This window comes from Caloenas nicobarica, chromosome 12 (assembly GCF_036013445.1).
Source record: "Caloenas nicobarica isolate bCalNic1 chromosome 12, bCalNic1.hap1, whole genome shotgun sequence".
In the NCBI taxonomy this organism is placed as follows: domain Eukaryota; kingdom Metazoa; phylum Chordata; class Aves; order Columbiformes; family Columbidae; genus Caloenas; species Caloenas nicobarica.
Window position 1 is genome coordinate 20,382,604 of NC_088256.1, and position 222,708 is coordinate 20,605,311.

General features: G+C 46.4%; 2 protein-coding genes across 4 annotated transcripts; one reads left to right on the forward strand and one right to left on the reverse strand.

Moving 5' to 3' along the window:
- Positions 1-74,017: 74,017 nt before the first annotated feature.
- PAK3 (p21 (RAC1) activated kinase 3) lies at positions 74,018-149,995 on the forward strand. The gene is made up of 15 exons (XM_065643000.1): positions 74,018-74,112; positions 110,267-110,463; positions 116,275-116,375; positions 121,056-121,209; positions 122,935-122,972; positions 125,400-125,531; positions 126,376-126,538; positions 131,205-131,268; positions 134,791-134,839; positions 136,773-136,885; positions 137,717-137,834; positions 138,665-138,764; positions 139,048-139,244; positions 143,667-143,804; positions 144,620-149,995. Exons 2-15 carry the CDS (start codon positions 110,289-110,291, stop codon positions 144,707-144,709), a joined length of 1,632 nt encoding a protein of 543 aa, XP_065499072.1. The 5' UTR covers positions 74,018-74,112; positions 110,267-110,288; the 3' UTR covers positions 144,710-149,995.
- Positions 149,996-155,379: 5,384 nt separating this feature from the next.
- On the reverse strand, positions 155,380-212,971 carry CAPN6 (calpain 6). 3 transcript variants are annotated; one of them, XM_065643134.1, is made up of 14 exons: positions 212,760-212,971; positions 204,480-204,565; positions 203,239-203,536; positions 176,836-176,967; positions 176,181-176,389; positions 175,603-175,795; positions 171,856-172,049; positions 170,360-170,437; positions 169,221-169,416; positions 166,643-166,765; positions 165,171-165,373; positions 164,382-164,503; positions 159,248-159,384; positions 155,380-157,742 (listed from the first exon to the last, which is right to left on the reverse strand). In XM_065643134.1, exons 3-14 carry the CDS (start codon positions 203,401-203,403, stop codon positions 157,560-157,562), a joined length of 1,935 nt encoding a protein of 644 aa, XP_065499206.1. In that variant the 5' UTR covers positions 203,404-203,536; positions 204,480-204,565; positions 212,760-212,971; the 3' UTR covers positions 155,380-157,559. The 3 variants fall into 3 exon arrangements, with proteins under 3 accessions (XP_065499206.1, XP_065499208.1, XP_065499207.1); XM_065643136.1 differs by having other exon boundaries at positions 203,239-203,411; positions 212,760-212,970; XM_065643135.1 differs by lacking the exon at positions 212,760-212,971 and adding an exon at positions 207,772-208,221.
- Positions 212,972-222,708: the final 9,737 nt, after the last annotated feature.

Below are 222,708 nucleotides of genomic sequence, written 5' to 3' on the forward strand. Positions count from 1 at the left end.
CGGGGCTCCCATTGCAATTCAAACGCACTTTCATAAAACCGCGCTTAGTGCTGCTAATCTCGCCTTGGTGAGCCAAAGACAATAACAACGATGTTACCGAACACCTCGGCTCTTATGTAATTTCTTTTTCTCCGAAACTTGCTGATGTGAGAGAGCTTTTGAAACCCATTAGTAAAACTGAACCGGCCAAATGAGGCTTCTGCAGGGAGAGCAAAGCCAAACGTGTGGCCATCGCCACAGCCAGAGCTGAGCGCGCAAAGTTCTGCCTGTAACTGAGCCCGGCTGTAAAATGAACTAATGGCTGCGGACCTGTCTTTCACATGGAGTAGAATGTTGTGTATTTGCTCAGAGCAGACCCTAAGGCGCTGACTTGCACCGAAGCGCGAGGCTGGTCTGCGCAATTCGGGCCGCGCACTTGGGAAAAGCCGCGTTGTGCTGTGCGGCGGCATCGCCCGAGCTGGGCCAGACCGTGCGGCCGCTCATCTCGTCTGGTTCGTAAAGCCCGTCTTCAGCTTTGCTTCACCAGAAGACGGTGATCCTTTCACATGAGCAAAATTGCGGAAAGAGGGAAAAAGTAGCCGAGCTGTGTCAAAAAGCCACGATGAATTTTCAGCAGAGAACGGGAACGGTGGAAATTTCCGAGAAGATACTGCGAAATTAGAAATGCCTCTTTGAGAATAAGTACCTACAGAAAAAAAAGTTTAAAATAAGGAAAGGCGGGAGGATTTGCTTTCATCATTAAAAACATCAGTATAAAACACGTGGAGAAAAACAAACAGTGAAGACACTGTTGCTAGTGGGCTGGCTTTTTAAGTATTAATGGAACCTCACAGAACAAGAGTTTCTTTTATTCTTTTTATCCCAGCTCCCTGCTTGCAAGGCTCTTGTGTGAACAAGCAGCAGTTTCCAAGGCTGTGAAATTATCAGACCTGGACCAGTGCCAGTACAAACCAATTTATTGGGGTCCAGCAATTAACTAAAACCTAGAAAGCCTGATTAATTGTGGCATGGCTCAGCAGGGAACATTGAGAAAAAAAAAATCAGACTAAACTCCATGCAGTGTCTCTGTTCCATATACCAATTTACGCCATATGTAAAGAAAAGTTTCCTCTCTGTAAATACCCTACTATAATATTTTGCACCATGTACAATGAATAATTACAATGCCATCTGAGAAAATGCTCGTTGATGGCTCTCTGGATAATAATTTCATAGTGGCTCTTTTCCTGTTATAATTTTTTTTGCTGTGAGTTTGTATCTGATTGTAACCCAAACAATGGGATATATTATTTTAAAACATTCTTTTGTTAAGCTTCTCTCTGGAGGGGCATCTTGACAAGCCAGCACTGCTCTGTTTCTTTATGTTTCCTAAAACATTGATGTGTGCAAGAAAGGTGAGGGTTTGGTAGCTGTTCAGAGCTATTTAGGATAGAAAAAAAGTAAACAAAAAGTTGAGCTAAGAACCAATTTGCCGGGGCAGGATATGTTGACTGAAATGAAATCCTGTAGTCTGAGGAGACGGACAGGAACTTATACAGTTGAGATGTTTAAAAGCTGAATTAGAAATGTCTTATACATTATGAGAAGCAACTGCAAAGTGTAATTAAGGTGTTAGCTGATTTCGTTATGATAGTGTTAACAAATAGTGTCCACGTTGGTTGTTTTGTCATAGGGCTTGTCATAAAACCCTGTGCATAAACCAGCCTTTAAAAATCTCATTTCTAGTTGCCTTAGTGGTACATTGGTCACTTTTAGTATGGATTACTGAGAAGAAAGTAAATATTCCATCCAACTCAGTGTAATGCAGTGCTGCAGTGGGTTGTAAAGGGTACTACAAAACAGTGGATCTAGCAATTTGTCTTAGTTCCTCTTACATCAGAATAATTCAGTGGCTAGTAATGGAAGAAAAAAGCTGCCTGAGGAGGAAAAGGTAGTAGTGAAAGAATAGTCCCCCCCTACCCAATGAAAAGGAACATAAAGATACATGCAAATACTTCAGCTTCTCAACATCATTTTCTATCCTAATCTGCATCCAACTGTGACACTGTCACATTCTCAGGTTTAAGGAGTACAATCCGCAGACACTGCTAAATCACATTAGGCCCTGGTGAGAATAGAGCCCGTGCACACATAACACCCAGGTGAGACCTGGAGCTGGGGCTGTAGGGTGAGTTGGGACACTCAATGAGGTAGGAAGGGCTGTCTCCTCCAATTTCACTGTATTTATTGGGGATTTAATGCATTTTTTTAAAGATATTTGCAGTGGAAATCGGTTTGTCGGAGGTCATCTAATTGAATCTCCAGCCCTGGCAACCCTCACAAAGGCTGCCAGAACTGACCGAGTTGCTAATGTTTAACTGCGAATACCCAGCAGGGTTCCTCCACAGGGCTGAATACAGTCAATTATGTTATTTTTCTAAATATTAGTGACTCAGCTGTCTCTGCTTGTGAAGAGTTGCCAGGGTCACAGAAACAATCAGACAGATCCTCCCCCGCTTCAATTCTAAGAGATGGGGAGAATCTTTTAAAGGTCACGTTGAATAATCCCCAAGTGGAGGGAAGGTCCTTGCACGGTTCTGCTCCCGCTCCAGAGGGGCTGCGGCGGTTCTGTGGGGTTCCACTGGGCAGACAGGGCAACATGGCATTGCTGTCGTGTATCAACAGCCTCAGCAAAGTCTGCGAGATAAATACAAATTTCACAGTTTAGCTCAACAGGCACTAGGGCTGAGGCCTGACGGAAGACACAAGTGCCAGCAGCTTGTGTCTCCCCTTTAGTACTTTTTTTGTTCTTTCTGTCTCCTCCTCTCCCTCCCCTCTCCATTGTGCTCCAAAGATCTCTCATTTTTACACACCATAACAATTCAGCTTCCCATTTTCTTCTGTAGATTGGTCAGTGAGGAGAACAGAGCGGTGGGCAAGGAGAGCTCAGCAGCAGATTCTGAGCAACACCCACTGTCCAGAATGCTCTTCAGCCCAGACCTGCAGATGCCCCAGTAGCCCCGCTGCTTTGCTCTCTACCCAGAGATCTGCAAGAGTTTTAATTTTTAATTGCAACTTCCTTAGTTTTTGTCACAAAGGCCCTTTCCCAAAGCCCAGCCTTCTCCAGCAACAGCATCCCCATCCCCGTGCTCCACAGCCCAGCTCTTATCTGACCAACAGCATTTGGCACAAGGGAAAAATCCCTCTAGAGAATTGGAGTGCCAGTGCATGGTTTTGGCCCAAGTTTGAGGCAGTGCTTTGGAGGTGGCAAAGTTTCCTAATTTACTACTGTTAAATTTTATAACATCCAACTTTAGGAATATTATGTGGATGTGGCCAATCTCCAGCTATTCCGAATCCATTGCAAATACTTTGCCAGCATGTGTCCAGGCATAATCCAGTGTTGATGTTTTTAATGCTGATACAATTTCCCTATAAGTACCTTCAGGCCTGGCATCTGAACGGCAGTGGACGGGAGTTTGGCAAGCAGCTGTCCGGAGCCCAACTCCTGGAGGTGACGCCTTTATTCCTTTGGGTCCCTGTCTCTCCTAGAGTTGGCAAACCCAGCCTGGGGCTGTGGTGACCACTGATGTTGCATCTCTGACTTGCTGAACATATACAGTATCTTGTTTGTGAGCGAGGATCTCGACATTTCCTTGGAATGAGCAGAGAATCAAGAGTCATGAATTGTCTTTTGCTATTTGACACCGACACACTCCGGTTTGGGGTACCAGCCTTCCAGGTATGTTAGAAATAGTGTAGCTAGATAAACCTGCAGTGAAAGCAGAACTGAAATATCAAATGCTTCAGTACTGCAGAGAACTTGACTTCGAAGAACTGCAAATTATCAAAACGACGCCTTTGTAGCTTGTTCTTGCTATAAAAACAGGGAGGAAACCAAGCCACCTTCTGCTAAAGCTGGAGTTTCCCCTGGCTGGAGCTCCTAGGGACAAAGAAAATAACCCAGCGAGGGAGAGGAGGCTGGCGGTGTTTGGACAGCCTGTCCTCTTCTGATCTGTGTGTGCCGCTCAGGAGGAGGAATTCCCGACAAAGGTTTTGATGTCTGACTAATTACCAAGGCCAATGTCTCGCTCCTGCAGGAGGAGATGGTTTGGGGCAGCAGCTGTGGTCCTCTGAACCAAAGAGGAGATGGTTTCTTCAGTGTTTTCATTTTTTAATTCTTTTCTTGCTCCTCTCGTTATTGCCGTGATGGGCAAATACATAGCGTAAAACTCTGTCCTCAGGCGGTACATGACGACTCCACTGTGGACAACTGGAATCTGGACGTTACTAATGCTGCAAAGTTATGTGTGACCTATTTTGGTCGCAGAAACGCTTAGGTCAGCAGCATCCTATCTTGCACCCCAGCTCACCCAACTACTCACCAGGGAGCAGTGATGGAAATGACGATGTCCATTGCTATAAGCAGCTGACAAACACGCACCACAGAGAGAAAGGAAGATACTTCTAACTTATCTTTCAGCAAATACACCTTATTTTTTGGTTGACGTGGGCACCCATTATTGTTCACAAGACTTCTGTGTTTTCTGTTCGTTATTCTGTGGCGTTCCATAACCTTAACTGTTAGCAGAATTATATGAATAACAAAAGTGATTTGTGTTCATTTTGCTTTGCGAGGGAGAATTCCCTACTGATTCTGCCACCAAAGAGCTCCACCCTCTTCTGCGCATCCAGAAATGCAAATATTGTACCAGTGATAGATCACGAGATGTTTTGCAGGCCAAGTGCACCGTTAGTGGGAGGGGGCAGGAAAATTTCACTTCAGTTTACTTGAACTCATCAACCTCAGCAATTGATGGCTTTTTGGTTCTTGTGTGCCACAGTTTTTGACTAGCTGACAGAACTAGTTTAAGGGATGTTTAACGGTATCTATTGCATGATTTAAGTACAAGGAAATGCCTGTCTGGAGGTACAGGGAGAGCAAAATTGTTGCTGTTGTAGCATCCTTGAAAGTCCTTTCCATTTGAATCCAACCACATGAAGAAGGGGGAGAAAGGAGCAGGAGTTCAGCTGCCCAGTGTTGTATGTTGTGCTGCCAAAAAACATCCGTGCCCCGTCTGACGAGAGGGGACTCTGCTGACCAGGGGTATCAACACCTTCGCTCAGCTGGTGGTTTCCTGGCTGCCGCTGCTGTTATACTGCACTGCCTTATCTGAAGGAACTTTAAAACTCGTGCACATTTCAGGTTATCTTTTTTACAAATGGAGAAACTGAGATGCAGCTCTCTATAACTACCTGAAGGGAGGTTGGAGCATGGAGGGGGTTGGTCCCTTCTCCCAAGTAGCAAGTGATAGAACGAGAGGAAATGGCCTCAAGTTGTGCCAGGGGAGGTTTAGATTGGATATTAGGAAAAAATTCTTCCTGGAAAGCATTGTCAGGCATTGGAACAGGCTGCCCAGGGCAGTGGTGGAGTCAGCATCCCTGGAGGGGTTTAAAAGATGTGGAGATGAGGTTCTTAGGGACATGGTTTAGTGCTAGAGCTAGGTTAGGTTACGGTTGGGCTCAATGATCCTGAGGGTCTCTTCCAACCAAAATGATTCTATGAAATGCTTTGTGTGGAGGTACCTGTCAGGCACAGAGCAGAATTACAATAGACCCTGTCTCCTGAGTTTCGACTTGGTGTGCTACCAACTGGACGATAGTTCCATTCAATAAACATTCTCTTTCCCGTATTTATGCATGCCTTAAGGTATCTCAGGACTCAGAAGGATCCAAATTTCCCTCTTCCTCAGTTAAGAAATGGGAGAACCACATATGAGGTTACAGCCTGACTTATTCTTCTGTTATACTATGACCCTTCAAAAGAGAAAGGAGAAGAAGCTGATACTAAAAAAAAAAAAAGCACACCCAAACAAAACCCCCCAAAAGCTGTGTAGAAGTTTTAAAAAGAGCCAATCCTCTGTTTGCTTTTCCTTTTACAGGCCACCTTCCAAATTTACACAAAGCGAACTGTATTACAAGGAATGGATTAATACAGAAAGGTTCTCTAAAGCAGACCTGTTGGAGTTATCTTTAATATTAAAAGCAGAGTGTTTGTTTTCTTTAATATGGGGGTCAGCAGCAGTAAAAATACCAGTGAAAGAGCCCAGTATTACTAGATCACATGTCTGCTTTCATCTCACAGTGGAGTTATAGCAGAATGATTTTTGCCTGGAAACTTTGAAGCTGGACTGCATCCTTTCATGCTGAAATCATATCTCCTGCAAGGATTATTGGAGGATATAATGTTTCCTTCGGCTTCTTATTTTGTTCACTCCCGAACTTGGACTCCTGACCTCAACTTTTCTCTGGTTATGACTGAGCATTGGCCTTCGATTGAATAGCTGAGCTTTTTACAATCACATCAGCTCCTGCTCTTGTAATTTCAGCCTCATTTTGTGACACTGATATTGTAGACCTTAATTAAGAGTCAAACATTTTATATCTTGGGTAATGACCATACAGAACTGCCAGGTTTTGCTCTCTTGAGCGCAAACATCCAAAACATTCGGTATGTGCGACTGGAGTCGGGGGAGCTGAGCGCGGTTTGCGTGCAGCCCCTTGTCCTCTGTGTCCCCTCTCAGCGCGGTTCTGCACCTGTGGTTTGCTCTGCGCGGCCACAAGGACCAGGCCGTGAGCGGCAGGGGATTCACGTTGGCCACGTCTGGAGCCTCTCCTTAGTTGAAACAGCTAATCAGGCAGAAATCAGGGGCGTAGTAAAAATATCTGTTGCTTGGTTATGCCGCTGTTTCTTGCTAGCACCAGTGGGGGCTAATTGCGCTGGATTATCCGTGTAGATAAGGTTAGATACACTATTCAGCAGAGTACTGGATCTGGACAACCTCTGTTCATTGGACTAATGATTTTTTTTTTTTTTTAACTTTTTAATTGTTCATATTAATTGGTTATGATGTACGTTGTGCTTTCTCTCACTGAAGAGATGCCAGGGAGATCGGATTTTGGTTGTGCAGCTACAGGATCAGCTTGATTGTACAGCTACTGATCTTGTAACCCCCAAATCTGAATGTCTTTGAATATTTGAGACACCAAACAAGATGTTGGATTATGGTCTTGAAATCACACGGCACCGGGCTTGATACAGTCATATGTTATCACTGTAGCAACTACCTCATGGGCATTTCTTAGTTGCATGAGTGTGAAGGTAAGGATAACCAGGTACCTCTGCTCTACCACCCTATCAAACCTTTGCCTGTTGAAAATAAGCCACAGCCTTATAGCGTATTAATTACTTTCTGGTAAGAGTAGGACTTCCAGAGTATTTTTCAGAAACACAGATTGAAAGAAGGTTACTTGGTAGAGTCTTTCAAATTGATTAAACTATTTTCCAGAACACAAAATATGCCTGAATAAATGGGACCATTAGTGAAGTTTTGCCTCCGAATATAGCAGATGTTATCTTCACTCTGGGTGAAGTCAATGGCAGAAGCATCTCTGGTATAAATGGAGACAGAATCAGTACCTATCAAAGAGCATCAGGTTGCAGATTTACCAATAACTGAATTGCCAGCACACATCAGGACAGTTTCTGAGGTTTTCACAGATACAAATTGTGTATTTTGGAAAAAAATCAGTATGCAAAAAGTGATGTTTTGCAAAGCCCTTTGTGCCTTTTGATTAAAACCTGACTGTAAACCAGTTATTTTAGACTAGCCATCCACTTAGGCTTATCAGTTCATAGGAGGAATTACGTTTACTAATAGGCTGCTTTGATTTATTAGCACAGTCTGCTGGTGGTAGTGAAAGTACAATAAGTGGGCCTGTAATACACTGTGTCATGAAGAAGTAACTTATTAAACAGACAACACAGAATATAAAACACTTCAAACACTAAAAGGAAGCATTAACCATTGCTAATTAAAACTGAACTTGCAGATATGTCATTCTCATTAGTAGAACTGTAGGAAACACTGTCCCTTAGTGGTGGTAAGGAAGAATTGCTTAGGAAATAGTTGCACAGTTTCTCTTACTGCATACATTGTGGTGAATGTCTTTGTTGGTAGCAATTAATAGCAGCACAGAGTGTGCAAAACCTTGTGTTATGTCCTGCCTTTGTACAATAACTAATGGAGTCTGAAAAACACAAGCCAGCAGTAGTCGGAGTTGGTTTATTTTCAGAATGTGCTGAAAGATACAGAACTTGATCCCAACATCACTTGTACCCCAGCGAGTTCCTCCCTTTTACACCAGTGCTGCTGAACTTACAGTCTGACACCCCCATCCTGTAAGAAAATGACGAACACTTCGGTTCCCATTGCAGCGGAAAACAAGCCCGAGTGCATTTGTGCAGGTGTGTCACTGGCAGACAAAACCACACAATTTTCCCTAATGCCTTGGCACCCAAAGGCGTTCCTGGGCTTCGGGCAGTGCGCTGGAGAAACGTGCTGCTGCCTCTCCGTGCTGCCCTGGTCTGTGGACAGTCTGAGGATGCCGTCTCCAGGGCTGTGGACTTTGCCTGAAGGAAACTCATTATCATTTAAAAAATGAGGAGTTGTCATTTTCTACTCCTCAGCCTAACAGATCTAATTGCCCTGTGAGGATAGTAAGACTATTTATACATCTATTTGTGTGGCTTCTTTGAGAGCTTTTAAAAATCATTATTCTGTCAATACACTGGGTTTTTGCCAGTAGTATTTTTTTGTCTCAAGCCTGGCGTCTGACAATTGATTGTCAACGATATGGAAGGAGGGGCGTTGGGTGGGAATGCTGCTGGAGCCTGGCTGCGTAACGAGGCCGTTTTTGTACCTGCTCCTGGAGCGTCCCGAGGTCTGGCACTTCTCGATTGCCCTGGCACAATGCGTAGAGACAGCGTAAGCCAAGAACCTGGGAGACTTGCTAACAATTGTCTGGATTGTATCTGCCTGGACAGGAGGCTCTTCGGGGATTTGTCTCTTAAATCCTGGATATACAGGATTCCGTCTGTTGGGATATATTTGGTGGGTTGCCTCCTAAGCATTTTTCCAGTATAGAGGTGGGTCAGCATTTTAGCAGGAACAGACTCAGAATGTGTAACTATAATAAACATGATTATTTTTTCTCTGCTGCTCTCTAAAGATAGAAGGGGAAGGAATGGATCCTTTGAGCGGTGAGGTATCTGCTGCCTCCCCATCACTTTAACTTCATTTCCTGCGCTCACAGGTTTCTTCAGCCCTGATGCAAGTTCAGAGTGAAGCTTCCACTGCCGTCAGCTGAAAACTTGTCCCAGATCCTCCATTGAGGCTTTTTAGGGTCCGAACATTCACATGGATGCTTTGTCTGGACCTTTCTGCTTCTTCATAGTCTTCTCCCCTCCTAAGTGCATCCTTACAAAGCTTTAGAGAGCGGCTTCCTTGGAAATGGCTGTGGAGATTTTCTTCGGAAACTCGGGAGTTACTAACCATCAATTTACTCCGCTAACTTAACAAGCAGATGTTTGGCTACAGCATTGGCCAAAGTAAAAGAAGCGGTGGTGAATAAATGCACCATTTTTCATTAAGAATATCAGTAGCATGATGTAAAAATTACCAAGTTTTGAGGAGAAACACTCTTTGTCATTTTTCTCTAGTAATTACTTCAAATGCAGCAGAGTGGTTTTTTACTTCAAGTTTGTGGTTTTTAAAAGCATTCATTTCTTTTGGGAATTTCCCTCTGTTTTATTAACAGCAGATTGTTTTTTCATATTGTAGCATTTATGGGGAGAAATAAGTAATTTTTATGCACACTGACAGGACATTATTAATAAAATACTGATAATAACAGTGAGACATCAGTTACCAAGTTCTAGAAGAAAAACTCACACACAAAAAGGAAAATAGTAGAGCACATTAAAATAGTAACCCAGACACGATCTCCAGAAGTGAGCAGCTGTTGCCTCTTTCACTATATCGTACGTGATGCCCGTGGCCGCTGGGTAGCCGTGTGTTCGGTGTGCAATGCCCTGTGTCTACAATAACACCAAGTCAGGACTTTGCGTCGTGGGCTGTAGGACTGTTTGTTGTCGGGTTTTACTCCTCTCCCAGGAGGAGAGTAGCCGAACACAGTGAGTAGTGCAGCTGGTGCCTTTTTAATGGGTAAGTGGTGTTGGACACGTGTATTTTGGTAGCTCCCTGAGCCTGTGGGTATCTGTGCACTTTAACTGAGGAAGTTTTTCAGGACTCAGCCTGATGGATCTCCTGTGCCACCTGTTCCTCAGATTCACACCTTCTTGCACTCCAAGCACAGAGGTTTATCCAGAGAAAGATCGTGGCAGGACCGTACCATAAATCACGCCGAAATGGAGCGTGTGCGTGTATAGAATAGAAGAGGGAAGGGAGGCAGCTGAGCCTGCTCACACGTTTAATGGCAAACACTTCCAAACTTTGGCTGTTTCCCATACCTGTCACCTGCCTGTACCAAAATAGGAACATTCGAAACCAACAAAAGCTGGTGTGAATCCACAGTATCTTCATGAGTGCTGTTGCAAAGCTGCCACGTGGCTCCTCAAGACACAGAGCTGAGAAAAGGCACCACTCATTGGGATGAAGCAAAACACTGTTGGCTTTGCCCTTCTCTGCCTGTAAAGCTGTCAGTGGATTGCTCCGTGCAGTCTTTAAAAGAACAACTTTCTCTAATTACAAGCAGACTCGCACTGGAAGCGCTATCCAGTAGTAAGAGCAAGGCGTATGTGCAGATAGCACACCTACGTCTTTCCAGGCGTTTTAGTTCTTCCCGTCAGTCAGTAAGCAAATCTCGGTGCCTCTCGGCTTCCCCTGCGGACGCACAGAACAGAGGTGTCGTGAGGCTGCATTCCAGCACCCTCTGTGAGATGCTTTGAGATCCCTGGGGCGGTAGAAGGGCAGTGGAGAATGAGTGTGCTGACATACCAGGGAAATCAGAAATGTATTTTGGGGTGTGAGGAGAGATTTGTAATAGTCTGTGTTAGATTGTTAATGGCAATTTGCTTTAATTGCATTGTGGATTTGTTTACATCAGCTTCATGCGCAGTCTTGTTCCTTTTCTATTCCTTTCAGGAATGCAACAGGGGATGGTTGATTTCCTACATCCATACACATTGGAGAGGAATTTTGAAAACTTGAAAGTATCAATAGCGCTTTAGTGGTTTCATGAAACTGTCAATTTTTTTCATTGGTTTTATGAAACTGCTAGATTACAACAGATGGATTCATTTATCTCGCTACGTCTTTATATATATTTAGATGGTTCCCATCTCTGTGGAACTTGTGTGCCTCCCAAGTATTTTAAAATAGAAAAAAGCTGTTTCCTTCTCTGCCTTGCTCTCTCTCTAGCCCATAAGAGAAATAGCTTGATTAGTTTATAGGGCTTAGATTTGTTGGGCTGGGTACCAGCATTCTCTGCATGGTTTTGTGCGAAGAAATGAAGCTGAGAAATTTTGCATTTACTTCTGAATGCACTGAGATCTGGGTTATTTGTATCTGTGCGAGGCAAAATAAGTTTCATAGTGCAGAAATACTGCCTGGGCAAGATGAATCTGCAGAGTACAGAACAGCAGGTCCTAAACATGTCACCAGACAAAATCATTGATCATTTCACTTTTCCCACAATGAAGAATGGGCAGCGCCAGAATTTTACGGGGATTAGGTTCCACCGTGATGCTGTGAGCAGGTGGCTTCTGGGGACAACAGATACCTCAGTAAAGAGTGTCCCAGTCATCTCTTGTGAACGTCTGCATCATCTGATGTGAGTTACGCCTGAAGTAGAGCTTAGGAGAGCCTTCTCCAACCCATCTACCACCAGCACCCACACACATCCAAACAGTTACCAGGAGTTTTGGTTGCTGTGTGTTCAAGCCTGCCCAGGCCAGCCTTAATCTTTCTGATCTGGGCAATGTGAGCATTGTAAAATGGTGGCATGGACCTTACCAAGCTTGCCAGGGGCTATGGAGACGTTTTTAGGTTGATGCCACAAAATTCTCATTACCAGTGGCATTTCTGTAAGCTGGAATCTGGCTAACTCAGATGTGCCTGTGAAGTGCTGACTTGACACGTTCCTCTTGCCTGTGGATGGGTTGTGGTCGCTTGGTCCGTGTGCTCAGCTCTCTTTCACTGGCTTTTCTCTTATTGCCTTTTCTGCCACAGGTCATGGGAGCACCCCAGTGTGCTGTGTGGCCGGGGAGTGGGACAGGGGAATTCTCTAGCGTGGCCAAGACTTAGGGAGGGACAGGGTTTCATCTCTACTCCTGTGAATCACAGAATGGTTTGTGTTGAAGGCACCTTCCCAGCCCCCCCAGTGCCCCCCCTGCCATGAGCAGGGACATCTGCACCAGCTCAGGTTGCTCAGAGGCCCCGTCCAGCCTGGCCTGGGATGTCTCCAGGGATGGTTCAGCCACCACCTCTCTGGCCAACCTGGGCCAGGCTCTCACCACCCTCAGGGCCAACAATTCCTTCCTCATGTCCGTCCTGAATCTCCCTCCTTTAGTTTAAAACCATCACCCCTTGTCCTAGCGCAACAGGCCGTGCTCAAAAGTCTGTCCCCATCTTTCTTCTCAGCCCCCTTTAAGTACAGAAAGGCCACAATAAGGTCTCCCTGGAGCTTCTCTTCTCCAGGCTGAACAGCCCAACTCTCTCAGCCTTAGTTCTGCAAGTCTGTTTCAATGTGGTGACACATGCTGAATTAAGAAATTAACATTTGCATTAGTTCGCTGGATGTTCATTTGCTGCCTCACTCACTCCCTGCTCCTCAGTCAAGGCGCGGGGCCAACTGCAGCATTTAGATCTGAGCGCTCCCCGTTCTATAATGTACTGTGGAAGATGCTGCACATTTACAAAACACGAATCCCCACAGCGACCGAGGGGATGTTACTTTGCAGAAACACAGCAAGGAAACGAGCACAGCGAACTGCTTTAAACCGGGACCACCGACAGTAGGTCCTTGCCCTCCCGCCCACGTCACGGGACAACGTGGAACTCGCAGCAGCGCTTGCGGGCTCCCTGGTGAAGCCCAGCGCTCAGCAGCGGTGTCCGTGTGCCGCAGGATGTCACTAAGGAGCCGGCAGACACCGCTGCACTCAGCCGCTTCGTGGCTCTTCTCCTCCCGTGCTAACCAGCCCGGATTGCCCGGCACTGACGGAGCCGCTGCCAGCTGGTGCCTTCCGAGGGCTGTCCCCAGGCGTGGGGGCACCGAGCCCTCCGGACGCACCCGCCCCCCGCAACCGCTTCTTCGGGTGGCCCCGGGTCCGCGGTCCCGCTGCCCCCGGCCCGCAGGCAGCGCCGGGCACCGGCTCCCGCAGCCGCGCGGGGCACATTTCCCCCTCGGCGGGGCGAAGAAAACCATTTTCCTCCTTTTTTGTGCCTCCTCTCGGGAACGGCACCGCCTCCCCATCCCGCTGGGGGCGCGGGGCAGCGGGGCAGCCCGGGATGCCGCTGCCGCCCGGGGAGCGGGGGCAGCCGGCGCCGCGGCCGCACCCCCGGCCCCAGGCCCGCGGCCGCCGGGCTGCATCCAGCCCCGGAGCATCGCGGAAGGAGGAGGGGGGCGAAAACGGGTTTCACTTCCGCCTGCTTGCAGGAACCACAAGCCCCCAGAATATATTAGGACAATAATAATAGGAAGGTTCCCCCACCACCACCCTTTTTTTTTTTTTTTTTTTCCGTCCCTCCTGAAAAGAAGGGCTGGAGGGAGGAGGGGGAGAAAAAAATAAAAGAGGCTCCCGACAGGCAGATCCATGCGGAGCCGGTGAGCACGGCCAGCGGCCCGCCAGCATCCCCACGGGAGGACGAGCGCGGCCTCCCCAGCGCGGAGGAGGCCGGAGAGCAGGTCTGTCCTTTGCTTTTTTACCTTGCGTGCCCAGGTGCAGCCCTGTCCTGGGTGGAAAGGGAAAGGCAGACTCCTCGCACCCCGCTTCTCCAGCCAGCCAGCCGCAGCAACAAAGCCCAGCCAGGCGGCCCGTGTGGGGCTGCAGGTTGGGAGGGACTCGGGAGAGCCCCTGAGCTATTTATCGGTTCCCCACTTCTCCGTGATCGTTTCCAAATCTGTGCCTTCAAACCACCCCAAACCCCTCTCTCCCCGTTCTGAGGGATCTGGTGAGCGTGGGGCTCCAGGGAGTATTGTCTGTATGGAAAACGTTTCTGCGTGTGCCTGGGGGTGCTGGCTGTCCTGGGTGCTGGGGGGAGCAGGGAGCTGCTGGGGGGAGCAGAGTGCTGCTGGGGGGAGCAGGGAGCTGCTGGGGGGAGCAGGGAGCTGCTGGGGGGAGCAGAGTGCTGCTGTGGGGAGCAGGGAGCTGCTGGGGGGAGCAGGGAGCTGCTGGGGGGAGCAGGGTGCTGCTGTGGGGAGCAGAGAGCTGCTGGGGGGAGCAGGGAGCTGCTGGGGGGAGCAGAGTGCTGCTGGGGGGAGCAGGGTGCTGCTGTGGGGAGCAGGGTGCTGCTGTGGGGAGCAGAGAGCTGCTGGGGGGAGCAGGGAGCTGCTGGGGGGAGCAGGGTGCTGCTGTGGGGAGCAGAGAGCTGCTGTGGGGAGCAGAGAGCTGCTGGAGGGAGCAGGGAGCTGCTGGGGGGAGCAGGGAGCTGCTGGGGGGAGCAGAGAGCTGCTGTGGGGAGCAGAGAGCTGCTGGAGGGAGCAGGGAGCTGCTGGGGGGAGCAGGGAGTTGCTGGGGGGAGCAGGGAGCTGCTGGGGGGAGCAGGGTGCTGCTGTGGGGAGCAGAGAGCTGCTGGAGGGAGCAGGGAGCTGCTGGGGGGAGCAGGGAGTTGCTGTGGGGAGCAGGGTGCTGCTGGGGGGAGCAGAGAGCTGCTGGGGGGAGCAGAGTGCTGCTGTGGGGAGCAGGGAGCTGCTGGGGGGAGCAGAGAGCTGCTGGATGTCCTGGCTGCTGGGGGGAGCAGGGAGCTGCTGTGGGGAGCAGGGAGCTGCTGGGGGGAGCAGGGAGCTGCTGGGGGGAGCAGAGAGCTGCTGGGGGGAGCAGAGTGCTGCTGGGGGGAGCAGAGAGCTGCTGGGGGGAGCAGAGTGCTGCTGTGGGGAGCAGGGAGCTGCTGGGGGGAGCAGGGAGCTGCTGGGGGGAGCAGGGAGCTGCTGGGGGGAGCAGAGTGCTGCTGGGGGGAGCAGAGAGCTGCTGGATGTCCTGGCTGCTGGGGGGAGCAGGGAGCTGCTGGGGGGAGCAGGGTGCTGCTGGGGGGAGCAGGGTGCTGCTGTGGGGAGAGCAGAGTGTTGCTGGGGGGAGCAGAGAGCTGCTCTGGGGAGCAGAGAGCTGCTGGGGGGAGCAGGGTGCTGCTGGGGGGAGCAGAGAGCTGCTGGGGGGAGCAGGGTGCTGCTGGGGGGAGCAGAGAGCTGCTGGGGGGAGCAGGGTGCTGCTGTGGGGAGCAGGGAGCTGCTGGGGGGAGAGCAGAGTGCTGCTGGGGGGAGCAGAGAGCTGCTGGGGGGAGCAGGGTGCTGCTGGGGGGATCAGAGAGCTGCTGTGGGGAGAGCAGGGTGCTGCTGTGGGGAGCAGGGTGCAGGGTGCTCGGTGCCCAGAGCCGGGCAGGGGGGCAGGCAGGGAGGGTGCGAGGCCAAGGGTCTGCGGGCTCCTTGCGGTGAACCGGTGGGCAGCCAGGCTGCTTGCCCTCTGGGCCAAGCTGAGTTCATCCCCATGCCAGAGGTACCTTAAGTTGCTTTTCACGGATTAAACACTTCCCGACTTCTGCCTGTCGTTATTTTTAATCTAAAGGCTCAATGGGATGGTCTTGACTGCCTGTGCGTGAGTCACTTCCAGGCTCACAGGAAGAGAACAGTTGGAATGGGCTCCCTTTGAAGCCCAGTCGCAGCCTAAAACGCCTTGTGGTGCCAGTGACGTACCCATCTGCCTGTCTCACCACTCCTGGGTTAGATGTGATGCCCTGGTTTAAGGGAACACCATCGAGCTGGCTGAGCAATTTAAGAGATTGGCAATGGTGATCAGAATATTAGAAATGGAGGTGAGCACAGTGAGCTTCAGCTGAAACAAGGCGCAGGGCTAAATTGTTCCCCTCCCCTTGAATCAGATGCAAAGGTCCCTTTGCCCTTGTTACTGTCACTTCAGTGCGGCATTTAGGTGTTCTGTTTTGGCAAACTCTGGGCACGCTGTCCAACAGAGATGGTGAGCACTGAGGTAATAGAAAAACAGCGAAGTCACTAACACCGAGAGAGATCCCAGCAGGGATGAGTTACTGACCGCCACACACCCCATCTTTTTCACTTTTTTTAAGAAGTAACTGCTCTAAGAAACTTTAGTACCCCCGCTTGTAAATAGTTTTCTTCACAAAGGTGAAATTTGTGGCCTGTATGTCTTCAAATGATTCTTATTTGAGTGAGAATTGTCAGGATCATACAAAAACTCAGCTTAGGGTAAAGTGTATCTCAACTGAGAGAATAAAGGTATCGACTACTGTGGTCTCTGGTACCTTAAAAGATGAAGAGGCTGACGAGATGGATGGCTATGGTTGTTCCAATAGCTCTTATGCTGAAGGTAGCTTCTTAACTAGGGATCGTAAATGTGCTGATTCTGTTTATATTTATCTCCATTTGCCTTTTTAAATCTATGTTTGATGTCTAAGAGAGCTGAGCGCCTTGAATTCCAGCGTGCTTTGATGCCTCAAACCTGTGTAATGGCGACTGAACGTTGCACTTTGGAAGTTCCACCCGAAGCCTGCTCAGTTTGGTATTTCTCAGATGTATAGCAATGTGTAAGGGAAGGGATTTGCTTAAGGGCACTGGAAGATGGTGGAAAAGGCGCCGGCCCGGCGCTGCCGTGTGGCTGCATTTCCTCTTCCCGTTCCTGTGCTCTTGCCTCATTTTGGCAGCCACAAGTGTGATCACTGGAGTTGTTCAGGAGTTCCTTGCCGTCCTCTTTTAACCTGGTACAGAAACTACGGCCACAAGAGGGAAGGGAAAGTGCAGGTTGTTGAGTCTACACAGACTTACAGAAATGAAAGTATGGTACAGAAGAAATAAGAAGCAGTGAGGTAATGCAGACTGAGAGCTGTCTGGTGAAAAAGGCAAACCCAGCTATTCCACCTGTCATCTTGCTCATTTGCTTCCATGAAGTCTGAAGGTGTGTTGAAAGCAATTTAAAAGTTCATGTTCTGCAGAATGTGCATTAGGCTCCTGACTTATATCTGAGTGAAGTGACTTATGGTGGTCCCAGAGCTCCAGCCTTGGCCAGCACCCAGCTGGGCTGCGAGTCCGACGGCCTCGTTGGCTGCAAAGAGTGTTAACAGTGCGCTGTAGAGCACAGTTATCCTTTTGCTTGTGAGTGTGCAGAGCAAGGGAAATAATTTTCTTTCATTCTGCTTCCCTTTGACTAACTTCTGAGGTCCTTTCTGCCTGTGATGTGACTAGAATTTGAGGTGGAGACGGGACGTTCTGACCAGTAGACCCATCCCTCTGCCAGGAGGCCGCAGCAATCCAGAGTCCATTGGGAAGCGTGACTTTCTGTGTCTGCTTTCTGATATAGGTGTTTGAATTACAGAGATTTAATCTGGTCTTTAAAAATCGTGATAACCCTGTTCCACCTCCCCCAAAACCCCTACCGGCAGTGGCAATGTTATTTGAATTATATTGTATGGATTTCTCTTTTAAACCAGGTTTAGACTATAGAAGCCAAGGAAATATGAATATTTATCTATATGAGCAGAATGGCATTTAATCCCAAATCCTTAGCTGATGTGAATATTCGTATCTTAGCTGGCTTCAAATTGCATCTCTGGCCAATTGCCATTCAGAAGGTTATTTTCGCAGAGGTTTTGGAGTGGACGCTCACACACTGATACACCTCCAGATTTCATGTTTCCTCATATTTCTAAACAGATTGTCAGTAGTTGGCAAAACTACTACATGAAAACAGACAGACAGTGAAGAAAGTATGAGCCCAAGAAAGCCTTTGGGCATCAATAGATATCACTTTAAATCATCAGATCGTAGCTATTCTAGTATATGTAAGTATTCACAGTCTCTCACAGTGCTCTCTAAGGTTGAGTACTTTAAAATGGCCCTCCTAGTTGAAGGATTAAAAACATGTATTAATATTATTATTTATATTTACAAAGGTCCTATGATGTGATCCCAAATATACCCAGGAAAAATCACAGAATGAGTTAGGATGGAAGTGACCTCCGGAGGTTACCTAGTCCCACCTGCTGCTCAAAGCAGGACCCATTTATAGCAGGTTACTGAGGACTTGGTTCAGTTAAATTACCGTTATCTCCAAAACTGGAGATCCTACAGCCTCTCCGATGCCATTTCACTGTTTGACCATTCTCATGAAAAAAGTAATATCTAACCTGAATTCCCTGTGTTTCATTTTGTGTCTGTTACCTTTCACTGCACGCCTCTTGGAAGAGTCTGGCTCCATCTTTTTTACACCTTCTTGTTAGATACAGATATATACATACATATATAGAGTAAGGCTAGAAGTGATGTGAAAGGGGCCTTTTTGTAGGTGCTGCTGGTTGCAGGCTGCCTCACACTTTTTCCTATATTCTGATTTCTTTTTCTCTGACTAGACCTCGCTGAGATAGGGTTTTGGAGGCAGCGGTGGTGGCAGCGCGAGAGCGTATGTTTTGCACTGAGATCTTCGTGTGGTTTTCTCTGACGTGAAGATCAGCACATCTATAGCTTTGCAATGAACCCATCGCAGAATTTCTTAAATCCTGCCTTTGAATCCAGCGTTGTGTAGCAGACTGTGGACTGTGTCACAGGACTGGATGAGGTGCTGAATTAACGTGTCTCCTTCCACCGGTGGGGCTCTCAGTGAGCCTCTTGCAGTTTCAAGTGCTTGAAACCCATTTGTTGGCATGTTTTTCCCCCAAGGGGTTAATTTGATTTTGGAGTGCATCCGTCCCGTAATATTTGTATGGCATAAGACATTTCCTTCCCAAGCAAAGTCACAGACCAACATGTCAGCAGTTTCCCAGACTTCCAACCTTGGATACCATCAACTGGCAGCATTTTCTGCAGGGCGGGTTGTGGGCGCGAGCATGGGGTGCTGCAGCAGGGACGTGTTTGTGTGGGAAGGGGACAGGTACGGTCACTAGCGCCTCGTGAACAAGAGCTCTGGAACACGTCAGCCAAAGCAGAGTAGAGACGAAACCATGTACAAGATAAAACCTCCTTTGCAGGTGAAAGAATGGATAACGTCCTCTCCTAAACACACCATTTGCGAGTGCCGAAGTTGAGAAGTTTAGACTTAGTTTTCCCCATCCCTCCCATCTGCCGGACCACTGCTTCTTTTCTATAATGTCGTCGTTAGATTGTATGGAGTTTGTCAATGAAATCTTTTCCAATAGGCTCAAGCAGGTTAATGCACTTTGACCTACACATGATGATGTATTAAAAATCAGTTAAACGCTGATTGAATTTTCAGTAATAATTTCTGTTCCAGTCCTTAATGGCTAATTTATGCAGAGGTTAGCAGAGAGCAATAATCAGACGGTGTATCTTACATAATAAGACAGAGGATCAGCTGGAAAAACTGACCTGCTGTCTGGCTGTGGGTGTGAACTTGTTATTTTTGTGGAAGCATAAGAACTGCCATATTAGAGCAGGTCTGAAGGTCACTGCCTGATACGACTCATCCTGGGTGGCCCAGGGGACAGTGCAAAGACCACACCACAGGAACTTGCGGGCTGGTGCATTTCCCCACATTATAGCTCATTTTTTGCTTTTGGAGATCAGCACATAGTTTAATATGTTTTTCAGAAGTTTATCATTATAAAGAACGCTTTCCAGCAGCAGTGATATTAAATCCTAGAACAAGCTGCCTAGGGAGGCTGTAACATCTCTACTGCTGAAGATTTTTGGGAGTAAGAAACCAAGTATTGCTGAGGACATAACTATTGAAGTGGGGGGCTCAGGTCTGCCCCATCAGGGGCAATCAGGTCTCCCACACCCGGGAGGACTCTCTTCTCTGCCCATCTCCCAGCCCTTGCCATCAGAAACGTGCCTTTCATCCCATCACGGTGCATGTACCGCACAGGGCTGACGGGGCAAAGCTGAGCCTGGGGCACCGCGGCCTTTGTGCCGGGTTTAGTAGATCCGAGCAGCACCGGGACAGCAGGGCTGAGCGTGGGGATGTCCTGGGTGCCAGCCTGCGGGGGTCTTTGGTGGGCTGGGTTTGTACGCGTCTCTAATCCCTTTTTGAACCCCGTTAGGTTCTTGGTTTGGGTGACTAGTTCTAGGTTTAAGTTATCTATGGTGTAGGCAGAAAACATGTCTTAGTTGCTTTAATCTGCACTAGAGGAAGCTGCGGTTCTGTAGCCCTGCGAAGCGTGAGAAGCACGTGTCTTTGATGGCGATACCAGCAAACAAAGAGAAGCAAAGCAAAGCATGGGAGAGGTCACTGTTTCCCTCTTCCAGCACACTGAGGTAGTTACACAAATACATTAAAATATGAGATACAGCAGTGGGAAAAAGATACACATGGAAAACCCAATCACAATTCCATTCAACTCAATAGGGGTTTTTGCCCTTCAGTTTTGCTCCACGCGTAACCTTTAATGCATCTCATCAGTGTTTCCATTGCACAAAGGCCTCGTCAAAGTTTGATTAGCCCTTTTAAGGGAGGCAGTTTTTTTGCTGAGAAACAATGAATCAAATCCTTCAGGGTGAACTAAAAGCCAGGAAGAGCCCAAACCCACCCAAGGCAGTACGGTCGCCGACCTCTGGAAGGAGCCCTGGAACGGCTGTTACCGAAACCACCTCTGCACGTCGGCACCAGCTCCCGAGCAGCGTTTTCCAGGCCGGCTCGGTCACTCTTAGGTGTACACGTTGGCATGACAGACCTGCCTGAGAAAGAGGATTGTAAATGCAGGAACACATCAATTTAGTGCCGAGATCACAAGGCTGTAAGCAGGTGATTTGGATTCTGTCCCCGACGCTCCCGTTTCCTCGCAGTGAGGGGCTGGATTGTTCAGTTAACCCCCCTGCACTTTGCCTGTTCCGGAGAGAAAATCGTTTTTATTTCTCTCTTTGAGATCTGTGTACAAAGGATGCCAGGTATCACCCTCTTCGCAAAGACAGCTAGAGGCAAATCATATAAAAGCTCCGTAAGTGCAGCACATTTTGACCTGACAGATCTTTAACCACCATTTCACTGGAACTCCTTAATAGTCGCAAGGGCTGAAATGGAATATCCTCCTTTTTCACGTCCGAAAAGGCACTTCGGTGCCCGCGACAGAAGACACGAGGTTCCGTCGCGGTGTGGAATTGCATTTCTGCCATCGTGGCAACCGCGGGACAAGCGGGACAAGCCTTGTTCTGGGCTTTTCCCATAGGGCTGAAGAAACAGTCCGTTTTTATTTTCAGGTTATTGCTTATATTATTAATTAATGAAGGGAGGAGATAAAGAGGTCGCTTGGTTTGGCCCCTCTTTAATTTTTATCCGGGGAAAAATTATACCTTGAAGAACTTGTTTATTTTGAGGTTTTTCCTCTGCTAGCAGCCAACGTTCACCACTGATCCCTTCAGCTGCAGCTGGAGTGTCTTTGGCTCGGAGCCCGCACAGGAAGAATAAGGGAATAATAAGCTGAAGGGCTGTTTTTAGGGGATTTTTGCCTATTGTTTGTTTTCTTCGGGATGTGTTCGGTGCTTGTTTCCATGAGAAAACTCCAGGTAACCACGGAACTGAGGAAATTCTAGTATCTTGGGAACCGAGGAGGGAAAGATGAGAAATCTGAGGGAGAGAAGATTTGCAGGCAAGAAACTGTTTATGTTTTTACAGAACATTCAGCACTTGCCTGCAGTGCTTTAGCTACGATGTATTTTTTTTTCTGTAGACCACCCCAACTTGGCTGCTTAGCAGAATCTGAGAAGAATAAATTAGATATAAGAGATCATTTAAAAATAATACTTTTATGGCCAGCATCTCAACTCTACGTCTATAAATATCCAGTACAAATGCAGTGTAACGTCTTTATTTTGTATCTGCATTTGTAATGTTGGTGCTTGTCTCCTCCTCTCGTTCTCGCTCCGTGATGCCTGTGTGAGGTATCAGCACTCACAGGAGGGGATCAAACTTCCCCCCAGCAAATGTTACCCCCTCGCCTTCTGGAACCGCTTACAAGGAGACACCTGCAACTGGGGAAAGTTCTTTCCCCAAAGGTAGCGTCAAGAAATGCTGCTAGATTTACATTTTCTCTCTGTTAAACAACGCGGTGGGTCTTTTGGGTGGGCTGCGTTCCAGTGGCAAGGTTGCAAACTCTCATTTGATATAATTTTTAGAAATTCCATACCCGTAAGTATCTGATGGGAAGGAAGTTGGGTAAAAATTTAAATTCTTGAAGCTCAGCGGTTCTGAAAAATAAGCCCTTAGCAATTCTGCCTGAGATCTGTTGGGTTTTTTTGTATTTCATCTGTCAGTCACCAAATCCTCAGTCTTCCTCTGAACTGCTCATCCAAAAAAGGACACTCATCATTCAGAGCAGTCCAGCGATCTTGTGACCCGAAAGATGCTCCAGTTTATTCAAAAGCTTTCCCCAATTCCAAAATGTTTCTAGAGAACTCATCAGTTTCAAGCAGTTCGTTTAGAAGGAAATGTACTGGGAAAGATACAGAAACGGTTATTTGCTTTCAATGCCCAGATAAAGCTGCTTGAATTTTCCAGTCAAGCTCAAGAACTATTGGTATTTATTCAAGTAAGATGATGAGATGACTTATTTTCAGTTGGCAGTTAGTACATTGGCTTTAGGGAATTAAAACTGCGTTACATGAGAAACAAGAACAGCAACATCAACAAAAGATTTTCATCTGTTCCTCGTGCCAGTTTGTGTTGAGCGTCAATCTGTAATTCTCAGCTGCTTCCCCATCGCCATGTCTGCAATCTGGGCTGCCGAGCCTCTGGCCTTTGCCAGCCCCTTGTCAGGCTTGTTCCAGAGAACGGCTTCGGGAACTGAGGGCTGGTTTGAGCCTGCGGAGACCCGTCCGAGTGAATCCGCGGCACTGGCATCCCCGGATTTTGGCACTTCTGCCTTGCAGTGAGGTTAACAATTTATTTGAAACCCCGCCGGTTTTTGATACCAATCTTTGCTTCAGAAGTTCCCATCATGGGGATCTCAAGGTGGGTCCAAGGCGGTGAAGCCACGGTTGGAATTTTCTGGAGTAAGTGCAGTGATAAGGAGGAGGTACAGGGCACACGGTATCTGTGTGGATTGGTTTAGCTCCTCTTTTTAATCCCGTGGGTTTAGGAGTGGGAATAACACCCCTCCCCTTTTTTTTTTCCTGTTTCTTGAATTGAGAAAGAAAATAAATGAGCTCTTCCCCTCTGTGCGTTTCTCTCAGAGAGCTTGTGAGGTAGGAGGCAATCTCTCGTTTAACGCGCGTCCTGTTCTCTGATAAACTGACTTCTTGTAGGTTTTCCCAAATTTTATTTGACCGATGTGTGTGATGACGGGAGTTGAAACACTCTCTTGATGATTAATAACAAGCCAGGAAACAAACTTGGCTTGGCAACCCTGTCCAAGGGGCACAAAGTGTGAACTACAAAAGGACTGCAAAGTCGTATTTGCAGAAATCAGAAATTAATTATTAATTAATTAATTCAGAAATCTGAATTAACTCAGCCAAGAAGACAGACATCTAAACATGCAAAGCTCTGTTCATTATTAATGTTAAGATACCAAACACTCATTCTGTGAAACATCGTATTTAAAGTGGAATTTATCTATGTTTACTAGAAATGTCTCCTGAGAGATTGCATATGGTATCTTAAATCTTGATGTGAACGTCTCTGTGGAGAGTCCGGCCTTGGCCGCTTTTTACCTAACTCTGAGGCTGAAATGAGGATTACAGAATCACAGAATCACAGAATGTTAGGGATTGGAAGGGACCTCGAAAGATCATCTAGTCCAATCCCCCTGCCAGAGCAGGAAAACTTAGGTGAGGTTACACAGGAAGGCGTCCAGGCGGGTTTTGAATGTCTCCAGAGAAGGAGAATCCACAAACCCCCTGGGCAGCCTGTTCCAGTGTTCTGTCACCCTCACTGAGAAGAAGTTTCTTCTCACATTTAAGTGGAACCTCTTGTGTTCCAGCTTGGACCCATTACCCCTTGTCTTACTGTTGGTTGTCACCGAGAAGAGCCTAGCTCCATCCTCGTGACACCCACCCTTTATATATTTATAAACATTAATGAGGTCACCCCTCAGTCTCCTCTTCTCCAAGCTAAAGAGACCCAGCTCCCTCAGCCTTTCCTCATAAGGGAGATGCTCCACTCCCTTAATCATCTTTGTGGCCCTGCACTGGACTCTCTCCAGCAGTTCCCTGTCCTTCTTGAACTGAGGGGCCCAGAACTGGACACAATATTCCAGATGAGGTCTCACCAGGGCAGAGTAGAGGGGAAGGAGAACCTCTCTGACCTACTAACCACCCCCCTTCTAATACACCCCAGGATGCCATTGGCCTTCTTGGCCACAAGGGCACAGTGCTGGCTCATGGTCATCCTGCTGTCCACCAGGACCCCCAGGTCTCTTTCCCCTACACTGCTCTCTAATAGGTCATTCCCCAACCTGTACTGGAACCTGGGGTTGTTCCTGCCCAGATGCAAGACTCTACATTTCCCCTTGTTATATTTCATTAAATTTTTCCCCGCCCAACTCTCTAGCCTGTCCAGGTCTCGCTGGATGGCAGCACAGCCTTCTGGCGTGTCAGCCACTCCTCCCAGCTTGGTGTCATCAGCAAACTTGCTGATGGTACACTCAATTCCCTCATCCAAGTCATTGATGAATATATTGAACAGTATTGGTCCCAGAACTGACCCTTGAGGCACTCCACTAGATACAGGCCTCCAACCAGACTCTGCCCCATTGATCACGACTCTCTGGCTTCTCTCCTTCAGCCAGTTTGCAGTCCACCTCACTACCCGATCATCCAGTCCACTCTTCCTCAGTTTTGCCGTGAGGATGCTGTGGGAGACGGTGTCAAATGCTTTGCTGAAGTCAAGGTAGACCACATCCACTGCTCTGCCATCGTCAATCCACCTTGTTACGTCTTCATAAAAGGCTATGAGGTTAGTCAAACACGACTTCCCCTTGGTGAAGCCATGTTGACTGTCCCTGATGACCCTCTTATCCTTGATATGTCTTAAGATGGCACCAAGGATAAGGTGTTCCATCACTTTCCCAGGGATGGAGGTGAGGCTGACCGGTCTATAGTTGCCCGGGTCCTCCTTCTTGCCCTTTTTGAAGACCGGAGTGACATTTGCTTTCCTCCAGTCCTCAGGCACCTCTCCCGTTTCCCAAGACTTGGCAAAGATGATGGAGAGCGGTCCAGCAATGACTTCAGCCAGCTCCCTCAGCACCCTCGGGTGCATCCCATCTGGACCCATGGATTTATGGATGTCCAGATTGCTTAATTGCTCCCTAACCCAGTCCTCATCAACTGAGGCAGACTCCTCCATTGCCCTGCCTTCCTCTGGGGCCTCAGGGGTACGGGGCTCCTCAGGACAGCCTCCAGCAGAGTAGACAGAGACAAAGAAGGCATTCAGTAATTCTGCCTTCTCTGTATCTTCTGTCACCAGGGCACCCACCCCATTCATCAGTGGGCCTACATTGCCTCTGGTGTTAGTTTTATCTGCCATGTATTTGAAGAACCTCTTCCTGTTGTCCTTGACCCCTCTCGCCAGGTTTAACTCTAAGGAGGCCTTAGCTTTCCTAGTTGCCTCCCTACATCCTCTGACAACAGCCTTATATTCTTCCCAAGTGGCCAGCCCCTCCTTCCATGATTTGTAAACCCTCCTCTTCCACTTGAGTTTGCCCAGCAGTTCCCTGTTTAACCACGCAGGTCTCCTGGCTCCCTTCCTTGACTTCCTGCGCGTCGGGATGCACTGATCTTGAGCTTGGTAGAAGCAGTCCCTGAAAGTTAACCAACTATCTTGGGCGCCTTTACCCTCAAGCAGCCTTGCCCACGGGATTTCCTCCAGCAACTGTTTGAAAAGGCCAAAGTCGGCCCTGCTGAAGTCCAGGGTTGCAATTCTGCTCGGTATTCTGCTCCCACCACAGGAGATTCTGAACTCCACCATCTCATGGTCACTGCAACCAAGGCAGCCCCCCACCTTTACTGCTTCGACCAGACCCTCCTTGTTAGCGAGGACGAGATCCAGCAGCGCACCTCTTCTAGTCGGCTCCCCCACCATTTGCATCAGAAAGTTATCGTCAATGCACTGGAGGAACCTCCTAGACTGAGGCTGGCTGGCTGAGTAGTCCTTCCAGCAAACATCAGGGTAGTTAAAATCCCCCATAACAACCAGAGCCTGTGACTGTGAGGCCACGCTCAGCTGCCCATAGAAGGCCTCATCAACTTCCTCACCCTGATCTGGTGGCCTGTAATAGACTCCCACAACAGTGTCACCCCTGCCAGCCTGCCCCTTAATTCTCACCCAATTAGGGTGAAGTTCTGCCTCTTTTGAGATAAAGACAGTCTCATTTTTGAATCCAAGTAAGCATGTGGGTTTCATGATTTTTTTTAATGAATTTGAGGCACAGCTTCCAATTTTCTATCTGGAATTTGTTCTCGTTCTCAATGAGTAAGTCAAGTTTGATATCCTTGGATATACCATTTGTGCTTACAAGCAATTACAGCTGCAACTGATTGCACACAAAATTAGAAGCAATTTAAGAAAAAAAAAAGTCTAATTTTAAGAACTCTGAGTCATTTGTCTGGAAGTGTTTTAATGCATATGAATAAGGACTGTTCATTTCCTTTTGTTGTCCGAAGTTTGAATAAGGTTCTTATGAAGTGCAAGTTGTTATGAAGGAGATGGATTTCTTTATTGCTTGACTCGCTTGCGAATTACATTTTTTGTAATGAAGCACTGATTGCCTAAATTAGAAAAGCAAAATAATGGTGTTGTCTGGTTTGGCGGGAGGCAGAGCTGGTGTGGACAAGGGAAATCTTGCTTCGAGGCGGCGGCGACCGCTCCGGCCCATTCTCATGCTAATGTGAGAATGGGCGTCCTGGGCACCATCTGCTGTCCCCGAGGTGCCGGCCCTGGGCACTCAGAATTGGTTTGCTTTATTAACGCCACGCCATCCAGAACAGCAGCGCTGCGTTCGTTAGAGTCTATGAAATCAGAAGTTGCAACTGTAAGCATCCAGAGATAATTGTCACTTTTAATAATACACTCCAATGTGATAGCTACCACTTTGTCCAAGCTCTTAGGCAAAGATGCTGTCTTTCATGCTGTAGTTACCTTCAGCAAATCCAACAAAGGCCTCTCTGGCTTTTCAGCGAGGTGGCTTTTACTTTCTTGGAAGGTCATTTCATTATATACAGGATGGATTTATTGGCTGGCCTGGAGTTTTAACTTCTGTAAATGCCCCCTAGAGAAACGGAGGAGTGTCTTGGTATAAATCAAAATTAATAAATAGGACATAAGATGTGATTATTTTTAGAGGGGCTAAAAGGGGATGGGTTATCAAATATCTTCAACTAGTCTAATTAGAGGCAGTTGAGGTTTAAAGGACACCAGGCATCAGTTTTGCCTGAGCTTATTGGTAGAACAAATGGCTACAATCTCAGTTGTATCTTAATAAAGTCTTCCCTAATGATGATTCTGTTTGTGCTTATTGGCTATATAGTTCTTTTCGTGCCCATGGCTCAAACTAGAAAGCAATTCCTCCTTCTGCTCGAACCTCTGAGTACTTCGATTGCTCATTATCAAGTACCCGTGAGATACAAATCAGGACAGTTCGACTGGTCCCAGCCAGCGAGGTCCATGGGACCTGCCGCGCAAAGGGGCAGAGCACCCCGTGTCTCCTTCTTCACCGCCAGCTCCTGCGCCCACACCCAGTGTCCAGCCTTCCACAGAAAATACCATCTCGGCTTCCATTGTGTGGGTGAGTAAAGCGAGGCTTGGCTAATGCTGCGCCTTGGGTCCCCAGGCCTGACTCAGCGCTGGGAGCGTTAGGGCTGTGCCAGACTCAGCCCCAAGTTGCCCCCGGTGGGAGCACAAGGAGAAGGGAAGATGTTCGGGGTGTGGGGACACAGCGATGGGACAGGCAGTGGGCTCAGCTGGTGTCAAGCTTTTTGTGGTGTCCCGGTGAAAGAGCATTTTACGGCGGAATGGGGAAAGAACAGGTTGTCCAAGGCTGCTGGGTGATCCAGCAAGAGTGTAACTTTGGGTTTGTGAGTCTGACTCTCCTGATCTCCCCATTTCAGCGTGATGCGTGTGCAGACTTTATTTACAGTGACCTCTGTGATAAAAAAAAAAAAGGCCAGTGAACCAGTTATCTCTAGTTACCCAAGTAAGCAACAGCCAACAGGGAGAACAACTTCCAGGAGCCGCTTTTGTCCCCTCCCTTGCCTCCAGAGCTTTCTGCTGGTTTTTTCAGGTATGGGTGAAGGAGAGAAGCACTCCAGGGCCAGCGAAAATGCGAGATAATTACACTGTGGAAGGGGATCGTTGCACAATTATCGTTCTTTCCCATTCCTGTCTCAAGTGCTTGAGAGTACAAGCTTATTCTGGAAGTGTTGCAAATACGAAGCTGGACCTCGTTCCCTTAAATTAAGACAATGAGGAGAAGGCTTCTCTTTGGTCTCGGGATTTGTCTTAAGTTGTGCCATGGTGAAGTGAAATTCAGCAAAGGTGGATCTAATACTACATATATTATTTTAGAAAAGAGAATAATATTTTAACAGTGCGTGTATGCACTCCTTAGAGTTCTGGATGGATCTGTATTTCAAAATTTCTAAAACCCAGTAGTTTTTGCTTTGGTCGCCTTGCTGTAAAAACTAGAAGGAAGTCCCCGGGACATGCATAGTGGAGAAATATTTGTATCTGGAAGACCAAGTCAAACAGTGGGATATGAAAGATTGTTCTAGAAATGACTCTAGGTAATATTCGTCCCTGGATTCATCTCCCTCACTTTCTGGGATGACTTATGTGTCACTCCTGCATTTGGCACATGGAAGAGTCCTTGTTTAAGAAAATCTCTCTTAATGCAGTACTGGTGTATAACAGGTGAAGAAAGGGGAGATGTGGCATTCTACACAATAATGAGGGGGACGCTGACAAGAAGGTCCCCCTGGGCTCGTCTCAGCTGAGGTGCTGAACTTCTCCTGAGCTCTGAGCACGTAAGACACGCTTACCGATTGCTGGTTGCTCCTAAATCATTGAGAATCATCAACATCTTGCAAAGCAGAGCATCTCCTGACAGGAGATCCATGGTGAGGCTGTGAGCAGGGGCTCCCACTCCTCGGTTGCGGTGTCAGCTGCCCAAATTGAAGTTGTTCAGCATATAGGTGCACCTGCCTATGAATGTGGCCCTATAGACACGTATGCAGAGCTGGTGCAAGCACTGAACCAGGTACAAGAGGTTCAAGGTCCCTCACCTGTCAGGGCACTTTCATCTCACATCAGGGACTAGTATTTGAATTGGTCACTTCTCAGGTCAGTACAATAATCACTGGGTTTGCATGTCCAGGTTGGAAAGACTGCCATTTAAATGTGGGTGACACTTCAGAATGATTCTGCTACCTTAAAACACTGGAACAGGTTGTTTTCAACTCATTGTAGAAGGCACTGAGGTACTGAATTCTTAAAAAGTGCCACGAAGCAAAATAGTTGTCTTAGAAGATCTTGTACGCCCTACCTTCAGCTTACACACGGCTGGGCCTGAGGAGGATCTGCAGGGGGTGTTTATCTAAGGGTACAGGAGACAGGACTTAAGGAAATGCTTATTTTTATCTGGGATGCAGTTCTTCAGTGCTTGACCAGAACATTCTGCTCTGCCTGCACCTTGCTGACGCCTGTACACACAGATAATTACAGCGGGACACGGTATGAAACAGTGAACCATTCAAGGTAAGTTCTGGTGTTCCTGATCTGTTCTTCTCTTGCCAGATGTTATACTGACAGGGTTGATTGCATACTTCTGAAATACGTTTTTAGTTTCTTCCCTTGAAATAACATGTGCCACTCTATTGGAAGACAATTGACAGTAACAACTAGGTTGGGATAAGTGAGGGAACTCAGAAACCGCCAGAAGCGACTGTTGTTAGAAATCAAGAGCTGGTGCCTGCACATGTCAGTGCTGTGTTCCTATTGTTTTTCAGTGTTGGCTGGATAGGAAAAATAGTCTTGTTAGCATGATGGTGCTTACATGAGGCATAGGGATATCTGTCCAAATCTATTGAGGTGCTCTGAAAAGTTGTAAAATAACATTCCTGCAGAGGATGCAGAAGCTCTTGGAGAGACTGCAGGGATGCCAGACAACCTTTCGAGCCTTTAGCACAGCCTGGCAGCCTCCGTCTTCAAGAAGGCCCCGCTTGTACACAAAAAATAGCAAGGGAAAGTTTGTGTCCGAAGAAGTTAAAAAGATATTATGAAGAGACATATATTCAGAGATGGCAGGACTGGAATGGGCACGTCTTGGTTCTTCTGTGCAAGACTGTCTAGAGTGACAGGTTTAGTTAGGGATAGTGTAATTATTATTTTGGAATGCCTAATATTGCTTCCTTCAAGCTGAGTTAACTTACTGCCACAGCGTATTTCTTTTGTTCCCTTGTCAGCAGCTACTGGACGTCTTCTGTTCTCCTTGTGATGGGAAGGACAGTTGGGGAGGCCAGAGGACAAGGATGGTCTCAGAGACACTGGACTCCGACAGTGGCTCAGCTTTGGTCTTGATTATCTTTGTGTCTCTGACTTGATCTAAACTGAGCCAGGTACTCAGTTTTTAGGGAGGTATTCTGAGATGCTGAGGTCTCAGTGTTACACGAGTGTTTTGGAAAGCAGACCTTCTCTCCTGCCTAAACACGGTGGCGTTTGCTACTTGGCGTGATGACCCAGCTGGGAATTAAAGCCTCATGGTTAACCAGAGACTGGCACTAGCAATTTAGAACTTGTTCTTGCGTGCGTTTTCAGACTTAATGTACAGTTAGAGAGGGTGAATGGGCTCTGTAAGCTATTAATTATAACAGCAGTGGAAATAGCTCCCCTGTACTCTACAAAACCAGGGGAAGGCTGAGCAAAAGTGCTTCTAATAGCGTTCCTGAGCTGAGCGTACCTGGCCATGTCAGGTTTACTGTAGGCTGGAAAACAAGAGCTACAGTTTGTTCTCCCCTTCCCAGAATTCTTGTCAGTACTCACTTTCTACCTGCAGATTAGAACATCTTTAAACCTTAAAAAACATCTTGTGGCCTGATTTACGTCCTTCTATTTGTGCACAGTCATGGTTCTTTTCTAAGCAGAAAGAGAAGAAGTTTTATCAGAAGATGGGTGAGGAAGAAGACTGGATAAAACAATAATAGCAAAGGAGAGGGGAAGAGCACGGCTGATGTTTTTCTCCTGCTGGTTCTCTTCATCTCCTGGTGCTGCTGGGACACCTTCCGCGTACAGGCCCGTCCTGCACGTGCTCAGCAAGAGCTCCTCAGCTCCGCGCGTCCACCAGGCAACTCGTTTGCAAGGCCTAATTTAAACCGGTAGATCAAAATGCTTGCAGCTCTGTGTGCGCTTCCTCGGGAGAAAGGAATGTTTTCTTATTCCTGTCTTGCTTCATATTTCACAGCTGCAGTTTGTCGTGTTTTCTCCTGCCTAAGGCCCAGCAAGTGCTGCAATGCACACGGGTTTAAAGAATTATTTATTCTAGGGCATTGATGCTTTCTTTGAAAAGCTATGTATGTTTAGTTTCTTTTACCGGGGACGCTTATGAGAGCAGCATGGGGAGTTTGCAGGGAAAAAAGGGAGGCAGTAAGTATGCACATCTCTTCCAAAAATGTGTTATGTAAAGACAGGCGTCTCAAATTATCTTAAGCAGGATGGATTGTGGTGATCTCTGTTCCTGCATTCCTTTTTCTTTCACAGTGGTTGTACATGCCACTTTTTCCACCTTAGTGTAACTCCATCTCTGATTGCACTGAGAGCTGAATACCCTTAAGTTTCCAACACAGGTGAAAGCGGTAGGGAAATTAACTTCCACTAACTTCAGTAGGAACATGATTAGTCCTTAGCTGCACCATCTCCAGCCCAAACCAATTCTGGGCATAGTGTCGGAAGTGAAGCACCAATAAACAGCTGCCAAGTCCTGATCATCTGCGTCATTGTGGCAATGGTTATGTTGCTGCTCTACTTCTAGGAGAACTCCTTGGGAAAGGAGGTAGACTTACACCTTGGAATAGTAACTTGTAAACAGCCACGATAGCTCTTGAGAGCTTTCAGCCTGGTAACTTGTTGAGTTTCTCAGACATCCAGTATTCCAGGGTGATCTATCAGTACTGAATTTATAGCTGGGCCAGGCTGCCGCGGGCAGTGCTGTGTGACAGGCGGTGACACGCCAGCAACAGAGCGCAAGGACACGGCTTGTCCCGTTACATGGAAGCGCAGCTTCTGAGACATAAGGGAAGAGATGGAAGTGTGACCTTCCTGTCAGCTTGAGATCCCGAGGGGATGGACTCTTGTTTCATGACAAGCTTTTATTTGATTATTTCCACTAACAGGTGAGTCATCTTGCCATCCCCCTCCTCCCTGAAAAGAATTCCGCAGCTGAACTCAAAGAATGTGGCAAGGCTGAAATCATAGAATCATAGGATGGTTTGGGTTGGAAGGGACCTTGAAGATCACCTAGTTCCAACCCCCTGCCGTGGGCAGGGACACCTCCCACCAGACCAGGTTGCTCAAAGCCGCGTCCAACCTGTCTGTGAACACCTCCAGGGATGGGGCATCCACAGCTGCTCCGGGCAGCCTGTTCCAGGGCCTCAGCACCCGCATGGGGAAGAACTTCTTCCTTGTCTCTCATCTAAACCTCCCCTCTTTTGGTGTAAAGCCATCACCCATTGTCCTGTCACTACACATCCTTGTAAAAAGTCCCTCTCCAGCTTCCTTGTGGGTCCCCTTTGGGTACGGGAAGGCTCTGTAAGGTCTCCCCGGAGCCTTCTCTTCTCCAGGCTGAACAACCCTAAATGTATAAATATATGTTAAAAACTTGCTCTCTCTGTAGAATCATTTGCATTTTTTAATTCAAAGGGGAACTTGAAAGTCCATCCATATTGTGCCACTTTTCAGGCTCTCTGATGTCTGGTAGGCTTTTATCAGCTCAGGGGGAGTTTGTCCTGCGGTCTATGGGAGTGCTGGAGGAGTAGGTTGGTTTAGACATGCTGGTGTAACGTGATACATAAAATGAGTGGTTTGCTCCCCCATCTCCCACCTTCACAATGAGTAAGATACAAAGCTAAGTCTCACCTTAAGCCTTCCTCAGAGCTCTGGAAGTGTTTGGATCAAGGCCTCCTGAAGAGCCGGGCTCCAGGCTCCGTGATCATCCCACCTCGAACCCGGGGAGACACCGGTGGGTTTAGTACAGCCTTCATGTCTCTCTCATACAGCCAAAGGGCTCCAAGTCTCCCGCACTATCTCAGGCTGCATGAAGAGAGTGTGACAGTTCCAACAGTGTAAGAGATTCCTCCGAAATACATTTCGTGTAGATCTGTAAGTCCAAGTGCAAATGTGTTTGATTATTGGTTGTAGGTGTCCCCTTTGTGGTAACTGGGAGAGACTGGGTAACAGCCTAAATCTGTCCCAGCAGCATCCACAAGGACGTTTCCAATACCTTTTACCTAAAGAAACCTGTACAAGAAAATGTGTTATTCACTTCTATGAATTAGCATCAATCTGATGAGATTGTATATTTTTCCTGAAATCCTAGCTCCAGAAGACAGGTGATTTATGGGAAGATTCTCTATTTTCATTTAGAAGAATATTTCTAGTTCTTGCTGTGAAGGGAAAAAAAACAAGGCTTGAATACATAGTTACAAAAGGCATAAATATCACAATGCAAATAAAATATATAATATCTAAAACCACCTTGTTTTCTAAGCCCACCTCATTATTTTTTAGGACCTGAGTAATGATTTTTGAATGCCCAGGTTGGCTTTGGAGACAAGAGACCTGATTTTCACAAGTGCTAAGTACTTTACTCCAGCTGTCACATCTATAAAAATCACCCATTAAAATCACGCCTGGGGTCCAGTAGTCAGACAAACACAGTTGGGAGCGCTGCCCTCCCTGCCATACGTCATGGTAAACGTGAACTGCGGTAAGCAATGTTGTCTCCTCTGAGGCTGAAACAAGAAATAACAGTATGGGCTTCTTCCCTTCGTCTTTTTGGTCTTTTATAACGTAAAATGTGAATTTTAAAATATTATGAACTTGGCATAGTTGAGATTTACATCTAAAGAATGAATTACGTTGAAGGGTAGGGAAAAACACATGATAGCCAAGGGAAGCCAGAAAGGATCTTTTCCTAAGGCATATCCTAAAGTAAAACTGCTCAAATTGGGAATTCATCTTCATTTGAAAAAAGTGGGGTGTGGGTACCAGTGCAAAGTTCTAATGGAGACAAGCCCATCTCATGGTGTTATTGTATTACAAATTTTGCTGGTTTGAGGTTTTCCTTATGGCCTCGGCTCTTGGATTCGGGGAATACTCGGCAGCCCTTCAGGAAGTGATTTCCCATGTTCCTCATCCATGGAAGAGTCGGTGGAAATTTGAGCCAGCTGCGTGTTAAAGAGGAGAAACCTTCCCTGTCCCCAGCCCCGGGATTGCTGTTCATGTGTATTTATTTTGAGGCCTAACTCTTGATTTTCGGGTGCTGGGGGTTAGTGATATTCCAGCTTTTCCCCCAAGGTCCCTGACCGAACCTGGTCGCACACTTCCAGTGGAGTTTTCCGCATTTTGCATCCTCCAGGTCAGGACCGCAGTGCTGCATCTCTGCTGGGCTTTAATCTAAGGGTAACGATTCCCTGCAAATAGACTTTTTGGTGTTTTTTGCAGTGAAGGCAGGCTTTTTTGAAAGTTACAGTTCGAAGCCAGCAAATTACCAGAAATAATAAAAGCACTCAGAGCTTTGAACGTTTCGTGGTTTTAAAATAACCTGAAATTTTGTAATGGGAATGAAAGGGGAGAAATTGCCTGACAAAATTCTGGGAATCTGTTTGTTTGTTTGTTTGCAGGTGAGCCTGGCATGAAGCATATGAGTCTGTGTTTGAGTTACTGGCAACAAATTAGTAAGTCCCATGCCCAGTCTTTATTTCAAGATAACTTTTATATTTAAAAGATGCTGTAGCAGAAATGTTTGGGTTTTTTTTCCCAGCAGTTTCCCTGGGCTTTGCAGGTTTTTTTGATGGAGAAGGAAGATGAATTGGCTTTTGAGAGAGATGGTGGAAAGTTGTGTGTGTGCGATTAGCAGTAAAGAGAGTCCTTAACGTGAGCACATGATATATATTCAACTTGCTCATTTTTCCAATAAATATATACACATCAAAGACAAAAGTCCCTCTGTGAACAGTACCGAGCCAAACCTTCCTAACAGGATGCTCTGAATGAGCTCCTTTTGTTCCACAATTCTGCTTGTGCTTTTCAGTGAAATAAGCTGATATTTCCACCTCGACGTTCCGTTGCAGGAGGTTCTTCTCTGTTTACTGGGGATCTTCCTGAATGGGGAGGGTACACAAAATCCCCCTCTTTGCGAGGAAAAAAAGAGAGCTCAGTTTTGTACAAAGTGGTGGTAGCTGGCAGATGAAGCTGTGTGTCCACAGAAAGAGAAAAGTATTCTTTTTCCTCCATAAAGAGGCTTAAAGTGGGTTAATTAACACTGACCCCATTTAAAGGGATGGCTTATGTGCCTGCTTGAGGGAGGGAAAGTTAGAGTCTCGCATGTGCCGGTGGAAATCTCTTTTTCAGCGTATTTGCAGCCCGGTGCGGGGCTGCACGGGCAGTGAAGCCTGACAAATGAAGCAGCTGTTGGCCCCACAATAAGCCAGCTGGTGTGAAATCCAGGCTGTGCCGCGCAGTCCCTTGCATATTCAAAACCGGGGCATATTTGCTCCTTTAATTAGCGTTCCCCCTGGTCGTTGGAATATGGGTTTGTGACAGGGGGCTTGTTAACAGAAGATGATGAAAGATTTGCTGCTTTCGCAGCCTCTCCGACGGGCAGAGGAGGAGGAGGAGGAGGAAAAGGAGGAGGAGAAGGGCTGGGGAGGACTCGCTGCCCTTGGCCACAGCTGCGTTTGGTGATGGAATCGAGGATGGAGGGGAAGCCGCTCCTGCTCGGTGCAGACGGGGTTTGCGTCAAACCAGTCCTGTGCATTTTGAGCTGAACGATGGCCGTGTTCAAACTCGAGGGAGGATTCTGGCATGGTTGCAGCTTGGAGATGTGGCCTTTAGGACTTAAACTTCTCCTCGGGCCCATCTCTCATGCGGTACGAGGAAGAGGCTACACCGCACCGCTGTCTCGGTGGTTGTGTCTGTGGCGTGCGATCCCAGCAGAGATCCCACACGGACGTGCGCTCCACCGGCTCCTTCTGCGTGACTCGTGTCCTGCAGCCGGGCAGGCAACTGTGCAATGACTGACTGGGCTGAACTCCGGTCATTCTTGCGTCTTTTGCCCCCGAAAGTCAGAGCCTTTTCCTGCCAAGGTAACGCAGCCCTAACAGCCTCACTGATAAACCCTGGGCGCTTAGGAGCACAATGAAGGAATTTACCTGATGCTCCCCATCTCCACAGGGGATGTTGCCTCTTGCTGTCCTTTATCAGTGACTTCTTCTGGTGATATAATCAGGGAGCTGCTCGTATTGAAGTATTATTAGTACCCCTGAGAGCTGTCAGATCACTCAGGGTGGATTTGCTTGTTCTCTCTCTTCTGTCTTATTGTGTAGGAGAAGCAAGGCAAACCCTGCATTTCCAGGGAAACAAAAAGTATTAAACTTCCAATAAAGCTTCTTTTTAAAATGAACAATGATAAATTAGCAAACTGCTGAGTTGGGATCATTTGTTCCACGGAAGTCAAGCTTCGATCCCCCAAAGATTCACCATTTTTTTGCTCGTTTCAGCAGTATAATTGGGAATGGATTAAACCGTGACTCAGTTTAACCCTTTGCTTGTAGGAATGGTGTTAGTAAATCCAGATGAGGAGAAAATGGAAATTGGTATTTAGCGTCTCAGAGGAGTGCGGCAAATTAACAACAGTTTGCTATTTTTGCCTATTATTATTGCCTGCTTTTAAAGCTTGCAGAGAAATAGGGAAGGAGATCTGAAGAATTTCATTAGAAAACCTGATCAGTCCATTCCTTCTCTATTTTACCTTGAGAGAGAAAGGGGAGATTCAAACTGAAAAATGGGCTGTGGATAACAGCTGAAAGACCTTGTTGCACACAAAGCAGCAGGCTGGGCCATAAGAATTATCCGCCAAGAGGTGTCTTCAAGGAAAACCACACCGTAGGATTTGAAGAAGTAGAAAAATGTTACCAGTGCTCGTAGCTTGGGCAGGCGTGAAGCAGAGGAGATGTGAAGGGCTTTTAGGCTGCAGCATCTGCCCATTGAGAGGATCCCCTTTTGCACAGAATCAGTTTGTGTGATCAAAACGAGGCGTAGCTGGGGGGCAGGACGGGGCTGCTTGTCAGCCCACAGGCTTCAGAGCTTCTTGGAAGCGGCACCGAAGCGAGCAAGAGCACGGCAGATCATCCTCCTCTGTGCTGCTTCAGCTGCCCAAAGGAAATTGTGCATGTGGTTTAATTAATTAAGTTTCCAAGCTGTGTAATAGCATGTTTGCTGGGGAGATACTTTAATGGCACCACGCAGTGTCCTTGAGCAAATTAAAAAGACATTACTTTGAAAGGCAACCGCTCTGAGCCACGCAGCAGCTTCAGGGAAACGCCTGGGATGTCTCGGGCAGAAACACAAGTCTGTTATCAGGAGGATCGTCCGCGCTCCTGGGCATCCACTGAGACAGGGGAAGATCTCCCATTCCCAAGAGAACCTTATAACGTGGGGGATTCTGTCCCCAGCCCTCCAGGGAGGAAATCGGTGAAGTTCACAGGACTCGGCTGCTCCGAGATGCGACAGCAAACCTGCCCGCACCCAGGGGAAACCCAGGCGTGCGCTGCCTCGTGGGCCTGGCCCCAGCAAAGCCGGGGAGATGACTCCCACTGCTCCTGGTAGCTTTGGAGCGGGCACCTAAATGCTTTGTTGCCACATTTAGGGCTTTTAGGGACAGCAAACTGGGGTGGAGACTATAAAATGTCAGTCGTGCATCCTGTGGCTCCCTTCTTCCCATCTTTCTGTGTTTTCTTCGCATTTGACTTCCATTTCCCTTTGTCCGGGGCCTTGTTTTCTGGCCGGTTGACCCCCTGCAAACCCACCGTGGTTCGTGGTGTGAAAGCGATTTCCCAGGTTGACTCCTCCGCGTTGTGGACTCCTCCTTCGTGGCAGCGGGAGGACACCCGAGGCGGCCTGAGCCCCAGCAGCTCCTCTCCCACCTACACGCTGGCCACACCGCCACGGCGGCCTGGGCCGGAATTTGGATGTGAAGTTGGGTCTGGATTTGCCTGTGTAGAAAAGCACTTGGATGAGACCTTTGAGGATGGAAACCATCGCCTGCTCCTGAGGCACCTGGTGCCTTGGGTCAGCCCGGGGCCGGGGTGTGAAGCTCCAGGAGAGGCTGGCAGCTGGGGCTGGGGCTAATTAAAGCTCATTTCTTGCTGCTTGGCCCTCGGTTGGCTTTCTGGGGGCTGTTGTCCTGTAGCAGAGGTAGGAAAAGCAAAGGTTTCTTCACCTGTCACTCCCCTTCCAGGAAAGAGGGACGTGGGGAGAGGTGAGATGTGTGAGCGGGGCAGCAACGAGGGTCGCGTTGGGCTTGCTACGTTACAGACAAATGCTCACTGAAAACCTGGCTTTTGGGTTGCGTTTCTGTCTGTCCCTGTTGGATGCTTCACTTGACAAAGCTTTTGATTTCGTACCTTCTCCTGTGTGGGTGCTGGAGAGAGGTTTCCCACACGAGGTGGCTCTGCTTGGGTGCACCTTGGACGTGCCCCAACTGTGGGGCCAGCCGAGCTTTGCCCCTCGTTACGAGGGGGCGAACGGGACCAGACCTGCGCGTGGGAGAGCGATACGTGCCCTGAATCGCGGGATGTCTCCGTACCGAGGAAGGGACCCCGCAAGCAGAAAGCGCTAGTTTTGTTTTGCTGCCGCGTTCCCCTCCCCGCGCGCCCTGCCGGGTGAATTCCCGTTCCCGGTTGCCCTTCGGCAGACGTGGTTCTGTCCTGCTCCTCGCCCACGGAGAGGCAGCCGCAGGACCTGCGCCTCCTGGAGAACGCACATTTATTGCTGAAGTGTTTAGGGTTTTAGAAATTACTTTCTGATTCTGTAGCCCGCAAATTCCCCCAGTGCCGACACCTCTCCCCCGCCTGCTGGATTTCCCTGTGATGAAAGCGAGTGGCACGTGCGCTCCGAGTGCCGGGGAAAGGGAATTTCCTAACTGAAGGTGAACTGTCAAGGCATGAGTGCTCTCCCTTTAGGAAGGTGAGTATGTTTGTAATAAAATTGTTCCTGTGTACGTCAGGACCTTTTGATCTAAAAGTCCAAGCTGCTTTTTGGCTCCCAGGATTGTTTGAAAAACCTCGACTTGGCTACCGGGTCTGGTATAACATGTATGCACAGAACTTGCTGGTTATTTACCTGTAACTTGGGGGGAGACCATTCATGCGCTTGCGATATTTTCGCCGCATGTGGTTGGTCTCACTGAGTGGTTCTGTACGGACAGAGAAGGACAGGGATGTTTTGCAGTTTGTTGGCCCTGTGGTTTTCACAAGATGCTGGGAAATTGGAACCAGTCTCTGGAGAGGAGTGCGCTGGACAGACGGGCAGCATCTGACACGCTGGGCTGTAGCAGCAATAGCACACCAGGCACCTTTCATGGGCATGGCAAACTGCTGTGCTTAAAAAAAGCACAACTAAAATAATTTCTTTTTACCCTCCCTAAAGGGTCTTGGTAGAAAATTATGCATAATTGAAAGAAAATACTTTCCTCTTCTTTAATAGAGAGGCAGAAAGGAATCAAAACTCTAGTTGTATTTCAGAAACAAATCATTCCTTTTGTGTTTGATTTTTTTTTTCCTTCAGGTTTTCTTGAATGCTTATTTCCACCACCTCTAACATTTTTAAACTCCCGAAGCAGTTGCCTGAATAAAGCTTAAGAGTGTTTTTAGGGATATTTTCTTTTACATTTTCCTTTCTCCACTCTTTGGGAAAAACAAACAAAACGAAACATAATAAAAACAACACTAAAACAAGTCAAAACCAAACAAACCAAAAGAAAACCAAACCAACCAGCAAAACAAACCAACGAGCAAAATACAATACAAGCTTCTCTGTAAAATTTCCTAAGTGAAATGAAGAAGAAAAAGGCAACAGTGGAATTTTGCGACTCTAACTGCCAAAAATGGAGAGGCTTGGAATAAAATGAGGGACAATAAAGAGGAAGAAAATCTATCTCCTCACTCCTGTTTTTACATTTAGGAGTAGAAGAGAGACGAAGCTTCAAAAACATTTTCATTATAGAAATGTTTGCTTCCAGTCCCCTCCCTCCCCGTCTCCCGGGTGCTTTTCCTGCACTCAGGATGGTTCAGGGGGGGAAGCTGGAAGATGAGAGCGGGGTGTGCGTTTCAACAAGCTCTAATGAGAAGCACCGTGGGGGATTTTGTCTCCCAGTAGAGCAGCGTTGGCGCTGGGGAAGCCGCGTATCCGGGGTGGTGATGCCATCGGGGAACACGCTGTTTGGATTTAATCTGTGTGCTGGACCTGCCTGACAAACAGTGGTGACCCAGAGCTCAAGAGAGGATTGCAGGCACAGCTGAGCTAAAGGAGAAACAACGTGGATCTAATTTGACTGGATTGCTAATCACAAGGAATATTTTTCAAACTCTTTCTGAATCATTACGGGGTGGAGCGGTGTGAAAGTTGGGCGAAGAGTTTCTATAGGAAGAAAAGTCCCTGCTGCTCAGGGCTGTTTGTTCGTGTTGCACGGAGATGTGGGAAGGGCTGGAGATGCAGCTGGATTGTTTGATGCCAAAGAGATGGTCTAAACGTTCAACCTTGCAGAAGATGAGTGCAAATGAATTTTTGTTTTTGAAGTACTGTGGTGAGACAACCACCATTTGGAGTCTGAAAGCACGACAAGATCTTATTTTATTTTGCGATATGATCTATACCCCAGACTGGTAAGGATTTCCTTAGGATTTTCCATAGGTTAGCAAGAACAGATTTATCGTCTCTTTTGAGACTCTCCTAGGCCTTTACAAATAACAGCAGGAAAAACACTAGTGAGAATGGGGCTCCCTGTGGAGCTCCCTGCCCAGTGCTGCTCAGTTTAGCGCACTTGTGTTGTGAAAAGTAAATTTCCCCTAAGTAGGAAGAAGAAGAAAAAGGTCGATCCGGGTTCTGTCCCATCTCTTATGCACAGGATTTGCCTGACATATACTAAACTGTGACTGGAGCAACAGGGCAAGCTGAACAACTCTTAGCAAACTCTTATTTACGAAATGAGTTCTCCATTCTCTGTTTGTTTGTTTGTTTGTTTTCTTGCTTTGTAGGAAGAGAGATTTTTCCTCAATTTTATTTTGTTTTGGAAGGGTAGTGGTTCTATACTTTGTGACAAATCCTCAAGGATTTGAGATCTAAATTATATGGCATCAACAAAGCGGGTTTAGTTTCATGATCTGGTTGACTGTATCTGTCCAGTTTTGCCGCTGTGTAACCTGGATGATAATGCTTGCCATCACGTGTGGTTTTGATCCATGAGAGGCTATTTCTTGTTTGATCCTACTGATCTCAGGAAAGGGAACTCATGTCACCAGCTGCTGCTTATAACAAAACCTGCGGAAACGACATCCAAATAGATTGGCTAAGCAAATTCCTTAGGCCTTGCAGAAGTTTGTTTCACTTTCTTAACTGGATGAAAATTTGCTCTGGAATTAGTTCTGCAGGGAAATGCTCATCTTTGCAGATGCAGCGGTCTCTGATACTCGTACAATCTGGTTGCAGCAAACAGTCTAGGTTTCTAGTTTAAGTAAACATGGTTTTTTTATCCCCCCTTTTCCCCGGAGCATCATTTGCCAGGAGATGTAAGCAAGGAGAAGGTGACGGGAACACCAGCACAGTCCCAGCGACCGTACTGGTGCGGACATCTGCGTGCAGAGTTTTGTTCTGGTGTCGGTACTGGAACCAGGGCCTGGACGCAGCGTTGCCCTCGTGACACCGGTTCTGTTCGCATCTGCTTTGGGTTGTGGTGATTTACTACGTGGTGCATTTGTAAGCAGGATATGCCAAAATTAGAACCATTTATCTGCCTGCCTTTTCCATCCCTCAATCATATCACTTTCAGCTACAACAACGCCTTGGTCAAAACCGGTTCTGACTTTTGTCCTTTTCTAGTAAGAAGGGTGGAAGAACAGGGTGAATCTTTGCTCTCTCCCATCCTTTATCTCTCTTTGGTTGTGTTTTTTGTGGGATGGTTTTGTTTTGCAGATTGGGATTTGGAAGGCAGAGCTGATTTTCGAGTCCCAGGAACTGGCAGGACAGTCCCAGGGAGGTCTGACCTTGTGGTGGACGTGGCTGCAGAACGTGTCCCATCGCTACCTGTAACCGCTGAACCGGCTGCACGGCCAGTCCCTGCGCGCACAGCGTGTGTGGGTGATGAGAACCAGCTGGCGTTAATTTGTCCTTCTGGAAGAAAACACAACCCAAAGCAGGAGCAAACAAAGCAGAGGCATTTTTATGCCACAGAGAGATAAGGTGTTGTGGTAACTCGTCACCCGCTTTGGTTGTACTACCCGCGACCGCTCGTGGCATCAGCCGTGGTGGGGACCGGACGCGTCTCACCAGCTCACAGCATATCCAGACTGACAGGCTTTTCCCAGTTTATTAGACTCATTTGAAGAGGAAGCTGGATACATTTCACCAGTGCAGCGTTTTGGATGCTTCCGTGATCCTCAGCCGTGCTCTTAAACCTTAAAATGAATTATCATTTAATACAGGGTTTACTGTTCCTTTCCCAGGTGAGTAAGCACAGAGCTGATGGGAGAGGACACCCAGCTCTCCTGGACCCCGAGGCTGCCTTGTCATTTCCCACGGAGGCAAGGGCTGCACAGCGCACTCTTCCCTCCAGCCCCAAAGCAGCCTCGCTTCTCCTGACCTCCTGTGCCCTAAGCAGCTTCCTGGGTGGACCCGTGAGCCACCCAGCCGGCTCACCTGCAGACCCCTGAGCCACCCAGCCGGCTCACCTGCAGACCCCTGAGCCACCCAGCCGGCTCACCTGCAGACCCCTGAGCCACCCAGCCAGCTCACCTGCAGACCCCTGAGCCACCCAGCCGGCTCACCTGCACACCCCTGAGCCACCCAGCCGGCTCCTCAGGGCAGAAGGTGGCCAGAAACCGAGATGAGAGGTTTGAGGTTCTCCTTCTCCTCTACTCTGCCCTGGTGAGGCCACATCTGGAATATTGTGTCCAGTTGTGGGCCCCTCAGCTCCAGAAGGACAGGGAACTGCTGGAGAGGGTCCAGCGCAGCCACGGAGATGCTGGAGGGAGTGGAGCATCTCCCGTGTGAGGAAAGGCTGAGGAGCTGGGGCTCTGGAGCTGGAGGAGACTGAGGGCTGACTCATTCATGGTGATCGATATGGAAAGGGTGTCAGGAGGATGGGGCCAGGCTCTTCTGGGTGACAACCAGTGATAGGACAAGGGGCAATGGGTGCAAACTGGAACACAGGAGGTTCCATTTAGATTTGAGAAGAAACCTCTTCATGGTGAGGGTGCCAGAGCCTGGCCCAGGCTGCCCAGGGAGGTTGTGGAGTCTCCTTCTCTGCAGACATTCCAACCCGCCTGGACACCTTCTGTGTAACCTCATCTGGGTGTTCCTGCTCCGGCGGGGGGATTGGGCTGGATGAGCTTTCGAGGTCCCTTCCAACCCCTGACATTCTGGGATTCTGTGGTGAGACCTAATAGAGCCCTGTTTTCAGATGAGTCCCGCTAGAAGGCACCACTGCCTGGCCAAGGAATGAGCGCCAACAGCTCCAACATGGTGAGCTCCTCAGGGAAGGGGCTTTTTATGGCATGTAGAAGAAGAGGGTAGTGGGTCAAAATTCTGCTGTTGGACAGGTGGGGAAATGTTCTGTTTTGCCTCTTGCGCTTCGGAGAAAGGGAGATAAACAACTGCTGCTTTGGAGGGCCACGGGGGGTGTGACGGGGTGGGGCAGAAGGCTCTCGCACCTTTACCCAATCTGAAGTCAACGTGGCACAAAAATAATTTGATGCTAAATTCTGGGAGCAAAAGTCCCAAAGACTCAAGGTGGGTTATTTGGGCTGCCTGCTTGCTCTGTCTGCCGTGGAGATTGTCTCACTAGATCTGTCCAGACATTTCTAGAGTTTCTCTTTCCCCGGCTGTGCCATGCACAGTACTTAGCTTGGCTGTTCACAGCTGACTAAATCCTTTTAAGAATGAGTCACTCCTAAATGAGAGGTGACAATGAATATGCAGACAGCAAGGAGTCAAGAGTGAGATAATGAATATTAGAGAAAGACTAAATAGGGAAGGAGCAGCATAAACTTGCAGCCTGTATAAATAGCACTGCACTGAAAGGATGGGTTTTATTTAGAAATGTCATTCCCAGGGAGAATTTAGATTTCCTGACCCATGAGTTTATGTCTGCAAACTTGTCCTGCCTTGCCAGTTCTTGAAAGAGAAACACGTTGGCACAGGTTAGTATTCGGTGTGGAGATTCCCAAGGCAACATCCCCCTCCGTATGGATTTAACGTGTGCCATTAGTGACTGATGAAATGATGCTTTTCCCTCTCGGGCAGCCTCGCTGGGCTGTGGAGCAGAAGGAGACGGCTGGGATGGGGCATCACATCTTGTGCGGTCAAATCCCTGTTGGCTTGTGGCGAAATGGAGCATTCCTGCTTTGTGTCCCGGCCACCCTCCTGGGCCAGCAGTGGCTGGTGTTACAGAGGTGACGCCGCTTCAGTGGAGACACAAGTCACCCTGGAGTTTGTGTTACACATTGCTTTGGGGTGGACATTGGCACAAGGTTATTGCCTAAGGCAGAGACTTGCAAAGCGCTGAAGGGAGTTAATTGTCTAAATCCCATTAAAATGCAATGTAATTATAAGGACCCATTAAAATGCCATAGAGTTATATAGCTTTATTTTATTTTAGTTATTTATATTTTGTGCAATGCACAGTGAATTTTTTGCATGAATCTCTGTTAGAAGCACTCAGCAGGACTAATGTCCCTCCTAGTGCTGAAAATTAACCATTTACTTTTTCTAATTTAGCAGTATAAAAAGCAGATGTTTGGCTATTTCAGAAGTATGGTATCTCAAAACTCCATCTATCTCTATCTACATCCAAAAACCTTTGACATGACTAAAAAGACGAATTACTGCTTTTGTCTTAAAATAAGAAAATCAGACCATGAGGCAGTCAGGAATCTTGAAATAAAATGAGAAAATGACCTTATAGATGAAATCGTGGCAGATAAGTGGAAAATTATCTGATGGAGTTGTCCTATTGTCCCATCGGCTTCCTGTGGCTTTCACTCCTAATTGAATTAAATGAAATTTAGCTGTACATGGATAACACAAGCAGAAGAGCATCTGAATGTTGTCTAGGAGCTATGGGAAAAGCAGTGAAGGAACTGAGAGAATTTTGCCTATTAATAATAAAATGGCCCATGAGGATTGTGATTATTATATTTTTCTCTGTGGAAATCTGAAGCCAGAAGCAGAAGGGTGGTGAAAGGGAAAGAGGTTACTTGAGTATGTGAAAGCTATTGGGACCTCCACTGACAATTTGGGCTAAAGGTTATCCCGGGGCGTTTGTCAGATCTTTGATCAAATGTTGTTTTCAAATTGGTCCCAGACAGGACTTCACAACACTGTGAACCATCCGCATCCCAGAACAGCTTCCCTTTGGGGAGTGATCCATTGTGACAGATTGTCAAGGGGACACTAGCAGTGCAAACAATTGCAAGAGCTGGGATTTTTTTTTTTTTCCTTTTTTTTTTTCTTTTTCTTTTTGGTCTGCTATTTTTACCTCTGCTTTCACTCAGTTTAGAAAAAGAGGTGCTGCTGGTAAGGAAGATGCGGAGGGGGAGGACCGAACTGATGAATGGGCAGTAGAGAGGGTGTTTGCCCCCATTACAAAACACGGGTTTGTGGCATGATGATTTATTCATTTTGGAAAATATATGGTGTTAAAATGAGGTAGCAGAACTTGATTTCTTCGTGTGTTCTGATCTCACTGACCTCAGAGTGAATGGCTTTAATTTTCTTTGCTAATAATGGTGTTTTGTCTCAGTGAATTTAGAGCTTGGAGTTACCTGGATCATTGATACTGGCTTAGACTAAATGATGATCTGTGCTTGGGTTTTCCTCGGACATTTTTTTTTAGTTTCATGTTTTTGTCAAGTGCATCCAGAGCACATAGAGAGGCTGCTGCTGGTTTTGTTGGTATTTTTTTTTTTTTTAAGCCTAGGTACAAATAAAGTTCTTCCATCCAGGTCCCCTCTGTCTTCCGTCTCAGCTCCCTGCATCGTTCATGGAAAGCAATGAAAGCTGTCGAATCTCATTTTACGTCAGTTCTCTCACCCCTCCAGAGCGACGGCTGCATCCCCTCCTCTCTGCAGATCTCTCCGCTGCCCTTCACCTTCTCCCTCCTGTCAGACACAAACTGTTCATCTTCCTTTCCCCGGTTCCTACCTGCCCGTTCCCCGAAGCCGCTTCCAGCCAAACGCGCGACACGAGGCTCTGGCTCGACCCCTCTGGAAGTCACTTTGCTCCCACTGTCCCACTTGAGCTGTGAAAAACAGAAAGGCTGTTTTGCCTCTTGGGGGGCCCCACGTCACCGACTGTCAGACTTCGGCTCCCATATGGGAAGTTTTTCCTCCAAGATCTGCAGTAAAGATTTGTTTTCTCCCTTCTTATCCTGCCTCAAAACTCCATCTTCCACAGCGGCATTTATTAAACACTATTCTTCAGCTTCTTTTGACAGTGGGCAGCGCTGTTCCTATATCTGACCTAAATCCTGCTCTTATTTCCTTGGGGATCCTTAGCTGCACCCACGTGTTACTCCGTGCTCTGTGTTTTGTTTATCAGCTCCTTGGCCAAGGCTGCTTCTGCTCCTTTCGTCCTCCTGGGTCCTGGCCCCACTGCAGTACTGATGATGATGATGGTTATTTTAGAGCTGGCTAACAAAAGCAGTGAACTCTTCAATTATTAAGGACACTCGGATAAATGCTGGTTCTTTCTGTGCAGCAGCATCCCAGCTCTTTTGGAATGTGCACTTGCTACCCGTTGGATCACACGTGCATGTTCTGCGCTATTAATTCCCCCCTGCTACAATCAATCTTTTAACATTAGGAAACATTAAATATCGACCCATATTTCGGTAAAATTACCGAGCAAATGTGGACCACAGGGCAGATCTTTAAATAGGCATAAATAAGCGTAAGTACCGTACATCCCTTTATAATCGTTTGACGGTTGGGGCTGGAGGACAAGTCATGGGGCTTCTCAGTGGTGCAAAAGTGACCTGAGAAATCACCTGCTCTGAAATAACCTGTGATAAACTGCTCAAAATATTTAGTTGTGCATCTCTTCATCTAGATTTTCACATTTTTCTTGGTGCTGACACGACAGGGAATTCAAAGCTTGGAATATTTTTGCTTAGCAGCCAGTTATTTTATCTAAGTCCTGTTTTATCTTCCTCACATGGGGAATAGCAAAACCCCAGAGCTGTGCTGACCCGTGGCATAAGAAAGGTCCTGTCCTGCTTGGGGAGGATCAGGGAGTCCCGCCGTTGTCAGCGTTTGAAGAGAGCTGTTGCCAGGCTACTTGACCAGTCAATAATCAATGCTCATTAATCTGTTTTCTGCTTCTTGATGACAGTTGTTTGATAGCCCGATCAATTGTATGATTGCCATTTGTGTGATGGCCTCCTGCTGCTTTACTCTGTCCTTTTGTTTTAAGGAAGAGGAGAGCAAAAATCCGAGAGCCTCTGTTTCCCTCAGCTTTGGGGATGAGGTGAAAACACCACCGATTTTTTTTTTAATTTGCATTAGTTTTCAAGATCAAAATCTCTTGCAGTATTTTCTGTGTCAACCCTGAAAGTGTAAATATAGAAACCACAGGCAGTTTCCTGGAGACTGAAGGCCTAATATGTGAATAATCTCACCTCCTACTTCATAACAATATCACAGGGAAAAAAAAAAAAGGTGTATTATGCATACCCAGAGCTCTGCTTCAACAGTGTCTAGTCTGGTGTGTGAAGTGTGTGTGTAAATATTTGAAAGGTAGATCTCAAGTCACCATTCTGGGAGAGACTACGCGAATAAGGTGCTAGAACTTTGCGCTAGCACTTGGTAAGGTTTTGAATATTCCCTATATCCCGAAGCCGCACGGAGGCTGGGCTTATGGCTTGTGCAGTTAGTGCAAGGCACAGGTCTTGCCAGAGCTCAGAAGCTTTATGGTGTTTTGTGCGCCGATAATCATGCAATATACTTAAAAGCACAACTTATCTCATCAACTAGTATTTAAAATGGCACTCAAATTCAGCTTTGTCCTCAGCAATCATCTCTGGACCACAAAATCTTTCACAAAGCGGCAAAATCAAGCTAGATTGCCAAATTGTTTAAATAATTATGGGATTGAAGTTCCAGACTAGAGAGGCTGAGGCTTTGGGAGTTAGGTTCCTTGATCTCTTTTGCGTGGATATACCTGTAGGACAGAAGAGGGATAGCACCAGTCTGGGGGTGGGCTTGGACCACCGGAGCAGCACCCGCACCCCCGGCCCTCTCGCCATTCCTGGCGGGGGAAAAGCAATCCTAGCAAAAAGTTGTGCTTTTACTGCGTTTTACAGACGCCTCGTCAAAATGCTCTTTGCTGTTAAAAGCACGGTCTTGTCAGGATAATGTTTTCCCTGCTGGCACAGCTGGACCAGTGAGGGAAGAACAACCAGATACTCTGGGCTTGGAAAGTCTCAGACTAAACCACTTGAGCCTGTGTTCTGAGCTTTTTCAGTTCATACCATTGCATCCAGCATATATATATATGTATGTATGTGCAAATGTACGTGTGTATATATACACATACATGTATGAACAACATACATGTGCTGCTCTTCCATCCAGGACAGACGGGACGTGGCGAATGGCTTCCTGACTAGCGCTGAGTGTGTTGCTTTGTATAGGAATTTTATAAGAGCTATTTGCATCGGTGTGACGGCATTTCGGAAAGCAGCTCCTTTAGATCAATTCAGATGAGCGTTGGTGCTGAAATAAATGGATGCAAAGGTCAGACGGTGATTCATATATGGTGCTAATCAACTGCTGAGCTGCAGGTTACTCTGGTACTGCTTCCCCAGCGCCACACTACAACGGGAAAGCTGAAGCAGAAGGTGGGTCAAACAGGACAGTAGTTTTTCATGTGAAGGCAGTAGCTGCCAAGGCCTAACTGTTGAGAAAGGATTTTTTTGTAGCTGGAAACCCAGAGAGGCACACCTGGCTCCCGTATTTTGGATTCCGACTAACTTGGAATGCTTTTGCGATGGACAAGTTATCAGCTTTGCAGAAGAAAGCAAACTCATTGGTTTCTGGGAGGAGGAAGTAGAGAATGTGTAAAGCCTGTGAGATGTAATGCAGAGACACAGCCTAAGTGTTTAGTTCTGAGTCCTAAGCTCTCTGGATATGCTGAGAGACTGAGCAACCACTGAGATCAGAAGTCATGCCTTAAGAACAAATCACTCCTCTAGAGCGCTTGTCATCAGCACATCTCCAAGTGCTTTATAAATGAGGCCACTTTCCTAATTTCCCCTTCACGGCTGAGGAAACAGGCACTGATAATGACCTGGGGAACAGACAGACCAAGGTGGAGCCAGGACCAGAAGTCATCCCTCCTGAGATGCAGGAGGAAAGTTGTCCTTGAGGCCTCTCTGCCCTCGAGGGCCCCGTTCCCGAGCTATGGAAAAGGTCCAGTAAGGCTGTTGGAGAAGCAGCTGTGGTGTGTACCTGCGTCCTGGCTCCGTGCAGCCCCGCTGCTGCTCTGGCCTCCAGTACCTCAAAGGCTGAGTGCTTGCGGTTTTTTAGTCCCTTACTAGCAGCTCTTAGAATAGAATAGACTCTTTCAGTTGGAAGGGACTTAAAACGATCATCCAGTCCAGCTGCCTGACCATTTCAGGGCTGACCAAAAGTTAAAGCGTGTTACTAAGGGCATTGTCCAAATGCCTCTTAAACTCTGACAGACTTTGGGCATCAAGCACCTCTCTGGGAAGCCTGTTCTGGTGTTTGACCACCCTCGATAAAGAAATGATTCCTAATGTCCAGTCTAACCCTCCCCTGGCACAGCTTTGTGCCGTTCCCTCGTGTCCCGTCACTGGGTGCCAGGGAGAAGAGCTCAGCACTCCCATCTCTGCTTCCCCTCCGCGGGGAGGGGAGCTGTGAGGTCCATGAGGACCATGACGTTGCCTCTCAGATTCCTCCAAACCAGACAAACCCAGAGTCCTTGTCTGCTCCTCCCAGGACATTCCTTCCAGCCTTCTCCTCCCACCTCTTCTGGATTGTTTCCATGGCTGGTGTTGTGAAGGTGATCAAGCACGATGGTTACAGCAGTCTTTTAGGAAACCGCGTGTCCTGGGGGCGGGCAGTGGGTTTTTCTGCAAATGGTCTTCCTCGTTACGAAAATGATGCTCCTGATCTTTGCACAGCCCAAATGGAGCTCCTCATAGAAGTGCTCATAAGTCTATGCTGTTCCAGGACACCCTGTCCGTATGATGTACAAGTGATTGCTGTCACCTTGAAGGAGACCTCAGCCTCTTCTCACGGCTGTCTGGGGTGGCCAGGATCCCTGACTGCCTTGTAGTGTAGCTGCCTTAGTGTTTTAACACCCCGTGCTCTTCTGAAGGTGTTTTTGCTCGTGATCCAGCCCTCAGGGGGACATGTTCTGGTCTCACTGTCATACATGGGGACATGGGACTGAGGAATTGTAGAACAGGACAAGAGAGCGGAGCCTGTGCAAAGTTTGGCCTCCAAATTGTGTAAAGAGTCCCAGAGCAGGGAACTGAACCCAGCTGCCTCCTCACCCAGCCCAGCCAAACCATCACTCCGCTTGGTTTTGCCCCTAAGATTTGTGTGATGACCCTGCCCTCTAGTCTGGGATTTAGTGATGTAATTTCAAAAGGTTTTGATTGATGGAAAACCAGAAAGAGATTAGAAGATCCTGCAATGTGCTAACAAATCGCTCTGTTGATTTATCTGCAATGTAAATCACACAAAATGAAATGCTCTGGTTTATCCATCTTTACTTCATACGTGTAGCAGGAGTGATTTAGTGATGCTGAGCCCAGCCATTAATGCACCACGTTCATAAATCGTGGTGCGCATGTGTTAAACTGGGATTTATAAACCCCCGTCAGACTTTCTGATTTCACCCCATAGCTGTGATAACGGGCACCTTGGAAGTTTTCTCAGCTGTACGGAATATTGCCAGATGGAGGACACTGTTAACATGACCTGGCCAGGGGTTTCCTCTCCAGGAGCCTGACGATGCTCTGCACTTTTGAATTTGGAGATCAGATCAATAATATTTGCCTTCCCTTTCTCATTCGCGAGGCAGCAGAAAGAAGAGCAGGATGGATGTGGAGAGTCATTTCTGAGGGGCACGTGGGGAGAAGGGAGAGCGGGGTTTTATGCACCTGCCTGGCTGCTTCTATTGCCTGCTGCTTTATTATTTCAGCATCCTCCCTTAGTCCCACCACAAAAATGTACTTTCATGTCTGTGCTGCACAGCGTAAGTTTTGTGAGGTATGAAATACAGCTGTGCCTTTGCCCTCCAAAGCTCTGAGCTTTTCACCTCTGTAATTTTTTACTCTTCTGGCTGTAAGGAGCCAGAACTGGCAAGTTCTGTGTTAGAGGTGTGTAATTCATGTTTTTCCACAAGGACATCCAAGGTGCAGGAGTTTCTTGTGTGTACCAGTTGCTTTTAAACGAAATTACTTAATTCATAATTGCAGGTATGCATTGGTACACTTTTAAAATGGAAGATGGCTTTGGCTGCTGGACCAACAAAGTAGACTTTTAATTAGATTCAGAATTAAACCAAACTACCGCCCACTCCACTCTTCCCAATGCTAGGTAATGCCAGATGAGGCTTGATTGTAATTGTGATGTCATGAATGTTAAAGCTTTCTAATGCACATAACGGTGCTTTAAAAATGACCTCCTGCAGGCTGAGATCGATCAAGCTATTGTCATTTCTGTATGTCTGGATTAATCGATCACAAACTGGGCTTCAGGAGAGTTGAGGAGACTATCCAAATTCAGTGTTCTCCCGAGACTCCTGTCTGGACAGGTTGATTGAATTTCTGTGACTTAACCACCCACTTTCTGCCTTGCCTGTGGTCTGATCCTGCGTATGTGATACCCAGCAGCAGGGTGGCCGTACAGACCGCTCAGTGTGCGTTAATGCAAACGAACTTTTCACTCTCCTCAACAGGAGTGTTCGTGCCGAAAGGATGGCGGAATATTTGCCTGTTTCTGAGGCTTGGTGCTTGCCAGCCAGGCAGAGGAGCCCTGGGGTGGAGAAGGGTTTGCTGAGGTCCCCGAAGCAGCAGGTTTTGGCAGAAAGCGAAGAACCTGCCCAGATCCCAGGGCTGGTGTCTCAGGGCTCTGCTGCACTGCGGCTGCCCGGTCAGCCTGCAGAGGGCCGGAGCAAACCCAGGCAGAAATCTCGTAAAATAAAGGCTAAAGAGGTAAAAAAATTGCTAATATGAGAAAGCCTTCTGTGAACTATAAGCTGTTGCCGAACACTGTTGCCATTTCTGGCGTTTGCTAGGACCATCCAGTGCTGCGGAGAAATATTAATTCTCCCTTTTTTCCCTCCAATTATCATCGTCACTGCAAGCAGCACTGTTTACAGTTCTGCTTCTGTCTTTAGAACTGATAACTCTCTTGTTTAACAACTGGAGAGAAATCTGGGACAGTCCCACTTTTACTTACGGACACTCGGAGCACTAAATGTTGCAATGAGTCCCGTTTTTCATGAAATCAGTAGCCGAATTTTTGCTGACATCAGAAGAGGCAATGCGCATCTGTTTTTTCCTGAAAAAGCCAAACTGAAGGCTAGTCTGGTCTCAGCTGATATAATTTAAATCAAGAGCAGATAGGATCATCGCGTAAAGGGCCGGACAAGGCGGTATTGAGCAGCGGGCTCTGCTGCTCAGGCGTTATGATCTGAAGTCACAAGTCAGGAGGGTGTTTAATGCGTGTCCAACTTCTGAGCCCACAAATAGCTCCTGTGACTCCGGTGGGAGGACTCGCATGCCTAACCTTAAGGAAGAGCTGAAACACCCAAGCCGCTTCTAAATTAAAACCTAATACACAGACAGGCTTTCTTGAATTTTAGGTTTCCCCGCCTGGCTGCCCTGACCTTCTGCAAGCCTGTGGAGGGCTGATAACTGTGTTTCTGTAGATAGGCTCAGCCAGTGCAATTTTAATCTAGCAATGAGGATGGCCTCAAAAATCGAAATGCAGAACATCCGTAAGCCCCACGGACTGTGCTTCCCTGCACGTGGGAATTCCGGAGGGAGATTGCTGTTGAGACGAGCGCCATGTACGGCTGTAAATGTAACTGCAGCACAATAAACCTTGGTCACATATGAACATATCTAGCAAAGACAGAGCAGGATGGAGGCTCCGGTGGAGCGCAAGGCTCGTGGGGCTGTGCTCGGGTTGTACCTGGCCGGCGCTCAGGACCCACCTGCCTGAGGTTGGAGAGGGAAGATGGATGCACACCGTGCTCATCTAAAGAGCTTCTTTCGTTTTTTCTTCCACTTCTTCTTGTTTTGTTGCTTAGATCAGTCTTGAGAACAAAGGCATTCTGACGGGACTGACAAGCACCTTCTTTTTTTGTGGGAAAGAAGAAAAAGAAGTCCCATGAGTTATTTTGCACAGCTTTCTACTGTACCATTCCTTTTAAATTGAGTTTGCTCCTGTGATTAAACTAAAGTTGCTGTTGGTCATATTTTTGGACAGGCTTTTGGCTTCTGCCCTTTGAAAAATAGAAGGAACTACCTCCTTAAAGTGAGAGCTTGGTCTTGAGGGCTCTTCACCAGGCAGCATCTCCCCAGCAGTCTCACCTGTGGCTGGATCAAGACGTTTTGTCTGTCAGTCCCGAGAGATCCGCTTGCTGATTCCCCGATCACATCCCCAAGCCTCTGGAAGACTCATTAAATCTGAGGTTGCTACCATTTTACTGGGTTGTTTTTTCTGATGCTTCCTTGAAAGCCCTGTGTGCTGCGAGACCTGCGCGTCGCTCGGAGCTGGCGCCGCGCGGGAGCGGGGCTGAGGTTTGGTTTCCATTGCTCCGGCTCCCAGCACCGGGGGTTGGGAGCGGTGTAGGACAGGGACAGCCGTCCTTTCTGCTTGTCCGTGCAGAAAGGGGGGCTGATCCCCCAGCCAGTGCCTGGAAGCCAATATCTTGATTAATTCCTTCTCGGGGTAGTAGTAGGAATGAGTGAGGGTTCCCAGTGACTCCTCGAGAGGATCTGTTCCATTGCTGACCAGAGCGCTTGGAAGACGCATGGGTGGAATTGTAATGGTAAACTTGCCTCGGGGGGTTGGATCCCAGCTGTGTTCGAGCGACCCTTTTGGCCGTGAGCACTGAAAGCATGGGTGCCCATGGGTGCATGCGCTGTGTCTCCAGGTATATTCAGATTTTTTGAGAGAAAGGCTTCAATTTAATTCCTGGAGTGTCTGCAAAATAGGAAGATTATATTAAAGAGACATATGGATACAGTTTGGGGATGGTGGCAGTGAAGGTGTACGGAAAGGAGGGATTTGTTTCCTGCACTGGCTTTATTTCTCCTGTATCCCTCCCCATGTATTTTTTACCCATTTTCTTGTTTTCCTCTCTCTCATTTTCCTTTTACATTTTGACCTTGTGAAGCACGTTAAGGATAGTATAGCAAGCTCCGTGCGTGCAAGGAGACAAGAGTGAGCTCACTAGTGTTTCGGTCGTGATAACCAGTTATTCAGTGGCTTTCAGGGGAGGACGGATCTACAGGCAGAGAGATCACCCTTTCCTTAACGAGAACGTCTGCATAAAGCATCGTGTAATCCAGCATGTAATCCTTCCATGTCAAACCTGGAACACTGGATCCTTAGTTAAGGTATTTAATGTGCTGTGCTAGAACTCTCTCAGCTTAGAAAATAAACCCATTAAACCAGTTTTGCCTATTTCAGGCCAACTGAGTTTCCTTCTTTCTTTTTCTGCACTGTATGTTGTAATATCTTTAAAAAGATTTTAAGTAGGCACTCTGCTTTCTTTTAAGTGTTTGCCTACTTCTGTATTCCATGTCTCAGGCTCTAAATTGTAAATGTTGATGGAGAATGTTTGCTGGGGAAAACAAATGAGCACAATTGTTTTGAAAAGTTATAACTAGAGATGGAAGCATTTCTCTTCCTTTCTGATTCCTTCAGATTCTAAGTAGGAGTCCAGAGAAACTTGACCACTTTTTTCTCTTAATGGTTTGTTTCCCTGCAAGAGCGTGCTTTAGGGTAGAGTTATTCCAATAGCTTTTACAGAGAGTTCCCTGACGCCTCACTGTAGATGTGCTACGGAAAAATCCCAGCTGGCAATTCATCCTGGAGCGCAAGCGAGGGGCGAGCGTCTGTGTTTGTGATGGAGAAGCACAAATGATCGGGGAGCCTGAGTTCACCGAGATGCCGGTTTTCTCCTCTGGGCATTCCTCCTTGCGGAGCTTGCTGCCTGCGTGGCCTAGTTTTAATGAGGGATTTTGACAGCAGTGGTGGATGTTGACGTTTTCCTCTATTTTAGGGTGGGTTTTTTTCCTTCTTTGGGTTTGAGCTGAGCACCCAGTGTAGCGAGGAAGCTCGGGAGTGTCTTGATTCAGCCCCTCTGACAGCAGGTACCGTGTCCTACAGGCTGCTTTATAAACTCCCAAAGATGGTTTGTGCTTTCTTTGCCCCATTATTTCTATTGAAAAGTTAGCTTCTGCCTCATACTTCTGGTAATAGAAACATTATAATTTCCAGTCCAAATTTACTTATGGTCTTTTTATTCTTTGTTTATTTCTAGTCACTGATCTTGAGTAGCTATTTTTCTTCCTTGGTGTTTGCCTTTGAGTTATTTCTGGATTGCAGCGACGGCCCCTCTCAGTCTCTGGTTATGCTAAAAAAAGCCGGCTACTCCGGTCTCCCATAGAGGAATCTCCTTATTCTGATTATCCCACCAGTCTTGGTCAGTCTCTGGCTTTTTTGGAGTTCAGTGTGTGTCTGTCAAAGTGGGGCCCACACAAACCCTCAGTGTCCTGGCTGGCTCCCCCAGGTTCTGGGCTGAGATGGCTTTGCTTGTCACAAGAGTCACACGTGATTTTCAGTAAATACATGGTTTTGTTTTAGAAACCAAAAATCCCCACCACCATTCAATGAATGCAAAAGCAAATTATTGTCTGTGAAGAGTAAGGAATGGTATGTAATTCTTTGGAGAGCTAAGGGATGGAGTATTTCTTGGGACAGTCTGGTTGCTGAAGGTATTTAAATAGTCTGGTTTCCTTGCTCCGGGAGAATGGGACAGGTACTGCCACCAGCCCTTTATAGACTTTAAGTTTAGGGCTCTGCTTCTTTGGGCAGGATGCTATTTTGTAGTAATGAGGGGAAAATCTAAATACAGCATTTATGGGTTGCGTCTGAACTATCTGACTATTTGCAAATCACAGCAAAAGCTCCCAAACCTGGCGCAATCTGCTCCGTATCGGAGCAGGATTGGCCGGGCAGCCTGGGTGAGCCCAGCGAGCCGGGGACGTGGCACGACTTCTGACTTCAAAGTGTTCGGCACAGCCGGTGTGCACAGAACAGGGTGGGGAGGTAGGAGGGTCAGCCTGGTAGGGGTATCCAGCTGGCAGGAAAACCAGACCCAAATTGCAAGGTGTACCAAAAAAAAAAAAAAAAAGCAAGGTCTGGGAAAATCTGTCCCTGGTCTGCAAAAAATAGCGAGTGGAGTTATTGCGCCATTTGGAGGTATGGGAGGTGCAGGTAGCAAGTAAGAGCTTTGATGCAGCTGGAAGCCATAGGTCATAATTTCAGTCGAGGTAACAGAGAAATTGAAGGCACCGCGTGGCTTTCTGCCAGCTGCAGATTGGGCCTAATATTTGTTTTCCCAAGTAAAAGGGCTCAGCCCATCTCGCAGCCTGCCTGGAGAACAAAGGAGCGAGACAGATTTAATGCTCGTTCTGTTAATTGCCCAATGGCCATTCTTTCAGCACAGATCTGTGTTTATGTGCCAGAATAATTTGAGTTTGTGTCTGACACAGGAGATCTGACTTGTGGAGGGACTTCAGTCTGGGCTGTTGTTCGTGGAGGACTGGGGAAATGAGAGCATCTCCTCCCTGCCCTCAGTCTGCAGCCGAAGACACCTTTCACGTAGGAGCTGTTTCCTCTTGATGGCCGGAGAGGTGAGTGACGTGCGAGCCCTCTTTTAATGCAAAGTGAGAGGGGAAGAAAGAGAGAGAGAGAAGGGACAGAAAGGTCCTGAAGGGTTTTCTTCAGCCTGGCTTAATTCGGAGGTGACACTTCATATGTCAATTTAAATTAAGCCGGTTCAAAGAGCACCCATCCCAGAGCCTCCGATACACTCTGGAGGTGGCAGCTGTGGGGCACGTTGGGTGACACAGCTGGGGACAGGGAGGGAGCTGAGATGAGGCGCTTCACGGCAGGGCCGCTTTGTCCCCTGACGTGTGCGATCCCGTGGAACCACCACGGTGAAGTTCACCCCCGTTTTCTTTATCACATGTTTGGGCCTAGTGTTCTGCAGCGTCAGGTCCAGGTATCTTGTACTTGGGTCATGGTTTTTCTGCAACCCTTCTGATCTGAGTAAGGTTTCAATAGGAATCTTGTTTGGGTGTTGAATGGTTAATGTAATAGAAAGCTGACACCTGCGTCTGCAGCCTCCAATGCAGCTGAATAGCATTTCATGATGGCAGGGAGATAATTCAGTAAAACCAGGCCCTGCTCCCTGGGTGATGAATGAAACTCAAGTGAAGTAGAGGTCACTTGTGTTAATCTGAAGCAAACAGGACTGTAGGGCTGGGGGAAGAGGGCGAACCTCCTTTTATGTACAAATTCTATAGCTCAGAGGAAACGCTTCCTAGTAAACATTTGCAAAGTATCCATGCCGTTCACCTTTTCTGAGAGGAAAGGCAAATGGTTTTCCTGCTTAGTTTCGTGCAGGTCTCGCGTTTTGGTACGTATGCCAATTGTGCTGGGTGGCAGTGTCTCGTACAAGCGAGTCTGAAATGCAGAGGCAGCCATGCAATGCTTGTCTTTCCCTGCAGCTGCAACGAGACCTTTAGCACAGGAGGAGCAGCTGGGGGCTGAGCCTGGTTTGTAAGGAAGCTTCAGGAAGAGAGGAGAAAAACAGGAATCTTCCTAAAGTGCTGGCAGAGCAGCAGAAAGCACTGCGTCCGTGCTACAGTGCTGCCCCGTATTTTTGATGACCTGAGGAGCATCCAGCACTGTTTTATTTTCCTTTGGGTTTTGAAGCATCTTTATCCTAACTTCTTAAGGCTTGGAAATCTGTGAGCAGGTGATGGCTGTGTGGAACTGGGGAGGTGACGTTTGGGAAGAACGGATAAACAGCAGCTTTTTGAGATCAAGACCAAAATGCTTGCGGAAGATAACACAGATATGAAACACAAGCAGGCAACTTTGCAGGAATATCGACTGCCTGTTATAAAGACCGCGTGCGAAGGCCGGGTGTGACATTGTGCTGCTAATGTTCTCTGTCCCAGATCCTCTGCGGGGCTGTGAATCAGGTTTTTCCACGCTGCTTAACTTTAGTTACTGATATGCCTGTATAAGATCATCCCAATTATAAGTCTTCTGTGGCTCTAACCCTTTTGCAATGTTTCTTTTATGAGATGGGTAGGCATCAGGCACTTACATTTCCAAGGGACAAGTCCCCTGTTCGCTCTTAGACTGTGTTTTCCCGTCAAGTGTACCAGGAGCGAGTATCCAGCAGGTTAGACTGAGTTTGACTTTCTGAGTCACAGGATCATAGAATCATTTTGGTTGGAAGAGACCCTTAAGATCGAGTCCAACCATAACCCAACTCTAGCACTAAACCATGTCCCTAAAAACCTCATCCATATGTCTTTTGCTTAACACAGTGGCAAGACCAAACTTTGTTTAATTTTAGTGGTAGGTGACAGCAAAGCAGAAGAGAAAAGGGACTGGAAGTTGATAAAATCTTGGCTTTTGTTTGCAACCAGATCTTCCCGGAGGTACGGCTCATTTAAACCAGCAGTGCTGCCTGCCCAGGGAATGTGCACGGGGCTCTGAGCGGGGAAAGGGGCTACTTGGCATTATTGGTTTCTTCTCTGTGTAGGTGCAGCCAGGCACAGCTTGAGCAGAGTCCTTGCTTTGGGCTGCGAGACAGAGAGGACAGTGCAGCTGCAGCTTTGCACCGTGCCTCGCTGGATCCGATCCCTCCTGCTCTTTGATCTTTTTTCACGCTGGGCAGCAGGCAGCATGACTGCAATGTGATGCTCGGGCTGTAGACTGCATTGTCATGTTGGGAAATGAATTGCCTCAGAGCCTTCAGCCTACCTCCTGGGCTATTTATTTCCTGTTAAACCCAGGAAAGCTGGGATTTCCACGTGATTTTGAAGCTCAGATGAACAGAGAAATCCTGTCTCTCTGTGTTCGTTCATTGCTGCTTCTGATTCCTCCCTTTCTCTTTCATTATCTCAAATGCTTTAGGAAACTTCATTTTCAAAGCACTGTACCGTCTCATGGGCCACTGCTCACTTGAGTTTCCCTGCGTGGGCACGGCGGTTTAGTAGGAAATGCAACACTGGTTTGAAATGTTTGGCAGACAAGATAGGGCAAAATACATCCGTGAGTTATTGAGGCCGAGGGGAATGCCTTTTACCTTCAGAGTTTACAGATAATTTTTTCCCTTCTCATCTGCCAAACACGCTTTTTGGCATTGTCTGCGTCCGGAGGGTGTCTGTCTTGGCGGGGGGTTATCTCGGCCGTGCAGCCCGTGTGGAGCTGCCTTGGGCACCTCCCGTGGCTCCGTCCCTCTGCCTGCGCCGGCTGCGCTCGGGTTCCGCATTTCACCGCTGGTCGCTCGTGGGCTGATTCTGTAGTGCCAGGCTCCGGTATTTCATTTTGCAACTGTTCATCCTCAAGCGAACCGCAGGTTTCAGCTTTTTCCCTGATGAGACACAAAAAGCTCTTCTATTGTGGTAGAGTTTTCCCACTTGTTTGGTTTGGTGTGTGGAGGTCAAATCTTTGGTTTTTGTTTCATTTTCATGCCCTGTTGTTGTTTCCTTTCCATCCCTGCTGCGTTCCTGGCAAAAAGGGTGGAGAGATATCGTAACACAAGCAATGCCCTTGTTTCCCCAGCTTCACTGTGACACAGAGGTATGTGATTGTCACTTATTTTTGCAGTTTTCAGCAGAAGTCATCTTTAACTCCGGCCATTAAAAGCATATTGGACTCTTCAGTCCGTTCTACTTGCTGAGGTGCAGGAGCTGCTTTCTAGAGGTGCCAGACACCTGGGAATTTCATTTGAAATGGCAAGTGTTTGGTGCTGACTGCGGAAGGGAGCACTGGGAGAAGCCTTTTGTGTCTCTGCGCCTCTCCCGCTGCCGGCAGTGATGGTCGGCGATGTTTTCCATGAGCATCCGCGAGGCCACACTGAAGTCATTGGGTTTCTTGCCCCATCGCAGGGCTGTTCCCCTCTCTCCAAGGTGAGAAGCTGTGTCCCAGCTCAAAGTTTAAACTTATGGGCAACCTGTACCTGTTGCCCTCGTCGTCAAGGAAGAAAGGCAAGATGCAAAGGCTGTATTTTAATTAGGCCACAGTCTAATTAACTCACCTGTGAACACAGATTGCACACTGTGGTTTTCTTGCTCATTCCCACTGCTTTGGGGTTTTGTTACCAACTTTCTTCTCTCCATGGGAGGAACCTGGAAGCCAGGAGTTCTGAGCTGTGTTTCTGGCAATGCTATTGATTCACTTGTGACCTTGTGCAAGTCCCTTTGGGTTTTGCTTGTAGGGCTTTACAAATGCAGGAAAGAGACAAACACACTTCCCTCACTTCCCTGCGTTTATTGTGAGCCCTAATTAACAGTTAGAAAGCAAGGGGCTTTATGGAATCATAGAATCATTTCAGTGGGAAGAGACCCTCAGGATGGAGTCCAACCGTAACCTGACCAACTCCAGCACTAACCCACGTCCCTAAGAACCTCGTCTAAACGCCTTTTAAACCCCTCCAGGGATGGTGACTCCACCACTGCCCTGGGCAGCCTGTTCCAATGCCTGACAACCCTTTCTGGGAAGAATTTTTTCCTAATATCCAATCTGAACCTCCCCTGGCACAAAGGGCTACAGGGTGATGCAGAAGCATATTACTATGGGAATACAATAAATAAATAATAATACATATGGTACAGGAGTTCCCAAACTGCATATTGCAATGGTTTATTTTCGTTATTTGTTTACTGTATACAGTCTATATAAGTCACACTATACATCTCCTTAATTTTCATTACTGCTGGAGAAACTCTGGGTAGGAAACATTAATATTTAACCTCCTAAAGTACTGATTTAACAGTGCCGTGATCCCAGGTAATGGGAAACTATTGCTGCTGTGTCCTGCTGTTGTCTGGCTGCCAGTTCTCAGGCTCCAGCTCCCGCCTCACAGCCCCGTTCACAGGGAATGGGACAGTTCTGACCAGCCAGTCTGACCTCCAGTGCAAAACACAGCGCAAACTTTTATCCAGAGCTTTCTAGTTCAAGCTCAGTAACTTCTGCTTAGGTTAGAGCGTGTCATTTAGACAGACATCCAGTGAGGAGGCAGAAACTCCAAGTCAGAAAATCTCCTGCTGCGCTTAGTAAGTTATTTCAGTGGTGCATTGCTGTGGTCTAAAACTGCTCCCCTTACTTCTTTCCAGCCTCCAGTCTTTGTTGTGCTTCTCATTATGCTTTTGTTTAAAACTAAAAAAAGACTCAAGCACCCTTTAATTTCAGGATTTTTCACTGCACAGGTATATACAGACTGTGATTGAGATACATCTTAACCTTCTCATTACTAAACTATAGGCACTGAGCTCATTTCAGCTCTCCATGTAAGAAGAATTATCTGGACTTTAAATTCTGGGGTTTTTATCTCTTTTGCTAAACTGTGCCATCAAACATTGTCCTTTTTGGAGTAAGCAGCAGAACTGACACTACAGCGAGCTGGTAATGATGGTTAATCACTTCCACCATCAGGAGTGTGCGCAACTCGGATGCCTTCTGGGAGAGTTCAGGATCGAAGCCTCCTGCTCTGAGATGGCTCTTTGCAGGATGATTATCTGTTTCTGGCTCCAACTATAAGATTGTTTCCTGCGTGAAGGTGAAAAAGCAAACAGAAGGAGAAGGAAGGGAAGGGAGCCGCGCACGGGGTGCTGTGATCTCGGGGAAGGCTGATGCATACATCTGTGCAAGGCAGTAAGAAGAGCTTGCCCTACAGGGTGCTAATTGCAAGCGTAAAAAGAGGAATTTGGCTCCATGTCAAGGACAGCCATGGAAGAACACAAATCCTAAGCCTGTGCAGCTCAGAGATGAAGAGGCTCTGCTCTTTCCAGAGCTCGTGTCAAGGAGACTTTATCCATCTGAGTGTGATTTTATTGCACTTCTGGATGTGCTTCATCCTCTGTACTCCAGTCCTTTGCTCTTCGTCTCTCAGCAGCCTTCGTAGTACTTGTCAGTTAGATTGGCATGTTCCCGCTGTTGCCAGCTTCTCTAATTTTGCCAGACTTTTTTCATAGAGCTCCCTTGAGTTTAATTATTGGCTTGATCAGGGTAGGTGCTGCCTGGCTCTCCTTCGGTGGGCAGAGCTCATATAGCACAAGGGCTCTGCTAAGTCTTCTGGACATTTTGGGGGAGCAAAACAAGCAATGGTGTCTGGCAAACGCCTTAGGCCCCTTTAATGAAATATTCCTTTGTGCAAAGTGTGCAGGTTTGGGATCCTCGCGCTCCTCTCTCCCAGGAAAACTGGATTAATTACCCACGTTTGTCCCCCAATGGCTATTACTGCAAGTGTGGTGACTTGGGATGAGATGATTCTTGGTAGAGCCATCCTTTCTGGCTCTCAGCACACTCTGCAAGATACCTGGGCATCCGAGTCTCGAGGTTTTCTTTGCAGCTGTAATCCTTAGGAACTGAAGTTCCAGAGCGACAAACAGTCTGCTGAGGAAGGAGCCAGTATGTGCGTAAGACGGATGGATATTTTCTTTGCATAGATGTCCTCTTACCCGCTAATAGATGCATCATGAATGGTCTCTTGAGATCCCAAGTGTTTCCTTGATTGTTTTCCTTTCCCTACCAAGAAAATTTTACTTAATAATAATTTTGCTTAAACAATCCTTGTAGCAGATTGTGGAATGTATGCACCTGAGAGGCTGGGATGTTGGCGAAGGCACAGACTTTTTCCCTGGCTAGAGAGGGGACAGGAGCCGGTGATCCCTGCGTGCTCCGCGGCTGGAGAGCTCCACACCCCACCGAGCGGCTTTGTAAAGGTTAATTAAGGGAAAAGGTGCCAGTAGATGGCACTCATGAATACACAACATTATATCGGGGTTTCGCAGGGTCACAATCACTTCTTTTGGGGATGCGTAGCAAAAGAGTGCAGCACTGCCATGCGGAATCCACAGACAGGGCAGGCGGGCAGCGCTGCGGCCAGAACGGCCTTGGGGAGCCCGGGGTGAGGCGGAGCAGCAGCAGCAAACTCGTGATGCCCCTGGATTTGATGGCCATTCTGGACAGACAGTTTACTGCAGGGTCAACATTATTTTTGCTTGGAAAATGACAAAGTGGAGCAGTTAGTATAGGAAGTGAGAGTCCAAAGTACGGTGGGTTGTTCTGCAATCCTAACGTGTAAATGGGACTGGCTGTGCCTCTCCGTTTCCCTTATGTAGGGTAGGATTGATGTGTTTGTCTTGTTTACGTGAGGTTTGGGTAGCTCATGGTGTGGAGTTACTATGGATTGGCCACTGCCTGTGGGCCAGTGCCCCAAGAGGAGGTGAGAGCAGGGGACAGGGCAGATGCCGATGTCCCCCTGCATTGAACCACCACTGGGGCTGCAGCCCACCTGAGCTAGGATTCGCTTTCATGTTTTTGGAGACAAGTGAGGGAGGAAAATTCCTATGTGAGCTCTTCTGGTTCGGGGTTTGCCTCTTTGAACCACAACCAAAAGAGTTCAAAGGCCATGAAGCTTGAGGTGCTTTCAGTCCCAATGCCTTCCGACATTAAACCACTACACAGCAAACAGCTGAGACCTTTCTCCTCCTGTCTCCTGCATCCATCCAGGTGGTCCTGAGCGCATCACTTGGGGATAAACAAAACGCAGTTTCTTAGTCTCCTTCCAAGGGGACTGGTCTTGGCATCAGGACTTTGCACCTCTCCCAGGAGTGCTCTGGGTGGCAGTGACAGGAGGCGCGAGCTGGGCTGTGTCTGTGCCACTCCAGCTCGGTGGGCTCTGGCGCTGGCACTGCCCGCCTTGGCACTGGGAGGAATTGGGCTTCCAGTTGTGCCACTGTCCCTGTCCTCAGACAGACCTGCTCGCCTGCTGTCTGGTGCAACAAGTGGCTTCAGCCTGCCAGCTTTCATTGCTGATGGGGAAAGCAGCGAGGTTCAGCTGCCATTAGAAGACGGAAACGGCACCGCAGGCCACCCGAGGGCACGGTGTCAGCAGCCAGAGCGAGCGCAAGGTGTGGGCTCTGTTTCCGAGCCAGAAGGGCAGTGTGTTCCCACTCCATGGGACTTGTCAGCCCAGCAGTGATGAGTGAGGCAAAAGCAAAGGCTGCAAAGCTCGTCCTGCCCAGCTCTGGTGCGAGAAGGTGATAAGGGATTCATTGTGCAACCAGGAGATAATTGGCAGCAGTAGCACAAAGCAGTGCCAGTCCCTTTTGCCATTGCAATTGTCCAGACACTTTATTCACAGCTGTAGTTCACCTTACCGTGCAGTCGATCTGTTCTGGACCACGCGCTGTTTTGAACGGAGCGCGGCTGCCACCTAAAATCAAGTGGGATGGCTCAAAGGTTGCGTGCGAGATTTAGTGTGAAAATCCATTTTGCTGGTGCAGGGCTTGTGCGAGGCAGCTGGTGAGGGACTGGACCCGCAAAGGGCAAGTCAGCCCCCTCTCCCCTCTCTGTTCCTCACTATGGGCGCTGGGAAGTGTAGCTCAGGCTGTACAACCCCTGAACTCCTTGTGAGGAGGAGGAGCTGGGCTCTGCGTGCCTCAGCCTGAGCTGGCAGATCACATCTCTCGGGGATGACCGGCTTGAAGGAGCAGGGACTGGGTCTCTCTAATGACGTCTGTGTGAAGTGAACAGAGCTTTCAGCTTAGTTGAAAGCCACGCTGCCCGTCCCTTACTTACCTTCCTCAGTGTCGCAGACTGCAGCCCAGGCTTGGTGTGTCTGCCCTGTGCATGGGAAGAGCAGGATGAGGCTGATGGGCTCCACTGCAGCTTGACTTGCAGGTGTCAGCTGCAAGGAAACAGTGTGAGTAGGGTGACTGGGCTTGGCTGGTGGTCCCTTGGGACCTCCAGTCCCAGTTAACAGGAGCTGAGACAGTGACGGGTGAGCCTGACCTGCACAGCACCATCGGTCGCTACTTGCCAGCTTTGAGTCTGTGGCCGTGTGGCGCGCCGTCCTGTAGAGTGAGCGTGCCCTGGAGATGCCCAGCCCCGCGTCGGTCCCCAGGCTCTGCCCGAGGAGCTGCTCCCTGCAGAAACGGCTCCTGACCTGCGGCCTGCGGGGCTGCACGCAGACCTCTGAGACGCAGCAAAGACAGCCTTGCCAGAAGGATGGTGCTTCTGTTCCTCTGATGATCAGGAATTTATCTGGCATTTCCTCCCCTGCTTTGCCGAGACTTTCTGAACTTGTGGGATTTGCTCCCCTCACCATGGGACGGTTATTCCTGCCGGGGCAAGCACCCATCGCCTCCTTGAGCAGTAGCTCTCTCTTGGGCTGTGCCAGACAATTGGCCTGTTTCCCTCGTGTGGAACCAACAGCCGTGCAAGACGGCTAACAAGAAGCCAGGGTAGCAACAAGATTAAAAATATGTATGAAAAAACATCATGTTTCAACTGCAAGGATGCACTGAAGCATAAGAATCTAGGTCCCGCAGTAAGCCAGAGGCAGACTGGATTGGCATTCAGACTGGCAGTCGTGCAGTAAAGCAACTCTGGTAGCATAGGAGAAGCGAGGGCAGGAGCCCAGTCTTATTTACACTGGTGTACACTGGAGTCATGTCATGGCATCACCAGTTACATTGGGCTGCGTCCTTTGGCTGGAGTCCAGCGCGGGTACCCGGTGTCGGGAGAGCAGGGAGGGTGCCACCGAACCCGGCGCTGGCTCTGCTCCTCTCTGCTTGTGGCCTCAATCCGGGATGGTACCTTTCCTTGGGAAGATTGTTCATACGGAGCCGTTATCTGCTCACCAGACACCCGGAGCAGAGAGGTGGATGTCCAGTGTGGCGACCCCGTCCTGGTGGGCTCTGGGTGGCACTGGCACGAGCGTGATTGTCAGTGAAGGTGTCAGAGAGACACAGAGGAGGAGCGGGCGCCGCAGTGAAGCAGGTTGCTTGTTCTTCTGTGAAAATAATAAAGGAAAGGTATTTAATTTTAATTTCTATTTTAAGGGTGACTGTTCTTGGCTGGGTTGGGTCCCTGTAACACTTTGCAAAGTGATTTCAGATAGTTGAAGGCTGTCAACACACCCCAGTCATTTTCCTCTCAAGCAGTGAGGGATTTTTTGGTAGGAAGGTTTATGACATATCCTTGCATTGAAGCAGCTCAGACTGGCAGGGGAACTTACCAGCTAACTGCAAAGTCACTTCCGTGACAAAGGAGGCTATCTTGGTACACTGGCTACAGGTTGCACACATGCAGCCTGAAGAGATGAAGGCCTGCTGTGAGATCTTTTCACAGAGAAGAATTCGTTTGCTCATGGAAGGAGACGGTTTCTCTATTTATATGCCAAGTTTACCAGGGACCATAAATCCCTCAGCTTCAGATTTCATGGGTACCAAAAGAACAATAAAATCACAAAATCATTTTGGGTGGAAGAGACCCTCAGGATCATTGAGTCCAGCCATAACCCAACTCCAGCACTAACCCATGTCCCTAAGGACCTCGTCTAAACGCCTTTTAAACCCCTCCAGGGATGGTGACTCCACCACTGCCCTGGGCAGCCTGTTCCAGTGCTTCACAACCTTCTCCATGAAGAATTTTTTCCTAATATCCAATCTGAAAAGAGGGAAATATCTCATGGAAGATGGGGGTTAGTGGAACAGTTGGGCAACCATGCAGGTTTGTAGCCACTGTGACCCACAAGGCACCGTAGCTGAGCGGGGGTTCCCGTGGGAGCTCCGTGACCGCTGGGGTGTCAGCGGCCCCGGGGACACGGGGACCCCGACCTGGCACAGCAGCAGCGCAGGACGGCTCGAGAGCTTCTCTCAGTCCCTGTCTCCAGCAGCACGGGCGTCTCGTGTTTATCTTGGAAATCAGGCCCTCCAGCTCCATCCCATACACTAGCAATTCTAACAAAAATAATAATTGGATTCAGTTCATGGCGTTTCACATTTTGATGTCAGCTGGGGGTTTCTTCCTGATCCCACCTCTTGATTAGGTGACATCTTTAAGCACCAGATTAATACCCTGACTGTATTCTCTGAACGCCCAGCATTCACAGCCGGAGATGAGGGCTGAAATGTCATGCTTTATGTACTTGACTGAAGCCGGTCACAAGGTCATGCTCACAATTCTTGAAATATTTTCTTTTTGCATTTGGTTTTGATCTGATCTAGATGGAGAATAAAACCTTCCTAAATTTGCCATTAATTAAGTGTTCTGCCATCCTGTGGGTGCGTGCTAGAATTGATGCTTTCTTGAGTTTTTTAAAGAAGATGGTCACTGAAATTGATACGAAAAGTTTTCCACATCTAAGACAAGTCTCACTTTCTATGGACTTTCTTGAGTTCAGGGTCTCATCAGCATATCCTTCCTTAGTCTTGGGGCTCAAAACTCTTCTGCTGTTCAGATAAGACTTGTTAAACCTGGGTTGTTTTGTACTCCGAAGAGCATAATTTTTAGAAGAAATAAGCCCTATTTTGCCAGAAAACTCATGCTCCTCTGCCTTCTGGGCTCTGAACTTATGATAAAGAGGTTTTATTTTTTTTTCTGGGATTTTGGCTTTCTGTCTTCAGACCAATGCTTGGTCTTGTCTGTGCTATGTCAAAACAGACCTTAACTTTCTCAGTGACATGAAAGATAAACCTATGGAACAAACTTCTCCTTGGTGTTTGTACCGGCATGCGTGCTTAGCTGGGGGACCAAAATTCATTACTTCTCACAGAGTTTTCTTTGTGGCCAAAGAAAACCAAAGGTTTGGGGACAAATAGTAGCGAAATACTGCTTAGCATGAAGAGATCTATCAGCTCTCACATTTTACTGGCTGTGTCCTGAGGTTTGGTGAGCTATGAGTGTGTGTGGAGCTACAGGGGAGAAAGGGGAGGAAGGTGCTGGAAGCGTTCACAAATGGCGAGGAGAAGGAGAAGGGCTTTTCTCCTCTAAAGGTGTAACTGTGCTGAGGATGTGTTGGAGGCAAGGTTGTGTTTTAGGCTCTCGTAGCTCCTCTTGGTAAATTTAAGTTTGTTTCTGGCACATTCTCCATTTACTACTGTGATGTGGTCAGTCTTGCCATGGTAAAAGTCCTTCCTCCCTCATGTAAAATAAAAGTACAGCTGCTTTTAATATGAAGACTTTATTAATAAAGTCTTAAACTGACTTAAGCGTTTACAGTAGGTATTTTTTAAAAAGATGAGGATGACATAAATGAAACATTCTGTCAGGTATTGCTGTAAGATGCAGAAAGAGTTATCTATGGAGGTAATTTCCATCTCCTCTGAGGAAAGATTCAAACTCCGTTGTTTCGCAGGAAAGCTTTTTTCCAAAGTGCGTTCCTCGATGTGAACGCTGCCGTTCTTCTCCAGGGACCCGGTCTCAGGGCTCAGCAGTTCGGCCATGGGGCTTCTCCAAGCTGTGGTGGTCATCATCCATGCAGGTCTGAGACTGCAGCACCCAAATCCATTATTGCAGCCAGGGTAGATACTTGCGGGTGTGTTGAGAAGAGGGTGAAACCCCTGTTTCACAAGGCCAAGGTGAAGGACAAGTTTCCTGGGGTGAGAGGACAGTGCATGTGCAGATCCCGGGGAAGACACGTGTTTGGTGCCTTGCGTGACCTCCCAGGCCCAGTCTCCAGTAATAACGAGGGGATGTCTCTGTCCTGTCTTGTTATTCTTGCACCTGAGCTGAGAGGATCCTCAGGACAGCACAGTCATGCAGGAACCCTCTTTGAATGAGCTGCATTTGCTGCCAGACCCAGCCCTGCCCTGCGCCGTGCGAGGTTTGCGGTACACGCCGGGTGGGAAGGTCATCTAAATGTTTGCAGAAGTTGCCTGCAAACAGGGTAAACTGAGGCACAGAGCAGTTCAATGACTTACCCTCCAAGAGGCAGCACGTGAGGCCAGTGGCACAGCGAGGAGGTCCCTGTGCCAGCCTCACCGTGTCGCCTGCCCCAGGCTGTGTCACTGCCCTGGGCACCTTCCCTGCGCAGGGGCTCGAGTTGTTCCCAAGCAGCACTCGTGTGTCCTCCTCGCTCCGTCTGTGCCTGGATCTCAGCAACACCAGATCCCAGAGCTGAGCAGCTGGGAGCCCTCGCTGCTGGCAGCCAGCCGGCCTGGTTCCCATCGCTACGTGTCGGTAGGTGGTTCCTGTCTAACGAAGCGCCTTTCCAAGGGAGGCTGTTGACGTGCTCCAGCTTCGCCAGATGGTCCCTTTACCTCTTCTGCTCTCACGCTCCCTCGGAAACATTAATGATCCCTAAACCCCTCTGATGGAGGGGCTCCTTTTTGTGACAGCCTCATTACGTGGTTATCAGGAGCTGCCACTATCCAGGTTGTCACGACAACCAGCCTGATTCAGAGCCGCTGGGAAAGGTCTGAACCTCCGGCAAATAACCAGCCCCAGCTCCCCGCAGATGCTCACCCGCAGCCAATCGCCGGGGCGCTGGGAAACCATGACATCATGGGCCAAGCAGCCCCCAACATTTAATTGTTAGCTTTCAGCGTCCCTCCGTGTGCCTTTCCCCCCGCCGCTCCCCGGTGCAGCTCAACCAGTCCTGCCCTGGTACCGCTTCACACCTCGGCTCGGCGGGGCTGGCGGGGGGTCCCCTGGAGCCCCCACCTAAACCAGCCTTGGCCAGGAGCAGGAGCCGCGGTGGCCGAGTGCTTGTGCAGAAAGCTGCAGGGCAGCGTAACACCCGTAGCTGTTAGGAGCCAGAAATAGGTTGCTGCTTATTGGGGTTCCGTTAATGGGGATGGGAGTTAGTTGTCAGAGTTATTTTTATCTGCAGGACAAGCTCTCTGGCAGCTACTACTGAGTATGGGAGATTAATGGGATCTTTACTCCCCCCCTTCCCATGAAAACTACTGACACCCAGCTGCCAGTCAGGCTGTGTCGCTCAGGTTGTGTCACGTTTGCCAGCAAGGTGTGATAAATGCGGCAGAACCAGTTCTGTAGCGGATGGAGAATGTGTCCACCTTCCTGCCCATCTGAAGCAGAAAGGGGTTTGCTCAGTGGCCTCGTGCCTTCCCTGGGGTGTACCCCGTTCAGGTTACATCCTACACAGCACCGACTGAGGTGTCCTGCAGATGTGCGGCTGCAAAGCTTTCCCGAATCCCTGCCATGCTTGAGCACGTTCCCTGTGAAAGCAGGATCGGGCAGCTCTTCGAAGGGATTCCTCTTTTTGCTCAGGAAAGACTTTTCTTTGTTTATCTTCCTGGCCACCCCAGCTAAGTGTTTCTGAAAGCGCTGGTGCTTGGTCTCTTACCGAGACATTTAGCCTTGCATGCCTGTCTCGCACAAGGAAGGGTGCTGGTAGTTTCGGGCAGCGTGAGCCTGCAGCACTGCAATCGGTTTGGGAGGGTCTGTCTGATTCGATCTAAAAGGTGACGTTCCGTGGCTTTTGGCCTCTGAAGTCCTCGGGCATCTTTCAGTGGAACAAAGGCTACCAGAAGGCTATTTGCTGCTCAGAGCTAATATTTCTTTCTCTCGCTTTGCTGCACTGGCTGCCTGACCCTGTGTTTCCATGGGGCGGCATCTTCAGGGAAGGTCGTCCCTGGGCCACGTGTGGCTGGGGTTGCCCCATGGAGGGGCTGAGGAGCCTCTGCACAGCCCGGCACAGAGACACTCCAGCACGATGGTCCTGATACAGCCAGCCCTGCCTTTTCTAGTGCATGAGAAAGGAGCTGTCGGGGCTGGTGATGGACCTGGTCCAGCCGGGTCACTCCTTCTGCTACTCAGACTTCTAAAGCACCACGCATTGCTGCTAAAATTAGGGCAGCTTTTGAGTTTCCTTTGGCAGGGTGAGACCCTTGCTGAAAACCCAGGGCTCAGGCAGGCCCTGCGGGACCGGAGGCCGGACCTTGGGGATGTGCGGGCTCTGGAAGGGTTTCCAGCCGGCTTTGACACCCGTGTGACAGTCACACAGGATTGACATCTAGCAGGGACCAGCCTGCTTCCCCACGCCCTGCGGGCACAAAGCCAGCACCTTGTCCGCATCTGGGCCGGATCAGGCTGAGCGAGACTCTGCAGGCCTGGCCCGTCCGGGTGTTGGACCCGTGGAGCGAGTCCAGCTCGCGCTGCCGAGCCCAGGGCCATGTGGGTGCCCAGGCCATGCAATCGCTCGGCTTTTCCCTCTCCAGCAGTGTGCCGCGAGCAGTGTGCCCGTTTTCGGCACAGCTCACGGTGTGCGGAGGAGCCCTCCAGCTCCAACGGGGTCAGCCTCGTGTATGGCTGCGGTGAGGGGCAAGAAAGCTCTGCAGTTTGGGCTGTTTCCCCTTCCTGGTCTCTGCCTTTGCATCCTCTCTTTGTCTCCTTTCCCAGAAAGGCGTAGGACAGGCATAGGGCATCAGTCTCCTATCAGGCATGGGACAGTTGGCTTCCATCTGGCAGCTTAAAGATAGCTGGAGAATGCAAGAAGGCTGAAATAGCACAGGTTCAAGGACTTTGTGGTCTCCAAAGGCCATCCCCAAAGGCACAGACTTTTGAAAACTCTGTGATTTTCAGTAAAAGCTCCACCGTGCACAGTCAATGTTTGCGAGGTTTCCTTGGCTCCCAAGAGAGTCATAACTTTGGACCAGGCTTAGAGTAAGGGATCTGATCTTGCTTTTTCACTGCGTGCAGTCACGGAGTCAGGTTTCTGCTCTTTCACAGGGGAAGGGAAGCTGAAACTCTTCCTTCGTCTCTTCTCACTCAGCCTTCGGCAAAGTCAGACAGAAGCCAAGCCAGGCTTGGTGTCTCAGGGAGCCTGCACTGCTCTTATAGTGCTTACAAGAATAGCTTTGCTAATAGTTTATGCTAAAGCTATGGTTTAGTTGGACTTTTTTAAATGAATGGAAGTGATTCACCCACAGATTTGGTCCTAACGTCTGTAGTTGCCTGACTTGGTGCTCTGTCTGCAGCTTTTCCTCCTTCGGGAGCCTGTGAGCAGGACACAAACCTCGCCCCGCAGGGGCTGGGGCGCGGGGCTGATAAATAACCCACCGCTCCGTGTCTGAAGCAATTGGGAGTAGTTTTTGCTCCAGAGGTGGCCGGGTGCTGCTTGTCCACCGCCTGCTCAGTCCTTTCCCACTCGTGGGCTGTTTTTAAACAGCAGTTTGCAGCAGCCCATGTGGTTTGCAGGGTATGGCCTTTCAGGCCTGCCGGGAACCCTCACAGCTTCTTCAGCCGCGTTCCCTTCATCGCTGCCATCGGGGGACATTCCTCTAAACCCGCACAGACTTGGAAGGGGGAAGAGCTGGGCCAAAGCCCTCTGCAAACTACCCTGTCTTAGCTCGACGAAGGAGAGCGTGTCCTGTACAGTGCTTACCCCATCCGCTTGTCCCGACCCCCCGGACGCACACCGCGCTGCCGCTGCAGCACAAAGTGGAAGGCACCTCTTCTCCCAGCGCCGAGGGACAGCGGCCTCGCAGGATCGCTGCCGACTTCAGAGGATCTTAACAGCCATCCATGCACAGGGGTACTTTTCTCTACAGCGATGGATACAGCACTGACAACTTGCTCCACAGCTTGTCTGTGATCGCCGCAGAGCCAGCGGCCAAGTGATGGATTTGGCCGGTACCGGGGCAGAAGAACCTCGGTGAGCCTGCAGCAGGAAGGGCCGGCGGTGATTCAGCGGGGGCTGCTTGTCACGTCAGCGCCGGCGGGGTGACTCGGTGTGCTTCTGCTGCTGGAGAACCCGTCCTTTGGACGAGCTCTAAGGCGGCAGCGTGACCACTCATGGTCAGAGGAGATCACATGCCGTGTGGTGGGGCTGGGAGGGTTCGTTATCTCCTCTTGGGTAATTACGTATGACCTGCCTTACCTTGGGCAATAGCAGCCAGCAGAAGGTAGCCTTCATTGCTGCATAATGCATTTTTAAACACTACCTTGTGCCTCTCCCTCGGGGAAAAAAAAAAAGAAAAAAAGGTCAAAGATGTGCCCATCTTTGGGTGTAACAGCACGGCCCTTTCCGTGGTGCCCGGGCTGCAGGGACCGGCACAGCCCAGGCTGGGGTGCAGCTCAGAGCCCAGGGGCTCTGCCGGGAGCTTGTGAAATTGGTCATGTTTGTCTGTGCATCATTTTTTTCTGAAAATCTCGTAAACATGAGGTCACCCTCATCAAAACACAGGCTGTAAAGAAGGACGTTTTTCTGCTGGCGTGCTTGGGGATCTTTGCAGGGAAGTGCCCCCTTTGTCGCAGGAGCGGCTGGCGCTGGTTGCTCAACCCTTGCGCTTGGTGGGTCTCCCCCACGTTTTGGTGCTGACGGGAGAAGCCCACACGGGCTGTCACAGGGCAAACGTCACTTGGGGTAACCCAAAATTTCACAGCGCATTTCCCGTTCCCTGCGGACGAGGAGCAAGGAGCATTATGATGCCTTTCCGGACCCCTTCCAGTACCAGCCGGGTGCTGGTGCCAGCAAGCCACGCCGGAGGGTGCAGTCAGGGACCCCCGCCCCACCGCGTCGCGCTTTCCCCACGCAGCTGCCTTGAAACACAAGATTTGCCCCCGCAGCCTGCGCAGCCAATGGGCGCGGCGGGCGGCGGGTGACGACACGGGCTCCGTGGCCGCGGCGGCGCGGCGATTGGCGCGGCCCGGCGGCGGCGCGGGGGGGGCGGGCGCGCGGCGGATGGGCTGCGCCCGGGGGGGGCCTCGGCGGCGGCGCGAGGCCGCGGCGGGGAGGCCGGTGCAGCATGACAGCGCGGGCGGCAGGTAACGGCAGCGCCCGCGGCGGGGGGGCCGGGGCCGGGTTTGGCCGCGGGGCTTGGCCGCCATCGGCGACACCTGTGCTACCGGGGCGACCTCCGCGTCGGCTGGGGATGGAGACCCGCGCCCTGCGGGAGGGAGCTCCCGGCGCGGCCGCGGAGCCTCCGCCGGCTCCCAAGTTGTGTCGGCACCGGCCATAGAGGCTGCCGCGGTGTGCGTGTGCCCAGCGCCCGACAATGCGGTGCTGCGGGCCGCGCTGCTGCGGCGGAGGGAGAAATTCTGGGCTATAAATAACTCTCCCCCTTTTTTTTTTTTTTTTTTTAAATTCTCTTTATTGGCAACACGCATCTGATTGACCCCTTTAAAAACGCCTGCTAAGTTCTTCCCGCAGTCCGTGCGGGAGGGTGGTCGGTGCCTGGTGCCACACTGGAGCCGGTCGCTGGGTTGTCCCTTTGTCCCAGCGCTGTGCAGCAGCCGGGGAGCCGCTCCAGCCCCGCGCTGCCTGCCTGGGCTTCCCCGCGCCGGGGGATGCGCTCCGCTCCAGTGCCCCCTTTTCGGTCATTCAGACAGTTTTCAGATCCAGTTTTCGCCGGTGCCAGAAATGAACCGTGTTTTAAATGCAGTGATGTATTTATTGTGGATGGCTGAGGGAATTTCGGGCAGGAAAAGCCGTGGCTTCAAAGTGAGCGACATCTGAAAGAGATTGTGGCCTGAGCTGGAAGGAGCGGGGCTGTTTCTGGACTGGCAGCCACAAAGGGTGCCGAGGGGGGTTGAATTTTGTCTCTCTCCGTGTGGCTCCATTTTCTGGGGTGGGCACAACGTGCATTAGGAGCGAACAACCTGGTTATCATCTATCAGCGCGGAGAGTTTGGCAGACACCCCCAAAGGCTTCGTTCCCGTCGTCTCCCCGATGCCCCACCTGCCCGAATTTGACGCCGTGCGAGGATTGTGGGAGAGGGGAGTCTGCTTTTTGTTTTCCTTCTGGGTACGGTCAGTGATGACGTTTAGCACAGGGAACCAGGAGGCCGGAGATCAACGTGGGCTTTGCTGAGCGACTGTCGGGCTGACATGAATCACCCCGGTGAGGAGGAGGAGGACGGGCTGTGGTGGGGGCCGGGGGGCTGCTGGAGCCAGGCTGCTACCTGCCTGACTGGGGAGGGGAAGAGGGATGGAGATGCCGGGGCTGGAGGGGATGATGAGATGAGATCTTCTCCCCTGGCTCCTCCTCTTGTGTGAATCCACCTTCTCCATGGCTGTCGGGTGTGGGGGGGCCAGGCAGAGCTATGAGGAGCCGGGAAGAGCCCCGGGGGGGCAGCGGAGACGCTGTGTCCCCCAGCGGGAGCTGGTGTGGGACCTGCGGGCCAGGAGCAGCCCGTTTGTGCAGAAATGGCACTGGGGGTTTTCAAGCACCTTTGCCTCGTCTCTTGTGGAAGCGGGACACGGGCTGCAGAGGCGCCCCATGCATCCCGGAAAGGTGTTTGGTCGTGGGTTACCCAACGGCGTGAGCAGAAGACAAAGTAAATCAGGAATTTGGGATGATTTGCTTTAGGCCCGGGACATGGGCTGGTGGGTTGTTTGAGGCTGCGGAGTGGAGGTCGCGGTGACGGGTTATGCACACGAAGGGGAAGGGTCGCCCTGAGCCCGGGTGTTGTGCGGTGGCAGCGATGCCCGCGGCTGCGCTGCCGGAGCTGCCTCCTGGAGCGGGCCTGGGCAGAGGAGCTGGCGGCAGGCGCGGGCGGGAGGCTGCGTTGGGGGTGTTTTGGGGTCTGGCTTCCCAGGTTGGGGGCTGCAGGCAGCCGCCTCTGGGCCGTGGAGGAGTTTGTGCTCTGAACCGAGACCTGCATGGATGGCGTTTCTTCCCTGAGTGACTCTGGATAAGTAAAAGTAAGTCTCAGTAGCTCCTGCGAGACCTGAGCTCCTGTTACAGGATTAAATTTCCAGCCTCGCAGGCTGCTGCTTGCAGCAGCAACAGTTCAGGAGGCGGCTGTGGCCGCAGGGTGAGCTGCCCTGGTTGTGCTCGGACCTTGTTCACCTCGCGGCTTGGCCATGGGCACGCCGGCTTCTCGCAGGGAATGTCTGATGGGCTCTTTGTGCCTTCTAAACTAACAAACCAAATGAGGCTGTATAGGGGGTCCCTCAGAAGCTGGCGAGTGTTTTGCTGTTGGCTGCCCTGAAGAGGACGTTACCTCTCCAAGCAGACTGTTCACTGGGCAATTTCTCTGTAAGGATCAGACCAAAAGTCGGTATTTGAAAGCCTGTGGAAGTTGGAGTCCAAACTCTCCTGTGTGGCCTGAACCAGCTCACAAGGTCTGGAAAAACAAAACTTGGCACAAGAGGTTGTCTTCTTTCACCTCCCATATTTCTTTGCAACTTTTATGCAGATGGTTACAGGGATAGGGGAGGCAAATTCAGCTCTTTGGCATTTTCTTTGCCGTGACAAACCCGGCTCCTGCGTTAGCCATCTCCTGGCCTGTCAGCATTTGCTCCTGGAGGAGAGCTGGTTTGTGGTAACAGTTGCAGTTCCCTCTGCCTAGCAGCTTTCTGCTCTTCCTTTTAATGCTATTAATTGTGACTGTGCGTCCAAGCGTTCCTGGAGCTGCCAGCGTTCTGGGATCAAAGGCAGCCTAGAAGCTGGAGGTCTTTCAGATCTGCCTTCAACTCCTTCATTTTAGCCATGTCTGCACAGAACTGGTCACAGGGGAGATGTTGCCAGATTTGGCTCCTGCTCTGGTTGGGCTCCCTGTGGCTTTGGGACGTGAACGCTGCTGTGGGTTTGTGCTGAGCCAGTGTGAACGCTGATTTCTGCTCCTTGCTGTGCTGCACGGCAGGCAGGAGCTCACTGCGATCTTCCTTCTCCGTTACCTGCCTTAGCTCCTGCAAATGGTGCTTGACTCTTTTCTCCTGGGAACTTAATGGGCAGGGGGGGCAGAGTGAGTGGGCGGGAAGGACAGTGAGAGAGAAACAGGAATTAACTTTCACCTGCAGAAACAAACCTTTCTACTTGCTAATACTGTTTTATATTTAGCTGGCATTTTCTCCTTGCAGCTCTGTCTTGCCTTTTACCTTTCAGACACAAATAGTTGAGCTTAGGTGTGTTCTATTTCTTCTATGATTACTTTGATTTGCCTGATATTGAGGAGCAGCGTTAGGCTGAGCGGCAGTTGCTGTGTCTCGTTGGGCTGGAGTCAGCACAGGTGGAGGTGCTGATGTGAATGTCTTGTCTCAGACCTGCTGTTGCTGGTGTCTCCTGCTCCTGGCAGTAATTCTATAATGGAAAAATACAACCAAAGTATCTGTGGTTTGCCAGTGGCTTCTCTTGGTGCTTTGAGTTTTGGAGATCTTTGCCAGGTGAACGTCAGCAGATGTGGGTCGTGTGCAGCTGACAGCAGATGTAGGGTGTGTTCTGTTGGGGATAGCAAAGGGACTTTTCATTTCGCATGGTTAATTGAACAGGTGCAACTTATTAAAGCTCTGGCAGTGCCATGCTGATGAGTTGGCCAGCTGGCTTTCCTGAGACTGGAGATTGGGCTGCAAGGTGGCCCTCAGCTCCTCAGCCGAGCGGTGCGGGACACGGCAGGTGGGAACTCCTTGTTCTGGGCAAGCAGCGTGGCATCCACACAGTCCGACCCACAGAAACCTGCGATCTTGTTGATGCGATCTCGTGTCCAGTTACTGGTGCTCTTGACCCCAGGAAGCCCTGGTCAGGCCTACAAGTACTCCAGGTCTTCTGTGCCCTGGGTTGGGAGGATCTTCTTGTCAGCATGTGCCACCAGTGCTACCTGCAAGCAGCACTGGGTGAGGTGCACCTGGAGGTACTCCCATGTCCAGTCTCGTATCTTCCCTTCCAGAGCCAGACATAGAAATCACGTCCCTCTCAAAACAAGGGCACGTCCAGCTCGGTTGAGAGAGCTCTACCATGAGTCTTGCTTAGCGTGAGCAGATGTTATCCGTTGGTTTGTCTTGCTCTAAAAACTTATCGTGACTGTGTGCGTTAAGTATTCAATGGTAAAATAGTGTTGTTATATATTCAACAGGCTTATTTCTCAACATTATTTTTTATTGTCGATTTGTTATCTGGTAGTGTGTTGACAGATGCAACTGGCTCTTGACTGATGCCGAGCAAAGCTGCTCTGCCCTGGAGGCTTTGCTGTCAGCTACGCGCTCGGAGCAGTTTGTGCTGCTTCCACGTGGCAGCGCTGGTTTGGGGGCTCTGATAGTGCAGGACACCCCAGTACAGCACCGTGTAAGACTTGCAAGGGTGGGAAATGGCAAAGTTAAGGTTGGATACACCTTTATTTCATCTGCTTTCATCACGTGTGCTTTTTTTATTGCCATCAGCAGCAGATAAAAGCAATTTGGATCCCAAAGCATGTGTTCAAGGAGTCTTTGGGGAAGTTTTACATTTTTCTTCATAATCCTAAGAGCAAAGGTATGCTTTCTCAGAGAAATGGAAACAAAGATTTTTGATGTGACTCCTTGACTTCTGGAAGTGATACCTTGCTCAGGGACCAGCGGTAGCTGTGCTGTGATCCAGCTTGCTGCACACGCATGTGCTTGGCTTTCCACAAGACAATGTACTGCAATGTCACTTTTGTCCAGCCTCAGATCCCAAATAACCCCCAAACAAACTGCCATTTCAACATTGCAGTACAACACAAACTCCAGAGTCGTCCCGTTCTTATCTTCTTCCTAATCCTGAAGTGCTGAAAATGCTCAGGCACCTTAGCAGGCTCACCTTTGCTGTGCAGGGTATGTGCATGGCTGGTTGCAGGTGATTACGGAAGCACTAAAACATTTTCTTGCCGTGTCACCTGGGCACACTCATCTCTCCAGACAGTGCTGTTGAAGGGGCAGCAGCTCTGTGGCCCCCCAGTCCCTGTCCCTTTGGTGGCACGGATGAATTGCTGTTTGCTTTCTTTGGGAAGGGCACTGGAAAGTACTTCTGTGTGTCTCTCAAGGGGAGCGAAAGGCCTAATGTTTTCCATTTTCTGTCTCCTCCTTCTCTATTCCCTGTTGTGAAGGAGAAAATCCTCCAGATCGGAAATTTTCCAGGCACTTCCCTGCAGAGGATTTTGATTCAACCTGCAGTGACCAGATGCCAGGTCGTATTTATCGGGTGCACCCAGCCTCTCCCCAGCTGAAACACGGGGCTGCTGGTGCATGGGAAACCTGAGAGGGAAGAATGGAAGTCTCGCAATTAAAATCCTGGGCATTTGCTAAAACTGTTTCTAATGTCTCCTGCCCTCACAGGCAGAAGGTTGTGGACTTAAATTTGGGATGCTCTTGAAGTGTCACCAGAAAAGCTGTGAAATGTGTGCGTGCAGAAATAGAGGCTTGGAATATGCCTTTAATTGTGATTCCACTCTGCGCGACACAGATTGTCATGCTTTGAGCTCAGGTTTGTTTGTATCAGGGACAGACATTGATACTGCAGCTCCTATCGGGGCATAAATATTTCAACAACTGAAACGATGCCTGCCTGCTCCAGAAAAGAGCTGCCTGCATCCTTGTTTGATGTTCTTAGTGAGCCTAGCCAGCTCAGCTTGGCATCCTGGTTATTTATTTCCTACAGATATGGTCTCTGTTAGCTGTGCCATGACTCTCCTCTCTTCATTCCAGAGGCTCTGGGAGCTCAAGTTGGGAAGAGGTGAGATTTCTGGCAAGAAAAAGAAAAAAGACTCAAGCAGCCAGAAGTTGCTCTCTGTTTTGTTTCTTTTTGAGGAGGTGCCTTGCACTTCATAGGATGCATAGACCAGAAAGAGATGGGGTAATACAATATTTGGAAGTATCTAGAGTGGCAATGTGTGGGGATAGTCTTCTCTGCCCCACATCCCGCACTGCACCTTCTCTCCACGCTCTTGCTCTCTTTCCACTTCTTGCACTAGGGGCATGCAGAATCCTTCCCTCTACTGACATTAATGAATAATATTGAGCACTTCAGAAGGAATAAGCTGAGAGTGGAGCCTTATTCTTATCTGCAGTATGTTGACAGTTCACTCACAGAGATATTGTCCTGGACCCTTCTTTTGGAAAGCTATAGTGATATTGAATTGCTGGAACTCCCGGCACCATTGTGTATTTCTGAAGTAAAATGTCTCCGAAGCATCTACAGCCACAATCCATAACACAGACAGTGAGAGCCTTTGAGCAACTTGCTCTTCAGGGCATGCTGTGTGTTCTCCTGTGCTCCGTGGGGCACTCAGGGTGAGTGCCGGGCTGCTTCGTGCGATAAGGAAAAGTAACAGGAATCTGAGTATGAGGTGGTTTTCCAGTTCTAAGTCCTTGGTGCGGTAAGATCTCTCTCCTCTTACTTAGTGAGCAACAGCATGTGGATGCAGTTTCCAGGCCCACAGGTGATGCAAGAGGTCAGTTACCCAATTCTTGAGTATTTTTCTTAGAGCTGTGTTTCGTGGTGTTTGCATTGCCGATCCCAGCAGAATGGCAGAGCTTGGCCTCATGGGTACAGCTGAACATGCGTGATTCTCTGTTGGAGGAATACATCTATTGGAGTGGTTATCCTGAGAGTAATTGCTTGCGTACCAGAATGGAAATTATGCTTGGAGAGTTATAACTGTGTAGGAAGCAGTCTGGTAACCGTAATCCCAAAGTCAACCCACAGTAGGACTTACTTTTGGGCAAGGAGAGGTAGAAATTGTGCTCTTACATATTTCAAACAGCTTCTAGAGCGTAAGTTCTCATTAGACTGGTGGCTTTTGTTGGTGGGGTCATTAAGCAGAAGGTGCCTGTCCTGGTGTTGGTGGGACACTGCTCTGTGTTCCGTGGACCACTGGTCACTTCAGTTTTGAACGTTGGTGCCAAAAGGCAGCAAGCAGTAGGTGCTTCAAGCATTCTTCTACACTCTGAGGATCTCAAAGCATATTTTCTGTGAAAACTGTCTGAAAGGGTTACAATAAATGGCTAAAAGTCAGGCCTGGAGAAAAAGCAGAGATGTGTTAGGGCAGGGTCTGGGGGGGCTGAGTGCCAGGCTGGCTCGTGTCAGACACGCAGGGGAACCACAGATGAAGTTACGTATCCGAGACCATGAGTGGGTGCTGGCAGAGCAGTGGAAGATACTGGTTAGAAGCAAACATGACTGAGTTTTTGTGTTCTGACCTCCCTGTGGGGAATGGTAGTGTTGCTGTGGCCAGGGACCTTGCAAACCCAGGTCAGTAGGTGGCTGAATGATAGAATTTGGGCCCGTGGCAACTAATGAGGACAATTTAGGATGGAACATTACTTCACATGTCCTTGTTTAAAGGCAGACCTGTGGTGCATCCATCCGGCAGCGCTAGGGAGAGAAGAGCCCCGGCACCCCGAGGCTGCCACGCTCATTGGAGACACGTCCGCTGAAGGGACACGTTGGATGCTGAGTTGCTGCTTGTGACGTATCGGGTGTTAAACACATCCCGTACAAGGAGCTTGTGGAAAGACCTGGATTCTGGATGTGCTTCTGCGTAGCAGAAATGTTCTGGTTTGTGACTATTTGGAGCAAAGAGCCAAGGCCCCCCCAGGGCATTGCGGCTGGTTGCTGAGCCAAGTGTGCCCAGGTGCCAGTGACACCTCGCCCGGGTGGCCACGTAATGCAAAGGGAGTTCGTGTGGAAGATGGAGGGACTCTCTGGGGACTGGGCATTTAAAGGCTTTTTAGACACTTCGCGTTGTATTTCACTTGCACGCGTTAGGGAGGGCTTGTCCTTGTATGCGTATAGATCATATGTAGATGTATTTTGAGTTGCTGTGTGTTTTGTCTGAATTTAGAAAAGGAGCGATTTGGAGAAAGAATCCTCCAGGAAGTGTTGTTTTTGCAAGTACGGGCCTCTGGATGCGACTTGGGGGGGAGAGAGGGGTGGGAATGAGGGGGAGACTCTGAGGTTTTCTTCTTTTCTTGTAGCGTTTTGGGAAAACTCCAGCCAAGGCCCACATACAGTCAAATGAATCAGCCTCCCTTTTTGCTATCGGTAATTGGCAGCTCTAGCTGCAATGCAGTTTGGATGTGTGGCTAATACACTTTTTCTTGGTTAATTGAGAAGAAAAGCTGCAGTAGATGGATGATGTTGAGCTGGCCTTTGTATGAAGTCTTTGAGGTAATGGGGAGATATCGTAGGCTTCTTGAGAGGCTGGAATTTGCTGCAAATTATGTTCCATACTCTAGTCTGAGGGCTGTTGTTGCTGTTCATCTGCTATAGAAAATACATCTCTGCTTGCATGTGAGTGTGGAGGGCACTGCAAGCTGGTGCGCAGCACTGTTGCTCAGTGCAGGGTTTCCTTGGAAAAGTCTCATTTTATAACAACTTTAACAGAATATTCGTGTTCTTAGATGAGTGACTGTTCCCGTGCTGACAAATAAAGCATTTTGGCCTTCTCATATTCCTGTGACAAAAATGAAACTCACTCGTTTTCTAAAGCATCTGGTGCCAGCTCAGACTCTGAGCTTTCCGTGTCTGCTGTAGGATTTCCACTGGGCTCGGAAAACTTACCAGACAAGCCCAGCATTCACCACTGGAAGTGTCTGGGGTGGCTGGAGGGCTTTCTTGTCCTGGAAACAGGACATGGAGCAGTTGCCCTTGGCAGGCCAAGGCTTGCCAAATGCCTCTTATTTCCTGTTGGAAGCCTAGTTGTACATGGAGGGGCTATATTACTTATTCAACTCTAGTACCTGTTGGTGAATATTGGCTTTAATGGCATACGCTTCACATTAGCAGAATAACGACAGCGAGAGATGAATGTGAAATAAGCATGCTGTACTGGGGCAGTAACATCAGTGTTCTTTTACAATGTTTTAAATGGTAAATGTCACACCTGTTATTTTCATAGCATTTGAAAGTTCCTTAGGAACAAGTCCCTTTGAGAAACCTGTAGTCACAAATGTCATTAAGTCAGCCTCAGAGTTTTAGTCATGGCCAAGGCTTCACTGAATGCTGTCTGAACAGAGAAAACAAGCCTGGCCTCGAGTTATTCTTTCATGGGATTGCTTCATAGGCAGCATGTCCCTCCCTCCCTCCAGTTGTTCTGTGTGGGAAGAAGACATTCAAAGAAAGTATAAATGCAAAATCTTCACCAAAAAATGGTTCGCTCTGTAGCGTTTTGCACCTGAAATGAAACACAGAAGTGGCTGGTTTTGCCCTGTACCTTTGTAGAAGGCGGAGGGGACTCTTGGCTGTTCGAAGACGCAAACCCATAGAGAGCAGAACAGCGTCTCCTTCCCGTGCGTGCGTAGCTGAGCAGCACTCCTGCTTGTTTGGTTCAACGTGTTGTGTGTATCTGGAGAGAGATTATATCCATGGCAGTTGGGCTGAAGTTTGCTCTTTCTCTCTCCAGTTCACTGGACAAGTGTTTTACGTTTTCTTCAGCATAACTTTAAATGGACATTGTTTTACCCTGTTCTGGAAAGGAGCTGGTATTTCTGCAACTCATGCTGTCATGTAAGTAACCTTTTTCTTTTCTGAACAAGGTCATTACATCATGATGCTATAATCCTCTGCCTGTGGGATAAACCTCTGTCTGTGTCTCTGTCTACTGCTGTTATCTGTGTTTTTTCTTAAAGCGTGCATGGGGGAAGGAGAAATGAGGGGAGAGCAAAAGTTTTGATTCTGGCCTGTTGAACTGTGTTTAGAGAGAATGATGCATGGGTTGTGAGATGCAAAGGGATGTTGTCTCACAGAGCTATTGCTTTGATACTTTATCCACAAAGAGAAGCTCCAGAGTCTCAAGTCAGAAGAGCCTGGGGATGAAATTACACCTTTGCCAGGCTCTGACAGGTTAAACTTTACAGAGATGCAGGTAGCAAATTATCCGCAGACTGAATTGCAAAGGAGGGCTTTAAAAACCTGCTGGGGAGATTGAGCGGATAAAAATAGTTTTTGTATCCCTCTTTTTGTCTCTAAAGCTAGGAGCAATCTACAAAGGAAGGACAATGTCATTATCTTGGTCTCGGCCCAGAGGAACCTGAGGGATGGAGCGATGCTGCCGTGGGTGACATGGGTCAGCGTGGGAGCCGGCAGCAGGACCAGCCGTCTCGCTGCCCGTCCCTTTGCTGCCCATTAGACTAAGTTGCCACCCTGCTTCTTGCAGTGTCTAATTTGTCTTGGATGCGCCTGGGTACTTTTTCCCGAGTCAGTTTGCACCACAGTATATCATTCATGGCCAGCCTGGGGTGTGCCCAGTGAAGTATGGTTCATAGCTATTTTTGATTCATTTATAAAGGGATTAGGTGACGTGGTTGCCTGGACAGCCGGGACTGTACTTGGTGACCCGGCGGGTCTCTCCCAGCCCTGTGTTCCTATGTAACCTGAGGTGATGCCATCTCGACTGCAGCAAGATGCCAGTGATGTAATTTCAAACTGTCTGGCCTGAGTGCCAGTGAAGTCAGGGAGGCTGCGCATGTGGCAGATAGGACTGGCTTTGATCCTGCCTGTTTTGCCCAAATTATAAGTGGAAGACAGGCAGGGTTTGGTTCAAAACAAAACCGGGTAACTGAGCAGAGAAATTAGAGCAGATGTATTAGTGGTTGATTCCATCTTTCACCTGCTCCAAGAGGAAATAGCCCGTCGTATTTTCCTGTGCAGCTCCAAGGTCTGTTGCAAATTAAGACAAATAACTAAGTTGAGTCATCAGGTTCTACTATCTTGACAAACTGCTTAAAAAGATGTCAGGCCCTCACTGTGGGTAGATGTCAAAGTGCAGAGCTATCAAAGACACACATCTAGAATCCCATGAAGACTTCACTGTCACCGCCATGCTGTACTTTATAGCTGGTGAGAGCGCTGCAGCGAGAGAGCACGTGTCCTCCACGCTGGAGGTGATGGGTCCCGTAGCTGTCAGCAGGGCAGGACGGTGATGGACACCTTACAGGCCGTGCTGGTGTGGGTACAGTTCTGCGCTCGCGTTCCTTCGCAGCTCTCGGAACAGACACGAGCATCCAGGTGCTCAGATTGGGCTGGGCCCCTCTGTGGAGACTTAGCCCTGCCCGAGCAGTCCCTCTTCCACCCAAAAGGGACACCAGTAACAGCCACTATGTCCTCATGACAATCTGTGCTTTGTACTTGTCCCTAATTTATTATATTCCCAAAACCCAAGAGCCTCCTCATAGAGGTTGCGTTGCCAACAGCATCTTCATCCGTGTTTCAGCTTCGCTGCCTCTGCCGATGAGAGTCGGCTCTCTGTAGTTTGGTCCAGCGTCAGAGTGTTTTAATGAGGGAGGGGAGATTTCTAAATTAGATTAACTCATTATGGTCTTTTATCGTTGCCTGTTACTAGAAAAAAATGTAGCAAATGAGTTTGTACTACTTCATTTGCATTATTGGTTTGCCTCAGTTTAATTCCAGCAGATTCTTTGGACCCGGATTCCAAGGGACCACGTTGTAGGAAAAACATGGTCACAGCAGAACTTCCCAGCCATTAGCTATGATAGCTTTGACTTTTCTACCAGGCTAAATTTCAGAGCAGCATTGATTTTTATTTCTTCATCTAACTTGTGATTTGCTGAGTTATAGCTGACAGCAGCTTTTCCCCGTCCTTAAGGGGTCATTCTGCAAACATGCGTGTTTGAAAACTGCAGAATCGCATCTTAAAAAGAAAGTCCTCTAAACATGCTTAGCTGAGTGCAATACCTTCCCTTTGCACTTAGTTTTAAAGCCAAATGTCATGAAAACAACTTTCAGTGCTTTGACGTGGGCTCATAATTTTCTCATTGATGCTATTAATATTGCACGTCCACTTGCTCCGTGGTGGGTGTCAGCGCTCGCTAACAGCAGCCCTCTGCAAGAAAGGAGCTGCTTCCTGGCGTGGAGTAAAATTTAGGCCAGCTGTGGATGCTGGAACCACATCTTAAGAGACTGTCCCTCTGGGCTCTCCCTTCCCTCTGCTTTGCCTGAGACTCTGCACTGGGCAGAATTTCTGGTACCCGGGATCCCATGGTCTGTGCAGCTGCCTTTGTGTTGTTGTCTGTGCCTCGTCCTCTGAAGGCAGAACGCGAGGCCTCAGTTATTATCTCTTTGAGCCTGTGCCGTTATCATTGCAGAAAGCTGATAGCCCTCAACACGAGGGACTCGCCCATTTCGGTCCATTTAACTGTGAAGTAGTCGCCGACAAGTGATGCTCTTGTTCAGTTTGGGCAACGCTTGAAATGTGATGTCTCCCCCTGCACCCGTTCAGCACAAGTGGTGTTTTATGGGTTTAGTGAAACAAATGAAAATGCAATTGCACCTCTGGCCTCATAGTTTGGGGGAAGGTAGTTTTCCTGTATTTTGTCATGCGATGCTGGAAAAAATCTTACCACTCTTGCCCTTTAGCTTTAATTCCTGGAAATAAAAACAAGTTAGAATTCAGAGAGCAGGGGAAACCAACCAAACTCCAAGCAGCATCCCAGGTAAGTCCTGCATATAGAGGATGTGTGTTTTGCCACATGCTGATTTGTTTTGCAGTCAAGCTTCTGGCATCTGAATGGGTTTTCAAAGCTGTGTCAGAGCTCAGTGGCGAGATTACTTTCAGCAAAAAATAATCTGTCATACTGTTCTCTTAGCGTTAACTATCTCTCTAGGGGTTTCATGACATGCCTGCTTTCCCAAAGGCCAGTCCTATGAAAAATAATGGCTTTGGCCAAATCCTGCTCCAGTTACGTGGGTTGACCTCAAGTTTCATTTAATTTACAGAATTGAGGTTTATGAAATAGCTCTGTTTGATAACTGCATCAGTTCTCATCTTGATGTGACACCTCAAAAGCATTTGCAATAGGAACATGGTGTCCAAATTTCTGCTGTTTCCCAGCACTCATTCGTCCTTTCTATAGCTCCCTTTCCAAGTCCTTTCCCTCTCCCGTGATTCCCTTTCTCAAACAGAGTTCTTGGGACAGGCGTTTTGCAGACGGCCGCAGGCATAGGCCAGTCACTCAGAAAAGGGCTTCTGCCCTGGAGGTGCTTCCTTATAGACAGGGAAAAGAGTGTGCGGTGCTGCTGTCCAGCCTTTAGAAGAATGGAAACTTGTTTCTTTGAGGGCAAACAAACCTTCTGAAAAGACTTAAAAGTGATTCATCTCCATTTAGCACAGTCTTCAGTATCAGCTTGTCAGACTGGGATCATGTGAGTCACCATCCCTGGAGGTGTTTAAAGGACGGATAGATGAGGCTCTTAGAGACGTGGTTTAGTGCTAGAATTAGGTTATGGTTGGACTCGACCTTAAGGGTCTCTTCCAGTCTGAGTCCGTGATTCTGTGTGTTGCACTTTATGATATAATGCCCCTGAACGTGAATCAGATCAGGGCACTCTTACAGTATGCAGCAACCAAAGTGATATTAGTGTTGCTGATAATTACTAAGAGTGCAATATACCCAGAGAATCACGATTGAGTTCTATCAGTAACACTGAATGCTCACCTTCTGATAAGGGTCCCAGCTTGCAACTCCTGTGAAACTTTGCTGAGCGGGGAATGGTATAAGCCCAGAAAACTGGTACAGAATCCGCCTTGGTGGCCACATGTAAGTGTTGTGTGGGATCAGAAGACAGATTAGGTTAGAACTGGCCTTATGCTCTGCTCTGCCGAGACCCCCCTGCAGGGCTGGGCCAGCTCGGGGGACAGCACAGGACACACACGGACCTGCTGGAGAGGGGCCAGAGGAGCCCCAGAAATGATCCGAGGCTGGAGCAGCTCTGCTGGGAGGACAGGCTGAGAGAGCTGGGGGGTTCAGCTGGAGAAGAGAAGCTCCAGGGAGACCTTATTGCGGCCTTTCTGTACTTAAAAGGAGCTGAGAAGAAAGATGGGGACAGACTTTCGAGCAGGGCCTGTTGCGCCAGGACAAGGGGTGATGGTTTTAAACTAAAGGAGGGAGATTCAGGCCGGACATGGGGAAGAAATTGTTGCCCCTGAGGGTGGTGAGAGCCTGGCCCAGGTTGGCCAGAGAGGTGGTGGCTGAACCATCCCTGGAGACATCCCAGGCCAGGCTGGACGGGGCTCTGAGCAACCTGAGCTGGTGCAGATGTCCCTGCTCATGGCAGGGGGGGCACTGGGGGAGCTGGGAAGGGCCCTCCAACCCAAACCGTTCTGTGATTCTATGATCTGAATGGGCTGTAGAAGCACCAGTAGCTATCTCAGATGCATAGGTGGGTTCTTGATATTGAAGATGCTAACCTTGGCCAGGCCCTGAAGGTAATGTGCAGGAATGTGTGCTCGATAAGTGTAAGTAACTTCTGCTTGTCAGATGAGTACAAGTATTTGCTGCGCACATGGACGGTGATTCGCATGCAACCAGAGCTGGACTCTCCTGGGATCCTGGGAGCTGAGTGCTGCCTTCTGCGCAGCCCTGCAACGGGCTGTGGTTTCTGCACTGCATTACTGAGTCCCATCGTATCCTCTGGAAGCAAGTGAGTGAAGTTTTGATCATGGTTGAGAAGACATTTGTGGATAAGGAATTTTGTTTCAAGGAAGTCCAGGGAGTAAATATAGGGGTGGTACGGATTCAGGTGGAGGCCTTGCATGAGGAGCAGACAGGCTGTGCGGTGAGGTCTGGTGGTGTTTTCTGATCAGGCCGGCATTTGTTTCTGAATGAATATTGAGATGAGCTTTGTTTTGTTAAAGAGAACGTGGAGGCTCTGCTTCATTGGTAGGTGCTGTTGTCTCCTTCATAAGATCCTTGATGCAATAAAGAACTGTTTATGGCAAAAGGTGCTCATGCCAAGTAAAACAAGAGGTGCTGGCTTGAAACAGAGTTAAATATTTCTAGGAGAAGCACAAAATGTATTATATTTTCAATGCGCGCCTTAATGCCACGTCTTAGATTTTCCTTGATAGCATTTCTAATCAGCAAGCCCTTATCCATTCTTGGCCAGTATTAGTTGCAACTTAATGACAAAAATTGTACTGGTTCTTTATCGCTCAAGTTGCCATTTACCTGTTGGAAGGATGGAAAGGAGAATTTATTGCCTCTGTGTCTCTTGATGTTCTGCAACGCAAATGTGTGCTTTCCCAAAGCCTTGGGGAAGGTGCATTATCTGAAATTGCAGGCGATTGCACACCCAGAAATGGGGGTGTTGCGTGCTGCCTGCACTGATAATCTAGCTGAGTCCTTTTAATGCCATGTCAGCCTGTATCCACAGGGTTTGGTAAAAAGATGAGTGAGAGAGTTGGATGTTAAACAGTGATTTCTGATGTGCACATACAGCACTCATATGGACACAAACTGGATTTTTTTGACAGCTGCTACCAGCAAGTTACCCAAGCAGATTCTGTACTGAGGACAGCCAGGTGAAGAGTAGAGGTGTGTAATTCCTGGGGCACCAGAAGTGGTGCAGCGTTCTGTTCCAGGGCATGCGGTGACACTTCTCCATGGCAGCCACGCTGGGCCAGCTGCTCCCCAGGGACTCGCTGCCGGGAGTGCCTGCTGGAAAAGTGAACCTGGGGGCATCTTAGAGAAGCGCAGGCACAGCTTCGGTGCAGAGCAGACGCTTCTTTAGTCTTTTGACTTACAAAGAAATGGAGGTAATCTGTCCTGTCAGCCTGGGAGAAGAAAATTCCAGGCTTGTCAAAAAAGTGGCAGTGGCTTAACTGATTCGGTTATAAATCACCCGCTTTGAGTGGCGTGGACACCAAGCGTGAACGCGCTTGTGCAAATTCCAGCCTTTGCTTTGGTCCATTTCGTGCGGTTGGATTGTGAAATGAAGTAATACTGGCTGCTGGAAGAGTTAGGCCCACTTTAAATGTGTTGGTGTTGAAGTTCAGGTTGTAATAATCTTTTAAGTCTGGCCAGTGTGTTCCATGTTGTCAGTTTGGGTGAAGAAGCTGAAGGGAAGGCTGATGGGTTCCAGCGGGTCCCAGTCCTGGTGGCTCTTGGGGCGTGTGTCTCAGCCTTTGTCACTGTGGAGTTGGAAGGTCAGCCCAAATCCCTTCAGCGGCACGTCAGGCTAAGTTACCAGATGCTACGTACAAATGGTTTAGTACAGACACATCTTCCCTCTTGCCAGCTTTTCTGGGTGAGCAGTAGATTTTGGCAGAAGGGCTTTTTCAGGCAGTCTGGTGGGGCAGAGCGGTGTTACACGCTACGTTTGCATGTTGAGACCGTCTGGCTCTGTGTCCTCCATCTCCAGAGCTCTCTCAAAAGGTTCTAGGCTACGATGATCACTCATTTATTATAACTCACGTACTGAGCTTGGAAGAACTGATTCATGTTGAGACCAACATCACAGATTCATAGGAAGGAGAGATCCAAGTTACTTGTGGTGTGCATGTCAGAGAACCACGAAAATAATGGGAAATGACAGCAATACCTGACATTCTACGTTTTCCAAGCACTCTCCAGCCATTAACTAATGAATAATCTGCACAGGATCCCTGGGAGGTGGCCAGCAGGCTGGCTCGCTGTTGGAGGGAGGTCGAGTGGAGACTCTAACATCCTCGGACTCTCGGCAGCTCAGCTCGTGGTGCCCTGGTCACTGTGTATACACAACATCACTGACGGGTACGTGCAACCTGAGCCCTTTCCCCGTCGTAGGGCCAGGTACGTGGTTTTCTGTATCTCTCTGGCACTAAGACCTTCTAAAACTTTTCAGAAAAGATTAGGACTGGAAGAAATGCTGTTAAGAAGTTTTCACAAAGGAGCGGAAAAGCTGTTCCTGGGGAATCTGGACCCCCTGCCAGGGGATGCTGGTGTTGAACCTGGGTTTCCCACTCGTGTTAACAGCCCTGAGCCCGCACTTTCTTCAGCTGCTCTCCAAGGGAACAGAAATGCTGTTCCCTCCCTGTTTCCTCCTTGTGATGAAGCCTTCCAGAACAGTGGCATGTTCCCACGAAAAGATTCTCTTCCAAGCCACTGACATGCAACTTGCTGAAAAATTCATGACCGACTGCCGTGAGAGACCCCGACTGTCCCAGGAGCTCAGGCTGTGCTGTTGGACTGCGACGTGCCTGCAGGGAGGCAGAATCCTGAGTACCAGATCAGTCCCAAGCGACCAGGGTTTTGTTACAGCATCGTTGTAGCCACTGAGAAATGAGGGAGTTGAGGCACGTTGTAATTATGCAATTGGCCAGAGTCCTCCCGATATGTGAGTTACAGAGCAGAAGAGAAAATCAGGTTCCTGTCGCTTCCTCCTGTGCTCCTGCACAAGGAGGCAGGACGGGAAAAGCCCTCCTGATTTTTGGATTTGATTCAGATGTCGAAGCCTGTATTTTCAAAAGACCTTCGCTCCCCTTGAGAACAGCAGAAGTTATGGGGATGTCAATAGCAGAACTAACCAGTTTTTTGAAAGAAATTGACCACTAAGTGATGTAGCTGAAGGGGATCAGAGGCTGCAAACGTGGGGAGGGCATGTGGTCAGTGTATCGAGCAGAAGAGTGTTCAGTAAGTGATGTGACCAGCTACACTCACCCCTGTAGCAATAGGCAAGTGTCCGAATGTCAAAATATCACGGTAAACGTAGCAGAGGGTATTATGCACCTTTACAAAGACAGAACAGCTGTGTGGCAGGTAAGACTTAGCGCTGCAAACCATCTGATGGCTCAGGGCAGAGGGATGATAAAACCGACTTTCTGGAGATCCTTGTCTGGACTGTTGTGGATGCTGGGTAGCTAGCAAGTGCAGCATACGCTGGGGCGAAAGATGATTTTGCTGTTATTGTCTTCCACTGGCAGTGATTGCTGTTCTCTGAAGTACCGGAGATGCTTTGTACAATTTAATTCAGCATATAGATTTTATCTAATAGATGCTGTGTGCACAGGGGGCGCAACGTAGGAGCTCCAGTTGAGTTTCTTGGCTGGAGCACTTGAAACTGCTAGTGGTGAATGCTGGATGGGAAGAGGAGGAGTTTGGGCTCCTGGCGTGTATGTCAGGGATCGGTGGTGGCATGTTTGTTAGTTGATCTCATTTTTACATCCATGGATTTATTAGGGCAATTTGGAGTGGTAATTTAATCTCTGTGCATGGATTTCCTAATCTGTAGCTCTTTGCAGACGGGTGCTGGTGTTCTGGCTGGCTCAGGTGAGCTCCGTTCAGCTCCCGATGCCGAGGGTGAGCTTGGTCTGGCACACGCCGTGTTGTACAGTCTGCAGTGTCTGGCTTTAGTGCTTTTTCTCATTTAGACTGAAAGGCTGAGACTTTTGGCAGTGCAAAGCCCAGGATTCTGGCCCTGGCTCTGCAGACCAGTGTGTGATTTGTCTAATAAGAATTCACTGATTACTCCAGAAGTGCTTTGAGATTATCAGAGTTAGGGATGGGTGTTACTGAAGTTTTACCTACATGGTGCCAAGGGGTTTAATTAGTGGTAGCTGGTGAACAGCTTTGTAAACCTGAGATAAATAACTCTTCAGATGCACAAAATGTTTTCATTCTGTACAGATATTTTTCTAGATAATGGAAGAAAAATATTTTTAAAACACGAAGTAATACTGGAACAAGATCTGTGAAGTGTTGCATTTATTTAGGAGCTGTTGCTTCTATCAAGACTGGCTGAGAGGGTTGGGCTTGTTCAGCCTGGAGAAGAGAAGGCTCTGGGGAGACCTTACAGAGCCTTCCCGTACCCAAAGGGGACCCACAAGGAAGCTGGAGAGGGACTTTTTACAAGGATGTGTAGTGACAGGACAATGGGTGATGGCTTTACACCGAAAGAGGGGAGGTTTAGATGAGATACAAGGAAGAAGTTCTTCCCCATGCGGGTGCTGAGGCCCTGGAACAGGCTGCCCGGAGCAGCTGTGGATGCCCCATCCCTGGAGGTGTTCACAGACAGGTTGGACGCGGCTTTGAGCAACCTGGTCTGGTGGGAGGTGTCCCTGCCCACGGCAGGGGGTTGGAACTAGGTGATCTTCAAGGTCCCTTCCATCCCAAACCATCCTATGATTCTATGAACATAATGAAATAGTAATAAACCATGACCTGATGGCCCACATTTTCCAGCGGGGGCTCATTCAAGTGTGTGCACCATTCTGTGTCAGCCCAAAGTAGACTTGGCAGGTCCTGGGATGAAGGGGAGAAGCGTGCCCGCTGGTACAGCAGGACTTCCATGTGCCTGGCACGCACAGAAAACGATGCGGGGCTGTCCGTTCTGAGCCGTGGGCTTTGCCATCAGACTTTCTTTCTTTCCCGGGTTTGTGCAGTTTCCTAGCTGGTGTCCTGGCGTTCGCCCCCCGTGTGCAGGGAGCCTGGTTTGGGCCGTGCTGAGCCTTACGGATGCCCTTGACTTCAGCGAGAGCGGAGGGAACTTCGTCCTTGGCAAGACGGGCCGAGTGTGTCTGAATCAGAGAAAGGGCGAGCGGCCAGGGCATCGTCCTCACAATGGCGAGGAAGCTGAATTCGTTTGGTTCTTAAAGGAGCATTTAGCTCCTCAGATTGGAAGAGCCCACAGAAACCCGATACAGCGTCACTGGAGTCTGTCCGGCGACTTCAGTGGGAATTGGGTAAGACTCTAAATGTGTTAGTCTTTGCACTTTTAGCTGTAATGATGATGCTGATAAGCAGAATTGAATTAAAGATAATAGAGGAAAGAGTGTCTTCCCTGTACTGTTATCTAGTTTCTCTGCATAGAAATGTCTGTGTCTACATTATTTTAGGTTTTGTTTTGTTTCCCCATGGTATCATACTCTCTTTAATAAATAATTTGTGGTTCTTTGTGACAATTTTCTTTACTCCTGAAGAGAGGAGATCCAGTTTCGTATCTCTTTTGGCTTTGAGGTGTGTAGTTGCAAACAGCTTCTACCATCCCTTTTGTGGTAACATTTCCTCCTGTTTACAGTTGCGCCTGCACCTTGGGAAAAGTTTACTTAGTGCAAGGTAAATATTTTATCTGCTAAACAAAGTTTTTATTGTTTTTTTTCTGATGGCAAATAAGAGCCGTTTGAGCTGCCAGAAATTATTAATTTTGCAAAAGAACCTTCATCACTTAAGTGGGAGGATGCTTTCATTCAGGTATAGAAACTAAACAAACAGGATGGGTGATCACTGCCTTTTCATAGAGGCTGCTTTTAAGTTTCCCTCTGAAATTTAGCACAAAGAGGGGAAAAAAGCTTGAATATTTACGCTAGTAGATCTTCTAGTTTTCCACTGTAGCTTTCTCCTATCCCAGGTCTGTGTGTGGCACTTGGTGGGGCCAAGCAGTGCCAGTGAAGATTAGGGTATAAGCAGATATTTTTTGTTGCTGTAACTCTCTAATGAGAGTGGCTGGCAATGGTGCATGTTACCAGCCAGCAATGCCCTCAGAATTTCTGCTTATATATCATGATGTGTGGTCTTGCAAAGAGAAGGTAGTATTTTTTTTTCTTGTGATCTGACTCGTCGAGGAGCCAGTATTGCATTACTGTCTGGAGCACTGGACTCGCTCGGAGTCTCCCCTTAAGAGTCAGGTGGTAATTTGGTGTGTCAATCTGCTGTCTTCCCTTCCACTGAGACATGCATGTTGCGTTCTGTAAAGTTCGCCTTTCTGTGTGTGTTTGCTGCCAGAAGTGACTGAGAGGTAAGCACTGTGCGCGGATGCTCTGTGAAGGACACGTGCCATCATCCCTTGGATGTGCTCCTAGGGGTTGTTTTCATGGTCCTTTCTCCTGGCTTGTGACCCAGACAGTGCTGGAGACCAGTAAGGTGTGGATGGAAATGTCACATTCCAGGGAGCATAGCTGGTGGCTGCTTTTCTGTCTGAGCCAGTGTAGTTTGTGACCTGTTAGGCGTCAGCTGGTAAGTGGGAAGGGTCACTGGCCTTCCACTGTTCTCAGCTTTGCTTCTGAGGCAGCTTGGTGTTGCTCCGAGCTGGTGTGTAGGACTTCGGTACCTCAGCACCGTGCAGGGAAAAGCAGGTGTCTGCCTGAGGCCGTAAATTAGGGAGGAGCTGACAAAATCATGCTAGTAGCAGGGCAGCTTCTTGAATCGCAGGTTCTTTGGGTGGCTCAAGAGGTGAGGACTGATGTAGGTGTCTGGCTCAGGAGCAGGCAGCCGGGGCTGTGCTACCTGTGTTCCCGGCTTGCTGGAGCAGCCCTGGGTGCTGGGGTGGGACCCGTCGTCTGGCCGCGCTCCCTGAGGTCACCGTGAGCACAGCCTCTGCTGCCGAGGGCTCTTCAGCCCTAGGATGGAAGTTGTTGGTCCCTGGGCGCTGCCTGTGGTGTGTGCTGGTGGCCTCACGTGTGCCCAGACTTGAGAGTGGTGGTGCAGGGTCTGCGGAGCGGCCCCAGCTCCGTGTGCTGCAAGGTGCTCCTTTCGCTCTTAAGAATTTCTTGAAAGGCTTCAAGGGTAAATGCAGGGCCAGGAATTAACCTCACTAGGAACAGGCTAAGCGATGATTCTTAGATTGTGGTTAATCTTCGTGAGCTGTTAGTTAGTGTGGCTTTTAATTGGTTTCGTTTATTTATTTATTTTTTCTTCCTGTTCTAGTTTCTTAATCAAAGCCTCTTGTCTTCTAAGGCCTTCTAGGGACATAAATTTCTACAAAAGTGATAATATTTCTTTATGAAATAAGTTTATCATTTCACGTTTGCATGGCCCTGCTGCCAAGCAGTGGATAGTTCTGTCACCTTCTGTCAAGCTAAAGTGATAATGCTTCTGGTTTTGTGAGAGCTTTTTTTTTAATCAACAGCTGGTATTTGCCCACTGACTTCGGAACTTTTTTTTTTTTTAATTCATGTCTGGTGGCACTTCTCCAGTCTAAGATCATCTCTTATCACTGCAGCTGGCTCTATAATCCAGCTGGAATCAAAATGTTCTTTGATGTCACGGCACAGCAGCAAACATACCTGTAGAACGGCTGGCATCTTCTTTTGCAGAGCCTGGCCATGGAGAGTCTGGTTGTCTGCGGAGGACGCACTGCGGAGCTGCTGTTCGCAGGAGCATCCTCAGTTGCTGCATTCACTCTTATTTACTTTCTGGAGAAACTTCATCAGGCGGGTATATTCTGTTTCCTGTATGCGTTTACCCAGTTGCTCTGACCTGAGCATTTTTCTTTTTGCATACCTTTCTGTCCTGTGCTCTGGACCACAAAGCCTGTGTTTTCAGGCAGCCTGTCTGTCCGTGCTTCCTGGGTTGCTTTATCCGCGTTCTCACTCGGTGCAGATGCTCTGGATCTCTGGCCTGTGACTCTTCCCGGCTGGCTGGTTCCGATGGCCGTGCGGTGTGGGGACGTTTCTCTGGATCCAGAGCCTTGCTGGCTGCCCTGTTACCAGAGCTCTGCGTGTCTCAGGGTGTCACCTGTGTCACTAGGGGACCTCTAGTATCTCTAGAGTTACACATGGACACGGTGACGCACAGCTCTGTAACCAGAGCATTTATTCTTTTCTCTGCTTCATGATGCTGCCTAGACAATAGTGCCTTTAGACAGCTTCATTTTGTCTGAGAGAAGACAATAAATCAACTGTTCTGGTTTTGGTTTTTTTTTAGACTCTGTCCCTGGCAACAGTGTCTTGCTCATTTCTTGTAGTTTTCTGCCACTAGTAAAATAATTTCACCTCCATTTTTCTTTCCTTTTCCTCCTCAAGAGCAAATCAGTGTACAGGCTCTGCTCTTGCTTCTATTGACTTTCTTTTCCTAGCAATCCGGCACTTCCAGAGGTTTGCTGTCCTCCCCCAGTACTGCCTGGTTTTTTAGTTTAGGAGGTATCTTGTGGGCCTTCTACTTTTTCCTTTCTTCACTTGCTGTCCAGGTCGTTGACACTGTATTGCGTGTACTGCGTGCTGCCTAACAGCATGATTGCCGTCAGGTTTCTGAAGCTAAACTGTCTCTTTATTACGTTCTTTAAAGTCTGATAGACCTGGTGAAACAGAAGCGACCTCCCATCTACATGAACAGCAATGGAGAGAGCCGAGTTCCTCCCAGAGCACAGACGCGCAGGGGCAGTGAGTAACGTGTCCGAGATAATTCGTGAAGCCTGGGGCAGGTGTCTCCTGCTTCTGCCCTCAGCACGGGACTCAGCCTGTCCATATGTCCTGCAAAGAAACGGAACAACAGGCAGAGCCGCGCTCCTGTGCCCCGGTGCAGACCAGCTCCGGGCGCGGGTTTGTACCGGGGCAGAGCGGGGTCACCGTGGGCCCGGAGGTTGGCGGTGTGCCGCCAGCCCCCGCAGATCCCACCGTCTTTCCATAGCTTCTGCTGGTCAAAGGATCACAGAACGTCCAGAGTTAGAAGGATCAGAGTCCAACTCGTGTCCCTGAACAGGACAACTCCAAAATTCACACCGTGTGTCTGAGGACGTTGTCCAGTCTCCTCTTGAACACTGTTGGGTTTGGGGCCGTGACACCTCCCTGGGGAGCCTGTTTCGGTGCTCCCCCACCCTCTGGGTGAAGAACCTTTTCCTAATGTCCAACCTGAACCTCCTTGGCACATACCCCGCCATTCCCTGGGGTTCTGTCGCTGTCACAGAGAGAAGAGCTCAGCCCGGCCCCTCCTGCTCCCCTGCTGAAGCTGCAGCCCCACGAGCTCTGCCCTCAGTCTCCTCCAGGCTGAACAAACCCCGTGACTTCAGCTGCTCCTCATACAGCTTCATCTCCAAACCCTTCACCAACTTTGTGGCCTTCTTCTGGACACCCTCCAGTACCTTTATATCCTTTTTACGCTCTGTTCCTCCTGGGATGGGGCCTGGGAAGGAACGTACCCGCATTGCTCGCTGCGGATGTGGCATCTTGTAGCCAGGGTCCGATTTGCGGTGGCGGTTGCTGTGAGCTGAGCTGGGGAGCAGCAGTTTGCTGCTGTGTACGCATGGAAACGCTCTTGAAGTTTCAAACGTCAGCTGTCCTCTTGTGCCTCATAAAATTCTCAATTAATATACTTCAGTTTTCTTTTAAGGCCTGAAGTTGTTGGAAATAGAAAGTAGAGGGTGTCAAACAGTAGTAGGCTTCAGCCAGCAGTGGGGTAAATGTCGATGAGCTGTTTTAAGAACGAGTCTCTTTGCAAAGCTTTTATGCCATAAATCTGATGTGTGCCTGGCACAAGGAGTCTGTTTTGGATCCTGTTGTCATCCTCTTTGCTCTTCCCTTGCTTTTTGTTTGTTTACTTGTTTCTGTGCTTTTTGATGGTTCCTTATTTTTGGTGCTTTTTTTTGACCTGATACAAGATTGCATTAGTGTCAACTGCTGCTCTGGGAGTTTGTACTTTTGTACGGATTTGCATTAGGACCTCAGGTTGCTTTAGAAACACCTACTTGAGCGATGGAGGTGGTTCCCTTTTAGAGGAGCAAGTGCAGACAGCTCTGCACATTCCGAACAGACCTTCAGAGATGGGTATACCCTGATGTGTTTGGAATACATGTGGCTTGGCTCTCGTCTGCTTATATCAAAGTACTTGTGTCCTTTTGCATCAGTGACTTGCAAATGTGCTCCCAGGGTCTTCAGAAAAGTCATCTGTGCTTGTACAGAGAAGCTAAGCGGTTTGTTTTGTCCTAGTGACGATGTGCAGGAAATGGGAATGAAACCTTGAAGTGTGAGACACCTACTAGTTGCTCTAACTAGGATTTGTAGCATGGACACAGTGCCATTTCCCAAACTGGAATGGTTCTGCTGGCCCAAGCACTCCTCTGTACAGTGACTGGGGCTGGGATGTCCTTACTTCTAATGCTACCACCTTCTGGGGAGGTTGTTTCATCCTCCACTGGGCTCAGTGTTCTTGGTTGCAGACTCTATACAGGGGGCGATGCACAACTGCAGAGAAATTGTGAGTAGTTCCCCGAATCCTTTATTTTTTCAGTTAGGTGGTAAGAGGATGGTGAATTGTTCTCCTTTTGTAATGTGGTGTCAGGCAAGAAGCGGTAGTAGAGCACTGCTCTGGAGGAGATGATCATCCTTATTTTTTTGAGCAATGAGGTGTTAATTGCTCAATCCCTGGTTTAGGAGTTTAAAAATACCAGAACCATTGTGGTAGCTGAGAAAACAACAGATTTAGTGTTAGTGGATCTTGTGTTGCTTTCTGCATAGAGGTACCATTTCTCCCCTGACATGATTAAGAATAGCGACTGGATATTTGCTCTCCTGGTCTTCCCATCCTGCTGCTCTAAAGCCAGGCTCTAGCTGACAACTGGAAATAAGGGCACACAGCGACCGCTCCATTTCCCCCTCCGACTGCTCCAGATCCACAATACCCCCAAGGTAGATATGCCATTACGCACGATAAGATCACTAACGTAGCAGGTGAATATTAAATATATGAAGCTAGCCAACTGTAAATAAAAGGCCTGGCAAAGAATAAAAGGCAAAACGTTGTCCCTGAGGAAGTAAATGGGTATATGAATGCCTTCCTGCCCTAGTGCCCTCCAGAGATTATGCAGAATCTGGAACGCATCCAGCTCCGGGGTGAAAGGCATGTGGCAGCCCGGGCTTCACCCTTTCCTTACCCGGGGGCAGGAGCTGTGTCCTTCCAAACGTACCATGATATCTGGGGAAGATCAGCACAGCAAGTCTTCTCGTGTGGTGTTGGTGTCTGCTCGTGGCGTTCGGAGGCCTGAAAGTCCGTCCCGTGCTCTCCTGGTTAGAGGTCTTTGTCTTCAGCCCCAGGAGCAGAGCTGGAGACATCAAGAGGACTCCCAGTTCTTTATTTTTCCTTCTTGGAGTGGGGTTCCCCTCCCAGCTCTGCCTGGCAATCCTGGGGAGTCCTTGAGTTAAGTCTTTTAAATGTCAGATTCATCCTTCTCCTCTGTCACAGGCCTTTAGTGTTTTTTCACTACAGCACGTTTCTCACAAACTAAAGATTGCAAAGGCAAAATGAGCTAAAAGGTGACTGGAATGTGCTAGAAAATGGCAAAAGTCTGTAGTTTTCAATTACTGGCATTGTATTGCTGCATCCTCACCTGTTCCACGGCGGTGTGGTGGTGGTTGGCTTGGCCTCGTGTGTCTGGTGCTTTAGCAGAGGGGGTGTCGGCAGTGGGGTGCACGTCCCTCTCGCTGCACGTGTGTTTTGGGGTAAAACCAGCGCTTGGGCGGCCCGTGGGGCCAGGGGAAAGGGCTGTGGCCGTTTCTTTGGTGAACGTTGTTAGTGTGAGTTGGAATGGCGCTGGGCTGGGGCTTCAGCTGGTCGTGTTTATCGTGGCATGTTTTCTGTATGTCAAGCAGAGACTAAACTGTGGAAGAGCCCAGAAAGTACCAGCACCTGCAGGGAGTATGAGCAGCAGAGAAACTAGCAGTTTTTTCTTTTTCCCCCTCTCTGCTTCCAAGTTTTGTTTGATCCTTTTTTTCTGTGTAAACAAAATGAAAACCATAATAGGCAAGATGCCAAGTGGTTTATTAAAAGCAGTCTTAATGTACCGGCTGGAGTTCAGTAGGAGTTTAGGGTGCCCAAAACATATGAAGTCAAGGATTTTTTTATATATAGAATTTTTATTACGGAAGTCCAAGCAAGAAGAGCCTGCCTTGGTATTGTTTTAAGAGAGAGAGCAGTGAGAGCAAGCTTACATCTGCCAAACCCAGTGAGTGGTGAATGCTCTGCCCAGATCGCTGGGTTTTAGCCTGTATGTAGCTGGGGATCAAAACTCCGCTCGAGAGTGGCCAAATTCGACGGGAGGGTAAAAGGTCGGAGAACATGGCAAAAGAGACTCACAAGCTGTCCAGGGCCGGTGGAAGAACTGGCAGTTCAACCTGCATGTTCTGAAGCTGTGTCAACAGAAGAAAGCAGCGTCCTCCTGCCAGTGGTGGCATCGCCCTTGTGTGGTTCCACATATATTGGTGTAAAGGAGCTTTGTATCTTTTTCTGCAGAAAGGGACATGCATGATGTGTAAAATAAGAGACACTTGCATTGATGCAGTACCACGGCATGATGTTTCCTGGGGTGTTTCTCAGCTGTAGGTGAAGCACGTGTGACCACCTGTTACTGGGCTAGAGTAGAGATTCACCTTTAAGACATCTTCACCAGAGAAGATGAGAGGAGGAGTGAAATTCTTGTGCTGAGTTGCAGCAGTTGTGGTCTTTGAACACCGGGATAGTGTGCTCCCCACCATATAAATATGGGTATTGCTCAGACCCCGTCAGATCAATGTTTCGAGTGTCCAGGTGCAGTTGCACTTCAACTGCGGCTATAAGGAGCGAAAGCAGGTTTGGCTTCTTTGGGTTGCTTTGGGGCCCTGCCTTTCTCCAGCTGAACTAGGATAATCAGCCCTTTGGTTAATCCACTGCAGAGACGCTGCTATAAGGCTTCTCAGCATGAATGCTCTTTTGTACCAGGAAAGGATGATGTCTGAAGAGCAGAGATCCTTTTACTCTGTACTCGACTTGACTGGCCAACTAAGTGAACCAGAAAGCGTTAAGCTTGAACCAGCAGAAAATCCAGCAAGGTGAGTTACAGAGCCGTACTGTGGCCGAAGGATTGCTGTCCGTCTGGTGGGCTGGGGTCAGTGACCGGTTCGTTTCAGTTGTCAGGAAGCATTTAAATCACTTTCAGGACGCAAAAAGGAAAGGGCGTGGGCAGGCGTTGTTGGGACACTTAAAGGACTTAAGTCACGGCAGGTGGGTTGTGTGTGACCATCTCTCCGTATGTAGCTTGCGGTAGGGGCTGGCTTCTCGTTCCTGACCTTGGACACTGCTTCAGCATGGATTTCAGGTTGCTAACTCAAATTAGAACTCGATTTGTCTTGGCTATTTTAATCCAAATTAACGTAATAAATTTTTTTATTGCTACAGTTGTGATAATGGTGTCTCAAATAAGTAGCTTTCCTTGGTTTACATTTGCCTCCTCCTAGAGAAGGAAAATGAACCTGAGGCTTAAGCTCTGAACTAGGACTAATTCCATATGGAGAATTATTTCAGTCTATCTACAACGGTTTAAATCCGCACTTTATTTCACACGAACAGTTTTGTGTAGACAAGGCCAACGGATGCAGTCCTGTGGACTGTAGGATATTTGATAGACATAGTTAACTTTAAGATGTCCTTTTCTGCTCTGTGGAGCCCTTCAGCTGTGTAAATAAAAAGCAAAAGAGGGAGTGGTAAGATTTTGGGCTTTTCCTCTTGCATATGAATGCCTTTTCTGGATACTTTTTCATTATTTCTTATCCATCCTGGAGAAGTGTTTCCCAATACCTTAAAAGGAGCGGGGGGAAGAAAAGAAAAAAGCACTGTAGCCCCTTGGAGAGCCCCATGGGGATAGTTTTGGGAGCTTCCACCTCATTTTGGTGTCCTTTTTCCTCTTTTAGCTCCTCTGTAGTGTCTGTTGCTCTGGCAGTCTAAACATGTCTCCGGATTCTATTGCTAAGAGCACAACTTTTTTTTGTTGTTTCAAACCATGATTCAAAAAACCATAACAAATACTCGAGTAGCTGCCTGGGGCTGGGTGGGGATGCTGGTGGCCATTCCCCGGCGGCCAGGGGGGTGGCACGAGTGTCCTGGCGCCCCAGCCAGCTCCTCTGCATCCCCAGGGTGTGAGGCGGCCATGCCTTTGTCATCTGAAATTAAGTCCCTTTTCCTATCAAAACCAGTCACCTAAAAGTGTGTTTTCTTAATTATTTGAGATCTATATCTTGTCGGTGTTTCTAGAATAACGCTGACCCGGAGGCTGCCTGGCGCAGGGTTAGCACAGGGGCTCTCCTGGCAGCCACGCGTTGAACGTGCCCTTTCAAACTCCCCCTTCCCGCATTTTGCGCGCTTGGTTTCGCAACCGCTTTGCAGGCCGGCTTCTGATGCCGCGACGTGCTCGCTTAACGCAGGCCGTAGGAATACGCTTCCTTTCCGTGCTGTGCCGTTATGAGGTTTAATTACCAAATGCCTGGATGAGGTTTCATGCGGAAAGCTGTTTTTCTGCCCCGCACCCTCTGTACACAGGCTCCTTCCCCTCCCAGGTCGTGTAACCATCCCAAAGCTCGAGTGGGTTCGTGAGTGGCCAGGATCCCGGCGTGAGCACAGTTTGAACAGATTGCTCGTGTTTTGATGTGATTGAAAAACACCCACAAGGACCATATGTTGGGCTGGGGTGTTCTGTAGGGCTCGGCCCCGTCCCAGCGGGTGCAAAGGGACTTGTTCTCTCTCTGGTTTTTCTTTCACGGTGTCTCGCGGCTCCCTTGAAGCCTCAGAGTCCTTCTACATGTTATCTCATACGTTAAGCACCGGTTAAGCAGGGCCCTTAAATAATACACCCGGCTTTAAACTCTGCTGGCTTTAGTGATGAAAAATAATCCAATTTTTGCTTTTTGGGACCACAGCCTGAAGAGCCATGGCTTTGTACAGAGAGGGAAGGCGAGAGGAGCTCTGTTAAAACCTGCGCAAGTCCCAATACTTGTTGCGCTTGGAAAAGTGGAGCTACGTAAGGAGCTGTGAAGCTTTTGTAGAGGGAGTCGGCAGCGTTTCCACCGTGTGGGAAGAGGTGCTTAAATCGGGTCGGCCCAAGGCGTTGGGAGGGGAAAGATGCGTTTCATAGTGTGTTGCCTGTGGTTGCTTTGTCGGTTTGTAGAGAAAGAGTTTAAAGAAAGAAATGCAGTTAGGTAGACTGAGTGTTGGGAGAGATCCTGGAAGGCCATTTACTGAAAAATGCTGTCAAATATAAATTACGAAAGCGGGGCAGGGGGGGAAAGTGTTTGCAGGTTACTTTCGTCATTCCTGACAAGCTCCAAGAGCTGGGAAGGAACTGAAGCAGTGGGTGACTTTTGAGATCCAGACAAAAGACAAAATAATTTAAATTTGAAGAAATATTTAGTCAAAGCCGTTAAATTCACAGCCACTGCATTCACATGCCTTCCGTATTCATTTTTTTTGACGCTATGGCTGCAAGTGTGCCGTCAAGAGTGAATTTTAAACCAGTATTATTAAGTCGCGCAGTAAAACTCTTAATGCTGCAATTCCTGACAGAAGTGTGTTTATCCCATTTCAGGAAACAAACAGTTGCAAGTCCTTGTGCCCTGTCTAGTTTTGCTTGGGTACAACCTGAATTCACAATATCCCTTCCACACAGGGAGCTGTTTATGAGCAGCTGGTGCAGAGGCCAGAAGTTACTTGTCGCCAGTTTCAGAGGCTAACTTCTGAATAAATGAATGTGTTGGAGGAAATCATAAGCTGCTTACAGGGTGTTTGCAAACAGAAAGTACATTCCTCAAAGAAGTTACTCAGTTTGAATCATTTCTTCAGCTCAGAGCATGTTTACCTGCCCAGGAGAGGACTAGGGAGGCTTAAATTGGTGAATGTTTGTGTTCTGCTTTGAGGCAGTTGTATGAAAGTGGAGCATTATTGTTATGGTTTCTAGGGTTATAATTCCTGCTGTAGTTTGTGCGAACGCTGCCTTTTTCAGGGCTGTGTAAAGGAGGAACGTGGTGGTGGTTTTGTGATATGTGCATATGAGGAGGTCCCAGAAAAGACGTCTTTACTCCCGAAGGCACCCAGGGCTGCCCGGGGACGTTACGGACCCCGAGTGCCCTGGCAGCGTTGTGTCTGCTTTAGCTGATGCTGAATATGGCCATCCAAAAGTCATCAGTATTGTAGTTTAGCGTAACCAAGTTTTGCAGAGAGGACGGTAAACATCTTCCATGTAAGCAGTGAAACCGTGACTGCATCCCTTCTGTACAGCTAACCAGCTGCTCTTTAAATGGACTTTACGACAACTGCAAGTCAACGTGCAGGTATAGAAAAGCAGAGACAGTTCTTCTGCAATTGGGCTGGGAAATACTGTATAAATACCTTCAGACAGTGCTTAAACTGAGTGTCTCAGTACTCAATATCTAGAGAGAATCCTTCTCAGTTACATCACCATTGATTTCTGGGAAAAGGATGAGTATCACTGCGAGCAGAATTTGGCCTATATAACTAAGTAATAAAATATCTTTTTGCAGGAAGTATATTTATAAACAAAGAGCGAGCATTGCATGTTCAAGTTGCATTTGCAAAGCTACCGCCTGAAAATTGGCATGGCTCCTTCCAGCCACGGGATCTTAGAAACAGTTTTTCTGCATCACAAGCTGCAATAGTATCTCTGAGGCTTTGAAAATGAACACCAGTGTCTCTGCAAACAGGATACTCTTTGTGAGTTTTAATTGGAACCAGTCATGTCTGAATGCTGCAGACTTGGAAATAACGTGACTAACCTAAGGAAGCTATTCAAGATCTATCTATGGACAGTGTTCCCCAGATACACAGGGGTGAAGAGCTTACTGGAATAAAGGCCCAGCGTGAGATTCTGCTGTGAACTTGAACTGAATTTAGCTAATTTTTTGTGTGTGTCTTGTTTTGAAGATGTTTGGGTGCATCAAATATCTTCCTTCCTCTCCTCTCCCAAGCTTGGCAAGAACTAGATGCAAAAATACTATAAGACAGGCTTTTGCAAAAGGGGAATCGAGTCATAGAGAAGCTGAATGCCATTTATTTAAAGGCAATGTTTGTCTTTACACTGAAGAGAACTGATGATTGGAAGAGGTGGGGCGGAAGGGACATTGGATCGTCTTCTCTAACCCCATCATAGTTGTGTAGAGGCAACTGACCTGGCTGATCATTTAATTTCAGCTTTTGCCACTTGGCTGTGAAGCCCTGGCTAATGTACTCAAATACACTTTCGTGTTTTGGTACCACAATCTATTTCTCTAAATGCTTCCTTAACCCCGATAGGCATTGAAAGGAATTTTCCCTGGAAATATCTAGTTATTTGGTATCTGTCCTCTTTATATCTTTGTCCTTTTGTCTTCAGTGGATTATGTGCTGCTTGAAGTACTCCATAGAAACAGTCAGCATGAAGCCAGAGGCTTGGGAGTTCATCTTGCGCCTAAGAAATGGAAGTTTCGTGACCATTTCTCTCCAGGGAAGAATGCAGCCATCAGCACCTTGATGTCAAGTTGAGAGAGCGTTACAGGGCGCAAGGTTGCGTGGGACCTGCCAGGAGACAGAGCAAAAACTCAGGAAACCACCAGGAACTGGTGCTGCTGCCACATTCAAGGATTGTTGGTGAGGCAGTAGTTATCATTTCTGGGGCACGGAAAAAAGGTGTAAGCCCCACCTTATAATCAGGAGGCTGAATGCAGCTTTGCTAAGAGTTTCTAGGAGTGCTCTGTTGCATGCCTGCTGGTTTGTTAGATGATGAGGGCAGTGAAAGCATTTTGTTTTGAAAGGTAATCTCCAAAGAATGAAATTCTCAGTGAGCTTCACATTTGTGAGAAATCGGGATAATTAGCTTTTTAGAATAGAATAGATGCTTTCAGTTGGAAGCGACCTGTGAGGATCATCCAGTGCAGCTGCCTGGCCAGTTCAGGGCTGACCCAAAGCGTGTTACTAAGGGCATTTGTCCAAATGCCTCTTAAACACTAACAGACTTGGGGCATCAACCACCTCTCTGGGAAGCCTGTTCCGGTGTTTGACCACCCTTGGTAAAGAAATACTTCCTGATGTCCAGTCTTTTGACCTTCCAATTGTATCAATATCCTTTTATCTGGGGAAAAAAAAAAAAAGAGAACACCAGAATTTCACTGTTTGACTGAATATGCGGTTATGACACAGTCATTTCCAAAGAGAGAAGGTGGTTTTGGATGAGGTCGTCCTGTGCAGAACGAGACTAGCAGGACCAAGGACTTGTTATTACAACAGGAAAAACTGGCCCCAGGATGGAGTTTAATTTGGGCTGTCGTGCTGTTGACATTTCCCTGCAATGTAAACCTGAGAAGTTTCAGAGCTGACTACGTCTTGTTGGCCCCCCATTCTCTACAGGTTTTCTCTAAGTCAGCATGGGAGTGAATCAGTAAAAAAAATACTTAAAATCTGAAGTCTTACGTGATAGTTAATGTTCTTTTGTCGTGATGCAGCGGTACATGGAAATTCTCAAAATTAGAATGAATGGAAGAGCAGATGGGCTCTGATCAGGAAAACCATAAATTGTAAGTCTCTTGGTGTGTATTGCCTTGTGGTTTGCTCTAGTTTTCATTTAGACCAGCTTTAGAAAGTTAATATCAACCGTTAAACCTTTTAGGCTATCTCCTCTCCCCCCTCTTTTTTTCTGGTTTAGAAGTGGATAAAAGAGCTTTGTACAGTTCTTGAAACTGAGCCTGAAACAGCTCTGAACAAAATATAGTGTTCCTTTCAAAATCTTGGAAACAATTACATCATAGGCAAATTGGGCCAGAAACCGTTAATAGTATTCTTTGTGGAATGAAATCCCATGGGAGGACCTATTTCGGCAAACTGGCATTGTTTACAAATAGACACAGGGACAGATACAGTTGTCCCATTCTGAGGGACAGTGGAGACTTTGTGCCCTGTAATGGACTTCACAGAATAACCGTCTTGCTTTGGATAGGAAGCTGAAAATGTCTCAGTGCTCCTGTGGTCAGCCGCACGCCAGCCATCTCGAGGAGCGAGCATGGTCTTTGGCACCGGAAAAATTATTTGTAGGTGGGTTAAAGAGAAAATAAAAGCTTCTGTTGCCACAAGCTTCTAGTCTGAGAATTGCTGGAGGGACAGGGAGCCATGGCCATGGCTCTGGGCTTCATGAGCTGGGAGCTCCCTTGTGCAGAAATACCTGGGTGTCCTGCACTTTCCGTTCACCAGCATCACACACACGGCACGGGCAGTTCTCCCTCTTACCTTACAGGAGGTTTTTTTGCTGGAAAACCTTCTGCGTTTCAGGATAGAAATCACAAAGATTAGTAACATTAACTGTTTGACCTAAATCTACAAAAGCATTTAGTTCTCTAGGTAAATAGGCTAGTCTGTACTCGAGAGTTAGGTCAGGACAAACCCAAGCCTGGGCACAATTATAGCGACTCCTGGGTGATGCAAAGCACGTTATTGCCTACGTATGTGCTTCCATAGGAGGGTGGGCTGTGTTTCCCCCGTCACCGGAATGGGTGTCCCAGCAAATCTCAGCCTGGACAGCTGGGCCCTCTGCTGGGGGCCGGACACATGCTGGGGACATGGTTTTCTGTGCAGGCTCATTGCTCTGCTGTCCCAAGCGGTGGTTCCAAGTGACAAAACCATCTTTCTGTCTGACAGCTGCCTATGATACGTTACTTCGTTCCTTAAGAGTGTGGGATCTTTCCCACGCTTCCAGGCCTGCAGGGAGAGCAACAGGGAACAAGAGCTGGTGCAGCGTTACCTGTGCAGCGTGCAGGCGGAGGAGAGCGACGCCGGGGTGTAGGGAAGGTCTCCCCGTTCTCCCAGGGCTTTAACCCATGAGCAGACATCCTCTTTGGCTGCTGAGCACCATATCGATCTACCAGCAGAGCAATTGTTTGAGCTCTCCCTCATTTGCTGCAGGCAAAATATGCCAGAATAGCTGAAATCGCTGATCTAACACAAGTCAGCTGGGAAGGATGCTCAGACAAACTGCTCCCCCGATGGAGGTGAGCAGCTGGGGTCAGCATCGTGCGTGTTTGTGAATGAAGATCTGCAGGACCCCAGCATCATGCTGTATGTACCAGGGAGAGGGCTGGGACCAGCCCTTGGCAGGATTTCCAACTGTGTGACCCTAGGGTGGGTCCCTGGGATCCCTTGGGGATCCAGGTGTTCAGGAACCCCATGTGGATCCAGGGACTAGTGCAAAACAGATATGATGGTATACTTAATTTATCGTTCTTGTCACTAGGCAGAGGCTTTGAATCTCAGATCTCTCATTTTGGGATCTCGTTTAGATGAAATTAAAAATGCAAGTAATAAAAAAGTGGTTGTTTTATGTGTGTGCTAATTTGAAAATTGTACCAAAGGCTGAAATGCCCGTGTAATAAAAAACGGTCTAGAGTGAACTTCTCTAAATGTTTCAGTTGATCATTTAGTTTTTATGTGGAAGGTATTGTCAGTTAAGGCAATATGGTTTTGATTATGTCCTATTAATATATCAGCTGGAAATCCTGGCGAAATTCCAGCTATATCAAAATAAATGCAGTTGTTGAAAATACTAACCTTGGTTCTTTAAAACAAACACAAACCAACCAAACAAAACCCCACAAAGTCACAAACACAAGCCAAACAAACAAAACCCAAACAAACACACACACAAAAACCCAAAACCACAAAAAAACCCCACAAAAAGCCAAAACAAACACCAAACCCCTCAACCGTAGCAACTTTACCTGCCCACAGTGAGAGCAGCGATGCTGCTACCAGTTGAGCTTTGAGAGCTCTTTGTGTGACAGTCACCACGTTTGGCTGGTGCTTGTGGAGAAAAAATACTACTCCGTAGCTGCAAAACAGAAGTTGCTTCCTCTAACATTTAAAAGAGTAGCTGGTGACTGCAATAACTTGTGTTATCTGTGAGCTGGCACAAGGAGAGAACCGTAGCCCATCCACAGTGTCTGCATGAGCCTTCTGTAAGAGGAGACACGTTGATTTTAGAGGAGTCGGAAGGCAAGGTACCTGTAGAATCGTAACCTTTAAAAGCATGTAGCGTAGCCCACATCACATATGATCTGTCTGAAATCATACTCTATTTTTGTTTTCCCAAGCATTGCTTGTTTGTTAAACCAGCCACTTAGTCCAGACTTGAATTTAGTATTTAAGGTACACTAGAAAGATTAGGAATTTGAAGAGTCCTCCCCACCCTGTGTTTTCCCAGCTTACCCCGAAATTGTTACAAAACTTTTGTATTTTTTTTCCTTAGATCAATACTCTTCTTGTTAGCAGTCAACAAAAGACTGTATGTGTCCTTCCCTTGCTGACGTACTGTACTTGGGACTTTAAGGTGCTGTTAGTTAAAGCTGTGCCACAAACAACCCTATGGTAGCAGGACAGAAAGAGGAAGATTTGAATTGTTTGCAGGATATGATAGTTTTCCTGCTTAGGTTTTTGCAGATTTTAAAGCAAATATATTTCTCATTTTTATATGCAAGAAAGTTTTTAATTGGTCCTTCTGAATGAATGTCCTATGGAAAGATCATTCCCTTTGAAGCCCTGTACTCCCTGGACTAAACCCTCTCCAAATACAGAGCAGGGAGGGAACAGAGATCTTAACACCTGCTCTGCATATCCCCACAACACGCACCTTGTTTCATACATCATAAAAACAGTTTGCTACCTTACCAGGTAGCTTCAGTAAATCATTTAAATTTTGCTTTGGAAGTCTTGTTATAGAGGGAAGTTTGAGTTGTAAACTACTACAGGGAAAAAAAAAAGTTGTCAATAACGATTTTAAAAGCCTTTAACAGGGATACAAAAGCTTTATTTAGATGGTAAAACAGTAAGGCCACTGCATTTATTTATAGCAACCAGCAGTAACCTTATTCAGTGCAAACTTGAGAAGCTTCCTTATTCCAGCAGAAGCTTTTCTTGCCCTTTTTCCTCGCCAGGACGCCAGCCTTGGCACCCTTACCTGACAGACGTGCTTTCTGTTCTGCCTTTGCAGGAGGCTGTGAGGGCTGCTGAAGATGTCCGATAGTCTGGATATTGAAGAGAAACCTCCAGCCCCACCGTTGAGAATGAACAGCAACAATCGCGATTCTTCAGCGCTCAACCACAGTTCCAAACCGCTCCCCATGGCCCCCGAGGAGAAGAACAAGAAAGCCAGGCTGCGCTCCATCTTCCCGGGAGGAGGGGATAAAAGTAAAGTATCAGCAGCGCCCATGGGCAGCTACATCTCTGCTTGCGTTCTGGTGGTTGTTGGTTGCCGTGTTTACTTTCTGCCACTATTTTCTTTTCTGTTTTCAGTTGCAGGACGTGGTAAAGTCCTTCCAAAGCCTTCTGTTCCCGTTACTCTAGTAACATGTTTCAAAAGAGAGGAGGAGGTGTTCAGTCAGTTACTCTCTTGTCTTTGAAAAGGCAGTAAGATGTGCACACATTGTGCGATTTGCCTTTTAAAAATAACTTCATAGTTAAGCTAGGGAATCCTTTCCTTTGGATTTTGCTTTGCATTTGCAGTAAAAACAGGGCTGAGGTTGCGTACTTTTGAAAATACATTTGCGGAAGTGAGATGGCAATATGCCTGATGCTTTTTCTTTTTTAATGCACTTACATTCCAGGAACAGGAGCAAGGCTCTTGTTGCTTTTGCAGTGAGAGTGGACGCAGAATGGCTTGGTTTAAAACCTGCTAGGTGTGGTTACAGCAAGAGAGTCTTTTAAACATGCAGGAAACAGCATTTCAGTTGCATTCTTTGAAGTGCATTTGCAGAAAGTAGTGTGTTTCGAGTTAGTGTATTTACAGGATTAAGGGAAGGGATCATCTTTTTTTGCAGTGCCATGGGAGCCGAAGGGCTGCACCCACAAGTGCTGAGGGAGCTGTTTCGTGTCACTGCGAGGCCACTCTTGATTATCTCGAAAGCTTATGGTGACTTGAGGATGTTCCTGACGAATGGAAAAAAGCAAATGTCACTTCTGTCTTTAAGAAGGAGGATCTGGGAATCTACAAGCCAGTCGACCTCACCTAGATCTCTGGGAAGCTAGTGGAGCAAATCCTCCTGGCAACCATTTCTACATAAATGAAGGATAAGAATGTGATCCGGAATAGTCAGCACAGATTTACAAAGGGGAGCTCGTGCTGAACCGTACTGACAGTCTTCTACCATGAGCTGGTGGTGAAGGGAGAGCAGTGGGTGTTATTTCTACTTTAGTAAGACCTGGCCCGTTGGCTCTGCAGCGTGCTTCCCAAAACATCCCCTTCTGGAAACAAAATTAATTTTCAATCGATTCTTTTTAAAGGCCAAAATTAAAATCTCTCCTGGGTTGTTTAATTTCTGGAAGGACCTGGGTCACCTCTTCCCCTGACTGCCAGCGGGATGAAATTATCCTTCTCTGAGGGAACATTTGGAAGCAGGAGGTGCTGTGTGAAATGCATGCAGAAACGGGGAGATCCAGAAACAACCCCTCCTAGAAATGGTCAGTGACATTAAAAATAGATGCAATTAACTACCAGTCAGAGCAGTCTTAGGGAACATACAAGTATCATGATTTTAAATTTGACTGTGAGGGAAAGTAAGCAAAGATTTATAGCTTAATTTTGTTGGGTGAAATAACAAATGGAGGAAGTTTAGCTTGGCTGGCCAAGCCCCTCGAGGTGCTTTAATCTCAGGGTTGGCTTGTGGGTCGGGGTATCAGCTGGCCTGTGCATGCTTCACAGACTCAGTGACACATTTTTGAGAGTGCTGCTCATAAAACAGAAGGTGAATAATATGGTTGCTCTCATCTAGTGCAGTGCTTTGCAGCATCACAAATTTATATTAATAGTCCACCGCTGGAACTAGTAAACAGAACATGAAGAAAACACCATGGCAGGGTGTTTATGCCTGAACCTGCAGGAACTTTGTTGTCTTTCAGTTGCTCACCAGACAGGAGGGATGTGAGGATGGATTTGCCACGGTGAGTTCTCGCCCAGGCAATGGTGGATGCCAGGAACATGCTCTGGGACCGGGAATCTTTTGCAGTCACTCTGCTGTTGGAGGGCAGGGTTTTCAGTCAGGATTTGAGCACTCCTGTGTTTAAAACCCTGTTTTGGCAAGCCACTGATGATTCTGTGAGGCCCCTCTGTGCTTCTATGGTTGAAACGAGCCACTTAAGCGTTAGTGTCCTGCTCCTTCCCACAGCACCTGGCCTTGGCGGAGCTCCCCTTGCCCCCGTCTCTGGGGTGAGGTTCCCCATGTCCTGGGGGCAGGAAGCCAGGGCACACAAACTGAAATACATTTCTAATGTCGCATGGGACAGCTCAGCCCGTCCCCCCATAGCCTGCGCTGGAGCTGTGAAGTTGGCCTTCCTTCCTTGCAGGTAACGGTGGTGATAGGAGCTGCAGTGGAGTTCATGGCATTAGTGTTGCCTCAGGAGAATCGTGTTTTTCTGGTTGTTTGATACAGCCTTGGTCTTCTTTCATTAACCCACCCGTAATTGCCGTGCGATGAAATGAATTAATGCTGGATGTGAACTGGTGGCTCCACAAAGGTGCTGTTGAGCATTCAGCCTGAAGAAATGAGAGGGGAGCAGGCCCACCAGAGCTCACGCGCCCTTTTCAGCTGCAGGACGACATCTACGTTAAGATCACTGGGTGAATAACGTCACTTCCACTGAAGCTGCTTTAGACTTAGCTGTGGGTGGGAGCAGAGTCCAACCTCCAGTCATCTGCTTGCCTCCTGTACAGAAAAACAAGAAAGGAATAAAACCCAGTGGGGGTGAGATTAATCAAGGAGGAAGAAAAGGATGAGGCTGCTGGGGTGGGACAGGAGGAGCAGAGCAGGAAGGAGGATGGAGGAGAGCGTGAGCATCGGTGGAAGGCAGAGAGGTTGAGGGAAGAGCGGGATGAGGTGAAGAGGAGGTGAGCGAGCAGGAGGGCCTAAGCGTGAGGCCAGACCCTTCCTTCCTCTGGAGGAAAGCTGCCACGCAGCTGAGGCACGTTTTTTCTCCCAAACAACTGCTCTTTTAACATAATGATGATGTAGACTGCAGAACACAGACCACTCTTTCCTTGTTCTCTTTTAACCTGTAGTTGTTGCTGAGGTGGTGTGCCGGGGCCTCCTGGCCAGCTGCTGTACAGCAGGGGTGTGTTGTGAGGCGCATTTATAAGAAAATCAAACATGAATGTTGAGTATAAAACCCTTGAATCCAATTCAAAGGAGGTGTGCCTTTTTGTATCGTTTTGCCAGCTTATGTAAAATAGAAGTGATTTGAGTTGCAGGGCACAGACAAAAGGAAGTGTCGACATTTTTAGACTGGGGAAGGGTGAGGGTGTTGCAAGGAGACATTTAATTCTCTGTTTAATTTGTAGCTTATCAGCATTTGGACCATAGGTGTTGTCTCCACGGTCTGGTAGGCAGAGGTCCATGAGGCAGATGAGCCAGATCTTGGGCAATGTGCTGGAACGCTTGTTCCCCAGCAGGAGAGGCCTGGAAGGGACAAGCGCCGCTTTTGATGGGATGTTTTCTGTTATGCCTTATTTCACTTCTACATTTGGATGTTGCTTTGAACTGAATTTTATGATCCTCTAAACCTAATTTTCACTGCATTTGCTTGCAAATGGTGAGGTAGGAGAAGCCAGTTTTGCTATCTAGAATAGAAAGTTGTATATGCTGAATGGAGGTGACATCTTGTAACTGGCAACATCTATCCTGAAAATTCAACATCATCTTCCGGATAAAAGAAGGGGAAAAGCCTTTGCATTTGTATTTGATATATTGTTGCCATCTTTACTGAATGCTTAATGAAAGGAATTCATCAATTAACATTGTGTGGGGGTGTACAGTACTGACAAAAGGTGACAGCTCAGTATTTTGAAGATAAATGCAACAATGCAGAGAAGGGCTTAGAAACATCCAAAATGCTCCAGACTGTAATCATGAAGAGCCGAGCATCTTCCAACTAAAGGAAGGTGTGGGGTAGAGTAAGAAAGATGTGCAAAGAAAGACCTCATGGAGCTGCCGTGTGTGAGCAGAGACAGAGCCAGGCTGGGACGGGTGCTGCTGCACGGTGAGTTCAGCCTTTGGAAGAGACCCCTTGGTAAACTTACGAAGCTGGCAAACATAGCACGAAAACACCAAAGGAAAATGTTAATTAAAAGTCCATGACCATAGTAGTACTTTAGGTTAGAAGGCTGGCGTGCCAGGAGATAGATTTTGCAAAGGTCCATCGGTAGAAAGGGACACTTGCTTTTGAAATAAGACACACACAAAATTGTCTTTGTCAGCTGTTTCTGGTGTGCGTAACGTGGCTGTCATTGGCGCTGCACTGAGGGAATATGAAAGGCAAAGACAGGACGTGAACAACTGCTCCTTTTGCTCCTGCTGCTAAGTAACTGTGGCACGTGTATTCATTTTCATGTTGTCATTAATAAAGGGTGATACACTGCGCTTTAGAGATCCCGGTGTAGGGTCCCATTGTGATAGGCACAGCATAAACCTCTCGCATAGCTGGGTTTCTCGCAACGGCTAGCACCAAGGCACGTCAGATCTGCAGACCAAGCTTGCTCAGGACCACGATGGGGACTTGTCAACCAGCCACGCATGACACTAGGCAGCAGAGGAGAGGGGGGGTCCTGAAGTGCAGAATGTTTACTTTAAAGATGTGAGATGACGGGACATCTTTTATATTCTACATGAGCGCTTTATGCGTGTCTTACTTCCCGAGTTTGTGTTAATAACTCTCACATGCTGCGAGGAGGCACTGTAATATTTGTTCTGTTCCAGTCCTCAGTGTGTGATTTTTCCACTGAAATGACAAATGTATTGGGCGGTGTGGCAGTTCCCCCCTCAGCTGTTACAGACATACCCTGACGCTAGAGCAGCTCCTGCTGATAGCTCCGTACTGTATTATTGAGCCTTGTGGTAGTTGGTCTTGGAGCACACTGCTGCTCTGGGGAAGCCAAACGTTTCAGGTACCTGCCAGCAAGATAGATGTTTGAATATAGGTTTATGCTATGCTTATCTGGGTGTTTGGGATTCGTCCAGAACTGGCATTATTGTCACAATTTGTCAGAGAAATCTCTGTTGAGCATGTATTCTTGATGCATCAGAGCGAAGGCAGCTTCTCTCAGCCTTAATTCCACTCATTCTTTATCAGGGTCAATAAAACTGAAGTGAGATTTATCAATAGTGGAAAGCACAGGAGATGGATGACCATGAGGGACGTTACTTTCAAAAGGTGTTAAAAGAGGGGGGAGATGAGAAACATGCAGATTGACTGACTTCCAAGTCTGTCTCCTTCAATAAGATATTCCACACTCTGTGAATCCTGGTGGAGTGATTTAAAAACAAGGAATTCGTGGAGACTAATAAAGCCTGGGGTTTATGGTTGTATGTCTTAGATAATTGAAAGCTCAAATGAAGCTTTTCCAGTGGTGTTTATGGGATCTTGTTGCTGTGCAGATTCTGTGGTTTCTAATACAGAGCTGCTGCCTCAGCCTTTTCCTCAGGAGACAGGAATAGGATCTGTGTCTGCTCCTGAGCTGCTTGGTTATCTTAAAAAAACCTCTTGTCTCTGATGTGACTGAGTTTGACAATAAGTTCAAAGCATGTTGGAGAACAGACACAGGTGCAGACAGGCACGCACAAGCGGGCCCTGGGTGCTTCTCTTCTGCAGGAACCCACAGAGCTAAGTCAAACGGGAGTTAGTTGCTAGATAGGAAAACTTTATGAAAAAAAAGAACTGATAATAGAAATTTTACTGGCTAGAGGTAGCCTAAGAGGGCTGCTTCATGCACAGCTTGCTGTGGCAGCTGTGACTCTGCCTGGAAGAAAACCAAAATGAAATAACACCTAGACCTTCTCAAACAGAGTTTGACAGGCTGGTGTTGTGTTAGCTTGGGTCTATTCGTCAAGTAAGATGGACATTAATCTATTTGTTTTTTACTTTTAAAATACTACTTTGAGCACACTTGATTGTGAAAGTTTTTGAATGAAAAGCTGTGTAGAAAATAAGTGTGTGTTAACGTTTTGCCTCTAGCCAACAAGAAGAAAGAGAAAGAACGTCCTGAGATCTCTCTTCCTTCAGACTTTGAACATACCATTCATGTGGGATTCGATGCCGTCACTGGAGAATTCACAGTAAGTAACTGCTACTGTATTGCATGCTTACCAGAGCCTCTTGATGGTAAAATAACCTCCTGTTGCCAGAAACGTCAGATGACAGCAGCCAGGCTGCGAAGAAAGAGACTTTTATTTGTTGGGCTTACAATTTGGAGTGGTTTACGTCTGATTCAGGCTGCTTTTTGTTTTCTCCAAGGATTGTCAGCAGAGCGCCTGCAGAAGATGAAAACTAGGCAGAACGTAGATGTGTGCTTTTATCAGTCCCACAAGCTGTTACAGGGGTTGGTTATTCAGTGTCTTTGGAAAAGCATGAAAAACCCACACTCGTGATAATCAGCCCCAAAGTGCAAAGTCCGGCTGCTCTGCGGACAGCCCTTGGAGACATCCAGAAAGCAGCAGCATTGTGGAAGTCCATTCATTTTAATTAAATATATCCGTAGACCAGGTGATCAGACACATTTCTAGCCTTCACGTATTGATAAAAGACCAGTCAACTTTTTCTACTTCTGCCACAAAGTGTTGGGGAAAACGAGTCTGATGGAAGCCCCTTGAAGTGCACAGGGGGCTTCCAAAGTGTTTTGTCCCAGACTCCTCGTTAGGCGCTGAAACCATTAATCCTTAGATGGCAGCAAGCTTACGTTTGTGGAGCTGCGGAGAGGAAACATGAGCGACTCTCCGCAGCACGAGCGGTGCCCTGTGAGCTGGGCGGTCAGGCTGTGTCATCACCCTGCATCACATCACAAAGTGTGCTAGCGCTGCATACACCAAACAGGATGGGACGAATCATTTGCCTGGACAAAGAAAGGATGGTTACTTCTCAGTATCTGAGCCCTAAATGTGATTTCTTTATCCCCTTCTATTTTTTTTCCTTTGGTTGCTACTTTTGTTTCTCAAAACCATTTCAGAAAACTGGAAGCTTTCTGTGTGCTACAGTAGCAATAGTAATAATAACAATAGAAGGAAAAAACCACACATTCGATGACAGCATGTCTTCGAAGAAACATTGAAATTTAATTATCCTTGGTAATTAGGAAATACAGCTGCATTTAAAATATGTGGACTAGTTAATTAGCCTTTTAAAAATAGATGCTACTTATAAAATTTTACTTCAAAATTGCCAACCCCTAGGGCTTGATTAAATGCTCATTTTAAAAGCCCAGATTTGGTCATTTTTTTAAATCAGAAACTTAGCATAAAGCTTTTAAAGTTGTATTTTCCCTGCTATCTATCCTGATTTTCCTCCTTTTTTCCCTTTCTGTCTCTCCCTCTAGGCACTTTTTTTTTCAGGTTAACCTTCAGTTCCATTCTCTTTGTCTTCTTATCATATTATATATTCTGTTACTTTCTGGTTTTGTTTTCTCCGTTTGCATCTCTTCTTCCTGTCTATGTTTTCTTTCCTTCCTTTCTTGCTCATTCACTGCTCTCCCCACTGAGTGTTCAGCTGTTCTTATCCTATATTTATTCTTCCTTTCAGCCCTCTACCCTTATTTCTGCTTTGTGCTTCAGACCTTTTCCTTCTGGCTCCGTGCAAACACGATGGGTCACAAACATGTTCTCCCGCAGACTTACCTGGGGGTGAGGACCCATGGAACACAAAGGGGGGACACGGAGGTTCACGCACTTCAGTGCTGAGCACAGACACTCTATCAGTACTTCAGAGATCATGGTTTGGATCCGTTTGATTGTTGTTATTATCACCCAGTGTGTCAAAACACTCTCTAGCATCAGAGATTTGTAGTGTTGTGTGGGGGTTGGTTGTTGGGTTTTTTTGTCAGATGCCACCAGCACAGGTCCTGGGCTTTCACAGAACAAAGCAGTTGTACGTGACTAAATACGTCCACCTTTGTTGCCGTAGCACAGTTTCTTTTTAATATCTTTTTCCCTTTCAAAACAGTGGACGTTAGATGGCTGCTGTTTCACAATTACACAGTATTTCTACAGTAGTACAGAAGTGCAGCACTGGGCTTTGAGGAGGCTCTAACCAATTCCACACGAACCAAAGGGAGAGGTGACGTCCCCTGTGCAGCTCCCTAGCACAGGACTTAGCGCTTCAGTCCTTCCTGGAGTAAAATGTCAGTGCTTAACTGGAATAAAATGTCAGAGTAGAGGGATTTTTACACCATTAAGAGCTAGCTATCACCTCCCCACTAATCCCAGATGCAAGCCTTATCTTACGTGTTATGTTAGGCATGTTTGATTTGCCCCAACCTGGGTACAACCCGTGTATCAGCTGGGTAGTCGCGTGGTAAGTACGTCCCGCCGAAGGGACTGCCACCGTGTAAAAATATTCCTCCTGTCTAGTGATCACACTGCCTGTCTCTTTCAAAAGTTTGGAAGTGCCATGGGAATGTCCAATAAATGTGCAAATACCTGGGGGGGTTTTGTTTGGAATTATCACGGTTGTCATGCCAAGAGTGTCTGCTCTGCTGGTGATGTGCAACGCGTCGGGCCGTTTGCTGACACCCGCCAGCTGTGTCACCTGGTTGCTGTTGCATCTCCAATCCAAGCTGCATGGGCTCCTCCCGAGTTTCGGCTTTCAGGCTTGAGCACCAAGCTGTGTTCTTGCTCATGGATGTATGTTATCTCTCCATTTCACTGTGCTTGGAGCAGCCACACTGGCGAAGACGTAGGGCTCTTGAAGCTCAGAATAAAATGGTTTGGAAACTGTTGGGCAGGAGCATGCTGCTAGAGCGTTATGTTGATTCATTTTGAAGAAACAGTTGCATTTTTTGAATGGAGCAAGAAGTGTGGTTTGCAGGGCTTTGGGGAGTGTATTTTGTGAGGCATGCATTTTTGAAACAGTTTCCCAATCCCCAATCTAGAATAAAATGGGGTCACTCACCAAACTTTTAAAGTTTCAAGATTATGACGTTAGCAAGTGGGAGAAAGTTGTGGCTATAGATCCAAAGAAGGTGCACATTACTAATGTAATCAAGCATTGCTTTATAATTGTCCCAATTTTCAGTCTGACACACATAGTTTATTTGTGTTATGACAATACACAACCTCCCAACGTGAAGTCTGAGTTTGACCAGCTGCTTTCTCCCCTGCACTTCGTTGACTCATGCACTGGCCAGTTGTGATTTTGGGACTGGAGAACCATTGGAAAAAACTTGTGTAGAGCCATTCGAAAATGCTAACCTGGCTTTCAAAGCTGGACAAACAGCAAAAGCTTAGATCTTCCTTTATTATTTTTATTTTTCAAGTAAAGAAAAGAGATCATGGATAATTTTTGCAGTCACCTGCCATTAATCCTCAGTAATGTATTTTTATGAGGGAGAGAAAAACTGGTTTAAAAAACAGAGGAGGGGAAATGATGCTTCCAAACTTTGGAACAGTTGTGATTTTTCTGTTTCCCTAAGCCTGCCTTCCTGTAGCCTGTCCACCACCTAATCTGTTTGGTATCTACCTCGTAAACTCCCATTTTAGATGGGACTTCCCCGTTTTGGCCGGTTGGTTTCCTCCTACCACCTTCTAAGTTGTCCCACATTCTGTTTTAACTTTCTTTTCTTTCTTTATTTACGCCCACTACAGCCAGATCTCTATGGCTCACAGATGTGCACAGGGAAGCTCCCAGAGGTGCGTCACAGGCCCAAAAGAATCTTGCATCCCAATGCTTCTTTGAGATGTCATAGCACTGCAGCAGCAGGTCGATGTGTGTGCAGTAGATTTGTTGCTTGGCTTATCCCACTTTTTTTTTTTTTTCATTAATCCTAAACTTTGGAGGCCCACGTCACACATTGTTTTACGGAGATCTTCTTAGGAAGAAGGTACATTAAAGCATTTACCTAGATTGGAGTGGCACCAAGGCTAAGTTTAAATGTACCTCAGGTGTAGTTTTTCATGCAGTAAGCCCTACAATTTGCTGGGAGATATTGGCTGTGCAGTGAATGGGGAAAATTACAGGCTTTCAAATTTAGGAAATTATGCTGGATATTTAAAGCATTTTTCTTCAATATAGTTTCAATGCAGAGCTGTGGCTTTCAGCAATTGGATAAATTTTCAAATGCCACCCTCACTTGTAAGATGTCCGGGAATTTGTGCAAGGCTTTGGCACTCTCAGCATGTTTTCTGAGTCCCTGGTTTCTGTATATTTACAGCAGAGAATGTACAGAGCTACAGGAGCTCGAAAAAGAGACATCCTTTGCAGCCGTGGTACAACTCAGTGTTACAATTTTGAGAATTTAAATGCAGATTCTTAACCTCATACTGTTCACTGGTATGCTGAAAATTAATTGTATCAGGATGGGGTTTACCTTTTAATCAGACAGCAAAATGCATTTGTGTTATTGAGCATTAAAAATCCAGTGTAAAGCTCCTAAAATACACTGCGTTGTCCACAGATATAGCATAGTCATGTTACGTCTGCACTGAATCACCAGGAAAACAAGCTAAGCCTTAAATCATCATTCCATGGAATAGCAGAGTTGATTTAAAGATGAGTTTCATGCACTTTTTTTCCTATCACAGTCATAACGTTCTTTTCTTTTTAAAGTTGGATCCTGGTTTTAACTCTATATTTTGATAGAGAAGAGAATGATTGCATCTAACGTATAATACTACTCATTTTAATTGTAAGGCATCAAATCAAAATTTCTGAAAGTAATCTTACAGGTAGCATGGGATCTTGGTAAAGATCTGTGAGGCTGTGGCTGTTCGACATTCTAAATCTGCGTTCTTTCCACTTGACATCTGCAGGGCATTCCAGAGCAGTGGGCCAGGCTACTACAGACCTCCAACATAACAAAACTGGAGCAGAAGAAGAACCCACAAGCTGTTCTAGATGTTCTCAAATTTTATGATTCCAAAGAAACAGTTAACAACCAGAAATATATGAGCTTTACGTCAGGAGGTAAGTCAACATCTTGCTTTGAAGAAGGAAGTGTCAGGCCCCAGAATGAGTCAGACCAGCATTTCGACGTTCAAACGCTCAAGAAGCAGCCTTAAAAAATTCCACTTGGTGGAATACTCCTGAAATGAATATTTCTCCTTTTGTCCCCTGAATGTCATTGGAACTGTGACTTTTCTTTGCCGCTTGTTTTTATAACTCAAGAAGATACTCGATGGAACCATCATTACCGTTTTTAGTCAGAAGCGTTAGTGGCCAAAGGTCCTGTTTGATTTTGTTTCCGTGCCTCCCCGTTCCTTAGCAGCGTTCAGATTGGGGTACGGGCCGTACTTGTTCCGTGCGTCGCATGAGTTACTCTTGGATCCTTTGAGCAATAGCTTACGGACTGTGAGGATTTTTTGTGATAGAGGAGAATTTTCGAGGATTTTTTTGCATTAACTGTGGAGAAGACTAAGTTTTGCATAAATTCACAAATAAACCTGGAGCAGCTGCTATTGTGGTGTCAAAGGAGCGTTGCCACAGGATGAGGAGGAAGGTGTCAGTGTCCGGAGCAGTCTCTTATTCTGGGAAGATCCTCCTGATTTCAGCATTACTATTCAAAATCCCACAAGTGCAATGGGGGGTGTCATTTTTTTCTCTTGGTTGCCTACAGTCAGCAAAATCGTAGTGTCGCATTGCAAAAATGATAGAGCGAGCCTTGCTGCAGTTAGCATTTTTTGGTTTTTTGGCCCATTCTTTCCGTTTTACGCTAGAAAAACTCTGGCTGATGATACGTCGTGCAAGTAAGCAGAGGTTTTTACTAGGTGCTGCATATCCGGCTTTTGTATCGATGTGTTCTTTTGCTAGTCCTTAATAACTGAATTGATTTTTAGACAAAAATACTATTACAATACCATTAGTTTGGTAAAGCTCATGTCAACAGCTTCACCTAATAAGGGGGTGTCACTATCCAACAGGGTGTGGACAGTGTTTGTAATTTAACCTGCAGTGGTTCAGTTCCCTGCACGTGGTAGTTGGTGGCAGTGGAGTCTGTAATTTCCTCAATTTGCTGGTTCAACCAAGACGACTTCCAAAATGAAGACTGGGAGAGCTGCTCAGAAGTCCTTGTAAAAACTGCTGTTATCTCCAGAATTTACTAACACTTCTCTTATTTTGAGGGAAAGCTTTTTTTTTTCTAAATTCCATAAATAATAGATTTGACTGTCTAACATGGCACTTAATGTTTGCTAAAATAGCAGTTACTTTTGTGATGAAATGCAAAATTCAAAACACGCTATGTTCCTGACCTCAGGAGCTGTTACTGTGCTGTGTCAGAATAGAACTGCCACGGCCAAGGGGGATTTTGGAAAAGGTTTTATGGGGAAACACTTTCAGCAAGCTAAAGAGAATCAATGCACGCAATTTATTTTTTAAAAAAGAAAACAAATCAAAAAGCTGCTTTAGCTCTTGGGCAGAACAGCAGCGTTGACTGTTAAATAACAATTTTCATTTTTTTGACCAAGTTTCTATTTGCTTTATTTACTGGCAAAACAACAAAGGGACACAAGAAACCACAGAAAAAGAAAACTTGGTATATTGTCCTGTTGTCTTGCTTCCTATGTAGAATAACTTACTACTGGAGGGATGTTGTGAAAGAAAGACGCTATTTGGGTTTACTTGTTCTGCGGGATTCCCCCCAACAGGCAGTTTTATAACAGCATCTGGTTAATTTTCCCTTGCACATTGCAGATAAAAGCGCCCATGGATACATCGAAGCCCATCCTTCGGTGAGTGTCACGGTAACCTTGTGCTTTCAGAGTGTTTAAGTGGAGCGAGCTGTGGGCTTTGCCTTTTGTGACAGCGCCAGCCTTGTGGGCTCAAAGAAAGTACATTTTTCTGTCTTTGCAGCAGCAGAAAAGGGATCGCTGGCTGTTTTCTGATTTTCTGTTTAAGAACTTTTAAACAGATGACAGTCTGGTTTTGCAGACAGAAGATTGATTGCTGTTCCTAGCCATAGTGGAAAATATAATTCACAACAATATGCAGTGCCGTCTAATTAGCCCATTCTAATTTAGTTTTAACAACTTAGAATCCAGTTCTATTAAATGGTATGATTTATCCTTAGTACAGCTGGATATGTAGCTGAATATAAATAAGGTTATAATTGATATGTAACTCACTGGAACCATTGAAAGAAAGTTTTAAATAATCATCCACTCTAACACTAGATTGCCATAGCAATCCCAGAGATACAGTCATGACATCCACATTAATATTGACCAGATTTATTAGTGTTAATGTTAGTGCATTAAATAGCAAATGACTGAATGGGGATTTGGCCTTTATTTTCAAGAGTTAAGCAACTTCATTTTAGGTTTGTGATGACACAGCAGAGAGCGTGTGTAACGAAATGAAAAGGATCTTCGAGTATTCAATTCAGATTTCCAATTGATGCCACTTTGTCTTTAATAAAACACACTTTTAAAAGGAAGTTTGGGGTTCGCCGGAGCACGGTAAGACTTCCCGGGAGCTCCTCCAGTGGGCATGGACACTTTGGCAGAAGCTGCGGTGTTTTATTCTGGTGGACACAGTGTTGAGACAGCCCAGGTGGCAGCTGTCAAAAGTTACTGACTCCGAGGATGCTGGTTCAATATTACAGTACAGGGAAGACAACTCTATGACAGGATCGAGCAGTCATTGGAATGACTTTAATTTCATTTCATTCCTTAATGGGAGTCTGGTATTAAATAATATGACATTGTATATGTCCTAGCTGCACAGTTAAGTGCTGTCAAGCCAAGCATGGAGCTCAGTGGGAAAAATAGTTATAAGAATCTGACATAACAGAAATGCAATTATTCTCTTCTTTATTTTTTCCTTAATCATCATCTGTCCCCATGTAAGCAAAGTGCTAGTGATGCATCGAAAGCTGTACACTGATCTAATTAATGTATGACCAAGTAACACACATCTTCCATTAGGGCACCCCTTGCTTGACAGAGTTGGCGCTTACACGGACGTGTAGAATGTCTGACGTGTCATTCCCTGCTTTGTCCAGATCAGTAGCCTGTTTCACTATTCGCCTTTAAAAGCTGGGTGACGGGATGGAGACTCCCAGAAAATACAATACTCTGTGTGTGTATGTCTGTGTGACAGCGTGTTGGAGCACAGGTGATGTAAAGCAGCAATACAGGCCGCTTTCAGTAAAACACGGCCGAAGGTTCGGTCTCCCCATTTCCTGCGGGCCGTCCCTTACTGGTGTTTGTACTGGACCAAACCGATGCCATTTTAAAGATAACGCAAATGAGATGAGGATATTTAGAGCAGGGCCTTTGATCAGCTTCAGTTCTCCAAGCGGCCTGTTGCAGCCAGCTGCAAAGCGCTTGGTAAACACTTAACAAGGCACCTTTTCAGACTTTCGTTTCACCAGCAAATTTGCGACAACGTACTATAACCCGCTGCCTCTGCGTAGCAGCTGGGACTGGTGCGGGGCGGTTCAACTCGCCTGCCTTTAAATATCTGCACTGTAGGCTTCAGTTTGCGTGTAGACAACTGACCAGCCAGGCCTGCGTTTGAGTCAGCCCGAGGGTTGACCGCACCATGGGCAGCAGCAAGAAACAGGCAAACAGTGGAAAGATGGATGCGTTAACTTCTGATTAGGTAAAGCAGAGGATGGTGCTGAAAAAGGAGCTACTAAACAGGGCAATTCAGTGCTGTGGAGACAGGCAGTGTGGTTACCTCACAGGTAAAATAGTAAAGAAACAAATAGACTTTCTCTCCAAAGCCAAATTCTCAGCAAATCGACGAAGGAGGCTTTGCACTTGGAAGTGTCTTAATTAACCTAGCCAGCAGACACCTGTTAGCTTAATTAACTGTTACCATTTCTGTAGACGCAATGCCAAAGCAATTAGCCAGCAACAAGATGTGATTTCTAGTGATATATTCAAGCATTACTTTTTGTGAAATTAGTCTTTGACTAAGCATGTGAATGATTTAGTTGTTTTTGTCAAAAATGAAGAACAGAGAAGAATTAACAAAACAGCACGGTAATTTGTAACCTTTAAATCGTATTGTGCTGTGTGTAACTTAGAAGTGAGGCATGTAGGACTATGGGCATGTCTAGACTGGTTTCTGAAGTCTAAGCAGACTAAAGTTGTAATTATCAAACCTCCCACGTGCCCAAATGGTGACTGTCACTGTGCTGCTGTCCACAGAGCACAAAAACAGCATCAGAACCCCCACTAGCTCCCTCTGTTTCTGAAGAAGAGGATGAAGAAGATGAAGAAGAGGAAGATGACAATGAACCTCCACCTGTTATCGCACCACGGCCTGAACATACAAAATCAGTAAGTCCCAGCTTTGGTTAGCGCTCTGTGTTCCTGATCAGATGGCACTTGTTCTTGGGTGAAGAGCCCAAGGGCTACAGTCCTACCATGACATAGTACTTCACCCGAGCCGCTAACACCAAAATCTGTTCTGAACTTTCACATTTAGTCATGAGTTTCCTGTGATTCTGATAGGGACTGTGAATTTATCTCAGTATCAGGAAAGAGGTAGCATCATGTCTTTTAATGCTACCAGTGTAGCAGGATAACGCTACCCTTGCAGGAGACACAGGAGAAACTGTGCCCTGCAGGTACCTGTCCCTCTCCACAGACTATCTAAGTAGCTAAATGAACAACTTAGACAACACCCTTAACTTTTACGTGACTGAAGTTTGGTGAGAAGAATCCTACACAGTTACGTCCACTCTTTAAAGCCTGAAATACTGATGAGAAGCCAATTCAACAGTTATGATCAGAAAGGGGAAATGCCCCCTGCCTCTATTCAAACAATTGCGTACCAACTAGAGTGTCATTTTCTAACCCATGAGAACACGCAGGCATCAGGGACCAAGCCTTGGGGGCCCTGGACAGATCTATTTCTGTATCCTTGCAACACAGTAAATTCATTGTTTCAGTCATCTTTCAGAAAATCAATGAAAATTGGAAATGAAATGGGCTGTGAACTTGTGTAAACCTAGCCTTTTATTTTTGCCAGTTCAGTTTTGAGAAGCGGACAGCAAACCCAAACATTTTAAGAGCCCCAGATGTGGCAGACAGCATCTTCCGAAGGGTTTGCATTTGAAATATGATCTCAGGGGCATCTGTGCAAGCCACCTTTCTCACACAAAACCGTTTCTTGTCACAGATCTACACACGTTCCGTCATTGAACCTGCCGCTGCACCAGCACCAGCTAAAGAAGCCACCACTCCCCAGCCTGAAAACTCAAACACAAACACTTTGTACAGAAACACAGACCGGCAGCGAAAAAAATCCAAGATGACAGATGAGGAGATCCTAGAGAAACTCCGTACGTATCCTGCATTTCTTGTCTGATAAAGCAGTGCACTGTGTGCATGTTTCAGAATTATAGGTACCAAATGTTCGTCCTCAGTTTGGTGTCACAGAGTCACTTATGACTCCCTACACAAACTGTTATTGTGCTCGGAGGAAGCGCGAGCACTCTGGGTATTCCTCCTGCACCGAAGGCAAAAGCAGAGATTGTTTCTGGTTGAGCAGAAGACTGTGACCTAGCGAATGACCTAGTGAACTCCCGTGGGCTAATGGCCAAATGGCACAGAATATTTGGGTTCCTAAATTCTCTTTGGACTCCCGACTGCTCAGCAGTCATTGGAGCCAAAATACTTTGGAGAAATCTGTTGACTTTTTGTTTTTATGTTTGGTGTTGGTTGGTTGTTTTTTACCGGTAGATAACTACAGCACTAAACTCTCTTGCCCCAGATATTCTACTGGTGTCATTTTTATGATTGTTGTTACTACTACTACATCTACCAATGTATTAGAGTTTGTTTTTACAAGAATTTTATATTTTTGTCAGAGAGAACTCCTTTGAAAAAAACATCGGTTGACACCATGGATAGTGAAGGAGACATGTTTTCAGTGTGCACCAAAAGAAAAAAAAAAAACCTTTAAAAACAGTCCCTATTTTGTGCTTGTAAAGATGTATCAAAGAGACACATCTATGTGGCCTCATCAGGTGAAACCGCACTGCAAGCATTTCTCGGGAGCCAGGCTCCAGCACATCCACTGTGCATTCCTCAGATACATGGCACTTTGTCATAGCTAATTCCCAGCCAGTTAATGCTATTAGAATCCAAACCCTTGGTCCCTAAACCCTTGCGCAGATCACACTCTAGGAAAACGCATCAAGCCCTTCATGATTCTGCAGTACAACCAATTTAATCTGCCTCTTGCACGTAATAGCTGCCAGCACGATGTTCTCAGAGAATAAATTGTTGGGTTTGTAACATAGCCCAGTTTGTCTCTACCATTAACTCTGAGGACAAAAAGTGGATTCATCTCCTTGTGTTCGATCTCAAAGCCAATAAGGTTCAGCCTTTAATGGGGGCAACTGCTTGTAAAGGGACACAGTCTGGTTGTGGCTTCTCCACAGTGGTTGTCGATGCTCGTTCTCGTGCTGGACCAACCTTCTTGTCGTACCTGCCGCACCACTGATGGCTGCTGTGACCGCCGAGGCTGACGCCTCCCTCAGCTCTGAGATTTCAGCTGCTCATGTAGAGTTTTCTGCACCCTTAGCAAGCTGACAGGACTATAAAGAACTGAATCTCAGTGCCGCTAGGGTGTATCCAAGGGATAACTTCATTAGCTTTAGCTGAGGGCACAAGGAAGGAAATTCCAGAGCAAGTAAGTTACCTGCAGGTATGTCAGCTTATAAAGGGAGGAATTACGTCGTCTTCAGCTGCAGCTAAATGTCTGAGGCAGGTTCCCACCGTGGGATCCGCAGGTACCCTGCAAACATCAACCTGAGTACGTGCATCGTTTATTCAGCCTTCTGTGTGTGCCAGATGAGGAGCCCTTGATTTATTGTGGGTTATATCTTTGAAATGTTACACGCTTCCGTGCTTTTTCTTTCTTAAGAATTTGATACTAAGTGAGCAAGGTCTGAAGATCTGCCTTGGGCAAATTGTGATGTGGACAATGAAAATATTTTTGTGCTTTCACAAAGCTATCTGAAAATGGGGATGATGCTTTTTTGTTATAGTCTTGGGCTAATTATATTTAAGCATGTTGTGGTGGTGAGGGGTTTTTTTTTGCTTTGGTTTTGGTTTAGCTCATATGACTTCTCCACCTTGCCTAATTCCCCCACAATTGATTTTATACTTTTAGGAAGATGTCCCCTGCCCTCTTTTATCTTAAATTGCTTTCATAATTCTTTTCTGCTTGAAATAACTTGGTCTTTCTAGAGCCACTTTCATTACAAGTTTTGCCGGGGAGTAAAGCCTTTAATACCGAGATAAGATCAAACGCAATTCTGTCTGTAATGAAGACATGAATATGTTCCACTGTAATTATAAAACAGAAGTGGCCCAATTCTGCTTCCTTATCCACTTAATTTAGGACTCGATAAAGGAAAGTGCTTAAAGACATTGAAACAGCTGCTATGTTTATCTTTTGTCCAGAGAAGGGAGTGCTGCTCTGAACTGGAGCCATGTACTGGTCACTTAGTTGATTTTAGTGCTGTCATATTTGATGTGCATTGGCTTGAGCACAGGAGACCAGCCCCAAACAATTAACTTGTGAAAGCAGCTACTCAAGTTTTGAGGAAAAACTCCAGAAATCCGAACTGCAAAACCAGTGGCAAGTTTGGAAAATTCTTTTCCAAAACATTAGTTCTGCAGCCTTTTTCTTTATTCTTTTCTAACGTGAACTTCCGTGAACTTCAGATATCTGTTCTGATGGATGCGCAGTTCCCTTAACTCCCTTCAGATAGCACCAGGCCAGACACCAGCACCACGGTGTTGGTCCCGTTGCCCAGCCCAGCGCGGGATGACGGCCGTGTTTGGTTTTGTTCTGCGGAGCCTCGTGGGGATCCCCGTCCAGAGAAATGGCCCGGACCGGGGGGAGGGTGTTTGGTACGACTCACAGTGAATGAATGGCACGTCGCCTGGTTTTGTTTTGGATGCGCAGGTGAACAGATAAATATGTGCGTGTAGTTGCGATACAGCAATATTGACAGATCATTCAAGCAAAATATGCTGTGAAACATTTGAAGTCTTCCCCCCTGAACTAATCTTCTTAAAGAATAATAATACTTTTAATACTTTTTTCTCTCTTTTGGCTGCCCAGGGAAGTGGTGGAGTCACCATCCCTGGAGGGGTTTAAAAGGCGTTTAGACGAGGTCCTTAAGGACATGGGTTAGTGCTGGAGTTGGTCAGGTTATGGTTGGACTCGACGATCCTGACCATCTCTTCCAGCCGAAATGATTCTATGATTCTCCGATTCTATGATTCTGTTCGATGATTCTAAAGTATTTCAGTGATATATGTTCCAAGTTAAATTGTTAGAAGTCATTTGCATTGAGACACCACCTTAGACTTCATTGTTTGTATTTTATCTAGGAAACTAGCAGACCAGAAAAAATACTTTTCTTTTTAATTATTCCTTCAGATTTTTTAAATGTCTCAGATTTTAGCTCTTTCATTCAACAAAAACACAGTATCATAATTACCTTTTAATTCCTTCCCATTCAGACTGCCCACACCTCCGAGTGGGCAAGAAGCCGTCGAGCAGCACATGCTTTAATTTTAGCTTTCAGCGGCACACGAGCCGCCCGGTGCTGCAGGACCCGGCGTGTCCCGTGCCCGGTGCTGCAGGACCCGGCGTGGCCCGTGCCCGGTGCTGCAGGACCCGGCGTGTCCTGTGCCTGGTGCTGCTGCACCCGCTGTGTCCCGTGCCCGGTGCTGCAGGACCCGGCGTGTCCCGTGCCCGGTGCTGCAGGACCCGGCGTGTCCCGTGCCCGGTGCTGCAGGACCCGGCGCTGCTGCACCCGCTGTGTCCCGTGCCCGGTGCTGCAGGACCCGGCGTGGCCCATGCCCGGTGCTGCAGGACCCGGCGCTGCTGCACCCGCTGTGTCCCGTGCCTGGTGCTGCAGGACCCAGCGTGTCCCGTGCCAGGTGCTGCAGTACCCGGCATGTCCCGCGCCCAGTGCTGCTGCACCCGGCGTGTCCCATGCCTGGTGCTGCTGCACCCGGCGTGTCCCGTGCCTGGTGCTGCTGCACCAGTGTGTCCCACGCCCCGGTGCTGCAGGACCCGGCGTGTCCCGTGCCAGGTGCCGGCCCTGCGTCTCGCTGCCGCCGTGCGGAACTGCCGGGAGGCGGCAGCAGCCGGCTGGCCTGGATCCCAAATCGCATCGCCTCTGCCCATGGAATCATCAGCGTCTCGTTCGTGTCGCTGTCTGTGTAACTGGCGCCTGAGGAATGTTGCTGTGCTGCTTGTCCGTCACGGCTGCGCTTTTTTGTGAAAACCAGCACGTGCGCGGTGTTGAGAGCAGGAGTCAAATGCTCGTTGCTGATCCGAGTCAGGTTAAAGACAAGCAGCGTGGTTCTTAAAAAGGGAATAAGCAAGGTCGTCTTCAGAACTTAGCATGGTACTAAATTATGAGGGTCGTAGTTCTCAAAGCCCCATAATTATTGATTATAACATGAGATGCTGTTCTTCACAAACATACATTCTTTTGTCAAACTGCTAAAAGGTCGAGAAGATTTCCCCTCCTGGGATCACTTTGCAATACTCTTCCTGTTCTGAAAATGGGACTTGTTCATAAAAATTAATTCCAGAACCCAAGGTGTACATAATCTTTGTAAGTATTAAAACTTCTGTTGAATCACACAGAGTATTTAGTCCTAAGAAAATAAAGGCTCTGTTGTTCCAGCTCTCATTAATGTTTATAGATGACAAACTCTTGCACCGGTGCTTTTCTGGTATCTGTCTCCTGTGCATGTTTCTCCACGCTCTTAGTTTCCTCTCAAGGTAACTCTGCAAAGGACTGTGTAGAAAATCAAGTCCTCCTGGAGGCCACCGGTGCCCTGGAGCTGCGTGTGGAGTTGTTACCCTGACTACACACAACTCACAGCCTCAGTGGGGCTGCATTTCTGATCTGCTGGAACCTGGCATCTCCATTTTTAACTGAACATCTTTAATCTTATTTATTTCAGGGAGCATTGTGAGCGTGGGAGATCCTAAGAAGAAATACACTCGATTTGAAAAAATTGGCCAAGGGTAAGTCCAATCACAGTTGCTTATACAAAAACATGGGCCAGGTATTTTGCTGGTGTAATATCAGTTGTGACGTTGGGCAAGTTACAAACACGTTCAGACGCTGGATTTAGATTCTCGTGTGTCTCAGTACTGATCAGAATTTGTAACCGAGGTCAGAAGCATCATCAAAGACAACTTGATTCTGGCAATGGCTTGTCTGCCGCAAGGAGCGGGACCTGGGAGATCTGCCTGTTTGCGTATTTTCTTAGGAGAAATCATGTTTGTATGTCTCAAAATAATACGGCCACGCTAAAGAAAGGAGAAGAAGCTTCATTGCCTAAAAGAGCAACTTAGCACCTGACAGTTGTCAGATAAATAACGGTTCTCAATAACATTTATTTCAAATATTTTGCTTAAAAACTATTCAGTGATCAGGATTATATCCACATAGTTTAGAAACTGAAACCAGAATTTAAATAATAAGCTCTCTTTTCTAGCAGAGGTAGTAAAAAAAAAAAAAATTCTGTAATAAACACAGTGTCAATGCACAAACTATATGATGAGAAAATGTATCATCTGCCTGATGGCAGACCAGCGCTTGTGGGTCCTGCAGGTTTTAGGAGTTTACTGAAAATTACCAACCAAGCTATTCTTTTTTGAAACCCAATTTTGCTTGCTTAAATAGGATCGATTTGAAATACTTCCAGTGAGAGAGGCAAGAACAAAAGAAATTGCATCAAAATTACAAATCTGACTTCCATGTTAAATACGGACAGGCTCCCTGCTTGGTCAAGGTTTCCTTGGCCGTGTGGTAATTCCAGTGCCATTTGTGTAACACCGGGATCACGCTGCTGTCAGTGTGTGACAGAAGCTCTTTACTGACATCAGGAGATATTTTTCTGCCTTAACTCGTGAGGTTTGAATTCAGGGCAGCATGTTGGTGAGCTGGAACTGATCATACTGCAGAAAGCCAGGCACGCTCGTGCTCTTTCTCTGGCTGGCTTTATCACAGATAGATCTTGTTTGGTAGAGCATTTGTGGGAAGGTGTTTCTGCTCCATTCGTTGTATAAAAACCCCTTTCTCAGATTCCAGCTTGCTTTCTACCCGAAGGTTTGCTTCTTGCTGCCATTTATAAAATGTCAGTGGACACTTAGAGCTGTGCCAGTCTCTCAGAAGATGTCAGCTAAGAAGTGAATGTCAGAATAAACATGCTTGTGAAGCAGATTCTTGCTGTCACCTTAAGAATCTGACCACCACCCTCACAATCTGTTATTTTGACAGTCCTAGTAATGAGCTTGTGCAAAGGTGCCTCAACAACTGGTGGAAAGACAAGTGGCTAATATGTGGACTATAAGAGTATCTAAATGGATTTTCTCCAGGTTTTAGTCCAGGCTGCAGACCGCACGCCCTTCTCCCAGAGGAGTGGCTGTGCTGCCGCGACCAGCTCGTGACTGTTGCACCACAGGTCGATTTACAGTGATGAGGAAAGATCCTAAAGAAAAAAAATTACCACAGAGGTTATGGAGCAGGACAATCAGGAGGAAGCGGAGTGCTGCGTGGCCGGGTTAGCGTGTCTGTGTGCACACGTGCTTAGTCGGTGCTGCGGCCGGTTCCTGAGCTGCCCGGTTCTGCAGCGAGCTGGGAACAGTGGTGCCAAAGGCACTAGTAGTGTTGGAAGCGAGTAGTTTTTCGGTAGCTGCTACAATGACCAGGGTGATGGTTTTGCAGCTGCTTTGCAGGGAGTGGCGGTCAGGAGGCCTGTGCTGAGGAACCTTCGGTGCTGAGTCTCTGCTTTGTCATCTGTCGCCAGTTGGGGACCGAAAATGCTGCTGACACTGGAGGAAACTTAGTTATCTTGTGCTTGAAAAGGGGGCTGTGTTTGCTCAAGCAGTGTTAGCTCTTGCAAGAAAGATAAATGAGTACAGATACATGAGCAGCCTGGGTTCAGGCTGGTTTTTTAAACTCGTACTGCAGTGCATCCCAGTGACACAGATGTCATTGTGGGCCCTGGTACCTGCTTAACTGCATTAAAACCAAGGTATTACAGAAGCGTTTAAAAACTCGATACAGATCAGAAATTATAGTTGCTTGGAAGTAAAAGTTCATAATGCGGAGTCGCTGAGCCCTTGCAATTAATTCACAGCTTTACTTAAATTACTCACCTTTATCTAAACTCCTCACAGATGGCCTGGAGTATATCACAAGCATTCTAATTTAAATAGCTGTTTTTAAATAAACCCTGACAGGACTTTGCTCAGGAGGTAACAGCACCATATTAGCAAGTCTGAATAAATGGTGTTGGCTTTTTATGAAAACAAATTGGATTAATCTCGACAATTAGTCATAGGAAAGTGCATTTGCATTTATATTAAAAGAATACATAGCGTGCCCAATGAGAACATTGTTCTCAACACAGACATACAGTCTCTGGTGCCTGTTGAATTAAAATGCTTCAGAAATATTTCAGCCTGCAGGTAAACAAACAAGCAGGGGGATCATGCAAACTGATTTTTGGCGTTTTCAGCCAGCGGGACATTTGCCTGATGTGTGTTCCTGCTTCTCAGCACCCCTGCCCTGCTCTCCTTGCCTCACTGCCCATGCAAACATCGATGGCAACGCCGACCTGTGGCTTAGCTCACAAACAAGCCCCAGTAGGGTTTACAAGCTCGCAGTTGCTTTTAAACCCAAAGGGATTTCCTCTGCTTGTGGCCTTTTCATCCCTTCACATTGTGATGGGGAAGAACCTCTTGTAAGCAGAGGCAGATGGCAAACAGAACCCCACACTGTCTGCTCTGCAGGTGGCTCCACAACACAACCCGGCTCTGCCACGGAACCAAAACCTGGACACCATGAGGAGCCCTTCACGTGTCTGCTGCACCTGACAGAAGCAGCTGCTGACAGCTCTTGACGCACAAAGCAGCTGTCTGAGGAGCCTCTGTTTTGAGCAGTTCTCAATTTTTGTGTGAAACTCTATATGCCTTAACCTGCTCCAGCTGCGACCATACAGGATGGCTGGATAACAGCTTCTGTGCATGCTGGGGAAACCTGTGTCTGGATCCTTGCCTCAAATGGCTGTCACGTGTGGTCAGGGTTCTCAGAATGACTGCATAGTCTTGCCCAAATTTTGCAGATAGATTCAAATAAGAAGTCTGAGAAGGCACAACTAGACTGTGTTACATTCCCTGGAAAAAAACACCACGCGCATGCCACCCACCAACAAAGCAAGATGGGAGAAAATGGAAAAAGAATTAAATATCATATTTTCCAGGTTTTATAGATACCTCTCCCTTATGATTTGAATGAAAATAATTTAGTATGTATGTTTGAGACTTGCAGCAGCCCGTTTTCTTCATGTTGGACATGAGTTGTATGTGGGATACCCTGCGTGGCGGAGGGCTGGTGGGTGCCGCGCTGTGCACTGCTGCCCCTGGGTGAGCAAAGGTGTTCTACAAACACTGCAGGCAGCAGAGACCTGTCTGGGCTTGCTTTCCCCCACAGGGACTAAAGCCCTTCTCATTTCTTCACTGCTATTTCGTTTCCAGGGCATCAGGAACTGTTTATACAGCGATCGACATCGCCACAGGACAAGAGGTAAGTGTCAGCAGCGCGGGTATTCAGTGCTGTCCCCTCTGGTGCAGACTGTGGGTGGGCCTTGTGGGATCTTCACAGCAAAGGCCATTCCTCCGAAGCACAGACCAGCATCAGCCTGCAAAATATATCTCCTACGGCTGTTCCTCCTCAGCGCAGACTGGTGTCAGCTGGCAAAACACGTCCTGTGCTGTGTTCAGCTCTGCAGCGCAAGCTCTGTGCCCCAGCAGCTGAACACTCTGCTTCCCAGCACCCATTACACTGAGGTGCTGATTAATGTCTGAAAAGGTGCCTTTGAATTCCTGGGACCAGGTCCTGGTCCCCTTGGAATCAGTACGAGCCTCGGTGCTCTCTGTGCTTGGGCTGATGCTTCACCTGTAGCTGTTAAGGCCAGTTGGAAGATAATTACTTTTTTGCTTTGTCTTCAGAACAGGTCAGTGCTTTCCACAGTGTTGTTGGTCCCAGCCTGGTACCATGTTACATTGTCCCTGAATGGGCATTTTAACAGAGAGAAATCTGTAAAGAAATCCCAGAAAGCTTTTGGGCCTGATACAAACTGAATTTTTTATTGCCAGTGTAAACGTGTTACTTTACAATTGGTCGTTTTATCTCTGTTCCCCAGTGTGCATAAAGTTGTGCTATTACAGAGAATGTTGGTCTATATATACAATTTAACTCTGTACATTTACAGCATAAAATTTGCCTGTGGACCTGGCCATAGACCAGTTAGCAGTAGCAATATAAATTGTAAAATCTAAAGATGAGGCCTCGGGAGAACCCTGGGGTGGTCACAGATTCCCCTACTGCTGTGAGAAATAACTAGCTTCATTAAGTTGCTTAATTTTGGGCAGGCTTTGTGCTTATTAACTACTAGAAAGAATGCAAGGAGGGAAGCCGTACCTTTCAGACAAGGACACACTTAACTCTGTCTTAATTACTAAATATATTGATGCATCCACTCACTGATGAGGGCTGCTGTCGTTCAGTCCCAATTTATCTTGATCACAGGTAATACTGTTTAGCGTTTTTTCCATCATGCGTTTCATCTCCAAAGTATGATGCAAGAGCAAATTAAGGAGAGATCATGTTTAGGATGCGGGGTTTTCTTTCAGTCGCATTGAAGCTGTTTGCTGCACACACTGCAAATGAGCAGACGTGTATCAAGAGCAAAGATCTCTCCTAACCCACACGGTGCTGTTTGGGTCTGGTGTCAGTGACAGCACATCACAGCCCTCCACTGCTGCAGGGAAGCCCTAAGCCCTGCTTGTAACCCTGGGTGTATCCATAAAATAACGTAGAACAGATTTTTCAAGTTTTTTTTAAACCCAGGAAATACTCGCAAATCTAAACTGCATTAAAGAATGCTATTTAGAGTGGCAAAATTTAAAAAATCAAGAATTTAGGAATTGCTAGGATTGTATTTTTTTATGTAGCCTTAAAGATCTTGTTAATATGGCATTTTATACATAATATACGTATGTGTTTTCTTTCGGTTATGCAGTCAAGTCAAGAATAACAGCAGTTGCTGAAATAATGATCAAAAATATAATTGCTCAAGTATTACCAGCTGTTTTTATATATATTCACAGTAACAAGATCACTTCCTGCTTTCAAAATATGCATTAATAATAATAGTGGTGATAAACTAAGGCCGTTTGAGAAGAATGCGGGTCCAGAGAGTGGTGTTAGAAATTTGTGGTTGATAGTTTAAAGACCATTTTTACAGATTTTACAAGGCAAAACATATATGGCCGTGTGTCCTGTAGCTCGCACTCAAGCTAGCAGAGAAATAGGGAGTTGTAATGTCAGTTACTGAGCTCTTGTGTCTAATAAGGAGAAGGCTGGCACAGCTCTGCCGCAGCAGTCCAGAAACACTCACTCCATGTTCATTGGTGCAACAGACTGCTCAAGTTAATGGTTTTCTCTGTCATTTTAGGTGGCCATAAAGCAAATGAATCTCCAACAACAGCCCAAAAAAGAACTAATTATTAATGAAATCCTGGTCATGAGGGAAAATAAGAACCCAAATATTGTGAACTATTTAGATAGGTAAGTAGTTCTGGTATTCTCACATGAATGTTCATTTACACACTGCAAGCCAAAGATTAAAGAAGCACTTTGGTCACTGGCAGAAAATCGACCTCTTTAGTATTTCTCTTGTCATATACAATCTGTGGGAGGAGAATGCGTTTTGTCTGCATTAATCTTTTCTGGCATATCCAGTTTGAAGACTGTTCTGAAAAGCCTCTGTCAGCTGTATCTTACTGAAAAAACAGCCTGTAAGTTCACTACCTCCATGTTGTTTTGTTGTGTTTTTTTAAATCTATCATATTTTCTGTGTCTTATGATAAATACTGATAAATCATCATAGAAACTATTTCCTTTGGGCTGTTCCCACTATTTTCCATTGCTGTGGATGCCAGGAAGACTAGGTTCTTGTTTCCAGAAACTTGTAATTTGCCAGTTTTAAATTGTTTTTCCTGTTTCTGAATGTATTTTATGTAAGGTTTTTCGAACTGTTGACCAATTTCTGTCCTTGGTGGTACACACCCTCCTACCACAGACAGCTCTGAAAATTCTGTTGCCTTGTTCCTGGAGTTAATCATGGAATTTATGTGTGAAGATGATGAAGCAGATGATGTGATATGTCCTGGTTCAGGATTTATCTTTGCCATTACTAAACTGCATTTTTCACTTGCCTGACATCTAAGACGCCTCATTTAGACCACAGAGATTCCAAGTTCCGTATAGCTTGGAAGGAATGTCTATTAATGTTATTCTGTCTTGGTTTAAAAACGGCTTGGAAACAAAAATCAACTACAGCCTTTTTCATAAGGCAGTTTAGCTCTGCACGTTCATCTCAGTGCGATTGTTTTTCAGCTACCTGGTGGGTGACGAGCTCTGGGTGGTCATGGAATACTTGGCTGGAGGCTCCTTGACCGACGTTGTTACTGAGACGTGTATGGACGAAGGGCAGATAGCAGCTGTCTGTCGGGAGGTAAGGAATCCCACCCATGCTGCCTTTTGCTTGGACAGGTCAGGACTTCCAAACAAGTGGTAAGAATATGAGTGATTTCATGTTCAGAAATTTCTTTGTTGCTTTTATAACATGGAAAAGAAAGAGCATCTAAAGTGAACTGCCTGCCAGTATCACTGCACTTAGTATACTCTGTTATTATATACTGTGATTGTACTATCTCTTTTTTTTTTAGTTTTACTATTCTAAACTTTGCCTCTTTAAACATTTGCGTGGAGCACAGCTGTACTGCATTCCTTGCCTGTAAAAGCAAACATGCTGGTGGCAGAATTCTAAAATGATAGCAAAGAAAAATAGAGACTCATTTATCAGAGTCTTCAGCTTAAAAGGATAGCATTCCACCCAAAATGGTGTTTGCTTCTGAAAAATGACTAACATGCTATTTCCAAATCTGCTGTAGAGCCTAACAATAAAATCTTTGTCATGCAACCTCCCACCCGAAAGTGATCCACTTCATAGCAAAGGAAGGGACTTTTGATTTTTTAGCAAACAGTGGTTTGCCGTGCGGATGGAGACGGCGTGTTCAGAGCAGCAGGAGCCATTCTGCCTCTGCTTTCAGGGGATGGTCTGTAGCAATAATTGACATTTTTCTTTCAAAAGCTAATATGCCTCCATTTAGAAAGTTATTACTCTAATAGCGTTGAAGCAGCAAGCTATTCCTCTTGACAGCACAATATTCTGCTTTTACTCACAATTCATCTAGAAATTAAATCTTTTAGAGCCATTTCGTTTCTTATGTGATGAAGTCGGGTCATTAATTTTTACCCTCGTGTTTCTTTTTTATCTGTCAGTGCCTGCAAGCGCTGGATTTCCTGCATTCAAACCAGGTGATTCACAGAGACATTAAAAGTGACAACATTCTTCTCGGAATGGACGGATCTGTCAAATTGAGTAGGTATTCATGGTCAGGGTGGGGCTTTGGTTTGTGTACGTCCCTTCTAGAGAGTGGGAGTCACTGTCTAAAGCTTCAAGAGAATAAAAGCCACTGCATGGAACTCGAGGGGTTTTTTAAAGGTCCAATTCAGTATTTCCTTGGCTACAGCACTGAGTAAACACAGCATGGACGCCTCTCCAGATAGATTCAACAATGCATACTCAGGCATACATAGTGGGGATTCTTTTGCTTGGCTCCATAATCCAAGCTGGCATTAACAATACTTACTTTTCTCCTCAGCTGATTTTGGCTTTTGTGCTCAGATCACCCCTGAGCAGAGTAAACGGAGCACAATGGTCGGGACTCCTTACTGGATGGCACCAGAAGTGGTGACAAGAAAAGCATACGGCCCCAAAGTGGACATCTGGTCACTTGGGATCATGGCAATAGAAATGGTGGAAGGAGAACCTCCGTACCTTAATGAAAATCCTCTCAGGGTAAGGGGCGAATGAAATGGGGTACTACTGTCTTTCTAATCTGTCCCATGTTTTCTCTCCTGTGAAACAAAATCCCAGTCACATCATGTTGAACTGGTTCCACCAAGACCCACTTCTAAAAATGCTACTGGTGCATATCGGTGTATTCTGTAGCTTTGGTTCTGTCAGTGGGAGAACCTCAAAAGAGAAGTGACATGGAGCCAATTCAGAAATATGCCAGTTTTACCTCCCACCATGTTTGAAATTTCTTGTCTATTTGAACTCTTTGAACTGTATCTCTGGATGACAAGAATTCTTCCGTGGCGAGTTTCTCCAGTTGGGGAGTTTTTATGAGAAGCATTTCAACGGTATCTGCAGGCAGAGGAGTCTTTCCAAACCTGGATCAGTGCTGATTGCTGACCTGAGCCTTTCACAAAGTGTCACAAGTAATGCCGTAATCATTTATTATGAAATACATTTCTAAAAGTATGTTTTAGCACAGATACTTGTAGTAAACTAATGTATTTTTGATGTTTTGAAGTTTTCCGTTTTAGCCTAATTCCTTAAAATGAAAATACTAGTTCTTATGCCAAATGAGCGTACAATAGTGGAGGAATGTATACCAAGACAAAACCTCATGCCTCATAGCTGAAACAAACAGAATTGCTGGACAGTTAATTCCTGATAGGATGCAGGAATTAGTGAGGAAATTAATTTTGACCTGTGTGTATACACATAATTTTTTGTTAAGGCTAGAATTAAAATAGAGCACAACCTTTAGCTTTTCTCATAGCGGCGAGGCTGCGCTCATGTCTGTGCACTGCAGACTGAAAGAACAAACAACAGAACCATCAGGAAATACCTCCAGCCATGATGCTTCAGAAAGGAATACAACAAATTCCAGTCTTCTACTCTTTTTTTTTTTAAAAAAAAAAAAAAAAGTTCCTGAGTTTTCTTGGAAGGCTCCTTTTGGTTTGGTAGGTGCCCTGGGGTTTTTGTTTCCAGGACACAACGAGCGGTGTGTGCTGTGCCACCTCGGGGGGGTGAAGAAGAAGCAGGTTTGGATTGCGAGTGATGCTGAAGAAGCGGCTGCAGCGTCGCTGGCAGGCGGCACTGGGCCTGTGTCACTGCAGCCCCGTTTCACCAGCAGAGACTTGTGCACGTCACCAGTTCTGCTTCAGTTTCCTGCAAGGAGAGGACCCCGTGTTCCATTTGCTCCCATGGAAGACTCTTGAAAAAATGCATTTGTCTAGTATGAGGCAGCAAAAATGGATGAAGAGAATAAGCATTACTGGTCTGGATGCTGAAAATTCCCTGCTTTATTAACCTCAAATGTTGATTAGGGCTCCTCGAGAAGCCTCAGGTCAACTGTGGAAAGACTGCTGGATTTCTTGTCTCTGACCAAATGCACGTTGCCTTTCCTGCCCTTACCCAGCTTATTTGAGGTGCTCTTTTTTTCCATGCATGCCTCATCTCTTGTTGGAGTTGATCTCAACTTGAACACTTAGACCTTCAAGGCATCTCGAGGTGTCTGAGCACAATTGCAGTAGATTAAACTCAGGCCTCTGGAGTTGGTACCATCTGGATCAGCTTCCTGGACTCTTTTGCCGAGGTTCTTGCCCCTGAGCTTGGAACAGTGAACAGCTTGTGATGGATCGTCTCAAGTGCCCAGTTATCGGCTGGGTTTTTTTAAGGTAAATCTACCCCAACCAGGAGAGGGTCCATCTGCTGTTGTAGGTGGAATCATAGACTTCATTGAGAGGTCTCAGCTGCACCCAAACGAGAGAGTTTATAAGAAAGCCCTGTTTTTACAGCTTAGTTTTTTGGCTGATGGCAAGCAGCAGTTGTTGGGTTTAATAGTCAGGTTCAGACGACATTCAGGGAATTCTGCAAAGCCTGGAAACAAAAGGATGCTGTTTCGTTTTTATGAATGATTGTTTTAATAATGGAAGGCACACAGGAACTTCAGTTACTGACACTAATTTAAATACATAAATAAATTGTAAGGGCATTAAAGGATCATTAATCATAGAGTTAACAGCATTTGTTGCTTTCCACATGTAGTGCAAACACATCCCATGTTGTTCAGGTTCTTTCTGACCTGTGCAGGACTCACAGGAATGAACCATTTTCCAGCCATGAGTGTCCCGGATATCTCTGTGACGGTATTTGTTTTCTCTCACTGTGATTTCCTTCCATCAGGCACGTGCCTCGGGCCTGAAGGACAAACATTGGTGTGATAAATATCCTTTGAAATGCAGGTCGGACCTCCCCAGTTTCAACTCAAAACCTTAAGCATTTCTGTTTACTTTTTCATTTATTAAGCACGGCACATCAATTTTCCTCAAAACTGTAGCATATTTTCCAAATGCTGTGGATCTTCTACTGTTTCAGGCTTGTAAATCATCTGTGTGTTGTTCTGTCATGTGTCTGGGTGGCCTGGATAACTTTAGGATATCGTTTTCACAGACTGTAGCTATAGTTGTATGCTGAATCCTTTCTTGTTTCTTGGCATGTTAAACAAATTAACAAGCTTATTGCCCCTTTGCAGCTACTGCAAACACCCATTTCCTTTGTACAGTGGTTGTTTTTCTTTGCTGGCTGTGTCATAGGAAACCAAAAGATACATAATGGGTACTCGAACTTCCCGTAGACCTTTTTCTGTTGTAGAAATATTGAAAAGGTGCAGTACCGAGCTCAGGATGACTCTCCCTCATGATTCATCTTCTGTGAAGAGATAAACAACTAAAAGAGCTCTGTTTCCCCTGGCACTCCTGTTTCACAGTCAGGTGAATGTAGCTGGAATAAAACTTCCAAGGTTGCCATCGGTGCGGAATGCCTTTACCGCAGGAGAAGGGGCATCCCTTGGGTAGCACGATTTTAACAAGTGGCTGGGGTCAGCTGCCGATGGGTAGGATAAGGCTGATTTTGTGACTTTATTTTTTTGTTTTTAATCTGGAATAGTTCATTTACCTTTTTAGGCTTGGAAATTTTTCTCTGGGTGTAAGAGGATAATCCTGAAGTCAATTTGGTCATGGTCTGTTTAAACGCCAGTAGCACAGAAATGTTGTTATCATGGCAGACACTTTTATGGAAGACTCCTAGGCTGATTTATATTATTATTACTGTATGTATTAGATGTATTCTGCAAATTTGAATTGTTCAAAATGTTCACCTTATGTTTCTAAATAACATCTTGCAACAGCAGAATAAACTCATTTCTGTAGCTTCTCAGCACGTTAGACCTTGGTTACAAGTGAACCACGTTGGATAATGCTCACCCTGTGTTTTGCAAAATTACATGGTAATTCCTTGGCCTGAGGAATATGGGGAAGACTTGCTAAGGTACATGAACTGCTACAGTTGTTCCAGCTCTTCTGTCTGTGAAGATGACCCTGAAAACGTGAAACGAGTGTAATAGATTTAATGCTTATGTTCTCTTTCCTGAAAAAAACCCCAAATTTTCTAAAACAGTGGTTTTGAGGGTGAACTGCCCCACAGTTCTTCCCACTGGGAAGCTTGCCTGAAACATGAAGATTATAATTTAAAGGCAACATAGTCTATTCTGCTTCTTGTCCATATTTGCTGAAATATTTAGCGAACATAATTCTTTTGGAGTCCAAGCCACTTTATCCATGTCACCAAGCCTGAGCTTTCAATAACTTGACTGCCAAAACCTCCCATTTCTTCTCAGACAATTTCTTAGGTGGGGGCATCATTAATGTATTTATTTGAGTATCAAAATTAGCATGAGGTTACCAGATGGGTGGAATTACTCATTTTTCTAATTAGACCATTAAAAGTTTTTCTTTTACCACATAAGCGAAGCTGATCTGGAATTTGGAGACTGCTGAAAGACATAGTTGCAGGTGGCTCCTGTCTGCCCAATTACGCGTTTTCTTCACAATATGTTTGTTCATGCAGTTTATGTATCTGTTGAAAATGAGGTTCCAAATGTTTCTGTTTCTTTATCTAAGGAATAAGCTGATTTCCTTTTTTTCACCTGGTTACCATTTTTGTCAAGAACAGAGCGAAAAATATGACTGCCTTTGCTGCATGGAAGCTGTACTTTAGGAACCAGTGAGCACTGCAGAGATTCATTTTATGTAATAATCCTTTGAAATAATACAGTTAGACCAAATTCACTCTTTAAAATAGCCTGTAAAGCTAGTGTCAATCCTTGGAGAAGCAAAATGTGCTTTTGCTGATGTAGTTCATACTAACTAGGTCAGCCAATGAAATGAGCTGTCAAAGCAGGATCATTTTGATGTTGGAATAGCTATGGCTGCATCAGGATTTTTTTTGTTGGTAGAGAAAAATTATCCCTAACCCTCTGCCAGGAAGAAACTGCCACTGGAGACTAGACCTGAAAAAGTGGGGTCTGCATGAGCAGTTACGGGTATGAAAGAAACAGGCGGAGTCTCGTGTTTCCTTCTTCTCTAGGCGCTGTATCTGATAGCTACGAACGGGACACCAGAACTGCAGAACCCCGAGCGACTGTCCGCCGTGTTCCGTGACTTTCTGAACTGCTGCCTGGAGATGGACGTGGACAGGCGAGGGTCTGCCAAGGAACTTCTGCAGGTAAAACGCAAAGTGGCTGCAAGTCCAACAGCTGTGATGGTTTTCTCATCAGCCAGCTCGAAAGCATCAGGTGGAACCCCCTCATATTAGTCCCTAGGCTTGGTGCTTTTCAAATGGAAATAGTAGAATCACAGAATGGTTTGTGTTGAAAGGCCCTTCCCAGCTCCCCCAGTGCCCCCCCTGCCATGAGCAGGGACATCTGCACCAGCTCAGGTTGCTCAGAGCCCCGTCCAGCCTGGCCTGGGATGTCTCCAGGGATGGTTCATCCACCACCTCTCTGGCCAACCTGGTCTGGCACTGAGGGCTGGATGGCCACAGATTCTGCGGCAGCTCCGTCCAGGTTGCCGCGTCCTTCCTGGCGAGTGCAGAGGACAAACCTTTGCAGCGGGTGGATACCATCGTCAGGCTCCTTCTGGGAGGGTGATACCCCCCAGCTGAGCTCACCTCTAGAGCTGGCAGAGCTGCTCGTCCTTCCTGCATGAACCGCTGCGCTGACCACCGCGTCCCGCTCTGTTCGCAGCACTCGGCTCGCTGGCTCTCCGTGGGCTGCTTTTTATATAGTCTCGGTAGCGACTCTTGCAGAGCTGGCAGCTCCTGGCAGGTCTCCCCGCTGTCCTGGCGCTTCCCTCCCTGCGCCCACATCTGCTGCTTTGCTGCAGACCAGGTCAGCTCCAGAGCAGCTCCCTGTGGCGATCGGTCCCCTCTGTCCTATTTCTGCACATTCCTGGTAACCAGAGGAATACAGCTTGAACCTGTGAGTAACTGAGTTTGGAAAATAATGGTTCGTGTCTTTTTTGTTTTTTTCCTTTGGGCAGCATCCATTTTTAAAATTAGCCAAGCCTCTCTCCAGCCTGACTCCTCTGATCATTGCAGCAAAGGAAGCGATTAAGAACAGCAGCCGCTAGCGCTTCAGGCCGGCTTTCTCCCATGCCAGCTCAGAGCAGGACTGAGAACAAAAACTCTATAAAACCTCAACTGTTGTACTGCAGGACAGATGGACGGATGAACAAACCAGCGGTCGCAGTCATGGTGGTAAGAGGGAGAAAACCCAGTCCCTCAAGGAGTAAAAAACTATCATTTGTCTTCTTCCTGCTTTCTGGCTCCTTAATTTATTTTTAAGATGAAACAGGGCTTAAGACAGGTAATGACTGAAAATGCTTTGCTGCCTCAGCCATTTCCAACATAGAGCAAGTTCAATTGGAAGATTCCCTTCCTTCTCACCTTGTGAATAAGCTGTACATTCACTTTTAAATTGACAGTTGTTTCTTAAAGATGGAAAGTCCTTTTTATGTTTGTTGCGTTGGGATTTTTTTTTGTTTGGTTTGCCTTTTTTTTTTTTTGTATGGTTTGGAATTGGAGAAGGGTCTCCTTCATTCATAAACTCCGTATTGCACTGCCTTTTGAATAAGCCCACTTGCTGGTATTTGCCCAGTCATGGTACTTGTAGATGAGGAAGAAAGTGAAATTGCATTCCCAACCAAAAGGAATCGAGAGTGGGGCAGATAAAACAGTCCTGTTGAGATACAGGCGTTCAACTGTGAATATATAGTGTTTTGGTTCTTGACAATTTGATTTATGTAACTAATTGTGATCTGTTTGCCTGGATGAGAGTCTTACTAGAATGAAAAAGCAGAAAGATCAGTCGGTGTGCTCAGAAAGGGCCTATCTGGTGCAAAGCTGTAAGAGAAACGTGAGGCCAGAGTGGGCGCAGCCTCAGCATCCGCAGACCCAGGCTGGAAGGAGGTGCTGGTAGCGGCAGGAGATGGGCACTGGGACCAGGCTGATCATCCCGTATCGGAGCCGTGGGCTGCTCCTCAATTGTAGCTGTGCTGCGAGATGCACAGACTGGTGGGATTCACCGTCTTGACTCTATGTGGGAGTAGAGGGAAAACCAGAGCAGAGCGGGGGTGTCACTTCTGAAGATGTCTGCTCTCCTGGTCGCCTTGTAGCTCCTGGGAAAGGTTGTAGGGTCTGTGCCACTCTTGGCAGAGCGGGAGGGCGAGTGTTCTTCAGGCACCCCAGTTCTGCCACAGAAACTGGGGCCAACGCGAGTGAGGGACAACTTGTGCAGTTCACATACGTGGGAGCCAGCGCAGCAGACAGCTCTGGAAGAAAGCACATTAAACCCTGGAGTTCTGCTCTGAGAGCAAATGTGTCGACTGCAGGAATGTTGAGAGGCATCAGGCCAGCCCGGTGTGTGCTGCCCCCTGTGCAGCAAGCGCTGCCGGAGGCAGCTTGGAGTTGCTGGGGGAGAGGGAATCCTGGATGTGACTGAGGATTGTGCTTGATTAGTCAACTGATTTGTAAGGGAGCAGAATAGTTTTAAGTATGCAATTTGTGGGTATTTTATTCGTTTCTGAAAGATGCAATGTGGCTTCACTCAGAAAAAGCATTTCTATGGAGTATTTGTTGCTGTAATTTAGTAGTAAAACTAATCAAAGACGCTCAAAACAGCACTTGGCCTGGTCCTGCCAAGGGCTAAGTAGCCTTTAAGGTACTGACCACCTTCATGTTTTGCCAATAGGAATGAAGGAAGGGTGCTCGGGCTGCTCCTGAATTAGGCCATTAGCTGGTTTGGCTTCTTTAGTTATAATCTTTGTGTTGCAACTGTCATTAATGCTGCAAACTCGCCTCCCGTTGCGGGCTCTGTCCATCCCACTGTCTCTGCCTGAGGCAACACTCGGTGAGTTCCCACAGCGAAGGAGGAATTAACGGTTCTGATTTCCTGGGGAGCACAACAGGTCTGATTTTCAGATATCCAAATAACAAAAGATTCTGTTTCTTTTGTGAGGTCCCATTTTTCTCTGTCAGCTCAAGCTGTCTATCTGGGGGAGAGACTTTCTTGAGAAAGAGAATAATTTGGGCTCAAGATGGGCTGCCCTCAATTTGTGAAGCATTCATCTGAATGAAACAGGTTTGTATTCCATGTAAGAAGTGAAGAAACAAGTGACAGTTTCCGTTTCTAGTATAGCTTTTATTTTTTTCCTACCCACAAAAGAACAGACAGCCGTCCTTTAAAAGGAAAGCACTTTTATATGGCACATGTTTGCTGGACATACAATATTAATACTTATGTTGACAGACTACACTATTAGATTTTTTTTTTCCTATTTATTTTCTTTACCTATCAGTATTTCAGCATCTCTACTTTGAAAAAAGACACCACAACTTCCTGGAAGATAACAGATAGGAAAATCAAACGGTAGCATCTTTTTTTTTTTCGATCAGTGTATGCCCCAGCATACACAATATTGTCAGCACTGGCTTTGTAAAGACAACTGCTGTAATAAGAGGCCTTACTTTTTATTTTATTAAATACTATATTTATTTTTCTTTGCATCAGCAAATCTAGAGCTTTTTCGTCTTAAAAAAAAAAAAAAAAAGATCCTGTGAGGCAGACAGGATTCAGCAAATAATCTGAGAGGAGCAAGTATTGTATATGATTTACAGGCTCACATAGTGTGTTAGGATTGGCAATAGCATTGACCTTGCAGAAGGGAGAGCTGATGACTGTAAAATCTCTGGAACCATCTCGGGTTTTCTGACTGCAGTCCTCAGATTAAGTAATTACTTTAATATATTTTTGGAAGTATTAGAAATAGGCTGTTTCTGTTGTGAAATGCATAGGTAAACAGATTTCAAACACACTCATTCCAAGGTTTTAAAAGATTGGTTGTCTTCATTTTAAAATTCATTTAACAGTCAAAAAAACCCTATCCAGAGCTTAACTAGGATTCCCACCCCTGCAATGACATGTGTGTAAATGACCCCATAGATCGCTGGAGTTTTAATATGCTTTGGGACACAGCAGTAACGTCAGGGAAGTTTGAGAAGCACAGAGAAGTTTATTTATTTAAGAAAAAAAAGAAAAAAAAAAAAGAATACCAATAGCTATGTAAAATTGCATGTACTGCTGGGAGCCTGTGAGGGAGTGGATTGCACAGCGCTCTCAGGGTTTGAGTGGAAACTCGCACCGCAGTTGCAGGGTTGCGTTCTCACTTCTTGTGTCCAGCACCTTTGTAAATATGTCTGTGCTTATTCTCCACCTTTGGCTACTTTTTTGACTTGCAGGACACACAAATGAAGTAATATTTTTTTAGCTGTTTGTGCTGAGTTTCCTTGAGGCCAATGGCTGCACCTCTGCAGAGCTTTTGGTCCATCTCCCCCTTGTCCTGCCACCGAAAATGAAGCACATTCCAGTCACCGCGAGAAGGGAAGCAAGTACCTGTCTGCTGTCCTCGAGGAGCAGATGTCACCATACCCTAGTGTCTGTGCGGCCTTTGTTTCCAGTGTATAGTTATTGGTGCGGCTACTGAATATTCCTCACACTGAGCATGTAAGTACGTGTATTTCTTAGTCCAGTCACGAGCAAACTCAGCCAAGAGCCTGCGCGAGCTCTGCGCTGCCTGCCGTTATAGCCAGGAGCTGGGCTTTGCTGACAGCCAGGCTCTGCGCACTAATGCCGGCTTTGCCTTGCTAAAGCTTATCAAGTCACACCCTCCAACTGGACTGTTGGTCATTCCTGTACAGACATGCAGCAACTTAATGATGGGCAAGTTGACAAAGACCCATAAATGCAAGTATGCAATTTTTTTTTTTTTTCCCTGTCTCTCCAGACCAGGTAAATAATTTTAGCCCCCCCCCCCATTTTCAGGAAGCCGGCAAAGGGCAACTTTGTGTTCCAACAGAAACCATTCAAGGTTTCTTGGAGTGCAATTTGCAATTCAGGGATCTTTAAAACTTCTCTTTGTGTCTGTTCTTGAGCTGACAGGGTAATTTCTTTTTTCTGGCTGAAGTTGGCAGAATCTTGCTTCTAAATCCTCTCTTTGGATGTGGTCTAGAGCCAATTGCCATAATTCTAGGCATGCATCAGGCACATAGACTGTCACTGGCCTGGACCTACCAATGGTTGTGTGCACCTTTGGTGACAAGAGCCATCTCAAAAGGAGAAATGGCATTATTGGAAAAGAAGGAGGGACGTTTACATGCTCTTCATGGCTGCTCTGTGGGTATGAACCCGCAAACTTTGTTCCTGCTTCTCAGCAATTCTCCGAAGCACCCCAGAAGAGCTTTCCTTGGTGATGTCCCAACCTAAGGGCAGTGTCTCTGACTGCCCTTCCAGCAGGCCCTACTCACATTGCGTCTCTGGCTGGGCTCCATTTATACTCATTTATACTCAGCTGAGCTTCAGAAGTGGGGGGGTTCCCTTGGCTGAGCAGGTGGAAGGAGCTGCCCCTTGGTCTTCATCATGCAAAGCTCTCCAGGGCCAAAGCGGGGCAACCCAGCAACGCTCACATCTGCTGAGATTCCTGACCTTTGAGCTTGAGGTGCACAAAGGCAAGTGCTTTTTGTCACTCTGTTCATATTATTAGTGTTAAGCAATGCTGCTAAACTAGGCTGTAGCACAGCAACAGGCAAAAAAAAAGTCTCTCAGCTCTTCAGGGGTGATGCTCCGAAGCTGCTGGTGTCTGCAGGTGGTGGGGGAGCTGCTCTGGGTGGGAAGGAGCAGCAAAGCCCCCCTGGAGAACCTGTCCTGCCGGGCAGAGCACGGAGCCCGCGGCCACACTGAGGGTTGCTCGGTGCTGTGTGTACAGACAAACATTTCGGGACGATCCGCAAAAGAATTCTGCAACTCTTGACTGGATCAGGATGTACCCAATGCTAAATGCCAGTTTAGTCTGAAGCAACCAGTTTACACCCTATACTGGTGTCCACTAGGGGTTTTTTTAATTTTTTTTGTCTTCAGGGTATCCAGACAAAAGTAAACAGAGGAGGAGCCTACATTTTCATTGTTTATCAGAAATGTATCTCATTTTGCTGTACATTCCTTTTTTAGGACGTGTTATCTGTTTAAAAAAAAGAAAAAACAGAAAAAAAAGATAAAAAAGAAAAACAAATGTGTAGTGAAAAATCTTCTGTAACTTTGGATTAAGAGGTAACTGATCTTTTTAAAAAAAGAACTAAGTTATTTACTTTGTAAATGTGCTGATGGCATGGATCCATCTTACTGACCTCAGCATCCTTTTTTTTTTAAGATTCTGGGTTTTGTTTCCAATATTAAGTTATTTTAAATTGTGGTTGAAGCAATAGAAAACTGAAATATGGATTGTGCATGACTGTGTCTTGAGTGTAAAAATATTGCAGTTTGAAACTTGGACCTAAAGTATTGCAAATAAAAGTTATAAATACCAATGGGTCGTGTGACTGCAGCTTTTCCTACAGGATTTGCTGATGCTGTTTGACAAAATAGCATCAGGGCTGGCTGAAGATACACCAGTCTCGATCGGCTGCAGTGTCAAACACTCCATCTGTATGGCTGTGTGTGCTTGTCTTTGTCCTGTGTCACTAGCACATGATGTCATGAAACAGAACTTACCTGCCACGACCCCATATTGAGGTTCTGCTGCTGGAGCTCCTTGTATCTTGTCTGCAGAAGCCGACAGCTGCCTTCCTGCTGCCCCCCGGTTCGCACAAATCCGGAGCGCTGCGATTTCTCAATGTGTCGCCTCCATTGATCCATATTTATAAAGAACCAACACCCCCTCCTGCTGAATTCGAAGAGTTACACAGATGGTGCTTTTGCCCAGAAGCACCTACCTACATGTTAATAAAATATACAATATATAGATAGACTGTGTTATCGAGTTACGTTCTCTCTGTGTATATATAGTATACAATATATTTTTATATAGAGTACCTATATATACAGAGGCCCTTATATTACTATATAATTTGCTCTCCATCAACATACATTTTTATGTACTATATGTATATATAGCACTTATGTAACTACATAACATACTACGTATTATACCTATATACATACAGTTATAAACTACCTATATCTAGAGAGATTGCTAAAGAGTGAGGGGGTGCTATATGGGTGAGTGTATATGTAAATGTATTTTTTATATATATACACACACACAATAAACATAATTATTTACAGATAGTGTGTTACAGCACTGTAGACATACACTTACTCTATACTGTATACAGCTGCCAAGCAAGAGAGATGGGGGTAAGGGGAAGGTGTGCGAGCACACACTCTTCACATCAGCAGGTAGCCATAGTGTCCTACAGCTATAGAAAGGTTTCTAAGTGTGTACCTATTCTATAGGGGGGTTGGGAGGTGAAGCTGTGTCCAGGAGAAATAGAGGGGGACGCTGCTATAAACCAGCAACGCTGTATGTATGTACCCACTAAAGACAGCCAGCTATATACTGAGCTAACACACACCCTCTCCCTGGCTATCTATATGACCATAGTTTATATATTTTACACATGTGTATGTGTGTGCACTCATGCATACATGCACAAACACTCCATGTAACTCTTGAGCCATGGCTCTCATATGATGCTTAGCCATCTATATGCTATATAGTATATATTTTTATATATAGACAGAAGTCCTTCTGTAAATGTTACACACTATATAATATTGTGTATAGTGCAATCTATAGTATCTTCTATAAATGATACATATCTTATATGTGGATATATGTGCACGCATGCACACAAAAGGACACACAGAGCCCTTCATATTCTCTCTAGCTTTATATACAAAATATATAAAATAATAAAATGCACATTAAAAGTAAAAATATTTTCATATTAAAATATTTTTATATATACACACTCTATATATGGGGAAGGGGAAGGAGGATACATCCTTCTGTAATTATGTAACTATTTCATACATGTTTAGATATGTATATTAAAATTTTAATATATGTATATATAGATAGGCATCCCCCATACAAATACATAACTCTATATTCTATGCATATCTACTGAAATGCTTATAAAGCAGTCCATCCATATATTTTAATATCATTATATATGTGGTTATAACTCTGTGTGTACGCACATATTTTTATATATATATACACAAAAGAGCATGTGAGCAACTTATGTAACTCTACAACACTTTCTCTCTCACAATCCATGCATGAGATAGATAGATAGACAGACAGACAGATGTATATATAAAGACATAGAGACAACTGTGTAACATGCACTTGGCTCTATGGTCACCCTGACAATACCCACCTGAGGCTGTGAGGCTGCTGGCATCACTGCAAGGCCACTCTCCATAATCCTTGAGAAGTGGAGATCGAGGGACGTCCCACAAGACTGGCAAAAGGGTCACGTCACTCCCATCTACAAGAAGGGCTTAAAGGGGGATGCAGGAAATTATAGGTGCATCAGTCTAGAAGCTTTAGAAGCTTGTAGTTTACAGCTACTCTGTACTCTTCTGAAAGACAAAACAGTACAACTTTGTTACTACAACACAATTGAGAATATCTAAAAAAAGAGAAGTTTTAGTGTCAAGCCTAGGCCTATAGTTTCTCACTCAAGGCTAAATTTTAATCCAGGATTTTTAGTTTTGTTAAAAAATACATTATAACCAGATGAGAGAAGAAGTCAGACTCGCTGTTTTAGTTTTTCTGCAAATATATACTATGTGAAGTCCTCCACTGATGGAGCAAAATACATGCTATCTTGCCCGTTAATACCTTTTGCTTTCATATGCTCAAAGCTGTTAAATCTTGACACATAAAAGGGACGTAAAACAGGACCAAATACCTCCCAGTCCCTGGGAAAGTTCTGGAAGGAAGCCTCCTGGGGGCAATCGCAGGTCAGTTGAAGCACGTGAAGGAGAAAAGCCAGCACAGATTGACCAGAGGCAAGTCATGCTTGACAAACCTGATTGCCTTGTACAACAAAGGAACCGGCTTGGTTGATGTGGGACGAGCAGTGGGCACTGTCTACCTGGGTTTCTCCAAGGCTTTCAACGTGGTTTCCCATGACTTGCTCCCAGAGACATGGACACATGAAATTCAACAAGTGTAAGGTCTTGCACCTGGGAAAACATAACCACGGGGTGCAGATGGGCTAGGGAGCTGCGCTGTGGGAAGGGACCTGGGAGTCTGTGGGACAACACGCTCCATACGAGTGACCAGGGTGCTGCTGCGGGCAAGGCCAAGGGGACGCTGGGCTGCATGAGCACCAAGGGCGTCTCCAGCAGAGACGGAGAACTCACAAAGTCATTATCCTGCTCTACTCGGCACTTGTCCTCTGGCTACAAAGAGAATGAAGACTCCCTTTGTACAAGGAGTCACAAGGAAAAGACGAGGGGCAATGGGTCCAAGTTACTCCTGGTCAGATTCTGACTGGACACGAGAGGGAAATTTTTCCCGATGAGGAACAATCAGCCACTGGGATAATCTCCCCAGGGACGGGGTGGATTCCCCAGCCTTGGACACTGTTAAGATTCAGGGTGCTGGGCCAGCTTGTCTAGACCGGACTTTTGCCATGAAAGGTTGGAACAGATGATCTTTTTGGTCCCTTCCAACCTGGGATCCTGTGATTCTACATATCATAGAATATATACATAACTGTATACACACACACAGACCCTTAAATAATGTTCCCTCTCTCTAGCCATCTATATTACAGACTGCCTATTTTCATACACTCTATACACACAGAGACTCTTCTCTAAATATTAATACAACACTATACTACGTATATTTATATATGTAGGCATATTGTCACAGAAGAGTCAGAAATCGCTCAGATTTCTGTATGTATGTTTTAGATATGCACATGTATGAAGTACATGGCGGTGGGGGGAACAAAAAACTGTCAAACCGATACAGAGAAGGCTCCCGAGCCCCGCTGGGGCCCTCCCCGCCATGTATGTGCCCGCCGGCCCCTCACGACAAAATGGCGGCGGCGCCAGCTCCTGCGGGGACCGGCGGCGGGCGCGGGCCGCGCGCGCCCCCCAGCGGCGGGGGGGACTCACGGCAGCGCGGGGCCGGCAGCGGGTCGGGGGTCACCTGTTCGGGGCCGCCCGCGTACCCAGCCCGGAGCCGGGACAGGGTGGGTTAACAGCGGGAGCTAACGGGCAGCAGGTCACAAATGGCCAGAAGGCCCCACGGCCCGGTGTGGAATGAGCTGTGCCACCGCCTGCCCACAGCACCAACCACAGAGTCACACAGAATCGCAGAATGTCAGGGACTGGAAGGGACCTCAAAGCTCATCCAGCCCAATCCCCCCGCCGGAGCAGGAACACCCAGATGAGGTTACACAGGAAGGTGTCCAGGCGGGTTGGAATGTCTGCAGAGAAGGAGACTCCACAACCTCCCTGGGCAGCCTGGGCCAGGCTCTGGCACCCTCACCATGAAGAAGTTTCTTCTCAAATCTAAATGGAACCTCCTGTGTTCCAGTTTGCACCCATTGCCCCTTGTCCTATCACTGGTTGTCACCCAGAAGAGCCTGGCCCCATCCTCCTGACACCCTTTCCATATTGATCACAATTAGTGAGCTCACCCCTCAGTCTCCTCCAGCTCCAGAGCCCCAGCTCCTCAGCCTTTCCTCACACGGGAGATGCTCCACTCCCTCCAGCATCTTCGTGGCTGCGCTGGACCCTCTCCAGCAGTTAACCAGGCTTTGGGTTGGGTGCTCCCCACCAGTGCACCAGCCATCGCTGCCCACCATGTGAGAGCCGGTGGCACCCGCCTCTGCGCCCCAGCTAACGCCTCCCGTCACGGGGTCCCCCCAAAGGACGGCCCGCAGAGCTCACGCCCGGGTGGGAGCAGCCGGCAGCCGCGGCCCGGCCGCTGGGCCTGCCCAGCACCGCGTGGCCCTCGCCCGAGCCAGCACCAGCGCGGTGCTCAGGGGACGGGCAGGAGGACAACGGCAAAGCTACGTGCTGTGGCTCCTAGCACAGACCTGCCAGGCTTAACGCTGACTCTTTCGGAGCAGAAAAGACCTTCAGCCTTCGTAACTCACAAGCCGATACGAGCAGCACTAACCTGGCAGCACCAACAGCCGGTTGTTTTCCCCAGAAGTTGCAGGAGCGGGTTACGCAACACGCACAAACGCTGGCTGGAAGCTACAGCTCTGGCTGCTCACCGTTAACACCCGGGATCATCCTCTGCACCTCAACCTGTAGATGCTGCAGCCATCCTACAGTGAGAATTTGAAACAGTGAGGATTTAGTTGAGACAAACAGCAAAAAATATGGGTGGAGGGGAGCTCTTCTAGCCCCGGCACAGTCAGCCCAGTGTTCCATTCCCCACAGATGGGACCGGTCTGGTGTGCCAGAGGAGACAAACAAGCCTCAGCCCAACAGGGAGGAGAGTCAGGGATACACAGAGCTCATCCTGGTGGAGGAAGGACAGGGACAGAAACACAGCAGAGAGGACAAAAACTGGGCTGCACTGAAATAAATAGCACTGCAAGTAGATAATACCAATAGCACGATGAACTGGGAACTCACCGGGGGAAAGCAGAGAGCAGTTGTGAAGTAAGAGGCATGCAGGCAGAAGAACTGTTCAGTGAACAACTGAGATGCATTTTTCTTCTCAAGCAAGAGGAAAAATGACATTTAGGATCATCCCAGAGTGATAAGATGAGAGGAAATGGCCTCGAGTTGTGTGTCAGGAGGTTTAGATTGGGTATTAGGAGAAAATTCTGAACCAAAAGAGTTATCAAGCAGAAGGGAAGCGGTTGAGTCGCCATACCTGGACAATTGGACTTGATGATCTCAAAGGTCTTCTCCAGCTTAAATGATTCTGTGATTCTATTCTCTGAAACCAACTGTTTCATTTCAGAAATTACTGAGCACGTTTATTTTGTGTTAATCTTTTATTTAGGTCAATTCATATTGAAAAGTAAAGAAAGGCTGAAATGAAACATTTTCCAACTATTTCCCTCTCTTTTAATTTTTGTGGGCCAAAATCCTCTGCTGAAGGTTGCCCAAGTGCATACATAATGCATCTCACACACACAAAAAAAACCCCCTTCATTTTCCCACAAGTTATCATTAATTGTTAAAAAATACTGCCCAGCTCTGGCAACATTTGATCTTAAATTCCTGTGTCTGTCTGACTGCAGCTGCAGTTCCCTGGGTGGCTTCTTCACGCTCTGGTCTGTATTAGAAAGTTCATGCTTTTAAAAAAAATTAAAATAAAAAATTGCAGTTTACAAACATATTTGAGAGAAAGCAACTCTGAAGCTATGAGCTTAAAGAGAAGAATTAGACATGCCTGTAGGGCTGTCAACCACATGTTGTTCACATCTGACAAATGCTCTGCATGCAAAATGGCTTGAGCCCAAGCTATTTAAAAAGAGAGCTGGATTTAGGTACTCGGTACATGCAACTAAGCTGATGCAGTATACTATCATTCATAGCTTTACACTCCGTCTCCAACATGACAGAAAAAGCATTTTCCTACCACAGCAATGATCCTTTTGGAGGCCTGAGGAGACTCCAAAACCTTTTGTGAAAACATTAATTCTACTGAGAGCCATTTTATAAATTATTAAAATGGCACAAAATGGCTGAAGTGGTTACCAGGTACACAGAAGTCCAAATTTCCTGGCTGCAGAAAAGGCATTCTTGAGCTTCACTTTCAAGACCAAAATTTGCAACCATATAAAATCAATTTCTGAGAGGTCTAACACAGTGAGCCTCTTACGCTGCCAGAATCACTGCGCAGCTCGACAACACAGAAACAGCTGTCATGTCAAAACCCTGCTGTCGGGCTACAGGCAAAAGTTAAAAGAAAGTTTGTTCCTGAATCCTGCTCTGAAGGAAATGCGAAACAATACCTGTCCTCCATTATACCCAAGTTAAATTTCATTACAGAAATCAGCTCTGTCACAGCAAAAAACGGTGCAAAATTTTGAGAGTGAAACATGATACCTGCCAGGGCACAGCATCTATGTTTTACATGCCCATCTTTATCATAAGCTAATTTTGTTCTCTTTCAGTCTGGTGCTACCCATCACATCTAGTAAAGCAAAGGGAGTGTTATTCCATTTTTAGCATCATGTGGATTAAAGAAGGCCTCCTTAGCAGGCTCCCATTACTGAATTTGCCCTCTGAGCAAAGCCACAGCTGATTTGTGAGGTGCTATCCCCTTGGCCAGAGATTTCAATTTGTGAGTCATCAGCCTGAGGTGGAGAATTAAAGAATAAGAAAGTCAATCCAAGAGCCTTCATGCGGGCAAAGCTCCTATCTGCTCTGGTTTCAGACAGGCACTGCAAGACCTGTCCTATTTTCATGTTGCCCGGGCACGCCTGGTCTTAGTGCTATAACCTATGAATGAACTCCTTGAGCAATGACATTTTCACCAAGCAACAGAAACATCTGACCTGTAGCAGTAACAACGAAATTCATCAAAAATTTTATATGCCTATATAGGAAAAAAAAAAAATTCCAATCAAAGCTTAAAAATGCTCTGACAGCGAACAAGGACTGAGCCGTGTGAATCCACCCTGCACTTGCCACCCCACCAACCTGCTGGTACGTGACCATGGGGATGCGGCCATTCCTGCCCGCATCCCTCCAGTCCCTCTGCTGAGAGCAGCTGACGACGTGCTGAGAACCTGTGAGAACAGTCACGTGTGCTTCCAGCTTATGTGCCGAGAGCTCCTGAAAGATGCTGCTGGGGAAAACCGTCACATATTAACGAGCTTATCTGCTAACGTTTAGTTTGGCCCCTCTTCTACTGTATTTGCTGTATCATAAACATATACATGTATAAATACGTATTTTTCTCTCTTTAAAAGCCTCTCTCCCCATTATCCATGAAAATGTGGAGAGTTAGAGGGCTTTTTCTTTTTAAAGCGATTATGATGATGTGCAACCTTTGCTCCCGAGTCATTCACACAGAAAGCACAGACAAGCCCCCCTGCTGCGAGGTGACAGCTCTGTCTGGCTCTGCGGGGCTTTGGTATTCATAGCTCCACGAGGTCATCGCTGGAAAAAACCTTGACGGTGATGTGACCTGGCACCTCGATTGCTTCCTGGCCGTCTCTCCCTCGGAGCTGCAGAGTCCGCTGTTCTCTGGGGTCACTGGGTGAAGCTGCCAGCACCGCCTGTCCGAGGAACTGGTCACATAAGATGTTGCTGTTCCAGACCTAGAGACAAGGGCACAGAATTAAACCCGGCTGAAGCGGTGCTGCTCTCACACTCCACCTGAAGGGCTGTGCTGGAGGAGGGTGACCCCCATTAACCCCTTGAAAAAGCAATGAGGAAGGGGTGTACATCTAAATTTAGCTAATTATCTAAAGAGCATGTGGGAGATTGTGGATTTGCATGCTCATTTACATACGCTATGCGAATAAGGAGCTAAATGCAGCTTTTTGCTTTCTAGGTCACAGCCTGCCTAGAAAGAGGAATAAAAATTACCTGTTTGAGCTCATCAGTAGTAAAAACCTACATGCAATCAGCCCGCCTGTGCCACTCTGCTTGTGCTATCCTCTGCAATGCCTTCGGTGCTCTTCCTCTGACTGTGATAGAGCCAGCTCCACACTGCTACAGCAAGGGACCGCGGTGGTTTTGGGGTCCCTGGACATGTCCTTTGTCACTGCTCAGGACGGGGTTGGGCATATAGCAAGCAGCAACTGAAACGGTGTTAATAGTGGGTGTTGCTGCTAGTCTCACATGTCAGTCTTTGGTCTGTGAAGTTCATTATTATCTAACTTTTAGCTACCCTGGAAAAGTCGAAGTGTTTGACCTGCATACTGTAGAGAGATGGGGTGAGGTCCCATGTGTAAACCAAATCTTTATTAAGGATTAGGCAATCCTGCACATGCCAAGAACACAGACCATATTCCATCAGCTATTGATTTGGGGGACAGCACTGCTATCACCCTCCTTCTATTTATAATATTGGTAGGATATACATATTTCTTCAGAGGAGTATTACAGCACAGGAGCACTATGCACCAGTACTGCACTAGGCAGTGAGAAGCCAGAAACGTAACTCTTCTTGCAATACAATGCTATTTCCATTTCTGGCACTTATGTGCCACAGTGGATTGATTCACAGATTCATTTTATGATCTCTCTACACTGATGAAAAACACATAGTCCTTACTATTTGTCTAATATTAAAGAAGCGTGTTATCAAACTGGAATGCTGTTCCACTCTCACAAAGTTTTCTTTACTGCCTCATCTAAATACTAAGCTCTGTCTCTCCCGCTAGTGCTGAGGTAAACAGTGTGAACAGTTACCGCTGGACTGGAATATAAAGTGAAAAACTTTGTAATACTAGCCTTAGCTTTGGTTTTATTTCAAATGCTGGCTCTGGACAACACTTGGCTTTTCTTTGTCTCTGTTTTGTCAGGTACCAAACAAGGCAAAAGGTAATTCTGTAAATTCCTTCAAAGCTTTGGAATGAAATATGCCTTCTGATTCCTAAGTGTCATCAGTCACTGTTTTATGGAAGAGACCTAGACTAGAGAATCAGTAGAGCAGCTGAATAGCTCCAGGCATAGCTCAGTAAGGGGAAGAGAGGTTCTTGCACTTCTATCCTGCTTTTCAGTCATGCGAAGGAAGAATTAGCACATGGCAAGCCCAGTAATGCTGTTGTGCTCCCCTCCTTGCATTCAGCAGCCCACGCTGTGTGGCTTATCTCACCTGGACAATGACAGGACTGTCAATGTTCTTTTTGTAGAAAATCACTTGTGTGTCGAAGACGGCGCTGGTTGTATCGTGTTGCACAGAGGAGCGTATGCTTTGGTTCTCACACTTGATCAGCACGTAGGGATCTGCTCCTGAAACACAATCAGCGCACAGCTCTTAGGACACAGAATGGCAGCTGAGACCTGCCCAGAAACCCAGCGGAAGCAATATCTAGTTCTGGGCGCCTGGGCCAAAATGGAAGGTAAAATCTGTTTATCATCCGTAATTCCTATGGAGGACAAGGACACGAACTGCAGAGAAATGCTGTTAGATCAGTGAATGCACATCTCAGTGCCCAGCTCCAAAGTGCTGTCTACCATATTCTGATATGAGTATTAGTGTTGGGAGGTAGTTTTCAAGCAGCAGTTTCTCTTCCAGAAAGGAAAATACTGTCAAAACACAAAAACATTTGTAGGAGTGCACTGGTTTCAGCAAAGTTTCCTGTGGGAAACTGTCAAAGCAAATCCTCCCTAGTTTGTCGTTTCATTCCCATGAATCTAAGACAATTTCTCTGGTTCTATCATTTGGATTGATGTAGTTTTAAAGTTTAAGTTACCATAACATGGTTGTTTCTATTATAGATCCTATTTAATGTTTTAAATTACACTTTAATCATACATAACCCGCTGAGATTATTCAACATTCTAGAAATGCTTTGTTGTTTTCACACTGAACATTTTTACTTTGTTATAAATACTGATATTTTCTTTCCATTCCAATAGGGAGCAAGAACCGATTTGGAAACACATGTTTTTATCCTCCAATAGAACACTGTTCTACTTTCTAAATAGCTTTTAATTAAACAAAGGCACTACCTTTTTAAAATATATTTCAACACGAATATTTCTGTCCATTCCTATTGTTAATGACAGCAGATCTGTTTTTCCACACCTTGCTACTTTTTAGATATGGATTTTAAATAAACCCACCTAATGTGTGCAAGTGTAAGTCGGACTTGTGATCATTTCTTAAACACATTTTGTCACCATCTACTTGAAAATGCCACCGCCGGCACGACAGACATAAGGCAGCATCATTTTAAAGCAGCTTTTGTTTTTCTAACAATTCATATCCAGGATGGTTTTCCTCAAACATGTCGTTCATTGGCAGGAATGGACACCAAGATCTCGCGCAAACAAAACACCTTAACAGCCACATCCAAAACAGAAGGAGCTACTTCCACTTCCAAGAAAGAAACACATTTTTCCATATACTGCACTATGATTACACCTGGCCAGACATGGCCGGGCCTGTTATCCTGACAACATCTCACACTTTCTATAGCAGGTAGCAATGTGTTGGCTTTTCTGATAGGCAATTCCTTTCTGTGTCACTGAATGTGTGGATTTAGCTCTGGGGCATGGGGTGGCACCACACTGTGTATCAGTGATGGAAAAGCTCCCCCCTTTGCAAATAGATTTGGAAAATGGATCTGAACGAAACAGGGTCTTGCATGAAATGGTGTCAAGTACTTTGGCCGAGGGCAAAGAGCAAAGCAACATCCGATCATTAACAGTAATTAAGAGATAAAGGGCATAAGAAGGGGTGGGGAAAGGACACAGAGCTTAAAGAGGTAACAGGCATGTGTGCTGGAGGAGGGAGATGTCAGTGAAGGGACCTGCTAAGTGAAAGGAAAGGGAAAGCTGCCATTTGAAAGAAAACAGATTCAAACTCTCGGAAAGAGCTAAGAAAACAGAGAGAGGGAGAAGAGGAACATGAGAGGTACCTGCACAGCACCACCTCATGATGGCATTGCTGAGTGGTCAGTTCTGTGAGGAGGAACTGGCTCCAATTCCAGAACAAAAGAAAGAAATGGGAGAGCTGCACACGTGGGGTCAGACAAGGGATGTTCTCAGCTACAGCTGGCCTAGTTGTTTGCAGCTCTGGACCTGGTTTATTTACAGTACAAAGACAATGCAGAAAGGGCTACTAGTGTGGAAAAGCAATATCGGAGTATTCGCCAGGAGCTGGGAATGAAAACAACTGGAGCTGCTACTCTGGCAACTGCTCTGGCAGTGGAAGGAGGACAGGGTTCGGTTCTCCAGCACACGTCTGACCCAAGCTGTGCCTTCAACACCCTACCGTTTACAAACACCTGCTCCATCTCAGTCCTACAGCCATGCTGCTGTATTGGGAAGTTGTACAACAGAAAATCACAAAGGAAAAACCTGAGATCTGTAAAATCCAGAAACACTTGAACAGCAATGGCATTTCTAAGGCTTAAAGAAATCTAGGCACAGTAGTCTAAAGGCTTTAATTTTTTTTTTTTAGAATTGGACTGAGGATCTAACATCCACGTCCTTCAGCACTGTACCAAACACAAAAGGCTTTCTAGAAAACATTCTTGAGACAAAGTTCCCAGAGACATTCCCACTCCTCCAGCTAGACCACTCTTACTGGTATGCAGGGAGCTACAAGAAGCCCAAGGCACGGGCCAAAGGGAGCAGACACCGCGCTGGGACACGAGCGCTGCCTTGACAAGCACAACAGGTTGTTTTGCCTTTTGCAGCTGAGTCTGTGCTCCTGTGATAGCTCTGAGCTTCTCCTGCAATACACATAATCAAAAGGAGTCTTTCCACTGGCATCAGTAAATTCCCCATCTCTGCTCCATTATCTTTCTGCTTCACTTCTCATGCCTTGACTGGATATTTAGCAGCTGCATTTTGCCGCCTTCTTTCTGTTTCTCAAACTGCTCCCAAGTCAACTGCCATTAAAGGTCCCAGATACTCAGCTTACCAGATATGTCATATATGGAGGATCACGATGCCTAGTTTGGAAAAGAAGCAGTGAAACGCAATTTGCAAACATGCAAATTCAGCATGGAATTTCAGTGGGAAGACTTAGAAATGCAAAAGGTGATTTGTTCTCAAAGGTAAGCTCTTGGGAAAAGAGTGTGACAGGCAGTAGCAAGAGCAATTTTTAAGACAGACTTGGGAATGACAGACAAGAAATCTTCAAGCACACAATGCTTCCTCATCTTGCAAACCTGCCACTGCGCTTGGCTCACAGTTGGATCAGCTTCAGAACAAGCTCACTCGGAGAGAGGTCCTTCCACGAGGAGCAACCTCTTGCACTCAGAATCGAGTCTGGGCAGCCAGTCATCCACTGGTCTCAACAACAGCAAACATCCATTATTTTTACAGCCAGGACAATGGATCAAAGACGGCAGCAAGGAGGAGCCTTCCAATAAACATTTAAAGTAGAGATTAAACCATCTTCCTCTGGCATGGAGCACAGTTTTGATGACAACCGCTTCATGAATCAGGCTGAATGTGCACTTGTTATGTAATCTTCATTCTCTTCCAGTTTTGTTTCAGTAGCTGCTTAGAAATTTGTGCTAAGCACAGCTCTCAGATGACAGTGATGGGCTTATGTGAAGAATAGTGCATTCAATTCTAAAATCCCTCCATCCTAGTTATATCAAAAAAAGGTATTTCTGTTCAGCTGCTCTGCATACCCCCATGTCAGAGAACAGAGACATCCTGATGTTTTCAGGACAGTTTGTCACAGAGACGTAACACCATTGTCTTAGACCTCAGAAGCTTCAGAGTGAATCATAACCTTTATCAGCAAGTTTTGTCTTCTGTCTGTGCTAAGGGATGATGGTGACAAACCAGGCCGATGGCTGGACAAGGGGAATACAGCTGACAGAGACGGAGCATAAGAAAAGCAGCAGCTTGAGAGCTGAGAAGCTGCAGATCAGAGGGTGAAGGAGAGGTCAGGAAACCCTTGTGAAATGCAGTGGGGCTCATCAGAAGCAGCAGCTCGCACAGAAACCAGTTGCCATCAATCCTTGCACCAGAAAATGAGTAACCTTTGTTTGAGGTCCTCTGAGCAGCAGGAAAACACAATCACTTTTCATCTACCTATTTTCTACTTGAATAAACATATTGACTGTGCCTAACCTGAAAGGAAACCTCTACTTGTCACTCCCAATGGCAATTGCTGTGTCGCTTCTTCCCTCACCTCACAGTATTGAGTAGACAGGAGGCTGCGCTTAACTTTTAAGTGCAGTTCACATCATGAAATGCGTCAGGAGTGGCAGGTAAGGTTGGTGTTTCAGTACCTGCCCATGTGACTTTGAGGTCTAAACTCACTTCTGAGAAAAATGGTCTTTTTCAAAAGCCTGGCTGCTGTTTCTCCTTGTGATAAGCATGGGAGAGGGTCCAAAACGTTAATCCAGAGAAGGGACAAGAAATTACAAAGGAGTTGCCTAATGCCTTCACTACCACAAGAAGGTAATGCAACTGAGCTCCAAATCTTAAAGTGAAGAGAGCTGAAGAGTTATCTGGAGCAAACACAGCAGATGTTTCAGAAACCACTTTAGTTTCCTGTTCCCATTTCACTGTAGTATCTCTGCTCCTTTGCTTTCTTCCTCCCAACCACTGAGTGCTGGATGTGTCTACCTTTTTCTATTGCAATGATCGTGAAAAATGAACATTGACAGACGGAGAGTAGGAGTAGAAAATGAGAAAGCATATGACAACTAGACAAGTCTCTAAATTAACTGTCAAGATCGAGTGCCAGAAAGACATTTTAGTGTCCTTCAGGACACTTCCTTTGATGTGTAGGTAACAGTCCTGGACAAGTCATTTCACCTCTCCCTGTCCTAGTTTACCCAGCTGAAAATGGTGGTTTGAAAACCATAATTTCCTCCTTGAAGTGCTGTTAAGCTTGTGGTAATGAAGAACAAAGTGCTCTGAAGGCTGTGAATGACATTGCTGAGGTAAGTGTAATACACTACATGAGTCTGTGTGATTCAGCTGCCTCCCTGAATATTTTCCAATTAGAAAACACATAACCCTGAAAGGTGAATTTCTTATTAATCCCCACAAAAAGCTTCTCAGGAGGGCCTGACTACTACTGCCCATCTGGACCAGCACATATAACACATAAGTCTTGCTGTTTTGCATCATGTTACTCATCTGATGTCTCCTTCTGAGGAGATTTTACAATGTGCTGTAAAAAAACCCATCCCATAAATCTTTGGTTTGTTTGCATAATTTCTGCCTGCTTACATATCAACTCAGACCATCTTTAGAGGACTGAAGAAGCCCCTTCCACTCTTCCAGGTTTGCTTTACACTTACCACCTGATCTGTCTTGCTTCTGTAAACCCTCTGCAGAGTGAATTTTGACTTGGGTGACTCTGCGTGGATAGCCGCAAAGAAGACTCCAACGGGTCATTTTAGGCTTATCTGCCTTCAGCTCCCTGAAAAATCATGGGAAAAGCGATTGAAGCAATGAATGTCAAGCAAACAATCAATGGTTGTGGAAATTTGGTATTTTCAGAACGTGAGATTTGTACTTTCTTCTTCTACTGTTTTGGAAGTTTGTGGTACAGAAATGACAGACTTAAGAAATAAAGCCAGAGCAAACTAAAGTAAACCAAATGTGTGTCACTCTTTGCACGGCAGCAAAAATGGCAGAAAAAAACCAAAACCCAAACAACTTTAAATCATGGAAAATAGCATCAAAGCAAGAAAAAAATCCAGCAGGCCTGATTTTACGAAACTAGTTTTGCTCTCACAGACAATCACTGGTTTCAAAGGAGATGGTTAAAGAAATAAACAGTATCAACTGTAACTGCAAGCACCAGTGCTCAGTGTTCTGACCTAGAACTGGAAGCAACTACAAAAGCCAAACTAAAAGGTCAAAAGACCCAAACTGAATTGTCCACCAAGTTCCTGAGCAGGAACGAATCCCAGTGAGCCATCTGAAGGTTCTTGGAGGTAACCCTGACCATCTCCAAAGCCTGCTTCTGGAGCGATATGAGCTAGTGAGTCAGGGATATTTGAGGGCCACCAGGCAACCATTTCCAATGAGGTGCAGCCAACGTGGGCAAGGGAAGATCTCGTGTAGCTGTGAGTGTGACCTACCTGAGTTTTGATGGCACATCTGTGAAGAGTCTCAGGATAAACTTTGTAGTGATGCCAGGATGATATGTAGTTGGGATGAGGATGTAGCGGCCTTGCTTAAGGATCCTCTTCAAGAACACAGTGCGCGTGTTGATGTACGGAGATGTGGCCACTCTCTCCTGCACGGTCAGCTTGTGTAGTCGATAGTTTCTGTTATCCTCCACCTACAGCCACAGAGCAGTACAGGGGTTAATGCACGGAGGGATATCAGAGCTAACAGGCAGGATTTTCCCTGCACATCACGCAGCCTTTTGTGAGCAGAAAAGACAATATGAAATAAAGGCAAATGGTGTGGCTAGTGGTTTTTCATCCACTGAAGCTGTGGCAGAGATAGTCCTGACAGGCGCCCCCATGCTCCAAGCGCTAGCCCACACAGGCTTCCGAGCAGCTGCATCATATAGAACCATTTATGTTTTGTTCTAAGCCTTGAAGCTGTGCTTAACTATTAACATCCTCTTCAGGGAACTCATATTTGCCACAGCACAGTTAAAATATAAACCTATTTCTTAAGCAGCTCCTGGGGACAAAGACAGCTCTACATTCTTTTCTGGTAGTTCTCTTTTGTCTTCAGATAATACAGGCCATGGTCTTCCAAAGGCCTTTAGTCGTGATAATGAACCTGGTGGGATAGACCGCTTCTGAAATAGAAAAACTATTGCACAGAAATAAAGATAGAGCACTGATACTTTTCTGAAGGTGTGATTTCCAAGCCTTTCCAAATTAGATATACAGGCACAAACAATACAAGGTAAATTATGCTACTTTCTGTAATGACAGTATTCTATATATAATGTGTGGTTAACACGTGACTGCCAAATGAATAGGTGTGATGCAGATGTCAGCAGCTCTAACCAACTGTTAAAAACCGTCGATTTTTTAGCGTAGGGCCATAGCCTCAGGGTAGTCCCATTAGCCATAGCAACAGATGATAAGATAATCCTGATCTTCAGTGAAAAAGCATAACTGTTTCTCTTGCTTTCCACCTTCTTTCAGTTCATACATATGTTTTCGTTTTACTCAATTTGCCCTGGGAGTGCAATTAAATTTCTGTTTGGGATCCCTTTGGTTCCTTTTCGCATATGCTCATTTCCTACTCACTACTCCAGCTTTTGAAAACACTCTTGACTCTTTTCTCTAAGTGGCGAAAAAACCCCTGCAGACTTTTCAAACTCATTCACTTGGCTGTATTTGCTGATGAAATGGAGGCAGGAGGGAGAAGGAGGAAAAAAAAATCCTCCATGTTTCAAGTGTTAATATTTTTTGTTTTTCTTTCTCTTCAAAGCGTGGGGTAGGAAAAGAACTTACAATTCTTTTGCAGCAGGGAAAAATGACTTATGTTCCTTTAGCTCAAATAGAGTTTGAATTGAACTAAATTCAAGGTGACACAGCGCTGCTGAACTAACCCTGAACCAGGAGGGCAGGTGGCCGCCTACCTTGAATATTTCAAAGCCAATTGGAATGCTGTCCCCTTTCCCCTCTTTCTTGTATTTGCGGCAATCCTCCTGCTGTAATGAGACCAACACTTTGTCCTCACTCTTCTTAACGTCAAAGACGAACTAGAACAAGAGAGAAGAGGGTGAGCTGTTACAATTGCTTTAGGATATTGAGGATAAAGCCACAACCAAGGGAATATCAGCACACAAAGGAGGAAAAAGAAAACACATTTGGGGACAGACATTCCCAGCAATTCACAGCTGAAAATAAATGCTAATAATAAGAATCTTTAAACCCAAAGTATCAGAGACACTGAAACAGGTAATTCACGTAAAGGGCAGCATGAAACAGTATTACAAAATAACTGCTGAGGCAACAGAAGAGAACATCTCCTCTGAAAGGTAAAGATAAAATATTAAGTTTTAATTAGATATATAAAAATCAGGAGTAAGATGAAAAAATTAAAACAACAGGCTCCAGATGGGGTCTTTGATAATTTTTGATTCTTCTTTTAACCACAGTATCTAAACAGGGCATGTAAATTCCAAACACCTGTATCTAGGACCCGCAAATGAAGGAATCTTCCAAATCTTAGTTAAAAAAACCCCAAACCAAATACCTTTGTTCTTCACTTACAATTTCTATTTAATTTAAGAACAACAAGAATGCTAATTTTGGACTTTCTCAGTTTTCCTGAAAGTGTTAGGAATACCCAGTAAAAAGGGCTAATAATAACTCCTGCATCTTTAACAAGCAATTCTTTTATCCAAGGTGTTTAAAGCAAACTTGAATCACCTTGGCTTTAAGACCAATCAAAGGAAATTATTTCAAATTTAGGCAGCAGTTCCCATCTCAATAAATCAGACTTAAATTGCTTACATTATCAAGTATCACTATCAGACCAGTTCACAAGTAAGTATGTACCCTTTCAGTAAACAAAAAAGGTCAAATAGGTGTTTCTTTATACAACAAAAAATTAAACACTCAAATTCATTCACTGTTAGAGACTCTTTTAAATTTTGTTTCTTTCATACATACAGAGGGCAAATCTGAGTTGTCAGAACCAGCGGAGGGGAAGAGGACACTATTTACGCCAAGTTTAGACAGATGCTGTATTCTTCCATCCTTAAAGGCCTCTAAATGTGAAGCAAACAAACAAAAGCACAAAACTGCCGAGGTGCACAGTTGTGGAAGGAGAACTGCGTACCTCTCTTGCTCTGATGAGAGGTACGCAACTGTGATCATCTTTGATCTGACAGCATTTCAGCTGTCCTAATGGGTAACAATCTGGAAATCAGCAGGTGGCTGTAGGAATACATTTATACTTGGCTTAAATTCCCTTATTTTAAAGGGACTGGGAGTGTACAGACAAACTTCACAGGAGGCCTCAGTGTCAAGGATTTCAGTCAGGAAGAACAGTGATTATCTCTAGACTATGGTAGTATGTGCCACAGTAATTTATAATGGCCCTAAGCTAACGTAAATGTGTTCCAGCACTGCTATTAAGAGCCTTTTAATCATCTAGCCTAGAGATAAAACTGGAATAAAAAGAACTTGCATTGCATCAGCCATCGCACTCAACCGTAGCGTGTATATTTTGTTCTCTGTGGCAGCTAAACACTTACAAATGAGACCCAGACAAGCACTTGGAATATGTCCGGAATCATACCGGGTAATATCTGAATAAAATCACCCTCTGGAAATGAGGCACTGACGGAAGACAGAGCGGTGAAGAACTGCTGCTCTACCTACACCTACATGACAGGATGAGCTGGGAGCTTCAGATTCACTCCTAGTCTGAACAGCAAAGGCTGCACGTCTCCAATATCCCGCTATGAAAACAGGGGTGCCGACAGAAACCTCCCATACAAGTGCAGGGGAGCGGACACAAGAACATCTTTAATTAATCTAAAGTATGCGGTGAATTACAAAAGAATGGAAAGGTCGATTTTCAAGTAATAACTAAAGCAGCAGGTGACCATTGACAGCAATGGAAGTTTTATGCCTGAATTTGCATTCACTAAGATGAAAATGTACAACACTGAGAATGGTGGGAAAGTGAGAAGTGGAGTAAGAACGGATCAACAAATAACCTGAATAGCCTGAAAGTCACCAGGTAGGATGAGACAAGCAAAATTCTGTAATGCTGATGAGATGGTGAGCTTGGGGAAGAGACAAGATACTTTCAGAATCTTAGCTTAATGCAACGGGATACTAACTAAATACAGTGGACCAAATCCTCAGGCTGTTTAAGGGTGTTGCCACTACAAAATCGGACTTGCTGCCTTTCCACAACTGGGAAACTGAAAGAAGTCCAGGCAGGACTTCACTAATCCTGGTGTGTCTGACTCATCAGATCCAAACATCACCAGTCCCCAAGAAATATCTAAACTCTTCTGAGAGATTTCACATAAATCACTGAAACATGCCGTGAACCAGCATACTCCCAGCGGACAAACACTGGCAAGGAGATTTCTGTGAAGTAGTCGTGGCCAACTCCTAAACAGGGTGGATATTTCAGAAGCCCTAGCTAAAGTGGATACACTTCGATACCTCACAAAATACAGGGATTCCTACCTGGGGATTCTGAAGGAAGGTCTCTTTGTTATCAAAGCATCCACCAGAGCGATTTAGCAGGGGCTCTGAATTCTTTGCCCAAGCCCCACGCATCATTTCCTTCTCCCAGGTCTTGTGGATACTGAAGTAGGAGGTATTCACAATACGGCAGATGTCCACATCAGTGAAGTTCTTACACCAGTCCTCAAATGTCATCCTATTTCATGGGATACCAGGAAAATAACGTTTTTTTAAAAAAAACAAACAGTAATAGTCAAGCAAAGAGCCAAAATAACAGAAAAAATCTTCCAGTAATTTAAGAGGAGGCATTGCTCAGCTCTCCAGAGGACAAACTGATTCACTGGAAAGCTCTCCATATGGAAACACTTATGAAGCCACAATCACATTATCTTAGAACTTAATTTAGAGAAATATCACCTCAGTGTGTTTGGTCAGCTCTAGATTTCTTCAGTTGCAGCACCTAAGCCTAAAGGATGGGATGTATCTACGACGCTGGATTTAATAAAATGTATTTTGCAAAGGCAAAAGAGATTACCTGCAACCAAAGTACTATCCAGTCCTCATTATTACAGTCTTTATGGTTACATCTGTCCTTGAGCATGACTCAAACCTCTGTACTCTGGACACAGCTTTTATTGAGCACCATCTCAACGCTACACCCTGTGCCTGCTGAAGTGACAGACTAGATTGCTGAGCAGTTAAGAGATTCTTTAGAGGATAAACACTTCTCATGCCCATGCTGGAAAACACAGACAAATATCAAAATTCATTGGCTGCAATTGTATTTAGAGCTACCTCAGCTATGGTTGACCTAGAAATCCTACAGATAGGCACAGTAGTCGGTAAGTAGGATTGACAGTGTGTTCAATATGTGGCATTCTGTCACGTAAACCAGCACGCGTGTCGTCTTGGATTCTGAGTGAATGTCCTAAATATAGATAAGAGATTTTGAGGGCGTTTGAAACTTATATTTACTAAGACCTACTGATTTTGTTCTACTAGTTTTTAATCTATTTTTTCTGCTCTGGATAAAATGATACATTTGGGGAAATTATTTTTGAAGCTGTTAAATGGCAGAATTAATGACAATTACTCAGTGCAGCCAGTATCGCCAAACCCTTCACATGACTCCCACTCACCAGAACTCTCCATCATTCTCAAGAGTGAGTCCCAAACTCTTACGTTCTGAATCACTGACTTTCTTCCACTCCTCAGAACTAAGAGGAAAACAAACAAACAAAAGTAAAAAAGAAAGAACAATAAAGATGATTAATAAATCAAATACTCTCACCTGGGAAAAAAAATTGCAAGTAAAATTGTCTCACGGTTCCTTGTTATAAAGGTAATGACGAAGTACTGAAAGGACAGATGATATTCAGGAAGAAAGTGTGGGGCTTACATGAGGAGTTTTAAAACATTCATCAATTTGAAAGCTACTAAAAAAGAAATAGATGAATGGGAAATTGGTGCAACTAGAGAAAAGCCTTATTGATTTCCTTTGTCACTCTCTCCCTGAGGACACTTAAACAGCTGGTTTGGAAGGTCATATGAGACTGACTCCATTCTCTGAAGGCCCTTCAAAAGAAACCTGGTTTTCTTCCTCAGGAGCTTCTTGCACACCTCACTTTGACCAGAGTATTTTCTCTGTCTTTCCATCTCCTTAAATAAAACAGCCTGAGGTCTGAGATTTCCCCAGAGAGCCTTTGAGAAAGAACTGTTGCAGCAGGAGCCCAGTGTCCAGTTTCCAGACTAACACCGCACTGCACAGACACTTCATTACCTGCATTGCGTACGACTTACGTGCTCTGCGTTGTACCCTGGAGGCACCAGCCTCTTTGCATCGACTGCAGGGGAGCACAGGATCCGAAATGCAAGCAGTTTGATGCTTAAATCAGACACAGTGGCTCTTCTGCATGTTCTTTGCATTTCGCCTGCACCAAACTCTTTCAAAGTCATAGATTTTTGCTAACTAAAGTATGGAAGATAAGCACTTAATATGCTGTTGTTAAGAACATTACATTATTAAATACTGACAGTGGCTAGGAAGCACAGTGTTGAACTGTAAAATCCTAGCTAAATGTTCTTCATGTGTAAATTGCCAGTGATGGAATACATCCCCTCCAGCCATCATTTCTGTCTCTGTCAGGGTGCCTGCTAAGCTCATGGCCCACATTACAATTAATTAGAAAATAATTCAAGAAATCACGAATGTGGCAATTTAACAGCATCTTTCACCAGTCACTTAAATTATCTAAGCATAAAAGACTTGTACCATCCCCAGCAGCTAGCAATTACATATGAGAAACTGAGTCACAGACAAACTCAGTGGTGAAGCTGGGAACAAACTTCATGTTCTTGAGTCATCACTTTTATCATAAGCTGTTTTTCTACTCATGCTCCAGTGTGCCAGAACAATGATATATACAGTAAACCAATGTCCAGGAGGCCATAACCTCCTGGCTCCTCCAGGATGTATTTGTTTTCTCAGAGAATGCTACACTTGGGAAGAGACAGCACAACAGTTCAGCCATCACTGAGTATTGCAGATGTGTCTCGCAGTGTTTAACCATGCATCTAACGTCCAGTGGCCCTAATCACAGCTTAATTCCTTTGACACTGGATTTGCAGCACTTACTTGTCACTCCAGGCGCCCTTCCACTCTTTTTTTCCCCAGGGATTCCTCAGTCTGATCATGAACAGCTTTTCTGCATTGAGAGAGAATATGAGGCTTTCTCCAAGGCGCAGCTTCCGAATTGCAGTCACTGAGTAGGCATGACCGATGACAAGACCCATCTTTGTCTCCGCTTCACTGGTACTGCCAGAGGAAGCCTTTAGCACCAAGAATGACAACAAAAAAAACCAGAACTCACATCATTGAGGGCATCTAGCAGCTCCACATTTAAGGGGCAGGATGCAGAAGGCTTGCTTTCTTTCACAGAGCTATACATTCCCTTCCCAAATGATGTGAACATACAAGAAAAAAACAGTACTGGGGATCAAAACCAGTAGCTGACTAGTCTGGTCTTCTGCATGATAGTGCCAGACAAGCCCTAGCAGACAGGAGCCCAGAGCACAGGAGAATACTGTCTGCTACAGCCATTCTGTCTCCTCCTGGCCTCAGAGAGTTAAAGACTGGACGGATGGACAGCCTTTATCAGCCCTGCCAAAATCTTGTCATCTTTACCAAATGGCTTTTCTGGATATTAATGACTGTGCTCAGACATAGCACTGTCTGGTGATGTCCTCAGCTGGACACTGTAGGGCCTAAGGATTTAGCCAGCGAGTCAAATGCCTGTTTCTGCACTGGGGTAAATTTGACACCCAGGAGAAACTACTGGCAGTGGGTAAAAATAGAAGGCACAGGCAAGAAGATATTCTAGCCATTTGTCACAGACTCACAGACTGGTTGGGGTTGGAAAGGACCTCTGGAGATCATCCAGTCCAACCCACCTGCTAATGCAGGTTCACCAGAGCAGATCGCACAGGAATGTGTCCAGGCAGGTTCCGAATGTCTCCAAACCTGTCCTGTGCCTCACTCATGACCCAGCACGCCTCGTATGGGGCAACGGGCAGATCTGCAGGCTTTCTTAAGAACTGGGTTTGCTCCTCATAGACTTCACATAAAAGCCTAGTTTCCAGCAGTGATCAGGCACTAAACTGTCCTGCTGGATGACATAGGCCTGATCAAATGCTGATCTAAGGATAAAAAAATGTCAAGCTCTGAAAAAGACCACAATTTCATCGAATGCTGGCAAATCAAAATCTCCTGAGTACATCTAAAACCAGAAAAGCAGTATCATCTGAAGATGCTGGAGTTGCTTTGAATGACTGGCCCTTTACAAAGCCAGTACATTTGAGCAACACGCACCAGGCAGGACAGTGGAAAAAGTAAAGTTGTACCAGCACTATAACCCTTCTTTTGAGACAGAAACCATCCAAATGGTCGTGCCTTGGATTCATCACACCCTCACTGGAGCCAGCACGGGCACCTTTGCGCTGTGCCAGATCCAGAGTCTCACCTATACTGGGCTATAACCCACTGGGCCCTAAGACATTCACTCCCTTGGACAGCAAGGAAAGAAGATTTGACAGTTCCTTGAATGTAAGCTTGTAATAAGCTAATTAAGAGCTCAACGATCAAGCAAACCTTTGCTCTGGTGGAGAGAGATGGACTTACTACAGTTACGAAATGCACATAGCACTTTCTCAGATATTTTGCCCCATTTCAAAATTTCTCTGGTCTAAAGGACAGGGTCCTTCTCCTAAGGTAGGTTTGCACTGATACAACGGCATTCAGTCCCCAAAGATAAGAAATAAGGAAAAATATTAAAAAGGAAAAGAGAAATTCACACCAAATTGGAACTGACAGATGGTCTGGCAACTGTGAGCCTCTTGCCAAGGTCTCTTTGCCTTTCACCAACAATAGGTCGTAAAGAATCAGCTCAAGTGTTACATCAAGACTGGCTGACATTTGCAGTGAGTTTGGGCTTTCTCCAGTGTAACACCTTCACTTGCATTTTTCACAACTAAAAGCAAACAAGAGTCCTTGACAGCATGGGAGTCTGTAACCTCTCCTACTGTGTTTATTATCCCCCAGGCTTTTCTTACTGCTGGGCTGCCTTTCCCACCTCATTCTGGAGACATTTATTTGTTTAAATGAGATATTTAAGCATCTACTGTCTGTTCGGATTTCTAAATGGTGAAGCTCAGGGCTATTTTGTAATCCAAGGAAAATGATGACATGTTTGTAAGTCAGCAATGAAGCTACTTGAGTATTAAACATTCTACACCTAGCAAGCTTCATTGTGTGTACATCTATCAAAAAGTGATAAATGCAGACAAGTGAAACCAAACCAATAGGAATAGGCCCTGTGTAATCAATGTTTAGAAACATCTGTGTTTAATTTGACAGGTAGAAATACAATGTCAGGAAGAAGTGAAAGCATTACAACTGCCTAATCAATTGCTTTTTAAAATACAACTCCCTGTACTTAGCCTATCTCCTCACCAGATCCACGTTAAGAAACTGAACTGCCTTAGTGTTTGGGAGCAACCTGTTGTCCCAGAAACAATGTCTACAACAACAATTCACACTGGGATGTCTGGTCTGAGCAAACCAGAGGGAATGCTTTCTAAGTAAAAATTCAGACCTTATGAAAAAGGTAAAACAAACACCAAAGATCTACAAGAATTTGTCTCTGAGCTGTTGCCTGATGTTGCTGGGAGGGATAATTCAGGACTCCTGTTCTATCCCACCTGAATTCTCAGGTTCAAATTCATCTCCCAGCGGGTTCCACGTGTTCCTCTTTGGTACCACGGCACTGGTGCAGAGCAGCACACACCCAGGGCCAGATAAACAGATAACGTTCTCAGGCATCTCCAAACACGGCTGATTTTCTGTTGTTCTAGACAACTCCACAACTACCGTGATACTTGCAAGAATTTCTGAATGAACCAACACTTGGAGGTCCACCAGTTTACCATGGATTTAGCACTTCCACTACAGGTATGAAATAGTCAAATGCTAGAGTAATATGATCTTTGTTTCACAAACAGGGAAGCTAAAGCAAAGTGTTTAAGTGGTTTAACTAAGTCCACATAAGATCAGCCTTAGCTAAGGTCTTAAATTGGAAGAAAGGGGCACAGGAATAAGATGCTCGAGTGCACCTAGATGCCGATCCTGCAGCTTCTAGAGAATGATCCCTTTCCTGCAGACTGCACTTTAAAAATCATTTAAAAGCAAACTTTTAGGAAATATTCAGGCGTCACGGCGGTTTGTCAGCCCTCCACATGTGGTAATGGTTTCAGACAAGGTAAGAATTTCAGTGCTACCCAGCCGTGGCCTGGCAGACTTTATAGAAGGCATGTTTTGCTGGTTAATTCCAACGGAGGGTCTTATTAACAAACAGTGCTACCTGAATAACCAAGCGAGGTGAGGCTTTCAGCTCAGCTCCAGTGCTGACCAGACCTCTGCATCATCACAACCAACGTCAAGAGCAGGTCAGTGCCAGCAGAACTGTTTTCTGTAAACAGATTTCCCTAAGAAATAAAGAAATTGAACTGCCATCTGCCCTGTAAATTAGGGCATTCTAGGTGGATTAACCCCGGGTCAATACCCAACTGTGACCATCCAGGAAAACCAGCATTTCAGTTCCACAGTAAAGTGGCAGCACAAATGGCTTTGCGGTTTTGTGGTTGTATTTAGTGGCTCATGGAGTTGTACTTGGCTGACAGCACTGCCAACTTGCTAGTTTTTCTGTACAAAGCTTTTCCAAAGCATACAAATGAAGGACATACTCAATATACTTATACTAACAATAGCAATTTTTTTCCAGTTTTTTTCGCTGAAATTAACTCTTAAAATCCAGCTCTCTATACATACCGTAATGAAACAGCTGATCAACCCGCCTCTTTTATGCACTTTCAGCAAGTCTTCAAACAGCTTCATCTGCTCAGAAATGATCTCACCATATTTGCCCTGTACCAAATCAATAGATTCCGCCACTGCTCCAGTGAAATCCACGATTGCATCCGCAGCGCTGCCTCCATCTAGGGCTTCGTAAGATCCAGCCAGCCTGGAGGTAACACGGAACATTCTCAGTCAAGAAGCAGCTGTTAAAAATGCTCTAATTTGGCTTGAATGTAGGTAATATATTTGTGTCTCACCAAGGGAAAAACATAACAGAACAAAAACAAAACAGCAGATTGGAGATAAACCTTTCCTGGGTTTCCAGGAAAGGAGTGTAATGATCCTTAAGGCTGCTGAAGTAGAGTGCATTGCATTCTTTTATGATTCACCTCCTCCATGCAGATTAAAGGGGGAGTTTTCAATCTTTCTTAGGTTCTCTACTAGCAGCAAACCTAAAACCCATGGCAAGTATGATAGAATTAAAAGACAAAAAAACAGATGGACAGAAGGGACATCACTGAGGACTAAAAGGACAATGAACTAGCTCATACTTTGCATAAGCTTTCTCCAACAATGCGCTCCAGAATTCATTTTTCACATTGGAATGGCAGTAGATCAACATCCCGTCCATTGTTGGCAGCAGGTCATCAACAACCACCTCTGTCCATTCTCCAAGGCACCAGAAACGGAAACGGAAAATCCCTGCATATTTCTCTGGGTTTTTAGGGTCCCATTCTTGTTCATTGAAGTCTGGAATCACCTGAGAAACCATGCAAGGGAAAGTTCACCAGATGTACCATGTTAGTGTTTATTCAGAGGGCAGACTGACCCAGAGCATGCACTATGCTGGTGTTCAGCTTCATGAGCAGTTGGCCTTAAACAGATGAAGCGATGAAAAAAAGAGGGTGAATTTGGTACTAAGTCAAATATAGTCCCACTTCGAAGAGTCTTTTAGGAAAGTAAAATCATACTGATCTGCAGAGAAAGACAAACAACCCATTGTACTGTGGCTTTGTTATATCCCCTCTTTGGTGCTCAGTGGGACTGTGGAGCGGGGAGGTCTCATAACATGAAACATGAACTTCTAAGGAAAGGGAAGATTTGAATCCACCAATATCCACCATTCATCAGAGGCACATTAGTCCTAGAGGGAAAAACATTGGCTGACAGGCTTTATTTCAGGCACCAAGCACACTGATCACCCACCTGCTGCCAGAGGCTCTTCCTCAGAGCCAAGCAGGAACACGCAGCCACAAACCAGCAGTTCCCCAGAGTGCCTTGGTGTAAGTCGTGGGAGCTGATTCCGTTCACAAACAGGTAGGGGTCTTCACAGAGGTCCTAACGAAGCAAAACAAGAGATTACTGGAGACTCCACTCCAGAAAGGATCACATCATCCTTCCAGCTAGTCCCCTCCACGCTTGTTCTGTATCACATTCCCATTGAAGCATGGGGGTTCTGTATGAGGCAGTTCAAAAGCCCTCTGGCTTGAGTATATTTGAAAGTCAGGGTATATAGGATTAAGTTCTTACAAGACAATTGAGTCGTCTTATCTAAACATCAGGATTTGCCCATTTTTTTGCCAGAGTTCCTAGTTCTGCCCTCAGCTGAAGGCCACCTTTGAGGACTGGAATGAATTCAACATTTGGAAGACTCATTTGGCATTGGGGCAGTTAATGAACTGAAAATACATGAAAGGAGAAGGATGAAGCATTACAGGGAAAGGCTTTGACCAATCTAAAAAAAAAAAAAAAATCAAGAAAAGCAGTAGGAAATGATGCTACTGACCCCAAAACTCTAAGCTCCTCTTACTTCATTGCCACTCCCTTGGCTGACACACTGGGAACCCTCCTCCACCAACAGCTCGAGTTACTGCAACGAGCCCTGCGTCCAGCACCAAGGAAGGCAGGGTGTGCAGCTGCGAAATATGCCTCTCATTCTCTGGGTCTCGTCTTTCTCATTTATCTGGGTCTTACTAGGACCACTTGTTCCTCCTCCCCCATTGCTTTCCTGGCTCCATCTCTATTTGCACGCAGGCTCTCACCGAAGCACAGTTGGCTCTTGCTGGGACGTCTCCCTGCTCCTCACTAGCTTGCCCCTTGCTGTGTCCTTGTAGCCTGCAGATCAAGGCACTAAAAGAAGCACTTCCGAGTATCATTGACCATGGGAAAGCCACGGGGGTACATTTTGCAGCAGTATTGTGTTTGTTACCAAGAAATCCTTGGCAGACTGTGTTCTGCTGAGCAGATACGTATGTGGCCCCACAGTCCCAGAAAGAACCTCCCAAGCAACACTTCAGAAAACAGGTCATCGGACTGTCCCATAATTCATATGGAACCTACTGGTTTCAACCCAGGGATTGCTCATGACACTCTTGTGTGAATCATTGCTTTTCCTGACTGCTTGAAAGGATGGAAGAGCAGACAGTGGTAGAAAATTCCGCTCTTTCGCAGTGTAAGAATAACCCTAAATTTCAACATTGTGGGAAGGAAATGATCTTATACCCAGGCATTAGAAATGCAGAATAAGTAACTCCCTCTCACCTCAAAATGGCAGGAGACTCCAAATTTACTGCAGTCTTTCCAGTTTGTTACCAGCAGCAGAATAAGGAGCTGTGCTCCTCACCTCACAGATTCTCACTGCCCTTTGATAATTAAAGCTGATGATCCCAAAATACCAAGATTGCAATCCAAGCCTGGCTACACACCACGGGCATGTCAAAACCTCTCAGCCTTCCCTTTGAAGGGACTGTGACAAATCAGTGCCAGCTGAACTTATTTTCAGAGAGAAGATCCACTCCCGTGCCGAGCTGAAAGCCTGTTTTCCTGGGCTGGTTTAGCAGATGGCAGCCTGAAGTCAGCTCACTGTGCGGAATGCACGGAGCTGCTGCTGTTTTCTTTAAGAAAATGGTATTTTTGGCATGAGACTTTTCCCATTAAATAACGATTGGCAGAAATTTTAAACGCCTCTGGGGAAACAAGTGACTGATCATTACACGACACCGTTCTTCTGTCAGTATTTCTTACATGTGTCTTCACTTAGAGACATTTCAAAGCTTATTAACAGACCCTAATAAAATTCTGAATAACAAAACGGTGCCTACGAGGAAAACTGACCATGTACAAGGCACTCCTCTGCATCACAGACAGATTCATTCCATCTGCCTGGATGCTCTGATAGGGAATGGTAACTGGAACTGCTGGAAACAAACCCAGTTGCCTGTTGCAGGGGCTGAAATCAGTTGACTACATGGAATTCACCGCATGGTGGTGGCAAACACTCCAGACCCAGCTTGGGCAGACTCAAGTTTCGTATCCCATTTCCATGCATCTCTGGCAGTAATAATTTCTAGTTTGTTTTTCCTTTCAAAATGTTATTTTTTTAGCGTAATAAGCAAGGGATAAACTGAGTCTTCAAGGTTAAAACTGTCCAAATTTTTCTGTCACTAGAAGAAGCCAATACTTTCATTGGTTTTGAAAGAAATTAAGCACTACCGTATATTACAAATATATTTTCTTATTTGGTTCATTTTGCTAAAAATAATCGCATTAAACCCTCATTTTTTAATCAAAGTGTGTCTCGCATCTCACACAGTCCTCAGAGAAAAAACAGAGTGCTGCATGTGTCACTTGCCAAACATACGGATGCGATCGGCATCTGCTGAGCACTGGGGGCCAAAGCAAACGGGGAGGGCAGGACTCAGAAACCGCACCCCCCTGTTTCCACCACAGCCACTAAATTCTTCAGGATCCTGCTTGATAAACCCTTTTTTATTAAACTGCCGAGAAGACTCGGACTTCTGACACTAAAGAACAGGGCAAGAAAATGACATTAGCTCTGTTTCTCTTGTCGTTAATTAAAGCCATTATGAGGGCTTCTATAATGACTGTCACTGTGTGGCTCAGATGAGATGCACAATAATACTCAGGTGTAATCTACAGTTAATTTCAGCTGTTTGCTGTCTTCTGGGCTTTTTGCTTTTCACCATTTATGTGGCATAGCAAATTCAAAGGAATACTTTTGAGATGGAATTAGCTATCTAACACACAGCTAGAAATGCCACAACACAGCTAGAAATGTGCTATTTAAATAGATTATTCTACAGTCCTTGTGAGGATCTTTAAGCATTTTTAGTTGCCCCAGGCATGTTAAAAAAAAAGAAAAGAAAAAGAAAATCACTTTTCCAATAACGGTCCCAACAGTGATAATTTTGGATAGTTGAGGACCAAGCCAACTACCATCAGAGGAATTACAAGGAAGAGAGACTTACATGAGACGTGGCCCAGGCATTTCAGGAGACCTGATGCCTTATCTCCCTTGCAACCTAAGCACTTGGGTTCTGAGTTCCACTAGAAGTATCTCCTTTGCAAACATAGTGGTTTAACCCTAATCCCTTTTCTCAGGATCAGCCTGGATCATCTGTGCTTTAAAAAAAGAGAAATACCTTCACATTTCCAATAAAAACTTTAAAGGAGGTTACTGGGTCTTATTATACATCGCTAACTTACAATAGCCACACTATTTCTGATACAACACCACTAATAAAAGCAGCTGTTGTGTTATTCAGGCCCACGGGGAGCATTCCACCATCCAAGATGCAGAGCTCTTCCCAGTTCTCCCCTTACGCATGTGCATAATAAAATAAACACCATTTGCAGAAATATAATTAGGCTGCACAGAGTCTGAAAGTGGGGTAAGAGCTTGCAGGGGCTCATGGTTCTGCTGAAAAGCCTGATGCTCTTATTTTCATACCAGACTTCCATTTGCATGACAGGAGTCTCTTTATGTCACCTCCTGTCTTTGCTGCACCCCGTAGTCTTGAGATGTCTGACATTTAGTGTTACTCAGCCACTGACGCTGTGAGAAATAAAGGGGCTCACAAACCCTTTTTTCTGATTTTAATTGGTTCATCTCTTTGTAACAGAGCAAGTAAATGAACTGGTTAATGAGCCCACTGGGAGAACACTGAGCAGTCTGGAGATCAGAAACTCAGCGTGGGATCACAGGAAATAACAGTGGGAGAGACCTTGACAGGTTCATCAGACCCAACACTTGCCTAGTGTCTAAATTGGCTGTTCCTGACCTACTTGTGACTGACGCTTCTCTAACTTGCATTTAGCACAGCCCAGGAGGGCAAGTCCACGTGCCTCCTCCAGTGGTCAGCAAGAAGTGCACTGCTGAGCTGCTCCACAAACCCAGGACCTCTGTGAATGGAGAGAACAGCCAGCTACCGTTCCTTTCTACAGCAGCCCCTCATATAACCTATGAACCTCTAACAAGTCTCTCTTCCCTAGTCTTAATAACTGGTTCTTCGTGTTTGTATCACTGGTGAAGGGTGGTGCCCAAACCCAGACGCTCTGCTCCAAAAGAGGCTTTCTGGACTTGCTGCTTCGTCATTCTTTCCCCCTAACCGAGCCATGAAGCCACTGAATACCAAAGCACTCTGCTTGGTTGCACTGATGAAATGACGCTGAATTCCGTCCTATTTATTCCACACAGTTTTCCCAAGACATCAAGATAAGTTCGAATTCTCAACCCTGTCAACTGGCTTGCAGTCCTGTCCCAGTCTGTGTCCTTCAGCATTCCCATACGTGCCTTTTTAGCCCCTAATCCGAGTAGTAATGAAAACACTGAAGAGTACCAGACCAAGGGAGATTTCTGTAGGACTCCATTGATGCAATACCAGCTTGAGAGTGCTCCAAGCCATTGGTTTCATCAGCTATATATCCCCATTACAGAAGTTTGAATTAATCCAAATTTTCATACTTTGGAGAGACATACCAGGTATTGCCAAAGTCCTGTGAAGGTCAAACTATATCAGATCTACTGCTCATTTCTTAGTCACAAGATCTGTCCCACCATATGCTGGAAGGGAATAAAGCTAGAACATATTAGAGTGTGTCACACACAATACATTTTTATAATAAATTCTATACCTAGACCACTAACAGCCATCTGCTTAGATCTGATAAACTGCAGTGGGGAATTTTACTGAGATATAAAAATGTTTGGACTGTAGTAGAAATATGAAAGGTGGCAACTTTTCTTTGCTACAACACATCTTCCTTAGGAAATTTCAAAACAATGTGAACCATGGGAGACAACAGACACCCATTTCACTGGAGCTATGAAATGGTTTGTACGTTGCTCTGTCACGATTCCCTTAAAAAAAAAAAAAAGGGGTTTCATTTGAGACCAGGAGCACCACAGAAAGTACAGGAGATAATTGATTAACTATACACATAAACTTCAGGTTGCTGTGGCTACTTAGAATAATTTAGCTAAAGGAAAAAGTTCTCCTTAACTCTGAAGATGCATCTCTTGGCATAAGTATTTCCAATATCCATGAGCTAAAAATATGCAATATTGGTTATAAATAGGAAGGAAGACATTCAAAGGGTTAATTAATTTGCTCTGTGTCTTCACAGACATTAACTGAACCTGCGCTGTAAAACATGAGAGATCTCTGACGTCTGAGAAAAGGGAAAGATTATTTTTTAATGGATTAGGGTCTGTGGCTCAGATAGAAAAACAGAGATTCAGGGAAAGGGAAGAAGAGAAAAAGCAATAATTATGTTTACAACTCAGATTTTCAAAGGATTCAGTAGTATTTAGACCTTACTTTCTTCAGCACCCTTCAAAGACCCCAGCCCTAACATAAAAAAGAATCTAGCTTTTCTTGCACGCAAGACCTATGGGACAGGCACTTTCCTTGATTCTATCAGACTGATCTACTGAAGCTCAGTACACCATTCCCTTACATTTTTTTAAAGCAGTTCAAATTATGTCAGAGCTGAGAATTCTTTCCATTTTCTTCTCTTGTCCTTACATCATACTGAGTCAACTCCTGTAGAAAATGAGGTCAGTGCAGGGAAAAAAGGGGAAAGACAATTCTTTCTGAATATGGATGCAAAAAATTCAGCTTTGGCTACACCTAACTATGAATCAACCTCAGCTAAAGGAAAGTAGCAAAGACAGCACCTGTTTTGAGCTTGCGTAGCTGAAGAGGTAGAGGAGATTGTCTATCCTATAGTAAATCCCAGCTGTGCTGGCATGTTTATAGAAGCCCTCTCCAGATCGGGCTGTTTGCCAAGGCAATTGCAGTTGGCGCAAAAAAGAAAAATAACTGAGTTCAACTGCGCTAAGTACTTCAATGCTTGCAGAAAGACTTTTGCAACCGTGTTATGCCTGAAGAAGACTCTGCCTATGGAGTGCAAAAAGAGAAGTCTTACGCTATAGTTGTGCCCTGTGGTATAGGTGTAACCCCTCAGAGAAACTTCCATCAAAAGGAAACTGGGGTCAGATCTGACCCTGACTGAAACAGCCCTTGCGGAGATCGGGCAGTGACTTTATCATCAGTGCTGTTATGCCACGTAAACCAGCAAAAGGAAGATTTAGCCCTCGGGTTTCTGTCTGTACACCCTGAGCTCAGGGTAATTCCTCTGTCAACTTTGCACGCATTGTCTAGCAACATCAGTACCTGAGAGCAAGATAATGCCCATACTGCTTAAAAAAAGAAACCCAGCTGTGACAAGGGGGAGGGTATGCCAGCTGGCTCCAGCCTTGTGTAAAAGAAAACTCAGTTATTTGGATTGAAAAATGCTTCTTCCCCCCACTCCCTCGCCAATAAATCCTGTTACAAAACCAAATGCATCACAGACATTTTTATAGTGTTCTTTTTTCCCATTTTCATTTTCGGGCTAGTGTTGACTAATCCTCAGCAAAGGCCATGGGTTTCGGCCTTGCCCTGCCTACAGGACATGTGTATTTGGGGAGGATCTGAATCAACATTTTGGAATTAAAAAAAAAAACCCCAAACTTTTGGCAACACGGTGCGTATCTTGGCTGTCTCTAGATTTCACCTGACCCTTGGAGCTGCTCTCCAGAACACTGACGGCTGCTGCAAAGGGTAAAACTGATGTGCCACAGGGCCGACCTTTTCCTGAACCTCAATAACAAAGTGCTCACTGAAGCTCTTCGAGTCCTCTGCCGCTTCATCCCAGAAATCGCCCAAACTACGTTGAAGGACTTTCTGTTCTCCCAGGACCCTCTTAGATGTATATCAGATGTATATCATACCACCTCTTGCTGCACTATCTTAGTTTGCAATTCTGCATAACTGCAGCACATTCCGAATTTTTTTTTGAGAGAACAGCTGCCTTGAGAATAACATTTTTTTCATTTTTTTGTCACGAAATAAACCCAGTAATACACAACACAAAAGCAGGCCCAGATAGTTACAGGAAATGCATCCAAAATCGCACAGATTAAAAGCTAAAATATAACTATTTCAGAGATTATTTTATCTGAAATTTTTTAAAGTATTAACTGGTGACCTGAAGTTAAAATCTCCAATTATTGTTGATTTAGTGAACACAGATGCTGAGCAGCCTGAGACAACTTTCGGTTGGTTAATGTTACCGCGTTTTCTGGGATATCTTCTTTCCTCCATGTCTCACTCATCAGTGACTCCAACATCTATGGAATTTCATCCTCTGCTATTCCAAAGCTACTGCAAGTGTGACATAATTTTGGGAGAATTATTTAATCAAAGCATCATTTTAATTGGCTAAAAATATATATATTTTGATTTCTTGAAAAAATTGTTTCCCACCAGAAAAGAGACCATTTTCAGGCCACTAACACAAAGTTTTCTTGTAAAACGCTTTTACAAGAATTTACTATGATTTTGTGATGGTGATGCTCCATGAAGAACAGGTAGATATAGTAGATATATTACTTGAGGCTGGACGATATTCAACACTTGCTACTGTGAGCATAGACACCAAGAGAGCTTTTGTTGGCTGAGCTGCCCAACAGCAGGAATAAGGACATTGCAAATCTGTTTCTTAGTATTTAATAAAAATCAATCACAGATGAGTTCAAAATCATTATTAGAGATGAGAATGCGTACGACGGCAAGGGGATACACAGCATATTGGGAAGGGCTCCAGACAAGCCAGACTCATCACACACGAGCTACATAGTCTGCATGTGTGCGGTAACCATATATTTGAGATGCTACTGAGCAAGGTGTAACTGCTCCCAACGGGCTGCCCCCAGTCCAGGGATCTCAGACAATTGGCCTTTTTTTTTTTTTTTTTCCAGTGGGAAGGAAGAAATCGAGGGCATTCTCAAGAAAAACAGAATGTACAGTTGTTTTGAGAAACAGGTGGTATAAGCCAGCCTAACTCTGCTTCTGCAAAGAGCAACCTACCAAAGCAGTGGAAACGTCTCTGCATCAAATACAAGTAACAAAAGGATGGCCAAGTTCAGACAGTTCATTACAGGCGACTCCCGACATCACGTCCAGGCACACATTAGTGTGGCTCAGGTCAGACATAGGCCGTAAGTCCACTCACGGTTCATTAGACTAAGAGGCCACCCAATGTTTAGCTGTGGTTTTTTATTGCTTCCTCAAAACATGTTTTTCAATCAAGTTCTTGAACTAGTTTCCCAAGAAGGGAAATAAAAACAATAAGAAAAGGAGGTTGGAAAACATCACACGCAATTTTTCACAACACTGAAATATTCAGCACTGGACCAGAGCGGAATAAACAGTTCCCAGGTCTGTGCGCCTGACCGCCCATCTCTGGCTCGGGAGCAGCTGTTTTCTTTGCCTAAAAAATAAGCATCATTTTGGCTCAGCGGCCATGACCTTTCTAGGCTTGTCCAGTCTGACCTTATGCTGTGTCTCAGGGGACTGGTAACTGATACGGACGGAATTGTTATCACTGCCTTTAATGAGGAAAGGAACATGCTGTTTACAGAAAAGAATTAGGTAGATTTCAGCAAAGGAAGAAAGTCAGGTCATCTACAAAACATCATCTGGAGTGAAAATACAGATTAAGCTGGAGTGCTTTGTTTTACTTGAAAAGAGATATTTGTTCCTTGTCCAATGGCAATACACAGACTTTAAAAGTTAAAAAGCATAAGTCTAAACCACAGCTTTAAAGAACATAAACCTCTTTAGCAACACTTTCTTCCTTTTTCCATCGCTTTTCCAGCAGAGTTTGGTTTCAGCCTAGATTCCAGTATCTGCTAATTGTGGCATCTATCTCAGACACTTTATTGAAGACAAAAATCTTTTATCCTCTTCTTCCAGTCTTGTCATCTTTTTCAGACAGCACCTTGAGGTGTTCTCCCCCAGTTATTTGCTTAAAGCAAAGAAAAATTCAATGCCTAGGATAACAGTGCACAGAGTAGCTCATTATGACCTCCCAGATACGCTTTTGGAACGTGTCATACGCCATAACATTCTGGACTAGATATTCGCCTCATAAGATTAAAAGAGGAGCTGTGAAAGTGTATATCAAATCCCGATAAGACACAAGCTTATTAAACTATTAGATAACTTGAAATATACCACATTTTGGATTTTGATTTATTTGTCTTTTTAAATAGAAATTTTGTACTGGCCAGCACAACCCTACTTTTCTGAGCCCATGTAAGTCAGAGCCAATAGAGTCTCTTGGTTCCAACAGGACATGGATCAGACCTTTAAATTCCAGTGTGGACATCCTTTCTGGCAAAGAGCAGCCTAAGATCACATAAAACAGAGTAATTGTCTTTTAGTAATACAGAAACATGCCCAATACCTTGCAGAGAACCATAGTGCTTTCACACCATCAAAACTTTATCAGATGCCTCATCTACAAGCTCTAGCAAAAGCCCGTCCCACCAGAATACTCCTCGAGCCCGCTGGTACAGCTCCGTCCTGCCATTCACAACACAAATAGGCCATTGGGGAGAGAGAGAACCCAAAATATGTGATGCCTGTGTGACAGGCTGAGCAACCAACCATCTGCCCATTTTAAGGAATCTCGCTGCTTGCCTGAGAGTTCAAATTCTGAGCGATAAAAAAAAAGGTTGCATCAAAAATGACACAGTAGCATTCGTTTTACTTGTTACGTTCTGGGTAAAACAGAAGGGATCCAGACCTCCAGTTCCTATTACAATGTGTTCAAAGCACCACAAAATTTCCTTTAAAGATGGAGATTGTCTACAAACACTTAGGAATTGCTGTAAGAACTTTAAGCCTCCCACGGCCTGAGAAGCCAGAAACCTCCTAAGGTCTTCTACTGTGAAAAACAGGCTGCTGGTCTCCCAGAAAGAGAAGTTTGAGAGGTATTGATAACTCAGACATGAACTTGAATAGACATCAAATTCCAGCTAGAGCACAGTGCTCCACCTCTAAGTGCTGGAGAACCACTCCAGTTCCAGCGCTGCTCCTCTCCTGCCAGGTTTAATTTCTTTATGATGTACCAGCAAAACCATCTCAGCCAGCTGGAATTCTAAAGCCCACCAGGGACACTGAAATCATTCTGGCTCATTCATGCCTCCAGTAACCTCTCTACTAGAGCTGAACACACAGACCACTTCCAAGAGAAAATCATGAGTCAACTTCAACCCCACCCTCACACTATCAATCACATTAATTATTTTATTCAGTCAGGGTCTGACAGTCAAACCGAAGTTAGTGGAAAACCTCAGGAAGCATATATTAACTCTCAAAGGCAAGGAGAAGGGACCGTTTCTAATAATGTTGGGGTTTACCAATGTTGCTTTTTTCTTGTCTTACAATTTAAGAATTTATGGTGCAGCCATTGTGCTCACTGGAGGAGATTTTTATTTTTACTTTTTTTGCAGATTTTGAATGTCTGCAGGAGTAACATAGCATGGTGGCCCTGTTTCTTCCAAGAACACCATGCCCCTTACTGTCTATAGTTTTGACTCTTCAAATGTAGAGGTGCAGGCCAGATGCTCAACTGTAAATCCTCATCACTTCAGCTAAGCCAAGGGGGTGATGTTGCTTTACAGAAGTATGGGTGCAAGGCCCCTCAGCCCACCTCTACCCCTAGACAGTTCAGTTTTGTTCACGAGAGATCCATCATGCTTTTATAAACAGAGAAATCCCATTAAGACCAGGGATAAGAAATGCCATGGTAGGATTACATTTGAAACATTTGGATTAAATTTGAATTAGTCCTCTTGTAGTCCAGACATTAGCTGTTTTACCAGTTAGATCATGGGCCCAAATGTGAAAGCGGCTTTTAGACAACTATCACTTCTGAGAACTTTCATTTGTACAGAGCAGAGTCAGGGAGTGAGAAAGAAGGGAGGATAGGGCAGAGGATGAGGTACTGGATTCACATCTCCATCTAGGGAGGAAAATAAGATGTCCAAGGCTTAAATGCCCCTGATCTGAAGGGAGCAGAAAACAAACAACAGTGACCATGCACAAAAACTACAGCAAGATGAGCTCTGCACAAAGTCTGTGCAAATGGATCAATTATCTGTAGGGTTACCGTAGTGACCAAGGGCGAGCAAAGCCCCAGGTTCATGTTCTTCATCAGTCCCACAAGTACCTGGACCTGTGGTAAAGCTGAAGCAGCAATAAAACTTCAAAATTGCAGACCAGAGCTCAGCCCACAGCTGGATCATTGCTCAATGAGATTTAGGTTTTTGCTCACAGGACTGAAGGTTTCACACAGTCTTAGGAAAAAAACAAACAAACACACACCCACAACAAAACTATTCTGATTATTTATTCACTGTATCAGAATAGAAAATGCTGTCTCCAGGCAATAATCAGACCTCAATGTGCTTTGTATGGCATAGACACTCTTTACCAGTTCTGCTCTTTTCCAGGGCCAGTTTTCCACCCAAAAATGTTGCAGCCAATTAAATAAGCATCTGCACAAAGCTGTATGCTTCATTATTTCTGGCGAAACAAACAGATATGGGAGTTAAGGAGTGAATTTTTTAGGATTTTGTGAGCCTCTAAAGAGGCTAAAGGTATCTTGCACTCAAGGAGTGAAGACAAGAAGTAGGGCCTGCCTTCCCAACTCAAAGGGCATGTATAGATGTATGTATAGACATGTATTATATAAATATATGCACATGGATGACTGCACACGCATGAGACCAATTGGCCTCAACATAAGAAAACAGTGATCAAAGTAAGAGGACTGTATGGACACCCATTACCCAACCCAACACGGGGGTGCCAGACCCCATGCTAATTGCACACTCGTTAGACCCTGCCCCGAAATCCCCATGGCCCAACTCTCCCCTCTCCAGTCACAGAACGGCTGAGGTTAGCGGGGACCTCTGGAAGTCACCTTGTCCACTCCTCAGCTCAGGCAGAGTCCCCAGGACAATGCCCAGTGGGCTTCTGAGTATCTCCAAGGACAGAGATTCCATCTCCCGATCCACATGAGCGGTCACGATGGCTTCTGACACCTGCAACACTGGGCATAGTTCAGGTCCTGACTCCTACACTACCACATGTTGCAGCTAATTGAGCTTGAAACTCAAATATGCAAGAACAAAATTCTACTTCATGCACAGAGGCTGGAATATAATATTTGCTCTTAACAGAGACACTGTATTTTCCTGAGAAAGAACATTTTATTTCCTGCAAACTTGAAAAGATGCAAAAGCAAAATGTTTTAGCCTTTATGATTAAGTTAGAAACAATGCCACATACAGGCAAGACAGCAGTTATAAAAGGTTCTTTCAGCTGTGAAGGATTTTTAAAAGCTGCTTTTTAGCCAGAAAACAAACACTTTTATTTAATTTTTAAAGAGATTAATCTTGAAGGCAACATACATTTAAATCACAGGGAAACATCATGAAATTCAGACAAATTATTTTGCAAATCTAAGACATAATGGCTTACAAAATCTCTAATTCCAGGATTTAACTCATCCCAAATACCCTTTTAAATTATGGAAATAAAATGAGAAAAGCATAAAGCTCTTAACATACAAAGCATTTTTTGGATGTGGATGCTTTCCACTCTTGTGGAAGAGTGTTGACAGAACAGTACCTTAATTTCCTTTGCAACTGGCATGTTTGGACTATAATTTTTCCTTCAGAGAAGCCAGACATTTAATTCTTTAGGAAGACTAAATCAATGAACTAGCAATTACTGTAAGAAGACTTATACTAGCTGAGGATGTGATCCTTGGGCTTTTTGTTTTACAGGCTCAAAATAAATTTTACCATGTCGCTCTTACCATCATCACATCGCCTCAGGACAAACAGAATCTGACTCTCTGAGAAACCAATTTTCATGTAACGACGATTGAAGCAACTAAATAAAACCTGACATTTTAAACTTTAAAGAAACATTCAGAACCTTGGAATTGTACTGTTTATGTTCTAGAAGCGACACTGAGATTGTCTAGCACTTTTTCTTCAGAGGAAACAACCGCAACGACATAAGAAAGCTTCCATCCAGCCTGAAAGAGGGAAATATAAACTGGAAAATCTGCCAAGAGAGAAGATAACAAAATACTGGCATCTGGAGAGCTGTCTGCTTGGCAAGCATGCATGTCATTTACAAATGTTTGCTCATAATTATATCCCTGGAAGACTTGGGTGAATAATACCGTTGAGAAAGATGCCACTTTCAAAAGACTGCCTCTCCATCATATTTAAATAAATGCGACACTCCTAAAACGGTGAGCGTATCTAAGAGTATTACCACAAAAAGGGGGGAACCCACGCCTCACGCTGCCTCGGTACCTGCGAGACAAGGAGGGGAAAGATGCGGCTGCATATTGGAACATGCACTGAACTCCCAGCTCTTGGGCGAGCTTTCTGGAGGATGGAGGGCAGGGATGCTGGCAAGGCGCCACTGTGGGTTTTGTTTCCTACCATGATACAAGCAACGCAGAAGGACACAACTAAGAACAAAGAATTTGCTTAAGTAACACCAGGAATGGGATTGAGCCATCAAGTTCACGTCATACGGGGTCCACTCAGTCACCAGACTGTCACGGAGAGGTTAGACATGGGGTATTTGCTGACGGCTGAAGGTTTTATCATTCCTTGCTCATCTCTTTTTCTGGGTAAGCTCCATCTTGACAAGATTTTCCAGGCAAAATAAAAATAAAATCATGGAATTAATAAGAGTGAGCAACAGCTCTATTCTGGGAACATTTTGGCAATTCAAGAAGAAACATGTCACAACTTCACTAGACAAAAACATTAAGGATAAAATATTCTGAGGGGAATGGTTTATCCAGTTAGAAACTAAAATGGAAACATGCCAAACAATGTTTTCATGATGCCTTCCATGCCCAGCCCACCAGGGAACTGGCAAGGTGATAAACCAGCCCATAGTGAAAATCCCAATGCTTTGAAAGGGGCCAGGGTTTCACTCCAAAGACATGTTATTGAGGTGCACCACCTTATATCGCTGATGGTAATGAGAGTGAATTAAACTAAGTTCATAAGTTCCTATGGTTTAAAAAAGGATGCTTTCTAAAATAACATCCTTAAGAGAATAAAACAGTATCTGTTTCAGTCCCAATAGCACTTCTTAAATTAAGTACTCATCTCAAAAAGTGAGGATCTCCCGTCCCAAGTTCTGGAGCACCAAGTTCTCCCATGTTTTAATTTTTCAAAGTTCTAAACAGCCAGAAGCACAATCAAGGTCTCTTCAGGACTAACCAAGCTGCCAGAGTCTGCTGCAGAAAGGTGAGGAGAAACACAAAAACCCAGAACAAACCAGAGTTCTTCCTCCTATTTCTGACGAACCTTCTCAAACACAGAAACAGAGCCCATCTGAATTAAACACCATGAAGTTTTCAGGGCTTCTTATTATATTTAGAGCACGGCCAAGCCACAGCACACTCGACTCCCCAGTATACCTCAGCCTTGATTTGAACAACAGATTCTGGTCTAGGAAAATGGGACACGGAGGAAGGTCACACAGCTGTACATACCCCTTCGAGACTTCAAGTCCAGGCACGGCCAGCAATAACTGCCGGGGTGGATTAAGGGAGTTAAGAGATCCCTACTTGTTTGTTTGGCGATGTGAGAGGAGTCCTCAGGGCACCGCACACAGTTCCGCTCGCTTCCTCGCTACGGGAACAAAACAATTGGGAAAGCAAGCTCCTAACAACACATCTGCGGCAGCCCTTCGCATTTGGTGATTGCCCCGTCCAATAACTTCTCCACGCTTCTTGGACCCGTCTTCTAGAAAAGCAGATGGCTGTTTCTGTCCCTCTGGAAAATTACTATTTTCCCATCGCTCCTCTTAGAACACACACATACTGACTCACCTCAACAAGATTTTTTTTTTTTAATTCCCCCCTTATAAAGCTAACACCACTCAAATTTTATAGCACAGATTCTAGCTCTCTGTCTGTGTTCAGAACGGCACAGATTTGCTCTGGTGTGACAATGCAAGTCCAAGTCACTGCTTCATCCTTCTTCTCAATCCACCATTCTGCTTCCCAAGTCCCTGTCAGATGTCCGCGTACATACATCCATGTACGTTCATCCATGAATGTATATCCATGAACATACACCCATGCCTACTTGCTCTGGCTGAGGACCTGTGAGCATGAAGCACTTGCAGTTATTAACAGTCATTGGGACCAGACACACAACTTCTCAGTGCATAGTGGCTCTGGCACACACAGCCCTTCATATAGGCTTCATATTTATATTAGAAATTGTGTTGGTGTTGTCACAGGTGGAAAGTGCTATTGCAAGTGAACCAAGATTTCAGGTTGCTGGTGGTTTATATTGGTGACATTTATAGTCATATATGAAGTTTATATTGCTTCACCTTTAAAATTCTCTTTCTAGAAAAATGCAATCAAATACAAAATATTTGCTGTTAACAGAATTCTTGCAGGGTCCAACGCACAGCAAACTTCCAGAGACAAGCCTGTTAATTATTACTTCAATGTTTTGGTGACACGAATTACTTTAGAATGATAACAAGCCAAATCTGCGGACAAAACCAACACATTTTCCAAGGCAAACCTCTGACAGTAAACTCCAATTAGAGCACCTGCTGGCAGATGAGGCAGGACTTGCAGCAGGGCCCATCACACCCGCTGTGACGGGATCAGCGTCACGTTGAACATGAACCGGCACAGCGGCCACGGCCCGGGCACTTGGCCCAGGGTGGTCTCCTATCCAGGCTACTCCCCTTTTACTGCGATCAACTTGAGGAGGGATATCTTGTGGCAGCTGTCTCTTCTACTCTGGCAATACAGGCCCTTCCCTTCACTCTTCAGGAGCTGACTCCGTAAAGGATTAGCTAACAAAAACAGGTGAATGATAACGTTAATGTGAAACACAGGAGGCTAAATTGTCCGCTCTGCAGTGCCTCCTTTGGAGTCTCCCTGTTTCCCCAGGCTGCTTGCAGATGTTGTGAGCTGTCAAACATGTTTGACACGGCTAATGTAACAAAAATGCTCCTGCTGGTTTGTTCCTTTTCTAGCCAGCTGGAAAAAAAAACAACAAAAAAACCAAACAAAAAACCCCCAAACAAAACCACAAAAACACACAAACAAACAAGCACAACAACACCACACACAAAAAAACCCCCAAACAACACACAAAACGCCACCTCCTCCCAGTTATGAAACTCATCTCCCAAAAAAACCCCCACCTTTGCCATTTCTTGGGCAAGTAAAGGCAAAGCACTGTACGAAACAGCTGCCTGTAGCCCAGTGCCCTCATCTGCCAGGGTGCTGCTAAAGGGCATCACGCCGGTTCTGCTCTTTCCTTCTGCTCTTAACTCACTTTGGCTCCCAGCTCCCTCTGCCCAGTTCCTGGGGCAGCAGGACACAGCACACCCCACATACAGGAGCAACAGCACCTTGATGCAAGTCATGAACAACCTCAAAAGGATGACGCTCATTTGGTCTTCTAGCTCCTTCCTCCTCAGGGAAGCACTCCTTTCCCTCAAACTCAGAGAAAATCACTGTGACAAGAGCTAGAAACAAACACACGCTCTGATACTCTCACCACATCAGACCTATTCATTCTGCAAGGCAATTATGCTGATTGAGTCCTAAAAATAGGTTCCAAAGCACAAAGACTAGAAGAAAAGGGCTGGAAAAGCCCAGCATGACTCTCCTCGGAATATCTAGATCATCAGCTACACCGCCACAAACAGCATTAGTTCGGATGATTTGCTGGGCTTCAAAAGCATGGGAAATATTAGTCTCAATATACTGAAAGTGTCAGGGTGCTGCTCTGTGCTTTATAACGTTTGGAACTTCAGTGGATTCACATGTACCTCTCAGCACTTCAGGGCAGAACCAAGTGGCAACCGCCCCCCTTGAACACTACAGCATTGCGTTTCCCGCTGCTGGTGAAAACGATCCAAATCAACGGCCAAATAAGATAACAAGAAAGCAGACTTCAGAACAAGCTGATCCAGAACTGCAGTCAAACAGCAGGGATAAGACTTGTTTTGACCTGGACTTGGAAGACACTGCCCTCCACTTTCAGACACCTCCTCCTAGTAGTCCAGTTCCACGGAGCCTTTGTAAAACCTACTGTTGCAGTCTGTGGGTCACCAGCATGCAAGAACAATAGCTGAGACACATGGAAGATTGCTAACTCCACTAAATCTACCCTCACTAAAAAAAAATAAAGCTCTCGAGGCAGATTCTTTAGTCTCTCCAACAACAAAAAAAAAGGTTCAGAAGCCAAGTGCCAGCACTAATTTTACCCTAAAAGAAACACACAGCATGATGGATTCCTGCCCACACCAGGATCTCAAATGCATGGCAGTTCATTGTTAGTATCACTAATGTTCACCCATCACCCCACCCCTTTTCCCCCAGCTTAAAATTAAATCTAACAACCTGAAGACAATTCGGCTTAATTGCAACTGCACCATCTTCTGCAGGATCCGCCTGCCAGTCCCTGCCATTTCAATGTGCAGTTGCCAGGGCAACGGGCGTGAAGAGCACGCTTTTGTGTTGCCACATGCATCTTCGGGAGCTGAGCCAGCATCCCAGCTCCCGCAGCTGGGATGGATTTAACGCCTTCATCCCCAGGAGCAGCCTGTCCATCCTCCCAGCAGCCGGCCCTCGGCCAGCAGCTACTTCTCTGCAGACCGACGCCTGCATGAGAAAGACCGAGGATGCTCTAACACTTCTATCAAGTGAAACGTTCAGCAGTGCTGGGCTTCATTTGGAGGAGGTCACGGGGTAACAAACTTCATCGTGTACATAGCTAATGAGGAAAGAAAAGATCATTTACCATCATTTAAAAAGAATGTTCTTCTGGTGGTTTCCCGTCTACCTGTTGTTGTCCCCTCACTCACCCCCTCCATACTAACAGAAGGTTGCATCATATCTAGAGGACTACATGGTCTTCTCTCTGCCTACACAATTCTAACTTAGAAAACATGATTAATATGTACAAAAACCTTCCCATCAACCTCGCAGATTATCTTCCAGGGCAGACTGCTTCCCAGAGTTCAGCTCTTAATTTCTTTCCTATTTCTTTAAGATGAAGGTTTTAAACTTAGGTCGGAGCCTACTTTGCCTACCTCTTTTGTGTCCGCAAGGCTTATGTTCTTCTATAAAAAATAAGTTGCAATGCAACCCTTCCCTTTATATATGCTCACATGTATGTTTAGCAAATAAACATCTGGCTTAATCTTTTCCATAGCTGAGAACAAGCTGGAGCTCAAGATGACAAGCGAAATCTGCTTTTAATAGCAAATAAAGCTATTCATAACAACGGCACTGCACTTGTGTGTAATCACCGCTAATTACAGCATACAATAGTACTGTTAAATGATAAATACTGTAATCTAGGAAGCCCTATAATGCTCTAGGAGCCCCCACCAGCACCAGTGATGGAGTGCAATGTCTGAAATGTCACCCACTGAAGGTTACAGTCGGTACCGCAGACTCGCTGGGTCTGCCCGCACTGGACAACATCCATGGTGTTGTGATCTAGGATGTGACAGCCACAAATGGAAAAACAAGCCAGTTAAGATTTATTCCATGTTAGTGCAAGGCTGAGTCTTTCACAGTCCTTTTCCCCTGCAAACATGCTCCAGAGAGGCACAACAAATAAGCTGCAAGATGCTGGTGTGTGGCTCACACGACCTACAACCTGAAACCACCGTTGTATTCCCATCAATGCCTCCAAATGTTTGAGGCACCTAAAAGGATGCGTGAGCTCCCCCAAAGCTCAGCAGAGGCTCACCACCACACTTTGACATACATTTCCTCACCTCTCAGATTCAGGCGCATTCCGCATGTGCCAGTATCTCAAGTACAAACACAAGTATCACAGCACACAGGGCTTTGCAACTTGTGTTCATCTGCACTTCAACAAGAGTCAATAGCCACCAACAACAGAGAAATGAGGACAGTTCTGGGCACAGACAGGGAAACAAAAACCAAAGCTTTGGCTGTTTCAGGACGTGTCAGCAGCCTTTGCAGAATAAGTCTTATTTTCACAGAAGAAGAAAAATGAGATCCTGCAAAGCTTGAGGGGTGAGGAAGGAGGGTGGGGAGAGACCTCTATTCTGATTAAGCAAGAGCACCGGCGTCGACCCATATTTTTAACTGGAAAGAAGAGGCTGAAAGGAGAAAAAAAAACACGTTCAGATTTGAAAAAGTGATCATTAAATCCAGAGCTCCAGAAAGGACCTGGGGGCACGGGGAGGGAATCTGGCAAAGCAGGGCAGTGTCACTGTTCATGGGGGTTGTTACAATCAAACCCGCTTGTCGCACAGAAGGCAGCAGCATAACTACACTGTACTGCTAAGAATTCACAGCACTTTGTCATGCCAGTTTATGGTATTCCCCTTTAATCTCCACTCTCTGCCAGCTCTGCATTATCCCCAGGCCCCGTCCTGGCAGCTGTCCCAGGGTGCAATGAGCTGTCACTCCGCTCCGTGCCCCAAAACTGTTCTCGCAGTGCACTGTCGGGCAACTGCACAAATCCAGACACGGTGCCAGGACACCCCCCTCTCCAGTGCCTCTCCTGCATGCCTTACTGGCCTCTGACACGCAGGCCCAAATATAAGCAGATGTCTCTGGTCTTGTTCACAGTCAAACTGGAAAATAGGGTTAGGCTGCAGCAATGCAGTCACAGAAGAGACAGAGGAATCAAACGATGGAGCCGTGCCTTATCTCAGGGGTGCTCACACCTGACAGCCAAGTCTTTCACAACGCTCATTCCACAAAAATTATGAGGACTAGGATACTATTAAACATTCTGGAGGACTGCTTACTGTGACCACAAATCTGCCATTGAGAACATAAAGGGAATAAAGAATGTTAATGCAAAAATATGTAAAGCTAACCCAGACTAAGTGCCCAGGCAGGGGTGCCCCAGGTCTCCTCTGCCTTCCAAAGGAGGGCAAAACCTTCTCAGACAGGTGCAGAGGTTTCCAGGGTTCAAATCAGCACTTGCAAATATGAAGACGTTTTAGCTCCTGAGACAACTGATAATTTCCCACCAGTCAGAAGCAAACAAAAGCGGCGATGCCTCCAAGAAACACGTGCAGGCACCGAAGTCAGAGCTCCTGAGTTCTCTGGCACCTCGGTGTCTCACGCTGCCCTGAGTAACTCACCAACCTGCTCATCCCATACTCCCGAGTCTGGGAACTTGCTCTGTTCATTCCTATCGCTGTATCATTCCAGAACACGGTGCCTTATTTCCTGATCCTTCTCACTTGCATGGTGACAACCATCCCTGAAAGCATCAGAAAGTTGGTGAAAAGAGTGGAGAATCGGGCCCATGGCATGCAGTGTTTCCAGGAACAGGCAGTGCAATGAGTGTGCAATTCTCCACCTTTAGTCTGATATCAGACCTTTGGCACCAGCAAGTTAATGGGGATTTAATCAAACACAGGCCTGGGACGCAAGAGGGGCTTCTTGGGAAGCAGTTCAGCAGTATTGTCACACAGTGTCTTTCTGTGCTGTCTTACTGAAAAAGAACTAGTTCTGCCTTTCCAGAACATAAGGGTACAACTATATCCCTTTCATAAGGAGAAGATGCAGATGAAAGTAGAAACATCTTCTAAAACAGGGGGTCAAGCAGGGAAACCAGGAAAGCACATAAGACTCTTGTTCTGTACAATCAGACTATTATTTTCATTTATGAATAACTAAAGAACGTCACTTATCTCTGAAGCAAGCTTATCCACTCTTTTCCCACACGGATGCCTGCCCTGGTTGAGGGATCCACTGCTATTTGTTTAATGCTGACAAAGATGTCCTTGGGATTTAATACTTTTTGCAAGGTCAGCGCTCAGTGAAAAGCTGAGATAAACCCGAGGTTTAGTTAAAAATAAGACAGGAAAAAAAAAAAAAAATCCTTTCAGCAGAGCGACTGTCGTTCCCAGATATTTCCACCAGAGCTGCTTGCTGCTAAAAGCCGCTGCTGGCCAGGACCACCCCCCAGAGAAAGCGCTTGCCCTCAGGAAGGGGCTGACCAGGACAGGTGGCCAGCAGAGACAGCAGGGCCAAGAGGATTCTCCTACCTCTTGGCAGGACGCAGCTGCCCCCAGGCCCCCTTCAGCCTGGCAGAGGGGATGGAAACTCCAGGGAAATCACAGGAAAAAAGCAGGATGGGCTTTGACACTAATATCGATGAGCAGAAAAAATGTCCACCAATGCAGGGGGATTCATTCTTACTCTTTTTCTAACAAATCAGTAGGTTTTCCCCAAAGAAAATTTCAGGTCTTTTGTGTCATACATTATTAATTTTGATCTAAATGGTGGGTGGCTAGTTCTAAAAAGGAGCATCCCTGAGCTCTGCATTCGGTTCTAAAGGCACTTCTTGAAAATGGCTGCGCAGAATCAGCCATTTATAAATCCTTGCTCACAGACTGAGCCCTTCTGTCCGAGGACAGTTATGATCAGCTGCTGCATGACTTCCCCCACCACAGGCAGAGACACTATCCCTCTGCGATTGTGGAGGGAACAGAAGAGAGAAGGACGTACCTCAATTCTCATGTGATGCAAAGGCACAGAAGCAGTGGGAGCACCTCCCTGTGCAGTGTCAGGAGGGCATAAGCTGTACCTCATAAAGACACATAACAGCAAGGCGGCTTCCTGCATGCTGAAGGGCTCTGGAAGATGCTGCACCTTTAAAACGGTCGTGCACAGCTCAGGTGTTTTACAGGTGGACAGAGGAACTGAGATATTATCAGAGCCCAACATCCTGAAACACGCGTTTGTGTTGTTGGCATCAACACCCGAATTCACCCTCTGAACTCCTGGCTGGCAGAGATCAGGCACGTGTGGGCTATGATCCATCTCAGCCTGAAGCCAACGTCTCAGGTAGGTCAGTATGACACCCTAAATACATCAACTCGTCTCCACTGCCTGGGACAGGAGCTGGTGGTGGCTGCCCCACAGCAGACACTCATTATGGACATCTAACCCTTGGGCAAGGCGAGTCCTGCCCAAAGTGCCCATAAACAGCCTCGGTCCGGACAACCAAAGGGCTGCCAGGGAAATCCCAGCCCGCGGGCTGACACCAGCCTCATCTGCCAGCAATGCCGCCAGAAAACGTCACTCTGACAAAGAGGATTTTTTTTTTTTTTTCTGTGAAATCAAGTCCAACATTTCCAGATGTTTTTTCCCAGAAGTGAAAAACAGTTTGGCATTTTTGTACTATTTTTACTTTTCATAACCCATCACTGGTATGGGGAGTGTCATAAACGAAGGTGATACAGAAACAAAGCAAAATAAGGTCCCAGCTCATATTTAGGCAAATCTTGTAGCACATTCAGACTTTTCTTTTTCCTACTTAAAATATGGGATTTCGGAGTGCTACAGCTTGGCAATCCCATGTTTCAAACAGCTCTATCAGATACCCCAGGTGGGCTCAGACCCTTGGAGTTCATTTCCCACCCAGCACGTACGCTCCTCTGTACAACCAGAACCCAGCAGCCTTGCCTGCCAGCTGCACCCAAAGAAATCAAGACCCAGTACCGCACACAAGCAGCGTGTATCGCTCTTATTTGTTTGATCATCTTTCCGTAACAACATTTCTCCTTGGAAAAATCACACCATCCTAGGGAGCCTGTACGGTAATTTCACCGTGCCTTTTGTGTTCTCCAGTTTCTTAATACTGGGGTGCCAAAGAAGTAACTCCACTCTGCCTTTGTTCTCTTTCCCAAAGAGACTTTAAAAGTACAAAACAAGTAATTAATGTCAGATTGTTAATGACCTATCACTTCGAGTCTGACTGGAATGAGCAAACAGAACATATTTAACATTGCAGGTGCAGATCCAAGGACAAAAACAAAGTGGAAAAAGCCCTTTATCCCTCCTCCTCTTTTACTCTCTCTCACATGTACTCCCTTTTTCCATTAGGGCAGAATAAAACCCTTTGGACTACGCAGATACTCTTCCTAAGTGTTTGTTCTGTCTGGCCAGCACCAAACATTCAGGGTAACTGAACAAAACATGAGTGTATTTATGAGCTGAAAATGAAATAAACTCTCAGAAAAGCTTTAGATTCACAGATCCCAAACGTCCTTGTTTGGGCACCAGCATCAGCAACTGCAGCAGCATCCCCCAGCTGCTCAGACAGCTACACAGGCTTTCTAAAGCCAAAAGCCGCTTGCTCATACTACTGTCCAAGTACCAGCAGCCGGACAGGCTACCCACTGTCTATGCAGGTGGCAGGAGGACTGGAAACAGGGTATCACCATTTAGTTCCTTCACATTCAAGATGTTATGCCAACATCTGGGGGTAGCCGGGGGAAACAACTGTAATTTCTCGGTGAGCTGGTGAGGCAAGCAGCAAGTGGCCTGCCCAGAGTCTGTCTTAGCAGATGACAGTTCTGGCCTTTGCCTCATGCTCATATTGCAAGGCCATTTCCCTCCCCAAAAAAAGAAACACTCTGGAAAGCCCATGACTCCAAAAGGACAGTTAAGCATTCAACCAGTTAACTTCTAGGACAATATCATTCCATGTGGCAGAGAGGAGAGAATCCATGAGCAGAACCGTGAAGGAGATCCTCACCCCTGCTCTGCTGCACAGAGACAAGCCCCTCTCCCCCAGGACGCTCTTACAGGCTCTCCATGAGAACAAAGGCAGCGTCCACCACCTCCTCGGCATCAACTCCCTCTCCCACTCAAGAAAGGCAAGACGTGCCTCCAACTAGACTTTGTACCACTGATCACCACCCCGAACGAACACACACAAGAACAGCCCAAAACAGCATCCTTGTCTAGAAGCACAAATGCTTTCCCTGACCTCGCTGTGACTGGTTGCATGGTATTTCCCCACATTGGAGGAGATGAAAGACTCCAATAAACAAGAAAGCACTACAGAAATAAAAATAAACCCGAAGACTTTGGAATGTGTATTTTTTTTTTTCCAAATTCATTCTCCCTGCTATTCAGTCTCACGTCTTACTTGGAAAACTAAAATGAGAAGCAGGAAAGCAACCTTTGATCTGCTCACTAAAATTTCAGTATAGAAGCTGCTGTGAGAAATGAACACCACCAGGAATTAAAAAAAAAAAAAAAAAAAAGGAAGAAAATAAACTCCCCAAACAGTTTAGTGCCATACTGGCAAATACAGCACAGCCTTCATCAGCCTCAGCTGTTACCCCTGTCACAGAAGGCAGGGAAGAGTACCAGCTGCACATGAAGTAGATCACATTGGCATCACATTTTCTAAGACACCCGAGTTTGTGCTTCCAGAAGATTAACCGTAATCCCAAAAGTGGACATGGGTGAAGTGAAGGACAAATTCATCGCACTCAAAGGTAAAAACACAGTGTGCATCTGGCTAGAGGCTTCCACTGTCCTCTTCACTAAACTTGTCAGAGTAGGAGAACAGATTATGCTCTCTGATGGAAAGCCACATTGTCAAAGTTGGGAATGATTTTATGTTCTTAATTATTTGCTTATGGCTGTGAACTACTTTATAAAAACAAGATATGCGAAGCATAAAACCTCAGAGCAAACCAACTAACAGGCCCCAAATATAAGTAATATTAACGATTTGAAAAGTCTAATATTATATGTTAGTCACAATCAGAAGTGAATGACGTATTTGTTTTCCTGTTAAGGTGCTAGTAAAAGTGGCAAATAGACATAAGCATTATCGGTTGTGTACAGACAACAGCTGTTCACTTTGAATATGAAATCATTGGTGCGTAATCAAGGTTTTATAGAAGTCAAAAGCAAAATCCACAGTAACTTCAACATAGTCATGCAGAGACCTGAGATGGTATCAATCAGTAAGGCAAAACTCTCCATTCCCTCTGTGTAAAACTTGCTGCTAAGATACCACCAGAACCCTTCTGAAATGCAGCTGAGGAGGAGGATATCAAGTTCACTGCAGAATGAACATTTGCTTAGACACCTCTTGAGAACTCAGCTTCTCTCCTCTGCAGCAGCTCCCTGTCTGTGCAGGTGAGTATTCCCTGGAAGCAGCGTGTGATCATCCTGCCCTGTATTGCAGAAGTCATCCAAAGCTCTCAAGACCCGTATGTGTAATTTTTTTTAAATTTTGTAACCTCATCTGGGTGCTCCTGCTCCAGCGGGGGGATTGGACTGGATGATCTTTCGAGGTCCCTTCCAATCCCTGACATTCTGTGATAGCTGGGCTTTGTGGGGCCAGTACAGTTAACAAAAAAGGCAACCTGGCAGCCAGTCACACACACACAGTTTCCTCTTATTTTTGGCACTTAGTAGAGCAAAGCAACCAATTCTGGAAGCACAAGCTAGTTCCCCATGGAACAGAAATGAATCCGTTTGCTTCGAACGGCAAGTGGGTATGTGCTGATAACGAGGGCTTGCAATTCATTCCATTGGTGGCAGTTAGAAATATCCAAGCATTTTTTTTAGTGTAAGAAGACCGCTTCACCAATGGTGCTTTGCTGTTTGCTGCCACAGAGAGATCGCTTGCTGGGCAGACTGTGGCTCTTCTCTGTCCTACTGTCTCCTCCAAGAAAAATTACAAATCATTTGTTTATACATATAAATGAGCTAGCCAGATATCTGAGATTGGAGAAACTTCCCCTTGCTGCTAAGATTTCCTTTCCTTATACATTTTAATAAGGCACGAGTTACTCTGAAAACCCGAAGAGATCTATAATAATGAAGGATAACCCTCCACTATTATTTGAGTTGTTTCCAGTATTCCAGACAGGAAGACACTATCTATTCAGTTAATAAAATCTAATTTTCTATAGTGCTTTTTGCAAGGGTAATATTTAACTTAAAAAAACCCAACCAACCAACACAAAAAAATGCAGGGGGGTAGAGGGGGCACCAGGCTGGATAGCTAAGGTTTTATATTGCAATTACTGTGTGTACACACCAAGCCCTCAGAAGTGACATGTATTGAAGAGAAACTTCAACTAAGAACCTCAACACCTTGGTGAAATGCTTCTGTCAACACAGCAACCCAGACAGGTACATATCCACAGACCGAACCAGGAAGGGAATAGTTTATTTGTGGAATATACTCCTGTATTGACTGATCTGTTACTGGTATTCTTAACTAATTACTGGTATTCTTAATTAAATAGAGGACTGACTTAAACATCATTATGGCTGAAGTCACCTCACACTGCTGCTCGTTATTAGGGAGCCATTGACGGTAAAAAGCAGGATTATGCTGCACAGAACACTACCTTTTTGTCTTTTACAGTAAGGCATGACTTGCATTTCAGACAGCAGCACAGCACAGAGGGGCTGCTGTCTGAATCACACAGTGCTGGAAATGAATGGAAAAGGGAGGGAGAATATACTCACATAACTGTGTTTTAGCACAGAGAAGACAGTAGGAGCGGAACAACACACACAGCACCTCCTCACAAGGAGAGCATCAATTACCTTTGGACGCTTCCATTCGACTTTCCTTGGTGGCGCTGACTGATAGAAAAGGGACTCGTCTGAGGCTGGAAACTCGGGGTCTTCGAAGAGCCGCCTCTGCTGGACACACTGCGCTTTCAGCTCGTGGTACTTCTGATCTCTGAAGAGCTGCACTGATGAAGACATCTTTCTGTCTAGATAAGATGAATATTGGCTTGTGCAAATTATGAAGGCTCTTTAAAGTCCACAGATGATACTACTCATTGGTCTTTAACATCCAAGCATTAAACTTGCTCTAAACAAGATTAATTACTCATTTCTGTAAAAAAAAAACCCACAACAAACACACAAATAATTATAAATTAGATTATGTTAAGTAGTAGACTAGAAAACCACAAAACCCAAGAAGATATTAAATATTAGGATAGTAATTTTGGCTGAACAGAACTCTTATCAGGAAAGACATCAGAAAGCCCAGACCAGGCACAAACCTAGCATTTTGTTTTGTCCTATTGGAAAGGTAACAGAATGGGGCTTGGCTCTCAGTCTGAACCATGTGTGAAGGGCTGGACCATCTTTCTGTCCCACATTCTTCTTCTGGCTACTAAAGCTCTAATTATGTACTCCAACTCTTACGCCTAAAGAAAACCAAAACGAGATTTCTACAGTTCTCTGTCTTAAATTAAGTGACAATACTCTGGCTGGCGTTACTGTCTTTGAACTTCATGTTATATTTCAGGGAACTGAATTCCCAGAAGCAGCAAATATTCACAAATAATTGCTGAGAATTTAAAAAAAACCCAACAAACCCAAACTCACAACAACAAACTCAAACAACTTGCTCTCAGGCCCTAGTTCCCAGAATCGTGACTATCTGACCTGGCAAGCTTACGGTCAAGCCACGGAGCTCAAAAGAATTTCTTAAGAACATTCTATAAATCAGGAACCCCCTAGAGAAGTCATTCAGGATAGAATCATAGAATCATTTCAGTTGGAAGAAACCCTCTAGGATCATCGAGTCCAACCATAACCCAACTCCAGCACTAACCCACGTCCCTAAGAACCTCGTCTAAATGCCTTTTAAACCCCTCCAGGGATGCTGACTCCACCACTGCCCTGGGCAGTCTGTTCCAATGCCCGACAGCCCTTTCCGGGAAGAATTTTTTCCTAATATCCAGTCTAAATGTAGATTGAAGTCTGGGACACACGAAGGGTGCTACCTCTGTTTCAAGGGAGGGAGTGGAGAGAATATCAGAACTTACTCTGTTCGGAACGTTCCAGTGCATCAATTCCTCTCCTCTTCCTTCCCACCGCAGGTTAGAGATGTGTCTCCCTTTCCTTGAGTTACCTGCAGAAATAAAGACAAACGCAGGTTTTCCTGATGTCAGATGGTGAGATTTAAACAACATGCACACATCGGAGCGTGGCATCATATTGCTAGCAGCCTACTTGCTGCGTCGTCTTGCAGTGACCTCAGCTCGTGCTCCTTGAGCCACCTGTAGCTCAAATTGGATGAGATTCCACAAATTAGACACAAACTAAACCAAGATAGGCACAAGCCTTTCCAGGCACGCAGGTGAGCACAATGGGAGAAATACAGAAGAGTAATGAGGAGCACTTGGAAATGTCAAACTTACCATAGTCTTTGTTCTTGTGGATGAAAGTACTGTGGCCAAAATAGTCTAGGGATGGTTTTAACACCCTCCTTCTCTCTCCTTCCCCTCACTCCTCTCCCTCCACCTACCCCAAAATAAATTTTATGGTCCTTCAAGGATGAGAAATGCTGCTCACATGCCTTCACTCATGGGAATGAGGGCAGTATTCTGGATTGCTCTTGTTGCCATTCCTGCGCCCATTCCAAAGCCTCCTAACCCCACTCAGAGCAATCTACCCACAAGTGTGCGCACCACCTGATTTCTACCAGCAGAATCTTACACAGCAAAGTGATAGGAGGAAGAACCAGTTTATTCTTGATATTTCAACCAGCCACATCTTCAGATGCCAGCTCATTCTCCAGCCTTTCTCAGGGCAAAAATCCAGCAATAAATTTTGCATACATCAGGACTGTAATGACTTTGAGTCAAATCTGATGCTGCTGGAATGGATGGAAAAATTCCTATGGCTTCAGCCAGGCCAAGGCATCCCCTTCCACGGAATCCCTTAGTGACTGTGTTACCCAGCTTCAACAAAACAAAACTACATTTAAATGAACTGTTCAATTCAAAAGTGGCTCACTGATATTATGCCATTTTTTGCAATTTCCTCCTTCTTAGGGGCTATTTTCTTCCTAATTATCTCCCTCAAAAACAAGTCACAAGCCATCTCACTCGGCAGATGGCCTCCCAAGACAATGCAAATAGACTTGCTCCCCCCCACAAACCAATTTTTCAAATTGAAGTGCAGAACAACTTGTCGATTATAAAAAGATAGCTCAGCGACAATTAAAAAAACCCAAACAATACAGTTTGGCTGATTTGGGTGGGATATAGATTACTTCATGATAACTGGCATTCTCACTTTAAAAAATTCCCCACGAGCTAACTGACGTTCTAAACCAAGCCTATTTGCAAGGTATGCTTGTTTTTCAAATAGCCCCCTGGGTGATAAGGTTTTCAGCTGTCACTGCCTAATTCAGAAAGATAGTTTTTAGTGACCTCATTCCCTCACCCTTTGTCCCCTCCTATCTGCTGGACCGGAACGTGAGCCCTGCCAGGATTAACACAACAGCAACGCACGGAACGCGGCCACAGAGCACAGCCCAGGAGACACCGAGCTCCGGAGCTCAACCCAAGCCCCATCACCATCCGGTGAACTAGTAGGAACCCAAAACGGCTCTTTTTTTCTCTACCTGAAGGCCTATAATCAAAACACGATTGCATCCTGTATTTTGTTGGAAATTTTTCAGACTTTTCATGATGTACGACTTACCATTTATTTTCTCCACTTTAGAGGTTTGAATTGTTCTAAATAAATCCACTCTTTTGTAATTAAATAACTACATCTTAATTTAAAAATGCATTATTTATTTATGTCTATGAACTCTTTATTATTTTCTGGGTTTGGAAGATGAACTTTTGAACCAAGTCCTTCTCTTCTTTCTTGGCTTCAGGCAGAACACAGCCCTGTATGTTCAGCTTTTAATTCTGAAAAGGTTGTCATCCTCCTCTAACAAATTATATCCATGAAGATCTGTGGTTACTTTTTTTGGGAGAATGAGTAAATTGCACACCTGTAATTCTTGTTCTGTGGAGAAACCATTAAATACAGATCTTCCCTTACCTTCTCACTCTTTTACTGAGGTGTTTCTTATCAATTTATTAGGAAGACATCTGTACATCTAGAAATGCTCTTTGGTTTAGATTTATCATCCGAGTCTTCCACAGTGACAGGCACTTCATGGTCTCAGTAGAATCTTTAAAATCTTTTTTGAATGGTCTCTTTTGGAGAGTGCTCTGTCACCCATGTTAGATCATGAAAACCCAAGATCTGTATTTAATTCTGCTTTTGTACAGTGAACATTTCAGGTGAGTATTTAATACGCCTTCATATATAAACAGCGGTTTGAGCCATATTTTTTTAATGCCAATGTGAACCTTAGCTAATGATTCACGTGTACCCCTATTCCATAGGCTAACTCACCTCATAGAAGTCTCTTTTTCTTGTTGGAAAGTCCACAGTAACGAATGCAAATGCAGTTTCTATACAATAGCTTAACGATTTGAGCGCTGAGGACGGGGGACCACAGCTGAGCCGCTGCACCGCCGGGGTGCACCCAGCAGGACGCGGCCTAACCCGCCCGAGACACACACCGGGCACCTGCCTCCCACTCCAAGGTTGATTTCTGAAGCCAGTTTTTGGCTCTCAGTTGAACACTGAAGCTCCCAAACTAAGAGGCACCCCGCTCCCTCCTCTCCGGAGCCCCCGGCGCACCGCAGCGCAGAGCCCCAGCAGGTTCGGCTCCGGCTGGGCTGACACGGCGCGCGGCCCTGCCCCGGAGACACCGAGCACGGCTCGGCAGCCGCTCTGCCGCCCGAGACGGAGCGAGGGCTGGGAACCGCGGCCCTAAAAATACCGTCCCGCAGTTCGGAGACCCCGCGCTGCTCTGCAGAGAGAAAGGGACCGCTCCAGGAGAGGGGCGAAGGGGGAGGAAGGGGGGAAAAAAAAGCCTGAACAGCTCTACAGGTCAGCCGTTCTCGTATTTTTGGTTTATTTCCCTGACCGTATGCAATTAGAATTTTGCTCTGTGTCTTTTCCGGCCTTTTCCTGAGCTCCCCAGGGCAGCACAACAGCTCCACAGCCGACCCCGAGCACCAGGGCAATGCCCTTTGATACCAGCAGGAGCGCAGGAGGCCCCGCATCTCTCAGCTTTCAACCACTGAGCTTCAATGTCTTTCTCTGACCCCCTCTTTTTCCAGCAAGATTCCTGCTTTGAGCAGAAAAAGGACTTCAGCAGAACAGGGCAGACAAAACCAGCGCAGGTCCCCTTTTCAATCTGGCTCTACTCGCAGAGTCCCCTCCTCAGCCTGACAACAGAAGCATTTCATTTTTACTTACAGTTAACACTCACAGATGCGTCCCCCTGTCGTAACCAGCAAGAGTACGGCTAAATCACATTCAGCACAGTGGCAAATACCAGCTCCTGGTGTTATTTGCAGCCTTAAATTAAAGGGACATTCACTTGAAATCCAGTTCTTCACAAGAGCATTAAGGTGAGCTTCAAGTATTATTTCCAGTAGTATTTCTTTACACTCACATTTTCCTGTCTTAAACTTTCTCTTCCCAGCTGCTACGCAGAAGATTCACAACAAACAAGACCGACCAACTGTCCAGTCAGGTGCGTGAGGGAAAATTACACCCTCGCTACTACTAAATATGCAATAAGTACATGAAAACTAACAGAAGAAGTCATCTCTTCTCAGCCCATTTTTGCTACCCTGGGTAACTAAGCGACACGCAGGGTAAAAAGTCAGAGAGAGAAGTTATTGCAGCTGTTAACCAAGCGCACGCCTCGCATGCCAAAGCATCGCTCCCACCCCAGCCCCGCAGGAGGACGGCACAGAGCTGGGCTTGCCTTAACAAAAACCAGCACTTGCAATCCCAAAGGCGAACGCTGCCAAGCAGCTGCAGGGAACCCTCTGTTCTAGATCAAACTCCTCCTCAAGGCAGAGGCTTGGCACGCTGTAACACGTGAATTTTATCACACACCCCACTTTTCTGTTCCAGTTGCAGGACACAGAAGAATTTCCACGTGCAGCACCAGGACTAAAGGGCAAAGTGCATTTCTAGCCAGTATTTAACACCGTGGTTGAACACAGCCTTGGACATGAAGCTGCTTCTTTCAGAAAGCAGATTCTGAAATGAAACTGTCCAAGCTCAGGCACATCCCAGCCTCGGGACAACATTCCTGCTGTTGCAGGAGCACGCAGAGGGACGCCAGAAAGGACACACACCGCGTGTGCCGTGCTCCGAGGCAGCGTCCCGCTTTTAAGATTATTATCCATCTGCAGGTACCAAGCTTGCTTTTGTTTCATGCAAACAGCCTTACCAACAATAACAACCAACACCTGGTTCTTGGGTTTCTCACGTGTAACTGCAGTTGTGCGCCTGTCTTCTCAATGCACAAAATCTCCCAGCTCTAGACTCTGTTCTTTCCATACTGACTTACCACCAAACCTCATCGTCACTGTTTAGACTGTGACAGCAAAACAGAGACTCAAGTATTTAACTGTTTGCAGAAGCAGTTTAATATTTTCCCAAACATCTTTCTCCAAACTTGCAGCTTGCTTCAGAGCAATCAAATCAGTGAGCGCTTACCAAACAGCGGCCCTGCAGCCAAAAGCTTTAAATTACTCTGAACTGGTTTTCTGTAAAACTAATTAAAGGCACTTCCAGGGCTCCAGCTGCAAAAGGTTATTGCCTTCTCTTCCTGTGCAGAATGATTACCGGGCTCTACAAAGCAGTGACTTTGCGAATTTGTATGAAGAGTGCAGGAGAATTTAAAGCAGTTGAAAAGCTTCCACTTCCTGTATGCTGCGCTTTTGTGATCTTGGCTGTTCCACTGCTACTGACAGACCAGAAGCATCGCTGCCCATAGCACAGAACGTCGCTACTGGAGAAATTTACTCATTCCAGTTCTTTAAACAGTTCAACAGACTGACTGCACCGGGAGTCTTTATGCTGGATTGGGTGTCCCCTTTTCTTCTGCATAAGCCGATATAAAAGTATAAAGTTAGCACTAAATCTGTATTGTGTGGAAACGTGATTGTGTTAGTAAGAGTGTATTCAATTTGGATGAAATTTGCTGCACAGGATAATTTAATAGCACCAGTCCAGTATTAGCGACCGTGGTCCCCGGGCTCCTGAGTTGTTTTGGGCAGCAACGCTCTCTCTGCTGGGATGAGACACCGAGTTTTATTGTGTGTTCTGGGGTACCATGATTGTGCAGCACTAGCTTTTCTCTCATCCAGCTTTTGGATTTTTCAACAAAATAATGTTAATTGAACTATTTGATGGCCTCTGTAACTCAGTACTTTAATAGGCATCTAAAGGTTTCTCTGTTTAGCTCAGCTCAAGAATTGGCTAAGGGAAGGAGACATGAGCATTGCTCTTCTCATAGGAACAGGAAGGTGCCAACATTGTTCTGCTGTGCAGTTTTGCCATACTTAGCATCAAAATTGAGAGAGGAAAACTCGCATATTTTTGCCTCAGAATATCTGCCCATATCCTATCACTTCTGAGAAGAAATGCTGGGGAGACTAACTGGACACCAGGAACAGGACCGGCCACAATCTGTTTGCTTTCACAGACAGCATCAAGAACTGGCAGAAGCACCTGCCTACAAACCAAAGCTTTGCTACAAAACAGTCACTCCACTTGTATTTCAACATCATGGTGCTTAACCAGGCTTTTCTTTCGGGTCTCATTGGGACAAAGAGACTTTCTATAGCACTTGAGCTGGGAGCCAGAATGCAGTTTGTACTACAAAGCCTGTCCCCAAGCAACACAGCTCAGGAGGGGGGTGAGTTCAGGACCAAACCTGCTGTTCCCTTTGCCCAAGAGCTGAGCAGGAGCCTTGCCAGGAACCCTACCATTGATTTTCAGAGTTTGTTCCCTCTCCCACCCCTCCTGTAGTCAGTTCCCGGTGAGACAAAATGCAAGTCCTTCAGGAAGGGAGTGCTGGAGTTGGGGCTCTGCAGCCCTTGGGGGTGGGAGGTGCTGGTTAACCCCCGTCCCGCGGCACGAAGCACAACTGCGCCAGCATTCGGGGCACGAACTGGGGCTGGACAGGTGGAACAAACACCTTACAGGTGACTGTGCCCAAGGGGGAAGGGCTCCACCTGGCAGAAGGAGGCTGGATTTGTAGCGCTGATGGTTGGGGGTTGTGTGTGTGATCTTTTCAGCTTGAAAACGGAGCAGAACCAACACACGTGTGTGCACGGGATTACTCAGTGGTACAGTGCTGATTTCACGGTCAGAACCGATCAAAGCCTTGGCAGGACACACTCAGAGAGGGTAAATTCTGGCTTTAGTCTCTCTCTCTCTCTCTCCTCCTTGCCATTTCTCTGAGAGTTTATCCCAGTGTAGCTGCCTGTGATTTCGTTTTTAACCATCTTCTCTCTCCCCCTAGGCAGAGACAAAAGATTTAAAAGGAATGGAATCAAGCAGCAGAGTTTTGCCTCCAACTGACTGGTTTCCAGGTGAAACCTTCCATGGTTAAAATGCTTAAAGATCATTGCAAGCAGAGACAAAACCCCAGGGCTCCTTGCCTTCGATCCAGCTGAACGCTGTAAGGACCAGGCTCCTGGGCCCCCTCCCCTGCCGTGCACCCTGCGGCAGGACGGGCTGGGTGACAGGGCTGGTCCCCCAAGGGGAGCCCAGTGGCCCAACTCCGCTCACACCAAGCAGAGAATTATTTCTCCGTAAGTGCTCTCGGGCACATGCTGCCCCACTGCCTTCACGCAAACTAGAAAAGTGGGGTTTTCTGCAACTGTGTTTTGTGTGGCTCTTGGTTCTGTCCACATAAAACAAGCAAACTGCTGGGAGGCGTCTTGTACCAAGGCCCTAAGGGGCTCAGCCAGAAGCACAACTCACTTGGCAGCTGCAGCTGAAAATCCACTGAGCATCTTTGTTGTACCGAGCAGGTATTAAGGGCACACAAAGTCCACAAGCTATAGAACTATGTGGCACTAAACAGTTTAGGCATTAAGCAATAGCTTGAGTCATGTTTTTTAGACTACATCTTAACCCTGACGCCCGACGTTTTGCCTCCGTCCCCACTGCAGATGCTCAAGCCCCGTGCCAGACCTCAGCCAGCGTTCAGAAATGCAGAATCTCCGCACGCCTGGACTCGGACGGTCTCTGACGGCACACGGATGAACATACAGCGCTACAGGTCAACACGGGCACATCTGCATGCAGTTGACATGCAAGATTAAAACGCAATTGCCACTTGCTCTTCTTATACTGCCGCTTTGTTTCTCCAGTGAAAGGAGTCCTGTCCCAGGCTGTGTATATTGCACGGGGTTCCATCTGAGTACAGCTTGATCCTTTAACTAAATTAACACAAGGTCTCTATTTTAGGTAAGGACACAAAGTGGCTCTGGGACAGTTTTCAAGGCTATGCAGGCAGACAGGGTTTTCGAAAGTGCACAGGTGTCTGCATACTTCAAAAAATCTGACCTTCAGTGGCTTCCCCTACAGCCTCAAGACCAGAGAAATTGGCAGCTAACTATAGAGAGGTACAATTCCAGTTTTGAATGATAATAATAAAAAAAGTAATTTAGCATTGTACGTGCCAATTGTTACAATTAACATTAATCCAAATCATGAGATATATAACAAGCTCTAAAGAAAACGCTAACAGCAATGTCAGTTGATTCCTTCAAGCCAAACTTTTGTGCTGAAACCGCAGGAAAACACTATCTTCAAAAGTCCAGTATCACTCCATTCTGCCTTTTCATAAAAGTTAATTTAAAAAAAGACCATGACTGCTAATTAATGGGTAACTCCCTAGCAGGTGACTCCATTATTTTATGTATCCATTTATATATTATTTTAGACACAGTATAAAAATCTCGCCTTCACAGGAAAAAACAACAACAAAAGTAAAATACCCACTTGAATTTCACAGTGAAAGAATCTACAGAGAGAACTGACAGTACTTTTAAAGATCAGAGACAGTATGGAGAATGGAATTATATGAGCACCAAGATCAAGTCACACTTTATTTATCAGTCTGGCCCCTTATTCAGTATAACTGTTAACAATGCCTGCAGAAAGAAGACTGGCATTAGACTGGTTATCCCAGAAGAAATGAGAGCAACCATGCTTTTGCAATAAATCACAACGAGCACTTGGCTCAGAGTTCGCACACAGTCAAGATGCGACTTTCTGAAAGAAACGTACATTACTGCAGCACACAAAAGCATTTTCTCACTGTGCTGGCCACAGTGCTCATTACTAGTAACACAGAAAGTTTTCATGCTGGTGGCAAAGGGGCAAATCAAGCAAATCTCAGTTTCCAGGGTACCTCTGGCACTCACCTGGCCCAGGTCTGTCCCAGCTCTGACACATCAAACTCCGAACGACTCCTGCGAACAAACATCCCTCGGCTTCTTAACCTGAAACTCTCTGGACTGTACCAAGATCACATCACCCGGGGGGTGCGGTTTGGGATGACCCTTCCGGTGGTGAGTCCCAGGAACACCAGGAAACCTCCCAAACTGACCCAAAAACGCAGAGCCTTGTTTATTCCCCGTAAACTGTTTGTTAGCTGCGGTTGTGGCTGTAACTGTGAATGAACTTTTAAAGGAGATGAGGCGAGGCTGCTTGGCCAGAGTTGCAGGATTTTTTTTTTTTCTATGGAAAACAGGGCAGATTAATGCGCACCATGAAAAAAAATACATATTCCTTATTAGGCTGCATGCTGTTCCTCACTTGCATAAAGCCAGTGTCAATGCCTCTGCCTCAGTGCGTCCCTTCCGATAACGGCCCATCCAGAGCCATTACAAAATTCCATTTGTACCAGTAGTTTTAAATATTCTCCCCAATTTGCTTCCTCTATTTAGTCCTCTTTATTTTAGCATAACTGCTCTAAGTTTACAAATAGGTCCATTCCTTCTCCCAGACCTTACTATTCAGCAGACCTCCTATTTGCCCAAAGGAGTTTGGATCTCAGGGGATGAGTTACGTACAGAAAGCACTCTGAAGATGAAGCGTTAAGTAGTATGATAAATTTCTGTACTGCAGGGTTTGCTGCAGGGCTGTCTGCTCTCCTATGAAGTGCTTGCCCAACTTCCTTTCAAAGGCATGCCGAAATTTGGACAGAAAGTCCCTGGAAACCGCCACTACAGCTTTAGTATTTAATGAGTAAAAAAGCCCTACATACTAAAGCCATGTGTTTTCAATTCATGATTAAGTAGACCAGAATTTAAGTCATAATAAAAAGCTGACGTACACCTATATATACCACACGCACCGTGGTTCATTTGCGAAGCTGAGGGAAGAACATGAAAAATCCCATGTGAACACAACCAAATTCTACTTTTTTGCAAGCTGATAATAAATATTCAGTTTATATAGATGTGTTCTCACAGTAGCTGCCTTTGATCCAATGTGGAACACAACCATGAGAACTTCTTCACGTGAGTATTAAATCTGGTGGCGTAATTGTGTGCAATTTGTCTGGGCTGAGGAGAAGCTTTTGCTGGAAGTCTTGTCAGAAATAGGAATTCCTTTAGACAGGCAGCAACATGAGCCGTGCAGGCGGCAACAAACCAAGGGCAGCAGACAGCTCTGGTCTCGCTGCAGAACCATGGCAGAAAATGCTTGTAATTCAGTGGGCTCTGCCAAAGCATCCAAAGAGACATGCTCACATGTACTGCTGTGGTACAGAAAGAGGTCTCACTTACTGTGAACAGTTTAGCCTTCCAACATCATACCTGAAATCCTTGGATGTTCCCAGCAGCCTTCAGCCTCCTTCTTGGACGTTCCCTGAGAATCATCATCATCACGTGCTCCTCGAGGCTGGTTTACATCCATGAGTGCGCTGCGTGTCCAGGTGTCCCGATCTCCCCATTGCTGTCTTGCACAGCCTGCAAACATCCCCAGCGCAGTGACCCACCACACTCTCCTGTGCTCTAGACTTACTGCTTTCCGAACCTGACTCACGCCTGCACCCTCAGCAGGCAAACAAGAGCCCAGAGCCAGCCCTTTGTGTAACGACACAGCACAAGCAAACAACAGAACTTGCTCACTCACGAGGCCGCGGTGCCCACACACCCATACACTGAGCACCAGCTCTGCCCCCATGCCCAGAACCCATCCGTACCTCCATAAATACATGTCCTCCCCTACAAGAGGACATCCTGCCATCTGCACAACCCTGCATCCACAAGCAACTCCAACACACTTCAGTCCTTGAGTCACGCCACAGGAACCCCCACCCCCCTGCAGCACACAGCCTAATCAGTGCCATGCCAGCTGTGCCTAATGCAGAATCACCCACAGCTGCAGAGAGGACGCAGCTCTGTGCTACAACCTACTACACGGCTGCCAGGGACTGCAAGGGGCTGCTTTGGCCCGGGCAGTGTCCTCCGGCTCTGCCTTCCTGGGGGGCCAGCAGCAGCAGGTTTGACAGCAGGACACACAGAACAGCTACGGGCTTACCAGGGCAATGGGCAGCGCTTCTGAACGGTTATTAAAGTGGTTAAGAGGTGTCCCAAATAAGGATGCCAGTGGGTATCAGCATTTAATTGTGGTTACTAGAATAAATGAACTGTAGTGATCAGACAAGAAGCTGCTCCTTTGGGAGCAACTTGACTCTTCATCCCAAGCAGTAAAAGGGGCGCATTTCCCATTTGCATCTGGCTCAGCTCTGCTGGGGCTGCTACATCTCTGAGGTCTCAACAAGGCAAACACCAGCAAGATCCTAAAAAGCCTGAACAACACCCAAAGCTGGTGGTAGCAGACAAAGTTGAACAGGCTGTGGTCCAAAGCCGCCTCATTTTATTTATTATCTGCCACATCCTGCTATCTAGAACCAAGCACTGTTCTTCTCTTCCCACCCAACCCTGACCCAGGAGAGCTGCTCTTATGGAAACGCTCTCTTCACAAAGAAAGGCGCAATAGCAGGGGCTTCTTCATGCCAAAGGGCTTTTTGGTTTCACAGTTCAGTCCACATTGCTTTGCAGCAATAGCTGTTCTCCCGCCTGTCAGAAGAGCTATTAATGTGAGGTGTCGAGGTGGCTTTGCCCCACTCATGACTGTTTATCACAGAAGCCTGCAGCCTGTCCGTCACCTTGCAAACACACTCCACTGTCAGGTTCTTATGTCCCACCAGAGCTACATTCATCTATTATTCACTTAATTGCATGGGGCAATTTGTTAATAAAACATTGGGTGGTTTCCAGCAGAGATTCTACTTAAATCCTACATGTTTACTCTTCTCTTTCTAATTTAAGCAGTTCCGTACAGAGAGGAGCCCAAGAGGCAGAATCTGAAAACTCAGATTCACAAAAACCGTTCAGAGAACCAGGTCTGGCTCTGCTCAACAACAGCATTTTGAATCTGGATCACTCATCCCTTGCATCTTGGGATTCTGATAATAGGTTCCTTCCTATTTTCTCCCATAGTGTAAATGCCGGGAGGGACTGGGGACACTGGAGGGATCAGTCCCAGACTGATGGTTCTCTGGTCGTGAACCTTCTGCACAGCCCTGAGTAAAAGGAAGACAACAGAACGGGCCGTGCTCTGCCCCATCTACCGCTGGCAGAGAAGCTTCTTGCTCACTGAGTACAGGACAAGATTTGTGCCCCAACCATCAATGCCCCACAATCATAAGAAAAATGAGAAAGGAAAGGCCCATTTCAGCAACTCGGAGACAACAGAGATTTTAACAGAGGCAGAGACAAACAAGGCAGCGTTACCATCTCTCGGGCTACCTAGAATCGTAGAATAGAATCGGAATCATTTCAGTTGGAAGAGACCCTCAGGATCGAATCCATCCATAACCTGACCAACTCTAACACAAACCACGTCCCTAAGAACCTCGTCTAAACGCCTTTTAAACCCCTCCAGGGATGGTGACTGCACCACCACCCTGGGCAGCCTGTTCCAATGCCCGACAGCCCTTTCCATGAAGAATGTTTTCCCAATATCCAATCTGAACCTCCCCTGGCACAACTTGAGGCCATTTCCTCTTGTCCTATCACTTGCTACTTGGGAGAAGAGACCAACCCCCTCCACACTCCAACCTATTTCAGGCAGTTTTGGCAGTGGTAAGGTACACCTGGATAAGGATACCTGGAGAAGCAAGATTTGAAGGGGTTGTTTGGAGTTATTTTTCAGGCGGGCTGGCCATGGGGATCAGGAGCAGAGGAACGCGGCTCCGGAGCAGCCACGGCCGGAGGGGACCGGCCCGGGACCCCCGGAGGGGACACAAATCCCCCCTGCCCCGGCGGAACCGGCTCCTGTGCGGGGCTGAGGGCACATGGCGCGGGCTGGAACCGGGAGCCCGCGGCGGTGAGCGGGGTCCCGGAGCGGGTCCCGGAGCGGATCCCGGAGCGGATCCCGGAGCGGATCCCGGAGCGGGTCCCGGAGCGGGTCCCGGAGCGGCACCGCCGCGCGCCGCCAGGTGGCGGCCTCGCCCAACGGTGCGCGAGCCGCCGCTGGCGCCGCGCGAGGCGGCCCCGCCCCGTCCCGCCCCGCTCCCCGCCCGCCGCCATCTTGGAGCCGGGGCCCTGGCGGGGTCTGGCTGCTGGCAACGAGGGTCAGCGATTCGCCTCTTGTGCGTGGGGGTCCCTCGGGCAGTCCAGTCACCTGCCCTGTGAAGGGCCAGGAGAGCGCTCAAGGCGTTCACAGAATCAGGGGTTGGAAGGGACCTCAAAGCTCATCCAGCCCAATCCCCCCACCGGAGCAGGAACACCCAGATGAGGTTACACAGAAGGTGTCCAGGCGGGTTGGAATGTCTGCAGAGAAGGAGACTCCACAACCTCCCTGGGCAGCCTGGGCCAGGCTCTGGCACCCTTACCATGAAGAAGTTTCTTCTCATATTTAAGTGGAACCTCCTGTGTTCCAGTTTGAGCCCATTGCCCCTTGTCCTATCACTGGTTGTCACCCAGAAGAGCCTGGCTCCATCCTCCTGACACTCCCCCTTTCCATATCGATCACCATGAATGAGTCACCCCTCAGTCTCCTCCAGCTCCAGAGCCCCAGCTCCTCAGCCTTTCCTCACACGGGAGATGCTCCACTCCCTCCAGCATCTTCGTGGCTGCGCTGGACCCTCTCCAGCAGTTCCCTGTCCTGCTGGAGCTGAGGGGCCCAGAACTGGACACAACTGGTGTGAACTGGTTCAGCTCAACCTGGGCCAGGAGAGCCCTTGAATTCACCTCAGCCTGTTCTATGGGCACGTTCTGTGTCAGGCGGCTGGAGCTCTGGGGCTGGAGGGAGAGGCCGGGTCTTCTTCCACAGCCGGCCATGGCGCTGGGCGATGTTTTTCTATCTCGTAGTCCCGTGGATGAGGCGGCTTTTTCCCCACAAAGCAGATGTTCTCTGTGGGGCTGGCGCTGGCAGCAAGGGTCCTGCAGAAAGGCCCTGAGACAGATGTTACTAGAGGCACACGAGGAACGTGATGTGCTGCCATTTACCATTTGTGTAGGCAGACGTCAATCATGCTGAAAAACACACATGAAGATAAAACTCGCCCAGGAGCTTACAGAAGACAGGAGTTTCCTTCTCTTTGAATTGCCATTTGTATTCTGAGTGTTGTGTAAACATGAAATATTTAAAGCATTGCCTGTAGCACTCTTGTTTCTCGGTGGGATTTGGATGAAGCCGTTCCTGTCTCAGGGTCATGAGAAAAGCTCGCGGGCTGAACTGTTTTACCTTTCTCCATCTGAGCAGCCAAGGTCTCTAGGAGCGGTGTCCCTCTGAGACAGGCTTAAATCAAAGCCTCGTTTAACGTTCGGAGGAGTTGGATTCGGCCACGCTTGCGGTGCCGCTCACGGTCTGCGGGATGCTGCTGCGGCAGGAACGTCGCCTGAGCCTTTCCCGAGCCCGCTGGGCTCCTTCACTTCGCTTCTCCCGGGTACCACGTGCACCCCAGCAGTGCTCACTGCAATTCACACCTGCTTAGGAGCCCGTGAGGTTTCACCTTAAACACTTGGCCACATAATGACTTTTTTTTTTTTTTTTAATTTAATGAAGGCCTGTCTACTTGCAGTTTCAGATCGCAGCTGTGTTACTGTTAGTGCTGGTGGTTTCAGGTGCTGGTAACTCTTAGCAGCTGTTCTAGTTTCACATGTGAAACTGTTTACGCAGAGTCTGGAATATTGATTATCCTTCCCACTGGCACCTGAAACCCAAGGAAATTCTAAGCCCACTTTGGGCATCTGCCCCATGTTTTGGCTGTGACTCCCCAGGTCACACACAAACCTGTGGCCACATCAGGAGTTGAAACCAGCTCTCCTGAGTTGTAGCCTAGTGGTCTATTACTCTTTTCCTAGTGCTACTACCTGATGTTTTTAAAAGTCACAGCTGATCTACTTTTCTGACCAGCAGCAAAGTTGTCTTGAGTCATTTAGATTTAAAGATCAAGGATATTAAGAGCAGGCTTGTTTTTCTGTATCTAAATCTGTGCCAAGGGGACAGAAAGGTGTTTTTTAGTTTCTGCCTGAATGGAATAAGCCATGAGGGGGATGCTGTACTTGTCCACATGTGCCTGGGAACCTGTCCCACAGTACATTGTCATGAGACACTAGCAAAAGGAAATTGTCCTTTAAAAGGAGCTATGAGGAGGGCAGAAGAGGACACATTTGCCCGTATTCTCAAGCTCTCCAGCATGTAGCTGCACCACCTCACCCAAAGGACAAAACTATTCATTTGCAGAGCTACAAAAGCTTGGCCTCACCTCAACTGCATTTGGCTCATCGTCCTGCTGCATGTGCACAGAAATACATGGGTGGGCAACCTCATTTGAGAGTTGATTTCATTAGAGATCAAGTGTGTTCCTCCCCTCACGTATCTTACAGTTATCTTCTTCCCTGATGAGGACTCCTTAATTAAAGCATGAACAATTTGTGACAGAACAGCATCTTCCAAAGATCTTTTCTGGGTGCACAAATGCATTGTTCTTCAAAGGCCAGGCTGGCAATCTGTTTCTATAAAAATCAAGGTTTTATTGCTGCATCCTACTGTAGATGCTGGTCACCTTTCTAGGCATATAGCAAGAATCATCGTTTACAGGCTGATTACAGATTTGGCTGTGTATGTATCTTCAGTGGGAATTTTTCTGGTCCTTACAGTCAGGCTGCTGTACTGTGCTAATACAAGCTTACATTGGCTTTACTATTTTTTGCTATTTTTCAGCAAAGCTGGGGCATACGTGAGTGGTGTGTTTGTCCCCCTCCTGTCCCCAAAAAGAACTATTGAGTTCCTCTGTTGCACCAGCAATTGAAAACGCGAGATCATACCGTGTGTAGGAGGGCTCTAGTGCTCTCTGCCGGGAGCCTCGGCAGTTTTATAGTGACACTGCCCCATGTCCCAGAGGCACCGAGGCCACATCAGCGCGGTGATGCCTTCAGGACCCTGTGCTGCGATGCTCAGATCTCTGTACCCTGTCCCACTGTATGATGTACGCAGGCTCTTAATCACAGCTCCAGATTTTCATAAGTTTTTAAGGCAGCTAAAGATGCAGGTCAGCCTCATGGGACTGATAAAGCAATGATATAGTTAAAGTGGTTTTGCAGCTCTCTGGAGGATCTCCCCATGGTCATGAACACTTGTATCCATTTGGACATCTCTGCTTTAGGAGGTGAACAAACACTGACATGCTGTCTAGAGAGCAGCAAGCAGCCAGCCTGCGGTAAGAGAAGCTGCTTAGATTGCAGGATTTTATGACGTATGTTGAAGGCTGCACCTGAGAAAGCGATCGAACTCATGATTTGTTGCCCTGGGCTTCGGAAGACCAAGATCTGAAGACAGGTGCTGAACGTCATTTCCAGTGATCTAAAATCCTCCTCGGTCTCCGTGTACCATTAAAAGCAGTGAACCCGCTGTGAACCCTGCGTGCCGTGAGTGGCAGCCTGCGTCACTGAAGGGTCCTTTGGAAACAACCTTTTCCTCCTCAGCTCCGGTTGCCTTCCTGGCTGTCACTCGACTCAAAGAACAGAGGTTTAGCCAGCTGAATGGCACTTCCCATGACTGTATGTGGGTGCTAAAAGCACACTCTGAACGCTTACATTAGAAGATGCCGCGCATCATGGCTGGAGCACCGTTGTCAGAAGAAACAACTCAAATCTTTTCCAAGCAGCTGCTCGACTGCCAGCACTCATTTGGGTACACTGACTGTGGGAGACCTATGTTTAAAATAAATGGGTTTCCAGCACAAGCAAGCAGCGGATTTTATTTATTTAGCATCCTTTACTAGTGCTCACATTTACCACCACCTTGCATCACGCTGGTGGCCTGGCTGGCGGGCTCTGCCCTGAGCAAAGCAGGAGAGAGAAGGTGCTTCTCTATCCTTGGGAGAAGGTGCTTCTTCACAAAGACAAACGCCTGCAGTAAAACCCAGCTGTAGCTGGTGGCCTGGATGCTGGAGTTTGGACAGGAGCAGGGAGGGGATGTCACCGCTAGGCCAGCACAGTGTCTGAGTGTCCCTGATTGATATATTGTCTGATTATCCCGCTGGTTTCAGGCTCTGAGCACATCACGGTAACTGTGTTCTTGATCACTGCTTGTACCATCCAAAGAAACACATTTTGCAAGATCTTTCCTACTTTTGACCCCCAGACATATCAGTGGAGTCTGGGACACTCAGTGCCTTACTACCCTGCAGTATAGCCCCAGAAAAGCAATATAAACTGAAACAAAACGTTTGCATCATTTAATACATGCAGATTAGGGAGAAGCAGAGTCACAGTCATTGTGAAGTGAAATGTTCTGGGATCTCAGGGCAAACAGATCTATGTAAAACATTGATGGGAATTTTTAAATTCAGTAGACCTACTTGTGAATAAAAATACACATGAACAATGAATGATTATTGTTATTTTCAGTGGCAAAGGTACGTATATGCTAATTGAAGTCACACTCCATAAACCATGAGTCCTGCCGCCTTGCATGCACACAAACAGTTGATAATCTTACAGAGATTGAACACAAGGAGTCCAGTTGTTTGATGCACCGTGCAGAGCCCAGGTGAGCATTACTTATATTAACAGGGCTGAGCGCCTACAATTTCAAGTAATTGGAGTTCTCATTTACTTTGGGGGCTGTAAAATCAAACCTTTTTGATTTGGTGCTTTATTTTGTAAAAACAAACAGCTGTATTATGACTTTTTTTTCCAGTGGATGTCTAGACAGTCACATCTGTTTGCAGGGCCTGCACTATGGTAAAGGTGATGCTCGCACGGAAAACCGTACCTTTGAAGTTTAGGTGTATTTGAGAAAGGCTGCGGTGGGAGAGCAGATGGCTGCAGTGGAGGACAAGGGACAGAGCTCAGACTGTAGGAGAAACCATGTAAATGATCTAGATTTGTTAACTTTTAAAGGTGTCTTGTTTACAGAAAATATTAACCATCACCACATAAACCCTGAGCCATAGAGCTGATGCTACAACTGTGTTCACTATTTCACAGAGCAAAGCTGACAGAGCCAAGTAAATGTCCTATTACACGTGGATCTGGCTGCCATATTTTGGGCTGCAATTCAAAACCAGCAACCACAGAAAACTTGGATTATTTGCAGCCGACAAGCCTGACAGGCAAAAAAATGCATTTTCTTTGATTGGAACCAGATTGTACAGTGAGCAATGGCTGAACATCAGGTAATGGCGATTAGGTCAAGAGACCAGCCAAAGGTTTTCCAACCAGGCCAAAACATTTATTTCAGTCCAAACAACTGACACTGCACAGGGCTAATGCACTTGAACCTTGACCTTTTGGAAACAAACCCTGGTTTGCTGCTCTGATGAACCAATATATTTAGGAATACCTGACGTGCATTTCTGTATAGATCTGGCCTGGTGTAGGAGGAAGGCTGGACTTTGGAAACTTAATTTTGCTCTAATTTACACGTCTGTAAATCTGCAGTAATTTCATATATGTCAGTGGGATTCGTACTAAGACAGCAGTGTCATTTCCACTGGTTTGCAGTGCTGGTTGTTGGTGCCACACTATCACCATCCAGGTTTCCTCTTAATGCTCTCTAGAGTCCCTGGAATAGCTGTGATGGATGCACGCAGCATGCTGAGGGTTTTAAATCTGCCGTTTCCAGAACATTTTTGCATAGGCAGGAGCACTAGCTTTTTGTTTTTCCGTTGATCCCATCTAATACGTAGCCCCTAGAAAAGACACCAGTGTGCTTTGTTTGCTCTCGAAGCGCAGAAAGACACCAGCAGAGCATTTTCTAAAGTTCTTGTTCTGCTTTTCTGATAACATTTGCTTCAGTTTCAGTTCATGCACATTCAGATAAAAGCTGTTCTTAGGGTGTTTT

Bases quoted from the DNA above. Each gene is read 5' to 3' on its own strand.
- PAK3 (XM_065643000.1), top strand. From the start codon at position 110,289: ATGTCCGATAGTCTGGATATTGAAGAGAAACCTCCAGCCCCACCGTTG. The intron at 116,376-121,055 runs GTAAGTAACTGC...TGACATCTGCAG, and splicing joins CCGTCACTGGAGAATTCACA to GGCATTCCAGAGCAGTGGGC. The intron at 122,973-125,399 runs GTGAGTGTCACG...TGCTGTCCACAG, and splicing joins ACATCGAAGCCCATCCTTCG to AGCACAAAAACAGCATCAGA.
- CAPN6 (XM_065643134.1), bottom strand. From the start codon at position 203,403: ATGTCTTCATCAGTGCAGCTCTTCAGAGATCAGAAGTACCACGAGCTG. The intron at 169,417-170,359 runs GTGAGTGGGAGT...CCCATGAAATAG, and splicing joins GAGAATGATGGAGAGTTCTG to GATGACATTTGAGGACTGGT. The intron at 166,766-169,220 runs GTAGGAATCCCT...CTCTTGTTCTAG, and splicing joins CCTTCCTTCAGAATCCCCAG to TTCGTCTTTGACGTTAAGAA.